This window comes from Natator depressus, chromosome 10 (genome assembly GCF_965152275.1).
Source record: "Natator depressus isolate rNatDep1 chromosome 10, rNatDep2.hap1, whole genome shotgun sequence".
NCBI classification, from domain to species: Eukaryota; Metazoa; Chordata; order Testudines; family Cheloniidae; genus Natator; species Natator depressus.
Genome location: NC_134243.1, coordinates 60,307,243 through 60,595,600, shown reverse-complemented (window position 1 = coordinate 60,595,600; position 288,358 = coordinate 60,307,243). Strand labels below are relative to the sequence as shown.

The 288,358-nt window shown below is 39.8% G+C and overlaps 1 protein-coding gene across 1 annotated transcript; it reads right to left on the bottom strand.

The window, feature by feature from the left end:
• Positions 1 to 102,215: 102,215 nt before the first annotated feature.
• Positions 102,216 to 278,362, bottom strand: WDR72 (WD repeat domain 72). Its single transcript, XM_074964768.1, has 20 exons — positions 278,302 to 278,362; positions 267,023 to 267,187; positions 265,597 to 265,703; positions 259,037 to 259,115; positions 255,785 to 255,959; positions 254,986 to 255,062; positions 252,465 to 252,584; positions 251,247 to 251,392; positions 250,796 to 250,892; positions 248,812 to 248,953; positions 248,070 to 248,315; positions 243,116 to 243,336; positions 241,029 to 241,224; positions 218,582 to 218,787; positions 188,025 to 188,845; positions 182,841 to 182,932; positions 177,965 to 178,047; positions 164,311 to 164,497; positions 108,734 to 108,838; positions 102,216 to 102,352 (listed from the first exon to the last, which is right to left on the bottom strand). The coding sequence occupies exons 2-20, from the start codon at positions 267,173 to 267,175 to the stop codon at positions 102,297 to 102,299; spliced, it is 3,309 nt and encodes a 1,102-aa protein (XP_074820869.1). The 5' UTR covers positions 267,176 to 267,187; positions 278,302 to 278,362; the 3' UTR covers positions 102,216 to 102,296.
• Between the last annotated feature and the right edge of the window lie 9,996 nt (positions 278,363 to 288,358).

The window sequence follows — 288,358 nt, the reverse complement described above, 5'->3', positions numbered from 1 at the left end:
CTTTTTCACTAGGAGGGTGATGAAACACTAGAATGCGTTACCTAGGGAGGTGGTGGAATCTCCTTCCTTAGAAGTTTTTAAGGTTAGGCTTGCCAAAGCCCTGGCTGGGATGATTTAGTTGGGGATTGGTCCTGCTTTGAGCAGGGGGTTGGACTAGATGACCTCCTGAGGTCCCTTCCAATCCTGATATTCTATGATTCTATGAGTCATCAGGGGAGCCACCGCCATTGATTCACCGCTGTGAGGACAGCCAGGTAACTTGAACTAAGATACTTCAACTTCAGCTACGCAAATAGCGTAGCGGAAGTTGCGTATCTTAGTTCAAACCCGCCCCCCACCCCCAGTGTAGCCCAGGCCTTTGTATAGCTGTATATAGTTTTATAGACATCCATCTGAAATGTATTTTGCACTGTTGGTAAGTTGGAAACCTGCTGAGTATAGCTAGCAAAGGTTTATGGAAATACAGTACAGTTGTTGGAAGTGTATGAGTGAAAAATTGCTGAGTAGTAAAATAAAGCATCATATGAATTACTGTAAAGTGTTGCCCCGAAATGAAAATTCTGGAAATATCAATGTGGCTAAATAAGACTAATACTCAAATTATTGATGGTACTTTATTAAAACAATAAAAGGAATAGAATTACCATACTTCAAGGTGTGTTTTTAAGGATAAAATCACAGAAAGTCTTATAGCACTGTAAGTAAACTAAGGAGTGGCCTTGAAGACACACAGATTAAAAATTTCTTTATCTTAATTCTTTATAGATTTTAACATCATTTTCCTCTACATGGGCAGATTCATAACACTTTTGTGATCTAAATTATCATTTGTGAGTAGTAGTATCTTTTATATAGTATCTTTACTCTTAAAAGTTTCCAGAAACCTTAGGACCAGATCCAAAAGCCATTGAGGTTAATGGAAATAATCACGTTGCCTTCAGTGGGCTTTGGATCAAGCCATTGAACTGCATGTATGGTATATACAAGATTTAAGTCATCCAACATTGAAATGCAGCCGCTCCTGGGGATGAATAGCACTGAAGAGGATTACTATCACACAGTACAACTGTGTAGAAGTTAATATTGTTCAAAGACAGAAAGGCAAGCTCCCACTGTTAAGAAAAGTGCCAGGCATCCATTTTATTTTCATGGCAACAGTTTAGCTCACACATGACAAACATTATTTCTTCACCCATATTACATATACAAACTTGAATTGTTACATGCAGACCAGATACCCAGCTGTCCAGCTCTTACCCACTTTACATGTGCAAATATAGAAGCGTGCACATCTTTATGAACACAGACATTTGAGTCCAGCCAAAAATGTGGCTGTTAATATCGAAACAAAGCAGACAGGAGCTCCATTTTTAAGATCCCATCCAAAAGACCCATACACAGAGCTGAATCCTGCAGCTTTCAATCCTTATGTAAGAAAATCTCCCATTGACTGTAATAGGAGTTTTGCCTGCATAGGAACTGTAAGTTTTGGCCTCTAATACACTGCACAGAACTTATTTATCTTGTAAGGATGAAGAGTTAACATTGCTGGGATTCACACCTTTGAATCAAAGGTATGAAGGTATTTGAAACCACTAAGCCATCCACTTTGGGATATGTGCCTCATGTTTTCTGCTTTTCCACAAAGTTAGTATTTCATGCCATAAACAACTGACAGCCTCAAGTATTCTGGTGATCATAAATGTATCGGCATGATCAGCTTTAAATAAAAATATTATTATGATGAGACAGGGATGTCCCAGTGTGACTTTTTAATGCCTTCCATGGACTGCCATACCTCATCAGTATTAGTATTCACATTGTTAGCATAGAGGCAGAGACATCTTTAGGTCCAGGAGAATGAGCAAAATCTAACCAGTAACTGGCCTAACATTAAACAGGAGGAATGTGGACCAGAAATAATTTGAAAATAAACATTTTGTTTATTATTTATCATCAATTGTTTAAATCTGAGTGGTACAAAATGATTTAAGTTTATACTTTTTTCCAAATGGAAAAGGACAATGTCCAGCTAATGCTTTGCTTGGTCAGAACTGAAGTGGGTTGTAAATGTACTGTACAGCATATTCTCTGTGTTTTCCTTCATATGTTGTGATTATGTGTTCAGTAAATAGCATCCAGACTATAAAGACCTTGTGAAATCAAGCAACATTAACTCATTAAGTCAATAATTCATGGATTCTTTTATCTAAAGTGGCAACATCACACCATCAATTCACAAAACAGCCACTTCTCTGAAGTGTATGTGATGATAATAATGGATTTTCTAACAATACTCTCTCAGAACAAGGTCACTGCGCACAGATGCAGTGGACACCATGATCTGACCTAGGTCAGCAAAACAAGCTTTATTATTGAACCTAATTATGAACTATCAAGATAATGGCCCAGACTAAACTGTTTCCTAGGGATTACTTAGAAACTAGTTAGCCATTTTAGATTTAAATGTACTGTACAGAACACTACCTGCAAAGTTACAGCAATTGCTTTTGATACCATGTACTCTAGGTACAGTATATGTTTGCTTGTGGGCACACACATATGCATGAAATTTTAAACATACACATGGCTCCCTCAGAAACCATAATTCACCCACACAATACATATTAGAGTTGTCAGTGCACATCCAAGGTACCAGAACTGAATCATTATATATATATACATATCAACCTGCTAGTGGGCTCCTCTAAGAGGGGGAAGCATGCGGAGAGGAGAACAACGAGATGTGTAAAGTTGCATCCAGCACAAGAGGGCACCAATCTGGACCAGTACCTCTTCCTGTAGAGACTTGGTTTGAGTTTGACCTGGATCCCAGAACCAGCAGTGTGTCACAAGCGTTGCTCTTAAAGTAGTTGCTTCAATTCTGTGGTGTCCATCTGGTTTTGGATGCTATCTGACGGTCAGCAGACTGTATCACAGTGTGACTATTATGGCTGCTTGCAGAGTATTTTGAGTCTAAAACTGGTTCCTTTGGATAGGTCACATGCGAGGAATCACATGGCATTTCTTAGTGTCCCTGATTAATTAAATTTATTGCATGGGATCAAGGATGGAAGAAGTCACTTTTGTGCAGCAGAAGCCGTTTTCATTTGATTTTCCAGGGACAAGGAAAGCATTTTGGTTGAACTTATTGCTCCATCTGGAAAAATCATTAAAATGTTTGCCTTCTTCTCTGGAATTCTTCCATGTATATAGAACTGTCTCATTATTTTATATTTCAGCTCATATACTTATACCCCTGTTTTAAAAAGGACTACTTTCCTGAGATCAGAGTTCTTGGTGTGTTGGAAGTGAAGCTAACCTGCAAGGACAGATCAGAGTTCTGCATTAAACTGGAGACCTAATCCCACTTCCAATTCTGGCAAACCAGTCAACCTGTGTGAATTAGTCTGATGTGCTTGACCTACACCTTGCCTGTGTGTCTTTAATGAGATTCAACCCAAGGGAAAACTGGGTTTGCTGAGCCCCAAATCTTTATTAATTGCATGGTCTGTGAACCCATGTGAACTGTGTCTCACACAAAGTTAAATTACCCCTTTCAAATCAAACTTGGAAAGGTTCACACAACTCTAGTACTAATACACTGGGCAACTTGCAGCAAATTTTGTATGCCTTCATTCCCCACTGACAAAGACTGATGTCCTCAAGCTCTAGGCCAAAAGAAACCATGGGAGAAATGTAGATTTTCACAAAATCAAGTTAAAAGAATGACCAAACCATATATTGATAGTAAAAGTCCTTGGGCATGAAAATAAGAGAGAGAGAGGGCAAAAAAGCTTCATGTACAAATTATCTCTAAATATCTGAGGATACATTCTCTTCTTCTTCGTGCCTCTAATCAACCAACCTAGTAAATGGCCTAATTCCTGTAGCAAGCCCTCTGATTTTTGTGGCACCTACTGCTAAATTCTGCAACCAACTGAAAATTCTGTGGCAGTGTTAATTGATTGTAATCATTCCAGAATACGTGTTTTAAAGGAAATTTTAATATGTGCCACAAAATTGACATAATATTTTTACATATATGCTCTATTAAGATACCAAGCACAATAATACATCCAGAAAGTTTCCTGATTTGTATTGCAGCAGAGGACTAATACCTAACACGTGTGAGGGCCGAAAACCTATTGTTGTCACCTCACTACCCAGCTTTAGGCTGCAAAATTGTCATATTCCTGGAAGATGAAGTGATAATAGCAGATTTTTGCAGCCCGTATACCAGGTGTGAGCAAAGGCAGGGAAAGAATAACCAGCATATAACCTACTGGAAAAAGTAGATGATTACAGGGTGAAACCACTTAGAAAGGTGAAAGCCAGTTAAAAACAATAACAACAGGGAAGAGGTAATTTCTTTCCCCCCGAAAACCAGGAAATGCCTTGAGGGAAGTTTGAGAGAACAGTAGCAAAATACACAGAAATGGAAATCATGAAAAGCCAGAGAACCTCTGGGGGAAAAATACAATTACAGGGGGCGACCATATGGAAAAGAAAACATTCATAAAACCAGCATATCTTTTGGCAGAAGATATGAGTTCAAGGTTAAAAAATTAATTTAAGAAAGAAATACCCAAAATATATGGCCTGAGCCTCTGCTGGAAGTCAATGGAGCTACATCAACTACAGATCCAGCCCATAAAAGGGAAATACCTTTTCAGTCCATTTTTTAAAAATGGTATATTAACAAAAGAGGGAAACCTTGTTGGCTGGTAGCTTTGCAGTGTTACACTTTTTCACAGCATCAGCCAGGACTCAGACACTCAGGAATGGGGCTTTGAACAATTTGGCCAACATTTTCAAACTTGGGTACCTGCAGTTAGGCACTTAATTCCATACTAGGTAACCAAATAAAACCTTTATTTTAATTAGTGCTGCACATCTACGCATCTCATGGGATCTCTGAGTGGTCAGCTCCTTGGAAAATCAGGCCACTTTGACATAGATTCCTAAATATGGATTTAAAGGTCCAATTTTAGGCACCCATCTGTGAAAATGTAGACTTTTGTTTACAGCTTTCACAAGCTCCATTTAAATCCTAATGCATTTATACAGAGTTTGATTTGGGCATGAAACTTAAGATGGCAGCTGAAATTGTCTCAAACACAAAAGTAGTAATTATTCTGTGGCAGAAGAGAGATTTCTGTAGTACCTGGGATAAAAGGTAATCCAACAGTCCTGGAACCACAATAAAAACCAGGGCCTTCATATAATTCTGGAGGACACCGGGGAAGTTTTATTGCTCTGAGCAACCCTGGAAGCATTGGTTCAGATCCCTGCATGGTTGACTCTGCCTCCCATTCTTGCAGAATAGATAAAATTAGTTCCAAGCCATGTTTCAGCATTCAAAATGGAGATCTTCTCATGTGCTATGGCTTTAGTGATCTCATGGTACTAATAACAACAAATGTGTGTATACAGACCTTGCAAAACACAAAAATGATCCTCTCCCCCCACCCTCCTACCACATACACATATATATACCCCTGTGATACAGTGACCTGCACGCTAGTTGCTTGCCACCGGCCAAACCACAGTGAATTACATTTCAGTGGGTGGCGATGTGATGCCTGTATGTATGTTAGGCTTGATCCAAAGCCCACTGAAGTCAATGAGACTTTCCATTGATTTCATTGGGCTTTGGCTCTGGTCCATAGCTCATTAAGTACTCTGGGAATACTGAGGATGGAATGCACTGTAGGCAGAATGTTATTATAATGCAGATTAACATTTGTGAGTGTTTTATGTAACTTTATACAGGAAAGTTATTATAAAAGTCATAAGAGGGCAGGGATCAAAAAAGAAAAGGATACTCCTGAGATATGAAGGATACTAGAAAATGTCACATGATTTACAAATATCAATATAAGCAAATACCTAGTGTCATTCAAAAGATTCAGGAAGAATACATGTTGGTATAAATACACCCAGGGCTAACACTTCAATAGGTCAACCTTTTTCTCTGCCCCATGATACACTGGTGCTGATTCAGGCCTGCACATTGCTTCATACATAAGTACAAGCAGCAAAATCAATGATCTGGAGCATTGTCTGATGTAGTCAACCAGTGGAAGGCACTTTACATTTTGCTTATGCCTATCCCTGCTCACTGTTTCAAAACAGAAGGCCTGAAAATTGTGTTAGCTTTCTGTATACATTTAGCTTGGTATGATTTCACTACAATTACTACATTTTAGGGAAGGATGTAAGGAAGGCGAGACACACCACACAGCATCATTTCTAAGAAAGAAGCTGAACGAATTGATTTGATAGCGCTTTGAGCATCATTTCACTGAATTTCAGATTAAAGAAAATAAAAGGTAAGAAGGAAAGAAATGAAGAATTTTTAAAGCTGATACCTCAACAGCAGAGGTAAAAATAAACCTGTTGATAAATTGGATGTATGTTTTATTTTTATTCCTTAGTTCATGGTTTAAAGGTTCCCCAGAACTTGACTGGAGACTAACCTTTTTTATCTGATTATGATTGTGTGTAAGAATCAAAGTACTAGAGTTACTCAATACAAGAAGAGGGTAAATATACTGGCGGAATTCCAGTCTCACCTGTTCCACTTTATTCCAACAAGCACTTATTTTGAATTGGTCTTTGACAGAAATCGGTCCTTTTTTGTTAAGTAGAGATATATGGAGTTGCATTGATTAAAAACACAGGGCCTGACTCTTCATTGACCTATGTCTTGTGTAGTCATTTACACCAGTGAAAACTGGGGGTAAAAAAATACCACATCAGGATGGTATTTTTTCTTTTAAAGTTTTCCAGAAATTTGGCTACTTTAGGGAGAGCAGTAGTGACCACTGTTCCCTCTAAGCTGTACGCGTGTGCACACAGATCCTAAACCCTGTGCACACGGCGAAACACCGCACACACAAAAATTTGCACAGAAGAAATTTTTTGCCCACACGGCCTGTCAAAAATTAGAGGGAACATTGGTGGTAACTGCTACAGTTGAGGTTACAAAATCCTTTCTAATGTAACCCTCCTGTCATTCATAACTTTGCAACACAATCCCCTTTCGGGCTAAAATTTTGTAGATTTGGTCTTTGCCTAAAGATTATTTCTATTTTAATTTGAACGGAAACTGTTCAGCTATTTTTGAGTGAGAGGAACAGGAAAAAAATCCACTTTACCCACTATTAAAATTATGTAATCATGTATTAAAAGACAACTTTGCCCCTTTGTTTATATTCTTTACAATGTAAAAGTTGTGGATTCAAAATTAGCTCTCTCAACTTCTGACTGCACTACACTAGTTACTATGATCCCTGATATCATTATATAACATGTCATAGATTTCATGCCATTAAAACATTGCTTTATATGTTAAATATGTGGATACTCGATAATATGGCTTTATGGAGGATACATTGCACCAGTTCTCTACTTCTTATTCGAACAATTACATTGCTCCAAAGCAGGTCCATGCTGTAACTAAAGTTAAAAACAAAAAGTTCTATATATCTCCAATGCACAACATTCCCACAAAACTGTTTGTGACTCTTATAATGACATGCCCAACTTAGGCCATGTCTACACTACAAAATTATGTCAACCTAACTTACGTTGGAGTACAGCCACTGCAGTTATTAAATGGCTTTGTGTGTGCACGCGCTCGGCTCTTTGTGTCGGCGGTGTGCATCCTCACCTTGTATCGATTCTAATGTCAAAGTGGGGCACTGTGGGACAGCTCCTGAAAGCCAGTAACAGTCGATGTAAGCAAACTGTGTCTACACTGACACTGCCTCAACCTAATTACATCGACCATGATTCTATGTCACTTGGGGAAGTGGTGTTACTAAATCAGAGTACAGAGGCACTCACGTTGGCGGGAGCCAATTTAAGTGAAGACATTTCCACAGGTAGGTCGAAGCAAGGCAGCTTACATCAATCTAACCATGTAGTGTAGACCATGCCTTAGATGTACATGGCATTTCTGAGCTCCAATAAATGATATATCTAAGTAGAGCAAGATTGGCATAAAAGCCGCCTAATTTTTATGGTATATACAACTGATGTAAATTAAGAAGAGTTAGATCAGGGTGATGCAAATCCACTAACTACTAATTGACTCCAAAATTTTAATAGCCCTAGGCCTATGGTTATTATTCTTTCAGAGATATTTACATGAAAACCTAGGCATCTTTGAAATTCTATAGTAAGTGTGAGATGTAATTCAAAATCTCTAAATTTCCAAGGAATATTGAGGATCTCCTTTCAAGACATAAATACACCACTTCATCTTTGATAATAAGATCAAAAGAAAAATATAATCTTTTAATTTAATGTCCAAACCTGCAAGGCATTTAATTTTTTATTTGATTACAGCTGCTTGTCCTTAATTCTTGTAGTGCACTGCACTGCTGTATCACACAAAGAAATGAACAGGAAGATATTTTATGAACTAGTCATTGATCTATTTGAATTTATTACAAACACTCTGAACCCTTATTATAAGAGCATCCTTGAAAGGTAAGCATTTTGAATGTCACAGGGAGATGTTGCTATAATAAAGGTGAATGTAATAGGCCTTCATGTACAGTATTTGACAGCCATAGAATTTTCATCAAAGAGAATAACATAAGAAAGGGCCTTATAAGGAAGGTAGATCCTATACATATTGCAGTTTGAAGATTTCTTTATATATTACATTACATTCATACTAACTAGGATTCTGTTTTCTGAAATTTTCAGATGTATACGAATGAACATATTAAACTATGTATCCATATATGCTTTGGAGGGTGTATAATCTGCCCAACAAATAAATAAAATATATCACTACATTGTACCATGACGATGGTTAGAGAATACTGGCATTATAGACTCAGTTTTATACCACTGAAGTCAGTAGGAGCAAGAACATGCCCTATATCAAAATATATTTACAGTGTTGTCAAAATTTAAGAGGAAAGTTATTTCACGTTTTGTTATTTGGATACTCATTGATTGTTAAAAATACTTAGCTCTTAGTTACAATATTGGGTGCCTAGACTGGGCAATCAAAGCCTATATTTGGGTGCTTAAATGGGCACTTAGATACCCAGAAAGAGTGCCTATTTCAGCATCCAAAAGTGGAATTTGGATTATCAATTTAGGCCTCTAAAGTTGAAGGGTTATGCATATTTGAGATTAAAAACCTAAACCAATGTAAATGATAGCACTAAGGCTTTGTTTGCATTTCTATGCAACCTTCCATCCAAGGACTCAACTCTAGGTGCTTCACTTTCCATGTTCTCCGTTGATCCCAGGACTGAATTTCCAACTGATTTAGCTGAGGTTTGTTCTTTTTTAAAAAGTGAATGCATTGCTTTTGAAAGGTGCTAGACTTCCAGATTTATGGCATTGGAAATTGAAGTAATTCTTCTACCAGGCAGGTATATCATTGGAAGTGGCAGTAGTTGGCCAAGCTTTACTGAAGTGCTCTCTCAACATACTTCAATACTGACCTGGAGGAACCATCTCTAGAGGCGAGATAAAAATTAGATCTTTGGCCTCTTTTGCTGAAAGTGCCAACAAAGGTACCAATGCTGATGATCATTTTTGTGATATTGACCCATATCCATCAAAACTAGAGAGGATTAATTTCAAACAGCCATCAGAAGGTAATAAATTTCAGTCAATATCAATCTTCCAGGATTTGAGCCAGTGACCTACAGGTGAAAAGCTCTGCATTCCTTCCCGTTGCTACTCAGCTGGGCTATTCAGTCAACTGCAGGTCTTACATCCTTCATGTCAACTTCCAGTAAAGCATTCAAATGACTTAAAAATGCCATAAGAATCTTGTGTTAAAGATTTGTCATTTTCATCTCTTAATTGAAACATAGGCTGTGAATAGTTTTGAGGACTTGCCCTTACTCACTGCTTCATTTCTCAGTACTTACAGGACAGCTTCATTTCTCAGCAGCTAAATAATGAAATAACTGATGTAGGTTAATGTTTTTTAAAGCTCAGACAGTACATTTTTATGTATAATGTTTGGGTTGAGTGGTCTTAGTCAGTTACATATGGGAATGAAAATGTGAGCAGGTAACTTATTAATGTGGACACAGCGGGAAAATAAGCACAGACACATGCATGGAATTAAGCGGCAGGCCATAACTTCTATTAGACGTGAACACAGGGATCTACCCATCACCCGTGCTCTCCTTTACCAGACATTTAATTGGTTCCAGTGAAGGGCTTACAGGGCTCCTCACTGCATAATCAATAACTGGCATCATGGTTACAAGGCTCTTTATCATAACCCATAATGGGGGGTAGGCACTCCTCAGCCTGCCTCCCAGGACTCGGCTCTCTCTTAGTTCTAGTATCGTCTCTCCACGCCCTGCAAGGTGCAGCAGGGTGTGAACCTCAGCCTGTGAGGGCCACAAGGCCTGACCCTATCACATGAGCCCAAGGCCCAACACCACAATCCCAGGACTTTTAGCTCTGGGAACTGTTAATTTTATTCTCTTAACCGCACTGGAAACTGTCTACAAGTTGCATCCGATGAAGTGAGCTGTAGCTCACGAAAGCTCATGCTCAAATAAATTGGTTAGTCTCTAAGGTGCCACAAGTACTCCTTTTCTTTTTGCAAATACAGACTAACACGGCTGTTACTCTGAAACCTGTCTACAAGTTGCAACAATTAAACAACTCCACCCCAGTATCTCAGCTAGGAACTAAAAGCATTCCTACTTAACCCACTGTGGCCTGAAGGTGTTGTGAGGAAGGCTAAAATCCTCCCTTGTCCTGTGCCAATTGGCCCATGGGAGAAAAAATTCCTTTCTGACTCCCTAAATAGGAGATCAGCTGGACATGCAATATCGGTCAGGCCGGGTTCCCATTCCTAGTTCAAAAGGGTAATGTACGCTGATGGAATGGAAGCAAAAGAGACTGCACATGGCCCCTGCACTGGGTTAAATCCTGGGAGCTGGGGAATGCTGGCCAATGGGCACCCCTCTGCCTCAGCTGGCCAATGAGTGCCCGAGATTCCCAGAGGGAGGGAGAGACTCACCAAGGGACAATAGGTAGCTCCTGAGACTGTTCCCCTTTCACCACTGGCCCCATCAAGTTCTGCCACTCATTGTTGCAGGTGGGTAGCATGTCTATGAGTAAGTTAAAGTTGGAAGGGGTCAATGTAATTTGCGTCACTGTATTTGTATAAGTGCTCACTTTCACTTAATGAGTATATTTGCCCTTTACTTTCTGTTTTCCACACACTAAATGATTGTATAGCCCATAAAGAAATACACACATCTCAAACCTGCGCTTATTTTAAGAAAGGGCAAAATACTACAGTCTTACTCCTATTTCAGTTATGCAAATTACGGAGCTATACCCAGCAAACTTGAGTTTAAGAGTGTTGCTGGAACATATTGGTACCTATAGTTTACTCCTCTGAACATCTGGAATATTTCACAAGCCAGTTCTCAATTTCTGCCACTTTTCTCTCTCCCTCTTACTGTTGATCTGCAATTAGCCACTGTTTGCCTCAAAAGCGCAAGTCAATCTAAAGAAAACAAACAAACCAAAGTCTTTCTGAGCAATCAGTTTATCCAGCCTAAGTGCCCTGCTTCCTTGAGCGCTGTTGCTCCATTTCAGAGGTCTCTTAGTGAGTTGTTCAGACAGCCAACTACGGATTCTCATGCTTTGCATATGATCACTTCAGCTCCTCACTGGACCGAAATCTCATTGTTCTGGTCCTTCTATGCTGTTTGTCCTTAATGCACACTTCCCGCAGGATATAATGAGCTGACTGAACTGTCTGATTGATGGGGTCAGTGCTGGTTCAAACATTTATGCCATCTTTCACATCAAAACTATAGTTTCAGAAAGAAAACATTGGCAGCAGGATATTTTTTGGCTTCTACAAAATACCGCCCCCCCACCCCAAAAAGTTGGCTGAATAGAAAACTCAGCCCCATATACCTTGGTTCTGGCAAATAACAAAGCTAGCTGAATAATTCAATATTTGAATATAGTTTTTAAGACAAATACAAATAATGCATTTGATTGCATATATCAAAGCTTGGGACCTGGGTTACAGGTATAGTCCCAATGCACATTTGCCTGAATCTGAACTTCCACTTAAAAATTTATTCAATATTTATTTTGTCTTATGAATACTTTGATGAGAAAGTTTTCAGAACTGCATATGCAAAAGTACAATGGCTGATGTGTGCACAAATCTGATATTAGTGCATGCTCTTAGCAATGCACACACAAATCTCCAATTGACATGCATGCATCAGGCTTTGCACATGTGGATGTTGTGCATCTGCATTTTCAAAACTGTGGGCCATAATTATAGATGGGATAATACTATTCTGGAAAGCTCAGATACATATACTGTGAAGCTTAAGAGGAGGTGTTCAAGCTTAAAGAGATGTGTCACTGAGACACAACTGATCTTGAATTGTAGCATTTTTGGAAGCGGTGCCATACTTCTGGAATGACATTACAGTGCTACCTGACACTGAATGGAATTGGCTGACACTGGAGAGGTTATTCTTCTGGAAACACCATGTCATTAGAAATGTGCTGCTTAAAAATATGTTGGCTCTTGAAAAGCTGGATGCCTGTAGTGATGAAAGTCTGGGTTAAGCAGGTAGTTCAGTCCTGGCCCCACTCTAACTTCACAGATTTTTTTATTGATCTCATAATCTGCAGTGCAATGGTTTTCTGTGTGTAAACAATTCATAAACCAAGATATGAAATTTTCCAAATAAAACCTAATTAAGGCACAAAATCAGATGTGGCTACTAAATGTCAAATGAATCTTCCACATTTTGCCAGAAGCATAGTACTGGAAGACATTTAGTTGTCAGAGTCAAAGTATAATCTCTATTCAGCTATTATTCAGAGTTAAGAAATTCACATGGTCACATATACAGACAATAGTCTTTTCCTGATGTAAGGGGATACAATAACTCATATAACTCCAAGAAGAATTTTGAGTGACAATACACTTGATCAATGTAACAAGTATTATACATCAAAACAAATTCTCTATGGCTGAATATTCCATGAGGATGGGAAAGACATTGTTATCTAAAATTCTTTGAATACTCATTTTACATCTTTTGTCAATGGCAGCTATGACAGAAGACACTGTTCCTCACTGTGATACAGGAATTGACACCGTGAAATGTTTTTGTTTGCTTGCATGAGCATAACCTGTTGGTAGCAGCTATACCTAAGATTATTCTAAATCAAGGATGTAAGTAAAAGAACAGATTTACTATTAATATGCTCAGTATCTGAAAAGAACTACACCACAGCTGACCACAGGCATTTCTGCCACACAGAATTCCTTTCTATTCAGATAAACTGAGCTAGCAAGACCATCTTCAGTAGTATATATCCCATGCTGAGCTTCCTATAATCAAGATGTGTGCAGAACCAACTTCATGAAGTTCACAGGGTTCTCTCATACGGGTCTAATTTTCCTGGGAATCTGAGAAATATTTAGATTAGATAGATAGGTGGATAGATAGATAACTATGTGTGAAGAAAAGAGGAATGACATGGAAATATAGGTAAGGGAGAAGGAAATTAGATTCTCCATGGAATATGGTTCTTGAAGGAGGAGAGGCAAGTGAGTCTAACCCCCATCTAGGTAGTAAATAAATGCAAATTAATTTAAAAGCATAGCTATGTTTATGAAGAAGTGTGAAGACAAAAAATCCCCTAAAACTATGCCTAAAGCTGTCTATTATTCCGCTGATTTCTTTGTAGAATGCTCCATGCCCTAATTTCCCACACTTCCTTTTTGGAGTGAGGTCAGAGTCATCCACAGCCATAGAAAGAAACTTCCACTGAAGAAGCACAAATTATATTTGTCACTTTGGAATTTTATTTGAATAAACCCTGGCAGAAATATTTATTTATGCAATGTATGATAGGAAAACACAGATATTTTCCTGTAACCTCAGCAATCAGAATGAATATTCACTATTGTGGAAAATGGATAACTGCTTAGCCAGCATGACATCATTCTTGGATAAGGGATTTTTCTCTTTGAATGGGCTTTTTTTAAAATATACCTAGGTATATTTACATTTTGCATTTCATGTAAGTTTTTTTCTCTGGGCTTAGGTGATTGCTTTGCCAAAGAAAAATAGTGGCTGCTTGTTAATGTTATTAAGGATATATTAGTATTTTTGAAATATGCTTTTCTGTTTTACAAATCATCTTAATCAAGGTTTATTATGAATATACTGTCAATAATAATATCTTAAATGTTTTCCTGGAATGAAAAAAATTCTCATTTTGCTAATGCATCATGTGACTAAAAATATTTAATTGACCTAATGTCTCTGAACAGTTAAAATTGTTCTATTAGTTTCTTTTGGGATAAGACTCCTAAATTAATCATGGGGAAAAAAATAAAATATCATCTTTTCAAAGCCTCAGGTCCTGATCCTTTGTTATGTTAAAGCTCCTTTTTGCAGCTCCGGCAGTGTAAAGAAGCCTTAAAGAGAGAGTAAATATAATTTATGCTCACTTTAAGGTACCTTTACCTGGGCAGAGCGGCAAGCTGAATTCAGTTCTCCAGAGAATCTTTTTTTTTCATTAATATTTTTTTAAAAAATTAATTCACTTGAGAACGCTGCATCTTTTGGGCCAAAACTTGACAAATTAAATGATGTAAAGATTAATATTATCTAGCATCACACAATTGAAATATTTTGTTCTAATTAACATTTTCTGGAAAGATGACTAAATTACCTTTCTATTAAAGATTAATGTTCTGGATAGCCTTGATGGCTTAGTATTCCACCATAAATCATATTGGGATGATGCTTGAAGAAGAATTCATTTAAGTTTATTAATTGCAAATATATATATGAACACACACCCCCCCCCCCACACCCACCACTGCACTAGCAGCAGCAGCAAAGAGCATCTACTAATCCAAAGCACTAATAGTTTTTAAATTACAAAATATAATTTTTATACACTACATTAGAGAGTGAGTAAAGCAGACTAGCCTCCGGGCTAAGTTTCACAGCTGGCACTTATGCATTAGACAAACACTCACTGACCTTTGCGGCATTATGGAAATACTGTGTTTACAAGAATAAACTTCATCCCTTCCCTTAGGCAGTTACACAGCTAGGCATTAATGTTCCCTGACCCAGCTCAGCTTTGAAGGGGGCACATGCCAACTAGAAAATTTAACTTCCCAGTGGGCAGTGACACAAAAACTCTCCAAGTCTAAGCTCCAAGGGTTTCACCAATGCTCTTTTTCCAGGCTTTTATTTTTATTTATTTATTTTGTTGTTTTGTTATTTTATGTTACGTAATATGTACATTTAGGACCTAGTTCTGCCACCTTTACTCACACAGGGCAGTTCTTTACTCCACAAATAGTCCTAACTGTTTTGAAGGGGATTTAATGTTACCACTGATTTCAATATCAGTGAGGATGGCTGAGTGGAGCCCTTATTTATTTCATTTTATAGGGTTTCCATATGATAGGCCCCAATTCAGCAAAACACTTAAGCATGTGATTAAGTCCCTTTGACTTCAAGTATGTGCTACTGTGCTTTGCTGAACTGAGGTCATATCTCTTTAGAAACACTTAGACATAAAATTTAAATGGACATTTGATTTTTGTTCATCTCTAAGAGAAGAGTATTGACTGAGATGAGCAGAATTTCGGTGCCACACCGAGGTCTAAAGTAAGATTAAAAGCTGTTAAAGAAATCTGAGTTCCACAGCCGTCCTTTCACCATTTTTCACTCAGATGTGCTCATGGGTAAATTACAGCGGTACCGCAAATACTACAAGCGAATTCACTCACCCCCACAGTCAAATATAATATTTCATGTCTTGTGGCATACTGGAAGGGGAGCATAGCAAATCCCGCAAAATATTTTCAGAGGATAGCCATTAACATTTTTTAAACAAATTTTCTTCTAATTTATTTGTGCCTCTTTTGGTATTTCTTTCCATGAAGATCCTAGTGTACTGGAATACTCACACAGTAGTCTATTGGGTTTGTAGAAGGTGGGGGTGGGAAAGCAAAATTAGGTCTAACTGTGTGTGTCAACACAATGTGATGGTTAAGAATTAACGTGTACAGAGCACAGGAAAATTTACAAAGTGATTTCCAAAGCAACATTTTGAAAAACATCAATGGCTTATAGTATTATATTTCTGTATATCTATCTAGATATCAGGCCAAATTCTGGTCTCAGTTACACTCTGGAAGGCAGAGGGGTTGTCTGGGTATAACCAAAAGCAGAATTCAGCTCCTCATTTTCATTTCTAGCAAATCTTTCATTGTCTTTTTTTTCTGCTCTGCAAGAAAAATCAACACTCAATACCTCATTTGTCTGTTTGTTGGAAAAGCAAGTTGTTTTATTTTTAAAACTGTAATCAATAATCCAGAGTATAGAAAGTATACTTGGAGTCAGGCTTTTGGCTTCTTATTAAGGGATCTGGGGTACTGAGATAAAGGAAACCAATAAAACTGTTCAAAGTTGAACCCAGTAACAGCCGCTGATATTTATTTGTACCTTTATTTGAGTGCTTCATGTTCACAACCATTACCGCACCACCCATTATGAGACTTGAATTTGAAGGCTGTCCGTATTTAATTGCAGAAGAAACAATAACCTATAGCCTGATCCGATACAGGTGACATTTGCCCTGTTCACTAGGGAGCAGCTCTTTAAAGTGTTTGAAAGAACTGCCTACTGCACTAATTTAATGGTTGCTTTGAAATTTTTGTGCAGATACAGTTATGTACAACATAGTTGTAGGGAAAAAAAAGAAAAGAAAATCAAAAGGGGTTAACATTTAGCCCTGTGTGTAGGGAATTACATGTGCAACTCCTGTCACTGTTTATGGGAGGTTGTGTGTCCAATTCCCCCATGCTGTGCTTAGATTTTATCCTGCCACATGGCTCAGGTACTACAGATAATTTTTAGTGCTCTCATATATATTTAGCATTGAGAAAAGGAGGAATTGGGGCACCTTAGAGACTAACAAATTTATCTGAGCATAAGCTTTCGTGAGCTGATCCTGCTCCCATTGATGGCCCTGACTGAAAGCCCATGAAAAGTCAAGGGAATGACCCATATTGACTTCAGGGGATATTGAATCATGTCTAAAATACTTTTTTTTAATATTGACTTCAGTGGGAGATGGATAAGGATCCCAGTTTCTGCCTGAATATGTGAGTATGTGTGCGCACATGTGTCTGTTTAAAAAGTGAAACCTCCCCAGCCCACTGCCAGAGACACTGGGCTGGGAGGAGCCAGGGAAAGCCAGGTTGCCAAGAGCCTTTCAGGCTGGCAGGCAGGCAGTTGTCATTTCCATTTTCTTGATGGAAAATCAAAAATTTTCAACAAAATTGCAATTTTCTCATGGAGAATTTGGTTCTGTGAAAGGGGCATTTTCCATCAGCAAATCATTAAGCTGGGGAATTCCCAACCAGCTCTAATAATGACATTACCGACAAGCAGAACAGTAGACCCAGATGACCACAATGCACAGAATAAGCTCAGATCAACACCTTAGAACAAGCTTCAGTCACGTAACCGAAAACCAAAGTAATTAACATCGCCAGCTATTATGAAAAAATGATGCAACCGTAAAGATTTCTGAAAGTGGAGCTAGTACATCAGACTCAGAATTAATGTTTTTTTCTGAATTCTCCACTAGCCAGTCTCTGTGGGAATGGAAACAGAAACTGTATATTCTTTTCTAACAGAGAAGAAACATTATCGTTTCAAACTGTATTTCCAGGTATAAGAGGCAGTACAGCTAGAGGCAAAATTAAAAGTGTGAGGGAAAAGTAAGTCTAATATATGGCCAACTGTAGCAAGCCAAGTAAAGCAGACAAATAATAATTCCAGTGATAGCAGGGAACTTTCACAGGCCTCAGACATGAAAGCCTTCAGTGTTTTCACAGTCAGGCAAAACCCTGAAGACTCGTGGCTTTAATCCTTTCGGGGGTGCAAGAGAACTCTGGGGAAGCAACCATCTTTGTAGACAGACAGCAGAATTCTGGGGAGGCATCAGACTTTTCAGACAAGCTACAGAACCCCAGGGAGGCAGCAACTCTGTAAAGAGGCAGCGACTTCTGCAAACAGGCATGCAGGAGCTAACAAAGCAGCAGGTTTGCACACACACACACAAATTGCAGGACATAATCAAGGTCTACAGTGGGATTCAATAAAAGCCTCAAGCCTTGAAATAATAATCTTTTATTCTCCAAACAAAAACACAACAAACTTCCCACACAATTATTACCCTACAATGATTTTCTCAGAAACAATTAATCAAACTCTGTCCTTCCTCCACTTCCTAAAATATTACATCACAAATTCTCAGGTGCAGAGAACATTTCAGCTTGAGGTTTCTGGGTCTCACAGTGAGTTTCTTCTCTCTATTCTGCTTCACATTAACATTCATTTACATAAACAAGAATTCCAGTTTTGAAATTTACCTGTGTACCCAAGTGAAAAGGTCTCAGCAACAAAGTCAGTTCTGGTGTTCGGAGCATGCTCAGTCCTTGGGAATAATTCATTAGCAACTACGCAAAAAAGGCAACTCTTCCCAATTTTCCTGGCCCCGCTCTCTCATTCCACCCAGTAGGGTAAATTTGGACTTATAAAATTGTCAGACACAGATTAACCAAGGCAATTCCACAAATCAATGCAGGGGATTTCAGCTGGATGGAAAACTGGATGACAAACTTGAACAATATCAAATGTTTTAACATGAATGTATTGCACAGACTCTTTACATCAGTGGCTCTCAAACTTTTTTACTGGTGACCCCTTTCATATAGCAAGCCCCTGCGTATGACTCCCCTTATAAATTAAAAACACTTTTTAATATATTTAACACCATTATAAATGCTGGATGAAAAGCAGGTTTTGGAGTGGAGGTTGGCAGCTCGCGACCCCTCATGTAATAATCTTGTGACCCCCTGAGGGGTCCTGACCCACAGTTTGAGAACCCCTGCTTTACGTGAACTAACATTTAAGAAGATCATTCATACTTCACTTCCTAATTTTAAAGGGCCCAGGGTCTGCAATACATACAAATGTGAATAGTACTGTTGAGTAAATTGGGACTACTCATGTAATTAGGTAATACTCCATGTGGATTGCAGAATTGGACCATTTGTTAGTTAGGAAACAGAGAACCAGATTCTTCCATCCTTACTCTTATATTGAGTATTACCTGACTCAACAAGTAGACCCATAATGGGGAAAGATGTAAGCCTTCCAGCCACATAATTTAATGATGAAAAAAGTGCATAAACTTGAATGTGTTGTACTTCTTATATATCTTGCTCCCTCTTCATCTACTTCTTCCATAAGCTCTTTGATGTTAAAGCACTGTGGATAAATACAGAATTGCTCCTGTAACTAATACACAGCAGAAAACTTTCACCACCTTAACACGACTGATTTGTGGCATTTAAAGTGATGGTAAAGGAAGATTCCCCTCCATCCTTTCGTGCACAAAGATTTGTGAAAAGAAGGATATGTTCTGCCACGACTTGAATTGTTGCCAGGCATTTAACCAGTCCACTTTCCACACATGTAAAGAACACATTTAATGAAGCAGCTGTTGTCACTGACCAGTGAACAAGCATCAATACAGAGAGTGTAGAGCCAAAAGTGAAACATGGGGATCTTTTCACTGGGAAGATTCTGCTCTAGCTGATGCAGGTCCTGCTCCTTCTGCTGGTCTAGCAGCTTCTGATATACAGTAGCTTCTGACATGGATAGTGATGAGTGGTGTGTAATGTCAGTTCAAGACCTACAACATATTAGTGAAAAGGAATCCTCTTAACATGAATCCCATGACACCACAGCAGCACTTAGGAGCCCAGACTTTCCCGACTAGGAGATGACTGACTAAAAGACCAAGCATCGAATTAATTTATTGCCAAGCTGGTTTAAAACTGGACAAACAAAGACTTACTTGTTTTCAGTGTTACCATGATGTTACCAAGACTTACTTGTTTTCAATGTGACCATGATGTTAAAGCACATTTTTGACAGAGATGCAGCCAGGGTTGGTAAGCCCTAAGTGACATTTTTATCTATCTGTTTGCAAGATACACATTTAAAAAAAACACACACACAAAACACCAGTGTTCTTGTTCTAGCATATTCCAGTATCCTAGAACTCAGGAGTGACCCTACAATAACTCAGATGAGACTGAGTTTAAGTCTGTCCCTACATTTTCTTGCTCAGGCCTCAATCTGAGGTGAACTTTATAGACATTTATGAACATAGGGCCCTGCACGGGGTGGAACATCTCCCATCTGTGAGTAATGGCAGCTGAAGGCTTGAAGGAGGTGCCCAGCACCTTGCAGGCTCAGATTGATAAGCAAAATTATTTCCCATCTTTTTTGGAGTGTAGCTTTTGTTTCTCTTTGGCATAGCTAATATGTTCAGAGTGGCCTTTGTTTTGTTATAGATGTGTTTTCTAATTACATTATTGAATTGATAGAAGGGCAGTTTTTATTTATTTCCTATTAGAGATCTTGAAGTTCCTTTCAGTTGGATCAGATTTCTTTTAATGACCCTTCATAGTTAAGTGTTAATCCTGAAGGACCTGTTCCGACTGTCAATGACACCACAGAGTTCAGCAGGAGGGATACGGATTCCAATTGTTCTGTAAAAACAACGAGGAGTCCTTGTGTAAGGTGCCACAAGGACTCCACATTGTTTTTATTGTTCTGTGTTGCAAGCTGATGCTATTTTGTAAAAAGCAGTTAAAGATAAGTTCACTGACAAAGCAGCACTACAGTAGGACCCTGATTTTATGAACTAACTGGGGGTTGAGGCGTTCATAAAACTGAAAAGTTCATAAGATAGAACATCTCAAAATTACAGTAGGTCCAGTGCATAAATTACAGTATAATGCACTGCATGGCTTGCTTCTTGTCCTCCAAAGCACTGCAAAGCAATTTCCAGTGCATTGAAGGCACTGGAATGTGAAGGGTTGTTGACTTGCTCTTCATCAGTATCACTTTCATTATATGATTCTTTTCCCTCCATTGAGAAAAAGGTTCCTATAGCTGGTCGTTTGTAAGATTAGAGTTCATAAAGTTCAGGTTCTCCTGCATTCTAAAATCATATCAGTTAATCCAATAAAGAACTTTATTTTCATATGAAATGCTCTTTTAGAATATAGTTTTCTAGTAACCTACACTGCTGATAAAACGATAGATACTGTAGTGTTGCTTTATTATTTTGCTGGTGATATACCCAATGGATGCTCTGAAGCTGCCAGCATCAATGAGCTAAAGGTGTGTTAGTGCTAACATCTCTGATACATTATTTAACAGAGGAACTGGGAGAACTCACCTTAGGAAAGAGCTCAGTGTCTGTTGCTGAGTTTTCTGAGGCTGCCTGTTTCAAGGGATTCCTTGTACCTCTTTGTAACAGTTGACCAACTTCACTAAAATGTGAAAAAAAAATCACCTCAAACAGCAAGTGCATAAGACTGTGATTGATAGAAACTTTGCTAGTGTATAAATTAACTATACATGTGGTTTTTAAATTCAATTTAGTACCGAGAATCTAACCTTGGGGGTTTGAAATAATAGGACATTAATTTCACTACCTTTTACAAACTACCCTGGAACATAAGTAAATGACAAAGATGAATAAAATAAGAATGATAAATGGTTTATGGTTGGTATTTTTTAAAAAATAATGTTACTGCCATTGAAAACCTAAGTGAAATGAATTTGGTCATTTCAGTTTAGTCCCTGGTGAACAATAGTCCACATATCAAAAGCATCACACATAATTTGGCAAAATGGGCAGCTTCTGCTCAGATGTGGCTTAGGGCTGAGTAAGCAGGCAATTCCCACAGTGAGAATGCTCCTCTCCTTCAGGGTTAAGGTCAATAGCTAGTCAGTGTGGGGTAGGGAAGCTTTGTCTGCTTGCATTTCACCCGAACGATAGATACAACATTTCAGTTGCCAGACAGCATCTTCCAGCGCTCACCAGAGTATTCACAGCCTCCCCTCAGCACACACGCACTTCACTCCCCAAATTAGTGTAACCTTCTCTCTCTCCAGCTCTTTCTATTCCATTTTATCATCATCCTTCTTTTACTTTTCCCTCCCATCTCCCTCCAAAGTCATCTTTCACTTTCTACTAGATCCAAAGCTTTCCCATTCTTGACCCAGAATTCGGCTGCTTTATAGCGTAGTTTAATGGCAGAAAAAAGGGGCATCAATGGAAATGATGGAGAATCAAATTGAACAGATGTGCGAAAGGTCATCCTGCGTTGTAAGTGTGTGGGATGGTCCATCAGACAAGATTGTGGAGATGAAAATGCTGAGATCGTTAAAACAAAGGAAACAAAGAGCAGCCCTTAAAAATATCCATGACATGCTTCATTTACCTGGTGCATTGGGCTAATTATTTTGCATACTAGACACTTAAAAATTAACATAAAAAGTGTTCATGTGATTAGGTGTTTCTAACATCTCTAAGAAAAAGTGATAGCAGATTTATGACAACACAAATAAAAGTGGGACATCTATCATCTAAGGGTTTAATTTTCAAAGGCACTTTTCAATGGGAATTAGGTGCCTAAATACCTTTAAAATCTAAGTGATTTAGAAGCCCAACAGATGCTTAGTGGGATTTTCAAAAGCAGCTAGGTGCCCCATAGGAGTGAGGTAACCTGGATGCTTTTGAAAACCCCACTAGGCACCTGTCTGCATCTCTAGGCATCTAAATACCTTTAAAAATCTGGCCCTTAGGCGCTTTTGAAAAGTTACCATATCCTTCTAGTATTATAGTGGCAATGCATGTCTACAGCTGACAACAGAATGAGTGAAATTCTGCTTTCATTTAGATGGATGTAAATGTGGAGTCATTCCCATTAAAGTGAGTGGTGTTACACCAGAGTAATATAATGGAGTAAAAACTAAGTCATCATGTTTAAAGCTAGTGTAAGTTCTGTTGCAACACAGAATCATAGAATATCAGGGTTGGAAAGGACCTCAGGAGGTCATCTAGTCCAGGGGTCGGCAACCTTTCAGAAGTGGTGTGCTGAGTCTTCATTTATTCACTCTAATTTAAGGTTTCGTGTGTCAGTAATACATTTTAACATTTTTAGAAGGTCTCTTTCTATAAGTCTATAATACATAACTAAACTATTGTTTTATGTAAAGTAAATAAGGTTTTTAAAATGTTTAAGAAGCTTCATTTAAAATTAAATTAAAATGCAGAGCCCCCCAGACTGGTGGCCAGGACCTGGGCAGTGTGAGTGCCACTGAAAATCAGCTCAGGTGCCACCTTTGGCACGTGTGCCATAGGTTGCCTACCCCTGATCTAGTCCAACCCCCTGCTCAAAGCAGGACCAATCCCCAACTAAATCATCCCAGCCAGGGCTTTGTCAAGCCTGACCTTAAAAACCTCTAAGGAAAGCGATTCCACCATCTCCTTAGGAAACCCATTCCAGTGCTTCACCACTCTCCTAGTGAAAAAGTTTTGCCTAATATCCAACCTAAATCTCTTCCACTGCAACTTAAGACCATTACTCCTTGTTCTGTCCTCTTCTACCACTGAGAACAGTGTAGATCCATCCTCTTTGGAACCCCCTTTCAGGTAGTTGAAAGCAGCTATCAAATCCCCCCTCACTCTTCTCTTCTGCAGACTAAACAATCCCAGTTCCCTCAGCCTCTCGTCATAAATCATGTGCCCCAACCCCCCTCATCATTTTTGTTGCCCTTTGCTGGACTCTTTCCAATTTTTCCACATCTTTCTAGTAGTGTGGGGCCCAAAACTGGACAAAGTACTCCAGATGAGGCCTCACCAATGCCGAATAGGGGGGAATGATCACGTCCCTCAATCTGCTGGCAATGTTCCTGCTTATACAGCCCAAAATGCCGTTAGCCTTCTTGGCGACAAGGGCACACTGTTGACTCAAATCCAGCTTCTCGTCCACTGTAATCCCTAGGTCCTTTTCTGCAGAACTGCTGCCTAGCCGCTTGGTCCCTAGTCTGTAGCAGTGCATGGGATTCTTCGTCCTAAGTGCAGGACTCTGCACTTGTCCTTGTTGAACCTCATCAGATTTCTTTTGGCCCAATCCTCTAATTTGTCTAGGTCCCTCTGTATCCTATCCCTACCATCCAGCGTATCTACCACTCCTCCCAGTTCAGGTCATCTGCAAACTTGCTGAGGGTGCAATCCACACCATCCTCCAGATTGTTAATGACATCATTGTTTTAGCTCTGGATTCAAGTTAAACAGGCTAGTGTTCCCCTTCTCCATTATTTGTATTACCCTCTGCTATCCTATCCTGTCAGTTTTATCCATAAGAAGTACTGAATTAAAAGGTGTAGTTTTTGTACAGCGTTGCCTAGTCATCTTGTATTCAAAGGGGTCTTGTCCATATATGTTTTTAGCACTTCTAGTCTAGATGTATAATTTACCTGGGAGTATTTCATTCAGTCTGCCACCGGGCCAAGAACCATGTTAAAGTATCTACACCCATGTAAAAGTGAGACTCTTCTGGCAACCCCCTGAAAAGAAACAGTAGCCTAGGAGTGAAAGCTCTGTATACCATGTGACAAAGTTCCTCCTCTGCCTTGGTGGGTCCTGCGCTTATTGGCAGATTTGCTCGCCTCAGAGATTCATGGCAGCCCTCTGTTTGGCGACTTTCGTGGCTCAAATCTGCCAGTCACTCAGCTAACCTTGTCACTGGCCAGCATGGGGAAAAGGAAGAAGAACAATCCCCGCAGTCTCTGCTGATCTGCCAAGTGGGCCAGGGAACAGACCAGACACCTCCCCTCTGGTGGAACCCATGGTCCAGGTCAACACCTCCTGTGTCTGATCAGGAGTTGGGAGGGAACCCGGGCCCGCCCTCTACTCTGGATTCCAGCCCAGGGCCCTGTGGATTGCAGCTGTCTAGAGTGTCTCCTGTAACAGCTGCATAACAGCTGCAACTCCCTGGGCTACTTCCCCATTGCCTCCTCCCAACACCTTCTTTATCCTCACCACAGGACCTTCCTCTTGGTGTCTGATAACGCTTGCAGTCCTCAGTCCTCCAGCAGTACGCCTTCCCACTCTCAGCTCCTAGTGCCTCTTGCTTCTAACTCCTTGCACACATGCCTCACTGACTGAAGTGAGGTCCTTTTTAAATCAGGTGCCCTGATTAGCCTTAATTGATTCTAGCAGCTTCCCAATTGGCTCCAGGTGTCCTAATTAGCCTGCCTGCCTTAACTGGTTCTAGCAAGTTCTTGAGTGTTCTGGAATAGTCCCTGTTATTTTACCCAGGGAAAAGGAACCTGCTTAATCTGGGACTAATGTATCTACCTTCGACCACTCTCTTGTAGCCATCTGGCCTGACCCTGTCACAACCATTACAAGACTCTTAACTCAACCAGTTCTCCAGTCCTGCAGATACTTTATGCTGGCTACTAGTGGTCCCAACAGGCCATTCTGTCAGCTGGGGATAACTGGGGAAAAAGGAGCCCCCATCCTGGCCATACCCCCTGCTGCAGCATGTAAGATGCAAGGTGGTGTAGGAGGCACTACAGCAGCTCTCTGCTTCCAAAGGATCCATCTCTATCCGAAGAATACTTATGTAGCCTGGTACAGTCTCCCTGTCAGCTTATGGCACAATGTACCAGGAAATCAGGCCTGTGAATGTTGTGGGTGTAATTTTGCACCTGGAATCAACACCACTCATATTTTTAGGACTTTCAATTAAGTGCAGGCACAAAAGATAGTTAATTATATTCTATCTAACTACCTTCTGAGCAGCTTGACCCTGCAAGGAGTTGAACACCTCCTTTGAAGTGCTGAGAACCTTCAACTCTATTCACTTTAACTGTTTCCTATTCACTTCAGGGAGAACTTGGGCTTTGTCTACACTGCCACTTTACAGCAATGCAACATTCTCACTCAAGGGTGTAAAAAACCACCCTTCTGAGCACTGCAAGTTTCAGCACTGTAAAGTGGCAGTGTAGACAGTGTTGACAGTGCAGCCATGCTCCCAGCACTGGTAGCTACTCCCCTTCTTGGGGTGGGTTTTTTTTACAGTGCTGGGAGAGGGTTTTTTCACACCCCTGAGCAAGAAAGTTGCAGCACTGTAAAGTGGCAGTGTTGAAAAGGCCCTAGATTGCTCAGTTCCTCTCAGGCAATGCTTAGGTCCCTGAAGCATCAAATTCACAGTCAGGTAGTTAAAAAGTTAAATCCCCTCATTTTCCTGTCATTTTGCAAATCGCACTTCTGTCCGAACAACTTTGACCGGCTGTTGTTGGCAATAACATCTGAGATTGCCATAGCTGAAAGGATGGGAGAAAAAAAAATCTTTCTTTTGCTCTTTTTTCAATTTTAATTTGTATATTTGGCAGCACTTTGTATGTAGTAAGTTTAATTATTTCCTTTGTGTTGTCAGTTAGTTACTTTGACCTTGACTCAGGAAATCAACATTATTCAAGATGGGCAATTAAGCACATGCTTAAAGTGAATTCATCAATAGAGGTAGCTTTAAGTATGTGCTTAAGCAGTCCCTGAATTATAGACTTTTTCCCTCTTCTCTTTGGGTGTTTTCCACAGCAACAAGGGAGAGAAATATCATTCACAAAACAGGAAAATATGATTGTAAAATTACAAAACTTGGCAGGAAGACTCAGAGGCTGGTGTAGTGCTTCAAAGTATGTTTAACTAAAAATCATCTCAGTTTCTAGTTGATGGCATCCTTTTAATTGTGGGTGTAATTTAGAAGTCATTTTGAGGTTCATTTTACAATTTAGCCCTTGGAGTGGAATGATGAACGATAGATGGATCACATTAGAGAGGGAGTGGCTTGAGGAAAGGAGGATCCTTAAGTGACGCCAAACTCTTCTCCTTATTAGGATGAATTGTTCAGCCTTCTGTTAGTTGGTAGGTAGTTTGCAGGTAGCAAAAAACAAATGTACCCATCTTTTTGTGGTTCTCCTCATATTCTTAATTGCTTCAACCAAGCCAGTCCAGCTCATCTTTAATTGGAATGAAACTGTTAATCTTTCACACAGAGCACCCAGCTGAGTCTTTGTATGCATTTGAATGTGTAAAAGGGCTTTTGGCAATTCAGCGTGTGTGTGGCATTAGCTGGATTTAGCTCATTAGCAAACCACAAAAGGCTCTGCTGACACTGTACTCTTCTGGGTAAAATACATGAGGCTAGTCTACACCCTGTGGATATGTACAGCATAACTGCATAATAAACAGGCATTTATTAATAATTTTATCTGTCACACATACAGAGGGAGGGGGTGAGAAGTCAAAAGCTGTCATATGTTGTGACAAAAGAGGCATAATTAAAATGATAAGTGTCATGTGATTATAACTCTTGAAGAATTAATCTAGCATGAAATAACAATGGTATAAATACAACAGCATATGTTCCAAAAATTAATTTCACATAATAGGCAGCTGATGTAGCACTTAGATTCATTTATACATGGTTATACAATGACAGCTGATGCATGGAAAATACTGTACAGCAGAATAATCACATTATATATGAGTGAATAGATTAATAGCATTTGAATGAAAAACTTCCTTTAGTCTTTCAGAATGTTTGCCTGAGTGTGTGGGAAGAGAGAGCTAGAAAAACTAGAATTTGTGAAATGATATACTAGAATATATATATATTCTAGTTTTTCTAGCTCGCTGTCTATTCCTGCACACACTCACAAATTCTATAGTCTCTCTCTCTCTATCTTTCTAAAGTAGTTCCAATTTTCATGCAATTCATTTGTCCTTAAGGACACATTAACAAATAATTGTCAATTTTTAAAAAACATGCAAATACACTACACACTTGTTTACCTAACACTCTTACACATGCAGTTACATATTCTGCAAAAGCAGCATTTGCCGATGCACTAGGTAGAGAATCAAAAATGTTATGAATGCAAGTAAGCACCTCCATGTGAAAAATTGGCCTTAGTTTTTTTTTAAACACAGTTGTCTATTTTACCCAGATTATTACCCTTCCAGTAGTATTAGTATTGCTTGGTTCTTAGTTTGAAATCAAATGCAATAAAAATATGGAATACTACAGAAATGTCATGATTGCAATCCTTTTTTTCCCTTTAGCATTTAGTTCACTAGTTACTGAAATAAATGAATTAATTATTTTGCTTTATTTATGTTAATATATTCATCTGGATTAATTTTTGTGTGAATTAATTTTGTAGGGTCAGTATTCTTTGTTCCTGGGATGCTAGATATGGAAATCTTGCACATAAATTTGACATGTTGGTGTCTTCTACTTAAACTGCTCATGTGCACAGGAGCTTTACTCTATGTCTGTCTATTCACCTCGGTACAGTTTGCATGACATGCAGTGTCACATCCCAAGTTTCACCTTGAGAGCACAATGTGCATCCAAAATTTTAAACCTGAAAGCACAGATAAGAATTCAGATGCACACAGATTACCTTCCAACAATGACAAAAATAAACTTATTCTGGAGAGAAACTATATCTATTGATTTTATGTTTGGCCCTGAAATCACTTTGGCTGCTCATTAGGGCAATCAAATGACCTGCCATATGTTTCCATAGTTGAGTTTCTTTCTTTCAAATTATGTAACTTTTAGTTATGAAACTGTGAACACATTTACCATTAACCAATGACATTTGATACTTTGGCGTCACAAGTGTTTCCAAGTTCTCATTCTGAACAGATGGATGGAAACAAATTCTGCTCATTGTGTCTCAAAAGTCAATGTACTAGGAGAAAAAACAATGGAAGTATTATAGCATTATGACAAGAAAACACCATGATCTACTCCTTCAAATTAATGTTAAACTGTAAAATAACAGTGTTCTGGTTACAGTACCAAACACATCAATTTCAACATAGATGGGAAAATAGATATGGGTTAATCCTTACCACCATTCACATCAAAGCTGTTTTGAGAACAACGAACAGCTAATGAACAAAGTTTTTCTAATAAAGATTTGGTGAAGAAAACTATAGGACTTAACAAACAAAGCTCTTTTTCAGTCTACATGTTTGTATTTCCCATTATTTTGTTCCCAGTCCTATTCTTCAGCATCCTTAACTCATATAATTAGAAAGTTTATGGTCACCTAATTAAACTGATTTATTTTAAGAACAGATTAATTCTTATGGACTAAAACATACAGTATAAACCAGCAAAAGTCAAATACAAAAAGCCCTGCCTGGCTTCTTGGGCAACATACCTATGTGTTCCTACTTGGGCTGGCTTGTAACTGCAAATGAGAAGAACTGGACAAGATTTTTGGCAGAAATAGGTTTAACATTAGGCAGGCAAAGAATATTGTTATGGCAGGGGTCATGAGATGGCAACGATACCCATAGTCTTACAAATTCTTTTTCTAAGTGTGTGAACAAGTTTTTAGTCTTGGAATAAAATGCTTTACTGTTGTTGGTTTTCTGATGCAGTTTGTTTGGGGGAGCTGTGGCTAGCAGCAAGTGAGTTTGCTCTCTGCCTTAATCTTGAACTAGAGTAAACTCTGGAGAAAGACTTATTCCCTGAGAATCAGGCATTGGCATTTGGGATGAGATCCCAGAAAGAGGGGAAATGCCTGTGTGCTGTTTGTCACCACTTCTATTTAAGGACTGTTTTAGATAATGCAACTTGTTTATTTTGCATTAAGAATATACCCAGACTCCATGTCACTGATTTCTCCTCCAGTGGGAGGAAGCCAACCTGCAATGCCCCAACATCTGCTACTGCTTGGTGAAAAGCTGAAAATATTTATTTGAAAACAAAAAAGCATTAAAGAGTCTTTAAAAGAGTAGGGCCAAGCACTGGCTCCTTGAGTTGAAAAAAATTGGCAAGGTGAGGCGAGGTTCTAAAAAGAAGGTAAGCTTCTACTTTTCCCATTGCCTTAATATACATGTGGGTGCCTAGATTATTTTAAAATGTCGGCTGGTTTCCTCATCTGTGATTTCATTCCTGTTAGCACAAAGTAGCTTACAAATGACGATGTTAAGTTTCAAATCAAGTCAATGCTGTAGGTAAAGGGCAGAGTGGCATTGTGTTTCTAACTAACTGCCTCTTTTCAAACAACAACAATCCCCTTCCTTCTTGATGGCTACTGTGAGAATACCATCCCTTGGGATGATATGCCTGAAAGACTGTTCAAAAACGTGATTGTTTAAAGTATTTCTTCCCCAAACCATGGGTCAGCTGTGCCAAACTCAAACTTTTCTCCTCAATCCACTCCCACCCGCACACACAGGTTAGGGGGTAGGTGTGCGGTGGGAGTGGATTGAGGAGAAAAGGTGACCTACAGCCAGCTGAGATGGGGATCTCCTCAATGACACAGACGCTAGAATCCACAGACGCTGGAGACACACAGGGGCTTAGACTGAGCCAACCATCTGGCCCCAAATCCTTAACTTATTTTAGTTAGGTACAATCATTGGAAACTTTCATTATTATAGTTCTAGTAGATGTTTTCCCCTCTTCTACTCTGTTCTATTCAGGATACTACACCTATCCCCACATTCATTAAGTAACTGAAGCTCTAGAAAACAATGCAAGGTATGGAAAGGACTTCTAGGGGGAATTCTGCTGTGATGGGTTTTGCATGAGCAGGATTTGCACTTGGAGTCGTCAAATATCTGCAAGGTGACATATATGGGTTTGAAGGGTTGAGAGCCATAAGTGCTGTAAGTGAATATTACAAAGAAAATAATGAGTTGGAGGTATTTAAAGTTCAGATCTTTGACCTCTAGGACTGTGATCAAAGCCCTGGCTATCATGTATTTTGTCATCTCTGGTTTAGATTCCCCAATAGTTAGTTTCTTTTATTCAGGGAGAAGTTACTTGATATAATTTAACTAGAAGGATATTAGCATGATATCATATCATCTGTTTACCCAAAGTTATATATATAAGATTTCAGAATCACTATAAATATATTTTTAACAGCACTGAAGAAAATAGTGAGATATACAAACATTAAAAGACTCTAAAATGAAGTATTTATATTAAATAGAGAAATACATTTACATCAAGTTTCAAAACTAGTATCAGTAACATTAATTAAAGGATTATTTTCTCTTGGTGAAAAGATGTCTTCAGTGAATAAGCAACATAAGTGTACTACTGGAATTCATTCCATTAAAATGAAAATAACACTGCTGATGACCTTTCAAGTACTGGATGTTTTACAAATATAATAATATTACTCTATTATGGATGTATTTCATTAGTTAAAAGGGTGACATTACTCACTATTAATGAAATACTGTGAGTACGCAAGTAGATAAACTTGATGTACAGATCCAATTTTAACTGAAAGATTATTTATGATTCATAGACAATAAAGAACATGTTCAGGATAGGAAAAAATTGTCAAGTATCTAGGCTCCATGGAAAAATTGTTCAGTGTGTTTATAATATATCAAATTGCTGCTTCTATGGTTTTAAATAGTACACGTTCCCGTTATTTCTTAGTCTTGTCAGGAATACAACATGTGAAAAGGCTGTAGAAAATCAAGGTATTGCCAGAGTTCCCTTTTTAATAAAGATGTTTCTTCATTGCATTTTCCTATTATTTTTTATTTGATACCCGAGTAAATATTTTGTTTGATTCTTTGGGTATTTCATGTTAATTTCCCTGAGCAGCTATATAAAAGACCCAAGCTATGTGCATACATGACATATTATTCTGCCAATCCTTCCTCTTATTCTCCTTCTTTTAATACTTGTGTAAGAGAGATTCCTAAGATATCAAAATGAAAGGATGTTAGAAATTTGGAGTATTATTAATTCTTTGGGGAAAGACACACAGTTTATTAATAGCAGCTGGCCAGCTGGGGCTTCCTAGATCTGTATACAAGCAGATTCAGTCAGCTGTAGCCTGCTCAGAGCTGGGCTAGTCATTTTCTAACTCTCTAAATGTTTTTATAGCAAATAGTCTGTGATTTCAAACGCAAAGACTGCTCTCATCCTGACTTCTTGGCCTATGAGTCCATATTTATATGTATTAGGTTATTTAGTGCAAAACATTCCAAACTGTATTTCATTTAGAAGGTGTAAAACACAGGAATAGTTTAGAGCTAGAACTCACATTAAAATAGTCTATGTCTTTTTATAATGGTATTGTGCATATGAAAAAGTCACCACTGATTCTCAGATGTATCTTCCTTACATAGATATCACATCTCTTGTGTGTAAGGGAGGTGTCAACCACTTTTGAGGCACCATCCCTGCCTCTCCTTTCTATGTCCCAGGAGAGTGTAGGATCTGCAGTGTTACCAACTGTTGTGATTTTTATCATGCATCTCATGATCTTGGGGTTTCCCTTAATGTCTCCAACTCCCGCAATCAGCTTATTACCTGAGAATCTCAGCTTTCATTTAAAAAAGGAAGTGTCTAGACCTCATGGTTGTAGAGAAAAACTAGAAAGAGTGACACACACACACCCCACACTCACCACATGATCTCCAAGGCTATTCCTTGGAAAAGGTAATATGGTCTAATTCTTGGAGCCCCCTCAGCTGCAGGGAACTTCCCCTTTAAGGATCTCCCAGGCAGCTTTGGCCAGAGAGCTGGACTGGCTGAAAGAACAGAGATAGTGTGGAGGCACAGGGCCTCTGCACAGATCACCCTGGCTTCCTGAAGATACCACCTGATCCATGGGCTTGGAAGTTGGCCCATTAGATCTTTCTGCAGGAAGGCAAAGCCTGCCTACACTCTCCAAATGCACAACCAAGTCTAAACTCCTTGCAAAAATCTTCATGGAGATTTCTCCATCCTTAGCCCATTCCAACTGGTTTTGATGCAGGAGGGTGTTATCTTGGCTAAATATTATTTTTTATTATTATTATTGTTATGAGCACAATGAAAATCCTGCAAAAGAATGTCCATGAAAAATCTCTCAAATCTTTAAGCAAATTTTCTTTGAATAAATTCACACTATTCGGATTCACTTCCTGTGAGTAAGATAGTGAATGAGTCTTCTGGAAGCAATGTCTGTGGACACAGATCTTGCTGATCGTAGAAAATGCTTTCAAGAATAATATTTTAACAACTGTGCTTATGATTCTAGGAATTATGCTCAACCTGTAAGGGAACAGCAACAAGACCATGAGACCTGCCTGCTGACTTAAAATTAACACTGCTTTTCGTTTTGAGATTTTGCAGATTGAATGCACATAATGCACTGGATATAAACCATCTATAGATTACTCACAGTAACTATTCACTGAATGTTAAGTGACTTTCCCACAGCCTTTGAAGAAAGAGCAATGCAGATTTGCAAGGCTCTCAGACCAAACCAAGAACAAGATTGTGACTTAAAGTCCTGGTCTGGTTCCTTATTCTCCCTTTGCTCTGGGAAGAGGAAGTAATTTGTGCTAGTCCTACGCATAATGTGGGTTACTTCCCCTGGCACATTGACTCAGATGTCCTGGTTAGTATGTTGTGGGGATTGGAGCTAAGATTTCATCCACTCCTTGCCCCTGCCCACATACTTGCATGAGAGGGTGAGTAGCAGCTCCAGGAAGGCAATCCATGCAAGGGATTATTTCAAATAGCAAATAAATTCAAGAAAATTGTAACTGCTTATAGGCAACTCACAAAGAGAAAAGGGCACTAAATCTATCAAATTAATTATCCCTTATGAATTATTCTCACCACTTACATGTTTTTCCTGGCTAACATATATCCAAGGTGCACTTAACACCACCATTCCTATTACCATGGAACTGGATCTGTAAGTTTACACTCAGATAATTATATTCATCCCTGGTGTAGCAGTACTGAAGTCAGTGTTTTGCCCTAAATTTTCCCAGAGCTGTGTAAGCATTCTTCTCCCTCCCAATGGGAGGAGAGGATCTGGACTTATGTTATTCATATTTTCCCTGTTCAAAATTAAATGGCATAATAGGTGAGTCTGGCTATTTAAAAATATATTCTAACATGAAACATAAATGAGAATGTATTTCATTTTAAGTCAATATAATATTCAAAATCCAGCTGCTTTTTGTGATTATAAGCAGAATTATAGATTTACCTCTAACTATTTGAGGACAGGAAAAGGTAAAACTTAGTATATTTCTATAGAATCTATCAGGGAATAGCTGTGTTGGTCTGTAGCCACAAAAACAACAAGGAGTCTGGTGGCACCTTAAAGACTAACAGATTTATTTGGGCATAAGCTTTCATGGGTAAAAAACTACTTCTTCAGGTGCATGGAGTGAAAATCACAGATGCAGGCATTATATAATGACACATGAAGAGAAGGGAGTTACCTCACAAATGGAGACCGAGTGTTGACAGGGCCAATTTGATCAGGGTGGATATAGTCCACTCCCAATAATAGATGAGGAGGTGTCAATTCCAGGAGAGGCACAGCTGCTTTTGTAATGAGCCAGTCCCTATTCAAGCCCAAATTAATGGTGTTAAATTTGCAAATGAATTTTAGTTCTGTTGTTTCTCTTTGAAGTCTGTTTCTAAAGTTTTTTTGTTCAAGTATAGCTACTTTTAAATCTGCTATAGAATGTCCAGGAAGATTGAAGTGTTCTCCTACTGGCTTTTGTATGTTACCATTCCTGATGTCCGGTTTGTGTCCATTTATTCTTTAGAATTTATAGATTGCCATATTTTGCTAACATAGGCTGATGAACTAATGTTATAATTAGCTGTTTAACAAATATAAGCAGAACTTTCCTATGGTACTTTAAAAAGGGGCTGAAATAGCATCTTCTCATAGATCAAGAAAAGGCTTAAATAAAAAAATTCCTCCCCATTTTGTGATGTTGATCTGCTATAAAGTGTCCATGATTACCATTACCTCCTGTAGATCGGAGCTGTATGAACTTCATCTGACATTCTGAGCTAGTTTTCTAAGTCAATATTACCATTGAATAGAACCCATTGATCAACCAAGTGAAGCAGTAAAAAAATGGATTCCAGCCTGAGAAAAAACTCACTTGGGAAGCTGTAAATGTGGCTTGACCTGGCTTGGCAAGGCTGAATTCTTTGTGATTCAACTGGGTTATAACTGGGGCCTGCACAGCCAAGTAAACCCCAGGCAATTACAATCTAGCTTTAGCAGCATGCTGCAGTTAAAATAGCTTCCAGACTCACAGAGTTCACTTAGGGAGGTCAGTAGATGAAGCCTGACCTGGCTTCAGTGGATTGAGCCAGTGATAGGGTTTGATATGGCTATGTGGTCAAACAAAATCCTAGTTAATTATAGTCTTGCCAGGAGCTTGACTTTGTAATGAGAGGTTGGCGGTAGCATTGCTGGTCCCCTGAATGCCTTTCTTGCCTTTTGGTTTGTCACATTTTAATGGAGAAGAAGAATAGGTATAAGAAGGCATGGGGAGAGATGGGGGAGGATGAAGCAGAGTATGGGACCCCAGCTGGTCCAACATAGCTCACTTATGAATAAACTAACTAATCCTTAGCAATGGGTGAAGATTCGTCATGAAGAGGAGCAGCCTTTGTGATAATCATCTATTTTTGCCTTAGACGCCACTGTGAAGGGTGACATACTTGCTGTACCTTTTTGGTACACAGACAGCTTCTTTCTTTAAGAAGTAGGGAAGAAGGTCATTAATAAATCAGCATGCAGGAATTCCTTTAAGGTTAATCCTGCATAAAACATACTATGGCAATGTAAGAGCAAGTTTGTAATGATGTTAAACAAACTAGAAATATAGCCGTAAATGTTACACATCCAGAATTATTGCAACGAGTTCTGCACTCTAAAAATATGCTTTCACTAGTTGTCAAGGAAAACACAGGTTGTTTGTTTGTTTTTCACTGTTATCCTCACAGGGCTAACAACAAAGAACACCCACACTACTAGTCTATGATGCTAGCTAATCCAGTGCCGCTGATCTCAGCTGAAACTAGTTATTAATAGCCCACTAAAAGCTACTGGGGACTGTTTAACCAAAGGACTTCTTTACTTTTCTGCCTGCATCTTTCAAACTCTTTTGCCTTTTCATTCCTGATTTAAATAGCAATGTTTCGTTTTGTATTTTAAATTTTCATTTTATTTCTCTAGCATCTTCAATCTCAAAACACCTTACAGATATACCACTCAGTAACTGAAGATACTGATTTATTGTTAACATGCCGTGTTATTTAAATACAACAGTTATTTAGAGCAGAGAAACTATTTTTATAGAGTTATCTGGATTAGAGATGGGTTTCTGTTCTGTATATGTTTTTATATTGCCTTGATCACTTTAGTATGCTAGCACCTTTCAGTAATGCATTAAGTGATGTGACTAACCAATTGTCACAGGTTCTTCATTTGTTTTTTTGCTCTTATCCTCTCCCCAGATGGAGAATTGAGTTTAGTGGTTTGTTTTGGTAGGGTTTTTTATTGTTGATTTTTGTTTGGTTTGGTTTTTGTGAACAAACAAGCACACAAACCATGAAGTTAAGAAAATATATAGTATCTCTCTATGCTACCTAGATAGTATTATTAGTTATATGTTGACAGTGTGCTTGGTACTGTACAAAGAACAAAGGAATGCATGGACCCCCCCCCCTTGGGGAGTTAAGGTTTGTCATGTGTCTTACAGAGTCAAGAAGCTCCCATATAGTCTAACCGTACAGAGAGCATAAGAAAAACACATTTCAGTTTGGGGCTATTTATTCAAATCTGTAGGTGAATATTGACAGAAATATCCTAGACGACTGATACAATACGAAGCATGTTATGTATGGGTTTGCTGTTCAACTTGCAAGTAATTTGTAAAGCCAAAGTCAGTCTTGACTATGAAACATTGTATCACTGTGATTGGAATCAATAGTTCTTGCACTGTCATTTGTCACATATTTACAAGCCTGAAAAATAGTTCATTTTGTCCTGATCCCATAACTCAAAAGATTGAATCAGAACCCTGGAGGGATCTGTCAGTGGGGCACATTCATTACTGATCACTAGTCTTTGGTGATTCTATAATCAAAGACACACCAAAAATAGAATGCAAGTTCAAATTAAAACACCACACCCTGGGCACTCCCATATTTCCTTTCTGCTCAAAATCATTAAAAATCTGTTGGTAAATTTAATCAGCTCCCCTATGTTAGAACTACCTAACAAGTGGATTTCTTTTTGTTGCAATTTATTTTCTGGTTTTTAATCTGTCTTTTAAGAATAAATGCACAGCCTTTTTGTTTGAAATTTTTAAAAAAGAAATACACCTGTAGTTAGACAATGTTAAATAACAAAGCGAAGCCAAAACATATTTGTATCCATTTATATTTCCTTAATTTAAAGTCTGTCCAAACTGTTACAATTGAGTGAGGGCAACTGTAGTCTAAATATTCTTCTGTGGAAGGGTTGTGTTCCAGTCAGGATGTGTAACCCGAATGCAGCCCATTAAGAGCCTGAGCAGCAACACTGCAGTCAGTGGGAGTTTTGCCAGTTATGTCAATGAGACCAAAATTACAGCCTAATGCAGACTCTGGGCTCAGTTCTGCTCTCATGAAAGTCAGTGGCAAAACTCCCACTGGCTTCTTTGAGAACAGGGTTACCTCCTCTCCACACACCCTGCTTCAGTGTGTGTTATGTATAGTCTATGCAGCGGTTCTCAACCAGAGGACCGGGACTCCCTGGGGAGCCGTGAGCAGGTTTCAGGGGGTTCGCCAAATAAACCAGACAGCAGGGTCTGTGTTAGACTTGCTGGGGCCCAGGGCAGAAAGCTGAAGCCTAATCCCCGCCGCCGGGGCTCAAAGCCGAAGTCCAAGCAACTTAGCTTTGCAGGGTCCCCTGTGGTGTGGGGTCCTGGGCAATTGCCCTTCTTGCTACCGCATTAACGCTGGCCCTGGCTTTTAATCTACTGGATATGCAGAAAAAAAAGTTGTTCTGACATAGGTGGGCCGTAGAATTTTTATAGCATGTTGGGGGGGCTCAGAAAGAAAAAGGATGAGAACTGGTCTATGGGATATTGTGGTCCTGCACTGCCAGGACAAGAACAGGTAGGCACAGTCTCTGCTGTGGCTGTGCCTTACCCCACTGGCTGGGGTTCAAGAGGGTAGCCATCACAGTGCCTCCTCCCCACCCTCTGGGGAGTTCAAGGACTGCCATCATGAATGACCCTTGCAAGTGGGGAGAGAACATTTTGCTAACCCCTCCACCCCTGCGCATACACCTGTCACTATCTAACCCTCCAAAGTACAAGAACAAAGGCCAGTTTCCCCCTTGCCCCACTCATGTTGCATAGTGCCTTAGCAGGCAAGAAGCCCCTTTGTAATATTTTCAAAAGTAATTTCAGGGTGGTTCAGATGGAACCCCCCTTTGGAGTTTGTCAGCTCCTGAGAAGCAGGACGGAGCCTCTAGGGTTCTGTCTACACAGCATTTTGGAGCCCAGCCATGGCAATGAGCCTCCGGCCCAGACTGGTGGACTCAGGCTCATGCTAGCACTCTAAAAATAGCCTGAGCTTTGAAGCTGCATTTTGGGCTGGAGCCTGGGCCCTGCAGCCCAACCCGTTCCTAGGAGCTTCAGCTCCTGTTGAGAGTCTGAAGCCGGGACAGAATAGACTGGAAACGCCTGCAAAAGCCAATAGGGAGGCTTCTGATGGTATGGTTTATACAGATGGTATGGTTTATAAAGACAGTTTACTGGGCCAATGAGGTTGGCCCAGTAAACTGCTCCTGGGTTGGAGGCAAATACTTGAAATGGCTGGAATAACTTAAGTCTCCTGCAAAACAAAATGCTTCTCTTGTGTCTGCTTTGGTTACTGTATTTCTTCCTACCTCCATGTCTGGCACATTAAAATCCAGATTCAGATGTCTGAAACGATATCAAAGTCTTATCAGAGATAGCTAAGAAATTTGGATCAGATTCTCAGCTGATATAAATGGGTGTAACTCCACTGAAATCAAGTTATACTAGCTGAAAATCTGGCCCTGAATCTCTTTAAGGTGGTCATTTTGTGGGACTCCATTGTGAACTGTAGTGCTTCTTAACTATTCCCCTAAAAAGTGTTTGTGAATTCAGTTGTAACCATCATCTTGGCTTTCAAACTTTATTTGTTGTAGTTGAGGAGCTACATAAAACTATAATATTTTTACAGTATATTATATTCCCACAGTTGTGTTCCTGTGTGTGCCTGAGAAAATATTGGGGGAGGGGAGGAAGGGGAGACAGTGAGAGAGAGAAAGGCAGCAGGAAGAAAAAAGTGGAGGGCAAAGTGTCAGTATTAGAGCAGGGCAAAAATCTAAAAATAACCCCAAAACCAAAACTCCAACAATAGTCACTCAGATAAGAACCAGAATTTCCTTCTGTGTTCTGTTTCACAAATACTCTAGTGTAGAGGTTCTCAAACTGTGGTCCGTGGACCACCAGTGGTCTGCGAGCTCCATTCAGATGGTCCACAGATAGTTCCCTCTAAGGTGCATGCCTGGTTGGCCATGCGTGAGAGAATGAAGGGCCACCCACCTAATTAGTGGAGCCACGTGGCTCCACTAATTAAGTGCCTGGACCCTGGAGAAGAAGCACATGTAAAGTGAGGTGATGGCCTTGGGGGGGGGGGGAAATTGGGGGTCAGTGGGAGGAGACAGTGGGGTGAGAAGAGGCGGTGGGGGGAATTTGGGATGTGCAGGGCTGCGGCAGCCAGAGAAAGAGGTGACTTTCCCCAAATCCAGGTCTGTGACTGCTGGGGAGAGACGGCCCTCCTTCCCAGCCTCAGCCCTGTGGCTGCTGCGGCAGGGGAGAGAGGGCACATCCATCGCATTAGAAAGGTAAGACACTGATATTAAAATATGAGTTGTGTGCTTTTATTCAGATTTTTTTATATAGCGCTCTTATCCAAAGTGCTTTACAATAGTTAGCTAACAGTACAAACAATATTTGGAAAGAACATTAAGTGGTCTGCTGAGACCCTCAGCAATTTTCAAGTGGTCCTCCAAAAAAAGAAGTTTGAGAACCACTGCTCTAATGAATACATTTTCTGGCAGAAATGTTTGTGGACACCAGAAATGTTAAGCACACATGAAAGAATATTTACAATAAGCAAAAATGTTACTTTTAGTGCCAGGTCTGCATCCATCAGTAGAAACCCCATTCTGAGAGCTACACTTCCCCATTCAGGGAAAAAGAGAAAAAAAAACCAGGTGTCCTAAATGTCCCATCAAAACTGACCAACGTGGCTGGAGTTTCAAATACAAAAAACTGCTTGTGACCAGTCTACAAATTAATAATAATTTGGATCTATTATTCAGTGAATAAGTTCAAATACAATGTGATCTACTCCTGAGGCAGCACAAAGCCGACAAAGCTCTCCAAATAGGGTATGATGTAGTTTTTAAGCACTGTACAGAATACATGCTGGTCCTTTTCATAGTGGCCAATTTCTTCCATAATAAATTCATTTGAGAAAATAACTTTTTGTATTACTTTGTTTAGAAACTTCTATTTTGGTCTATATTCTATGTTATTTGTTTTTGATATAGTAAAGTTATAGGTGTTTGAAAATAGTTCTAAGTGTATGTACAAGAAGTTCCTTTCTTTAACTTCAGAAACATTTACTGAATGTTCTAGTCTTGTGGCAATGGCTGCTCTAAAAGATGTTATACATCTGATGCATTTGTCTGAAATCTGCTGTGATGCTTCAGGTAGAACCAGAATTGGCAAGAAAAGCAAATTCTCTTTTAGTTCAATAGGGAAACCTACTACTTTCAGATGCAAAGATCCCTGGTATCTTTCATGGCTGGGATAAATATTAAATATTTGCTGCACTCATACCCTTCTGTGTTCTGTACTGACAACACACTAGGCTCTGTAGAATGGGGATAATAGTACTAACTTCCTTTGTAAAGGACTTTGAGATCTGCTGATGAAAAGTGCTATAATGGGTATTAATTACTATTATTATTGTATTCCTGTTAGAACTCATTTAAGTCTCAATCCCAGTCCACGTTTACTACAGGTGAAATAAAACCTTTGCAGTGTGCCTACACAAGCCCTGTTCACTCTTTCATTCTCTCTCTTGTGATGATTGGTGTCCAGGATCCAAAGAAATATACTTAATCTGAGTTCTAATTTAGTCATGGTTTCTACACCACAGCAAACTATATATGTGCATATCTGTCCAGATTAAAAAAAAAAACAATTGAATTTAGGCATTTGCCACTGACTTTAATAGGGTTAAGAGCCACTAAGCTTTTCATATTCATTTCTAGTGTTAATCTGCACACTTCCTAATTCTTCATCTGTCATCCCATGAAATCTGATCCCCATTTCAGTAAATCTCCATCATCTTCATTTGTGAAGCCAGATGCAAAATAACTGTTTAATATCTCTGCTGTTTCTTTATCCTCTGTTCCCTAATCCTTGCTAAAGTATCATCCTTAAGAAGATCAATGTTTGCTTTTGACATTTGTCTCCTGAGTGTTCGTAGTACATGAGAACTTTTTACTAACAGTTGAGATGGTTTACATTATTTGACACTAATTATTCAGGATTACTTCTGAATTTATTACTTGCTTTATCTTCTTTTTATAATCTGATTAATTTTTGTGACACAAAAGGTCAAGCAACATGACCTTTTCAACAGTCAAGAAATCCAAATGTGAAAACCAAAGAATAAGGACAAAAGTATTGTAACCCAGGAGTTTGGTAGCAAGCAAGTTCCATCTGCAGATCTCTGTGTTTTCTGTACATTGTATCTTACATTAATTAACCTCATTGCCTACTGCTTTTCTTTGTGGAATTGCATGTTGTTGAGATTCAGACAGATTGGACTTCATAGGTGCCAAATGAAACCCAAGTACATATAGCTGGACTGTTGTATAAATACTGTATGTATTGTGGATATTTAACCATACCCTATTGACTCACTTCAGAGAACTAGTCAGTGAAAGGTTGCATATCGTACCTACTTCTAAGAAGTATTTTCACACAAGAGACAGTGGAAAAGTGAGAAAAGATACATTTTGCCCATCTTATTTCATCAATGTGGCTCCCCTAAGCTTCTGTTCCTGCCTTTGAGTCATTGTACCACCCATTACAAATATGGATATATCCTGATAGTTTGTAGAATACTATTTAGATTAGAATACCTATGTAAAACATACATCCCAGAATTGTAGCAATAGTGTTTTGTCTGCAGGATGGAGTGGCTGCAGGGAATTACAGAAGGCTACGCTGCTCTTTTCCATTGTTATTATATAGATGGATGGCATGGGACATCCCACTAGCTCACCACTTTAATTTAGTCAGACCTCACCCTGAAAAGCTTGTCTTGTGCAAACATGAGGTAGGCATTATGGACTTGGAAAACAGTGTCTGAATATTACATTTTTTGCTACCATTAAACAAGATTTTGAGATTTTGTGTGGATTTAAGTAACACTGAAGAAGTGAAACTAAGTCATTTTTATTTGAAGCATGAGCATTTCCACATAGCTCTGCTTGCATGCTTGTGCGGATAGACTAACAACAGCCCCAAACCTTTTTGGAAGTTTGAAATGCTTATATCCTTGGAAGGAGGGGAAAAGGAAATTTAAAAAAACATCTTTTTTTTTAATTGCTGTTAAGATGGAACAGCTGATTGCAGCAACAGTTGTATTACTTAACAAAAATGTTTAGGGTTACTTATGAAAATCAGTCAGATTCTAAAATGAACAAGGTTTTTGAGACACTTTAACATTCACAAAGGGTCTTTTGTAAGCATGTATGTATTTACAACCCCATGGGTGTCTTCTACTAAGGATAACTTCTACAAACAGGAGTATATATTACCCAGGAAGTATCTACTGTTCATGTGATAGCTACATAGGCTATGTCTACACAGCAATTAAACACCCTGCTGGCTCATGTCATCTGACTCAGGTTCGCGGGGTCCCAGAGCTCAGGCTCCAGCCCTAGCCCATGCATCTTCACTGCAATTTTATAACCACACAGCCTGAGCCAGCTCACATGGGCCAGCAGCAGGTGTTTTATGCCTGTGGAGACATACTGATAGATGTGTTGCTGTTTAGTCCTTTATCCCTTTCTCCATGTCATCTGTCTTTGGATTTTGAACATCCACCATCCCTCCAAGTTTGGGGGAATTCTGGGGTTTGGGTTGGACCAATATTATACATAAGGTTTGTGCATAATTTGGATCCAGATCTGGATAAGGAGTTTGAAAGGGGAGGCGTAAATCCAGAATTTTGGTTTGGGCCCAGTTCCTCTGAAAGACCTCAATTTTTAAAAGTGACTAGTAGTTTTGAATACTTCTATTTCTGGAGACACTTTAAAGAAGTGATTTTCAGAATGCGGGACTTCAGCGATTTCTGAAGATCAGTGTCCTCATTAGTTTCTCAGATCTTGGCCTCTCTTTTCTTTAGATCCCGCCTTAAAACCCATTGTTTCTAGAAACCCTACCAAAACTGTTCCACGTCTTGCCCGAGTAGCAGTGCCTCCTTTAAAGACACTCTACCACCCACCCTAAAAAATACACAGGCAACCACATCTGTCCCTGCAGGTCCTTCACATTTTCTGTCTCACCCAACTCTAGCTATGGCAGCTTATTTTAGACACCACAGAAATTGCATTTGCAAATTCTGTGCTGGACCAGAAAAGAAAAAATTATCAGACTAACATATGTCATTTCACCGGGCAGAGTAGTTAATCAACTTAATGATGGTAAACGTTTACCTAACTTCTATAGATTTGTCTTATGAAACAAGAAATCCTCTTTCTTTGTAAAGCACTTGAGCCTTACAAATCTACTAATGATGTGCCTCCTGTTGAGCCTATGGTTTAAATTGATCAACACTTAGCAAGGATGATCATCTTGGTGAAAAATACTTTCTCTTAGGCATTGCTTTCAAGCTACAAAATTTCTGTTCCACCTTTCTTGAGAGAGTAACGCTTTGTAAGACATCATTTGTCATCATTATAGGACAATACGAGCAGCTGTTGCAAAGCCATTATCAAAATTGCTGAAGATGGCTGCTAGTATCCTCCTTGCACATTCAGAAATCGTTTCCCTTTCTGTAGGCTCTCGTCTCTTATTTGGGATCACTCAATAATAAACTAAACAGGAAGCAAGGAACATGAGACTCATCTGAAATGGCTGATCAGCACTCAGTCCCGTGGCATGAGAGAGATTCAAATGGAGCTGAACAATAAGGCTCCACTTACATGCACACAACTCTGGGAAAAAAGGCCATCCTTCCTGGACAAAGCAAGGCATGTATTAATGCCTCTATGGTTACAATTTCTCAGAACTTATTAACTGGGAGCATAGTTACAGACACCAGCACCATCCAGACATTAAGAGCATCTTGGGTTTTTTCCTATTTACATTTTAATTTACTAACTTCTTCCATAATGTCCTATGATGGTTCGCACAGAGGTTTCTTATACTAGAGAACTGTGAAGGCTAACAAGGCGCTCCCACTTTGTTGCTGATGTCTCTACATAGAGCTATATCTTTACCTATCTATAGGTTACCTGGATGATTCATCAAATCCCAAATGGTCGGCAGCCTTTAACAAGGACAGCCATACAGCCCGATGGCAAAAAAGCTGACACCCTCAAAAAGCCAAAAGTAGCATTTGAGTAAGCAAGATCTATTGCGTGTATCAATGATTTCTCTCACTGTGACCAATTGGTTTTTACTACTAGCTCCTGCTGTACTTTCCTCTGCTTGGGCTTGTGGAAGAACGTACAGTCCATCAGAGGATGCCAGCAGCAGCAAGGTAGCACAGGGGCCAAGCAGTTGCTAAGCAATAATGAGGAATTTCTACATCTGCTCCAATTTCATTTGCAGAAGGTGCCCAGCATCCACTTCATACTGCAAATGCACCAGCACTTACCAAATGCCCAGTCACTACGGCCAAATGGTGAATTTTGAATCAGCAAATTAAGTACAGAAAGCGTAAAAGCGAAGGCATTCTCTTTTGTGCTTTGGGTAGCGGGAGAGCTGGGTATGGGAACGTCAGAGATGAGAGAGAATGCAATTATTCTTCACTATCCAGTGCAGCAGGGGGGAAAAATTACAGAGAGAAAAGCAAGCAGCTGTGTTCGGTAACGCATCAACCACAACTTTTATGAGGATGAGCTCTTAGCATCTGTGAAGGCAAAACAGGTGCTCAGCCTGCTGATCACTTCATCACACAATATTTTTGAAATACAGACATGCAAGACGGGTGTCTGGATTAAGCCAAAGGATACTGATCATTGATGGAAAAAGAAGTCCACAGCCCTCCCCTCACCCCAGGCACCAGGAGCAAGGAATTAAAGAGAAAAAGACTGCTTTTGTCTTCCCCTACAAAGTCAAAATCAAAGATCAAAGTAAGCGGTGTAGTCTAGTGATTAGAGCAGAGTAATGGGGTTCCAAACTAAATCCATTTGTGGCAGTGTCATTGGCTTGCCATTAATCCTGGGCAAGCAGTGAGCCTCAATTTACCCATCCATATACTCAACAGCATTGAGCCAATTTACCTATCACCACTGATACTGGGCAAGTAATGAGCCTCAGTTTACCCTTCATAAAAGGAGCTGTTATGAAGTTTAGTTAGGTAATGCTCAGGAAGTACTTTGAGATAAAAGGCTCTGTGGAAAAAAAAAAAGAAAACAGAAGTTATAAATAGGGAGAATATTGGGTTAACTCTTAAACTCTGTCACAGAAGCATAAATTAGTGGCCACAAAAAAAAGAAGGAAAGACAAACCTATCCCATCCCATAAAAGTGATTACGCATATCTATCGACTTATATAACCCTTGGTACTGTAGTATCTGCCTGTCTCACAGTCATTAATGGATTCTAGGGTCAATTCAACCTGGTGAGGCAGGAAAGTATAACCCCATTTTACAGATGGAAACTGAGGTCCAGGGTAGATTAAATGACTTGGCTAAGATCACCCGTGTATTCTGTGTTAAAGGTAGGACTTAACTCCATGTCTCCTGAGTCCTAGTCTAGTGGTCTGCCCACAAGACCATCTTTCTAACCCTTTCCTCCCTTTGGTTGAGGGAAGAGAATTGGGAAGAGAAGAGAATCTACCCTTTTCGCCCTCCACTTTGCTCCACCATTTGTGAATTTATATTTCTCATGCTCTCATATCAAACTGCACACTATCCTGCATTTCATAGTATATGGAATTATAGTGAGAGAACAGGGTCCATAATTCATGAGATTCAAAGCCTCAAGTGACTTTGTCTCTCCCCTCTCATTAAGAGCTGTTATACCTTTATCAATAACTTCAGTTTTTAACGTGTGTTGTTGGCAGTCAGCAGGTTCACCTGTACATCTGACTCTGTAATTCTAGAAATGGTATGTCTTGTTTGTAGCTTCTGAGTCACTGCTCTCCCTAATACTGCAGGTGTATTGCTGCAAGGAACCTGGGGTAGTTGGGTTGAAGATTCAGAGCTCTGAAAGAAGCATTAATTAAAACAGCCATTGTAGACCAGTTTTCACATTGAGCTCACCAACCTGCAACACAGGCAAAATATAAAATATTTACAATGCGCATTAATAGGCCTCCCTTGAACATGGAAAGGGTGAGATGTATCTTCTCCCACTTTTCCCCAGGAAACTAGTTAACTGTATCTGAATGTGTTCTGAAAAGGTTCACATAGCTGAGCACTGTACTTTATTTGGGGCTCCCCCTTTTGAATATTTGTCACTGAGTTAGTCACGTTTTCTTGCTACAAGCAGTTGTGTTTCAGAACACATAGAAGTGTGTTTTAAATAGACATGTGGTCCCAGCAGGGTTGAAGCTATGAGCCTGCACAGAACACGTATCTGAAGTTTTGTAAACATATATCTCAACTGAACAAATAATAATACAAAGGAGGTTTACCGGTGTATATAAATCTTCAAACATCCCAGTCTTCAGGTTGGCCACAAATACATTTGGCACATCACTGTACTTTCAGTCTGTCTTGTAGAAATGGTTCTACAGAGATCTGTCTCCTACTGTCCATTAGGAGACTGTAATTTTTAAGATCTGAAAAGCTAAAAAAATCTGAATTTTTTCCTTTGGCATCCTGAAACTAAAGCAAACACCTACTTTCAAGGTAATTTGGATGTGCAGAAGAATGGCAGGTAGAAGCCTAGAAGCCTCCTAAGCAAAAAAAGTATGTTCTTTTTCCTCATTGTTAAAAAAAATGCAAACAGTAGAAGTTTCTTCTCTCTCATGCCAAATCCTGTTTCTCTGTCTCTAGCAGTTGTGATGATGTAACGCTTCAGTGTACTAGCTCGGTCCTACTACTTTTCTAAATAGGAGCTGCCAAACATGCCAAATTGTGGCAATTATGTGATGGTTTTGTGATGTGGACCATTGCCCACTTGGGACTCAGCTTTGACAACCAAACTGATTTAATTTAGGACTGCAGGATGGATTATACCAGGGCTACAAGCACAAAGGCCACTGCTGTTAAAATAGTTTAATCTCTATTATAAACAGATACAGATTGAGACTTTGCTGAGTCTTCGCAGGGTTGATTTATGATGACAAAACAGATCTAGAACATTATTATTCTAATTATTATTTGCTCAGATTCCAAAGTGATAGATCAACCATTTTAAATTTAGGTTTTACTTATAAATAGGGCTCCAATGAAAAACAAATATGGAGAAAGATTTAATAGGGCACAATATCTATTACTTATCTTCTTTATCCAACACAGCCATTCTTACAAGTAATGGAGTCACATTTTTCTTTTCAAAGTCCACTTGCACAAAAAAGAAGTGTCAGAGTTCAGATTTGGACTGGTTAGATGCCCCTCACAGAATGCATATTGGGATTTCTAGTTTGTCACATATGTTTAATTTAATTACAATTAATGAATTACAATTTACCCTGAGGGAAAACTGGCTTTCCTTGCCAAAGAGATGTTTAGTGGATAGCATTCAAATTCATGACCTAGACCTCAAATTAACAGGCTATCCATTAAGAATGCATGACTGGCTTTAAAGACCGCATTTATCTGTTATGGTCCCTTTAATCCCTTGTGATGTCTTAAAGAAGACAATTAAAATACTATAAATGGAGATTCTAATGTTGCTTTGGATGGTATGTTTTTTCACTACAAAATATATTGAGCTCTACTTGGTTACAGGCCATAAAGAGATTTTCTACTAACCCATAGTGGAACAAGGTCTTCCTGTCTTAATCCTATTCTGCTGGCAACTCAGCTCTCTTAAATCCTGATGCCTCTTTTGGGGCAGGAAATAAATACTAGGACTTAAACTAGATTAATTACAAGATATGTACTGCCCTGATAGCTGAAGAAGGAAACTACACTGAGCTATTTGAAACAGTTAATGTAGGTTTGAGCACAATGGAATCACAAGGTAGGGGTGTGTCAAAAATACAAGCCTAAATAAAAGAAGAATTACAAATTCCCTATAGATCTCCTCTGTAGCTACTAGACCACTGAACTGTTTTAGCACCTGTTCTTTAGAGGCTAATGTTAGTGGAGTGTAAAAATTAAGCACAACAACTTCAAGAAAACCTTGGCCCAGTCTTTATTGCATTCCAGTCCACAGAAACCTGTATAGCTACATAGTGGAGACATGCAGAAGTTTTTATATGGCGCAATAAGGTGTGGGGGACTAAGTACTGAGAGCTCAGTTCACACCTACTATATGAACGACCTGTATTTATCATTCACATATTATTTGCTTATTTCAGCGCTGAACGAAGCAATTCTTTCATACAGGGCCAAATTCAGCCCTAAAGAAAGCAAGACAATCCCACTGATTTACTGGAATGACACTAATGCTAAGTTTGGCTCATAAGGTATAGACCACTTTGCAAAGTATGTTGAGTTCCGTTCGATGAAAGGATTATATAAATGTAAGCCAGCATTATTGTAACAGTAGCCACTAGAGTCAGTGAATACTGGCCTATCGTGTGAGAAGGGTGTGACCCTGACTCTGGCCTGAGGCCAGGAAATAATGTCAAGTTTCTCAGTAGCACTCCTGTGTGTCACGAAGACTCTCATATAAGTATCATTATGACTAGAAATGTGGCCACGCCAAACTCAATCTGGATATTCCCCAAACAATTGGAAAGTTTGGACCAAGATCCAGATCTGGCCAAACTTCATAGTTTTGCCTCTGCCTACATTGGGCTGATCCAAAACCACAGTTCCAAACACCCTCAAACTGTGAGCAAGTCTCTGATCCAGAGCTGAATCGGATGTTGCAGCTCAAACCCATCTCTACTTATGCCTAATTTTGTAAAACTCGAGAAAGCAGCAAAAAGCAGCAAACTGAGTTTCTACCTCAGAAAAGCTCTCCTTTACTCTGACTTAAACCATGAGCACTAAACACACTGTTCAATGACATACTCTTTTGGCACCCACAAAACCCTGATAATCCCCTCATTGCTAGTAAGCCAGTAATACACAAGTTAATACAGTGCGCTTCTCGACCTATTAACACCAAGCAAAAGATAGTCAGTCCATTACTTTTATTAGCAAATATCAATGAGCAGTCTGCTTTAGCCACCTCCAGCACTTAGGAAGAATGTTCCAGACTTTTCTAAAGTCAGGCACCCATCGATGGAATGTAAAGGCTACAAAAGCTACAGAAGCAGAGTCAGATGCCCAACAATACAGCTAAATGTTATTTGACCTTTTCAGCCGAGTTGGTTGGACAAAAATCCAGTCACCTTATTCTAGGAATACTTTGTTCTTTCAGTGAAACTCAGTAAGTTAAAGTTTGACTAACCCCAAAAGGGTTAGATGCCACCGTCCCTGATCTTCATCCCAATCAAGTGGGTGAAAAGTGTACCTAGCCTAGTTAGCTGGTTAGTCAGGCATTTGTAATTGAAAGGTGTGATATGCTGGGGTGTTCAGGGATCTGGGAGAAGGTGTCACACTATGAGATACTGTAGGAGTAATGCATATTGACTAACAGCCAGATTGTGCGTTCTGGCTGGGAGCTATGGGTGGGATAGATGCTCAAGAAATACACAGCATGAAGTGTGCATACACTGACCTATCCCTTTTGAAGGGGTAGCCTACACACCAAGCCAGCATGTGGTAGTGGGACCCATGGCTCTGCCTCTTTCTGCTCTGCTCTTCCTCCTTTGGGGATAGTTTGCACCTCTGAGAGGTAGAGGGGAGGTGGTCTCTGCAATCCCTTTACCAAGGGAGCACAAGTGTGCACTTAAACTCAGGGACAGGGCACAATCTGAACGTAAATGTTTTGTCTGCCTGTTTTTCCAGACAACAGAGAAGGCATAATAGATGTTTTGATATTTTTCCTGCATCTTTTTATCATTTTTCTTTGAATACAATCAATCATAGCCAGAGACAAAAAAATTACCATGAATATTCATGTCCCTCTTGAAACTGGCTAAGAGCTGGCAGAGAGGTGCAAAATTATTTTATTAGTGGTAGTGTTTAGATTTCAGTAACACGCAATGTGCACTAGGTGCTTTCCAAAAGCAAACGGAGACACAATCCCTGCGCAGAAGCTTCTGACTGAAGTAGACAAAGGTAGAGGAAGATTACAGTTACAGGGAGAGCAGCACTTTAGACCCCTGTCACTCCCTCTTAAGTGCACCCCATCAGGTGACAGGTCTGGCTTCCTGCACTCTTTCAAGGGTGAAACGCTGGCCCATAACCCAACCACTCTTGCACAAGTTCTCTAAGTGGCAGTTCCCCTACTGTGTTAACACAACAGGCCCAATAGTGTTTGGCACCTGTAAGCCTTTTTCCTCCAAGGACTGGTGACAGCAGCTGATTAAAGTGACTCAAAAACAGCTTTTTTTCAAAACAAAGCATTATTCATTCATCCAGCAGTACATGACCACAGGGTCAAAACAACAAAGGCCTATACACATACATCCCTCTACCCCATGCTTTGTTACTCTTAAGTCAGGCATAAAGGGAATCCCCAGGCAGGAGAAGGAGTTTGGGACCCTCAGCCAGAGAGCACTGAATTGTGAGCAGTTCACCCCCCTTTTAAAGTGTATCAAATGCTTGGTAATAACAGCAACAATACACATCCAATTACGTATCACTCTTCACTTACCACTCTATGAAATTATTCATTTTCATTTTTAACAACATAGTGCCTCAGACTTACAAGGCATTTTACAGTGTAAGGCTCAAAAAGGTTTGCAGTCAAAGGGCCAGAGTGCGCTTGGCCTTTATGTAGGTATGTGCAGGGAGAGTGCAAGGAGCATCCCTGCCTGTGGGTGGAAACCCCACCCAATTGCCCTGTACTCTCTGTGGCAGCCCTCAGCTCCACAGTTAAAGTTAGGCAGCAGCAGCTGGAGCAAGACAGTTTCCAGGCCTGCTGCTACACTCGTTGGGTGAAGAGGCAGTGTACCCCATGGATTTGGGTGCCGGGGAAGTGATCTTCCCATGCAGCACTGGGGGAATAGTCCAGCTGGCCATACTTCAAAGATCCCTAAATAGGGAAAGAAGCTGTTGAAGACATTGCAAGTAAAAGAATAAAGGGCCTATCCCTTTCCTGTCTCCAGAGGGACACACACAATTCTCCTGAAGGAGGGGGTATGAAAGGGAATTATGACTGGCACAGAAACTTCACTCTCTTCTTCCAAGACTGGAGGGCTCTGTCTATGGCCCTCATTGTTCCATTCCCTCACAGAAGGTAGAAGAGAGACTTTCACTCCCCTTTACTCCACGGTGTGTGTATGGGGGGAGGGCAGGTAAGCAGCAAGGAACACCAAGCCAGGAGATCTCCTATTTTAGCTGGGGCAAACCATAGTGTTGATAGGTAGCAGATGTACCAGTCAGCAAATATAAAATTTGATTTTTGACTTGCACAGGAGAGGTTAAAGCTCACGGTCATCAATTTTCACACTAAACACTCCTGGTGCTCTAGGTGTTTGAATGGAACAGAAGTAAAGTGGCTCCAACATAGGGAATGAAAATGTCAGTATCTGACATACCTCCGCACTTTGCATTTCTCTGACTGAAATCTCACACAGTCTCTAGCACCTCACTCTTTAATAGAAAACATCTGCAATATCTCATCAGGATCTTTCATTCTCTCTTTTTTAACTCAATGTGCTTTAACAGCGAGGAGACTCTACGGAGGACAAAGACCTTTCCAACAATACGCCAATGCCCCCAAAGCAGAACCTGCAGTCCCAGGCACACTCCGAGGCCATTCTTAGTGCATTCTCCCCATTTTAAGGGTATAGCACCAGTCTTTTAAAAAGGTTTAATTTCTTATTTTTAGACATTGTAAGTAAGAAAACGACCATCTGTTTTCAGAAGAGCTCTCTTGGCTTTATTGTGTGCAGTTATTCAAAGCACTTGGAGAACTGGTGCCTATCGATACAAAAAAATCGTATATGTTGTTCTGGTGCCACAAAGGGGACACAGAGCTACCTGGCAGGACATATAGGGATTCCCCTGACATAGGGGAGTCGCTGCATGGTATAAAGCTGGTGTAGATAGCTCTATACCACCCCCTCAGGGGCAGGGGGCTTACCTGGGTGGGCCAGCAGATTGGCCAAGGCAGAAGGGGACAAAAGGAGGGGTTGTCAGAGCATCCCGTACTTTGGTGATGTAAATTTAGAGCCTTTAGGCTACTCTGAGGTATGCTGGGGGACAGTTCTGCCTCTGATCAGTTCTAGGATCAGGTGAGTGGAAAAGTAGCTTAGAATACACAGGTTGGGTGCCTTGTTCAGACCAAGGATCTAGCCCTACTTGTTATATCTTTGGAGCTATCTTAATTATTTAAGGTTTCAGAGTAACAGCCATGTTAGTCTGTATTCGCAAAAAGAAAAGGAGTACTTGTGGCACCTTAGAGACTAACCAATTTATTTGAGCATAGGAAAAAACAAGGGGAAATAGGCGCCTATTTCCCCTTGTTTTTTCCTACCCCCTCTCCCCCCCCCCCGACCTTCTTGTTAAACCCTGGATTTGTGCTGGAAATGGCCCACCTTGATTATCATACACATTGTAGGGAGAGTGATCACTTTAGATAAGCTATTACCAACAGGAGAGTGGGTTTGTGGGGGGGGGGGCGTGGGGAGAAAACCTGGATTTGTGCTGGAAATGGCCCAACTTGATTATCATACACATTGTAAGGAGAGTGATCACTTTAGATAAGCTATTACCAGCAGGAGAGTGGGGAGGGGGGAGAGAAAGCCTTTTGTAGTGGTAAACACCCATTTTTTCATGGTTTGTGTGTATAAAAAGATCTTCTGTACTTTCCACAGTATGCATCCGATGAAGTGAGCTGTAGCTCATGAAAGCTTATGCTCAAATAAATTGGTTAGTCTCCAAGGTGCCACAAGTACTCCTTTTCTTTTTAATTATTTAAGTAGCACACACTGTGTTTATTGAGATTACAGAACAGTTGCAAAATACGGGTTTTTCCTCTAGAGAGGGTAGACACATACATATGAATTTTATACAGACATGCATATAAATATATACATATATATATATTTTATACATGTGCACACATTATATACAGCATACAGATACCCTTGTGTATTTAAATGCCATATCAGTATAAGCAGTTTAAATGAGTTAAGAAATTAATATTTGATGGATAGATTAGGACAGAGATTGACACACAAGTAATTAATTCCCTCAAAATCAGAAGTATTTATGAAATTCCTAGGGCAGGGAAATCCCACTGAGGTCCCAATTCGTCTCTCACCAAAGTCAATTGCAAAAATCTCATTGACTTCGATGGGAGCAGATTTAGGTGTGGCACAAGGTGCCGACTCATGACAGGAATACATTTGGTCCTGTATTTTTAGCACATGATCAGACACTGCGAGAAACCAATGACAATTATATTTTACTGGTATTTAAGTTCCTTTTCTCCTGTTTTCTTCCAAATTGATTTACAAGCTATAAATAGTTTCAATATACCACTCAGAGGCAAAAAAAAAAAAAAAAAGCCACATTTTCCAAAAATAGTTTCTGATTTTGGGTGCCTCTGTTTTTGAGGGCCCAGCTTGAAATATTTTGTGCCTGCTGTTCAGAAGTGTAGAGTGCCCATAACTCCCTTTTATTTCTGGTGGAATTATGGGTGTTTGGCATTTCTGAAAATTGTGCCTATGGTGTCTCAATTTGAGCACTCCAAAACTGAGGCACTCAAAATTAGATACCACTTTAGAAAATTTTGGCCTTAGATTGTAAATCCTTCTGGGCAGGGACTCGTCTGTTTTACCTATATATGGAGCATCTAGCACACTTTTAATTATATACACACACACACACACACAACAAGCAATAACAGCACTAAAACATAGCCCCTTCTGTAGAAGCCAGGCAGATACCCAGAGTACAACATGCTGCACAAACCTTACATGTAGCCATTGGGCAATCCCCTTGTGACAATCTATACCTTGGGGGAGCGTCCTGGAACCCCCATGGTCCTCGTTTTTATATAATAGTGATCTTGGATATAAACCATGCCTTATAAGGTATCAGGGGGAAGGTTATGACTTGCTGAAAATCATTTCTCTACCCATATATATATATCATTAATGCATATGAAGTTATGAGAATTGTGTTGATGGCGGTCACTAAAACATGCTGTAAGTTGGGGAATCAGCCAGACAGTAGCTCTCCAGAGGCAACAGCAAGGAAAGTAGCCAACACCTGGGCAGGGTGCCAATCAACCCATCAACAACCATGGTCCAGCAAGGGAGCTATGATGCAATGACTCACCTGCATGAGGCCACACCAGGGGAATTGCTTAACCTTGCTTGGAGAGACTCAGCAATGCCCCCAGACATGCCTGGACTAGTGTTTTCCAAGCACATGGACTGCGGGTATAAAACAGACAGAGTGGACACATACTGGGCCCTTCTCCTGCCCCCACCCACGCTGCAAGCAACCAAGACACTGAGAGGAAGACAAGACTCCAACAGAGGAGACTGGCCCAGGTTTAAGGAACAAACCTGTATATTAAGGACTGCAATATTCAGTGGGGTGAGAAAAACTGCTTTAGCTAGTTGCTGCCCAGTTTAATAGGGTTGAGAGTTTAGACCACGTGATTATATTTTCTTTTCTTTTGGTAACTAACTGTCTTTTTGCCTATCACTTAATGTCACTCTTTTATAGCTTGTATGAAGTGTGGGGCACATCTGCTCAGGTTGGCAATGGCTGGTGTATGTCCACTTTCCATTGTTGAAGTGGTCAACCAGTTAATAAAATTGAACTGCCCATCTTCAGCAGGGCAAGATGGTATATTCCTGAGGTACAGTGCTGGGAGCTGGGGGGATTTGGCTCTGGTGCCTTTCTCTGGGTGATTCATGAGTGGCTCTGGGAGCATTCATGCACCCAAGCTGGGTGTGGGGCTCCACATGCTGTTGTGCTGAGTGATCACAGCACCTGGAGGGGCTTGCTGCTGGTCACTAGAAAGGCATTGTGAGAGAGAGCCCAGGCTGGAGAGAGTTAAGGGGTCACAGAGGTCCTACAGTCCCAGGCTGCACTCCGGGGGAATCCTGTCACACCCCTATTCTTAAAAGTGTTGTCAGATTCTTAATGTCTTTGTCAAACAGACAATTTCAAGCATGGTGGTGGGGAATATATTCCCAGGCTGAGAAATGGCTGAATATTGGAGATCAAGGAACAGATGGTGTAGAGGGTGAATTTCACCAATATCTTTATATTCCCTATACATAAAAATTACTGATCAACATACTGCTATTAAAATGGCAATTCATAAATTGTTTTTTTAATGTGAATTCAACTTCTGTGCATACCAAGAAAGCTTGGGTTAACTACTTTCCTCAGATACCTACTAAGAATCTGTCAGCGTCTGTATGGGAGCCCTTTGCTATTTAGATACCAGAAAGATAAGTATCAGGGGGCAGCCGTGTTAGTCTGTATCCACAAAAACAACAAGGAGTCCGGTGGCACTTTAAAGTCTAACAGATTTATTTGAGCATAAGCTTTCGTGGGTAAAAACCTCACTTCTTCAGATGCATGGAGAGAGATAAGATTTCTTCTTTAAATATTAGCTTGTCGAACTGTGTTATGTCTTATTATGTTCCATAAGACTGGCATTCAGCACAATGAAGTGTAACAGCACATGCTGAGAGCACACAAATAATGTCACATAACTTAGTGAATAACGTTAAAGGGCAATAGACCCAGCTACCTGCTTACCATTATTTTCAGAAGAATAAACTCCAACCACACAAGTAAATGTAACTCATATTTGCAAAACTGGCAAATACCTTGTTTCACCAGCCAGCTAATTTGTTTTGTTGCTGTTCAAAATGACTGCTGCGTGTACTGCACTATGATTTTTGGCTATTTTCAATCACAGTAATTTTTACACAGTGCTTTCAAGGAATGTACGTTTTGTAGTTCTCAGTGGAGCAAACTGCCATTTGAGAGACATCCTCCAGTTCAGATGTGTCAAGTACAAATTAGATAAACCTGAGAAGCAGTAAAGGGCAGGTTCTGAATTGTTCAACAAGACTTAAGAAGCACTATCTTATTTAATATGCCGAGTTCATTCTATGCCTCAAATATCGTGTACATTTAAACCCCTTTCACCGCGAAGAAAGGTTAACTCTTTTGCACTTTCAAAAGGTAACTGCTGAATTTAACAAGTTTTTCCAAAGTAAGCTGAAAATCTGTCACCTAAAATTGTGCTCCAGAGTTCTGAGAGGAACTCAATTTGTCCAGTCCAGCCTGGAGGATGTTTTTCTCATGTCAACTTTTATTTTCTCCAAATTTGGCCTACTAATTTATTAATGTCAGATGAATTTTTATTCCCTCCAGATTCAAAGATCACATTTTTAAAGGACAAATATTTATGTTTAGGTGGGAATTAAAAAGCTGACCTTCACTGGACTTTTTTTTCCAGTGGTTTCCAGACTAACTGCTCAGTACCTGACAAATGAGGCAATGCAGTTCTTCCATATTCTGTTTGGGGTCTATTGGCTGAGGAACTCTTGGTCATCCTACCTGCCTGACGTCTAGGATCATGATGAATTGTCTCCAACTCTAGCCTCAGATTGTTTTTTAACATTTAATTTAGTTTCTTCCTGTGCTTGGATGAACATGGCCATGTTATGGATTTCTGCTCTAATGTACACCAGCAGGCTGGAAGAACAAGCCTCAGCAAGCTGTGGAAATTAGAGAGGCTGGATCAATAGTCAAGGTCACGACCCTGGCTCTGATTTTGTACACTGTCCTGAGATTTTCTTCCTTTAAAAGCCTCTGACTGCCTCTCATGTGAATCCAAGTGCGTGCATACCGAGGAGGAAATTCATAACAGTCCACCCCAGAAAGGACAGGTGTATCCATATCCTCTTGCCTTTTGAATCTTACACACAGGGCAGACCACAAATGTGAATTTCTGCATTTGATATAAAATTCATCTTATTGTATGAATCAACCTTTTTGATGGAGAGATAGGACAAAGTAAAAGGAAATAAAACCTTTTGTCATCTAGTGCAATAAAAGCATAGGCAAAGAAAGTAATTTACATATTCATTTTAAAAAATCCCATCTTTACAGTAAACGTGACATTACATTTGATTTAATCAAGGTGCAGAATGGTTATATAATCTGAATAGAAAAAGGGATTTACTTTGCAAGCATTTTGCATTGGATATTACAGGTAGAAAACAGCATCATAAGGTGTTGTAAAAAGGCAATAAAGATGTTAAGTCTGCCTGCCTTTGTGTTTCAGATAGAGCTCTGAGTCTTCAAATACATAACAGCAATGCAACTAGGCACGTTTCTGAATGGGCAGTAATTTTCCACTGCAAGGCAGAGTCTTCTTGAGATTTAGGGCTTTTAAAACAGGAATGCAGGTTATTATAAGAGTATTTAAAATATCAAAACTGAAAAAAAAATTCACTGATATAGATAAATGATCATATTCACTAAAATGCAGCTCAGAATGATGTGGAGTCAATAAGATAAACAATTCAGTTTCCACTAGAGATGAGCAAAAAAATTTCTCACAGAAAAAAAAAATATCCAAACTTTTTAATTGTTTTTGTGAAAGAGTGGGGAAAAAAATCACTTTTCACCTGGTGCCTGTTTGTGACTTTCACTTAGCGGAACGGAAAGCAGCACATCACAGCAGAGTGAGGGAGCTGAAGGTCAGTCTGTAAATTCAGCTTGTTGCATGACACGGTCTTGATCTGAATCTGATCCACATGACCAACAGTGGGGTAGCTGCCGAAGCATTGGAAGGAATATCTATATGGAAAAAAAAATTGCTTAAAATTTCCCCACAATGGGTGACAAGTTCTTATATGTATGATTTTGGTCTTGAACTTATCACAAAGTAATGGCGTGGGAGTTTATCGTGTTTTCTTTTGCTGTGGAAACAAGTGTTTGCAGACCAAATGAAAGAGAAGGACATGTGAGCTATGGAACCATGACACAGATTAAAAACCAAACCCCCACCCCACCCAAGAAGAGGAAGGCACTAATAAAATACATACATAACTTAGGCCTTGCCTACACTACCACTTTACAGAGCTGCAACTTTCCCGCTGAGGGGTGTGAAAAAACACCCCCCTGAGCACTGCAAGTTTCAGCGCTGTAAAGTGGCAGTGTAGACAGGGCACCAGCACTAGTAGCTACTCCCCTCGTGGGGGTGGCTTTTTTTACAGTGCTGAGAGCGCTCTCTCTCCCAGCACAGGTGTCGCGACTACAGAGCCACGTTAAAGCCCTGCCATGGCAGGGCTTTAACGTTGCTAGTGAAGACATACCCTAAAAGTACATCTCATTTGCCCATGGTATTACTATTCCTATTCCATCCCTTCACCCTCAGATTAGGCTCTACTCCTCCAGACACTGGAAACTAATCAATGGGATTACCTCACTTGCATAAAACTGTGCACATGTTTGTAGGATCAGGGCCATAAATTGTAAACTCCTTGGGGCAGGAGCCTATCTTTTTACTTCCCTATAACATGCCATGCACACCTGCAGTGTGATAAAAGTTGTAAATAATAATATCATGCCGACACTACAGAATTGTAAGATATGTTAAGTACTGGAATAAATTGCCTCAGGAGGTTGTGGAATCTTAGTCATTGGAGATTTTTAACTGCAGGTTAGACAAACGCCTGTCAGGACTGGTCTAGAATCTAGACTCTAGATAATACTTAGTCCTGCCTGGAGTATAGGGGACTGGACTAGAAGATTGCTTGAGGTCCCTTCCAGTCCTACGATTCTATGATTTTATGTTTGGGTAAGAGTAGTTGGGCAAGGGAACCAGTTAAAGCTAGTTATCATCAAAGCTACCAAAGTCACCACTATTTAAAATGAACAAACAAATGGCAGAGTAGAGTTGACAGAAGTTATAGTAATATGTCCACCAACCCCTATAACCTTGTCAGTGCTATAGGGCTGAATTCTCTATCCCAATATGGTCCCTTTGCCCTGCTCTATCGGGTGAGAAACCTGATTGATACAGCCAGGCAGGATTTCCCTGTATATAAAAGAAATCCTTTGGCAGATGATGCAGTGCAGCCGTAGGGACTGTATGTAACCATTTGAGACTCCACAATCCTCAATTCAGGGTGGTGGCCAAGGAAAAGAGTCATAGCCAGAGTGTCTCTATGCTCCATCAATTGCTAAATACAAGAACAGCATTTTGAGGCCATTGATAGCTGGGTGTAAGTTAGAGCAGTCCTAAGGCTGCTCCATTTTCTGCTAGAAACTCAATCGTCTCTTAAGTAGCCCCAGAACTAAAAAGCCAAACAGGTGTCATAAAACCACCTTTGCCTTCCCTCATCTTTCGGCCCTGTGCCAAGTGCAGCTCAGCCAAACCCCAGAATCAAGTCCATAAGCTTCAAGTATGGGATACTTTCACCTCCCAGAAACCACCAGTTCAAATTTTAGCAGTGCTAACTTGTAACTTCATTTTCCCAAGGAAGATGAACAGTACCGTGCAGTTAATAGTGGTGAGGACTCAAAAAGGAACCACAACAAACCCTAATGTGCTCTCTGCTGTGTGTGGCCATTAAATGTACCAGGACGGTTCCCACAAGACCCCAATGACTGTGGTCACTTTCCTTCTCTCATGATTGTGCACTATGCTGTGTGCCAGTTGGCTGCCACCCTGTACCATCGAAGAGGCTGCAGTTAATAGCGCTGTGTGATATGTATGTATTCTGTAAAGAGCTTTGGGAGCCTCAGGGATTCAAGGCACTATATACATTCAAAAATAGCATTAAATATCCCTTCTGCATCCAAGCCACACCAGGCATGAGCTCTTCATCTATCATCATCTCACAGCACCTTCAGAATGGGCCTCTGCTCTGAATACCTACTGCTACAACGTGCGCATCCCCAAGAAAAAGCAAGCATGGCCAAGGAGGGTCACGACTCATTACAGTAGTAACATTGTTGCTAATGACAACATTAATGATTTAAATTGAAAATAAAGATGAGGTTTGTCTCTTTCTCTGTTGTAAGGATCAGTTTTTTCCCCCCTCAGGAGAGGATTTTCTCAGATCTGCTCTTGATTCCCCCTCCCTTAAAGACCCTTCAACCTTTGCTCAGGTCCAACAGAAGGCCCCACTGTGGTTCATAAGCCTTGTCTTGGTCCTATTCCTCAGACTCCCTTGATTCTTACATGGCCATAGTTCCTAGCTCCATATTGTAGATCAAGACAGTACTCACGCTGTTCTTCACTTGTTCAATGCATTTTGTGTCAGTGATTCACTCAGTTTTGTTACTAAAAGAAAATATTTTCTTTTGTCTTCACCCCAGGGCAGGCAAATTACACACTCAGAGGTGCACTCTAATGGACTGAGCATAGGACAGGCAACCAGGAATTCATTAATTCCAGTTCAGTGTCAGACACTGAATTGTTCCCATAGGCCCAAATGTTCAAAAGTGGCCTCTATTTTGGGGGGCCTAATTGTTGGGGTACCCAGCTTTCAATATCTGTGGCCTGGTTTTTAGAGGCAGTGGGCACCTGCTGCAGTATTAAAGTCACAGCTACCACTTGAATATGCAGCTTTTTTCTAACGTTATTACTTGCTCATTATATTGATTTTGTTCAGAAAAATAAACCTTATAAATAAAAAGACTCTTGCCCTGTGGGGAAAGTCCATCAAATCAGCTGAAATTTCTGTGCTAACTTTGTCCCTGAAAGTCCACACTATTTGGAAAACAATAATCCAATATTAGGAACTTTTATCTCATCACAGTTCTATGTAGACTTAAGAAGTGCAATATTTTCCCTTCTCATCTGTTTATGGTTAAACTAGATATCATTAAGGCAATATGTCTTAACTGGGGGAATTTATTCTAACAGTCAGCCCTAGGACAGGCAAACAGTTTTATCCATACTTTAAATCGGAATATTCTGTTGACAATAAAGGAGAGTTTCTTCATGTTAGGTATCTGTATGTCTCCTATAGACTGCACAAATAGCCACATCTTAGTTATGTTCTGGTCCATTCACAACAAAAAAAAATTTTCTTTTCATTTCAGGCATTAGGCCATTCCCACTCTGAGTTCTGTATCTTGGCATGTACGCAGTCTAATTCTGATTCAGGAGACAAAGGACTACATTATATGATCCCTTTTTGTGCAAAACTCACAGTGACGTAAATGAGAAACTGAGGCATAGAATGGAGGCAGGTTTACAAAGGAAAATGCATAGGAAAGACACAGACTGTCTCCCAAAGAGCTTAAAATCTAGACAAAGAATAAATTATAATAGTGTCGAGGGACTCCACTATCATTCTCAGGGAGTTTTCTGACAACGCTCTCCTGGGTAAAATTTACCCCTGTGCAGAGGGCCACATGAGGCCTAAGCATCACTTAAATCACATGCAAGACCTTTTTTGACTTATGTGGTGTATTCTTCTCATGCTACTCCAAGGTACATGGGTGAATTTCATCCGTTGTGAATACAAATTTATCAGTTTGTGATGGAGAAATGTAAGGAAGGGAAATGATCTTCCAGCTTCCAAAGCTAGAGAGCCAGTGATATTTTAAAAGAACAGAAAAAATGGATGAAGAGAAAATTGTCCTTAATGTATTAGAAAAAGACCATAGTCTTAACAATGGGAATTCTGTTAAAAACATTTGAAGTTTTCTATAGAGGCAAATTTGACCAATCCCAGTGGTAATTTGCATATATAAATTGAGGCACTGGAAGACAGCAAATTCAGATTTATATATTGCATTAACTCCTTGTGACAAAATGTCTTCTTTGCTTTTGCAGAACATCAGTTGCTCATAGCAGCTCAAACTGCATTACAAGACCACCAGCGATAGCTACCAGACTTGTATTCTGTGGACCAACTCCTTCTGTGCTTATTCAGACAACGCCCCTGTCAATGGAAATTTTGCTTGAGTAAAGACTGGATTTGGCCAGGCACATTGAGACCTGGTAGAGTTGGTGGTGAATTGCTCAGCCTAGTAAGGAGCAGCCAAGATCTGCAACCTTCCACCACTCAGGAAGGCTTGTAAAACTCAGTAGTAGCCAGCAGCTAGCTGCAAGGGTAAGCATTTGAATATTATTGTTGTTTCTGCATACTGTAGTAGAGCTGAGCAACATGAACTACTCCATGGACTCCTAAGCTAGAAACAGTGTTGCATTGTGGGAACTATATTTCTCCATCCAGATGTTTTCTGGGAAATTCTCTAGGAAACTATTTCACATAGAAATGATCTGGGTTTACTTCACTAACTAGTCAGATTCGCTGTGCTGAATGGATATTCTGAGGAGTTAGCGGGGGTTGGGGCAGTGTTCATATACCAATCAGATCAATAACATGTTTATGGAATGCCATACATATCTTGTTCCAAATTCCACTCTCACTTAGACACGTGCAGTCTCAGGAAGTGAATGGAATTGCTCTGTTGTAATTTACAGTAAAATCTGGCCGATTCTTTGCTTCAGTCTGTGGAAGCAGGAGGGAATGTGAGCCTGAAAAAACATGGAGCCTGGGGATCTGCAAGGAACTTTGTTTCCATCCACCATGCTGCTCCCTGCCTCTCATTCTGCCCTGTTCACCCTATTTCCACCTTCAGGAGCCATGATGACACTGGCTGTCTTCCCTCCCCAAGCTGTAGTGGGGCATTAGCCACAGAGCCATGTTAACTTCAACTCAGTCATCTGTCCAGATAACCAGGGGATCCAAAGTAGAGCATGAGCATGCTGCCTATCTCAGTCTCCAAGTTCATAGAGACATGCAGCCTTGCGAAGAACGGCTTCGTCAGTGTGTTGCAGCAGGTTTGGCTCTCCTCTCTCCTAACTCGTAAGGCAAGGGCTGGAATATGGCCCAATGTTAGCTAATATTGTCATTGCTGAGAGCATGAAGGTCCAGTTCTGAGCCAAACTTTTTCTGTCTTGTAATACTTTGCAAGGTAATAGTCTAAGAGGAGCACTCAGGAGCACATCTACTCTGGGGAGGAGAGGGAAGGCCTCGTTCCAGCACCTAGCTCTGCTTACGTCTCCCTCTCGGAACCTCCTTTTTATACTACACATCCTCTTTTTGATGAATTTTAGTTTCATATTAAACCCATCTCACGCTCTCTCTTGAAGTCTCACTCTTCCACAGAGGGGTTCTCGCTCTTGATTGCGCACATACTGTTTCTTATGGTGACTCTCTCCCAAAACATCTGAAGACTGTACTGAAATCCCTTTCCCCTTGAGACAGACTTTTCTTGACTCCCTCCATTTTCTTCCTGAGTTCAGTCTTTGAAAACTATGCACTGGGCTTGCTCTATGTTATAGCTCAGTCAGACACACATAAATTATACAAAAGAATGCAAAATATAACAGGCTAGAGCCATTCATAGCAATGCCCCTGACCAATTGCTACAGAAAAGACATGACCCTTCGTCCACTTTCATATTTGTTGAAATTTAGTCCTCTGATATTTAAGGACCAGATTTTTACCTCTGTCATATGATATAGATCAATATCGACTCACTCCCGTGGCTACTGTTTCATCTTTGCCATTTGTTCAATACCGCATCCATTTTAAGTCACGTTTATTGAACGTGCCTATGCCCCACCTGGACACTTCTTTCCAGGGCCACACGTACTGCAAACAATGCTAAACATCCCAATCAAACTGCTACTCCAGACTGGGGCCAGGCAAATTTTGGGTATCTGCTATCTCAGTGAGCGGGGGCAGCAGCAGGTAGTGCCCAAATACATAACTGAAAATTGCTGGGATAAACCTTTACACAGACAAAAAGCTACTAGCAGAACATTGTCACATGCATTATATTCAGGCGTGAGTACATCTGGTCCAGATGTGGACTGGTTTCCCAAACATTCATGGATATTGGGTCCATTATATATTTTGTCTGGATTATGAATCAAATCCAAATCCAATTTGAAAAAACTGCTTCTCAGGTTGGCCAAAGAAAAACTGCTTAAAACCCAGGCATGGTAAAGCTTCATAGGCCTCACAGGTAGAAGCCAAAAAAAAAAAAAAGAAGAAGAAGAAGAAAAGAAAGAATAACAACTTCTGGACAATTCCAATATATTTTAAACCAATTGTTTGACAGCAAAGTCAGCCCCAAGCAGCCTTCATCCTGGATAGCTGACAGCTTCACTTTTTAGAAAAAGGGACTTTTCTATTTGGTCTTTTGCAGGGGTAGTGAATAGGCAGACCGTGGACTGAATCCAGACCGTCAGACGCTTTTAAATGGACCCTGAAATCTTTTTATTTACTGGTTATTATTATTATCATTATTATTTTATTATTTTCTTTGGAGTCTGGACCTTGACTATACCTTGACCAAGAAATTTGGACCTTGACAAAAATTATTGACTACCCCAGTCTATTGCATATAATATGTTTTTTCTTTCTTAAGGAGGCTACAGTCTCTAAACATTGCATGTGGGCTTAGAGGTTTATTTAGCCCCAAAATTTCCAGGTTTGGTGCCCGAAGCCATGTTTTATATATGCAGGGACTCGAGCCTAAAAATGGTTTAATAGATTTGTAGATTCCAAGGCCAGAAGGGACCACTGCGATCATCTTATCTGACCTCCTGTGTAACACAGGCCATAGAACTTCCCCAAAATAATTCCTAGAGCAGATCTTGATTTAAAAATTGTCAGTAATGAAGAATCCATCGTGGCCCTTAGTAAATTGCTCCGGTGGTTAATTACTCTCATCATTAAAAATGTACACCTTGTTTCCAGTCTGAATGTTGGCTTTTGTGACCATGTGGCTTTGAAGTGCATTTGTAGGCAGGTGTAATTTACCAAACTAGAGAATCCTGACCAAAAATAGGGGTGTGCAACATGATTTTTGGTTTTTTGTTTTGATTTTTGTCATCTCTGCACTAACTACGGGAGCTCCTGTAGTTTTTCCCAGTAAACAAATATAAGCTCTCTGTGGGCTTGCAGAGATTTCATAAAGCAAATTCAGCTCTTTTCAAAAGCTATTCCCCCCGCCAACCAGACAGGCCAGATGTTTGTGAATACTGCAGTTTCCGCAATCAAAAGTACAACATTTACCATGGCTTTTATCAAAGATTTCAATTCCCCTCATCTTAAGGAAAATGACCCTTTTATTTTGTTGTGGACATAAAATTATGGCCCTTGGAAAATTGGAAGCATTTCTGTTGAAGGAAATCAATTTTCTCACTGCCATATATGATCAACATGTCACAGCCATCACCCAGATAATAATAGTAAAGTACAAGTAAAATGGTTGGTAATACTGGCTTCAGGGGGAAAAAAGGGAGCAAGATAACCCCTTCTTTTCCCAAGTATGTTTGGGGATGGGGAGAAAGGAATGCAAAGGTTTTTCACTTGATCAGAGCCTTTCAGATCAAGAACGTTTTATTTTGTATATTGCTAGGCTAAAGTGTTGATGAAACTGCCGAGAAATTTGTTCTTCCTGGAAAATGGTAAGCGCTTTATGTGTAAACCACTCTGGATCCTTTTCAATCAGACTGTTAATGGGTGGCTAATAGTAAAGAGATGTGACCAGCCTGAGATGACCCAGGAGTCTGTTTAGGTAGAGGTAACAGTGAGAGTACAGAAGCATCTTCTTAATTTGCAAACAAAAGGAGGCATCAAATCTGACCTTGCTATGGGAGTGTTAATGGCTTCTACCCATCATCCCCCTGCCACTTAGCATCTTTTGTGCCCTACCTTGGGAAGCTTCCCGGCAGAAGTGTGCATTAGCAGAACTCTACAGTAACAAAACCCTGGTCTAGACAAGGAAAAAACATTACAAGTGATTAAATGATGGGTTGATGTTCACTACAATAGATGTACTACGTCACTGCATTACAGGCAAACCGCTCCAGTAATGCTGTATATGTGTGCTCCAAGTCGACTGGAACTCCCTAAAACAAAATGCAATAATTTAGCTTTGCAGGTTACAGAATAAATGCTGCCAAATAAAACCCAAGCAGGTGTGTTGAAAAAACCTGGGGATTTTCAGAAGGCAACACTGAAAATGACAAAATATGCTGACTCTAATTTTCTATCTGACCTTTAAATCTCAGTGCTCCATGGGACCACCCCTTTCTCGTGAGTCTGTCTGTCTCAAATATTGTTGAAGTAACTTGAACTTTGTAAGAGTTCAAATGGGAGATAGCATTTCCACAGAATGCGGCAAAGAGCGTCTATGTGCTATGAGTTTGGGGTAGTGCTAAAGAGATGAATGCGATTTGGGGTGGTGTAGGTACATCCTATTGATTTGAATTACAAACTGGTTAATTTCCTGTATTTTGTTTTAACACTCTTGGATTTTGCAGTGATACTCAATTGTTAGCCCTGGAAAAGTGTTGTCTTTTAATTAATTGTTATGGTGTCTAGAGCTGGGTATAAATCTCTTTAACTTTATGCAAATCAAAATAGATTAAAAATAAAGAAATTGCAATATACACAGTATCTGAAACCATTTACTGGTCAGTGGCATGAGATAAATAGAAATGCTTTAGATTGCTTGAAGATGATTTGATTAATTGTCTTTCATTACATTTTGGGGGCTTAGACTGGCACTCAGACTAGTTTGGTCTAGATGGCAACCCTTTTAAAAAAAATGCAGGTTTCAACTCCCTTTGACTTCATTGAGTGCTTTGCCTGAGGAAAGACTGCAAGATTGGACGCCATTGTAACAAATGCAAAGGGTTAGATCCTCAGGTGCGGCCAACGTGCACAGCACATTGGTCAGAAAGTGATGCCCAAAAGAGACAAATTTCTCCTGTGCATGGCCCTGATGCTCGAGCTGCTCTGTGCATGATTATTACTCTTCCTGTTTTAGAATAGCCTGGGCTTCCTCGTTCTGATGGGGTCCAGAAGCCTGGGAAAGGCTGTGTTCTCCAGCTATGCTCCTTCCCCAAAGAAACTAGAGATCTCATTAGAAACCATTTTCTTATGAGATTTTCAGTTGACTTTTGTAACCTCAGACAGTTTAGTATATGAACATTTCGATGCTTTTACAGAGCTAACCGGAACCTAGAAATTTCAGTTCAAGTGGGTTCAATCAGTCTCCATCTCTGTGGGGTCAGACTTTCACATCCTGAGCTTTGCTTTGAGTTTGGGATTTGACCAAACCCCAAAACTGGTGAAGGAAACAAAAACAGTTAAAACCACTGAGTTTTGCCTGATTTTGCATCAAAGCTACAAACTTACCCAGGTTCATTCTAAAAGTTCAGAAGTATGATCAAACTTATCAGCAAACCTGGGCTGAATTTCCAGGGCTAGATTCCTAGATGCTTGATGTAGATGTAGCACCTTAGACTGGGGGAGCAAGGAAGGTGTTCCTCACTCTCTGGCCTCCCAAGAATGCTCCCTACACCTGAGTTGGGGGAGCAGGTGACATGGAGCTGTTCTAGTACTAGGACAACAGTATGAAATCATCGTTACTTTCCACTGGAACCTTTACATAACTGCATATTATAATTGCTTTAGGGCAGGTCACTGTTCTCTCTGTGCCACAAGAGCAGCATAAAGGGGACAGAGCCAGTTTGTGACCCTTAAATTTGAATGCACAGATTGGGGAAATAAATAGTAGATAGTGCAGATCTGCACTACATGAACATTCTTCTTCTTTCTTCTCTGCTTTAATTGGCAGTGAAATAGTTACGCTTCCTCAGCTCTTGTCCCCTAACGCCCCTACTCTACTTGTGCTACATTGAGGACATCTTCATCATCTGGACCCATGGAAAAGAAGCCCTTGAGGAATTCCACCATGATTTCAACAATTTCCATTCCACCATCAACCTCAGCCTGGTCCAGTCCACACAAGAAATCCACTTCCTGGACACTACAGTGCTAATAAGCGATGGTCACATAAACACCACCCTATACCGCAAACCTACTGACCGCTATTCCTACCTACATGCCTCCAGCTTTCACCCTGACCACACCACACGATCCATCGTCTACAGCCAAGCTCTACGATACAACCGCATTTGCTCCAACTCCTCAGACAGAGACAAACACCTACAAGATCTCTATCAAGCATTCTTACAACTACAATACCCACCTGCTAAAGTGAAGAAACAAATTCACAGAGCCAGAAGAGTACCCAGAAGTCACCTACTACAGGACAGGCCCAACAAAGAAAATAACACAATGCCACTAGCCATCACCTTCAGCCCCCAACTAAAACCTCTCCAACGCATCATCAAGAATCCTGAAGGATGACCCATCACTCTCACAGATGTTGGGAGACAGGCCAGTCCTTGCTTACAGACTGCCCCCAAACCTGAAGCAAATACTCACCAGCAACCACACACCACACAACAGAACCACTAACCCAGGAACCTATCCTTGCAACAAAGCCCGTTGCCAACTGTGTCCACATATCTATTCAGGGGACACCATCATTGAGCCTAATCACATCAGCCACACTATCAGAGACTCGTTCACCTGCACATCTACCAATGTGATATATGCCATTACGTGCCAGCAATGCCCCTCTGCCACGTACATTGGTCAAACTGGATAGTCTCTACGTAAAAGAATAAATGGACACAAATCAGACGTCAAGAATTATAACATTCAAAAACCAGTTGGAGAACACTTCAATCTCTTTGGTCACTCGATTACAGACCTAAAAGTTGCAATTCTTCAACAAAAAAACTTCAAAAACAGACTCCAAGGAGAGACTGCTGAATTGGAATTAATTTGCAAACTGGATACAATTAACTTAGGCTTGAATAGAGACTGGGAGTGGATGGGTCATTACACAAAGTAAAACTAATTTCCCCTTGTTTATTCCACCCCCCCACTGTTCCTCAGACATTCTTGTCAACTGCTAAAAATGGCCCACCTTGATTATCACTACAAAAGGTCCCCCCCCCCCACGCTCTCCTGCTGGTAATAGCTCACCTTAAGTGATCACTCTCTTTACAGTGTGTATGGTAACACCCATTGTTTCATGTTCTCTATGTATATAAATCTCCCCACTGTATTTTCCACTGAATGCATCCAATGAAGTGAGCTGTAGCTCACGAAAGCTTAGGCTCAAATAAATTGGTTAGTTTCTAAGGCACCACAAATACTCCTTTTCTTTTTGCGAATACAGACTAACAGGGCTGCTACTCTGAAACCAGTTAACAACATTGTCATCAGTTGGTTACAGAGATAACATCCCACTTAGATGAACTGGGCCATTTACACCTCCACCAGCTGTTGTTTCAAGCTCTTTCAAAAGACAAGATGTCACAACATCAACTACACTCAGTTCACATACTGAAGGTTTTCTTTGCAACCAGATGGGTTACAGATGTGACTTCATAAAAAAAAAAAAAAAGAAACTTAGAGTCTGTAGCACAAGATTAAGACTCCATAAAAAATACAACCTACCAACCTGCCATGACCCAGCAAGCCCAATTCAACTCCTAGTACTGCAATTTCAGCCAGGGTACTTTTAAGCGCTTTGTATTTCCTGAAGAATATTTTGCATAGTATTAAAACTCACTCTTTCTTTATGCTTAAATGCTGCCAGGAAATTTCTCCTGAAAATATCTTTCTTCAGCTTTAAAGTTTATTTCCTCCTTGTTTTGTTGAGTCATGTATGAAATAACTACTGCTTTTCAGAAAGATATTTTGTTTGTTTGTGTATAAGTGGACAATTACCCAGAAATGGTAGGTTTCCAGCTCTTCCGTTGAAATAGGCGGCAAGTGTTCTGTGTCTTTGTACATCTAAAATACAGTAAGCATAATGGGAGTTACCTGAGAGTCTCAAGCACAGTTATCATAGACAGAGCTCAGGCAGGCTTGGTGATTCTTGGCAAAGAAACGATCATTTCTATAGTATATATAAAATGATCTTTTTTAAAAAGAACCAAGATATATTGCTACACCTGTTGAAGACTCTAAACTAGCATGCTTTTCAGAATCCAGCACATTGGAATTACTGAATTGGTACGTATTATAGTAAATTGCTTCAACATTTTTTTTGTCAACAGTGACCTACATTAAATCTATAAGTCGGAAACTTTCTCTCAAGACTGGATTATTTTCCAAATGCTATGTGCTTAGCTAAGCCACAAATGGTGGACTTGATTCAGGAGTCACTGGGTGAAATTCTCTGGTCTGTGTGATACAGCTCAGACGAGACATTCAGGACAGCTTTAAAGTCTTTGAATCTTCATTTCATGACAGGGTAGTTAGTGGAGCCAATGCTTAACGTTGTTTCTTGTTAATATAGTTAATTATAGAAAGCAAATAAGTGTGATTGGAAATAAACTGAGAAAAATATTTGGGTATTTCTTAGCAACTTTGTTTCTTGGGTAATGGTTAGCCCTTTAGTATGGTTGCATAAAATGGTATGTCTAGCTACATTTGGCATTTACAGAGGTTTTCAGTTCTTGCTAATGCTGAATGTTTAATATAAAAGATATGAAGTATTGGAGCAAAAATAGATCATACAGTAACAATGACCTACTATTGATTATAATGGCATAAGATAGCCTGGTGTTAGCAATTTTACAAAAACTTTATCAAAGGTACCAATTTATCACAGTCACCTCCCACCCTACTCCTTCCTGTTGCATCACTGACTCTCCCACGAATATAAAAAGTAGAGAAAACCTATATACAGTTTATTCCTGAAAAGAGAAAAAAGAACTCAGTTTTAAACTGTGCAGTTTCACCAATGGGCAGTAATATTTTTGTCAGCCATTCTCAAAAGTAGTCCTCTCAGCGCCTATACAACAAGCCTTTTCTGCAAGCATTCCCCACTCTGAGTGTGAGGAATCACATCACAGCAGCAACATTCAGCTCACAAACAGTTGTCAGGTGAAACTTGCGCTTCACTTTCAAATCCCCCTCTGCTGGTATACACACATTGTGGTTTCATTAAAAAAAAAAAAAAAAAAGACTTCTCATTTAGGCACTTAATGAAACCACTTAAGCATGTGCTTACTTTTAAGCATATGAGTAGCCCTATTAATTATTAGTCTGCTTACAATTAAGCATACACATTAAGTGCTTTGCTCATTTGGGGGCTAACTATGAATTTCATAAAAGAGCATTAGCGCCCAAGTTCACCTATTGCTTAACTTTAAGCAAATAAGGAGCTCCACTGAAATCAATGGGGCTACTCACATGCTTAAAGCTAAACACGTGCTTAAGTGCTTTGTTGGACTGGGGCGTAGGTGCACAGATTTTTTTTAAAAATCTTTATGCAGCACTGCAAAGAGACTTTTGCAGAAACCTACTTCTGTTTAATAATTCATGGTGAATAAAATGTTAAAATTTTTAAGCATACAACTGATCATTCTAAAGGTGTTGCAATATCGGAGACATTCTGCAACTTTAAATACAGTATCGTTGCATCTTTTTTTAAGAAGTAGGAAATATAGATAAAAATGTACTAACAAATGGCAAGGACCTTTAAAACCTTTTTAACCTTTAATCCATTATTTAGCGCTTCATTCTTTTAAGAGAAATCTGCAGTTATATCCGCTCAGAAGCACAACCTTGAAATAAAGTGTTTTCAGACATGCACAGAAAGCATTGGCGGCTTTCATTGCAAGATGACACCTGTGTACCATATGTCCTGATCCCTGAAGTCGTACTTCAGAGTATAGACTTATTCATTCAAAAACACTTCATCTGATTTATATCGAAGTACCTGCTCCTGGCTACACAGATTAAGTAAATGTCCAACTGACACAGTAAACATTGTTGTCTCGAAATCTTTCATTTTGGCATAGTATCATACATTTATCATTATGGTGTTTCATACCCATGTATCCATAAATATTTGGTTTTGGTTGTAGGCAGATCTAAATGTCATGGAAAGTTGACCTGCAAGTGAATCAGAAGAAAATCTTATCTCTGGCCTTGGAGAAAAGGAGATAAAAAGGAAGGGAAAGTTTGAATATAGTGAGGGAAACTTTTTTTAACCTAAATTAAGTAAATGTCTTCTAGTTAATTATTAACTTTTCATGGTAAATGTGACTGTTTGGATTAGAAAGAGGTTATCTGCTCTAACATTTCTTAACACTTCCATAATGTTATCAAGCATTAAAAGGTAACATTTATCAAACATTTACAACATATGTGAGTCAGAACAGAGTGCAAACATACAGCTCTGATAACATCCAAGTTGTCATTATAAAACATGAGCAAATAGCTCTGAAATATTTGCTTTTAGATGGTACATTCTTTGTCATGAAAACATTTAATGTTTTGAAATACACATTCAGTTAAAGTCAGAAAAACTTACTTTCTTTTAATGATCCCTAAACCCAGATGAAAAAGATGAAGAGGTGGAGGAGAATAGGAAGATGAGCCAGATAAAAAGTGGGCCTTTGCATGAAGAGATCTAATGGTCCTGTATATCCTTACATGATTGTTGCTTATTCACCAATGGGACTACTCAGTTGAAGAAAAGTTTGCAGGATCAGGCCTTAAGACTTGCAATTGCATGTCTCCTTTCTCAGCAAAGATTTGCGTTAGAAAATCCAGACCCAAAATCTCAGTTGTAAGTGTCTGGCAATGCACAAGAAATGGCAAGAGTAGATTTTCTCCACTGCTAGAGCAGCATAGGGCCAGCATAGACAGACTACTCCTATGCTACCCCTATTTGCAGGTCCTGGCATGGGAGGCATGCTAGAAATGTGACTGTGATGGGAAGACCTGAATCGGAGGATGGTAGCAGGCATAATTTTAGCCCTCAGCACAATACCCTGGGCCTGCTCCAGTTTACACCATGGGCCGTTTCTCTCACATCACTTCAGAATCTGAGCAGTGCTAAGGGGTCAAAAAGCTACCTTAGCCTACCCTGTATCTTGACTGTGCTTTCCAGGCTGATTTTCTCAAGAGATGTAACACATAATCTAGATCTACATTTTTCTCTTTCCTGTCACTGGTTGATCTAATCATAAATAGTAATAATAATAAATAATAATAATAAAAGATTAACAATGATGGACAGCTAATTTCCTCCATTGTGGTTTAGGCATGTTGCTTCTTCTCTCTCTGACACACTAATGAGATATCTCTCAGTAGTAGATACTGGTTCTTAAACTGCATAAAACCTTCCCGCTTTCTTTTCTGATGATAAACATTTACAAAACCCCCTTCTTGTACCTTTTCCAAGCACATCAGCTTTTGAGAAATGCATTCCAAGTGCATCAGCTTTTGAGAAATGAGGGCAAATTCTATTAAGTGTTTGTGACTCTCTTAATTCAGATTACTTTTCACATATATATTTTTTCATATATTTTGTACAATTTTATATAACATAAAATATAATTTTGTATAACATTTGTACAATGTTTTATTTAATAATTGCTTGAAAAATATTAACTGATTCTCAGAACCACACTGTTCCAAATATATTTTGGCAAAAAATAATTTTATTTATTTAAATCTTTGAGTAAACTGGGCTTCCATTTTTTACAGCCCAGGCAATTCTAGACTCCACAGAAAAGTGTTTTCTGGGTTACACTAAATTTAGTCATTGTACCCATTACGATACCATTGTCAAAATTAGCAATGCTAGGCCTGAACCAACAATCTATTCTGGGCCATGTTCTGATTCTAATTACAGTGGTGTAAATGCAGAATGACTCTGTTGAGTTTAGTGAAATCACTCTGGATTTACGTTGGTGTAACTGAGGTCAGAATCAGCCTATGTTTTAGGACATTGTTCTCTCAGATGCCTAGCCAGATTAATTGGCACAATTATATCCTCCTTTTCTCTTCCCCCTCAGGTCAATCTATATGTCAGAGGTTTACAAGCTCTGTTGATTCAGAGCTGAACAAGTGCTGGAGGGAATGGGCTGCTATGATCTGCCTAGCCTATAAAGGTCCAAACTGTTTTGTCTTTGATGTAGAAGTCACAAAAATACTCTAACCTTTCATTCACTCAGATTTCCCCTTCTTCATTTGAAGGACTAGAGACGTTTCCAGAATCGAATGGGCTGTCTCCCTTCACTTGAGAAGCAGTTAATGAAACCCTTATATGCACTTATTACAGCCACCAGACTAGAAAACATTTGGCATTCACAGTCAGAAAGTAATCTTTCAACTAGATTACTTAGCTTAGCCAGAGGGGATGGCTTAGTGATCTAAACATCTAGGGTCAAATAAAGCCCTGGTGTAAAAGGGAGCAACTCCACTGGCTTCAGTAGGGTTCTACCCACTTATTCCAGGGATAAATTTGGCCACCAGACTCCATGAAAACACAAGTTCAAATCCTGACATGCAGCGATGGGTTAAGAATGGTTATGTCAATTCAGCAGCATAGGAGAAAGTATGTTACAAGCATCAAAACAGGATGGGCTATTTTGAGTATGGCTCCTTATTTTGCTTATTGAGGTAGAAATGCAGCACGGCCATAAGGACAAATGCTTTGGTTTGTATGGGGCTAGGAATTTATGGGGGATAGGAATCTAACCTCTGTCTTGGATTTCTCTTTTTGTTTTTGTTTGAATGTTCATTGAGTTTGTCTGCCAGACCTATTGGCGGGGTAGGGGGGGCACACTATAAAAAAAATTATTGCCTTCTTGTATTTCTGTATGAAAAAAGAGTATTTTATAAAGCCAAATTGGACTTAGAGCACCAAAATATTGCCAACCCTCCACTCTTCCCTCCCACCAACCCCCAAATTCTTCCTTCAACAAAGTCTTCTAACCTTTTGCTCCAGACTCTTCCTCTCTTCACAGTTTGCTTCTAGTTCCACCAACGTGCCCCTACCCCCAGTCTCTTCTTCCCATTACTCTCAAGTATCCCTTGGCCAGATTAATTGAATTGTCAGATAATATATATATATATATATATATAGCCTTGGAGTCGCTATGATGTATTGACAATACTTTAAGGATAGAGACCAGAGGTGAAACCATTAAAAAGTTGCAGTGTTGTTTCTTACCTCGACTCATGTCTTACTTACGAGGCTGCAAAAAGCAATAAAGCATATTCAAATTCACACAACCCTATTGCATGTAGCTATATTAAATACTATATTAATTTATTGGGGGTTGAGGTTATTATGAACAAATGTGCCAATATGCCAGCAAACTTATGAATTCTATCTGAAGCTGAAGGACAGGAGTATGTCAGCATTCAAAAAGATAGCCAGTGAATAATTATTTTAAGAAACTGTATATCTGTCTGAAATTATTTGTATATTGCTACAGGTGCCCACTGAACACCAACAAATGTCTGTGTGCAGATGTTTTCTAGATACCGCCGAGTAATAATATACCATTATTAGGTCTGGTCAAAAACTTTGTCAGTTTTTCTTGATGGAAGAATTTTTTTGACTAAATTTTTATGTCAATGTCCTCAAAAATTTTTGATTTTTTCATCAGAAAACCCAAATCCCCAAAACTATTTTTGTTTTCTGCAGCTGTCAGATGAAAATGTTTTAGGCCTTGTCTACACTACAGGGAAAATTCGATTTAAGGTACACAATTTTAGTTACGTGAACAGTGCAACTCAAATCAACATAGCTTAGATGTACTTACCATGGGGTCCACACTACACGATGTCGATGGGAGACTCTCTCCCATTGACTCCCCCTACTTTTCTCAATCCTGTGGAGTACAGGTCAGGAGTCGAGGGGAGAGTGATCTGCAGTCAATTTAGCACTTCACTAGACCTGCTAAATCGACAGCTGATGCATCGATTGCCGGTCGTTGATCCCCCTGTAAGTGTAGACAAGCCCTTAGTTTTCAGCAGTTTTCAGACAAAAAGTTGCCCCAAAAAATTGGTTTTCCAGTATTCTTTGGTTGGTTGGTTGGTTTTCCTTAAAAGTTGAAATTTTATGTGAAAAAAAATCCTATTTCCAACCAGCTTTAGTGATTACGTACTGAGTTAATGGTTTGTGGTGTCATTACTTACTGCATAAATATCATCAGCCACCATACTGCCACAAATAATTTTTTTCCCTGCATCTTTTGGTAATGTCTTGGTTATGTCACTTTGTCTATTCTATTTTCTGTCATTCATAAACATTTGATCCAGTAGCCCACAACTCCTCATTAACAGAAAAACTACGAATGGCGACAGCTCCATTGGCCATCTAAAAAATGTCTTTTTAAAAAATAATTCAGGAAATTTTTTCCCTACTTGTTTCTTTCTAATTTCTCCAGTCCTTTGTGTTCAAGGGAGTCATTTCCTTACACAAGACCAAGGGAGACAATTAATATTACATTTTCTTTTTCCATCCCCATTCCTACAGTATTTCATCTCATCTGAGAAAAGTGATCAGAATTTTAGCTTAAAAAGAGACCAGTAAATAAACAATAATACTAGAAATTCCTTTTTTCTAACCTGCTGTGGCTTACTTTCACATTCAGAAAAAAATCAACACCAGCATCTATCCTCTCCTGTTTAGGCTTTTAGGGGAAAAGGCTGTTGGTTAGTGGAGTGCAAAGACAATGTTCCAATATTAGAAATCTCCCAACCAGAAAGTTGTATTTTGGATATGTGCTTCCCAGATCTATGCGGTAGCAAAGTCCCTAGGTGCTGTTAGGTGGCAATTACACCTTACGCAAAAAGATATTGCAGATCATTGATTCTTGCAAATCTCCTCTATTTTGAGGTAGACGTATTTGCTTATGAACGAAGATACACACACTTTCACCTTGAAATCACAGGAACTTATTCTTGCCATTTAGTCCTGGAAACCCATGAATTAAATGCTCCAAAGACGCAAAAAGACAGCTTGAGCCTTTAAGCATTATTTAAGAAGATGAGTAAATCTTACTTCTCTGAGTAGTCTCAGTGATTTCTATGGGAATATTAACGGGAATAAGGATTACTCATGAAAAGTTTATAAGATAAAATTCATAATTATATGGGTCCAATCCTGCATTGCATCACTCAGGTGAGTAAGATTTATTCATGTGTGTAATCCCATTGACTTCAGTTAGACTATTTGCATGACCAATGATTCCTTATGGGAGCTAGACTTGCAAGACTGGGCCGTATGGAACTAAAGAGTTGTTTAGAATAAAATAATGGCAGAATTAAGCTCTTCTCTGATTTTACGGAGCATGGACTTCTGCAAAACTTGACTTGAAATTCAAATTGATTTGATCTTAAATGCAGGAGAGGTCAGCTACCTTCCAGGCAAATATGCTCCATAAGTTAAATACCAGTAAATATAGTTAAGTTCTCCATTGTCTATGAATGCAATACAGAGCAGATTTTCTGTAAAGACCAGATTCTCCCTGAGCCGTAGAGGATTTAAAAAGGTCAGTAGTAGTAATGATCAGCTGAAAACAAGGGTTTGCCTGCAAGCTGTTAGAGCGTTTGTGTTCCCAGTAGGTCCTAAACCCCCCCATTTCACACAGTGATTGAAAATGAAGTAGAAGAAGAATTACATGAAAGAAAGCCTCCATTTATTTCCTAGAGTTGATGCTGTTTGCCTGTTTATCATAGATTAAATAGCTTTTCACAACACTAAACCGCTTTGTGTGCTATTTCTATCAAAACAATCAGAACTGTGATACGACTCTTCAGAATTAGTATTTATTATAACATGAGCATTGTGACAGAAGGAGGAGGACCACGCTCCAGGGTATCAAACACCCTCTAACTGATGGGAGTTAGGAAGGCATTTTTTCTTTTGGCTTTTATTTCAAAATTGTCCCCTACAGGGTTTTGCATTTTCCCCTAAAGTGTCTCATATTGACTCCCATCAGAGACAGGACTATATAAATGATAATGACCACGGTCTAATCTGTTCTGTAGCTCCTATGAATTTGTTCAGAATATCCTGTATTTTGGGGAGGAAGAGCAATATAATTTCTGTCCAAGAGACAGATTGTATATTGAATGCCAAGAGCTGGCGGGGACGGAGGGGCGGAGGTGGGGAGGAGAGAGGAGGACTGACAACAAAATGTTCATGGCAGGAGGCTTGATGAAAGCTTTCGGGAACAAATCCTGATATGTTTACTTTATTTTCTTTTTAATGGGATGTCAGTTCTGGAGAATAAACAGCCCTTCCTGCATCCAGTCACATAAGCACTTATTGGTCTAGATGAAGTACAGAAAAGAAATATTATATACTGTGCACCATAAGTCATCACCATAGCTCTTCAGGTAAAGTACCAAGGTATTTCTATTGCTGAGCTTTCACTGTGCAACTCTGTGGAACACAAATTGGTAAGCCGAGTGCCAACTGATCATGGTCGTTGGAGCAGTCCAGAGTTAACACTCACCAGCTCATCTTAATCTTAGCCTGTGATCGCTTCTTTGATGAAAGGTTTTTCTGATACCATAACAGCAGAAGCTCTTCCCTTGGAAATTATACAGTTACAAAAGACAGCAGCCTATAGCATATGCATTATGCAGTACAATATATGAGAGATATTTTGAGGGTCTGAAGGGCTTAAATATTTTTGAAGGGACTGGTACCCTGACATACATCTGACAAACTGTGAGGTGTTTCCAGAAAATTCTCTTAACAGTTGGGAAGAGTTTGGTGGGTCTGTGGAGGAGTCAAGACTTGTGGTCTCCAAGCTCTGCCAAACCATGGGAAAGGACCCTCCCATTCCTTGGGTGCTACTCCCATCCTCTCGCCTTTCCCAGCCCAGTTATTAGTGCAGGGTTACTTAGATAGCCACCGCCTAAAAAGGGGAGAATGCTACACACCACACTCACCCTCTCATCATCACTGACCCCAAAGCCCAGTGGAAAACATGAGAGTGATTTCAGAGTATCTGTGGAAAGGAAGGAGCATACAATGAAGCATGAGACCATTTTCTCTCCGGTCTGGGATTACAATGTAGACATCACAAAGTGCAATATCAATATTTACAGTTGAACAAAACTATGAACTATATACACATCTTCATAGGAACCCCTGGACCAGGAAGCAGCTAGTCCAGTATCCTGTCTTCCACAATGGCCAGTCCCAGAGGTTAAAGAGGAAGCTGAAAGAAACCCAGTAGTGGATAATTAAGGAATAATTTGCCAGCTTCAGATAGGGACCTTCTTTTATACCGTCTATCATCGAGAAAAACAAAAAAGAAATGACTTACATTAAATCTTTCATAAAATAAGTTGCAGCTGGCCTAGAAACTTTAGTTTGGGTTGTGAATGGTGACAAAAATGAGTGTGTCAAACTTGTATCCCAAGGAAGCTGCACTGGCCCCTTTTACCTCAGTCTCCTTGGCCTTGCTAAGTTTCATAATGTTGTCAGGATAATTAAATACAAAACTACGTCTCCCATAGTTCACTCTCAACTTAGCTGTTGAGAGTGATGCCCCAGTCTCAGCATTTCCTGTTAGCGATAGTAAACACCTGTCTCTTTCTGTCATGCTATGGAGTGTATATAGCAAAGTGCGGTCCCTAAACTCCATGTGTCCTATAAACTCAGCAATGCCCAGAATGTTGGTTCGTGGTGAAAGAGTCATAAGTCCCTTCCCCCTGCTTGGGGATAAGCCTTTCTGCAAGATGCCTCCTGACTGCATTGAGGACTCTGGGCCAGTTCCTCAGCTCATGTAATTCAGCATAGCCCCACTGACTTCATTCACACTGATTTATACCAGCTCGGCCCTGTGTTTCACAATGTCCCAGTGAGTCTAGTAGAAGTGAAAGTCATCTTGCAAACAAAACAAAACAAAATCCCAGCTAAATAACTCCCTGTACTCTACTTTTTCAGGATATCAAATAGCCCCAGATTGCTATTGTTCCACTTTGTTATCCATGGCACCCACTTTGGTGCTGACAGTTTATTCTTTTTAAACAAAATATCGCTGGCTGCATTTATATTTTTTAAGCAGCTATGCAGCTGCCACAGAGTTATTTCCAAACCCTGATTCTATTCAGGCATCACTTTTCAGCCACATGCACTAATGACAATTTAATTGGACATCCATAGCTTCATAAAATATGAAAATATTTGCATAGGGCAAAATGTGCTAAGGAAGACATTGAATTGCAGTTTGCTATTAATTTCAGTTTCCTATTTATAAGCAGCATATGGATTTCAACATTTCCCTCAACACTGACACTGTTGAAACAACCACTTGATCTATTACATTTTTTTGAGTAGCTCTTTAAATTATAAATAGTGCTCAGTTGTTTATTTCAAGTGTTTTCAGTACTCCAAATGCGGTTTAATTGTATTTGAAAACTGCCAAATATCAATGGAGATCAATCCTATGCCATTGATCTGTTTATGCAGTTAAACATGTAGAATATCAGATTCAGGCTCTAACATATTTAAATACTCTTCTATTGATCAACTACTGCCATGATCTAGCTCAGATGATGGTATAGATGATTACAACAAACTATCTGCTTTATTTTGTTCCAGGAATACTTCTTATATTTCAAAATGCCTTAACAATGTATAGCAAAAGTGATTCATAGTGCAAAATGTAGAATACTAGACAAGCAAGCATGTGAGGTTGCTTTACAAAGATACTGATCATTTCAGTGTGAGAATTTTAGTGTCTGAGATCATCTGGCCTGAAAAGCTGCAAAAAACAAATTATTGTAAGAACACAAAGGGCCATAGGCACCAGGGTTGGAGCAAATCCAGGAAAAAATTAGTGTGTGCTTAGGGCCTGCCAGCAGCCAAGCTTCCTTCCCTCCCACCCACGGCAGATCAGCTGTTCTGTGGTGTGCAGGAGGTGCTGGGAGAGAGGGGGAGGAGCGGGGGACAGGGCATGCTCAGGGAAGTGGGCAGAACTGGGTGGAAAGAGGCAGGGAAGAGCCGGGGTAGGAGCGGAGTGAGGGTGGGAAGAGATGGGGTACGGGTGGGGCCTTGGGGGAAGGGGCAGAGTCGGGACAGGAAGAGGCAGGGCAGGGGTAGGGATTTGGGGGAAGGGATGGAGTGGGGGCGAGGTCTGGGGCTGAGTAGGGGTTTAGCACCACTGAGGGAAGTTGGAAGCTGGCACCTGTGCAAAGGGCTATATTAAAAATTTGCACTTTGGGTGCTCAGTCAGATGTGTTAGAAGAGTATGGGTCATATAGGAAGCATGGAGAACTTCTTCACCCCAGAAAAGTAGTCAAACAAGACTGCAATAGGAGTTTTGTTCACCTCACATGCCAAGGCATGTCCTGTGAAAGAAGGTGTCTGCAGCCCCATACTTGCACTAGCCTCTCATAGAAGAGTACTGAATTATTCCACCAAACGGGCAAAATTCCAGAGCTTACAATAATGCAGGTCATTGCTTTGGGCTATTATATACTCTTGGGCTACTGTACAATACTCTAGTGGATTCTTTTTATAAGGCCTGACGGCAGGTCAGAGTGCACTTATGTCCAGCTCAGAAGGCCCATAAAAGCACACCATTCAGTCCCGTACTACCTACTGACTACTCCACTCCCTTTCCTCTGTTAGAAACTGTAGATGACTAGAGCTTAGGGCAGCTAGCCAATCCAGTGGCTCAACACTCTATTTCTAGCATGCTAGTTCAATCAGAGCTAGAATGGGTACATCTCCTCGGGCTGGAATGAACTCATAACATTAGTCAGGGATCAGATTACAACAGAACAGTATCAACAGTGCTAACTCTGAATACTCTACACCTATCAGAAACAGTAATGGGGATGGTCATGCCTAGTGGTTGGAGCCAGAACAGTCAGGCCTAGTGGTCCAAACTGGAATCAGGAGTCCAGGGTGGGGTTTGGAGTGAGACCAGGACTAGAGCGGGGCTGGACCAAGAGCCAGGCTGGAGCAGGCTAAAGCTTGGGGAGTCTGCTGCCACTGTCAGGCAGGAGTGAGTTTCAAGCCCTGGAGAGACATTGAGCAGACGGAGATGCTGTTCCTCCTGAGAGGCTTATATACCTAGTCTGGAAGTCACAAGACTGGTTCCTGGCTTGTGGATTGGCTGAAGCCTAGCACAGGAGTGACCCATCACTTTACACCACCACTCAAATAGCCTGGGAGAATGGCGGTGAAAGCCACCAGGATTATCTCATTAAGGCATCAAAAGGCAACAGGTCGGAGGAGGTTGGGAAATGGGGGTGGGAGGAGCTAAACTGATCTTGAGGCTTGATTGGACCGGTAAAGGTGAGAAGATAGGCTTAGGTGGTTGGGGTTGGATGGGACAAGAAAAGGCAGTGCCTCAGCAGAGCTGGTGGCCAGACATGGAAGTAATGTGAGTATAATATTTCCTTCCCTTGAACCTGGAGCCAAAAATGCCTCTCTGAGGTTTTGGTGGCCTGATAGATGCCAAACTACAGTGCATGGCCTGGGATAAATAGGCAAACACCCACTCCAATAATCATGATTGGTAAGGGGAAGGGAAACATCATAATACGCAAAATGTGTATTTTACACAATGCATTACTATTCCAAAAAGTTTAAATTCATGGGAGTTCATTGGACTCCTTTGAAAATTCCAGCCTAAAAATGTAGTAATATGACAGCGAAGAGGTCACAGCATATAGGGGGTGCCTTTCTTAAGAGCACACCACTTCACCCCTACCTGTGTGCAAGGTCATGCTGGCAGGGGACAGAGCGGTGCACTCTTCAAAATGACATTCCCAATTGATACTGGAGAAAACATCTGGTTTTGTCTGAGTACCAGACAGTGAACAAACCCTAGAAAAGCAGGACTGTCCAGTTTAATACTGGACAAGTGTTCTAAGTTAATAAACACAGTTATTTGGAATCCAACTGTGCCAGTGTGATTCCCGCATTTTCTTAATCTTGTGTGGAGAGTGAGAATGCAAGAATTGGCAATGAAGGCGGGATCCTACTCCAGTAATAGAGAATGACTGCAGAGCCTTAAAGAAAGTGAAATTAAAATTGCAGCACTGAGACTGTGAGTAACCCTACTCATGAAGCTAGAAAAAGTGTTAAATATGTCCGGCTGTTAGGGGAAAATGGACTTGTTTGATAGCTCAGTCAAGCACAGGCCACCTATACCAAAAGACAAGAATCGTTTGTAATATGTAATGCTCTCAGGGATGAGAAAAAGGGGGCAGTTTCACTGAGTATAACAGGGGCTAAAACCCATTACTTGCTGTACAGCCTAACAAGCAGTTAAACAAGCAGACAAAATATTTGCTGCAATTGTGGAAATTCCACAAAATCAGCTATCCCCAAAACCACTGGCAATTGCACTGTTTCTGTGTTTAGAGCTGGAAGCAAAAAGAAAACGAAACAATTTTCGAAAGAGGGGTTGGATTAAGGAAATGAACAGAGCATTACCAGTTTGGAGAGAGTTTAAATGACACAGTAAGGGAACAGTTAGTGTGTGGCATTCAAAATGTGTGCTTTTGTTATGGGAAACAGTCTCAAAATGCAAATAAGTGCTGGTTCAAGGGCAAACACTGTAGAAGCTGCAAGAAATTGGGGTGTAGGACAGTGCAAAAAATCACAACCACTGCCTCACAAGGCAATACCAGAGAACCTCAGATTTATCAATTGGCAAATGACAACCTGGAATCCACTGAGACTGCTGCAGCATCTCTGTATTTCATTTATTGTCTTCTAAATTAAACATCACTTGGATTCCTTTACAAATGGAAGGAGTAAGATTTAAAATGGAGTTGATATGGGATCTGCTATTCCTGTAATTTCATAGCAGGACTAGCAGAGTACTTAAAGGGGTAAAGTTGCAGAAAACCTAAGAACATATACAGGAAAATCCTTGCTCCCAAGAGCGTTTTTACAGGGAAGGAATTGCATAACTGTAAATATCATGTTCTAAACCTCTATGTTGTGACGCGATGGGGGGTGTCATGTATTACTTGGTAGAGAATGACAGAGATTCAATTGGACTGGCAAAGCATAAAAGGTCTGCAGGCTTCAAAACAAAATTATGAACTCCAGCAAAAGCTAAAATTAGATGAACTTGTAGACAAGGCACTTGATATCTTTCAGGATGATCTCAGACCTTTCAAACATATGAAAGCAAAAATTGTGCTTGAAGAGGAAACAATTCCTAAATTTTGCAAAGCTCCTTCAGTACCTTTTGCAATACAACCAAAGGTTGAGGTAGAACTTTGGCACTTACTGGACTTTGGTATTATATCCCAGGTTAACAGGAGTAAATGAAGCACTGGAGTAGTGCCAGTGGTGAAAAAAAAAAATGATGCTGTCTGAGTACGGTCTTAGAGCAAATACAGAAAAGTGTGATTTTTTTTCAAAATTCAGTTACATATTGTGGTCATACCATTGACAGGGATGATTTGCATAAGTCACGAGGAAAAACTGAAGCGATCCTTATAGCACCTGAACCACACAATATAATCACAGTTATGCTCCTTTCTGGGGATGATCAGTTATTACCATAGGTTCCTACCTAACATAGCGACGGTGTTACATCCCTTGAATGAATGGTTCCACAACAGATAGAAATGGCTTTGGTCCATGCAGTGGGCTAAGGTTTTGGATAAGGCCAAGAAGCTATTATAATATGAAATGGCCCTTACACAGTACAATGCATCTTTGACTGTAAAGTTAGGTTATGACACTTCCTTATATGGACTAGAAGCAGTAATTTCATATGTAATGGAAAATCATACTGAAAAGGCCTATTGCTTTTGCTTCTTGATCTCCTACTTTGGTAGAACTTAACTATGCTCAAATTGATAGAGGAGCTTTGAGTTTCCTCTGGGGGGATAAGCTTTACCAGTATCTCAATGGAGAATTATTTACTCTGGTTACAGATCATCAAATGCTAGTTTCTTTTAACCCAAAGAAAGGAATACTAGCAATGGCTGCAGCAGTTACAGAGATGGGCAATATTCTTGGCCACTACTGAGTTAAAAAACAAACAAACAGTCAACCTGGAAATGCACATCGCATCTCACACCTGGCATTGGAAATGGCAGGTAAGGATACTGAAGTGGAACCAGAGCCAGCTGATATGTTCTACATGGCACAAATTGAACCCTTGCCAGTGACAAACGCCATGGTACACTATGAAATTAAAAATGATCCAGTGTTAGCTGAAATGTCTGACATTATGATGAGTGGATGGACTCATGCACACAAACAACTGTGTCCAGAGTTTTTTGTTTTGCTTGAAAAGATCAGTTAAGTGTATGTCAAGGTTGTTTAATGTGTGGTACCAGAATAGTGATTCCTAAGAATCCCAGGTCCCATGTGCTTCAGGAATTACATGGAGGCCATTTGGGAACTGTAAAAATGAAAGTCGTGGCCAGGTGTTTTTTGTGGTGGCCAAGGAGTGATATACATGTACAGGAAATGGCAAAACAATGTCATAGTTGTTAACAAATGCAACACATGCCTAAACGTGCTTCATTTCATCCTTGGGATGGCCAGCTACCCTGTGGCAGCAAATCCTTATAGACTATGCTAGACCATTTATGGGATGTATGCTTTTGATTGCAATAGATGCTCATTCCAAATGGCCTGAAGTATTCTGTATGAATTCAATTAGTTAGGCATAGAGGTTGGAAGTGTTAAAACTCTTGTTTTCTAGGACAGGAATTCCTGAACAGACTGTAAGTGACAATGAAACTCTGTTCACATCTGAAATGTTCCAATTGTTTGTGCAAACTAATGGTATCAAATATGTCACCTCAGCTCTTTACCATCCTGCCACAAATGGTGTAGCAGACAGATTTTTTTCAGACATTCAAGCAAGCAATTCATTCTACAACCCCAGATAATGGTAGCTTACAACACAAGATTGAAAATTTTCTTATTGGACTACAGAAATGCAGTACATGCAGCTATGAATTAGATGCCAGCAATATTGTTTATGGGACATATTTTAAGGTTTCACCTTGACTTGTTAAAGGCTGATCTTCAGAGGGACATTCAAAAGAAACAGTGTGATGAAATGGCTGCAAATAGTCACACCTGGCTACACAGGTTTCACTCTGAGAAAAACGCTGTAGTAAGAGACACCTGAGTTAAATTGTGGAAACCTGGAGGTTTTACATCACAGACCGGTCCTCTGTCTTATTAGGTAGAAGTAACACCCAACATGTCATGAGAAGACACATAAATCAGCTTTGGAGCACAATTTCAGCAAGGATGTGCTACACCAGTGATTCCTGTTGAAAACCCCACTTCTACAGTACAGTTACAGACAGTGACTAGAGAGCACCAGTGAGCCTGTCTCTGTTTCTACTACAGGTGACCCTAACACTACAGAGCAAGAATGAATTGCTGACACAGCTACACCAGAAAGTGTATTAAATATTAATTTCTTCTCTAGAATGAGGTTCTTAAAAAGTGAGGGAAAATGCCTTTTAAAGTTCTCCTAGGTGTTTTTGTTTTGTTTTGATTTGTTTTGTTTTTGTTGCCATGTTTGCCTGGGGGTTTAACAGCTCAATAATGGGTTGGCCCTACCAAATACTGGGCCAGCACAACTTAAAGTTCCACTTCAAGCTCTGATTACTACCTCCAAAATTTATGCACATTTTCATTTAACAGAATAACCCTCCACATATTTAGGTTAACTATCCACGTATTAAGGCAAAGCTTACGTCAATAAAGATGTACTGAATCTTTACGACGATGGAAATTGTGTAAGCATGCAAGAATAAAAATACCTTACAAAGTAGTACATGTGTATATGTAAAGGTGTTGAGTTTTGTGATGTTATATTGTTATTTGAGAACGAATGTGTGATGATATAATAAATGGGTGTATTGTAATGTGCACGCACAGAGTGAAGGGTGTGCATCCACTCTTAATGCTGACATTTGCTGATTTCTGGGATGTAATCATGCAATCTTCATGTTTTTTCTTGATGTAGTTGTTGGCATGGAATGTGCAGCAGTTGTATACGAAGGGCCTGATCAAAACCTCTCTGAAATCAATGTATTTCCATTGACCTTAATAGACTTTGGATTAGGCCCATAGTGAATTAATAGTAAATATACATTGTTATAAATAGTTCTGGTTGCATTTTGAAATCGTTTACAACGTTTAAATTTCACACATGCACATACAAATACCCATCACAATGGAGCATTCTTGGATTTGTGTGTGATACAAGTCCAAATTGGGCATTCAGCTTATGCTCTGGTAAGATGCCTCTCAGAATATCCCATAGTGGCTTCAGAGTTATTACCGTTTCTTCAGGCTCCACTCTATGCCTCGTCTCAGGTTTAAAAGCACCAAGAAGCTTCTTGAGAGAGGAAAAATTACATTTAAGCACTTAATGTAATTTCCCCCTTACTTTTACAGGAATGAGTGGCTGATAGCATCTGACTCTGATACCCTATTTATCTAGGTACTGATACATACTGTAGTGATGGGAGCTGTGAGTGACTCACAAACATTAATGACCTTATCCTCACAAAACTCCTGTGAGGTAGGGAAATTTTATTAGCCCCCAATTTACAAGGGGAACTGAGATGTAAAGAGATTCTCATGACTTGCCCAAGGTCAAATGAGAAGTCTGGAGAAGAGCTGGGAACCATCTCACATCTCCTGAATCCTAGAGGAATGGCTTTGCCATGGAATCACCTTTATACATTGTTCTCATGCTCTAGGTACATTTAAGCAACTTAGCTACAGTGTATTGCTCTCACTTTAGTTTTCTGTAATTTCTGTATGTCTGCTAAGGAGAATATCTATAAATACTTTGCCTTATAGACTGTAATTTATGGACAGCTAATCTCAAGAATAATAGCTACCTTTATCAGGTTAGTGTGTTCGATCATAAAATATTTATATTAAATCTAGTTTTTACATACAGGAAAAGAACATCCAATACTTGCAACTTTCCACTTCTAGTTTCTTTTTAAGAAATAAAATATTCTGTGTTTGAAAGGCCCAGTAGCTGTTGATGAGATGTCATTCTTGATTCCTCTGTTCCTCATTCCAAGTAACAAGAGTAGAGATGATTACATTTTCAACTGTAAAATGTCTGTTTGTCATAATGGCCAGGTCTGAGACTCATCCCATAGTCATCACATCGTTGGTGCTTTTATCTGTTCTTAAAGAGGCTGTGATCATTGCTATTCTCTTCCGATTGGGGTGTCAGTTATGGAATAATCAAGACTACTTTCTGCAGCTGCCCTAGCTGTTCATGGAAAGTCTCCCCATATAAATGCTGTCCCAAACCTATCCTGTTTACCATTCATTATCATGGTGACTGTGTGTCTGATGCTGCACAAGACACAAAGAAAAAAGATATTCTCTTGCCCAAAGAGCTCATATTTTTGAAAGACTGCCACAGAGAGACAGGCCTCATACACAAATCCAGAGACAAGCATAACACAGGCCCTGAGCCTGCAGTGGAATCCATCAGCATGGATAATTGCTTCCTGGCTGAATCCCACTGTAAAAATATATATATATACGTCCCCAGAATTCAGGGATGTTCAGACTCAGAGTTCTAGCTTGGCATGTTCTAGAAATAGACCTGCATTGGAGAGGCCAGATTTGGTATCCAGACCTAAACTTCCCAAAGTTCAGGAGGCTTCAGATCAGGTCTCCTATTTTGTGCCCGTCTTTTTTTATGTGACAGGGGAGCCAAGGCTGTAGATTAGAAGAAGCAAGAGCAGTTATTTCCAACCCCAGACTTTATTAACATTTGTTGAGCACTCTGAAGATGATAATTAAATACACTTTACAATGTGTTCCCTTTGGCAGAGGATCCAATCCACGTTTATAATCATTACATCAAGTTCACTTTGGCAGTGTTACTGGCTGTTTCTCTCACCTTATTTTTCCTCTCCCTCCTTATCATTTTTATCACTTATTTATATTGCAGTGGTGTCTGGAGGCCCCAATCAGAATCCAAGTCTCATTGTATTAGGTGCTGCACAAATGTGTAGGTGATGTACAAACACTTTGCTTGACACACACACTCTCCGTCTGTATGTTCCGTGCACATGGGTATGTATTTCTATGTATACCTAAATGTGTGCATGTACATGAACACTCACAAATATATACATGGTGGGTGAAGAGATGGCAAAAAAGAATGAATAGATCATGAAGCAAGATAAACTAATACTTAATTTCACAAATATGGTTTGAAGTTTCCCAAAGATGCCAGCGAAGCACAAAGAGAAATGGATTAGCTTAGTCCTAACCATAAAATTCATCAGCATTCTTGATCTTGTTACTATGTTTTATCTGAACTCTAGCCTACAGGCATATCACCTTGTGTTATGATTTTTACCAGTCCCAGTAAGAGAAGCAGAGTCAAGTCCAGTCTGGGTTCACATCAGAACTCCAAGGAAACTGTAGCAGTGGAGCTGGTGACCCTGGCATGCTAAGCATGGTGATGGGAGGTGGGGAAATGAATCGGCTGCTGCCTTGTGGATGATGTGAAGCCAGATGCCCAACCATTTGATGCCATTGAAGATCCCTTGGCACTATCCACAAGAACACGTCAATTGGATTTCACTCAGTTGTCACTTCTCCTAAAAACACTGGTGTGTAACGTCAGTGGTTGTAGAATACTGAATCTCGCCATGGAGACGGCTCCATTTCAGTAGTGGGGGAAGTGATCCCAATACACTTTGTCAAGCACTTTGGGGTTCTTACAAATGAAAGGCGCTATATAAATGTCAGGTATTATAACCACTTAGGAGAAATGTTGCCACTTATTCCTCTGGATTTACTGTTGAACATGTAGAGATCATAGCCATTGCTAGTAATTGCAGTAAGAACAACATCTCAAAGGCAGCAGTCTGTGTAGTTTGTTCTGTATTCTGCTTTTTCCTTCTCTGTAATGAGAGGTCGCATACTGATAAGTGGGAGGAATTTTTTGACAATACAGTTATGGAGAAATAGCTACTTTCCACATTATATGGTCAAGGGGCAACTCTCAGAGTTATTTACATGCCTTCATCTTGTACATTCTAGGAATACAGAGCAGATGTCAGCAAAGAGTAGGTTGCTTTTGATGCTGCTTTTTTCAGAATAATGTAATAAAGCCAGCTCCCCATAGAAAAACATCCTTTAAAATAATTTGCTTTATATACCTTTACATATTGGTTTGCATTTTATTAATTAGTTTCAATAGGTTTCATTCAATTCATTGTGTGCTTTCCCAGAATACCTGTGCTATATTTCTATTTATATTCCTTATTATGTTAAAACTCCCATTTACTCTAAATACACTAGTGTAAAATCACTCTACTCTGCATTTTCCTTAGCATAACAGAGCTGAACATGGCCCATTATAGACTTTAATGGGAGTATAACCAGGCAGACTGTTTTGCCAGATGGATTAGTAATTTCAGGCTGCTTGTGTTCCCCCCTATGGCTCTTATTGCTCACAGCTATAGTCCAGCAAATCAAACAGGTTTTAGAAAGCCAGAAAAAAAAATCCTATTCTAGGCTATCACTTGAACCCTGTATCAACTCAGTGTAAAGTCCTCCTTACTCCACCCCCCACACCTTTTGCTAGTGGCTCCCATGTAGCTACTCTTATAGACTTTTTGCCTTCCTGCTGAGGTATCTGATTGGCCCACAGTCTCCATCCTTGCCTCATTATCTTCCCCTGAACACCTGAGCAAGGAGAGGGCAAGGACAAGCTAGAATTAACCCCCTGATTGCTGCTGACCTCTGAGAGCTTAGCCCAAGTAAAGGCTTGGTGAGGATTAGGGCTAAGACTGTCTAATGGAATAAAAATCTTATAATCTGGGGAGTCTGGTTGGTTAGAAGCTTGGGCTAGATCCTCAAAGGCACTTATGTGTGGCAGGGATCAGTGCTGCAGAGTTCCCACATTTCAGTTGCTTTTCACTGGACTATAGAATCATGCTCTCTGGCCCTTTCTATATTTAATTACTTATACCCCATGGAGAAGCTTTGACAGGCAAGACTGAGACACCCCCAGAATATCCCATAGCCCAGTGGTTAGGGCTCTCACATGAGAGGTAGGAAACCCAAGATCAACTCCCTTCTCTTCAGCAGAGGGGAGAATTGAACCCACATCCTAGACATGAGCCCTAGCCACTGGGCTCATATATAAGGGGGCCAACTGCCAGCCTTTTGGTGTGGCATTAGGTGTGCACTGAGAATACCTACCAAAGCCAGCTCCCATAGGTGAGATAGGTGGGGGAACACCCAGTCTGAGAACCGTGCTGGGGCTTAGGCATTAGATAGGCAGCCAGGTGCCTAGACTGAGGGAGCTGGGTGTGTGCTCACTAGCAGAAATGTAGTCCACCGATGGGAATTTAACAGTGAAGGTGCCTCAGTGGCATCTGCGCAGGAGTTTGGAGGATCTCAGTGGCACCTAAAATGGCAGTTAGACCTAAGTCCTTTTGGATCTAGCTATGGGCCTCTGCTACGGTCACTTTGCTCCACTGGAGCTTTGCAAGGAGATCTTAAAGTAGCTCTAAAGGGGCTGCTGAGGATTCCCCTAAGCCCCACAGCACAGTCCATGAAGGCATCAGAGGAAGACCCCAGAACTCCACAGCTGCTCTTACTGGTGCCAGGGTCAGGTACACATCCCCAGTAGGCTTAGGATCAAGGAAAACTAAATGTTGCTGAGATCCTTCTTTGCATCCCCACACTCACCTGCACCAGGCATAAGATCAGTACAGCTGAAGATTGTCCCGAAAGTCAGTGGGAGTCGAAGGTGCTTTGCACCTCAGAGGAGGTACTCAACACTTTGCAAAAATGGTTGCTCCCTATGCAGATAGCCACAAGCCAGTCCTCCTAGAATACTAGGTCTTAATAACTGTGAGATGTGCCATGCTACATATAATTGCCCTGCATGGATTTACCACAAGATCTCAGATTGTATCTTGGACATTGATGTCTCAGTAATTTGGCCATTTTAAATATATTTATTCCTGCAATGGGGACTGTTACTAAGGTAGTTTACTTCTATTTTATTTTTGCCTTATTACCATTTATTTGTAACTGTGATGGGGTGTCCACTCCACACAGGACTGCAAGGAGTTAAGGTAGCCAGGGAGGCCAATTAACTCCACAGGGTAGACCTGGAGGAGTCAGGGAGCAGAGAAGGAAGTGATTGCAAGAAGTGTGCAGGAACAGCCAGGTAAAGGGCTGCACCCTGAGGCTGCTGGGAAAGGGTGGACACTCCTACAAGAAGGGAAGCGTGTTTGGTGACTGCAGAATGTGTGGCTACAGTTACTCCTGGGGAAGAGGAAGGAGGCTTTGAGAACTGGCAGACCAAGAAAGAGAAGGGAACCAGTGGTAGGAAGCAACCCAGGGAAAGAGCAGTGAGGCTAGAGAGAGAAAGCTCAGACTGCTGAGGTGAGGGTCCCTGGGCTGGAACCTGGAGTGGAGAACAGGCCTGGGTTCCCCTGCCAGCTACTGAGGGAGTGGCACTATGGGACAATGAGAGGGATGATGAGGAAAAACTGCCTAAGACAGATGGGACACTGCTAGCCCAGAAGAGGGGGGACTACTGAGTGACCCAGCTGGAAGGCTGAGTCATGAAGAGGATATGGCGGTTCCTGGAATGAGAGAGACGCTGCAGGCCTGTGAGAGAGACAGAGTGCGAGTGTGCAAACTGTGGAAGGGGGTGTTGACCTCAGAGTGACCAAGAGAGGGCTCCAGACCAGTGGTGAGTGAAGAATCCCTGTGATAGTAAGTGACCCAGTCTCATTGAAACCAATGAAAGTTCTGCCACAGACTTTTTGATGAGAACAAAAGGAAGCTCAGAATGAATATGCTGAGAAAAGCAGGCATTTTTTGTCACATACAAAACAATCACTAAGGAAAGAAAGATTGGCAGTATAGCAGAACCAGGAAAAGAGTGAATCTGAGATGTATGCTTAGCTTTGGGGGTAGGCCAAAAAGATGGAATAATGTAGTGTTAAATGCTTCATTGGGTGAAAGGAGAATAAATAAGGAGCCAACAGTAGCAAAGTTTCTTTATGAAAAGAGTAGAGCAGTTTCCATGCTTTGGTCAGAGCAAGCCCCAAATTGAAATGTCTGAAACACATACAGGGGTAGTTTGAGAGGTGACTGGAGAGATGAGAGAAGCACTCTAGGAACTCTGCTACAAAAGGGACCATTAGAGTTGCATGTACAACATTACAAATACACCTTGTAACAAGAGTGATGCCCCACAGATATGACATATCTTTTGAATGTAAACTCGTGAAAATATTTAGTTGCACAAACACACAAGCAGATCAAGATAGCCATTCATCAGTTTATTAGCCAAATATGACAGGTAATGGATCAGCCTAAATCTTCCCAGGAATTTATTTATGAAAATGACTAAAGAACCTCTGTAACTTAATCACTTGTCACTGTAACTGTCTGACTGCCTGTTAATTGCTTGCGCGACTCCCAAATTGTCAGACCAAAAGACTATCCAGTGATTCATTGGGCTGTCACCCCACATAACTAAAGCAACAAATATAAGAAACTGTTCCTGGAATGAATCTTCACTTGTGGTGTCTTCTCTGATGTCTTCTCTCAGTACACAATCCATTAAAATCATTCAGCAACGTCTTAAACAACTCAATCCTCACTGTGGCAGATCTCAAGTTCCTAAAGTGCAGGTATACTCTGAGAAGTGACTAAAAATGGCACTGATTCAATATTTATTGCTTTTTCAGAGTCTCCGTATCCTATTTTCTCAAGTAAATAGGTGGCTTGTCTAATTCTAGGCCTACAAATTTTATCTATGTCTGGTATTTATATGGCTGCCTCCTTTACTGTGGTATTTAGGCACCTCACAATCTTTAATGTATCCCATGATAGAGATTAAGAACCCCCAAGAGGTGTATCTCCCTGAGAGGCAGAAGCTAGGTTGATGGGAGAATTGTCCCATTGATCTAGCACTGTCTACAAGGGGGCTTACTCAGTTACACTGTCGCATAGGGGTATGGAGCATTTATAAAGGCACCATTCTTTTTTTCTTGACCATTTCCATGACCATGGTCACACAGTGAATACTATTCCCCTCATGGGATTTATGACTGGACATATGCCGCTGTCCAGAACATTCATTATCAAATTTATAATTGCTTTTTCGGTGGTACTCTGCACAGCAGCCAGTTTGGGGACTGGAAAGCCCACCAGCTGCATGCTGAAATGGTAATGGAGTGTCCAACAACACACAGCGATTCTCTCCTATTTCCCAGCTGGATGTACTGCTAAAATATACCTGGCCAGATCAAGTTCAGTGCCAAGCTTCTGCACTGTGTAGCAGAGCAGGGGGCACCCAAGTGGGAGATACAGCTCCCTGAATCTATGCCCAGCCCCAACATGAGTTACAGTAACCCCAAGCCTGCCCTAACCTGCAGCAGCTGGCACTGCTCCCCAAAAGAATCAGTCAGCTGAGGATAGTTAGAGCCCAGTGGGCTCCAGCTATGCCTTATTGCTGTTCCCTGCAAGGGTCTGCTATGCCATTCAGCTATGTTGGGTCTATGAAGACTCCCCCCAACACACCAGGGGAATCACATTCAGAGCAGATAGGGCTGAATTCTGCCCCCTTTGCTTTGCTATGAACATGCAGCTAAGCAGATGTATACCTGTCTGCTTTAGCGAGCAGGCTACATTTAATACACCGTGCAGAGGGGCACCATCCTGGGAGAGCTCCAGCAGGAATTGTGCCCCAGTGCATCAGGAGGCTCTGAGGGCAGCATCCTAAATCTACCCCCCAGCTTCATTTTCTGGTGCCTTTTTTCATACTTAATTATTTGAATTGTGGTAATACCTAGCAGCCCCGGTCATAAACCAGAACCCCTTTGTGCTAGATGCACAAATGCAGAACAAAGACAGTTCCTGCCCCAAAGAGATTACAATCAAAGTCATTCCCAGTATAGGCTCTGCCACCAGTATTACTGGTAGCTGTTGTTCTTGCTACTCCAGCTGCTACTGAACTCAAAGCATTGAGGGAAGTAGCACAGATTCATCCACAGTAAAAGTCACTTGCCAAATAACCACCCTCCCACTCCACCATTTAAAAAAATTCTTTTCTATTCCAAGGAACTGGAAGTGAATGTGCTTTCCTGAGTTTGCCCATTCTGCTGCTCCTGTGTCTCTAGTCACCTGTGCAATGCCTGCTTTTATCCATCATGGCCTGAAAATGCTCCCACAAAGCCTCAATGAGGTTTCAGCTGATGCTGCAAGAGACAGAGGCTGTCACATGCTTAGTTTCACTGCTTCTCTTTCCAACCCTCTGTGCTCGCACCCAAAATAAACATGAGACAGCAGACAGTTCTACCCTATGTCAAGTTAATTGGATGTGGACCCTCACACTGGGCTTTACAGGATAATTTATACTATCTTCTATAAAGTACTATGCTTAGCAGAGCCCATAGAGCAAGAGTCCATGCTGTGCACCCAGTTATCTTTCCCTGTCCATCTTCTTTTTCTTTATCATGGACAACAACCTGCACAACCAACATACTCCTACCCCTAGCCTTTGCTATTTCATAGTCACCCCAAAGAGAAATAAAAGAAGGGAATGCCCTGCTAACTCTTCACCTGCTTTGATCCCCCAGAGAACCAGTCTTGTGCATGAAATCTAGCAAAGCAGAAAAATACTGGTGATTTAATGACCATGAACCAAATACAACAAAATGCACAGAGAACAAAATGTGATTTATATTCAAATTAATAGATATGATACATTGTCAGATACTGTAGAAAGCCTTTTAAATATAGCTATTGTGATGTCATATGCTGCTTCAAGATATATGCAATCATGCTGATATTAATCTTAAGATCAGCATTTTATGTCATGTCAACAAATATTCTTGAACAATGTGTTGTGGAATAAAGCTTCACTAAAAGCTGATGTGAATTTCAAGGCTTGAGTGTTGCTGCCATCTACATGGCAGGAAGACTATACACCAAAACAAACAACAGATGCATTGCATTTTCTGGGGAGATCTGTAGAGAGTCTGCCTGTCAAATTATATATGTTAGAGCTATGAAAATAAATTACATGCTTTTTACTATTTTGATACTGTACATGGGAAATCCACAGTGACATTTAGTACAAAGAGCAACTTACCAAAATCCCTAGGGTTCAGAAGTCTGCACATTATTTTGCAAGGTTTGAAGGATAAAGGAAAATAGAGTGAATTATATTTTGTTCACAATGTTCTTTATATTTTTGCTGAGTAACTGTAACAGGAAATCCACCCTTATAGCATTGAAAAAACTATCAGCCTTGTTTTGCATGGAACAGTAGTGGACATAGTAATGCTTAAATGTATTTATCATTGAGATGCTATTTTGCCTGCTTGTTTCCAGTGGAAATTTTTCCCAAGACGGGACAGCAGAATCCACTCCTAATTCTCCATGATTCTTCATGTAAACTCACAGTACAACCATCTCTGCTTTAGTTAAGCTTTTTAAAGGTACATAGATGAAAAACAGAGGTACAGCTGAAGTTTTATTCTCTAATTTGGACAACAATTTTGTTTACAACCTCATGCTGAAATCTTCCTGCAAACATTACTAAACTTGATAATCTTCTATAATCAGAAGTGATGTTTAATAAACTGCATTGCTTCATCTCGACTAACTGTATTGTTTATGCTTCTTGGCTGTCACATCTGCCCTACTATAGAAATGTTTGTGCAAAGCAGGTAATTGTGCAGGCATTTGGGAGTGCATCTGCACTTGCATACACTTGGCCTTTTTCAACAGGTGCCATTCAGAAGTGCAAAACTTATTGCATGTCTTAGTGAGAGAGGATCCCTGAGTCAGTCATTGGTTAAGCTTCATGTTGCAGCAGATTGGAAATTACTGCCCTTAAATTGAGGTTATGGATTTCGAAATTCACATGCTAATATTGGAGCTGTAGTAATAACGTTAGACTCTGCACATTCAGGCTCTAAAAACCAAAGCAAAACTATTATGAATATAAATGCTCTCATGATTTCTTAAAAATTTCATTGACTTGGCTATTGCCTTTCACAGGGAAAATCTACAGGAGGGGAAAAGGGGGGAGGATCAGCTCATGGAGTTTCTTCTGCTAACACAGGGGAAAGATGCATGACCCGTAAACTCAGCAAAAATCTTTGTCCTGTTTGAGAACCAGGCTTCTGTCTTCACAGATCTCAAATCAGTAGTAGCATAGAGAGCTGTCCCACTGTGGGGCTCTCTGGCCAATCCCTCAGACCTGGCAGCACAATGACCTCAAGCCCTGTGTTCCCACTGCCCCTCTCTCTCGAGTCTGCACTGTAACTGCCATACTCTTCCAAAGGGAGGCGAAAACACTATGGAGAGGTAATGCTGCTTATTCCATCGGAGACACCCTGCTGCACACTTCTTCTCTATATGCCCCACCCCCTGTGCTTGCAAAAGAGCTTTCAGAGGGCTGAGGTTTGAAAACATTGCACAGACCAATTACTCTTCCCCTTCTCTTTGCACACAACACCTTAGTTATGTGCACACTGCTTCCTGCTACCAACATAACTGGAGGGGAGCATCTGTGTAACACTGACAGACCCGGTCGTCGACGGGCGGGATCCAACTTGGGACCGCTGGAGCTTAGTGCATGTGTAAGGGGACTGTTGCCCCCTTACTAACATTCAGTGGGGGTGTTTTAGTTGCTAGCTCCCAGTACTAAAAAGGGAGAAGGGTTGATGGGGAATCGGGACCCTGAGACTGCCAGTCCCTAGGAGCAATGGGGAGAGGCCAATGCTCCAGGTCACCCTGAATGACAGGGCGGGCAGGCTAATCAGGGAGTCTGGAGGCCAGGGAGGTCCCGTCCTCTGTGTGAGCTGGATTTGCCTGGGTCAGACAGAGTGGGGCCGAGCTAAGGAGAAAGCAGGGGCCCAAGCTAAGCTGGGGAGCAGAGCTGTGGCAGATCCAGAGGGACCAGAAAAGCAGCCCAGAGAGAGCAGACCCTGTCCTGGGAGCAGAGCTGCAGCCCCAAAGCTAGAGGCACAGCCCAGAGAGAGCAGACTTGCCCTGGGAGCAGAGCTGCAGCAACCAGAGGCAGAGGGGCCAGAAAAGCAGCCCAGGAAGCAGGTCAGTGCTGGGAGCAGAGTCACAGAAGCAGCCTGCAGAGCAGACCTGTCCTGGGAGCAGAGCTGCAGCAACCAGAGGCAGAGGGGCCAAAGAAGCAGCCCAGGGAGCTGGAGGCAGAGCAGCAGCAGCAGTGCTGAGACAGAGTGGTGGAGCTGGGGCTGGAGCGGTCCGGAGCTGGGTGCGGTGAGCAGCTGGGGAGAGCGAGGGGGACCCTGGACAGCAGGCCCAGCACAGGGAGATGCCTCATCCAAGAGGCTCTGCAGGCCAGGCTTGGATCTTAACCCTGACAGGGCAGGGCGACACTGGGAAGAAGGGTCCTACCACTTAGAGCCTGCGAGCGTGTGGCCCCCACCAGAGCAAGTGTCCAACCCACAGCATCCCTGCAGCACAGCCAGGGCCTGAGAAGGAGGCCTGGGACTTACAAGGAACAGACTGTGAACTGTCCTGACGTTCCAGAGACACTGTTTGTGATGTTCCCTGCCACAGAGCGGGTTGATGTGTTTCCTTTAACCTTTCCCATTTTTCCTTATTCTTTTTAAAATTAATTGTTAATTAAATAACTTGCATTTGCTTTAAATTGTATGTAATGGTCAGTGGGTCAGAGAAGTGCCCAGTGCAGAGAAAGTACCCAAGGTGGGGACACCCTAGCCCCTGTCTTAGGTGACCACAGCAGGGTTGGGGGTCGAGCCCCCCAGGAATCCTGGGCTCAGCTTTGTTGGGGTTACGCGGACTCTGCCAGACAGGAGAGTAGAAGGGGAGTCCTCAAGGGCAGGGAGGCCACTGGGTAAAGGAAGTGGGAGCGAGGACTTGGATCCTTTTGCTAGCCCACTTCACCGGGGTAGTGCAGAAGCCAGGAAAGTTCCCCACAGTAGTGGGACTATTCCCCCATTTACATATTAGCCTCTATTGCATGAGCTAAAAGCCAACTGGCTGTTAGCTAAGGCTATAGAGCAGACTCATTCATTGCTTTCTCTCTCTCTCTAAGAGGTCTTGGTGACACTGGATGGGACAAAACACCACACGCAGGTGGTGCCTGGGTCACATCTGCACCTCTGAAAGCAGCAGACTTATTATTATTATTATTAAAATGTTTCCCTGGAACACTCAAACACAACAGCATTGTGCAAGTACATATAATCCTGAAATTTGAAACAATTGGTGTTCGTTTCACTTTTCAAGCTTAAAAATAAGTCAACAGCACATCAGAGATCAAACTGCTGAATTCTGGACTGTTAATAATATGGATCCTAATCCAAATATTGCAATGTTTGGATCTGAGAATTTGAAGCAGCCCATTAGAAGAGATAGGGGCCAGTTGCAAGATTCTGATCCATATCCACATTTGGACTGGAAATTCCAAGTTTCAAAAGGGTTCTTAGGACTGGAATTTTGGTTTGGACCCATCTCTAATTAAAAGTAAATTCTATTTTAAGGTATTTTTTAAAAATCATGCAATGGATTATGAGTAAAATTTTCAGAAAAATGCCCAAGTGACTTAAATTGCTAAGTCTCACTGACTTATGAAGATTTACTTATGAAAAATAATTGTAACTTTTGAAAATGGAACTTAGGCTCCTAGCTCACCTGGGCATTTTTGAAAATTTGATATAACTACAACCCTGATAAGGACACTAAACTATGACTTTCATCTTGATGGAGTCCCTTTAACTTAATACAATTGAAAAATACATTCGCAAACACCTTGTAACTTCCTTATAAAATCAAAATTATCTAATAAGTATCACTGCAAAGGTGCGCCAGATTGTATTAGAGTAGGGATGTTTTTCTTAGCCATTGTGGCTCATGTATACTGCTCGTAAATGCAGGATGTTAATGCATATTTCTGTATATAGTTGTAAATTGGTTGAGTAGGTACAAATATGTTGTCCTCAGCAAAAGTTGGTCTTCAGCCTCTGTTGGCATGCCTGGGTGTTTAAAAGGCATCCAAACACCATTTGGAAATACCCTCCAGGACAATAAATGTACCTAATAAAAAAGTTAATGCATTACCTTGCAGATACTTGCAATTATAATTAGCAAAAGTGAATAAACAATGGCATGCAGAAGCATGTGCCAAACACCAATCTTCACTGCAGAAAGCATTTCAAAGTGTTATCAGTATTGGCAGTCTGCTGGTATGCAGTGCTTTGTAGAATTAAAAGCAAGAAATCAAACATCATGTTCCACAAATGTAATTGTTACCACAACACTACAGGATGTTGTGGACAATACTAATTCATTGATCTATGCAACATCCTTTGACCCAGCAATGCTTTTTGGAAGAGAGAGACTACTACTTTGGTGGAAACAGTTTTTGGCCCAATTTGCAGCCTTTACATTGAAGAAGGGGATGAAGTGAGTAAGGCTTTGTCTACAGTACACTGCTTTTAGTGACACAGCCATGCCGCTACAGCCGAGCCACTAAAAGGCGTGCAGTGTAGCTGTTGTTTGTCGGCAGGAGAGAGCTCTCCCACAGACAAAAAACTTCCACCCCCAACGAGCGGCAGTAGCTTTGTTGGCAGGAGAGCGCTCCTGCCGACAAAGCGTTGTTCACACCATCGCTTTTCCTCGACAAAACTTGTCTTTTGGGGTTGTTGTGTTCTTTGTTTTTTTTTTTAACACCTCTGAACAACAAAAGTTGTGTCGTTCACTTGCCAGTGTAGACAAAGCCTAACTCTACTCAAGGGCAGTAATAGTTACAGAATTCAGAACTGGATCCTTAGATAGGGATGTGACTATGCAGCACAAAAAAAAGAAAAGAAAAGGATGATCCCATGATAAAAGGTGCACTAATACAACACATGAACATGGCTGCAATTCTCATAAAATGCCAAGATGATGCATTTTACAGAAGAAATGGAAATGTTGTTAGAAGGATCATGGCTTAAGCAATGCCTCTGAAAGCATCGCTACCTACAGAAGCAAAATATCAAGATCTGGGCTTCTGCTTACAGAAATAAGCGACAGCCATTAAGAATAGAGGGTGGTGAAGGCAAGAATAGGGCCTAGTGCTCACTCACATTTGGATTACTGTCTGCCATCTGTGAAATTGCATATAACATATTTTGCTAGGCGTAGTTATAAATTAATCAAGTTTTACATTCTCACTGTTTGCTTTTCTGCTTGTATCATAAACACTGAGAGGTAGATTAACCCTGGATTTTTCTCAGCTGACGATATGGGTCATATCCTGCTTTCAATTACACCTGTGTAAATTTGGAATAAAGTCTAGTGAAGTCGGTGAAGTTACTCCAGAATAAGTGAGCAGAATGTGGCCCACATTGCACAAGATCCAGACAAGACTCAAGACAGGATCCAAGGATAAGCATGTAGGAGTGTGAAGTCTGTGTTTTATCTATAACTGCACTGCAAATACATATTGAAATTCCTCATACTGAGGAATGTGAACAGCACCTGTACACACTGCATCATTTCAGCAGTGGATGCTAGATTAATGGACAGCTTTCTCCAAATTTCATATTGACATCGACATGTACACATACACATTTTTTCCTTGTATTGATATCTGCAGAATCACTTACCTACAATGCAATCACACACATTAATTTTTAATTTGCAGTTTAATTAAATGCTTAATTGTTTTTTCTTTACATTCAGGCAAACATTGATGCACAAGTTGTTTTAAATATATTTGGTCTTCCCCATGTTGAAATGTTATCAGTAATAAATGTAGTTTAGTAACAAGACAGAACATTTAACATTAATTTAAATCTTCAAATTTATGTCAAATGTAATATTTACCAGATAGAGTTACCATAATACTTCTAAAGTAAATTTTAATAATAATGACAAAATATCTCTGTCTTGAGATTCCTTCTGTTAGTGGAAACACATCTCAAGAACAAGGAATCATTTAATGTTGCATATGTTAACAAAAATCTAGATTATATTCAATCAATGTGACTCTACTGAAGGGCTGTCATTGTACATGGAACCAATAACTGAGAAGAGAAAAGTAGATGATATGAAAGATATTTTTGAAAATTAATTGTGAAAGGTATATTGATACAAGAAACATTCAGTTTATGTTATTTATCAAAACACATTAAAGAAAATCATTGTCCTATGAAAGAGTCCTGTATTTTCAGTTCCTCTGCTATACTTGACCACCTTCTAGTTTCATTGAAGGAACAGGCTTATCTAACACACCTTGCAGGAACACACCTTGGACATCCAAGGATGCTGTTTCATCTCATCTGGAAAACAAATGTATTCATTTCACTTTGGAACATTCTGTGGTGTAATTAATAGGCACGGCTTCACTTGTTTAAAAGAGTTCATTACAAATCACTTTATAAAATGATAAAAACTCTCAACACTATTTGTAGTGAAATTAAGCTATGCATCAACATTATGCTAGTATTCAAGTATACCGCAATCTACAACCACAAAATATTTTACCCCCTCAAAGAGCAACATCACAAAAAGCAACATGGAAGTCAAATTGGCTTGAGAGTGCATATGTATCTCCTTAAAGCAATTCAACACAAATTTTCTTTAGATGTGCAAAACTTCCCAATTTTGGAAGGAGACAGCTAATTTGTGTTAGACGCTAACAGATTATTTGCATTTTCACTTCACTTGCAGATGGAATGCATGATTCTCTCAGCTGGACTTATTGTAGAATAAGTGGAAAGAGGAGTAATAATGTTGTTCAGGTATGAGATCTTAGTCCTGTCACAATTTATCAAGAGTCTACAGAAATGGGAATTAGCCAATCAATCAAATTTTTAGTCGCATAAATTTTCCTAGCTGATGTATGATAATACTTATAGCCTAAACTTAAAATATATCGTGTATTGGGTATTTTATAAGCCACTGTTTAAGTGGATGCAATGAAGAGATAAGGTAAGAATAGAGAGAAAGAGATAAAAGCAGTCTTTTGCAGTTCTAATAATTACAGCCAAAAATCCAGGAGATTTGATTCATTAAAAGTAGATATCAATTTATATTTGTATAGATATAAAACATTTTTTCATACCACACTATGCAGTCATCTTGATTTACTCTCTAATTTCATATGAAAAAAAAATAGAATAATAATTTGATACTTTGAACCTGAATGCTAAATGGTACATGGTATATTTTAATACTATCATACAGTATGATAAAATGTTTATAAAGTTTTATTTAACACAGACCATGAGCAGTATGTGTTATCTGTGGTTATGATTAATGGGTTGTCCACACATTCCACATTCTTTCTGCTTCATGCATCATCAGCAATTGCTAACATTCCATTCCTGAATCTGTCCTTGTTTAGTTACCCTTTTATATTTTTTTGCTGTGATATTGGTACCTGAGCCAGAAAAAGAAAAAAAAAAAGCCTTGATTTTTCATAAGGTGCTCTATAGTTGTGAAATTTAATGGAAAACCTCGATTTGAGTATCAAGTTCCAACAACAGGATATTGATCCACAGATATAAGTGGTACTGCACTGATCTAGATAACATACCTTAGAGCTGCATACACTGGAGAGTGTTAATCAGGTATTCTAAAGGGTGATTATAACCCGTCTCTTAACAACACAGTCACACTCAGTGCTGCATATTCATGGCTCTCAGGTGCACTTGGCCAATTGGAATCTTTCTTTTTTGATTCATTTTCCCACTTAGTGTAGTGCTATATCTCACAGATGAAATCTCAGGGGGGGCCACAGATTGTTCTCCCCCACATTTGTGCTCAGGATTTTCTAGTACATGAAACTAAGCAAGGTGTGAAACTATGGGGATTTTTCACTAGTGTCTGATATACAAGCAGAATTTTATTCTGTCCAGGCTAGTCAGAGAATGAGGGGCAAAATATTTAGAAGCAATGTTTTCTGTGTGAAGTGACAGGAGGGATTTAAGATGCACAAATGAATGTTCTTGGCTTAACCAAAGAGGTACTGATAGACTTTTGAAGGCCTTTTTAGGGGTGGGTACGGGAGCCTGGTCCCACCCTCCACCCCACTCCAATCCAGGGCCCAGTGATAGGCAGTTAAGCCCTGTGCCTTGAGGTGCTATGCAGCTGCCTCTCTGGATCACTTCGTGCCAATACCTCCTCTTCCCACAGGATAAAGTAAATAACTGAACATACAAACTAAGTTTCTAAAACCTTCAGAAGTCACCAGTCCCTCCTTTGCACGCTTGCTCAGTTCAGTATCACCAGGCCTCAGGCAACAGGAGCTCCTGTGGGACTTCCTTCCCAGGAATTCAGAGTGCACGTCAGCTACTTCCCTTATCTGCCTGCCACTGAGCTACTCTGCTTCCCTTGTTAAGCTCTTCCTCCAGCTTGTGCAGGCTTTGAGGGTGTGGTGGGGCAGGACTGCCTGGGCCCAGAGGACCTCCTTAATCCATTCTTCTCCTGCATAGTGTTTGTATACTCCATTACACCCACACAGGGGAGAAAATGCTCTGCTAGTTTCAACCTCCAGCTTCTTACTCACTCTTCTATTGGAGGAGTGTGATATGTCCCCACTACCCCTGGAAATACCTGGGTTTCTATCTGCTTACCTGATGAATATGGCAAGATTTGTGGTGGGAGGTCCAAAGTCGGCAAGGGACATTTATGCCAATGTGCATTCCCTATATTCTTCCACCTGGCCCCGCTTATCCCTAGACAACACTGATCCTGCATGAGCCAGGCTTTCGGGGCTCCATTACTGGGTCTGTGCTAAAGGGCAGCACAGAAGGCAAAGAAATCTCAGGGTGCATTAATCTGTGCTGCTTTCCCTCCATGTTTCAGTGGGTAAAATTCAAAGAATCTTTGTCTGGTCCCCTCCAGCTTCATGGGGCTAGACCTCCATAATGCTCCCAAGAGACTTCTGCATGGGTGGTGGGGGAATCATGCCTGCAGTGGTACTCCTCCCTGGACAGGAAAGGTACCTAGGCTCCCTATGAGAGAAAGCATAGTCTAGTGCTCAGGAGTAGGAGTCCGGACATCTGGGTTCTATTCCCAGCTGTGCCACAGACTTAGTGCATTAACTTGGGCAAGTCACTTAACACCTCTGTGTTGCAGTTTCCCAACCTGGAAAATGTGGTGGTAACCCCTATCTCAGAGGGGCATTGTGAGGGTCTGTTAAGATTTGTAAAGTGTTTTGATATGCCTAGATAACCAGGTCTATAAACACAGTGTTGACATTATTTGATTATTTTGTTACAGGCCAAAGCAGGGACAAGTTTGAAGAGCCATGGCTTTGCATGTTAGAGAGAAGTAGTCTTCAGTATGTAGGAAACTGGAGGACACAAACCTAGTATTAGACATCTGGGATAGAAGTCCAGCATTTCCTCTGTATGAGGGAGGATACAAACATGAGCCACTATCTCAGATAATGGCAGCTTGTAGGTACATGCAAGAGAGCATCTAAAATCCAGTATGCCCGGCAAGAAACCCTAGTCTGATATTTACCTGTGTCTGGTGCAGGTGAAAAATGTTTACTAATGAATTATCCAAGAGGAAAGTGCAGGCTGAGGGGTTCTATTACCTGTCGGAGACTAGTCGTACCATATTATAAACACTGAAAATTATAGGTAAATCCCAGATTAGTTTCTTGGCTTGTCTAATGGATTCCTGCTATTCACCAGGTTATATGCCCTTTTCTGTGATTGCTTGAGGCCAAATCTGCAGCAGTGGGAGGAAGTGTATGTGTGTGGAACATCAGGAAGGCCAAAACCAAAATAAGTAAATAAATGGTGTAAGATTGTAGAGAATTAAAATCAGTTTGAAAATTACTCTGAATCTATTATCGGGGTCATCAAAAGACAAATGACACAGTCACATCTATTAGTAGGGGTTCTGCACCTCTGTAACCCATACTGGCTCCAATAAAATATAATAAAGTACCTTTCTAAGAATACTTATAGAGCTCTTTGAAGATGCACTGTAATACTTTCACCCTACCTTCATCAAAAGAGACGGTAAAGTCAATATACTCCTTACTGGTATTTCTGTGGGAAATGCAGCATATGACAAAGTACTGTACGCAAAATACAAACAACTCTACAAACATATATAGGTCACTTTTTAATAAAAGCTTAGGTGAAGCTTCTAAGTTTTCCCAGGCTTTGAATTCATGGGACACAGATTCTGAAGTTGTAGATTTCATCAAGTCAAATGCTGACATCCTTCATGCTCTAAAATAGTAAATAAAATACACTACAAAGTAAAAACATGTGACAAAGACTAAAGAAAATAGTAACCAACTAAATGTTATGTTACTGTTTGAATGTTTGCCTACAAAAAAGTAAGTGGTAAGCTTCAAGCATTCTATCACCAAAATCTTTCTTTTCAAACAAATGCTTCTGTCAGAAGTGTCTTAATTTCTTATCACAGAATTTCATCCACACAAGGAGTAATAAATAATTCATGTTGCTGGCTCTTTGTTGTGTGTCCCTGAACTGCACAGAGCTGGAAGGCTGACAGCTGTGTCAGGACAAGCACCAAAGATCTGACATGACAAGTGACTAACAAGTTTCTTTCAGTCTATAGTGAAAGAAGACAATGGCACAAAGTGCAAAAACGAAATCCTGAAACAAAATGAAACTGTTTCTTTCTCTTTACCTAAGTGTTTGCTATGAGCTTATTTCCGACCCATAACCTCTGGTCATTTTATAGTACTGCCCAGCCCCCTTTACTCCTCACATTCGCCTGGCCATTTACGCCTGTCCACGGATCAATATGAGCAATTCTTGGAGAAATACGATGTCTCCATGACAACCAAGCCACAAATTCTCAGTGGAAAGCAGTGAGACCAGTAGTGAACTCTCCAGAGATTTTCAGACCTACAAGGCAAGATGTCTTAAAATGCAGGAATGGGCAGAGAGAAAAGCCAGAGTAATTCATGGTTTATTAGCAGTTTAATGATGTCAGATGGACAGAATGAAACTCAGTTTTTAAGTTTAGATTCTTTATCAACACACATTTTTCCCAATCAATATTCACCGCTGGACAGTTTTACATCCTTTTCTTTATTTCACACACACATAAGGTATGCAGAACTATATATTCTACACTCCCATACAGTGCCATACGCATTCAGTCACCCAAAATAACTTAAAGGAAGGTTAAAATTAATATCTTTAGGCAGAGGGAGCCCTAAATTAATTCTCACCTGAACCAGTTATGACTATTAACCTTTAATTAATTCTTTCTAACTTCTGTCCAAAACAGATAAAAAATGAGGCTATCCGTTTATCTGTAACAGTTCTAGAAAGGTTTATGGACAGTTCCTGAAGGGCATAAGCCTTAAAGTATGGTACCATCGATGGTTTGGTGTAACTGAAGTATGGAATTAAACGTGTCTCCCTACCCTGGTACCTATTATTTTTAAAACCAATGCTGCATTTTGCTGCAAAGTAGTGAGACCAAGCCAAAATGGTTTGAAAATAGGTGCAGATTTACAATTCACTGATTTCACTTATTCTAAAATATACCATTGCTCTTTTCTGTGGAAAAAATGAAAAGGAAACATAGTTCAAATCAGGTACATGACAGCAGTTCAACTCCCAAGGAATCTTGAAGGAGTGGAGTGCACTGAAATATAATCCCATAGCCATGGGTCCTATCTGGGTTCTGAGATGACTTAGGGGACCTGACATGGATTTCAGACTGCACCCTTTCACTGAAAATTAAATCTCAGCAGCGCTCCTTGGGGAAGGATCAGGGGACTGTTGGCAGCTGCCCCCTGTCAGTGCAGGCTGCAAGATTTGGAAATCTCTTAACTAAGCTGACAGGCCGCAGAGAGGATGAATCAAAAATATGATACACGGATCAGCACACAAAGATGCAAGAGGGTACACAGAAACCAGATAAAGCAGGAAAGGAAAATATCAAGTGAAAAAAAGACGTTTAACTCTTTCACTAAGGGATACTGTGTGCATGTTACCTACATGTTGGTATGTGGGCCAGACCCACACCTTGCTTACCTTTTTTTTATTTAATTACACATTATGTTTTTAATCAGCTACAATAATATGCACTTTAAATGTAATTGCTCTCCCTTCAGATTCAATTAATAAGGTTCTCACATATACCATACATAGATAGAGAAATAAGCAACATTAAGACAAATCCCATAGCCACTAGAAGGGGATGCACCTTATGTACATCACTGCAATTAATCATTTCAATGTTAAAAATCATTAATTGAACTAACTACTGTGAATTGATTTGAAAAAGGAATCAGGTTATAACACTGTCAATTTGCTTTTCTCCAGACCTACAGCATCTGAACGGCTGCTTTATATTCAGCTATAGTAGGGACAATCCTTCTAATTTTTCATAATCTTACTCTACCTTCAAAGGGTCAGACACTGTACATATATTAACTAAGCAGTTTAGTCCAAAACTAATGATAATGAACTAGTAGTGTCAGTTTTCTTTTTGGTCATAAAGCCTTTATCCTTTCTAGGACTTGAATGCTTGATGAAAGAGGAAAGGATAACAGCTCCACACTATGACCCCAGGAGGTGGCCATTAATTTGACATTGCAGCTGCTAAAAAGGAAGGAGCATTACAATGTGTTTTATTTGATTGGCTCAAAAGCTGTGTCATATTTATCATTTGATACTCAGTGACTATCTTTAAAGGGCTCTCACCTGGACTCTCAGACTCTTCCAAGACACATCGGTCAGGCATATACTCAACTCCTTGGAAGTTTGCTGAGTTTGAGCAGCTGTCATGCTTGCCCACACTGACTGCAGCTATAAAGAAGGAAAAATAGGATAGAAACTTGTAATATATTCACAAATAAAACACTTTTCTTCTTTGTTACAGTTATTTCAACATTGAGGTCATTCTTTGCAAACAAATAATAAATTAAAAAAATAAAACAGAACCTCTTAAATATTTATTTGGCAGGCACATAACAGTTAAACTCCATAGATGTGACTTTTTTGGGAGAGAAGTTTGAGGGATCAGCTTAAATGTGATCTCTTTGTAGTGAAAAACTTATTCGTTTTCCTTGCATAAGCCTGAAACAGTAAAGTAAATTAGTAGCCCAACAAAATGCTTCCTTGCTCCACCAAAAGAAACTGGTAAATGGAGTAAACAATCAATTAGAAGGTCTTGTAAATATTGGAGTCACACACTGGAGAGCGGAATTGTGTTTTATTTTGGTCTACATTAATATTTTTTTAAAATGTGCTACATAAGACACCTGAACTGTGATGCTGATATTTTACAATATTTATATTGTAACAGCATAAAAAGGAAACTGAATTGTAGTTTGGAGATTATCTAATTAGGAAAACATATCTTTCGTATCTAACTGGTGAATATTTGTGATTCTGAAGATAAGAAACTACACTCAATGAGATCTGAATTTTAAAATTTATTTATATACAATTTACCTGCATATTCACACAGATCCAATGAAAGTTTTTCTATACAGCAAATAAGCAAGAACTCTGCCCTGACAGTCACTGTCTTTGTCACAGCAAGTAAATGTTTCTGTATCATCTCTGCCCCAAGCCTTTGCTGATCAGAAAACATATATTGGTAAAAAAGGATGATTACATAGTTAATGTAAAACTGTTGCACATTATTTCATAGAACATACACAGTTCAGACGGACTTAGATCAAGCCTTAAGTCCTCAGACCTTACTTTCATTGGTAACACTAGTAACTGGACTTGAATTTTTTCTTAATTGTACAACTAATTTAGGTCCTAATCCTGCAAATTGATTAATGCAGGTGGACCCTTGCACCTGCATGCAGCCCCAAAGTAGGGACTCTTCACAGACACCCTTAGGATCAGTTTTCAGGATCAGGGTTGTGGTCATGGCTGTGTGCCAGTCACCTTTTGCTGAATTTTGCAAAGGTGAGTATGTGATATAAAAAGGGAATCCTCTCCAAGTAAACTTCAATGGACAGTCCCCAATGTTAAAAGAAATCAAGTTTCTGCTCATTTCAAAAGAAACTGGTCCACATGAGATACATTTTTTGTGTGTGTGCTTGCACAGCACCTAGCATAATGGGGTCCTGGTCCCTGAATGGGACTCCTACCTGCTGCAATGATACAAATTATAAATAATAATAATGACCATACTAATGCCCTGCATTTTCCATCAGTCTATAACTTTTGGACCCAATCCTGCAATCAGCTCTATTAGTGTGGACCTCTGCATCCACATGGAGCCCAACTGAAGCCAAGAGTGCTCTAGATCTAATCCAGGATTGGGGGCCTTATGTAAATAATATAATAACGAAATATCTGATAATATAAAACCTTCCACCTGAAAAAAAATTAACTTTCTCAATGAACTGAACGTCTAGGGCAGCGCCAAGATAGCAACCTATCAGTGTACAGCAACTTGCACAATGAAGAAGGGGCCAAGGACACCAGGAAAACTTCTAATCTTACAAAAGGGTGTGTGGAATTATTAACATCCACACAAAGAAGAACTTTGTTTTTTCAGGTGCCTCTGAAAAAGCCGACAAAATGAACTGCATGGAATTCAGTGTATCTATACCAGAGAGTAAAGAAAGGGCTGAGAAAGGGGAAGAATAGTCAATAATGAATAATGAATTGTTCACACAATGTCTTGTACACATGCACCAGAGGTAATTTGCAGGGGTGGGGGGGAATTCACCCCTGTGCAGAGAGGGCCAGGGTAAGGTCTATGCATCATGTCAGTCTCACTTAAGGTCTCAAACTGAAGGGTGTATAGGCCACTAGCTAGCCCTCTGAACAGGTTTAAACACCAATTGTCAAACATTCACAAGAACAAAAACCTCTTTGAGTGGATATTCAAAATAGCAAATTGGAGAGAGGTGCAAACTGTCAAACCATTCTGAATTCATACAAAAGTTCATAGATGCTATATTTTTGCAGAATTCAACCTGCATGATTTCTGACTGAAATACATAATTTCCCTCAGAAACATTATGCCAAAACCTGTATTTTACCGGCATATATTTAAAAAATTCCAAATGTTCACATTTTGATAACATTGCTAATTATTTGAAATGAAAGCATTAGCTTTTTGATGCTTTTGTCTTAACTACTTTCATGAAGTAAGAAATAAAGGAGTATAATGATAAATTGTTGCATGCATGTTTTGTTTTGTTATCCTAAACATGTAAGTGTTTTTCAACTCCACTAATTGGGAATAGAGCAAGTAGTTGTGAGGAGTAGGATTCCTTGAACTGTGCACAAGAAATACTTGTTCAGAAAAAAATAATCAGAAATATAAGCTTACATGCTGGATTTTGAAAGAAAAGTTTTTTGTGCCAAAAGTACTGGAGTATTTTTCTAAAACAGCCTATCCTATTAAATATCCTGGACTCTACTGAGGCAAGTGATAGATTTGTTTGACAAGGAAGGTGAGATAATAACTTTTGTTGGACCAACTTCTTTCCAGCTTACACAGAGCTCTTCTTCAGGTCTGGGAAACTACGGGTATGTCTATACAGCCGACGTTAAATTGCTGCCCCGGCATCGCTTTAACTTGGGTGTGTAGCCATGGCTCCAGCGCTGTAATAAAATCACCTCTGCATGGGAATAGCCTCCAGTGCTGGGAGTGCCACTCCCAGCCCTGTAGCACTGCTTACACTGCCACTTTACAGTGCTGAAACATGAGTCGCTCAGGGGTGTGTTTTTCCACACCCCGGGCGAAACAAGTTTCAACGCTGTAAGTGGCAGTCTACACTACAAAATTAAATTGACCTAACTTATGTCAGCATACAGCCGTAGCAGTAATTAAATCACTTGTGCATGTCTACATTTTGCTCCATGTTGGTGGTGTGCATACCAACCAGGAGTGCTTGTACTGTCAATGTGGGGCACTGCGGGATGGTTTCTGAAAGCCAGTATCGGTAGATGTGAGCAGTGCAGTGCCTACATTGACACTTCATCGACCAACTACATTCACATTAACTCTACACCTCTTATGGAGGTAGAGTTATTAAGTCAGCATAGTGAGGCAGTTACATTGGCAGGAGTGAAATTTTAGTGTAGACACTTACATAGTTAGGTCAGTATAAGCTGTCTTGCGTCGATCTAACTGTAGTGTAGACCAGGCCTGAGTAAGAGCTCTGTGTAAGCTTGAAAGCTTGTCTCTCTCTCACCCACCAAAGTTGGTCCAATAAAAGATATTTCCTCACCCACCTTGTTTCTCTAATATCCTGAGACTCACATGGCTACAACAATACTGTATATATAGACTGGGTTGTTAGTTATACACATGTGAATCTGAAAGTCAGAGCTGCTCAGAAGAAGAGCATTAGGAAAGTTTCAAATACAGAATATTGCGGTGACAAGGGAAACTCTCACAACAACTGCCTCACAGCAGAGAAAGAAAAAAATCCCCTCCCCTCAAAAAAGTATAACGACCACTAATTCTGGCCCATCCTCAAATCCTAATGGGTTCCTGGTGCAGTTCATGACTCTCCAGAGGGCAGGTGGGCTTTATTTTTACTCAGTAGTCTGCCTCAGATAAGTTTAAGTTACTAGCCCTCTAAGAAGCCACTTTGTATAATATTTCATCCAGATAAGACGATATCATTTCTGTGGCAGAAAATACCGAATTGTAGTTTAGCCCAAAATGTGATGTGATATTGAGTCACATTTCACACTTCTGAGTCACAGTTCTTTTGGAATTCCTCTTTAGGGAATTATACTGCAGGGGGAGGGGAGTATATTGTGTAGGACAATTACCATACACTTTCATGTTCAGTCATCTCAGCTAGCCAAACCATAGGGGAGATAAAGCCATGGCTTTCTTGGGGGGATTATTGGTGTAGCAGCTGCTGTCCCTCCTCCCCCTCCCAACTTGTGATCCAGGTAATCAGGGAGATCAGATATCTGGGGCGTTACCAAGGGGTAGGTCATAATTCAGTCCTTTTTCATTTTGTATATATGTGTTAGTCACTTGTGCTAATTAGGCCTGCAATTTTACAAATGTGTTTGCCTGGACAATTGTGTCCCTGCCTATGGGGAAATAGTAGCAGAATTTAAAATCATTTGAGATCAAAGTGAATAAACCAACATCAGTATTGCCAACCCCAAATATTCAAAAATTATGAGACCCAAAAATGAGATTGACTTAAAAATCTTGAAATTTAAAAAAAAAATAAAATCAGAAGTTCCTTTTTATTTGTCTTCTGGTTTTTGAGCCTTTATCCTTAGCGTTTTCAAGCATTTTTCCACATGCATCCCTAGAACTTTTTTTTTTAGGAAAGCTCAGACTCTAATGGAATTGCATGACTCTCAAAGCTCTGGCTTTAAGAAAAACACCAATAACATGAGACTCTCAGTAAAATCATGAGAGTTGGCAACATTGTGAACGTAAATGTAGATGAATAGTCACAGCACGTAATTTACAGTCATAATTTAAACTACAAAATTACTGTATGTACTGTACTACTTATAAAGAGTTTCAAATCTAATTCCTAATAATCATTTTCACATAAGGAAGGTATTTATAAGAAAATCGTTAATAGGAGATCAAACAGCCTGCAGAGTTTGTGTATCTCTGCCTAGTCAGTGATAGAGCAGTACACAAATCTCACCAGATAAAACTTAGATATACCCCACAGTACCCTAGTTAAATTACATAATGATAATATCAGAACTGTTTTTTTAAAAATATCACATATTTTGTGCACAATTTGAAATGGAATGTTCCTTACAGACAATCTCCTAAAAGACAAATGAACAAAGGGAATTGAAAAGTTAAAAATAAGAAAGGAACACTCTGGCCCAAATAAAGAGTGAAAGTCAGAACAGTGTTATGTAACCCTGGAGAAAGTGCAGCAAGTTAAAATATTACAACTGACCCTATTTACCCTATTTTAAAATATCCCTGTCACAGGAAAAGAGGGTTTATTATAAAATATCAAGAAACTGAAAAGATTCTTAGTAAGGTTCTGGTACCTAAAAGGAACTATAATCTTTCCCACCACATTGATGGGACTGAGGTCATTTATTCTTCTTAGCATATGCGCACGTGCCTGAGGTGGCATGTGACCAAGATTCATCACCGAATTTGGTCCACTGGTTGGATCATTAGTTTGGTACTGACGGGGACTGCAATGTGAACAATCTGATCCTCATACACAGGAAGACCCCTTTGCCCTACTCTGTCAGTTTAAAGGGGCCTTAAAGTGGGTATAAACCATATTTATGCCCACTTTGAAGCCACCTTACATTGCCAGAGTAGCATAAAGAGGCTTTACAATTTATTTAGTGAAGTCAGCTGGCCATGACATCACATCAAAGGGCCCGCCAGGCAGGAAAGTGTCAGAAACCTTAGTATGGAATCCAGATTTGATTGGCTTGGTGCCTTGAACAGCACAAGCATGTAGTATAATCCTTATTTCAATTGAAACTTTATGTAAATGGTTTCATATTATTTCAATCCTGCAAACTCAAATCACAAAAATATAAAGTACTTCAAGACCTCACAGATACCTTGTGTGAAAGACACTTTTCAGTGATGAGCAGTGCTTTGGGGATATACAGCAGGAATTAATCACTGTAATTTCCATCCATCCTCATTTAAACTCTGAAAAGCCTCACTAGACTCTGGTTGGAAACACCATATAGTGAAGTAAATATACCTTTGATCTACATACAGATTCTCAAGATGGAATATGGAGAAGAAGAGGATTTTTCATTGTATAGGTAAATAACCTGATCATGGTTTCATTTTGTTTTTTAATAAGGCTATGTGTTTTAATGATTTAAAGAGAGATCATAAAAATCAGTGGAGAAATCTACAAGAAACTTGCCATCCTAGAACAAACTGACTAGAGCAAAAACAAAAATTACCCTTCAATCAAAAGAGAAGGAAGCTGGCCTGTGGGACTAGAGAACTAAAAGATTTATTAAATTATATCAAGGTTTGAAACACAGGATACAGCAACCTAAATATGAGTAAAGTCTGTAGTTGATCAAAAAAAAGGGGGGGGGGTGAAGGGTTTCTTCAGTAAACAAGTTGAAAAAAAAACCTGTTAGATGACACTATTACAGGAACATGCAAGGACTACAACCTTTTACTATGCTGCACCTAGGAGGCCAGGTGCAAAGGTAGGGAACAAAAGCTAGTATCTTATCCTGAAATCCTACCTAATAGGTGTCAGTCTCAAGAGAGATTACTGCATGCCTCATCATATTAGTGAAAAACTGTACCAAATATCTGCCGTGTTCTACAAAATCATTTTGAAACAGGATATCCACACAGCACAGCACAAATATCCTTATTCCATACAGTACTCCTTGCTGCGCACTGTGGCAGGACGTAGAACTCTGGGAAACGGGAAGAGGATTCATAAAAATGGGAAAGACATGGTTTCCTATCCCACCAGATAGCCACCTTCTGCCCCTCAAAAGTGTATGGTGTTCCCATGTGGAGATGAGGGAGACATGACAAGCTGGAGGGGCATTAGGGAAACACAGATCATGTCAGATGTTGTACCAGTTTGTTCTAGGATGGTGCAACATCAGTGACACCTCTGTACCTTGTGTATACTGCAGAGAAGGCAGTTGGATGCAGTTGTCAGGGGAACCAGACAAGAGCAGCAAAGCAGGGAAAGGAAACATACTGCCAGTGGTTTGGTGGCCTGGGAGGAGTGTAGATGGCTGGCCATCTGTAGGAAGTGGCCCTATTGTTCCTTTAGAATTAATGAGCCACGTTATACAGGGGCCCTGCTTGGCCCCCGTCTTCTTCCCCACAGAAACTGCACAGAGTCCTCCAGGTGTGCTCTTACTGAAGCTTTATTTCAAGTCCCCTTCACCAATATCACCACAGTTCTCCGTGCTCCCACCTATTTACAAAGTTTGCCAAGGTTTAGGCCCTCTCAGCAGGAGCTGAGGGGAACAGAGGTCTCCCTACTCTGAGCCCTCTGTGTGACTAGCCTCAGCTAGCCCTGTTCCTCTCTTTTCCTCTCTCTCTGTACTTCCTTCCTGTTCCTCTTCTATTCAGCCCTGGGCTGATGGGGTGAACTGAGTTCTTACCCTACCCAGCCCATGAGCCTGATTGAATCATTATGCCCCAATCAGCTTCTCTGGTGGGCACTAATTAGCCTCCAAGTGATCAGCGTGCAGCCTCACATACTCATTCCCTGCACTGTCACACGTGTCCTTAGCTGTTTGGTGCTGCTGCTGCCGCCACCTGCAGTAGGATGTGGAAGAAGCAAAGATGATGGGTTTTTAGCAGTAATACCCTCTACCCTCACTTCTTTAGTTTGGAAGAGAAAATTGTGATAGGGTATATAAACCCCGCACTGGTGTCAAAGGGGTTAAAGAGCTCCTGTGGGCGGGGCTTGTCCTGTCTCTCCAGCCTCTATAATTATGTCAGGGGTAGAGTAAAGGTTTAAAAGCAGGAAGTCCCAGATGGTTGCTAGGCAGCTCTGAGGGGACAGCAGACAGCAGATCTACACTGAAACGCCTGTTTATGCAGTCTGAGGTGCCCTCCGGGTTTTGCAGTGCCCAGATGGCAGGAGTGCCCATCAGTTACCCAAGAACCATGACAGGGATATGGACCGCTGCTTCAAAATTCATCTGAGTAACAGGAAACATCAGATTTAGGCTAATTACTGGATTTTGGTGTCATTTTTTAAAAAAATTCACTGATTTATGTAGTTGGAATTTAACTGAGAGCAGCCAGTTGTTATTTTACAGTAATTAAATATCAGAGTGGCACAGTTTTCATTACCCTTTTCTTAAAAAAAAAAGACAGATTAAAGAATTAATCTGTACAGTCCCTTAAATTAGGATTCTACAGTAAACGTAGCAGCATACGGCAGTTGGTATCACTTTTAAATAAACTAGTATAGAATAAGTCCATCTGGAAACTAAATGGAACTAAAGCAACAAAGTTAATAGCACTGAGCTAGGACAAAACACCAGCAATTATACTGCAGGGCACAATCCTGAACTGGCAGACAGAGAGACTCGAATAGATGATCTAATAGGCCTTTTCCTCGTCTAATTTCTACAATTATGACCAAACATATTAAACAGATGCGTCGTACTGCTCCTACCTCCGACCTCCCCAGAAAGTCTCTGTAAAAAGCAGGCCAGGGGGAATCTCTGCTTACTAGACATTAGTTCTTACCGTTTATGGATCACAAACTTGGCAATACAAGACTTAAGTCTCCCAAAATGAACTTATATCTTGACTGGGAGATAAAAATATTACATTTTAGCTGGTCCATAGAACATAATACAGGTGAATCTGCCAGTAGCTTCCTAATGTGAGTGACAAGAAGGTATCCTAACACTTTGGAAACAGATGATCGAATCTTGAACATTATTCATGGTATCAGACCTCAGCATTATGTGGTTATCATTAACTTGCCTCGTACACTTAGAAATGCATAAATACTATGCCATGTACCTGGTGCAGCCAGGGTCACTTCACTTAGCAAGGACTCATTTATTGTCAATGACATGGCAGAAACATATTACTTCCCCTGCATGCAATGAAGTTATGGGCACATCAGGTGCACAGCCCACCCCACACTGAGTGAATGAAGACTAAAATGTAATGCAAATAGTATTTTTTCCTTCTAAAAGTACTAGAGCAGATTTTAAATCTTTATATATTTTAAAAAGCCATGTCTTTGAGGATAGCACTTTCCCGAGACGGTGAATCAGGAATTTTCGGTGATTCTTTCCCCAATATCCTTCAAAGTTTTATTCACCCAGAGGGACTTCCTTATTTATCTCAACTGGTTATACAACATGTAACGAATTATGCTCTCAAAGGATGTCCCATTTTTGTTTCATTAGTGCAATGAAACAGTCACACAGTTTTTAAAGCAATTGACTTGAGCTTAGTTGTGATTTACACAGGTATGTGTCCACATACTGTATATACTATAAATAATAAAACACCTTACTAGTAAAATTTGTCTCTAGATTCTGCTATAGAAAATGGAATACTTTCACATAAAATCTTCTATAGCGTTTCTTGCAAAGTACTGCAGTACAAACATCACTGAACTTTGTAAAGGGGGAAAAATAAAGGAAGATTATTTTAAGATGTAAATCCCCTTTCATTTTTTTAGTATTATTATTAGACATTGCTTTTATTTCCTGGCTTCCTTTTGCACCTAGAAAGCATAAATGTCATTTCCCTAGAAATGTTAGTACAAGTTTTCACTAAATATGGTGCAGAATTAAATTATTCACTCTGTCCTTGTTTATATCTATCTCACCACTTTCCCCACCCCCCAAAAAAGATCAATGAGCGGCAGCAGTAATCAACTTTTTATGGGAAGTGGAGGTACTGGTAGTTTTAAATTTTTGTTACTATATACAGCAATTGCTATGATTTTCAAAATCAAGCAGAATTCCCATTCACTTCAGCACTGGAATCAATGGGGGAGATATTTTACGTGTAATGTAATTATCCATCAGCATATAAATACTTTTTGTAAAACAAACACAAACAAACAAACAAACAAACCAAAAGCCACTCATAACTTGCCATTATAAAACAGTGGTTCTCAAACTTTTGTACTGGTGACCCCTTTCACATAGCAAGCCTCTGAGTGCAACCCCCATAATAAATTAAAAACACTTTTTTATATACTTAACACCATTATAAATGCTGGAGGCAAAGCGAGATTTGGGGTGGAGGCTGACAGCTCATGACCCCCCCCCCCAGGTAATAACCTCATGACCCCCTGAGGGGTCCCGACCCCCAGTTTGAGAACCCCTGTTATAAAATATTAATATTGTCAAAATATTTCAGAAAACTTAATATACTTAGGATGTAGCACCTTATAATATGTATTGACTTGAGTCAAAACCTTTGTAGCCTAGATTCTATTTTACCTTATTGCTGCAAAAGAATCCTAATCACACAGAAGCCAAAGTGTTTGGTTTAAAAAACTGTATCATGACACTGAGTTATATTCCTTTGCACCATGTGAACATCATGGTTTGCAGACTCTTCCCTCCTTTTAATCTATGATCCTACAAGCTAAACTCATGGAAAACAAATTTGGGGAGACTGCCTTGATTAACCTCTCTTGGCCAAGTTATTATTATTTTGCATTATGGCCTTCAAGATGTATTACTGATAGGAAGGTAAAGCCAACAGCAGCACAGCATGACTCTGCTGAATGGCTCCTGTATGGAAGTGGAAGTACTTATTTCCCAGACATTCCTTTTATGTTCCCTACTGCTAAAATGTTATCTGACTTTAAAAGATGTTCCATCCGATTGTAAGTAATAAGTAAACTCAAGCACTATGGTACAGTATATTGAAGAGTTTCACTTGCCGGTCAAACAGGCATTATTCCAAGAAACTAATGTTGTATAGGACTGCTTCCTGGTGGCTGAGATCTCCGATTGGCAAAAGACAGTGGACTTTTCAGTCAGCAAGCTAGTTACCGATGGATGTGGCTCAAGGCTGACACACAGATTGACTGGTTCACACTAATTTACTTCACACAGATTCCATTTATCTCCTAGAAGATCCCCTGGCAGCAGCTTATAATGGCATATCCTAGGATGCCTGCCTGCATGCGTTTTTAAAGCGGCAGAGCTTGATGAATCTAAGTCCAGAAAACAGTTCACAGATTGAGGACTAGGTGCAATCAAAAAACATCAAGTAGCACAGCTGGGACTTGCTAGCTTGCTTGACTGGTTTGAGCAGCTGAGCATTAACTACGCTTGCTTTCCTGCTGGCAGCCCTGTGTCACTAGGACAAATCGGAGCACCACTCGAAAGAAGAAAAAAAAAGAAAGAAAAAAAGAAAGAAAAGTATTGGATCACACAAAGTAATATGCACAGCTGCAGGAATAACTCATTGGAACGTTTAACCTTTAATCTTTAAATAACTCCGGGATTCTAAACTAGCTAATACTCTATTTAGCAAGTTTTAAAGTTAAAATGTTGAGCAATTGCTTTTGGTTATTCAAACAGTACTTAAGCAAAAACCTGGAAGAAGCTGAAATAGTTTCCATTGATTTTTTTCTCTTTTTAGACAAAACCATTTACCATCTGATAACACATGCACAGAGAATAACAGACACCAATATACTGAATTTAACATTATAATAAGATGAGGTACAGATCTATGAAATCCCCCCATGGCCAAATATAGAATAATTAGCTTTAGTAGATACTGAGATTCCTAGAAGCAAAGAATTATAGAATATTATTTTTAAATGACTGAAAATGTAGGGTTTCATTGCAGCTCACTAAATGCAGATGGACAGGAGATGATTCTGTAAAGACGCTTGTCAGAAATCAAGCAAAAATTAATATTATTAGACAATTATATTTGACAGCAAATGTATTGTGGGAGATCCAAAGCACATTTAGTACTGATGAGGTTAAAGATTTGGCTGTAGTGTTAGTTGATGAAAAAGTAGGATTAAGGCTTTAGTATGAGTCTTGACATGATCATGTTGTCTGCCTGCTCTCTTAAGCTTCGAAAAACAGCTGGGATCATCTTCTTATAAGCTCCAACTCAAAGATGTTTAAGCAGTTCCCAATCCAATTAAACAGAGGTAAATATAAGGAAGGGCCCTACTGAGTCCAATCATCTTATTTTTTAATGAAAAACAGCATAATTGCAGGTTACACAACTCCTTAATCTCACTTTAAACCTAATAGACTGCTGTCTTATATTGCACATGGCAGGCCCAGTTAGCCTAAGCTTTCTGCATTGGTGTGCTTAATTTTTGGTCATTATCCTTTATTATGTTACTTGTAATCCTAAAAGCTTGTGATTGTGTCTAGATATTTGGTAAGGATTGTACCTGGATATACAGGGATTCATCTTCTAAGAATAATGGATTAGCTGAATCATACTGTATGACTAATATAGAGTTCTCCAGTGAAGTACAATGCAGTTTGTAATTTGCCAAGTTCCTTAAATTGCTGCCTCCTTTTTGTCCCTCTCCTCTAAGCAAAACTGCATTTGTGAATAGTAGCGATGCTGCTTTAGGAACCTAAGCTATTCATGACATTTGAAAATACAAATATGACAGGACTTCAGAAATAACTCTGCTAAATACAATTACCTGCTTACTAAAATCCCCAAACAATTAATTGAAGAGATGAAAATCCTATTTTACAAGTGGAGTGACATCTTAAATTTAAATGTCTCTCTCACTCACACATAGTCTCAGTTAACTTATGAGTCTATAGCTCTAGGCCACTTATCTCCCACACAGTTAAAGGAGTTTGGGGGCACATACAATATGTGATCATATAGTGCCATGTTAGAGGAATTTGTCTAGGTGTGTATTTTAATAGTGATTTCACCTAATATTATAAAAGCATAAATCCATGTGTGTAATCTTCCTTCCCTATCACATAAATAGGCACCAGGACATTCTCTGAGGATGCTGTGAGGGCCAAAGAAAATCTCATCAGGGACTACTTCAAATACCAGTTCCTCATGTCCATAAAAGCTCAGAGGAAATTTAAATGATCTGGAGTGAACTGTTTGAGGTAGCTGTGTTACATTATGCATGATTCTTGACTGCACAGTATTTAATTAACGATTTTCAATTACATGTTAAGTTTTGTAGTGAACTGGGGTTTAAGGCAGTGTACTACTATCTAACATATTTTGTATTTATTTCCAACTCTTTCTGAAGTAGATGTGCCTTCCTGGTGTAAATGGAAATATCTTTTAAACAAGTGGGTCCTGATTCTGCATTCAGTTATGCCAGTGTAAATCTGGGATAACTCTATTGATGACCCATCCGCACTATTTACCTCTGTGTTGTGTAGGCACGACAACACCTTTTGTTCAGTCATTAACAAAATAGCATAGGCCACACTCTGTTCTCAATTCTAGTGGTGCAACTGAGAACAGAATGTGGGCTATGCTGTTTTGTAAATGACTGAACAAAACATGTTCCCATGCCTAAACAACAGAGACTTAAATCTTGGAGATGATGGGCCATTAATGGAATTATGCCAGTGATTGATTTGGCCTGTTTTGTTTTAGTGATGCCAAAGAGGAAGACAAAACTCTGGGGAGCAGATCATCTGCCCTCTGTAAATATCACAGGATACAGATCCCCCAAACCAATCTAGTGTTCCCTCATCCCAACAGGATAACATTCTTAACTGCTTAACAAATCATATAAGAAATAGGCTCTGACTAGAATACAAGATCAGAACCCTATCAAGCTTTGGGGATCTTTGAGAGCTGGAACGTTATCTACAGTAGATCTGAACTTTGCCGTTCAGACCCTTATTTGCAAGATGCATCTGTACAAAGACAATGGGTCTGAACCCTTTTGAACTTTGGGTGAGTTTGAATCCAGATCTGGACATAAACCCCGAGCAAAGATTACAGTAAAAAATGATAAACCACAATGACTCATGTGGTCCCAGAAATCTGGGGATGGGATACAGTCTATGGACAAAACCATATTGGAGCCCTCTACAGGGGAAAGCAGCTAAGGAGAATGCTGCCAAAAATGTTGGCAGTGTGGAAAAACTGGATGTGAGGAACCGTAATAAGTAACTGATTTCCCCTACAACTAGTGATGATCCATAGGTGAAGTCTGTGGACCGTTAGTGCTGCTGGAGGTAGCATTAGTTCCTGCTGATTCTCTCTGTGGAGTCATGGGGAACAGTGCAGTGTTAATGAGCCAATGCAGCATGACCCCTGCCATGCTATGGTGGCCGGGTGGAAGGGGCTATAGGGGAGCATGGAACTGAATGAATCCCTACACAGAAGAGGAGACTATGGACCAAGGCTATTATAATGGCAGTGCCTTAAATTGTCAACTTTTTGCCAGAGAGGTTTATGGAATCCTGTAGAATCGTGGCAACATTTTGTACGGAGCAATATGAACCCTGTGTGGGGCCTGCAGTTTAACTTCACATTTGTCAGTTGGGGGCTTTGTGTTTTCAGGCTGAGGTTTCTTTATATTTTTTAACAGAATAAAAATCTACACATGCACTGTGGAAACTTGTCTTTGTGTAAAGTTGTGTAAATCAGGCAGCAGCAGAGACAAAAAGCAAATACATTACAGTGTTGTGGTAAATGTAAACTTCTAAAAAAATAAAGGGGAAGCAGCATTTTTTTCTTCATAGTAAAGTTTCAAAGCTGTATTAAGTCAATGTTCAGTTGTAAACTTTTGAAAGAACAACCCTAAGGTTTTGTTCAGAGTTACAAAGATTTCAGCGTTACAAACAACCTCCATTCCCGAGGTGTTCGTAACTCTGAGGTTCTACTGTATTTAAAAACTCCTTTCAGCTATGGTTTAGTTTTCCTCTGTTCCCAAATTCACCAGCAGTCATTATTGCTGTGTCACCTGAATTAGAACTCATGCATAAGACTGTATTGGTAGAAGATCCCTCTCTGTCCTTTTCATCAGACTCAATCTATAGTCATTTATATTCACAGCAAGACAGGCAAAACCTCCAACAGTCATGAGGGTCAATTTATTTTGGCCAAAGCATCATTTTGAACAGCTAACAAAAAACTATTACAGATACCCTAAGTTAGCCATCTTCTGGGTTACAAATCTTAAGACAAAGTCTGTTCTCATTGACTTTGTAACCAAATTTTGACTCCCAGTCTTCTGTTCATAGGAAATGGGTCTACTATGGCTTGCACAACACAGATCAGACACAGAAAGCCAGCAATAAGTAATTACTGAATTTTTCCCCCCCATCTGTTTCAAAGGGAGATGTTCAAACACTTCATAAAGAACTGCCTTAGGACAAGAATCAGACTGAGTTTGAAAAACCGCATCCAATTTTGCACCCCGAAAAAACTAGAATGAAGGCAGATACCTAACTACCAGACTGCATTTACAAATCAAATAGTTAGGCATCTAATTGACATCATTTTTGCCCACAATTGGAGGGTGCAAAAATTGCAGGTATGAAATGAAAAGCCAGGTTAAAAATTAGATTCTGAAGGTCTGATGTTGCCTCCTGTCAAGAAAACTCCAGCTTCTCCACTTCATCATATGTCCTTTGTCAAGGACAAAACCAAGAGGAATGCAATGGTTTTCTGGAGTGCCTGACATTTTTTCCCTTGCAATATTATTTTGTTTTTCTCTTAAGTGAAGACATGGATCTCTTATATTGTGACTGCCAGGTGATTACTTATACTTAAATAATTAAGTTGTATAATAATTAACATTATACAATTTTGTACTGTATATAGATTTATCTTATCTCTGTAGTAATATTGCACAATTGCTTTTGACATCAAATTATCAGTCCTGATTCCTTTTACCTACAGTGATTGAATGCCATTCTCCACATTTTTCTCTATCTAAATTTTAGATCTTTGAAACGTTTTTATGATCATCTGAAATGTATTCTTGACCTTTCTTGTACACACACCTCCTGCAAAGTACCTTTCATGGACATGTAACATTCATAATATATGGAAGGAGGAATGACAAATGCCTTTTTTCACTTTGTAAAGTACAATGGGATAAGTGCTAGGATGTTTTTCAGGTGTTAAGTTAGAAGGTGTTTCTCAGATTCTGTCACAACAGTGTGAATATTTATTGTGCCATGGTTACAATGCAGTTTATGTAATAACAAAGGCTATGAATAGGACCCAGGGTTTGCTCATATGTTAGTATATGGGGGCTACTCTAAATGAAGCACAGAGAATGCTGTGTTCTAAATGTCACAATAGAATTTGAGACTGTTCTAGAAATAACTTGCTTTTTTGGGACAGTAACATTGATTTTGAAACAAACAAAAATGATGTGACCCAAAACATACACAATTTTTCATAACTGCAAGATACTGATCTTACCTATTTGAACAAGAGCAGCTCTCAGCTTTGAACTGTGCTGAAAGTGAAGCTGCCCAGGCAACAATAATGTCTAATGATACTAGGCTGCAAATCAGTAATTGGTACATTGCAGCATCTTTGATTTACTTCCCACCAAAGAAAAAATGAATCCAAAGTGTCATAAAAACAACGATTAAGTGTACAAAAAAGTCACAATACTTGTATGTTAAAGAGTTTGCCAGGTGAAATATGTTTCTGTGTTAACATTCAGTGACAGTAACACTAGACTCTTGAGCGGCTGGACATATTTGAAAGAAAACATTTCATTTTGATCAAACATTTATGTATGGCTTGACTTACCTAGCTATTCCGTTAGACTATTTGAAACTATCAAAAGAGAACAGTTGATATCCTGGTTGGATTTTGGATATTACATACTTACTGGTGGCAGCTCTGGACTTTCAAATCTGATTGACCGCCAGACAGTTACAACACTAAAAACAACTATATATAATAAACCAAGATTCCCTAAGAATGCAATTATTCCTGATGTTTCTGTATTTTGTTGATTCGGTGTATATTTATACAATGACAGATAATAAAACTCTTCTAAATTTTTTTGTAAGTGGTTATAGTTTGTCATGTTTCAGATAAGTACACATTTTGATACTTGAAAAAATAGATACTTTATCGCACGATTTAACAAGCCATTGTTTCAGTATGAAATTACTGGGAAGCTTCCATTCCTAAACAAGCTGTATATGCAGTACATTGCTGAACTATATATTATATTAATACTTCACTGAGCATACAAACATTAATATAGGCTATTTGTTTACTACCATGTCAAGGTTATTCATCATATGCAGTGTCAGAAAGCACACGCTGACATCTCATATTGTCTGCTTCAAGGGCAAGACCAATGTGACCTTTGACTTCTTCTTTAAAAAGGATGAAATCATTCTAGAGGAATAATGCTTAACTGCAAAGCTTCCTTTAAGAATCAATCTGCCATCTATGTTTCCCAGTTTTCTGTAGTATAGCTTGTTAAGATGTGATGGCTAATTTTCTGCTAAAAGGAGAAGTGTTTTAATGTACCCAAAGTAAGTTTCAGATTGGGATTCTTTTTAAAGCTTTTACTCATTCATTCGAGGATGAAAACCTGAAATGGTCAGTTCTTCATGAAAGAATGCAACAAAAGGATTTTTTTCCAGGGCAGTTGAATTTCTCATTAGGCTTCTCTTTGGGGATTAATGTGTTGCAAAGCATTGTTCAATGACTTCTCAGATCTGGAAGACACCTTGAATCAAATCAGGTTTAAAAATATTTTAGGCTCTCACTTGTTTTTCTTTGCAAAATATATTAAAGACATAAAACCTCTTTTAGTTGTTTTTGTCCTATAGTTCCTACAGCCAAGGATCTATGGAGCTGCATCAGCGGCTGGAATCAGAGAAATCTGCTGTTGTCAAGGAAGCTACCTAAAAGGATGAGTGGACTGAAAATGGGAGAATATCTAGGAACTGAACTATTCTGCCTTTAGCCATTTCAAAACTATTACAGTTGAAAGTGTATATTCATTTTATAATCTAATTTATATGTAAGGCAACTAATATTTTTTCCACAAGGTTAGCCAAGTACTTACTGTATGTATATTAAGGTATACGTACCATTATGTAGGCAATCATTTTGAACTTTATCAATCCCTAGGTATCACTTTTTTTTTGAGGGAGGGGGTAAGATTCAAATAAACTGGTAATCATATTATCTGTGCAATATACTGGTTTCACTATAAAATTCAACCAACTAGAATAGAACATCCTTTGACCTAGCTGATAAAAGGTCAGAAAGCAATTTTGAATAATAAATGAGACCTGCTGACCTCATGACCCAAGTCTGGCAGGGTCAGTGGCAGCCCTCTCACCAGATGCTATGGCAGATATACAGACACAGACAGCTCAACTAATGAGTTTCCTGAATATGGGTGCTTCACTCCAAGGACATTTAAGTGCTATATACTATATAAAACAAACTTCAAAGTAATCTGCATCATATAAAATTAAAATGATATTTGTAGAGAGGTGTAATACAATTTACTTTGTAATCCTCATTAAAGCAGTCACTTCACAGCTTTTCCTAGCTGCCTGTTAGCCACAATATTTTGTATCTGATGAATGTTTCCTTAAGATCTTTTCCCCTTATATTTATATGATTCCTATGATTGTGGTTGGCTGGGATGAAATCTCATTTAGCCATAGTCATCAATAATATATTAAAAATACAGTCATTTTATCATCCTTGAATTCATACTAAGGGGCACTGTTCTGCATGTTCACCTCTCAGCGTGTGAAATTCACCTTTGGTGTGGAGGGCCAGCATTTTTCTCTGAACCACCTGAGCCCCCATAATGGTGCCATTCAGAAAGAGCCACAGAGTAGGTGGATCAAAGTGGACCATTGAAGGGGCCACACAATCCATTAAGTACATGTTCAGTGGCCCAACATTCCACACAAGTTGCATGAAAGGGCTGTGTTCGCTACTCCCTCTATAGGCTGGAGTAGCAATCATGGAGAGTGCACTACAGCCCTGGGTCCTGGCTCCAGGTTGGGAGGTGGATTTCACCTCCCCAACCCACAGGTACTTTTCTCATATAGAATCTGGTTGTGCTGGTTCTTTGTGGGTAAAGAGGATTTCACCCAGGGAGCGTGAATTCACAGAAATGTTTGCCTGTATGTTTGATATGAATTAGCATTTGAGACCAGATTTTTTAAATTTGGGGTCTGTGCTTGAGCCCAATTTTTGTGACGGGGTACTCTACAAACATTGGTAAATTAATCCTTAAAGCATTTTTGGAAGGTAGAGAAGTATTGGTATCCTCATTTTATGGAGGGGAAAAGTGAGGCACTTGAGTTCATTATGTACTAAGGAAAAAAGTGTTTCCTTTTAGCAGTTTTAAATGTGTTGCCTTTCAGTTTAATTGAATGTTTGCTTGTTCTTCTATTATGAGAAGAGATAAATAGGAGCAAGTGGTTGATTTGCTTTCTCCAAATCATTCATTATACTCTAGATCTTCACCATGTTCACTCCTACTTGTCTTCTCTTTAAGTTAAGCACTTCTCTTTAAGTTAAGACTTTTTAGAGTCTCCTTATGCAGAAGCCCTAATCAATTTCCTCATCCATCTCTACACTTCTCTGCCCTATTTTTGCCATATCCCTTTTGCGATAGGGTCGACAGGATGGCTCACAACCCTCCCAGCATAGGATATACCATCACCGTACATAATGGCATGTAATATTTTCAGTATTGTTTTCTATCACGTTTTTCTTACATGCTGACAATGTATTGGATCCTGTGACTGCCACTGCACACTGCTGATGACACCCCGGGATGGAATTTACCTCTGCACTGGTTCAGAGCCTAGCACAGCTATGGGGAAGCAGAGTTTGTGTCCTCACAATCCTGGGACTGTCTGGGGTCATTCTGATTCTTTAAAACAGTGTTGTTTAAGGCAGCCCAGAAGACTGCTCTGATTTTGCATGCAGCTGCCCAAGGCAACCAGATCTTGAAGCAGCCAGGGAATAGTTGAGGCACAGGACCATCTTGGCCACATTTTCCACCCCTAGAAAAATCCTTTGTTCCATTCTGGCAGCCAGGGATCAGCTGTTCACAGCAGCATCAAAAGCATGCTTCCTTTCCCCAGCCAGGGCCTTAGTGGTTCTGTGCCACCAGAGATTTCTCCCACATGGTGAAAATCATCCATTGCTTTGCATCTGCTGGGTTTATTGCAACTTTGCACTGACAAAGCAGCATAGTCTGCCCATGGTGTTTTCATGTCTCCTGTCATTAACTTTTGACAAATATCCTAATTTTTTCTGACTTACCATATTTGCCAAATGGTTCAGCGTACAAAACCCAAGATTGTTTGTTTGACTTTGCTGAGAAGATGGGTTTCTTTTGCATGGAATTTAAGAGCCAAGGGGAAAAGATTAATGGGGCAATTATGCAGATATATAAGGGTAGGCAGGGAAGGAACTAAGTAGAGGTTCATTAGGGCAGGAATATAAAGAAGAGGAAGCCAGAGAGGCATGTAGAAAAGAGTAAGCCCTCTTCCGTCTCATCCAAGTTGAGGAGACAGACTCAGGAAGCACACAGGTTCCAGCCTGCAAGCTAGGAGGAACTTGGGAAATGATCACCTTGCTCACATGGAAGAATTATACTCCTTTAAAAGGCTTTTTATATTATGCACTGTTCAGTGAGGGGAGAGAACCAGAAGGAACATGGGAGGCAGGGATGGGTGGCTTGGAGCTATGCTCCCGATGTCAGATTGGAGGCTCTGAAGTAGGCAGGAGGATGAGGCCCATGGCTCAGGAGAAGCAGTTAGTGAGGTGATATAAAGAGGTGTAGAGGGAAGAGGTGTGGAAGATGGCAGGGTGCTGGGTATTTATGAACCTTTGTCATTGACTTTGATGGAATGGGATCAGGCCCTCATATGGGATTGTTCTTGATATGAAATCCACAAAAGTGGTACATGATACATAAAAGTCACCCGCTGATTCAATGATGTGACTTCCCTAATCATGTCATATACTCAGTGTCTGTAGATTAGCACTGGGTTTTTCCTTTATGTGATCAACCGATATACACAGTATTAGAGACAATGGCCCAATCTCTCATACATGAGCAAAACTTGGAGTGAATGGCCTTTGTGCAGGAAATAAAAATAGATTGGAGAGCATTAAATCGTTCCCTCCCTATAACCTGCAGACAGCATGTGGAGCAGCCACATAGCTATTTTGTGTCTGCTACTGTAGCCTAAGGGACTGTGGTAGCAATTGTGGCTCATTAGGCCCCCCTTACATGGGAGGTTTTGGCCAGTGCATCTGTGTAGCAGACCCACTAGCCAGGCCCTCCCACATCACCATTCCAGGCTGCTATGGAGAGAGCTCACCATCGGGCAATACTTCAGAGACTGCTGTGTTCCCCTGCCTTCCCCCTCTATGCAGCAGGACAGCAGTAGTTAATTTGCATTTTGTGTTCCCCATACTTGTGCAGCGGCATGGAGGGTAGGAATTGCACAAATATTTTTTCACCTCATCCATCTCAAGCATGCATTAATCTTATAAATCTCTACATTGTACACGAAGAATCTGTAAATTAGGACTAACTCCAAAAATCAGCCTAGGTTGGAAAAAGGGTTTTATTGACAGCTTAACTGCTTAACCTGTAACAATGTATTTTCTAAAGCAATTAACATGCTCAGCTTTCTCTCCTACTATATATACACCCTTACAGAAGAAAATTAAAACGCTTTTTTCACTTTAGTACAATCTGTTCAACTGTGGGCCAAATTTTACTTCTAGATGCAAGCAATTGGTTACACATCAAAGGATAGCACCTGGCTTTTTGGGTTCATCCTCTTGTTTGAAGTTAGCAAGCTACTTCACATACCTCTCCTCCCCTTTTTTCCCCCTCCTGGAAAGAGTATGTCAATACGGCAACTCTTGCCATGTTCTAATTTGAAGCTGAATGTATAATACAGTTATGTAACTCTCATGAAATAATTCCATTGCAAATTTTCTAAGTGCAGCCTGTCTTTTTCCCACAGAGGGGTGAACACATTGTAATCAGCTTTTTACCTCAGATGAGCAGTTTCTCTGCCTGTACGAGCTGCAACATTTCTAACAGGAGTTCATAAAAAATGCAAGGGTTTCCCCCACTATTTACTCCCACATTGTTTAATAACAAATTTATTTTCTGCCTCCATTTTTGTCTCAAAAAGAGATACTTAACAAAAATCAGTGTTGACATTTGTTATTTACAAAGGTCTTTTTTTTTCATGTCTTTTGCGCTTAATACATTATAAATCCTAATCAAATTTGCAGAGGTCTACAGCAACGTACGCAGTTTCTCCCATGCTTTACAGCTTTTGTGCTTATAACGGTTTCTGACTCTTTATCAGCCATCAGGCTGAAGTCCTTTTTATACTGTATTGGGAGTAAAGCTCATTTGCAGACAGCTGCAATGTGAGCTTCCTCACCCTGCCCTGCCATTGACCTTCAACCTGATCTAAAAGAACTACCTTCTTTCAGAGTGAGAAGTTATTCATTTACTATAATAGCTCTATTTTGGGCTTCCTCAGCAAAACCAGGCAATTGTGCCCAAATGGGATGGGGTTGCCATATTGACCATCGTTTTACAGACTAAGACAAAACCGCCAGGATATTGCAGTTAGTACTGGCTCACAGTAGGAGGCCAAAAAGTTGGTATTTAAAAGTATGGCTGATGTGCGGCATTAAAAAAAACAACCAAATATTGGAAGCGGATGCTTTGTCTGGTTTAACTATAAGGGCTTGCACTCAATTTATTCTCTGAACTTCACAGATTTTTCATATGGTGAAATGCAGGCTCTTAGGAGTTAATTGGCAGTATGCTGCACTGCTTTCAAATGTAACCAATTCAAAAGAATAAGTGAAAACAGAAATAATCAGACTATTGGGTAATAATTAGAAATAAATAAAATGCTTCTGATGAAAACAATTAGTCCCGAGCATTACAAGTGGAAATGCAGTCCAGTGTTAAAGAGACAGTTTAGAAGCACATGGTACATTTATCACAGCTCCACAGACAAGTTATTGAGCTGTCTGTGAAAAACAGAGCCAAACAGGAAAGCTTTCAGCAGAAAGCAGTGGTTGAGGTCCTTGATTGATAGAGTTAGATGATGCAAAGCTGTCTGATGGCCTTTCTGAAAAATAAAGTGAAGGAACTCAAGGTCTTTCTTGACGATCTCTGACCACAGATGAACAGCTACTTTATTACAGCACAGATTGAGGTTACACCTTAGTCCATATTCTGCCACTTTTCGATGCACACGGTTAACTTTACCAACAATCTACTGTGTTTAACATAAGTGTCTGCCATCTTTGCAGGATTTTAAAAGGTTACTACAAAGGACAGCTAATTGTACTGGTTAAAAGCTTTGCTTCTTTCCCTTTCTGTTTAACCACAGTGACTGAAAATAATATTGTCAATCTTGCTACAGACTTCTCATTGCTATGACAGGACTGATTGTTCTGGGACCAGCCTCTCTCATTTAAAAGATACAAAAACAACCCAGTTGTGCATAATAGCCAAAAATCTACCTGCTGTGCTGTTTCTTTCAGAAAGGAAGTTATTTACCTCCCCAGAAATGCAATCTCTTTATCTTCCTGAAGTCATTTTTAAACTGGAGTCTAGTATGCACTGATTTTACACCACGATTTGATCTCAGAAACCATTACATTTTAAATAGTGAGGACCGCTAACTGGTGTTTGGTGGGCTTGGGCCAACACTGGAGTGGATGAACATCCTTTGACACAAAACTTTCAAAATTGGATGCCTAAAGTAAGACAGTCAAACTCTTTGTCAGACACCTACATCAGTGGCTTGATTTGCAGAGGTGCTGAGCACTGCAATTCCCAGAAAACCCTGGGTGCCAGGTTTTTAAAGGCATTTAGTTCTCTAAGGATGGACAAAGGTACTTAGTAGGATTTTCAACAGCATCTAGGAGCCTAATGCCCATTGATTTCAAGGATACACAGGCATCTAGATGCTTTTGAAAATCCCACTAGGCATCTATGTACATATTTAGACACCCACATATCTGTACAAATCTGGCCATGGGTGCCTATCTATAGACACAGGCGCTTAACTTTGAAAATTCTGGTCCTAATTTCCCAAGTTATTTCCATTGCTCATTGTCACAAAATGTTCTCTAATCTCCAAAGTGACTTTTCTGTGTTCAATGAGATACAGGTTAGGAGAGATTAGGAAGGCAGGAAAGATGGTAAGGCTCCTAGTGTTTATCCTCTGTGTTGCTTCCATCCCAACTGACATCTCTGGCACCAACTGAATGAAATCTCAGAAACCTTTTTTCAGAGAACATGATGCTGGGCTTGATTCTATTCCCTGCTCTATTTCATTCTATTCATTTCATCCTATTCCACCCTCATTGCCATGATATCTGAGCCCCTTCCAGTGGTGCATTAGGTGATATGAATAACAGCGGTCATGTTTAGTTCTTCCTTGCTCCTCTGTCCCCAGAGGAAAAACTGTGAGCATAGTAAGATTTATTTTTCTTTTCTTAATACATGATATGTACACTGTACTATGTGTTTATATTAGTGAAGTCAAAGCCAAAGAAGCCTGACTTGCACTTGGAATGCTTTCATTTATATCTTTCATTTGCACCACATTTACACCACTGTAACTCGATTCCTTCAATGGAGACACTCTGATTTATAGTGGTTTAAGTGAGAGTAGAACAGATTACAGCAAACCCCAGTAATCTTAATCTCTTCTCTCTCAGGAGCCATTAGAGTATACGGCCAGATCTTCAACTGGTCAATATAGCAGAGCTCTAATGAAGGCTATGCTCACTTGCACCAGATGAGGATCTGGTACACTGGCTCTTATTCAATTTTCTAGCAATTTCTACTATCCAGTTAGAATGGTATGATCTTAATGAGGCCAGCAGACAGCATATGCTTACTTTTTAAAACTACTTTGGTTTTAATGTCTGAGTTATTCACTCCACACACCATTCTCTTCTTCAGAATAGTTTTTTCTTGCCATTATCTTAGTTTAATCTCCCCTTTAGAAACTGCTGCCTGAATAAAATCTGGTTTCGGAATTAAATTTCAAACTATCAAAGGGCTGATAACAGCAATGGAGGAATCTACTTGAACGTGTGACCGTAGAGGAGCTGACACCACTTTTTAAGTTCAGAGCCACTTTTCACTAGCAGGAACTTTCAAATTTAAAAATATTTAAAAACAAACAAACCTCTTATTTTCATCTTCATCACATGCAGGCAACAAAACTTAGGTATAGGGACAGAAAAAGAAGATAAGATAAAGTAAAGAAATAACAGCAGCGCCAAGGTTTGGAGCTATGCCATTCAGTATTTAGAAATTACAATAAAATACTATCAGCCATTTTGGGATAAAGTTGTATAATCTTGTGACTTATTTGATCAACAAAGCTCATGCAGTAGATATGTTTCAAATTAGTACATAAATACACAGAAATTTCTTCAGTGATGATACGGGGCAGGTGGGCATTTTGCAAAGAATCTTAATTCACCTTCCAGGCTGGGGCTTCATTCTCATAGCTACCAAGTGATAACAGGCTCCTTGCTCTATGAGGAGAGGTTAAAAATTCTGGGAATGTTTAGTCTTGAGAAAAGAAGACTGAGGGGAACCATATAACAGTCTTCAAATATATTAAGGGCTGTTATAAAGAGGATGGGGATCAATTGTTCTCCATGTCCATGAAGGTAGGATAGGAAGTAATGGGCTTAATCTGCTTTAAGGAAGATTTAGGTTAGATATTAGAAAAATACTTTCCAACTGTAAGGGTAGTTAAGCTATGCAATAGGCTTCGAGGGCTGGACTTGATGACCTCTCGAGGTCCCTTCCAGCCCTACATTTCTATGATTCTATGTATATAGCTTTGCAGCTCATTTACTTTATAACTAGAATACATCCAATTATGCAATAACATACTTCACTGAAGGTTATAAATCATAATGTTTCAAACAATTCATATGGATTTATTTTGACTGATGGCATGGTCACTAGAATTCCTGCAATGCTTAATACAAAATGAGGTTCTTACAGTATCATTCAGGTTTTTCCTCATCTGTTTTCTAAAGCACTTCCCACACCGTAGTACAACCTGATAAAACGGAAGAGGCTCCCAGCAGCCAGTGTTAGATATTGGTCCAATGGGATTGTGGATAATGAAATTAACATTGATCACTATCAGCAGAAAGAGAAGCTTTTGCCTGCAAACTTAAAGTCCTAAAATGTGTTAAGTTGAAAACTGATGTTCTGTTTTTCTACCTATCAAACTTGAAACTGAGATTTGGGAAGCATACTATTATTTTAATCTTGCTTTTCACTCTGCTTGATACTAGTAATGTTGTTTTGTTTTGTTTCTCTTATCCTCAGGGTATAACAATGCTAATTTCATATTGTTTCATATTTCATTCTGTTGCATGCATTTCATCTTCAAAAAAATCTTCAAACCTAAACATATCTGCTTCATATAAATAAAGGTGTTTTTAAAATATGTATTGACTTTTTTCATGTATTAAGCTTTTTGGATGAATCTGGTTGCTAAATGATTGTCCTAGTAACTGTCTTGTCATCTGGACATGTTCTGAGATTGTTTTTTTGACATGATGTCCCTGCAGAAAGTTGGGCAATGTGACATAAAGAGCACGGGTTTGCCTATCACACTGATTACTTGACGTAATAGTAAGCAAGCTTAAGTGAACTGTGTGTCTTCAATCTTTCCAATCACTTAGGGATGGGCACCAGAGGATACCATCCATCATTCCTGGCCTGAAACATATGGTGCCTCAGCAATCTTAGGCTGACCTAAATTATAGTAAAAGCTGCTATGCTGTTCACAATAAGAAATTGTTGTCCACTGAATTACAGGTTTGTGATTAGATTGCTAACATGGCCAACTTGATGTATAAGTGAAGTGTCCAGGAAAGATATTCTCTAGGTTCCTTTGAAGATTAATTTATACCCTTGAAATGTGCACGAATCCCAAAGTGAAAAATATGTCAAGATATTTTTTCTTATGAACAAAAAAAGCACTGCAGTGGTAACAGTTATTAATTTATTTCTGGCAGTTTTAGCTAACAGAATTCAATAAACAAGATTTTTAATGGTTTCTGTTTTGTTGCAAGACTTGTATACTGCTTCACTTCTAAAAACATGGGATGCTAAGAACACTATGACAAAATTCTTGACAACAGAGCCAGCCTCGCTGCTCTTTTCTCCAGAAAACCAATACACAATCTTTCAAACATCTTGCAAAGACAAGTGCATTGGACATCATATTATCTCAAATGCAAAATAAAGAAAGCTTGCTGATATTGTAGGAATGCATGTGGATATGTGTTTATCTGGTGGACCCATAGTTTAAGTGACAAAAGCATGAAGTATTTCATTTCCAATTGGACCCTAGTTTAAGAGACTATAAACTAATATATTTGACTGTTGCTCCAAAACTTTACAGTCTTTTTTTTACATGAAACTAGGGTCCATTTCTGTCATCTTTATTTATTTGGTCATATTGTGAAAAAGGCTTTGCACAGCAGAATTAGGGTTCAGCTCTGGAATTTCTAGTGATTCTAGAGACATCCTATTTGAAAGGTTCCTAAATTTAGGACCAAACTATGCCTGTTTCTATGTGGGTATACTACAGGAGGAAAAGGGCACAAATGGAGCTGGGGAACACAATGAGGGGCTAGTTTGTGCTGCCTACAGTACTAATGATCCCAAGAGGTGTGCCTAGGCAGGGGCATGGGCAGAGCCAAGTGTCCACCCAACATAGTAATCCAGAGCAGGATGATTAGTGAAAGATCAATATATAATCAAGGGAGGCACTCTTCCTCCTGGGAAGCTAAAAAACAAAAGCTTTTCAGAGGCATATCAGACAGAGCAGGATACCATTTCAAGAACACCAGTGTATCACATCTGGGAGCTAGAGACTCTGCTAGGCAAATACTGAAAATAATTTCCCATAAACATCTATTTGAATTTTAAACTAATGAATTTATCCATGCTCTTAGCCAATTTGTGTTCGCTGTCTGTGAAGATTCATGTGGATGCATTTTAATAACAGCAAGAATGTTCATGAAAAGCTGATCACTGGCAGACGGATTCCTCTCCCCCGACTGTGGAGCAGTTGGGAAACCACTCTGCAATTACTACTTCTAACCACTGGGTGGATTAGCTTTCATGACCCTATTACACAGCACTGCTACGAGCAGGGCTGGGAATGAAAGGGAGGGTTCCCTGCTGCAGTGAATCTTCTGGCACGTCACTCCCTCAGCCTTGCTCTGTCATTCCCTCAAAAGCTCCCTGTCTGATGCCGTGCCCTTTGAGAAAGAGCTTCATTGTACTGGCCCTTCTAATTCTGCTTTGGTTCCACTGCCAAGATATTTGTCACAGATACGGAGGCAGGGTTTGTCTTTAAATTATTCATATTTTTTTAAAAACTTTCCCAAACATACAACATAACTTAATACAAGATTATACTACATTAAAGCAAACAGTTTTGCTTAGCTTCTTTCTTCTTAGTCATTTTTTGCTATTCTTCTGTATCAACTGTTGTCAACGTTGTACTCCCCACTCTGAACTCTAGGGTACAGATGTGGGGACCTGCATGAAAAACCCCCTACGCTTATTTTTACCAGCTTAGGATAAAACTTCCCCAAGGTACAAACTATTTTACCTTTTGTCCCTGGACTTTATTGCTGCCTCCACCAAGTGTCTAACAAATGTAACAGGGAAAGAGCCCACTTGGAAATGTCTTTCCCCCCAAAGTCCCCCCAAGCCCTACACCCCCTTTCCTGGGGAAGGCTTGATAAAAATCCTCACCAATTTGCATAGGTGAACACAGACCCAAACCCTTGGATCTTAAGAACAATGAAAAAGCAATCACGTTCTTAAAAGAAGAATTTTAATTGAAGAAAAAGTAAAAGAATCACTTCTGTAAAATCAGGATGGTAAATACCTTACAGGGCAATCAGATTCAAAACATAGAGAATCCCTCTAGACTAAACCTTAAGTTACAAAAAGACATAAAAACAGGAATATACATTCCATTCAGCACAACTTATTTTATCAGCCATTTAAACAAAACAGAATCTAATGCATATCTAACTAGATTGCTTATTAACCCTTTACCCGGAGTTCTGACCTGCATTCCTGCACTGGTCCCGGCAAAAACAACACACAGACAGAGAGAACCCTTTGTTTCCCCCGGCTCCAGCTTTGAAAGTATCTTGTCTCCTCATTGGTCATTTTGGTCACGTGCCAGCGAGGTTGTCTTAGCTTCTTAACGCTTTACAGGTGAAAGGGTTTTTCCTCTGGCCAGGAGGGATTTAAAGGTGTTTACCCTTCCCTTTATATTTATGACAACTGTCCAGTAACAAAAATCCTATAATATACAGTAGATCTGCTTAGCATATATACCCATTTTGATTAGTAAAAGTAGAGCCTTTTGAACCTTCCCATTGGTACAAGCTAATTGCAAGATGAATCCCTTCCTATGGCATTGTAGATAGCCATAATATGCCTAGACTATCTGGAAACATCTATTTGAAGGATCTCTTTCATTTCTGTCAAAATGCAATGCTTTCCTGAAAACACGGATGAAAAGTGGTGCCCACTTAACTTACATAACAATACAAAAATAGATTGTGTTTTCAGTCTACATAAAGATTTATTGATATTCATTGTCAACATCAACCTCTCCAATCTGGCAAGATGTAAAATCTCGCCAGCAGTCCATTTTTAAAAGAAATGGAGGGTTTGGCAGTCGTGCACAATCAATTTTACAAAACCCAACAGGCATGATTCACTAAAAAGTCAGGTCTGCTTTTTTGGGAGGAGAGGGGGCTGTGGGGGAAAACAGATCAGCTGTGGGGGAGGGAAGAGAGAGAGTACATACATTTTCTTTCCTCTTCCCAGTATAGCACTGGCATGGAAGACCATAGTCCCGACAGTAATTTAATTAATTTATTTATTTATTACACAAAAGCCATATTGGCTTCAATGGGAATTCCATTTGTGAAATAACAATGTGATGTGGTCCTTAGGGATGATGATCTGTACCGAGAATGTGATGTGAGCAGAGTTTAGCAAATAGCAGAAAAAGTGTTCTGTGAATATTCACTGGCATTTTAGAACAAATTTCAATTTGACTGTACTGGCAACCTTTTTCTGTGTTCATTTTCCATTACCATATGAGCAGCCTGCCACTATAGCATGATGTGAAAAATGAATCTGAAACTTGAGTGCTCCAATAGGCTCCGCTTCAGCCAAGCACCTAACCACTTGCTTACCTCTAAGCATGTGAGTAAACCCATTGAAGTCATGGGAATATTCACATGTTAAAAGTAAAGCATGTGCTTATGTGCTCTGCTAGAGCAGGACCAGAGGAGCTGAGAATGAATTGGTCTTGTGCTGGTCAGTTCTTAAGTCATCTGAGCAGGGAACACTATTACTACTATGGCTATCGTTATTATCATTATTGTCCATTTGTTTAGCAGCAACATTGTGCTCAGCTGTGCACGAATGACAAAGACAGTCCCGGGTCTGAAGATCTTACAGAAGCTCATCACTTATGGTAACATATATGCTCAGAACTGGTAAACTGGAACATTAAATATCTTCTGGGCACTGTTTGTGAGCTATTCATATAGGAACAAAAGTCAGAAAACTTTGGACAACTAATAAATTCAAAAATTTCACTAGCTGCTCTGTGAACTTTTCACTGACTGAAAGAGGCAAACGTGGTGAAATTATTCCTAAGAAATTATTCCCCCAGCTATAACTGGAAGTGATATACCTTTCTGCAAAGATTGGCTAAGATTTGATTTGAGCCCAACTCCTACATCTCTCTGTCTCCTATTCTTGCAACTTTTTTTGAACAATTTACAGCAGAAAATCTCTCTCTCCATTCTGGCTCCTCCAAAAACCTGTGAAAAAGTTGCCTTCCTGGTCCTCCATGACAGGAGCTGAAAATATATGAAATGAGAAAGGGACAAGAGGGCCGAGAGGTGATCTACATACATATACAACCACATGGAACAAGCCATATGTTATTCTTACACATGTCACAAACAGACTAGTATGGAATGTACGAGGGACTGTTTGTAGGGTTGGTCTCAGCCTAGTTATGGGCATACATTACCACTGCTTTGGCAAAATATAAGAGTGTCTCCTTTTAGGGACTGGAGGCTTTCGCCTGCATCAGCTAGAGTTTGGCCCAATAACTAACTATTTCTTCAGGTATGTTCATAGCTTGCAGATTCTGTTTGTTACTTTATTGGTGGAAACTGGTGGATGGCAAAGCTGCCAAGAAGGCTGTAGCAGCATCAGCAATGACCTCACAAGGAAGGACCTGATACTACCACACCACCACACATTTGTAAGGTTGCTGCAATCAGACCTTCACTCTCAGTCAGACCGCATCATTTTGAATCTTAAAATAAATATTTTTTTGGAGTGAACTTTGTTCAGACTTCCCATTTGAGAAAGCTTTGGTGAATGCATGTCTGCATGCAGCAAGTAATGCATTTGATTTCTTAGAAGATATAGTGGGAATACAAAACTGATTGCTTTCTAGCAGCATTAAGTTTACCTGTCATGTTTGTATGTATGTATGTATGCAGGTATGTCTATATGTCTGAGAATAGATCTAAGCAATTTGAAAGTTGCTAGTTGAAGAAAACTCATCCTCTTGCCTTCCCATTTGATGTCTGAGAATCAGTCAGCTGCAAATACTGTGGTGAACTGCTTTTTCTTTCCAGCAGCTATGGAACCACGATAACAGGAAGCCTGTATTAGTTCATGCTACATCACGACAATGCAACTGCGTTATCTTTTGACTGCCAGGAAGATAAAACACATCACGGTAATAGGAGGTGCATATGGAATGGCTTTAGAAAAACACACACCAAACCACTAATTATTCACATTAGTAAATTTTCTCATTAGAAAAATGAAAATAGTTTTAGAGCTGCCAACTGATACATTTCATGTTTCTGAAACTCTTCGGTCCACTCTTTAAATGAAGAAGAAACAATATAATTCAGTTGTTACAATAAAATCCAGCAATTTTACTGAACACTGATCTTTTTGGTTCTTCCTTTCTTAACTTTACAAACTTTAACTGCACCTGGTGCCAAAGGGAGCTTGGAAAGGGTAGAGGAGGAGCAGGGACTTCAGGGAGCTGGCTATGATTCCTATATCCTGTGCTGGCTCAGTTCCAGTTAGAGCAGCTTAGTGGTTCCTTTAAGTTGCACCTATGGCATAAGTTCCCTAGGGAACTGCCCTCTTGCAAGGGGAATTCTTTACTGGCCATTTTCAGACAAAATCTGGCTACTTTATGCCACCTAAGCGGTGTTCCTAGGAATCTGGCTCACCATCATGAGGGTTTTGCACCGTATTTGAAACCACAATCTCTTTCCATCTAATGCAGCAAATATTTAGGACTGATCCAAAGTCCACGGACGTCAATAAGAGTCTTCCCACTGCCTTCAATGGGTGTTGGATCGGGCCTTTAATTCTTCATTACTCAGAGCAAAAGTCAACCCTTATTTAAAAACAAACGCATATGCAGGAGAGCGAAAAGGGAAAAAACAACACCACTACTGAGACACAGAATCTTTGTGACTTTGAACATCTTAGGAAAAAGCAGAACAATGGGATCAACCCTTGAGAGATCTCAGACTATAAAAAAGAAAATCAGTAGCAGACAGTCGAATAGAAATGCTGACTGTTATCACCTGATGTTCTTGGATTCCTAATAGCAAACTATCAAGGGTACATTTAATCTTTATTGTTCATATGTGTCAATCTTTCGTATTATGTCAAAAGAGATGTTTCATATCTTGTGGGTCAAATTTTCATATACATGTCTATATAAGTAAAGTTTGTTGTTTTGCAGATTACAAACATGACATGGCATTCTTCTGCAAGTGCAGCCTAATTATTAGTGCAAACTGCTTGGAAGCTGTAGTACATTAACTATACATACGAAAAGCCTGTGTGGAGTAAGGCACTTAACTCATTTTTAACTATTTGAAAAAAATACCTTAAGAGTAAATGTAAGATTTATAAATATGCTGCACTGCATACCAGATCATTTATTTATATTCTGTTTGTAAGTTTCTTTACTGGTATTTTGAGATTTGTTCTTATATTTTGCTGAGAATTCTATTCAGCTTTGTCTAAAATGTGCAGTGGGCCAATTTTTAAGATTAGCTACAAGATTAGATTGTGTTTATAACTGAATGTTAGACATGACCCTCTACTGTTAAGACTGCCAACAGTTTCCATTAAACCGCTCTTATTTAATCACTCAGAAGTTTCTGAAACATTAACCTTTTGGCTGAAATTTTCCATATCAGGCCTCTGCGACAAAATGATTTTTTTTAATGTCTTAAAACGTTTGGCAATTTTTTCAAATAGTTTTCAGAGTACAAAAATATTCATGCAATCTTTTATGAACACTGGAAGATGGAATTTGAGTTGGAAATAGATTAATAGATTTGAATCTTCCAGTGAAAACTGGTTTATGAGACTTTGAAAATCTTGTGGCACATGCACAGTGCATTTTAAACTACAACTGTGGTAAACTATTCATACAAAGATTTTAAGCTCCTTCATTAGATCCAAATCCTGGTTCCGGCCACTGAAAATTATGACAAACTCGCATTAGCTTCAGTGGGATGATATTTTGGTGCTTACATATGTTAAATCCTTGGAGAAGGGACTATCTTTTTATTTGTATTTTTTACAGAAACAAGCAGTCTGTTGACCAGTAATGACTAATAAATAGAAATGGTGATTAGTATAAGGGGCTGAAATTTGCAAGTTGCCCAATTTTTCTTTCCTTTAACCTGTACAGGACAGATTACTGAAAGGAGTCCTAGGCCTCCCTACATTAAGTAGGTTTTACAGAAGTAAGTGTCCTCATATCTGGGAGAGTCCTTTCTGATTTTTATTAATGATGAGCCCTGATTGTTTAGCCAGTGGATGTTGGGAGGAGGCAGTCTACCATGTTTAGCAAATTTTGTGCAAGGTATTAAAACTAACTTTGAAATAGTAACACTTTGTAGAATGGCCTGGGAGTACCAACAATTTAAATCCTCTCATCAAAAGAGGACCTATGTTACTCTGTTCCAGAATGCAAAACTTTCAAAAGCTGTCTACATTTTTCCACTGATGCCCTTCACATTTTGTAGCCATGGTATTGTGGCAGAGGGAAGGTTTTGCCCATGAAAGCACACTAAGCTGCATTCTTAGATCATTATATTGTGTTGCTTTGTTACAATTAGGGATGGGATGAATCTTTGATTAATTGAGCAAATAAACCTGTTACAACTAGAGTTGACATGGCTATGGCTATTGCCAAATGGTTCCTCAGACTTTGGCGCAAACTGGCATTTCATAGCGAACAAAGTCAAGCCCTTCTGCTCCCCTTTGCTGCTTCATATTCTGCGTTGCACCACTTCCTAGCACAAGAAGCCTCATTAAACCCCCTCCAACTGCCTTGGCTCCTGCCATGATTTGTATTTATAGTCAGCATGGTATTAGTGAATCATTTATTTGGTATATAGTCTATATGTAAGAAGTGACTGTCACATTATTATTTATAACAGAATAATGGCTAGGTGGTTAACGCTTAAAATGGTTTAAAATTAAACTCTATAAAGAATATATGTTAGTTTGGCTCCTTTCTACAATACCAGTGAATAATCCTATCACATGTGCTTGTGTGACGTAAATATTTGTTGACACATTCTTTAAAACAGTCCTACACAAGTTTCTATGTGCTTTATGTGCCTCCTGAATGAAGTCAGAAAAGGTGCTGTATATTTCAGCACATTTTGGTTACTATGCATAATTAATCTTGTTCTATTCTTTAATGTTCAAAGCCTACTTTGAACAAGGTGAACAAGTCTCTTCAACTGCACTTCTCCACTGGGAAAGGCAAAATAGATCTCTGCTCACATAACAGACATCAGGTCCATATGGACATACTCTTGTACTGAACCTTTTAAAAAATGCAAGGAGAGGCAGAAGTGTGTGCAAAGCTGAACACCTACTTTAGTCTCCTGAAACATATCAGTTTCATGGGCCTGGGCCATTTCTATGTGCTGATGGTCTGTATTGCCTTCAAATGATAGCTCAATGTTTGTTTGACAGGGATTTTTGGGAATAATGAAGGTATCTTCCCGATTCTGTTGTGGGGGGGGGGGGGGATGTATGAAAGGCTTTTTTTTTGAGATTTTCCATGTTTGCTGGCTGAGGTAAATGGTTGACTGATTATTGATGGCTGGTGGAGTTAATTTTTTTTTTGTGTGCTGCTGGAGGGTTACCATCAGGGTACTCACATTTGTATGGGAGTCCATTTTTAAAGTCAAATCTAAATAACTAAATATGATTTTTTTAAAATCTACTTTTCCTTAAATTCAAAGAAAAAATTTTAAACATGGGAGAATTACAAATGTCTGTAACACATCTTTCATTTTCAAGCAGAAATTTCAAGTCCCTTCTGACAGACTGTGCTGTGTAAAAACATGTCACTTGCCTTATTGCCAAGTAATTATAGTATTTAAGTGTCTGTTTAATTTCAGGCTGTAGGTAGTTGAATTTTATTTTCTTCTTTTGTCTGAGTTAGAAGGATCTATGGACATGCTGCAATTTCATGACAGAAGTACATTTCTAGACGAGTCATGTAGTGTGATCTGCACTCAACTAAAACAACTGTACATAAATTACACCATAAAATAAATATTTTAAAGACCCAATGGATAATATGTAAATTACTTGTTTCACATCACACTGAAAAGGCAAAAAAATAACACAGTCAAAATGGTATATGAGAGGTGAAGGTGAAGCATCTGAGGAAAGTTTATATTGACCATGGATGAGGTAACAAACAGAGGAAACTGTATCAGAAATGTTGTAGAGGGAGAAATTCAAATAGAAATAGAGAAGCAATAACAAATTCTTGATTTAGTGTGAGGAATGACTGGAAATAAATCTACTTCCACAGGTTCTTAGTGATCCTAGGTTTTTTGTGAGTAGAAGAGGCAGCGATGAAAGACTAATAATGATAGGGTGAAACTCAGACAAGCATAAAGGCCCATTAGTCTGTGAGCAGTGAAGAGAAGAGTTTCTGACGAAGCTCTAAATGGAAGACGTTGAAGTATCCAGACACTGAGGGCATGTCTACACTTATTGGTAGATCGGCACTGCTGCAATCGATGCAGCGAGTGTTGATTTAGCGGGTCTGGTGAAGACACGCTAAATCAATGGGCGAGCACTTGTCTCATTGAAGTTCTATGATGTAATTAAGAATTACATGTATTGACAAAGCTGGGGAGAAAACAAAGGGAAAGATGGAGCAAGATGGATAGGATAAAGGCAGAAGGAGAAAAAGACAGGAAAATACCCTTAGGGTTAAAGCAAAGGGGGTCAGAAGAGCTAGGTTGTATTTTGTACTTTTTATTAAAGACTTCCTTATTAATGTTATTGAATTAATTAATTAATTAAATTAATTTTATTAAAGGCTTATTAATGACTATTTGTCCTGCACCTTCCCTAAATGCAAAACTTGGATAATAATATTTCCTTATTTATGTTGTAAGGCTTAACTGATATCTATAAGGTGCTTAGACACATATAGTTATAAATACTGATAAATAAATTAGTAATTGGCTGCAATGTGATGAGAGTTTATTTTTCCTCATGGCACAAACAGAACTGTAGTGTGCCTTGTATGGCATTATGAATTAATATTTTAATAGTGCATGATAAAGGAATTTTAAGTTCATAAGTATTGATATGTTTATGGAATACCATGCAACCGGATCTCCATCTTGAGATTATTGCAATGGGATAGTAGTATATTGCCTGTAGTTTATGTAAATTGAGATTGTTGGATAAGGATAATGACATCCAAAATCCAGCCTTACCTCAATGTCAGAGAAATGGCAATGCACAGGAACTGATGATATACCTGAAATGATATGACTTAAACCCTCATCCTTTAGGATCTGACTTAACCTCATCCACCTCCACCCCTAACTGCATGGTCCATCTGATCTAGAGAGGGAAACAAATAGTATTTGCTATATGACCCAAATAAACTAAACCAGTGACTAATAAATAGTGCCCACTCTAGAAATGTTAACAAAATGCAGCTAAAGGTAAGATGTACTAGCAGCACACCCCTTAAAACAAACACTACACATTACCAGTTAGATAAAAATATATAACCATCTATATACACACACACAAATGCATACACATATAAGTTAATGAATATACTGCTATTAAATCCAATAAATGTAGCACTCATTTGATGTAAAGAATTAATGATTTTATGGTATGGTTGAGTTATCACAATTAAAATGTCCTTCCTAGAAGGCTATTTTAAAGTTATATTGCACTAATGATTAAAGTCTCAAGGAAGATTTTGATAAAACTGAGAAGATAAGTACCATCCTTACACAGGACTAAGTGTACTACAAACATGGGTAATTAAGCCATTCAACAAGCGTCTGGGGCAGGTAAGCACTCCATTCACTTTACAGCCAGGGCTTTCCTATATCTGCTTGTATCCTGATGTGTAATGTTTGTTTAAATGGTGTGCTGATAGGGGTGCACCAGGCCGTGCAAAGGATGCTGTAGGTGTCAGGGCTATGCTCTGATAGGATTGCATGACCAGGGGCCAAGTAGTTCTCTCAATGGAGTGTTCCATAAATCACACACTTCACAGAGCCATTTTTCAATTGCCATTTTATTCACAACCATTAATTTTTATATCAGCAGTTGTGTCCTCTCCCGACTCTCTAACTTTTGTTTTTCTGCAAACAGATCTTTTTTTGTTTAAATGGTATTTTGTAATTTCATGTATGAAGAATACGGTCAACATTCTGCATTAAGTATATCCAACTTCTGGTTATTTTATGCAACAGTCTGGGGCCCCCGCATCTGCCACTTGATTCACCGACTCCACCCCTTGACTTAAATTTTCCTGGGTGAAAGAGAGGCACTGCAGAGCATACCCCAGTGCAATGACAATATTAAAATCACTTCCCATGCACAAATTAGCAGACATTTCTTTGATTTTAAGGTTGATAAATAAAGTCCAGTCCTCTGAAGACCAGTTCACACCATCATGACTGCACTGCCCGGGGGCATCTATGACACAATCTTAACAATCCTCAAACATCTCTCTCAGACAATGCTTAATGCTTCCGTGCACAGCAGCTTGTACAATTGCAGACAACAGTTCTAAGGTTATGGACCAGCACTGGTTCATACCAAATTCCTTCCTCAAAGCTAGATAGTACATGTCTGTAGAATTAGCTCCCTCTCTCTCTTAGCATCCTGGTGAGCATCTGGTTTCAGATCTGGCAAAAGCAGGGCAGCTCTAATCCATTTGTGCCTTTAAGGCTGTCAGTGTCCAGACTCTCCAAAGCCTCTGAAGAACCACTGCTCAGCTGTTGAGAGATTTAAAATAAAAAATCATTTTAGTTTTTATAACATGCTTTAAAACCTTTATTTTTGCATCAAGAGACCTCTATCTCATGGCTTAATTTTTTTTGCCCTCTGGATGGTCTTGATCCACCATCCTTTTGATTGTGAGCTAAACTCCTTAGTCAATTGATCCATGATCAATTCTTATCCCCAGCACCCACACCTTTAACTTCAACCCATTAAAACATTCTTATGTACAAGTTACCTGTGACTTGTCTCCGTACACCCTGACATTTGAACTGTAGGGTTCTCCTGTCTGGTTTCTCAGACAATGCTGGGTCCAAGGATTGTCATCATGCTCCTCCTCTGCACTGCCCTTGTGATCATTTTCATCATCAATTATCACAGTTTCGTGGCTCTCATGACAGGTTCTGGGGTCTCAAGCCCTGGTTGTGTCCGCAGAATGGGTGTTTCCTCAGCCCCCAGCAATCTTGCCTGTGTAACGTCTCTTCATGAGCTGATTGACTACGTGGGGTGCCGCGGGGAGCAAGGGCAGATTCAACGGCTTTTTAGGCTTTTCCATCTTTAATCCACATGCCTTATCAAGCAACACAATGACTGTGCAACACTGTCTTAACCAGGCACAGCACTTAAAAAGTCCATGGTTTCCCTCCTTACATAAGGAAGACCTTCCAGTTTAGTCATGCTGGGGTGGAGCCAGGTGTCAAAAAGGGAAGAGGTAAGATTAAGACATTTGCACATTTAGTTTTATATATAAATATATACATCATTATATATATATTATCAAAACAATTCTATCTGCTCCTCTGGCAAGGACCACGTGTGTTTGCATATGGGGTGCAGATATATAGTCGGGGGTGTCCCTGGGACTATGTGAAGTGGGGCTTTATACTGTTGGCTTGTTATTCAAAGGGAGAGCATGAGAGATTCACCAGTAATGAAATTACTAACATTTTTGTACGTTAATCAGTTTCAGATTAAAGGATCATGGTGCTATAGGTTTTGGGGTTTTCATAGTATTGCCCTCTTGCTAGCAGCGGTAATGAGTTTGGGATCCAGTATGTTACAGGCCCCTAGTCATCAGGCTTTGCCTTGTGTTCTAACACCCCTCATGCTCTAGATTAAGTTGTTGGAACAAAAAAACCAAAGTAGGTAGGGCAAAACACTTCCCTGGTCCATGCTGTCTAATGGTTTTCTCAATTCTACAGTCCCATGACAATGTGCCTGGGTCTGTTTTAATTAACTGGATGGTTCAGATGACTGAATAGAGGCCTGGTGTCCTCGTTTACTTTGTGTCATGTCTGTGCATGTACTTTATGCATGCACAATAATCTAAGCAGACTTTTCAACCATGTGTGGTGGGCTATCGTGACTTTTAGTTTGGTTTCTCTGAAGTCCTGTGAATGTGTGTAAGCAGTACCAATGGGTGTCTGAAAGTGGCCTTCTGTGCTTCTCTGTGTGTGTCGGTTTAATGTTCTGTGTTGATTACCTTGTTTTCACATTGGCTCTGGGTGTGCATTTTCCTGTACATATACTGTTTTCTAAAACAATGTTGTGGATTGTAAACTGGAAAAGCCTTTCTATTAAGTAAAAAGGGCATATGCCTTAACTTTTCCACAAAGACAGCTACTAGAAGACATTAATCTTAACAAAGCTTTGTATAAAGTGTGGGGAAGGGAAGGAGAGGTCTCCCACAATATCTGTGCAGCCTTTCTACCAGTACTTCAGTCATTATCACTTATTCTCTTTGTCTTACGAAAGCTATTTTCAGGTATCTGTGTTACAGTGGAGAGCTGCAACCTCATGACACCTTCCCTGAACAGAGACGGTGAAACCAGCAGGGGCTAGTGCCCCCACAATGGACATACTGGGGAGAGCAGATCTATGTTTCTCCCCACCCCCCAATGTTTTCTGCTCCCACATCTCATGGAGGCAAGAGCAGAGCAGAACCCAGCTATGTTCCACCCCTGTGGAGGAGGGACTGGAGTGGCCACTAGTCCATGGCACAAGAGAGCAGGCCAGTAACCAGATAGGACTCCCCAGCCCAGCCCGGACCTATCATCCAGCCATCATGAGTCCTGGTGGAGACACCAAACCTGGGGGAGGGGCACAAAGAGCATGTGCACCAGCTACCAGGGTGGAGGACAACACCTGGATTGGAGGGTAGGAGAGCACAAGGACACCAGCCACTAGGGTGGAGGATGGGACTGGGCACCAGCACCTGGGTGGGAGCATTGCTGCACAGCGCACCACCTGCCATAGAAATGGCGGTATGAACTACTGAGATGCCCCTTCCCAGCCTGGTGCCACCTGTCATCCCCTGCAGCCCCCCATCTCTTGATTAGAATTACTTGATTAGAATTAGATTTAGTATCACTTTAGTTGCAAAAACACAGAACCAACATAAAAGAATTAAGAGAAATGGAGTGACTTATTTGCCTATATTAGATTAACAATTGAGGAAAGATGGGCCAAATAAGATGAACCAATTTTTAAAAATTACTGACAGAACTTATACAAAAATACAAGCTCCAGTAGGCTTCAAAACTACAGTTCTACTGTATTCCCTTACTAATTGTGTTTGCTCCCTCTTAATACTAATGCAAGGATATCAACAATTCTTTTACCTTCAAATAAAAAGCCTAATATTTGCTTTTTAAGAACAAATGTGTAAGGAAACTATATAACTGATATCACAATTATTAGGTATCATTATAAATACCTAGCTATTTTACAATTTTCTCTCCAATTAGGCATAAGGGAAAACAAGTTGCTGTGTTTTTAGTCAACGCTTAGATTTACAGACTGTTTCCCCCTCATTTAACCACTCTCTTTGCACACATTTTAGAACACCTGTCTTGCTCTCTTTTTATGTTTTAGCTTTTCTTATACTTTTCCTGGGTTTTGGTGAAGTTCTTTTTTATTCCTAGGGGTGGCGATACCATTTAAGGCACTGGCTTAGGCAACTGGGGACATATAATAAATCCTATTGGTGCTTATTGCAAGGTAATACTGGGATAATAGGGGGCTAGGATCAGGGTCCTCTATAATTATGCAAGTGGGAAAACATGTTATTGTGTTTAGTTAACACTTAGATTTACAAACATCTAGTTCCTTTAACAGGTCTCTTTATACATATTTTAAAACAGCTGTCTTTCTTTTTACATTTTAGTTATTCTCATGCTTTTAGCTGTATTTAATCATTCTAGGGGTGGCTCTACTTCTCAAGCTTCTGGCTTAGGGGTTCTCGGCCACATACTAAATCATACTGGTTTCCTGCCCTAAGCGAGGATGGACTAGGGAGGCCAGAGGCTTGGGTCAGGACTCTCTCTAATTAAAATGTACTGGGGCTCTTTAGTTCACATTAGATCATTTTTCCTGTAACACATCTCACTGCATATATTTAAAAACATCTCTCTCCCTTGCATTTTGGCTTTAGTTCTTCATAATTTCTAGGGGTCGTATTACTTATCAGGCCCTGGTTTAGGGGTCTGGGCCATATACTAGATTTTTTTTTTGTCTCCCTCTGTAGGTAAGGTGAGCTTTGAGGATGGCAGAGGGATATGGGTAAGGCTCCCCTCCAACTGCAATATTTGGGGGTTGTTGGTTTTTTTTTTGGTTCTTAGATTTGCATATATCCACTTCTTTTATGTGTCTCTTTGTATGTATAGCTTTAAACATCTCTTTCTGTTTACGAGTTAGGTTTTTCACAATCTTAGCTATGTTTCTTTACAATTTCTAGTGGTGGCACTACTTATTAGTCATTGGTTTCAGGTATCTGGGCCATACATCAAATTCTATGGGTTTCCTTCCCTAGATAAAGCTGGGATCAGAGCGTGGAAGAGGTTAGGTCAGACCATGGAAGGGTAAAGATTTAGGTATTAACATCCTTTTTGGTACATCACCATTTCCTGTGACACTGAGGTTTGGTGGGACTTCTAGAAATAATCATCTTTATCTCATTTATCAATCTCTTATTCATCTGGGGCAATACACAACTGGGGATAATAAAAATGTTTTATAATTTAAAATAAAAATGGAACCCTATTTGTTATAAAACTGAATTGTACATACACACACCATCAGGAAGCATACATCTTTTAATAAATAAAATGAGTGCAATTATGACTGATGAATGATAAAGCTGACCTGACAGAACATAACATAATAATTAATACTTTATAATTTGCTCATTACTTTGTTACACTTTAACTATTGATGCAGACAGCTATATACATATACACAAACACTATGTATATTTTTTTCATAGAATGATGTAAAAACAGCTCCCCAAATCTGCCAAGGTTATTAAGCTGCTGCAGATAAAAGCCTTCTGCAACAACAAATACTATTCAGCTGTATTTAAAATGTATGGCTTCCTTACTGTTTTCTTGAAGTATGTCCTGGTGGAATCCTATCTCTTCTAATGTTTTGGAGAAGTCTGATGTGGCGCCTGTACAATCTGATTTCTGTTACAAATACACACCAAATCTGATTTCTGTTACATTAAGGACTTCTCTGGTAAAATATATGGAGCAAGGAATTAAATAAGCTGTAGTTTAACAATTGGGTCTTTAAGCTTGCTTCCTTTAATAGCTGACCACTAATATTAAAGAATACTGGATCAAAGTACAATTTTAATTGAATATATATATGAGATGATATAGTGGCAGAGTTAAGCCACAGGTTAGATACTAAAAAATAAAATTGATTTGTATTCTTTTACTGGAAATATTTGTAATATGAAACTACTATAAAATATACTCATTTTAATGCATATTCAGTACAGGACAAAGCAAATTGCTGTCAGTGGCTTATATTCAAACTCCATTCATCAAACAGAATGCTTAACTCATTGGTTTGCTGTTGCAGGGATATAAAATAAAATATGAATGAATACCATTCTCCTTAACAGTAGTGATATGTTGATGTGGATTATGCAATCATTTCTAATAGCTCTTTGTGATGCTGTCCATCAGATAATAATTATCAATGTCAAGATTTAGAACAAAACAAAAAACAATGGCTTGCCTCTGAGAAGTTAAAAAAAAATGCCTATAGTATTTTGAAATTATTCTGTTATACATGAACATGTATAAGGGGCCATATTTTCAAAACATGGTCTTTAACTGTGTGCATGTCATTCTGTTTCTGTAGAGTGCATTGCTGCTTGTAATTAAATCAACAGAGCTGGGTGGGGAGTAGAAATTCCATTTTGCAGACTATTTCTTTCCAATTCAGAACAAACCAAAAAAAATCTGAAATTCTACACAAATGAAAATTAAAAAAAAAAATTCATTTTAGTGCAGTTGAAACATTTCTGACTGACCAAATCAAAGTGTTTAGTTTCAATTTGACTCTTTATGTGATGTAATTTTTTAAAGGCCATTTTAGAAAAATCAAAAAGCTTCATTCCAAAAATATTGAAATGGGATGTTTCAACACTATTGTAATTTATTCCCTTGTTTTTTACTCCAAAACAAAATTCTGGGAAAATTAACATAATTTTATGAAACATTACAATTTTGACAGAACTACATTTTCCAACTGAAAACTGCTAATTTTTTCTAATCAGCTGTAGAAATAAATGAGAGTTTGCTCTTGATTTCCACGGGAGCAGGATCAGGGCCAAAATTCTGAATAACCCGGAAAAAACATCATCTTCTTCTATACTTTTTCACTTTGACCTTATTTTCCCTGAGGGATTCTAAAACAATTTCTATGTGCATAATCTTTAAACATGCTTCCTACCTCTGATTTCTCCACTCTTTGTGCAGCCTCACATTTCCAGCTGCTTTTCTTCTTGGACATCTTACCATTATCTAGGCTCAATTTCTCTAAAATGGAATTTATCTTTTCCCCTAATTCCTCTTCTCTGCATTTCTCCTCTATTAGCATTGACAACTTTACCATCCTGGTAACTTTACTATCCTTCCGATCTCAAGGTTTCTCAACCTCAGTGTAATCCCTGGCTCTCCTATCATCTCCTTCCCCATACTTACTTTTGAAGTAGAACCAAAATCCACTGTTTTCTCACTGTCCCAAGTCCTGAAGTCCTATTCCACGCCTTTGTCTTTCATCTTGAATATGGTGCCCTTCTATCCTCATCTCTCCTGTTCATCCTATATTTAGTATCATTTTCCTCTCCCACCACTCTAACCCTATTTTCCCAATTTTGATTCTGATCACTGACTTGATGTCTCCCAATAAATTCAAGATCACCAACCTCATTTCCAAGGCCCTGAATAATCTTGCCTCCACCTAGTGTTGTTCTCATTTCCCCATCTGAAGTCTTGCTCCTTCTCTTATCTCATTGTTCTGATCAATCTGTTCCTGTCTTGGCATGGGAGAGGGGAAAAGGGCACAAGGAGAGAGCATGCCTTCCCTGCTCCTCTTTACCCCCCTTCCCCAAGGGCCAGGGAGAATCAGAGCCCCAGCAATTACAGGAATATAGGGACTGTGCCCCAAGACCCTAAGGTCTGGTCCACAAGTCCATTGCTACAGACATTTAGCATTGTACCTCCTTCCTCTCCCAAAGTCTCCACTGCTCAGAGCCTCTGCAGCTACTTACTACCACCATTTACTTGCTGAGTAACCAGTGGAAGTGACATCTGCTCCCTGAGAGAACCAAAAGGCTTTGAGGTGACTGAACCAGACAGTTTTGAAGAGCAAAGCAGTGTAAATATTCAGGCCTTTAGGGCCCTTCCCCAGCATGAGAACAAGCAACGAAGTCTGGAATAGAGAAAAGCATGGAAGACAGGAACATACTCTATGGACTGGGAGTGGAGATGGCCTCTGGAGAAAGCTAGGAATAAGAGGCAACAATGGAGGACTGGAAGCAGGAGGAAGGAAGGAGAGATTACAGGGACATGGGACTGGGAGAAGAGGAACTGTTTGCTGGGGATGAGCGAGAGCCCAGATGCAAGATAAAGAATGGAGGAAGAGGAGAGGAGGGATCCAGAAGCCAGTCCAGCTGGAATGCCAGAGATGATAACAGCTGGCTCAGGAGTTGCACTGGGCTGGTTTGGATGGACATTTCAAGAGTGGTTAGGGTCAGGGAATGGCAAGGGGCCCGTTTTGACATTGTGCTTAGGGGCTCCTGTGCACTACACACTGTTAATCTCCTGTTCACAGGGATGTTGGGAGGCTTAACGCATCATTTCATTTGGTAAATTTTGTGATACCCTTGGGTGAAAAGAAAAGGAATACTTGTGGCACCTTAGAGACTAACAAATTTATTTGAGCATAAGCTTTCGTGAGCTACAGCTCACTTCATCGGACGCATGCAGTGGAAAATACAGTGGGGAGATTTTATATACACAGAGAACATGAAACAATAGTGTTGCCATACACAGTGTAACAAGAGTGATCAGGTAAGGTGAGCTATTAACAGCAGGAGAGCGGGGGCGGGGGGAGGGAACCTTTTATAGTGATAATCAAGGTGGGCCATTTCCAGCAGTTGACAAGAATGTGTGAGGAACAGTGGGGGGGGGGATAAACATGGGGAAATAGTTTTACTTTGTGTAATGACCCATCCACTCCCAGTCTCTATTCAAGCCTAAGTTAATTGTATCCAGTTTGCAAATTAATTCCAATTCAGCAGTCTCTCCTTGGAGTCTGTTTTTGAAGTTTTTTTGTTGAAGAATTGCCACTTTTAGGTCTGTAATCGAGTGCCCAAAGAGATTGAAGTGTTTTCCGACTGGTTTTTGAATGTTATAATTCTTGACATCTGATTTGTGTCCATTTATTCTTTTACGTAGAGACTGTCCAGTTTGGCCAATGTACATGGCAGAGGGGCATTGCTGGCACATGATGCCATATATCACATTGGCAGATGTGCAGGTGAACGAGCCTCTGATAGTGTGGCTGATGTGATAAGGCCCTATGATGGTGTCCTCTGAATAGATATGTGGACACAGTTGGCAACGGGCTTTGTTGCAAGGATAGGTTCCCTGGGTTAGTGTTTTTGTTGTGTGGTGTGTGGTTGCTGGTATTTGCTTCAGGTTGGGGGGCTGTCTGTAAGCAAGGACTGGCCTGTCTTCCAAGATCTGTGAGAGTGATGGGTCATCCTTCAGGAAAGGTTGTAGATGCTTGATGATGCATTGGAGAGGTTTTAGTTGGGGGCTGAAGGTGACGGCTAGTAGCATTCTGTTATTTTCTTTGTTGGGCCTGTCCTGTAGTATGTAACTTCTGGGTACTTTTCTGGCTCTGTCAATCTATTTCGTCACATCAGCAGGTGGGTACTGTAGTTGTAAGAACACTTGATAGAGATCTTGTAGGTGTTTGTCTCTGTCTGAGGGATTGGAGCAAATGCGGTTGTATCGTAGAGCTTGGCTGTAGACAATGGATCGTGTGGTGTGGTCTGGATGAAAGCTGGAGGCATGTAGGTAGGAATAGCGGTCAGTAGGTTTCCAGTATAGGGTGGTATTTATGTGACCATCAATTATTAGCACTGTAGTGTCCAGGAAGTGGATCTCTTGTGTGGACTGGTCCAGGCTGAGATTGATGGTGGGATGGAAATTGTTGAAATCATGGTGGAATTCCTCAAGGGCTTCTTTTCCATGGGTCCAGATGATGAAGATGTCATCAATGTAGCGCAAGTAGAGTAGGGGCGTTAGGGGACGAGAGCTGAGGAAGTGTTGTTCTAAGTCAGCCATAAAAATGTTGGCATACTGTGGGGTCATGCGGGTACCCATAGCAGTGCCGCTGATTTGAAGGTATACATTGTCCCCAAATGTGAAATAGTTATGGGTGAGGACAAAGTCACAAAGTTCAGCCACCAGGTTTGCCGTGACATTATCGGGGATACTGTTCCTGACGGCTTGTAGTCCATCTTTGTGTGGAATGTTGGTGTAGAGGGTTTCTACATCCATAGTGGCCAGGATGGTGTTTTCAGGAAGATCACCGATGGATTGTAGTTTCCTCAGGAAGTCAGTGGTGTCTCGAAGATAGCTGGGAGTGCTGGTAGCGTAGGGCCTGAGGAGGCAGTCTACTTAGCCAGACAATCCTGCTGTCAGGGTGCCAATGCCTGAGATGATGGGGCGTCCAGGATTCCCAGGTTTATGGATCTTGGGTAGCCGACAGAATATCCCAGGTCGGGGTTCCAGGGGTGTGTCTGTGCGGATTTGTTCTTGTGCTTTTTCAGGGAGTTTCTTGAGCAAATGCTGTAGTTTCTTTTGGTAACCCTCAGTGGGATCAGAGGGTAATGGCTTGTAGAAAGTGGTGTTGGAGAGCTACCTAGCAGCCTCTTGTTCATATTCTGACCTATTCATGATGACGACAGCACCCCCTTTGTCAACCTTTTTGATTATGGTGTCTGAGGCTGTGGATGGCATTGTGTTCTGCACGGCTGAGGTTATGGGGCAAGTGATGCTGCTTTTCCATAATTTCAGCCTGTGCACGTCGGCAGAAGCACTCTATGTAGAAGTCCAGTCTGTTGTTTCGACCTTCAGGAGGCGTCCAGAATCCTTCTTTTTGTAGTCTTAGTAGGAAGGTCTCTGTGGGTTAATATGTTGTTCAGAGGTGTGTTGGAAATATTCCTTGAGTCGGAGACGTCGAAAATAGGATTCTAGGTCACCACAGAACTGTACTGTATCATGTTCGTGGGGGTGGAGAGGCAGAAGGAGAGGCCCTGAGATAGGACAGATTCTTCTGCTGGGCTAAGAGTATAGTTGGATAGATTAACAATATTGCTGGGTGGGTTAAGGGAACCATTGTTGTGGCCCCTTGTGGCATGTAGTAGTTTAGATAGTTTAGTGTCCTTTTTCTTTTGTAGAGAAGCAAAGTTTGTGTTGTAAATGGTTTGTCTAGTTTTTATAAAGTCCAGCCACGAGGAAGTTTGTGTGGAAGGTTGTTTTTTTATGAGAGTATCCAGTTTTGAGAGCTCATTCTTAATCTTTCCCTGTTTGCTGTAGAGGATGTTGATCAGGTGGTTCCGCAGTTTCTTTGAGAGCGTGTGGCACAAGCTGTCAGCATAGCCTGTGTGGTATGTAGATTGTAATGGATTTTTTACCTTCAGTCCTTTTGGTATGATGTCCATCTGTTTGCATTTGGAAAGGAAGATGATGTCTGTCTGTATCTGTACGAGTTTTTTTCATGAAGTTGACAGATTTCCACTCCATACGGCTAAATTCAGTTCCTGCTTCAGAGTAGCAGCCATGTCAGTCTGTATCCGCAAAAAGAAAAGGAGTACTTGTGGCACCTTAGAGACTAACAAACTTATTTGAGCATAAGCTTTCATGAGCTACAGCTCACTTCATCGGATGCATGCAGTGGGAGAAAGGAGCTCTAGAAATGCAAAGAATTATTCATATTATCGTCATTTATTTATTTATTTTACAACACACACCTGCCTTTTGGCAGTGTTGCACCAATTCATATTTCAGCATTATATAATGAGGAGTCTCTTTGCTTTGACAAGAACCAGCCTTTTTGCTCTGTGCATTCTGTAAACAGCATTTTGACACAAAGCAGCACCCACCCCACTAAGTAAGGCTGGGGAGACACTTGGGTTAATGAAGAATGGGCTTTCGCACTGCCTCAGTGCTATCCATTCATGCTGCTGCTCATAAAGCTGTTGCCTCCACATTCTCATCTGCCTTTGTCAATGCACACACCTGGGAGATGGGATGACAATATACTCTAGATCTTCATATGCCAACATGAAGATAATCAATCTCAATTCTCTTGAAAAATGGAACTACTTTGAGAAAGGAGCAATGAGGACTACTAGTTGCTCTAAGGCAATGAAATCTTTAAAGCTGTATGTATAGGACATAGCTTGGGCCTTGCAGAAATATTTACATATAAAAAGGCAAAAAGTGAAATTTGTCTTCTTGTCAGTTTCACAAATAGGAAAAACAAGAACAAAACACAAACCCTTCACTCGTTGCTTGCTGTTCCTTTAGAAACTTTATCAGAACTGAAAAGCACTCGTCAGTCCCATTTTAGTCTCTACCAGCCATTTGTTTTCTTTTTATTCTTTTGTGCGATTTAAATATGTTCTAAAGAGTAAGCATCTCATACTGATGATCCTCAAAAGCCTATGTTTTGGGGGGACATGGACTCTTAGTACCTTTGCTTTTACTGGTTTATCTTTTCTACTGTATTTCAATCCAAAGTCCTGCAGTCTGTAAGACTTCCTCCTTTCCTCTCCTACTTACTTATCCCATCCTATTGCTCCTACTTTCTTCATATCAGAAAATGGGTTCAAAATCCTATCTTTGAGATTTTGGCAATGACCAATTTGCTGATTAAGTTTAACATTAGCAGACAGGTGATGTGTTGCACATGCCTACATTGCCATGTTTCATGTACAATTCCCTCTTCTTCCCCCTATTTCTTGTGTCTGTCCTGCCCCACTATCTCTCCTCTTGAATCTCGTCTCATTCTCTCTCTCCTTAGTGCAAGTCATTCTCTAATTTTTCTCCCTCCTCATTGACTTTATCATTGCTTGTACAAATGGTCAGCATGCAAATGACTGGAAAATAGCACAAGTTGCAGAGAGAGTGGCACTGATAGCTGTCTCTTTCTTTGTCTATTTCAAATGCTCTATCATGCAATAGCTGCACACCAGTACGCTCACGACAGCCCAGATTTTGGTCAATGTACATCTTTTTGCTGAGTCTGGAACTCAGCCAACACAGAGAAAAGGATTCAGGAAAAGTATATTGCTTATGGAATGAGCCCAGACCCGGACCCAGACTTGGAACAATCAGCCTCAAGGGCAAATGTGTGTGGGGGGTTATCCAAACGTGGAGTGTGGTGCAGATGCTGCATCTAAGGATAGCTTGATTCCTGAGAGAAGAATGTTCAAATATCTTCAGAGTTTAGCGTTCTGCAAGAATACTTTACCCATCCATATACATTACATTAATACCAATAACAGTATGCAGATGATACCCTCAGCAAATCAACAGAACAAGGCCAAGTTCTGATTTAAAACCCATGCAATCCCAGTGAAGTTAATGGGCACAAATAGGGCTTAAGTCAGAGCAGAATTTGAACCTGGGTATTAAAAAAAACAACAAAAAGCCACAGAGGGGTATTTGGCCAAATGTGAACAGATACCTGGCTGACAACCAGAAGGATCTTTGATAAAGAATTCCACAGCCACCCCTCCGCCCCACACACTATCCACACCTTCTTAATCAGGCAGCAAGACTTCACAGGGGGTAGCGGGGATTCATTTGCTACAGATAAAGACCTTGTCACAGAATGGCTTTCCCAGGGAGGAGTGCATAAAGTACATCATAAATGGTTTCCACAACCAGACAGATTTCCTTCTGAAAAACTCAGCAGGCAGTAGAAGTCTGTTCTCAGACCTTCTGCTGCAGAAGGCCACTGAACTCTTCTGTTGAATAGAAGCTTTTATGTGGTGCTTTTCATTGATATACCATTACTGTCTGAATATGATTCTCTGTTTTAAGAAAACATATTGCTATATTAGTTCATTGTGTAGATGAAAGTCTTTGAAGATTATTTATGTAATAAAGATGATTATTTACAAGGTTTGTGTATCTGTTTAATTTTTATTAAACAGCAGTTTAAGCAACTTTAAAATTCAAACCCCACTATTAATTTCATAATGATATGTTTACCCGCAAACTCTTCATTTCACCAAGGACCAATTTTTCTATCTAAGGCGGGGGGGGGGGGGGGCGGGAAGAGATTCAAACCACATGCAAACAATGTTATAGCAAACAGCTTTTAAATACATTTGAAATCTTGAACCATTAACACTTTCTTAAATCAGGAATTTCAGACTACAAAAACAGAAATTATTGCAAGCTAACCTTTATAGTGTGATTTATATGCATTTTTGCATATTTAAAGCATTCACTATTACATTATAGCCTTCTCTGCCACAGAGACATAGAGTAAAATGAAGTCAGTCAATAATAATGTTAAATTTTTAGGAATAAAGTCCATACTATCATTTAACATCACACTGCACTTCTTCAATATTTGCATTACTTCATCAATTATTAACATTTTTTAGAACAACATGACATATCTATCTGTTTATATCAGCCCCCCCGCCCATTGCTGAATACCCCACAATCTTTAATGTATCTACCATCATAATACTCCTGTGATGTAGAGAATTACTATTATCCCATTTTATAGATGGGGAATGGAGTCACAAAGAGGCTACAAGACTTGCCCATTGCCTCACAGGAGAAAAGCTAAACTATTTGACAACTTTTTAGAGCTATTACCCTTGACTGACCTGGCAGAGCAATACAGTACCACAGTGGAGATCTGCTTGAGAAATGACTCTAGGAATCTTTCACTTCATTTAGGAAAGAGGCTAGAAGGCTTAAAACTAAAAATACATCTTTGGTTACAGAAGTCTGAGACATGTAAGAAAACTTATGAGCAGACCCCTGCTTTACTAAAGGACTGAGCCAAAGCCCATGAAAATCAGTGGAAAGATTCCAACTAATTTCAACAGGTTTTGGATCAGGCCCCAACTGAATACCCCTCAGCCTAACATAAGAAAGTGTTATCCCTGTTTTCATGTTCTTTTCTCATGGCCATTTAGGGACGGAGAGTCCTTTTGATAAGGCAACAACACCACATACACACACACACACACACACACACTCAAAACCTATTGGGTTGTGGCCGAGAAAAAGACCAGCTATCTCCTTCCCTGGGATGCATTACTGGAATCACTTCTTTTATTAATTCTTCGGAATTATTTTTCAAAACAATATGTTACATGCCTTCTTTGCCCAGGCAACAAATAATTGTGCCTGCATTTAATTGCAGGCAAAAGTGATGACATTTCTAATTAATTAATAAGTGTAATAAATAGCTAGATGTCTAAATATTATCATTTGTATCCACAAAGTTCAGGAGACAAATCTTTCAGCCTATATAATAAACTATAATCTTAAAAGATAATACGAACCTCTGTTCAAATCCTAAACTCATATCTCAGCCTTTAAAAAAAAAGGCTCAACTGACTTTAGTGAGCGTCTGCTGAGTAAAAACAGGTTAAATATTTCAGGATTTGGACCCTTGTTGTTAATCACAATAAACCAAAAACACAATACAATGATTGTGGCAGCTAAGACTCATATACTTGCCTCACAGTGCATTTTCCTAACCTTGAATTATGGGTTAAAGACCCGAGACAATATTTAGCACTTACCTTGATGTGATACAACCTGAAAACTACACTACAATCCATAAAATGAGAAGTGAGAAGAAGTGCTTTATCAAATGGATGGTTAAAAATGGAATTTATACAGCATGTAGACTTACTCTTAGATCAGTTTAATAAACTTCTAGCAACATCACTGGCTAGCCCATATGTTCTAAAAGATCTGTTGAAATAATATTCGAAGAAAAACCTTTGGCAGGAGAGTATATCATACAGAAAACCAGTTAGTTTTATAATGTATACACAGCCTGGCTGCCTTGCTGACTATTGGAAATATATTTGTGCTATATGCATATTATGCCAATATAATACAATTAGCACAAGTCTAAATGGAAAAAGAGAACGAACAGTAGATTGATATGTTGTATACTGTTATAATGTATAACTTCAAACAGCTCTCCCCCTTCCTTTGTGTGTTCACAGTTACTCCACAATACTTTAAAGTGGCTGCAAAATTGATATTATTTCATACCATATCCTTTTATTCAGAATAATACGTGCACACAGTCTATACTAGAAATTGTGAAAAAAGACTATATCCCATCCAAAATACAGTAAATATAAATACTATGCTCATTAACATATGTAATTGTTTATGTCCTTCCAAAATTTTAGTTAATTAGTTCCTCAACTGAGTTTTGTTGACTAACCTGCATGTAACATGGTTAAAAACAAAATATAGTCATAACCAACCAAATATGCCATGGGCCAAATTCTACTCAGTTATAGCAGTGTAAATTCAGAGTAACTCCATAGAATCATAGAACTGGAAGGGACCTCGAGAGCTCATCTAGTCTAGTCCACTGCACTCAAGGAAGGACTAAGTAATATCTAGACCATCCCTGGCAGGTGTTTGTCCAACCTGCTCTAAAAATACCCAATGATGGAGATTCCATCACCTGTCAATTTATTCCGGTGCTGAACCACTCTGACAGTTAGGAAGTTTTTCCTAATGTCCAACCTAAACCGCCCTTGCTGCAAGTTAAGCTCATTGCTTCTAGTCCTATCCTCAGAGGTTAAGAAGAACAATTTTTCTCCCTCCTCCTTGTAACAACCTTTTATGCACTTGAAAACTTATTATGTCCTGTCTCAGTCTTCTCTTCTCCAGACTAAATAAACCCAATTTTTTCAGTCTTCCTTCATAGGTCATGTTTTCTAGACTTTTAATTGTTTTTGTTGCTCTTCTCTGGACTTTCTCCAATTTGTCCACATTCTTCCTGAAATGTGGAGCCCAGAACTGGACACAATACTCCAGTTGAGGCCTAATCAGTGCAGAGTAGAGCAGAAGAATTACTTCTCACGTCTTGCTTACAATACTCCTGCTAATACATCCCAGAATGATGTTTGCTTTTTTTGCAACAGCGTTACACTGTTGACTCATATTTAGCTTGTGGTCCACTATGACCCCCATTATCTAAATCACTGATGAAGATATTGAACAGAACCGGATCCAGAACTGACCCCTGTGGGACCCCACTCGTTATGCCCTTTCAGCATGACTGTGAACCACTGATAACCACTCTCTGGGAACGATTTTCCAGCCAGTTATGCACCCACCTTATAGTAGCTCCATCTAGGTTGTATTTTCCTAGTTTGTTTATGAGAAGGTCATGCAAGACAGTATCAAAAGCCTTACTACATCAAGATATACCACAACTACCGTTTCCCCCCATCCACAAGACTTGTTACCCTGTCAAAGAAAGCTATCAGGTTGGTTTGACACAATTTGTTCTTGACACGATTTGTCCACTTAAGTTACGTCTTGGTGTAACTTAGGTCCAGATTTTTAGAGGTATTAAGGTGGTTCATTTTCAAAAATCTCATTTTCAAAAGTGATTTAGGCACTTAGGAGCCTAAATGTCATTGATAGTGGGATTTAGACATCTAAGTGCCTAAATCCCTTTTGAAAATGAGACTTAAGCACTGAGATGCTGAGCAAAGAAACATCTATATACACCTTTAAAATCTGGGCCTTAGTCCCTAAGAATTATCATTATGACTCCACCTTAATTGGTGAAAAAGACAACTAAATTTTGTAATGAACTTTTCTGTTACAATTTATATAATAGAAGTGTATTTTCACCTGCTAAAATAGACAAGGACTTGATCTAAAGTCCAACTTCTGAACATTCTTGAATTTGCAGATGTCTCAATGCAGATCTAAAATTCCCAGATAGCCTCTCTGTAACGGACCAAGTCAAAACCCCAGATTCTAAGGAAGTTTGGATCCAAATCCAGACCTGAACTTTGGGGCTGGGACTTTCATAAATTATTCTGTCCCCAACCTCTTCAGGATAAAATGATTAAAAAGATTTTCAGTGTAAGCAAAATATAACTTCATAAGTGATAATTATTCAAAGCTTTAGCATTTTTGTATTAATACAACAGTCCAAGTTATGGAAGATGTAATTTTTCTTTGTGGCCTGAAACTTGCATCACTGATCATTTTTAGTGTCCTGGAACAAGTAGATTGGTAACAAATTTTCATGACAGAAACACACACTCAATGAGATTATAAATTAGCTTCCTCAGAGAAGTCTCACTAATAAGATTAGATCTAAAATTTAGGTCATTTAATTTTAAGACTCAGCTAATGGGCTAAAAAATGGATATCACTTCATAACATAAATTCAGATTCAATCTTTTCCTACCATAAACATTAGCACCATTATAAAGTTACGACGATTAAGTTTGTTGTAAAATGATATGATCCAACTGTAAAATTCATTTGATTGCTTATTGTACAGGCTCTAGTGCTAAAAAAAGAAAAGATTCCATATCACATTACAAAGTTATAAAGTTTAAGCAATTAATTTTTTAGTATAGTATAAGCCTATTCTCAATGAAAAAAGATAAATTTTAAAATCTCTTCATTTCAAATTTGTAATATACTGATTTCATCTCCAAACATACTTGCTTTGTTTGTTTTCAATCATATTAACTATTAAAACCATTTTAACAAAAGAATCCTCACCTTTTCTTCTTTAATGTTCATTACTTAAATATAATAATAATAATAATAATTAATAATAGAATGTGGATGTCCTTTGAATACCTGACAATTGTATGAGAAAATTGATAGGCTGGTAGGTCAGAAACAGGGCACTTGGCTTGTCTTGTAGCAAAATAATATATTATGAACTCATATTCTTAACATGTTTTAAGTACTAGAAAAAGTTGTGATGAAAGAATATGCCAATAAATTTTGCACTTACTCGGCAAGGGAATGTTTTTAATGCATTTCGCCATCTGCTCTGTCTGCTCATTTTTTGCCAGTGTCTGCACCTCACCATTTCCATTGTCTATCACGGTCACTGGTTGATTGCCGATTGATGTCTTTTTCAAGGTTTTCATACTTCTTTGTACTTCTGCCAGTAGCGCTGCTTGTATCACCTCAATAATCTGTCATGGATGTAGATTATTAGTGGAAGATATTTGTATTTTTAATTATTTACATGGTTTTTTCAAATGCTGATATTAGAAACACAATTTAAGACAGCTTTAATAGTTGTCATTCGAAAGTCAACATTTGCCAATAGTTGCCACCTAGTGATAAATGATACCACCTCTTTCCTTCCCAGACCTAGATTAAGAAATAACAGTTAACTGGATAGTAGCTGGGTGGTATCTGTTGTCAATGATGACTATCGTACAGCACGAGTTTTTAATTTTCACTAGCTTTATGTAAGGGGACTGTTGCCCCCTTACTAACATTCAGTGGTGTTTTAGTTGCTAGCTCCCAGGACTAAAAAGGGGGAAGCGTCGATGGGGAAACAGGTCCCTGAGACTGACAGCCCCCAGGAACAATGGGGAGAGGCCAATGCTCCAGGTCAGCCTGAATGACAGGGTAGGCAGGCTAATCAGAGAGTCAGGAGGCCAGGAAGGTCCCGTCCTCTGTGTGAGCTGGATTTGCCTGTGTCAGACAGAGTGGGGCCGAGCTAAGGAGAAAGCAGGGGCCCAAGCTAAGCTGGGGAGCAGAGCTGTGCCAGATCCAGAGGGACCAGAAAAGCAGCCCAGAGAGAGCAGACCCTGTCCTGGGAGCAGAGCTGCAGCCCCAAAGCTAGAGGCACAGCCCAGAGAGAGCAGACTTGCCCTGGGAGCAGAGCTGCAGCAACCAGAGGCAGAGGGGCCAGAAAAGCAGCCCAGGAAGCAGGTCAGTGCTGGGAGCAGAGTCACAGAAGCAGCCTGCAGAGCAGACCTGTCCTGGGAGCAGAGCTGCAGCAACCAGAGCCAGAGGGGCCAAAGAAGCAGCCCAGGGAGCTGGAGGCAGAGCAGCAGCAGCAGTGCTGAGACAGAGTGGTGGAGCTGGGGCTGGAGCGGTCCGGAGCTGGGTGCGGTGAGCAGCTGGGGAGAGCGAGGGGGACCCTGGACAGCAGGCCCAGCACAGGGAGATGCCTCATCCAAGAGGCTCTGCAGGCCAGGCTTGGATCATAACCCCGACAGGGCGAGGGTGACACTGGGAAGAAGGGTCCTACCACTTAGAGCCTGCGAGCGTGTGGCCACCACCAGAGCAAGTGTCCAACCCACAGCATCCCTGCAGCACAGCCAGGGCCCGAGAAGAAGGCCTGGGACTTACAAGGAACAGACTGTGAACTGTCCTGACGTTCCAGAGACACTGTTTGTGACGTTCCCTGCCACAGAGCGGGTTGATGTGTTTCCTTTAACCTTTCCCATTTTTCCTTATTCTTTTTAAAATTAATTGTTGATTAAATAACTTGCATTTGCTTTAAATTGTATGTAATGGTCAGTGGGTCAGAGAAGTGCCCAGTGCAGAGAGAGAGTACCCCGGAGTGGGGACACCCTAGCCCCTGTCCTAGGTGACCACAGCAGGGTTGGGGGTCGAGCCCCCCAGGAATCCTGGGCTCAGCTTTGTTGGGGTTACACAGACTTTGCCAGACAGGAGAGTAGAAGGGGAGTCCTCAAGGGCAGGGAGGCCACTGGGTAAAGGAAGTGGGAGCGAGGACTCAGATCCTTTTGCTAGCCCTCTTCACCGGGGTAGTGCAGAAGCCAGGAAAGTTCCCCACAACAGCGGGACTATTTCCCCGCTTACATTTACTATAAACTAAAAGCTCCAGTAAATTAGTAAACTAGAGATTGTGGGTCAGATATTTCGCTCGCGTAAATCGGCATAGCTTCATTGACTTCAATAAACCTTGCCAAATTTACACCAGCTGGGGATCTGACTCCGTATGATTAGTATGAAAATTCTCCAATTTGTTACATGCTGTGAGCAGCAATGAGTAATGAGACTGCGTAAGGACTTCATGATTTGGCTCTGCCTTCTTAGAATTCCAGTTGTTTAATGCAACTTGGATTAATGTTTTGCTATTAGCACTGGTATCATATGCCTGCAGCTGCACCTCAGCCAGGCTGGTGCTATATTCTTTTTCAAAAGGAAGGAGAAGAAAGCACTCCACAGAACTCCCGTTACGCTAAGGGAAAGGTTACATATCTGCTGGAATTACGATTGGCCTACAATGTGAGTTCAGCAGTATGTTCTGGCAGTTGATTATTTCTGCCCTTGCTTGGTGGTGTCACTGCATTTCAATATGAATTAAACACAGAAAATCTATTTTGAATTAATAAGGCTGAACTTTTTGAATTAAATCTATTACAGCATGGGAATTCTGTTAAAGCTTTTGTAGTACTCCTTCAGCCTTGTGCCTAGGTACCACAGAATGGTTTAAAAATACCCCCAAAGCTCTGAGACTCACTGGCTGGAAAGCATAGATGTTTTGACATCAAGGTATAAATTGGCTGAGATTCAACACACAACAGTTAATTGCTTGTGTGTGTTTAAGGCTTGACATGTTTTCACATATTTTAATGTGTTAAATTTCCACATGATTTTGGATGACAGCTTAAACCCCACACCCTATCTCCTCTACTGGGAGATTTTTAATCTCATAGCTCTTTTAATGAGAAAAGGGCTTTTTTCAGGAGTTCTTTTCTAAAATGTCTTTCTTCAACTGTAGTACACGAAGCTTTGTATTGGTTGACTGCTGCCCTGCATCCTATAGGTGGCTGCATTTCAGTGTTGCATGGTATACATGTAAAGACAGATCCTTGGGTCTGGCTGTGCTGTGCTCAGTGCAAGACATGATAGGAAGGGAGCAAAGGAGGCATTACATCACCGTTGCAATTCCCCAAATCTGGAGATAGCAAGGGGCCAGGTCCCCTCCGATGCAGTATGGAGCAGCCTTAGAACTACTCTAACCATTCTTCTGGCCACAGGTTGCCAAATCTCAAGGCACTCTTTCCATTCACTCAACAAACCTACTATATTACGCATGGGGGCCAGGAACATATGATGTGGAGCTGGCTATGCCAGTTTTAATCATTTGGGAATTCCTCTATCCAAAGGGAATCCCCAGTCAGCTGTTAGTCAGCTTTCCATCCTCTTTGCTTTATAGAAGCAGCACAAAGGGGGACAGGATCTGGCCCATCCAGTTTGTAAAATATCTTTGGGATCATTCATAATGAATGATACAATGAAAATATTTGTTAAACCCTTGCAGTCTCTTTACTCAGTCCACACTGGTAGGATTTGTGCTCTCTCTCTCTCTCTCTCTCCCCACGTTACTGGAACTTTAAAATTCCATATCATCTACAGAACGGAATGTCTTTTTGTTTTGTTTTGTTTTTCAATTTACAGGAATTAAGTATTACACAAAGTCGTTCATTCTTCAGGGCAGGAAATTGCCTGCAGAGCAACAAGGATGTTAAGGCTTCAGGACTGTAGAGCCGAGAGACATTTGTGTATACACACACCTCTTTAGAGGAGGCCAGCTATGAATTTAGGCTAGTACTAGGTAAGAGCTAGGTCACTGGAGACTGATTGGAACAGATGCAGAGTCAGCACATCACCCTACAGTCTAGCCCTGCTTTCTCCCAGGCTGGCCTTGCTCACCTTTTTGACTGCACTAAATCCATACTCTGGACAGATGTACTTCTATCAGGAGCCCACAGTGTAGGAGTGAACTGAGTAAATTCAAAGGAGTGAATTCAGCTCTTTTGTGTTTTGTCAAAACACAAACACTCCAACTATTTATTAAAAAGTGTTGGGTTTTTTTTGCAGGAACTTTCCTTATGTTGTAGAGAAACAACAACAAAAATGGAGATTTAGTTTGGATTAGACATGAACCAAAATGAAAGCCACAGATCTAAACAATGCTGAACTTTGGGCATTTCGGATCCAGACCCTGCAGCTGGCTCCTGAAATAAATCCAGACTCTTTAAGAAGCAGAAGCAAACACAAAGATGCTGTCATTGTTCTATGACTGCTTCTGGCAGAAAATAAAAAATTGACAGGGGTTCTCAGAAGAGCTGTGGGTAGTTTGTAGAAAAACATGTTCCTTGTGTTGATAAGACACAGTGCATACAGCCTAAAAAATTATCTGCTTTTCATGGTTTTCTGATCTGCTAAGAATCTGTCACAAGTCTGGATCAGATATTCATTGCCTGAATCACTACTGTGTACACTGGCCAAGGGGTATTTTATAATGTGTAATTTCCTCTAACATCTTAGAATGGAATAAAAAGTGAAGCAAAATGGCACAACATGATATTGTGAAGGCACTTGTAAATCTCTGCATGCAGCTTGTCTATCACTTTGTTGAATACACATTTCGGCATCACTCTGTGTGGTTTCACATCTTCAGCTATGCCCCCTCTCTGGACATTTCCCAACAACATGAATATCTCTTCTAACTTTGTCAGTGAATTCAAAATTTTCCTTCAAGAGCTTCACCTGTTTCTAGCAATAGACCCTCATCACAGCTTTCCACCAGTATCTCTTTATTACCTATGTGCTAATTTCTACTACATATCCATCTAGACTCCATTTTTGTTATTGTGGATGAATTCTGTATTCTGTTACTACTAATGTGTCTGCCCAAACTAGCAACGGGACAATTCCTGTACTTTTGCAAGCACTGTTGCAAATATTAGCTGCTTTTAACATCGAATAGTGGGTGGGAACCTATGGCAATATCTTCATGGTGACATGGTCATTAGAAATAATTGTGTTCTGAGGAAGTCTCACAGAGCATAGGTGGTATTTTTTCAGCAAATAAATATGGATACCAAAGCAGAGAAGGCAACGGTCTGACGATCAAGACCCCCACCAGCAACACTACACAACGGTTCAGCAAGAAAAGTGAAGAAGAGCTGTAATAACTCTGTTTACCACATCTGTATGAAATTATACTGACAGCTCTTTCCACAATTTAGCAATTACTTTGAATGGCTACTATTCTCTTTGTTAGGACTGGACCAAGGAAAGAGAGCATAAGAAGCTGCTTCCATACTTGTCAGGCAATAAACTCCACAGAAGTAGAAACCATGTACCTGCTGCACTCATTCCATGCCACCAAACGACTGTGGAGGGGAACGAAGGGGCTATGTAGGAGGGTTGCTAACTGTTTAATCGCACAAACCCAAACACCCTTGCCAGGGTGCTGGCATGTGGGAGGGGGTGGGGGCTCTGGGTTGGGGCCGAGGGCTTTGGAGTGTGGGAGGGGGCTCCGGACTGAGCCTAGGACAGGGGGTTGGGGTGCAGGAGGGGGTCTGAGGTGCAGGCTCTGGGAGGGAGTTTGGGTGTGTGGGGGGTGAGGGGCTGGGGAAGGGGGTTGGGGGGCGGGTGGGGGAGAGAGGTGCAGGCTCCAGCTGGGCACTACTTACCTCAGGCAGCTCAGGCAGCTCCCGGAAGCAACCAGCATGTCAAGCTAGGCTCATGGGCGGCCAGGCAACTCTGCGCGCTGCCCCTGCCTGCAGGCACCACCCCCACAGTTCCCACTGGCTACAGTTCCCGACCAATGGGAGCTGCGGTTTCAGTGCTCGGGGTGGAGGCAGTGTGCAGAGAACCTCTGGCCGCCCCTGCGCCTAGGAGTCAGAGGGACGTGCCAGTCACTTCTGGGAGCCGTGCGGAGCCAGGGCAGATAGGGAGCCTGCATTAGCCCCACTGCGCTGCCAACCAGATTTATAGTAGCATATTAAAATCTCCCAGATTGGTTTCAGTAGCCACCGGGAGATCAATTCCGATTCCGGGAGACTCCAGGTCAATCTGAGAGGGTTGGCAACTCTCTATAAATCCCAGCAGGCTTGCAATATCTACGCTGTCTGGTTTGATGTTTTTTATAGTCAGAGATATTGGCAACCATCATCCCACTGAAACAGGAGAGGAGACGGAGGCGTGGGAAGGTGGAGGGAACCACTAGCCACAAGAAGCTGCACTGTGCTAAACCATGTTCTTCTTAACATGCTTGGGAGATTTTACCTAGAGCCTCTCCAACCCACAGAACAGACTGTATGTGGACTGTGTGCAAAGGGAACCCTCTGGGTAATAACTAGGCACAATTTTACAGGCCCAAATAACTGTAGGCACATTTTATAGCTTTACAGTACTTAGGTTCCTAAGTGCTCCAAAACATGCACCAGTTAGCCACTGGGGCTGTGGAGCCCTCAAAATCAGGTCCTAAATTTTAACAGCAAAGGTTCTAGAAACACTTTTTGGGATTGAGGATACTGGGAAACACAAAAAACAACTTTGTTTTAAAAAATATAATAATACACACATAGAAAGATTACATATAAAATGTCATAGTATAGTGTGAATATAAATTTATTTTATTACTATTATCCAGACAAGAGGCTCTGTTTATTCCAACGCATAGACACTACATTGCATAACAGTTAAGATTGCTCAAATATAACTAACACCCCTTCAAACATTAAAAAAACATAGGAAATCTGGTTATGTCAGACACACCACATAGCAACAAATCAACAATTTACAATATGCATTCTTAATCCAGCTAGACGAGAACAACTGGGAATACAGAAAGGAAAATAAAAGATACTCGGGCTGGTACGATTAACAAAATAATAACTTTACAAATAAACTCTAAAATTGCAAAGGGAATGGATTGCCCAGTGTTAGGGTAGTCAGTTGATTGCCTGGGAGATAGGGAGTTTCATGGAGTTCTGTCCATTTCCTGGTAGACAGGTAAACATATTAAGGCCCTGCTCCTGCAATGTGTAGTGTGCAGGCGGGCTGTTGAACCCACATAGAGCTCTGCTCACTTCAGTGGGATTCTGTGCAGGCACAGGAGTCTGCTTGTGTGCTATATGCCACATGACCAGTGCCTCGATGTACTTATTTTGGCTCCAACCCTGCAAAACTTTATGTATGTGCACTTCACGCAATGTGAGTGGGACCACTGACTAATAATAATATCATGTATAAGGCACTACCACAGTTACGCTAAATGGCAGTCTTCGTGGAGAGACCAAGAACTGGATGGGAAGGGGGAATACAAAGACTGAGCTATCCTCTTTCCTATAGCTATAAGGTCCCTCCAGGTCAGGAATTGAGGAGCATTGTAGGAACAGTGTGGGGAAGCTTGCCAATACTGTAACTGTTCTGTGGATAGATAAAGGATAGATAGTCTCCAGGGATGTCAGTCTGGCATCTTTCATAAGGACTAATGTCACACAAGAAGATTTTGAAAGACCTGGGCACAGGACAGGGAGAACCAGGTAGTGGGGAGAACTGCATTTTTCTATTTGAAATGACTCAGCGAGGGTATTTGAAATTCCAAATGAAGGAACGGGGAGGAGAGACTTGAGCATTTAACATTTCAAAGCTAAGGAGCCAGGGAGAATAGGGAGACAATTAAAAAAAAAAAAAAAAAAAGGATTCTCAACAGAAATCCTTGAATATATCTTTCTTCCTGCTAACAGTCAGCAACAGGAACAACATAGTTTAGTTTGCTTGCACTATGGACTGACTGACCTGCGGGGAGGGAACTGTTCTTTGGAATGCTGGTTTTTATTCAGATTTCTAACTAGATCCTGCATAACAACTACAATATAAATTAATGCATTAAAATAAAAATACAATCCCATACTCATTGTGCAGATAAAGAGGGAAATAAACTACTTTTAGTATGAAATATTAGCAGACAAGAATAGCAAAACAACCATTTCCTATACTAAATGCTATAGGGCAGACAGTCCAGTACACGAGAAGAGTGAGGGAATATATATGTTAGGACAATGTGGCAAGAGGGTGTTACATTTCATTTGAAAGAGCAATGAGCCAAGTGGTAGAAAAAAAGACCAAATAAATTTTCCTTTAAAATGATGTGAGATAGAAAGGCATGTACCTATGCAATATTAGTGTAAAAAGAAAACCCGTCTCAAATTAAATAAACATTTTAAAAATACAAAAGTAAAGCCGTAATTCTTGCCATGTACAATGGACTCTGAAAACATTAACTCTGCTTGAATTTTGTCATCATTTGAACACAGTGTTAAGCAAGCTTTGCTCTTCAACTTTCTCTCTGTGTGTAGCCAAACTGCTGTGAATATTGTAACATCTAAAATCACTTGTGATATTGGCAATAGGGGCCTCATGTCATCAGCTATTAAAGCAACTCTCATTCATGCTTTATTGCTGGTAGGCTAGCTCTGTTAACCCCTTCACTTCAGGAAGCATAGGCTCTTGGCCAAAGCATTAATAAAGGGAGATCTGAGGCATGGGTTGAGTAGGCAGCTGGTCACTCTGACAGATGCGTCCCAAACCACTCTTCAGATCTGAAGGTTTTTGACCATAGTTGCAGCACCTCTTAATAGGTGTCTTTGTCAATTCTCAGTCACATTTAGTGGATGCCTCTGACTTCCGCATACCCGCCAAAATGCTTTGTACTGACTGACACAGTATCTGCTTACAAACACAGCTGCAGCTGCCACAAAGACCTCTGGGCATATCTGAAAACTAAGGAAACCTGCTACAAATGGCTGAACAGGGACTTCTGCCTCAATAATGATGCAGAAGTCTGATTTTCTTGCTGAAGTAGGCAGGCTACCGGGAGATCTTTTTTGGATGTTAGGATGCTAAATCCATTCATATGTGCCCATGTTCCTGAGATCAGTCATGGTTTTAATTCAGCTTCCACTCTATTAGTTGGAAAGTACAAATGGAGAGACCACAAACTTCGTGGATATATGTCTTCAAATCCCCAAATGCAAGAGATCAAAATGTTTCAGAGGCTGAGCAGGTGAGAGTGCTATTATGTGGCTCTCACCTGACAACTGCAGCTACTGACACTGACCTCCTATATTTGACTTTTCATCGAAAGGATTCAAAAGAGAGAAAACCTTGGCTTTGGGGGAATGTTGAACTAATAACGTAGAAGATGATAGGACAGAGAAAGAGAATTAATAATCCTTAATAACTGAGGTACATCAGGAGTGTACAAGAGGAAGTGCTGAATTCACTTGGATGTGCACGTTTGCAGACACTACTGCTATCTATTATGGCTAACAGAATGGTACAGAGTATTATTTCTACTGTCCCATGAATACTTCTCAGCTGGAAAGTGGTATTCTTCTCATTGATACACGTGCCATTTGAAATGCAATATATGGCTACATACTATTATAATAAATTCAGCAACGGAGTAAAACAGACAAGGAATAAGTTTATAACAGATACTGGACTCCTTCAGAGCCAACTGTCTTGTGAATGCAGTGTTGCAAACCTCAAACTCATACTCCTGAACACCAAATGACCCAGATCACAATGCAGGATCCACTATGTATCTATTGTTAGTATGACATTGTGATGGGGGGGCTCACCCCTGGAAGCTCGGTGCAGCAGCGCAATTACATCTCTACCTCTACCTCAGTTTCCCCTAGTGGGATTCAATAAATCCAACATCGCTTATGTATATTTCATAGATTTCATAGACTTTAAGGCCAGAAGGGACCATTATGATCAACTAATCTTAACCTCTGCATAACACAGGCAAGAGAATTTCTCCTACTGGTTCCTGCATCCAACCCAATAACTTGTGGTTGAACTAGATGGAGTAAATCATCTAGAAAGATACCACTCTTGATCTAAAAACTCCATGTGATGAAGAGTGTATTTCAAGATTGGTGTGGGATGGAATCCAAAGACAGACATTGGAAAGGTATGTTTCTATAGCCTCATAAGAAGATTCTTTAGGCCTCTGAATTGAACTTAATGGTGTGGAGGAGACATGCAGATGCAAATGACTCTGGATCGTAGGTGGTTAAAAGCACATATTGTTAAAGGAAGATGGATGCTAATTTAAACAAATATTTTGGAGCAATATACATGCAAGACGTACATTTGTGTGACAAGCAGTTTTGCCTAAAGCATAGCTGAGTAGCTGCAGCCCCCCAAAGCGTGGCGTGGGCTGACCACAACATATGCCTTGCTATGTGTTGAGCCAATCTGAAAACGCTGCCAACTACTATTTTTTAATATAAGGATTGTTTGCTTTTCCCTATTTAATTTTTTTCTTTCTACAAGAGACAAGATTTCCTTTTCCAGTTATGGGTAATGATATTAATAACACATATTGATAAGTATTAATAATCACAGGACTGGAAGGGACCTCGAGTGGTCTTCTAGTTCAGTCCCCTGGACTGAGGCAGGATGAAGTATTGTCTAGACCATCCCTGACAGGTGTTTGTCTAACTTGTTCTTAAAAACCTCCAATGACGGAGACTCCACAACCTCCCTAGGTATTTTGGTCCAGTGCTTAACCACCCTGACAGGAAGCTTTTCCTAATGTTCAACCTAAATGTCCCTTGCCGCAATTTAAGCCCATTGCTCCTTGTCCTATCCTCAGTGGTTAAGAAGAACAATTTGTCAATCTCCTCTTTATAATTACCTTTTGTGTACTTGAAGACTGTTATTATATCCCCCTTTAGTTTTCTCATTTCCAGACAAAACACACATAGTTTTTTCAATCTTTCCACATAGGTCATGTTTTTAAGACCTTTAATCATTTTTGTTGCTCTCCTCTGGACTTTTGACAATTTTTTCACATCTTTCCCAAAGTGTGGTTCCCAGAACTTGACACAATACTCCCGCTGAGGCCTTACTAGTGCTGAGTAGAGGAGAAGAATTACTTCTCGTGTCTTGCTTACAACACTCCTCTAATACATCCCGGAATGATGTTTGACTTTTTGCAACAATATTCCATTGTTGACTCATATTTAGTTTGTGATTCACTATAACCCCCAGGCTCTTTTCTGCAGTACTCCTTCCCATGCAGTCATTTCCCATTTTTTATTTATGCAATTGACTATTCCTTCCTAAGTGTAGTGCTTTGCATTTGTCCTCATTGAATTTCATCCTATTTAATTCAGAACATTTCTCCAGTTTGTCAAGATCATTTTGAATTCTAATCCTGTCCTCCAAAGGGCTTGCAACCCCTCCCAGCTTGGCATCATCAGCAAACTTTCCAAATGTAGTTTCTATGGTGCACCTCAGGGGGTCCAGTTTATTTAATCCAAAGGTGGAATGTTGTATAACTAGGCTGCCACCCCAGCATCTCTAGCTGGAGAGGAAGGGGCTGAGTTAACTTTAGTCCATGAACCCCACTTATGTCCAGGCCCCTTACCAAAGAGGCCCTCTTTTCCTGGGACCATCTTTTGAAGCCAGGGCCTCTTGTCTTCAGCTGAGGAAGGGTCTCTCCTCTTGGATTAAGGTCCCTACAGAGATCAAACCACAACAACCCTTCCTTGGAAAAGCATATAATTCCCCTGATCTGAGCTTCTGTTACTATCTGGTGAACTCCTTCCATAGGGACCAGGCTTCACTGAGGCTTGGCATTCATAGATCCTCCACTTTGGAGTCTCTGCCACCTAGGAGTATTATACTTTGGTTTCCTTCCCTGGTGAGCCTCTTACAAGGTCCCCCCCGAGAAGACCTCCCTTTAGGAACTTCCTCTTTCTACATTCTAGGGACAGTTCCTCTTCACAGGAACCTCTGTTCTCTAGCCACTGGGAGTAGGTTCCTTTTATTATTGTTCCTTGACTTTAGCAAAGCTTTTGACACTGTCTCCCACAGTATTCTTGCCAGCAAGTTAAAGAAGTATGGGCTGGATGAATGGACTATAAAGTGGATAGAAAGTTGGCTAGATTGTCAGGCTCAACGGGTAGTGATCAATGGCTGAATGTCTAGTTGGCAGCCGGTATCAAGTGGAGTGCCCCGAGGGTCGGTCCTCGGGCCGGTTTTGTTCAATATCTTCATAAATGATCTGGAGGATGGTGTGGATTGCACCCTCAGGAAGTTTGCAGATGACACTAAACTGGGAGGAGTGGTAGATACGCTGGAGGGTAGGGATAGGATAGAGAGGGACCTAGACAAATTAGAGGATTGGGCCAAAAGAAATCTGATGAGGTTCAACAAGGACAAGTGCAGAGTCCTGCACTTAGGACGGAAGAATCCCATGCACCGCTACAGACTAGGGACCAAATGGCTAGGGAGCAGTTCTGCAGAAAAGGACCTAGGGGTTACAGTGGACGAGAAGCTGGATATGAGTCAACAGTGTGCCGTTGTTGCCAAGAAGGCCAATGGCATTTTGGGATGTATAAGTAGGGGCATTGCCAGCAGATCGAGGGATGTGATCATTCCCCTCTATTCGACATTGGTGAGGCCTCATCCGGAGTATTGTGTCCAGTTTTGGGCCCCACACTACAAGAAGGATGTGGAAAAATTGGAAAATGTGCAGCGGAGGGCAATAAAAATGATTAGGGGACTGGAACACATGACTTATGAGGAGAGGCTGAGGGAACTGGGATTGTTTAGTCTGCGGAAGAGAAGAATGAGGGGGGATTTGATAGCTGCTTTCAACTACCTGAAAGGGGGTTCCAAAGAGGATGGATCTAGACTGTTCTCAGGGGTAGCAGATGACAGAACAAGAAGTAATGGTCTCAAGTTGCAGTGGGGGAGGTTTAGGTTGGATATTAGGAAAAACTTTTTCACTAGGAGGGTGGTGAAGCACTGGAATGCGTTACCGAGGGAGGTGGTGGAATCTCCTTCCTTAGAAGTTTTTAAGGTCAGGCTTGACAAAGCCCTGGCTGGGATGATTTAGTTGGGGATTGGTCCTGCTTTGAGCAGGGGGTTGGAGTAGATGACCTATTGAGGTCCCTTCCAACCCTGGTATTCTATGATTCTATGGTTATGCCCAAGTTCTTCCCTGTCTAATTATCTGCCTCCCAGCTACTCAGTTAATTAGTCCCAGGTGATCCCTTCCTGAGTTGCCTCATTTCCCCTTGTGAAGCCTGCCAGAGATAGGCTGAGCCCTTGACCTCTTCAGAGGGGCCACCTATCCTCTGACGGACATGACAAATGAGTCTTATGCTACAGTAATCACCAGGACATCCCACAGCTACCTAGAGTCCCCCACAGAGCATTAAACCGCCTGCACCATGATCAGCACAGGCAAAGGTGCAAGTTAAATTGCCTTGAGAAGCTGGAACTTGCTCACTTTTTGGGCCAGCTCTTGGAGGGGATCATACTGAGTAAGGTATGGAGCCCTGACCACACACTCTTTTAAGAAGGCCATACCCACTTCTTCTACAGCACATATGAAATTGAGCTTCCCTAGGAACATAAAACAGCTTCTTCTTTTTTTTAAGATAACTTAGAACATAAAGATTATTGGCAACTTTTATATCATGTACTATATATTTGACAACTTTTTTGTCAAATGAGCAACATTCACCAGATCAGACATACAAGCGCTGTACATTTGAAAATGATTCCTGTTACTCAATATCACCTAGATTAGGCACTATAATGTCTACTTTGCCATCTCCAACCACATACACTAAAAAACAAAATAATTTCATAATAAATATACACTGTAGTTTAACATGAAAATTCTTTCTCCACAGGACATCTAAATGGCAAAATGTATGTGATAATTTCCCCAAAGTCTACATTTATCATATTATATCATGATATCAACATTTACACTAAATAGTAGTGAACATCACTTTAAAATGACATTATTACAGTCAGTGTGCACTATTTCCTACCTTTACGGATTGGTCTCTCCAACATGAAATGAGTTTCACCAGTGAAACATTCCCAGGATCAGGGAAATGGAATCCACTTTTATCTGAAAATATACAAAATATTCTTTATGAGCTCACAATAAAATACACATAAATAACACACATGAAATTTCAACTGGTCTTGCAGTATATATTTTTAAATTTTGTAATGTTCAGCTACATATCTGAAACAGAATCATTTGTCATAATTTGTTTTCATTTTATCCACAGACATATCAATGTAAGATATTTATATCATGTACTATATATAATTACATTAGAGTTATTTATATATGTCCCCTAACCCTAAATCTAATGGGTAAATTTTATTTATAAAGGGTTAGTTCATGGTGTCTATTAGAGCTCAGTGAAACTTGGTGGCTTCTTTTTGCAGAGGTTTGTGGAAACATTTTATTCTTTTTGAGTCAGTTTGCCAGTGCCCAAATAAGTCTTTCCCCATTTCAGAACTGATACTGTGCACTAGCTTTCACCAAGATCGTTCAAATAAGTCTCTCCTGATGTTTCTAGGGTAAGTCATGCTTAAGCTAAGACAAGGCAAAAAAAAGCTTTAGGAGAATATTCAAATATGCTTAACTATTTTTAATAAAGTCTCATATTTCAAAAAGAAGCTTGTTACACTGAACTCAAATTCCAGCAAACAACTCACCCATGGCTACAGCTATCACATATTTAATAAGTGAAGTGGAAATTTTCTTTGAGTATTTTAAGATGAAGGAAAAGCAGGCTTACAATATAAAAGCAAGCTTGAACTTTTAACTATGGAGAGGCTCCAGCCTCCTGCATGCAGTGAATTTCATTTAATGCAATGAAAGCTGTGACGAAAGGGTCCGCAACGGAGTATACTTACAAAGTGGGGTGGTCTAATTATTGCTGATATTTTTGGAATATCTGCACTCATATCACTCACGTGCTAAACATATATGAAATATAAAGCAACAGTTTATTTAATCGGGAAAATGGGCCAGATCCGCAACAGCTGCAAACTGGCATCATTCCATTGACTTTAATTGGAGCTAAGACAATTTACACTAGTTGAGGATCTCGCTCAATATTGTTACAAGCTGACTATGATGTTCAGTGTTGTTACAGAAAAAGTTTCAAAATCATGCTATGGTTCAAAGGTGGGATTTTCTTTCCATAAATACATTTTATGCTTCTATCACATTGTCTTCTTTGGTATAATTGAAGATGTAATACTGCTATAGAAACTAAAAGGCCAGTTTTCTCCTATATTCAAGCTGATGTCAGATTGTCTGACCTCTAGTAGCAGCAGAGGCGAATTACTGATGTATTCTAATCATGGGTATTGCATTTTATGGAAACCAGTTTTAATGTTTGACCTAGAAACATGTAGACAAGTGCTTAGTGTATAATAAGTCTAAAAAATTAATACAAATAAAGTTAAAATAAAATATGCAAAGGAGAATAGAAATATTTTCTGATTATATTTTAAATTAGATGATGAGTCCATGCGGAGGAGAGACACAACAATAAGGCCATTCCAGCTGGCAGGCTCTACTATGGAGAAAGGGAGCTATTTTAAAGTGGCTGCTGAAATGAGTTTGCTGGAGGTTATGGTAATGTTTCTTTCCACATGAGAAAAGGCAGGTGGCAACACATGGCGGGGGAGGGAAGGGAAGAGGGGGTATTGCATTAATCAAGGCTAAAGGTATGGATTTCAGCAAAGGTGGAGGAAACGTATGGATATTCATATTTTACTAAATTTGCTCCTTACAGTGCTGAAATATTCAAGAACAATATAAGTATAAAAGAATAATAATCCACCTCTTAGGGTTAAACCCGTCCATCCTTTGTAAGGTATGTGCTACACAGATAATCTCAGACTGGTCTAAATTGTGCATCTGACTTCTCAGATGATTTTCAGAGCAAATGCATGGTCATGAATTGGTAGGACTTTCTTGTTTAATCCAGTTTTTCCTCATTTGAAATGTAACAGGCCAATGCCATTCATCAGCTGCTTATCCCAATATTTGGCTAATAAGCTTTGCTGCTAAATAAATATGTTGTTTAGAGTAAGTGGGTTGTATCAGCCTTTAAAGTAACATGACAATCCCTGAATATTAATGCTCAGTAAATGCTCTGATTACAGCCCTGAATTGTATATGGTAGTATTAAAATATTGTCAGAGACCTAAAGTATCCTGATAAAACAATACATTATCATCCACATTTAAAAAAGGTTGGATTGCTGCAGTGCAGTTTGTGGGGTTTACAGAATTATGCAGATGCTTTGTGGAGAAGACTGCAAAGTTTGTGGTGTGAATTAGCACAATCTGATTTGGTTCACTGTGCTTTTCAGTTGATGGCTGTGTAAGTACAATTGCACTTGTACTGTGTAAGTCCTTTTATAATATATAAAAGACAGAGACTGACAAAAGCAATTGTACAGTACTTACACAGCCATCCATCCATATATGTATAGGGAAAGAAAGAAAAGAAAGACCATGCAATGCAATTTTACAGCATGAAAGAAATGGCACAAGAGGTTATATTTTTATTAACTGATTTGACACAAACAATGTCAAATGCAGAGAATATTAAACATGCCAAAAATGAGAGAGAAGCAAAAATGAGAATATCACAGTAAAACTGTTCTTTTCCATTTTTAAATTGAGTTTTCAATGGTTTTTCATGTAGTGCTGGTCAGGTGAATTTTCTTTTTGATCTTTTTCTTGTCTTTTTCTATCATTTTGCTAACTTTGTTACATTGATCATCAAAGCTCAATTGTAGGTTAATTTTGGCTATAGCTGCTGACTGGCATCATGAGGTAGTTTAAGGGAATGTTAAAATTATAATAGAGGAAGGAAATTCCTGCAAACTTCACTTGACACAGTTGGGGAGTTAACACAAAGAAGTTGTAATTTCAGGGAAAACAAGTAATAGAAAAATAATGATAACATTTACAGTTTCACATGGGCCAAGTCCTGAAGCCCTTAATCAGTTCACACTCTGTCCTGGTTCAGGCAAAGCTTCCATTCACTCAAGTGAGGGCTTTATTTGAATAAGGACTAAAGATTTGGTCCTATTTATACAGATATAAGACCAAGATGACATAGTGACAAGTAACATTTTCTCTTTTTCGCTGCCCCAACCCAATCTACCATATCTTTAAATAGTAACTAATTATTTAAAACAAGGTTCAAATGATAATTTACTTCTCTAATCTGAGCCTGCTGAATCAGCTCAGGATTCCCACACTGTGGGAAAATCCTTGCTGGTGAAGAGCTGACATAGCTGGCTCTACAAAACCCCAGGTGTGGGGAATGGACTGTGGCCAGAGTACGGCTACATTCCAGCTATCCCTATTTGGTGTAAAGACCCTCTGGGGTAGTTACCAACAGGCACATGTGACAACTGCCCTGTGCCTGCACTAACTTTCTACAGGGGCAGAACAGATCCCTTTTCAGCCCCACTCTATAGCAGAGGGGTAGTCCCTAGATGGAAAAAGGGCTAAAGGAAGTGTATATCCAACTTTGTCCTTCACTCTTGTCTTGTGCCAAAACACCAGACTTGTGGGTTGGCCCCAGTTAGTGCAAAGAGAGTGTAGAATGGTACCATTCTGATTTGATTGGATTCACCCATCCACTTTGTACAGCTATAAATCAGTATACAAGGTACAAGATACAGAAGAATCAGGCCCTGGGATTCTGAAGGGAGGCAATGTCTCCTTGATGTCACAGGAGGTGGAGCCGGTACTCACTCTTGGAAAGACTGTGAGGTCTCTACTGCTCAGATCTAGTGGTTCTAGTTTGCACATCCAGAACAGAGGTGTTATCCAGAGAGAAGGGCTCATCAGACTGAAGAGTCCAGGGCAATCTGGTTCCGACCCCAAGGCAAAAATCCCTAAGTCCTCCATCATTTTATCCTATATTTCCCAGTCACTTCCCCTGCATGGGGGGTACTGAAGTCTCAAAGGTAAAATAAACTCCATAATTCCTGAGCAGAAAACAGAGAAGGAAGGATCTATAGAAGACTGGTTGTGCACAGAGGTTTAGGAGCTCATTTGCATGTATACCTGACTTTCACATAGAAAAGGGTCAGGATTTGGCCTTAATGAATTTGTGTTATAAAGTTACATAGGATTTACTATGTATTAGAACCACATTATGTTTGTCTGGCAAAACAGGCAGACAAGTAAGTCATCCATATGCTACCTAATGTTGTTCTAGAAAATTGTTTGGTTGGTTGCATGTTGTAAAAACAAACAAATATTGACTGGTTTTCAGGGCAAGATTGGTAAACTATTGCCTAAGAGATGTTAAAGTGCCGAGATTATTTTATTCTGCCCTAAACCGAAAGTCTAAGGACATTATCCAAACAGCAAGATGACTGCAGTATTACAAAGGCAACAGTTTGCTTGAAGGTTGAGGTATTTTGTTGGGTGTGTGTGTGATGTTGCTGAGGGAGATAGAATTGGATGGGAAAAAAGTCAGTGTTTGTTTCATTACATTCGCTCTTGTTTTTCACATGGCTAGAAAATGCCTTAGGAAATGCAGTTGGATATTTTGTTGTCACACAAAATGTATTCTTGATTCCACTTTATAGTCAACATGTTGTCTACATGCTTTTGTGATCATCACATAAGAAAAGAACAGAGCACTTCAAGCTTAAACTTGTCTAACTACTGTATTTGAAGAATTTAAAAAAGCCAATTTAAACTCCAATGGATGTAAAGGGCAATAAAAAAATTGTATTAATATAAAAGGATTTCAGTGTTTATACTTATATGACGCATTGTGTCTAACTTAACACATAAAACAAATAAAAACAAAAATATTGTATATGTGTTAGCATTACTGCATCCTTCTATACTTACAGTTTGGTAACTCTCCATAAAAAATGGAAAATGAAGGGCTGAATGTTTCTGAACTTCTCCCCTTGTTACGTACAGATTCTAATTTCTGTGGACTAAAAATCAAACAAACATTAAATCACTACATAATACTTACAAAAACTTTGATAAATGTTCCATTAGCACATATTCAAGTCTATACACTTATAACAGCCACTGCATTATTAATTATTATTCTTATTACTTTTAATATAGGAACCGACCTTGCCACAACCATGAAAGGCACTTACTTTTGGGAACAGTCCAATGCCCAGTAGTGTTTGTACATTTTGGCCCTTTATCTGCTATTTAAAACACACACACCTAAGCACACATATACAAACAAATCCCGAAAGGTGATAAGCCCTAGCAACTCTCAATAACTTCAACATTGTCCATGTGCAGATGGAATTAAAAGAAGATTTTCAATGACAGAAGAACTTTCATCAGTTCCTAAGATATGTAGCTATTCAGGTGAGAACACTCCCTAAGCATACACGTTTTAAAACAATGGTGAATACACTGTGATGTTAATACAGGATCAAATTCTGCAGTCCCTACTCATGCTATATTCCTACTGAAGTCAATGTGTAATTACACAGAACTTACTATGAAAAACTTTCTTATATTATTACACAAACAAAATACAATGAAAATTCTGTATTCAGGATCTCTTTCATGAATTATTTGTACATCTTTACTTTTAGTACTGAGTAAAAGTGTTAGTGCAATAGGCAATTTGAATTTTAGAGCTAACTTTTATTGTATTGTACAAAATATATTTTAATTGCACATATTAAAAAAATGTACTTCCCTTATTGTTTTTCCCATTCGTTTCAACTAGCAGTAAATCATAAAATTAAAGGAGGCCTAAAAATACTGAACAATTCTAGAAGCCTCCTGTACTTGATAGTAGTATCTTTAAGGGATTAATATAGATACAAATTTCAAAAGGCAGAAAGAGAAAAAAATCTTTGAAGATCGTTTACCTTCTAGTTTGTCCTGCTCTTTCATGAGCATATTGATAAGAAGCAGAGTAATGCAAAACGTTTATTATAATAGTAACATGGCTAATATCTTTACCAAGCAACCATATCCCAATTGTTCTTTCCCATTTTATAATCAGAGATATTTTTACTGTAAGTTCCAGTGTTAGAAAGCTGATCAAATAGCAAAAAAACAAAACAAAACAAAAACAGATTCACAAATATTTCCATGAATTAAAGCACTCAGCTCAGTTCATGATGATTTCTTGGCTCATGTGATTTGTAATTTGTTACTGTTTTTGGACAGCAGACTTCTGTGAAAATGTTTGTGAATCCCAACAACGTCATTAATTTTAGTACAGATGACTACTGGTCTAAAATTCTGCATCAGAAGCATGTTGTTCATTGTTCATTAGTCTCAGGTTCAAAAAGTTTCAGCCATCGAAGCAGAGAGGAAAAAGAGATACTGTGTGACTTAGGTGACCAACTAGATAACACAAATAACAGAACAGTAAGTAGTTAACTGTTCATAAACAAACTATAGCTTGAAAAATATTGATCCAAACCATTAGGTGGAAACTTACAAATAATAAATACATTGGAAGAAAATCAGGATGACTTCATGTTCTAAAAACCATTCATATTATTATTTTTAATTTGTGCGGCAGTAGTTCCTAGGAGCCCCAGCGATGGACCGGGGCTCAATCGTATTATGTGCAGTTCAAACTCGGAATAAAAGACAGTCTCTTCCCCAAGGAGTTTACAATCTAAGTAATCTACCCTTGCTTTAACAGCACTGGCAGAGCACCATGGAAGTAAATTGGGCTTCCACCCAAACCCTGCTCAGGGTGGCAGTTGTTGGTAGGCTTTTTTCCACCTTGATGTTGTTGAGTTTGAATCCCTCTGGCTCAGCACTGGATCCTTTCCCATCTTTTCCTCCAGCGGAGTAAGGGTCGTGTGAGGCAAACCATCTGAACCTCCAGCCTTCTTTTTCCCTGCCTTACTGATGGGTTCTTTCAGTGGCATGGCAAATTGGAATTGAATTATTTATTTATTTTTCCAATGAGCATTTGGTAGGCTCAGCTGGGCCAACCATGCTACTTTTCAGGATAGGTATGTGCTTGTGATTTAAATTAGACCGATTGGGCCAGGTGCACTTGTATAGTTTCACTGCAACTTTTAATTGGGCAGGAGTCCATTACTGAATGGCTCATTACCCTTATTGTGGCCAGAGCTTATCCTAACCCTGAGCACAAAACTGGCAGTGAGTGAGGATGGGTTATGTGGGGAGGGATGGGAAAAGGGACGTTGAGCACAGATTATTACATCCCATTGTCACAGCCTTAGTCTTTGCAAGAAGGGACCTGGTGAAGACTAAGTCCGAAAGTTCTGAGGCATAACCTGAATCCCATTTGACTCTGGACATATTTTCAGAGAGCGAAGGAAACAAGGGTCTTCATAAGTTCCTATGAAAGGGTTGACTGCTGGGCAGAGAGACGGACATGATTTTGTTTCTGTATTACTAGTTAATGAAATAAGTTAATAAAAATTGGGCCAAGCTATTGTAAATCAGTGTAACTTCATTGAAATGTCAATCAGTGTAACTTCATTGAAATCAACAGAACTATGTCAAGTTACTCCAGCTGAAAGCTGGCCCCATTGCACCCATTCATTTAAACCATGAATTAATGAATCACATCTTTATTCCAGCCTTGCATTGCTGTGATAATGGTTACATTTCATAAGGTCTGGGCAGACTGACCCTTTAAATCGCTGTTCTTAAATTATAAAAAAATATTTCAGATAGAAAATATTATTGAAAAGCCTTTACTATTACTCACACAGAAAGAAAACACTGTCATGGTGAGGGAGTACTGTGTCCTTTGTTTCCTTGGTTGACTTGGAGTTTTGGTAGCACTTCTTTTAAAAATACAAAAATCTAAAGAAAACTGGAGCTAATTCCTATGGCTGTACTCCATTCCTCTCACAATGACAGCTAATTGCTGGTTTAAATGACCTCAACGCTTTTGTCTCAGTAACCTTGTCTAATAGTTCCACTCTATACAATTTTGATTCTATGTGAATATAATGGTTCTTGACTGTGACAGGGCATTACTCATAGTTTTACTGATGCAGGGAAGCAATACAAAATCGTTTACATAACCTGCTCTGCTCATATCTTTGCTTATTCAGGAAAAAAAAAACAGGTGGTGGGGCTGACATTGTGACTGAAGTGTCTGAAGTCTGGAAACAGTTCCTGGAGTTCAATGTGGGGGCAAAATTCAGTTTCAAACTATACTAGGACACAGAGATGGTGGAAATGAGGGGAATCTTATTAAGATGTCATCAGATCATAAGAGGGAAAGGCTCGAAATAATTCAGAACTTATGGGATCAACTAGCTGTTGGCAAAAATGCAAAAGTTTTTGCAGTCACACTGTTGTGAGCTGATTAGGATTTCTGGTGAGATATGCAGGGTAGAGCATGAGAAAGTAGACAACATATTGCACTTCGCAGAGAGGCTATAAAACTAGATTCTGAAATTTGCTGTGTCTGAGAGGCAAGGAGTAGGAGTGCAGCCTGAAAAATGGGCAGGGATGGCTATAGTATGGCCAAAGCAGCCAGGAAATGCACTGGTTCTGCATATGCCCTTGAGCAACCTCTATCCTAATTAAAACTCTCCTATATAGGAGTGCCTATAAAAAACTTCACAATGCTTATGTCAGTAAGATACTGAGACCACAGCCTCTCATGCTGACCAATATTGTCTCACTGCATCCTTGTACTCTCCCAGATCCATATTCATTTGTTTCTTCTTGTCTTATATTTCGTTTGTAAGCTCTCTGGGGCAGGGCATCCACCCATGACTGACCTGCTGCCTGGAATCCTAAGAACATCAACAAAAAGCCATATTTTCCCCACCTTTGCTAGACTGCCACTTATCCTGTCTGTCCATGTCAAAAGCAGGAAAAGTGACCATCCTTCACATCTCAAGCCCTGAGCAATACAACCAAACTTTTCCTTCCCGCCCAATGAAATAAGAGACTAACTGATCTCCTCTCTTTTAAGAGAGACTTTGATAGGCTTTGGTTATGTTTTTTAAAAATGAACATTCAATTTAAACTTAAAAGTATCTTATAATTTGCTTTACCTCCTTTTCTCTTGTATTCTAACCAACAAATCTCCAATTTGTGGCATGCATTTCTTGTGTGTTTGCAACAGAACTACGCAAACCGAAGTCACTGTACCCCAAATCCTGAACCCTGGTAACATTGTCTAATGTTGTACAATGACTGGGTCATGCTAATACCTTTGACTCTTTATACCCATTTATTCCATCTAAATTAATGGAAAACCACATGGCATCAGAAACAGTGGAGTCACTCTAAAGTACTCAACTGAGACTGGTCTAGGTTTGCTGAATAACAACAGTCTATGGACGATATCTATTGCCTGATTAGTGTGCTCCACTTGGCTTGGTCAAAGAATGTTGAACATGTTATTTTTCCTTTGATGCTGAAAAACGATTGAGCTAAGTAAATTTGTTTTGAGTAATGTAAATGGAATTTGGGACAGGTTCTCAAAACATAGGGGCAGATGATGCATTCAGCATCAGCTCCCAGCAGCTGCTTTAACTATTGGGTTTTGTCTCTTTGCATTAGGTAGGGGAACTAAGCAAGGCTGTTTCTGATGTTTAATTTGCTTTGGCCATGGAGCCACTGCCTTGAAGGAGTCATGTCAGCTATTGGGAATGGAAGTTAGAACAGCAAAGAAGAAGTCTGCCCTATATGTGGCTGTGCTTTTATTTTGAAGGGACCCAGTAGTTTCACTTTCAGTACTGGGGGAGAAAGATTGATCTTGAGGTAAAGGCATGGGAATTGGAGCTTGGTGATCCTAGTTGTATTCCCAACTCTGATTCAGACCTTGACAAAATCTCTGTGCCTCTGGTTGCTCTTCTGTTAAACAGAAAGATAATACTTACTCCTCTCATATTCTGAGAGAACACCTCGTTCCTCCAAAAATCTCTCCCTACTTCAAAGAATTTCCATAGAAATAAGCCTGACCAAGTTTGTTGTGAGCTCCATTATATAACTGTCTACATTTAAGAATACAAAAGCCTGGATTTTTTTTCCCCATAGCTTTCCCTTTATTAAGGAAAATAACTGATAAGAAAAAGTTCTTACCTGTCAATTGTGTTGGTGAATTCCAAAGGCAAAGTAACTATCCTGTTGACTAAAGATACTCTGCTCAATAAGTAGAATACAATTTGTGATCCTTGTATGCCATCAGCATTATGGTCTAGTCCATATTTCTTTCCAATTTGTCCTTGGCCTGCAGTGATGTACTTGTCTGACAAATCTAGCACTTTTCTGGAAAACAAGTTAATTGGCGTATGTTCTTCCACCACACCACAGTGATTACAATTCCATCCTGGCAGCATTAGTGATATGTGATTTCCATTTGATACTAGTCCAAAAGAAACTGGACACTGAAGTCTGAAGAGATCTAAATATCTAACACAGTGATTGTCTAATTCTTTATCCACACCCCATGGTAAGAGACATGACAAAAGCAGTTTAACTGTGTCTGTGGTGACGTTAGCATCGATTTTTCCTGATGGCTGCAGTCTAATCTTTTTTGAACTCTTCATTTTTTTATGTCTTTTGATGCCACCAATTTCTTCCAAAGACCTCGCTGCACTATTATCCCTATGGACCTTTTTTTCACAAGCATTTTTTACTTGTCCATCCATTGGGAAGAGAGAGCCAGCAGTTTTATTTCTTTTCAACATTAGTGTCCTTTTCTCTGCTGTGCTTTTGGCTCTTTTTAAAATGTCATAACTGTGGAATGAATTTGATGATTTCAGTCCACTGAGTTGAGATGACAGTAAAAGTTCTACAAGTTTTTCCAGATCAAATAAGAGAACATGAAAGCTTATGTTGTTCCATTTTGTCTTTACTGGCAAGATAGTAAAAGGCCGCTGGACATGGCTGGTACCAGTTTGCTGAAATAAAAAAGTTATGTATTAAATGTCAAAATCAAATCCACAGTTACATAAAACTTTACCTAGTTCTAAGCTTAGAGTTGCATATGGAATAGGCCAAATTCATTCCTTGTTTAACTCCACTGATTTCAACTAAACTACACTTATTAATTATGTATTCACAGCAGCATGACTATGTACTAGGCACTTTCCAAATGGTAAGCACAAAAATAAATGCCTGCTCTGAGTAACTTACTAGACAGGTAAGTAGAGAGAAGCAAGGGAAAGAGGACTAGGAACCATAGACAATTACAGGCAATGTTGTTAGTGACGGCTATATTTAAGGGTGCCTAGCCCTTTCCATATAAGATCCTGTATTCACTTGGTTATAACTCTACCAAACTTTTACCATTTGGTCTGAAATTTTCTCTGCTGCCTCAGGCTGAATTTTTTGGAACATTTCAACAAAAACATTTCAGCTGCTTCCAAGAACAAACTTAGGGAAAAGTACATTTTTTCCCATGCAGAAAAAGTCTTACAATGATTTTCACTGAGAAGCTCTAGCACCTCCCGGCTTTGGAGCAGGGACTAAAAATTTGTCAGGGATGTGTGTTTTGCCATCCATGTAAAAATCCAGTCAAATCTGGACAAGGTATAAGCCTACGAAAATATCATGACACACATCTCAGTACAGGTTTGTGAGGGTATGTCTACATTGCAAAGTAAGCGTGTGCTTAAGCTTGGGCTCAAGCCTAACGCAGAGCTTGGACACAGCGCTGCAGGGTCTGAGCATGAGTCAAGCTGGGACCCAGGGTCCAAGCCCTATTGCTTTGCAGTGTAGATGCAGCCCCACTTGAGTCATATTCTGGGAGGCTGCCAGAAGTATTCCACAATTCCATGGGGCAATTTCCTTAGTCCTCTCTATCCCAACAATCTCCAATAGACTCTACTGAAAACAGAAGCCACACACACACCCTTGGCATAAGGCACCAGCTCAAGTCAGTGTTAACCCATTCTCTTCTGATCACCAAGCTGAAAGCCCACCATCAGCCCACCATCACCACCTCCTGGATTTGCAATGGAGACCAAACAGAGCAAGCCTTTTGCAAAGCATGCTACTTCATGGTCATGGGAGCCCAGCCAAATTCTGGTGAATCTCTGGTGCAAGGCCAGTAAAACTGTCGACTTCAGCAAAAAGCACCAGGAATGACCATGCATACCACCAGAGAACTAAAAATATGAATGAGCTAGATATGAGAGCTAAAAATGACCACTCATACCACCAGAGAGCTGGCAGCTTTGCAGATTTTCCAGACAGGTGATCAGTGCAGGGAGTATATTAAGAGGCTGAAGAGTGAGTACCAGAAGGCCAGGGACAAGAACTAGCACCCCAGACAATTTGCCAATGACATGCCCATTTTATGAGTTTGACCAGGTGCTGGGCACTGTGCCCAACACAGAGCCAACTGTGCTTCCTGACGACCTGGTCAGCCAGGATGGTGCCCTACTAGCTGCTGAAGCCACTGTGGGGACTGATGGGAGCCAGAAGCAGGTTCCAAGTGAGGTGCATGAAGTGACTTCGTTCATGAAGCCAGCCCCAGGATCAATCAGGATCAATAGCAAATTTTAGGTCCCTACTCGGAAGAGCTGTTTGTTCCACCCCCGGCAGAACAGCCTGGCTCTGAGCTTGCAGCAAGCCCAATGGAGACAGAAGCCGTCTCAGAGCCTGGTCAGTTTATGATTCCAATACAGTTTATTATTACAGTAATGGGAGGGATTTCTGCTCTAAGAAACAATACAAAAGTTATGATAAGCCCTGGCTACCAACGTGTGTCCATAATGGTAGATTGTATCACAAAGCCTCGGCATCCTCCTGCCCCCTACCCTTCCCTGTGCCAGAGAGGAGGAAAGAGGAAGAGTTCTGCATGTTTGTGTGCAGCAGTAACAGGGGAAGCCCTGTGTGAACTAACACAGCTTCTTCTTAATTCCCTCATGGATTCTAACCCAGTCCTGGTTGCTGATAGCTGCAAACTTTTCCTGCTACAGGAACTCAAGATAATTAGTCACACTGCTGGGAAGGGCATATTTTCCAGGCCCCCGCTATAGAAGACAAGCCCACTCCACTAACAGATGTGCTGTTCTGTCACCAGATGGACTGCTGCTGCACACACCGCAGGATTCCCACCAGCAGCTTGGAATAATATTTCCCTTTACCGATAGGGCACCACAAGAACAGCTGTGTCCTCCAAAATGCAAAATGACAGAAAAAGCCTTTTGCAGCAAGGGCACTCTCTGCACTCACCCCTACCTATAAAAAATTCCTAACTAACTGGCATAAGGCAGAAAAAAAGGTTTTAATTTTAACCTTACAATTGTCCCTGAACTTCTAGAACTGTGATTAACAAGGCTGTGTCCAGAGATAGTATGTGGACTGAAGCATTCCCTTCAAATATATGTTGTTTTTTTAGAAGTGTAAATATTCAGTGCTCCTCTGTTGAACTACGTTTGACAATAACCCTCTGTTTCTGATCTTGTTTCTGGTCCCTCAACCTCTCCTGCCTGCTCTTCATCAGAAACTTGATCCCTGGCCCAATGTAGTTTCACAGACCGTTGCAAAAAGAAGCATTTTCGTGATGATGTTCTTGAGAGGGCTGACCAGCAGGTCCTATACCAGAAGCAGAGGGACGAAAAACAGGAGCAATGTATGCTGACAGGCAGGAGGAAAGGGTGAGGCTTGTCACCCAGGTGAAGTACAGGGTTTTAACAGCAGTTCCTGGAACAGAAACGGTGGCTAAGGGTGGAGGACAGAGCTCAACAGAGAGAACTGTTTTGGCAACTCATGTCCATCATGGCTGCAAAAGCACCATCTCCTGATGCCATCCCCCACACCACAGCCTGATGCCCCTGCAAAGTACCCTCAGGCATGCGGTAGCTTGGACAACTCCATGTCTGGGCGGCCCATGCATTCAGGTCTCTTGAGCAGCTGGGCAGAGCAACTAAATACCATGAAGCCTTCCTTCTTCAACATCTCTCCTGTGGATACTTCCACTTCCCCCATCCCCAGCACCAAGTGAGCAGAAAACAGGGAAAGAAGGGAAAAAGAGAACATGGGGCCCAGAAGCATGTAGTGGCACAGTTGGGTTTGCACTGTTTCCATCACTTTTTTTTTTTTTTTTGCTTCTGGTGCTTGTTTTGGGGGTGTTGCAATAGTAGCTGGCCTGTCCAGCACTGGGTGACTGTTGTACTGTTTTAATACCTGTTTACAAATAAAGCCTTGTAGGTCTTCAGGAAAGATTATTGCTATCACTGCATCACATGACACAATCATGATTTCAGATATACTGTTAGAGGCTGGCAGCATTATTCCTTGATGACCATCTACACTGAACATACTCCATCCCCACACATAGCTCCTATGTGCTATCCCCATAGAGCAATTGTGCATACCGCCTTCAGTAAAAAAGGAGAAACAAAAACACATGCATGCTCCAAGACAACCAGTTCATAGACACATTCCACCACCCAAGAGGTGGAAGTCCAGAAAGAGTTTTGCGTCTGGAAATCCTTTACCCCAAAATACCACCACAGAAGGCTAATGCGTAACAAAATGGTGAGAAATGCAAATGATCTTGGAGAACCTGGTTCCTTCTGAAAACTCCCCCAGGCACTGACTATGAACAAAAACAATGATGTACTCTAAATCAAGCTGGGATGGAAAGACTGGTAACAATATGACCACGTAGAAGCTGAGGAATGACCTTTGAAAGTGGAGTGTCAGGGCAAACACTTCCACACTGTCTGATGCCGTTTTCCCTGTCAACATCCTGTATCTCCAGATAACTATTTGAGATAAGTGACAACACCTGGTCTGGCTGCGGTTTTGGAATGACAAACTATGATGATGAGAAGATAATAGGATAACTGGTAGAAGTAAAAAGAAAAGGAGTACTTGTGGCACCTTAGAGACTAACCAATTTATTTGAGCATAAGCTTTCGTGAGCTACACGAAAGCTTATGCTCAAATAAATTGGTTAGTCTCTAAGGTGCCACAAGTACTCCTTTTCTTTTTGCGAATACAGACTAACAAGGCTGTTACTCTGAAACCTGGTAGAAGTAGTAGGTGGCAGAGGTCTGTGTGGTTTGTCTATAGGTCTAACCTCGCTGATAACTCATGTGGAGGTCCATGTAATAGAAATTCTGTTTTTTCAGTGTGCTTTTTTAAAAAAGAATCATGTACGAAATTCCATTAAAACCCCGCCCCCAAACCCTAACCTATGTTAAAAGAACATTAAGGTTGCAAAATCAAGTGGACAACAACAGTTCCCCGCCACCCCTTCCCACATCATGCATGAATGCACTACGATACAGTCTTTAATTACATAACCATATACTATTTTTCCCCCCAAAAGGACCCCGTCTCATTCATCACCCTCCCGTCCAATGTGTATCTAAGGTTACTAGAAAGGATCTTTAGAGGACATGGGCTGCGATGTATTCAATGTGCTGAGGAGTCCCAGCTCTATATTTCTATCACTTATAAGCCAGTTGATACAGTGGAAAAATTGTCCCAAAAGTGTAGAGTTTGGAAGGGGCCTAGCGGTCTGCAACTCATTCCAGGTAAGATGGTGACAAGGTTTGTGTATGGAGGGAAAGATAGAAGAGACAGGAAGATTGATAACTGGAACCTCTATCTGAGGCAGTGCAACATGACGTCTGAAGATCTTGGGCTCCTCATGGATGATCAGGGTAGCAGCTATAGCCCAGAACACTTTTGTTTATCTGAGCCTAGTGAGAATATCGAGATTCACTCTCTCTGATGTGGCCCTTGCTATCCAGGCTTTTTCATCTAATTTAAATTGTATTCAAGGTGAGTTCTACACACCATCATTTTAGCTCCACTTATTGTGATATTATTATCCCAGCACAACTATCTCCTACCCACAATTACTGTTAATGAATAGCCAACAAAAATTGTAAGTCTTCTTTTAAAAAACTGACAGAACTGCAGATTTGGGATCAGCTATAATTACTTATAACTTTCAGCTGACCCATTAAAAAGTGTGACAGAAGTAACCTTGCATGCTGAACCACAGTACTATGTCAGCTGAAAAATTTATGAAAATATTGCTCCAAACCATCTTTTCTCTACTATTTTTATTTCCACCGCTTCACTCTTTACAAGATTCATTGCATGCAATTCACTGAGATCAAGTGTTTAACCTTTTTTACTAGAACCTATTGCCATTCGGTCAACCTCTAGCTGACTAAGAAAAGAAGACAGTCCTGTCCCAAACAGCTTACAATCTGAAAGAAAGACATGAAACACTAGGAAATCCAGAGAAGGGATTTAAAATGTCCAAGATTAATTGCCTCGTTGTGGAATCACAGAAGAATTTACCCACACAACTCCCAGGGGAAAGAATTCTGTCCTCAGAATTCAGGGCATGCATCTGAGGGAAGAAGTTGGCTCTCGGTGCACAAAAAGAATAGATTAGATGAGAATATAAATAGGAGAGCAAGGGACTGAGTCATGACAAAAAAGTTCCTGGAAAAATTTTCAGTATTAGGATATCAACTTGATACATGAGTCAGTCTCCAGGCAGAAGAGTTTGTGGACTTTGCTGATATTAGCCAAGAAATGTAGGGTATGGTCACTAGAGTGAGAGGACAGGTACATATTGACTAAGAGCCACAGTAAGGGTAAACTATGGTAGGGCGCACACAGATGGGACGGTGATCCTAATGATGGACAGATCCTAAGGGTCCATCAGGAATTCCAGCCTCCACCTTGTGGATCTGGGGACATCTGCCTAAGTCAAAACCCTTACATATTTCCTTCTACCCCCACTTTCCTGGCAGTATGAATTCCTCAGGAGCGATGCTGTGTTTATGCCCCCTGTTGTACCAAAGTCCTGTGACTCTTTAAATGTAGCTCACACAGCATGTTGCCTGAGATACTGTAGCTACAAACAGCATAATCTGATATGCAAGATTTCTGATCAGAAAAATCTGTGGTTTCAGAAGAGGACGCTGCCACAAAAGGTGGGTCCTGCGGCCCCTTCTTTAGCATAACCCCTCCATACCTGCAGAGCGTCAGCTGCACAGAACTGTTATGGAGGGATTTCTGCAGGCTTGAGGGAGAGGGAGCTTCTTTCGGCAGTAAAGAGGCTTATGCACCCCATTTTTTTCTGCTTCTCTGCAAGGTGGATGGTGTTTTTTATACCATCAAAATCTGTCAACATATCATGAAAAGGAAAAGTCTAAATAATGATGCAAAAGTGGTTATTAACTATTATTATAATTCTTATCATTTCAGGCTATTAAAATTTGCCCATGACTTTAATGAATTTTCACACACATGGTGCTTGGAGAATATGACAGCTCACATTTGTATGTTCTGTGTTGCTTATATAGGAAATGTTCAAGCTAATTCTCCGCTTTCTGTCAGCCAGTGACAGGCACCACCATGAGACCTCCAAGTGTTTACACAGCTTCTAGGATGCAGTTTTATAGCTTCTATTTTGCTTTAACATTCTGTATTATTTTCTCTTATACTATGTTTTGAAATTTGTATACGTTAGTTATAATGATTTTTGCTTTGTATAGAATATGATAGAAGTCTTTAATGGCAAGTTGTAAATGTACTACAAGTGGTAGATTATAAATCTAGGAACCAAAAGACAAACAAACACTCAGCAAAGAACAGGATTCCTCCCCTTTGTACAAGACATCAGTTTGGCATAGACATGATCTTTATCTCATGAAACAAACTTCATAGGATATTATGTTTTAGAAAGAGACCTGATTGTGTGAAAGATTGTGACGATATTCTTTATTCAGGATAGTCCAAAGAAGAGTGATGCTTAGGATGTGTTATCAGAACTATTACATGAGCAAGTGGGACTGTTTACCCCTCCCCTTTGCAAAGAGAAAAACCTTTGTTTGAAACCCAGACAAGGAATTCTAGAAAGATCCTTATTGAAACTGATTTCTTTTATAAATACTCAAAAGGCTTCATTCTTAAAACTTTGACGTTTAAATGTTTTACAAAAGATAGTTACTTGTAATTCATGTTTCCAATTAAAGGCGAAAAACCTTTGTTGTCCTTCTTCTGAGATATATATTTACAAATATTTTGACTCTAAATGAATGCCTTTATATTATAATTCCCTGATACCACTGTTATATGAATAGTAAGTCATTTTATGTACAAATAAGATACTCTAACTGGCTATTAATATAAGAAGCCATTTGAATATAGAAATTAATTGGGGAATTAGTTATCTGGCAATGCTTAAGCAGCTCCTTACCAAACTGAAGAAGAAAAGAGCCTCTTCAGAGATTAAGATAAAACAATGCCTTCTTTGATGACCATTTACATTTAAAGAATCATTTATGTTGGGGAAAAAAATATTAAGAGCTGAAAGGCTTTTATATAGAAGTGTTTGGAGTTTTGGACTCATTTGAAACAAAATTTCAACTTCTATTAAACCTGTATGAAACTAAAGGGATGTCTCAGAAAATGAGCTGATTAAAAGAGAGTTTAAACTCTTACTTTAAAAATGTTTTGAGAGAGTATCCTGCCTCAAAAGATAAAAGCAATATAACGATAAAATTGAACATTTTCAATCATGCTGCATACGCATTAGCAAACTGCATATTTATGATCGGAATATGCTGTCAAGCCCATCCCAGGCAGGTGCTGAGCTAATGATAGGTGACAGCAGCTGACATTTGAATCCAGCCAAGCCCCTTAAAAAGGTACGTAAACACCTTCAGGGAGATGATGGAAAGAAAGAGTATAAGTTCCTCTGAACTTTTGTCCTCTTACCTCCTAAACCCTCATGCGCTTTTATCCTCTTTTGCCCTCACATACTCAGCATGTGAACAGCAGCAACAAGATAGCCAAGCAAAAAGAAGCCACAACATAGCATCAAGAAGAAACTGGCTTCCGGCCCAGCACTGCTTCTATGACATGACATCACCAAGACTTCAGCATCATTGGTGAGATGGATTTTGCAAATTCTACTAATGTACTAAGAGATTAGACTTAAATTGCTCCTGGAATAATTTTAATGGGATATTGAAATGCTATTGTAATATAAGGTTCTAACAACTTCTCCTGTTAAAACATCAGATTGTTTAGACCATGTCTATTCTTGAAAGATGACATTGTTAAGTAGAGAAGAATGGTGGGATTTAATTTGAATTTAACATTCATTAATTTGTCTATCTCAAAACCGCTCCTTGAATTATTTAGGTAACTGAGTTTAAAAAACAAAACAAAAACAAACAAAACTTTCTTTGATTTCACAGGACTTAGTTAAGATCATTCCCTTTTGCCCATTAATAAAGTGTTTAGGTTATCCTTGAGAAAACAAACAGGAGTCCCCAACCTTAAATGAAATTCCTTTGCCCCCCTCCCCTGTGCATTGTTGTATTGTGTACACAAGCCCTCCACTGATTTGTGGAATAATATACTTTAGTCTTATCTGACCTAGAGAAGTGCCCAATCAGAACACACTAATTCTTAGTCTCTCTTGAAAGTTCTCCACAGACAGAAATACAGAAGAGATTGTAACTGTAGTAACCACTGCTAACTGCTTGTTTCTGTTTTGTTTCATTTTTTCTCTTTTCCTTTCTTTAATAATAAAATAGTAAATAATTGTGATTATTTTGCTTTTTGTTAATTGTGGTGTCCCCTAAAGCATGGCAAGAACCCATGTGACTAAAACAGTGGGAGTCATGTCCCTGTATTAGCACTGAGAGATAATTATTAGGGGCTAGTCTACACTAAAAGCACTACACCAGCACAGCTGCACTTATGCAGCTGTACTACTGTAGCACATCTGGTAAAGACGCTCTATGCTGATGGGAGAGAGCTCTCCTGTTGGCATAATTTCTCCCCCTCCGTGAGAGGCAGAAGCCATGTTGGCAGGAGAGCATCTCCTGCCAACAAAGCGCAAGTGTGGACAGCACTTAGGTCGCTGTAACTTGCATCACTCGAAGGCGTGGGGTGGCTTTTTCACTCCACCGAGCAACGTAAGTTATACTGACATAAGCGGTAGTGTAGGCCTGACCTAAGACATCATTCCTTGTTCCTCTACACTATACATTTTTAGTACCTTTTGGATAGTTACTTGGTGCTCAATACCCCTTTTCCTACTGCTCAGCGACCAAACAAACAAACGAAAATACTCTGACAATGTCAATCTGCCATTGCATTCTGTGATGCCACTGTGTATAAAGTCAGCAGAAATGCTTACTGGTAATGTGAAACTTTATTGACATTGAGCCGAATAATGTCTACCAAGTTATCTTAGCTTTCTGCCACAGGCATTTCATTCCACTGAAAGGAGACGGACATATAAGCCTTTAGACATAAGATACCATTTAGAAAATATGGACCAACTACCGCAGATAAAAAGAAGATAACAGAGAATGGAAGGCAGGCCATAAAACTAAACATACACTCAAGAAGTGGGAAAAGCAACTGGTGAAGGATATTGAAAGAGAGGTTAACAACTTACATTCTACAGACCCTTCTTTCTAAGGTTCTGAAAACACTTTACAAACATTACATAAAAGTCCTACAACATTGCATAATGGAGGTGCGTATTACAGATCAGGAAACTAAGGCATCATGATCACATTTTCTGTGCTTCCCTACAATGAACAGGTGTCAATAATAATAATATTAGATTTTCTCTCATTTTTGCTCTGCTCATGTTAAATCAATCTCAGTTATTGTCGATTTAGCATTTCAGTCCAAACTGTTCAGTTGGATAGTACTGGGTCTATTCAAATACAGAGTCATTCACCGCTTCTCACTCTCAACCACTTGCAAAGTTGTGCTGTATAAATAAGCCAAAATGAACTAATTTTATGACATAATATGAAGGCTTACTTCTCAGTGGAACTGTAAATTAAATGACCATATCTAAGGTTTATTCAGCATCATACACATATTTGGCACTCAGCACTACAGAGTACAGTTTAGTAATTCTTTTATTTTTTAATTCACTACAATTATTTTAAAATTTAAGTAGCACCCCTTGGCACTCTCAAATTGTGTTACATATGTGATGGATTGGCTGAACTCTTTGTGAAAGATTTTTCCTCCTACTAATATCCTATTGACTTATTATCTAGCTAAGCAAACAAGGACCCATTTTTATCGTCTTAAAGATAAAACTTAAAATAAGACAAATTCTACATTATCCACTCAAAATATATGGCTGTTCATAGTCAATCAAATTTCCTTTCTAAATTCCTCTTCATAGGTTTACGGTAATTTATTTTTTGGCTTTCCAATAGCTCTATCCAAATTTTCAGAAGCTGATCACTGCCCATTTTGTGGCTGCCCAGGTCTATGAATCTGAACTGACCACAATACCTCGAAGCTACGGATGCACTTGAGTTGTAAACACAAGGTGATGCCTACCTCACTTTGTGGGTCGGGAACAGCAACAAGTCTCACACAAGGCCATTGAATGATGTCAACAAGGATGATAGTCCAAGAGATAATGAAGTTTGTAATAAGTAAGTAAGGGGCCAGATTTAGTTAGTGTTGTGTCCTTAACACCCCATACCAGTCAGGTTATGGTTATATTCTTGAGCAGAATGAAGAAGTGTTGAGAAGATATTTGCTTTGCAGTGGTCGTCTGATGGCTGATCCAGAGATGGACAGTTTAACTATAATTCTAAATAATCTTTAATAACGTAAAACATACAGGATGCTTTATTCCTTGACATTTTAAAATATATTTTCTTTAGCAGTAATTTAGAAGGATTTTGTTGATATAGTACATAAATTCACATATACATATTGTTATACATATATATGCATCTTCATCCATAATAGGTAGTAACTTCTGAAGCTGAGTGAAAACAGTATCTACCCATGACTATTATTTAGTGGATCTGATGCTGAGCTCATTAAAGTTAATGGAAGTTGGAGCAAGTCCATAAGTTACACAATGAAAATACTGCCACATTAGAAGAACAATTCACATGTAATAAGAGCTGAAATTTTACTCATGGCCAGAATTATGTAGCTCACTAACATTAGAGATGCACAAACATCACACATTCTTTTTCAATAATTTTCATACTCATGTTGATCAAAGTTCCCTTAGACCAGTGGCTCTCAATCTCTCCAGACTACTGTACCCCTTTCAAGAGTCTGATTTGTCCTGCATACCCCCAATGCACACCCTTGCATTTCACCTCATTTAAAAACGACTTGCTTACAAAAATTAGACATAAAGATACAAAAGCGTCACAGCACATTATTACTGTAAAATTGCTTACTTTCTCATTTTTACCATATTCTACCATAAAATAAATAAATCAGAGTATAAATATTGTACTTATATTTCAGTGTATGGTATATAGAGCAGTATACACAAGTCATTGTCTGTATGAAATTTTAGTTTGTACTTACTTCACTAGGACTTTTTATGTAGCCTGTTGTAAACTAGGCAAATATCTAGATGAGTTGATGTACCCCCGGAGGACTTCTGAGTACCCCCAGAGGTACATATACCACTGGTTGAGAACCACTGCCTTAGACTGCACTTGCAGCCTCATTTTTCATAAATATTCATGCATACAGAATTCACTTGCACAAGTATCCATGGAAAAGCAAAGAAAAAACTTTGTAGAAATGTATATTTGTGGTAGAAATGTTTGCATGACCATCTTGGAATTCTCTTTGTGAGTTTAACAGCTGATCAGAAAGAAGATGGAAGAAGTAGAGATGAAACAAAACAAACCATAAGCATCATACAGTGTTTGGACAGCAAACTGCATCACATTCTTCCCACAAACCCCCAGAGTTAAATATTCAGTGGCTTCTTGAAAACCACCTCCTGTTTTTAAGATTTTCATCCCTTAAAGACGAGAAACAGGAACTGACAAACAAAACTGCTAACATTTTTGAATTTTTTCAGACTTTTTTCACTTTTTTCAGACCTACCTGCAATGTGTAAAGTTTGAGAATATTTTTGTGAAAGCAAATGAATTCTCAGTTCATGTACAATCAGCAAACTAACAAAATCTGACAACTGTTTTTATGATTAAGAATTTGAGCAGCTCTGATAAATATACAGTTAGAATTTTATCTCGCATGCTTTTCAAAGGTGCCATGGTGAAATTACCAGGTGTAGACAAAACACTTAAGATTTCACTTTCTTCACAATGATTTTACATAGATGAAATTGAGTTGGCTTCCATAATTGCACCTTAAAGATTAAAAGTAGAATTTTATTATTACCATTCTGAACACCACTTGCATTTGTTAAAAACTCAAAAGCAGCAGAGTACCTTTTTATTTTGTTTGGCGTATTGATGTACTGTTTTGAAAAGAAGCCAGCAGCACATTAGAACGCTACTGCAATTTACATATTGGCTAGTCTAAAAACAAAAAATAATGAATAAGTGTTTAAAATGTCCTTATAAGGATGTGTATAGCACATTTAAAATAAAATAAAAAATGTTTAGCAGAATTATATATTCCTCTTATAACTACTTTTTTCAATTAATGCAATTTCAAACATGTAACAGAGGCCCCAATTGCAGCTCCATAGTTAAGGTTGAGTAGAATTTTTCACTTAAAATTCAATGTCTTTGCTATGCATAAAAATGTGACATATCTTCCCCAAAATTATAGTACAGACTCTGAGTATGGAATCAGAGTAACAGCCGTGTTAGTCTGTATTCGCAAAAAGAAAAAAGAAAAGGAGTACTTGTGGCACCTTAGAGACTAACCAATTTATTTGAGCATAAGCTTTCATGAGCTACAGCTCACTTCATCCGATGCTGCACCTGATGAAGTGAGCTGTAGCTCACGAAAGCTTATGCTCAAATAAATTGGTTAGTCTCTAAGGTCCCACAAGTACTCCTTTTCTTTTTGAGTATGGAATGAATTTTCTGAGAATTTAAACCATTATTTTAAGAGTTAAATATACGGTCTAAAATTTAGCAGTAACAGGATTTGTCTTTTTGGGGGGCTTATCTTTTTCTGGACAAACTCCTACAGTTATAAATGAAGTATTGTATACTTAGGCTTATCTCTCAGTTTATGTTTTACATTTTCTGTAATTATGCATACAGAAACCCTACATTCTATGTGAAACTCAAAGCTTTATAATGATGGGTAAGTATTATCATCACCAGTCTCCAGATACTGAGAAGGTAGGTAACTTTCTTTCAAGGCATAAACTGAGATAAGATTACAAAATTTTCTCAGGAAAAACTATTAGTATTTCTCTCATGACTGAACAGTGCTCACCCTTAAAGAGTGAATTGCTTTAATAACTAAATAGAATTAAAAGAAATTAATAAATATACAAAGGACCCATCGCCACACAGTCCTGATGTGGAACTTACAAAATCTGATAATAACTGAATTTCCAGAATAATGTTTGTTGGATTTGAAAAGACAGCAATGTTCTCTTAGAGTTTGTTTTTCCTTCTTTCTTTTTTTAAAGTAACTAATAAATATTTATAACCTTATCTTGGTCTTTAAGTTTGTGGGTTGTCCACTAATGTCCATATCCATTTGTCTAACCCTTCCTAAAAAATAAGCAAAAGTGATATGTGAAACTCAATAAACTATGGTGAGCTAAATTCGCAATGGCTGGTGCCCACCCACGCTCACCCTGCTAACTATCATCATCCTCTTCACAAATTGCAGGAGTTACAACGTCATGGGGAGACTGCAGACCCTTTGTAGAGCTACCATCTTCCAGTAGACTTTCCACAGCCACGTGTTCTGCACCTGTGCATTTTGGATAGTCTTAATTCGAAGTGTAAACATATCTGAGAATCCATGTTGCTGTATTTGTATTAGCAGCATTATGGGGAAGATCGGACTTTTATTCTGTGGGAGTGGAGGATCCTACACACAACTAATCTGTCACCGGTACACTGAATACAGAGATAGTAGAATTCAGGAAGCCCATGCAATAGGGAGCTAATATCCATGAATGATGCAGATTATTCCGTAGCAAAGCTCACGGTTTGCCACCAGAGGATGTTTGGGTCAGGAGAAAGTAGAGTCCAGTGTATTCAAACTATGCAGATCCTTCTGTTCATAGAGGTGGGATGCAAGAGATATGGACACATTGTCCGTTTTTGCTCTACAGCCCGGGGGTAGTTTCTGACCTCCTTCCCTCCTCCCTGCACAAAGCCTGAGTACACAGCCTTGGCACAAAGGGGAGAATTTTTCCTCCCTCCTGGCCCCCAGTGACATCAATATATGCTATTAACTATAACTGGTTTAAGACAGACACACCACATAAAAAATTCATGGAAAGAACAATTCAAATGCTATTTTACCTATCTACCTTCTAGTCAAGGATCTTTTCCACTGGGAGTCGACTTATTCTAGGAACTGTGGTCCACTTAAAATATACACTTCCATTAGCTCATAGAGATTCCCTTATTGTTTCAGCTCCTCACACACCCATTTTCTCCATGCATGGACTTTCTTTAGCGTTAGTAGATACATTCTGTTGTGAGTTTAGTGCTGAAAAAGGTATTTGACAAGAAATACCTTGACATTCACTTTACATAAGGGAAGTAAAGTGGTAGAATCACATGATGGATTTGCAAGCAAGCCTGATCCAAAATATACTAATGGATCACCTCCCCTATAAGCCTGTAAGTAAAGGGCTTGATTCTTCACAGCCTTGAAACTTTTGTAGTTATTTATACCTGTGCAAAATGAGTGCAAAAGTATCAAATGTGAATGCTCCACTCACAGGGTTTCAGGCTTTTATATCTGTTGTGCACTTACTGTGCAGATATATGAATGATTACACAAAGTACAAGGCAATGAAGAAGGTGGCCTCAAAGTTTTCAGCGACTTGGGCCTGATTCTCCTGTCACCAGTGTAAATCCTGAACTCACTTGAAGCCAATGAACCAAATTTCTCCATAAATTATGCAAGTGTAAGTCTATGGTCCATTAATGTCAATTGAGTTCTTCTGAATTTACTCTGATGGAAAAGCAAAATTTGGCCAACGGTGCATAACTGGTTTAAGTGAGAGAAGAATCAAACCGCTCAAATTCTTCAGAAGGAAAAAAGCTGGAGGAAATATGTGAGACACAATTTTGGTAAGTGTCAAGTGCAGAACTGCATTGAATCTCTATTACAAAACAGATGTACGGCCCAATCCTGTGAATGGCTGAGTTAAATCAGTCAGAGTTGAGGAAGATCAGCACCTTGAAGGACCAGGTACTGTGCATCCAAGGGGAATATGAAAATCTTTGCAGTAATGACATATAGATGGGTTCTTTCATGGTGGAGTGTTTTTATAAAGCCTTCTGTCTTTTGAGTGGTTCTATTTTTTTACATCTTTACAGTTTTTCATTTGTAATTTGAGTACCATTAAGATACCACTTAGATATAATCCTAACAAATGGAGGCCCCAATTAAGCAAAACATTTAAGCATGTGCTTAAAGTTAAGTGCATGCTAAAGTACTTTACTCAACAGGGAAATACTTTTGTGTTTACAACATAACCAAAATGATAATTAGTGTGTTATTAAACAGATGGGCTGAATAGAAAGATCTATTAAATTTATCAACTACGAGTTAAACATCCTGAACCTAACATGTCTTTTTATACATATGTTGACTGAAGGCAGATTGACTATATAACTAAAATATACACAATGTATTTATGCTGCATTTTACCCAAGTATTATTAAACAATACTTCTAGCTAATACAGATTTCAAAATCTCTATCTTATAGTGTATCTTCAACCACACCTTCTCTAAGTGATCATTTCTGAAATACCACAGTAGTCTCTCACAAGCCCTTTTTAAAATTCAAGATCATTATGCATATTTCAATCTAATTAATAAACATTTGCTTTTGTTATCTGTCATGTCAGCTCTGTAATTTGACTTTCAGTTGTATCACAAAGATGACACGAATTTTAAAAAGCATTTATGTCTGAATATTCACTGTTCAGTATTTCTGTGAATCATTCATTGTTCAAAAAGAAAAGGAGTACTTGTGGCACCTTAGAGACTAACAAATTTATTTGAGCATAAGCTTTCATGAGCTACAGCTCACTTCATCGGATGCGTAGCTCATGAAAGCTTATGCTCAAATAAATCTGTTAGTCTCTAAAGTGCCACAAGTACTCCTTTTCTTTTTGCGGATACAGACTAACACGGCTGCTACTCTGAAACCATTCACTGTTCAGTATTTCTGTGGTAATCAATACCATTTACGATAAAGACAAGATTTTATTTTTCAGCTAAAAACTGAAGAACCTCAGTTACCAGAAATGTAGGGATGGGGGAAATCTGCAAGCCAACACTTACTGAGGTTCTAGGAATTACATAGGGCCGGATCCTGCCATTCACTGCAGTCTGTGGGAGTTCAGAGCATTCATCACCTCTGAAAAACCAAGTCCTGCCCAACTGTAAGCTTGTAAAAAACAAAACACTGCACAATGTCAGGTGTGACTGCACAAAAAAAGTGCCATTTACTTCTAGCCTCCCTCTTGCTTCTTCCCATTGCTGGGACTGGGATGGTGGCTGCAACTGAAGCCTATCTACTGAATGCTATAGTATCCAACTGCTTTCAGTATGAAATTATAGTTCCAAAGAGAGATCATTTCTATTTCTCCATGATGCTTTGTCCTCTCTGGCAGGAAGCAATACCTATTTTTTAAAACAGATTTTATATTGACTGAATACATGGAAAAGCTATACAAAGGGCTTTGCTTATTTAGCACTTGCAGTTTCAGCATTTATAACAAAAATTAATATTACAGAAAAAGAACATGTGCAATCCTGTATTTTGTGTCATGATTAAAGATGCTACATCTTACACAAATTATTTTGCAAAATATGAAATATGTGCTTCTCCCATGGAATTATCTGACCAAATATACAAACAATGCACAAAATGGCTGGCATAGTGTAAATTAAAGCATTGGCCATTCATTTCTAAATCCTCTGAGCCCTGGGTTGCTGTAGATGGTTGTCGATAGTGAAAAAAATTGCCTCCTTCAAATGCGCCTGGTGGACAGCAGCTTGATGATTGGCAGCACAAATAGAAGACAAACGAGAAAGCCTTCAATCTGCAGCTGATGCACAAGAAGAACATGGGGAGCTGAGTTTACAATAGAGAAAACATTACCAAGCTAATGGCACAGGCAATCATTTGACCACCATGCATCTCTGGTAGCAGCAGGGCATCCATTTTCAGTTAAGTGTTAGAGTACCTTTTTGCTTTCTCTGACCACTGCAGGGGTAAAACAACCTAGTGCGTGAAACCCAGTGACTGGTAATAAATTACTATATTGGATACTTTTTGTTTTCTTTCAGCAATGACTTTACTGTGTATTCCTGCTATCATTACCAATTAAAGTGGAGACCGTTTTCGCAAGCTGTATCTAACTGTATATCAGTCCCCATGCTCCAATTGCTTTGGCAAGTACCACAGGGTCAAGAGGCTCCTTTGACCTTTCTCAGCTAAGTCTCTCTGACCACTCACTATTTGCAGCAATCTCAGCTGAACAGATGGATACTTCCCAGACTCTATAAAGCTTAGAATATAAAGATAAATGAAATTGTGTTTCAGGCTTCAAACTGGTTTATGAGCATAAAATATTGTCAGCGAGCTCCATGAAAACCTCTTACTTCAAAGTGCACCCCCCGTACCTATCCAATAAATGTAACACCTCTCTTTTGTCTGTGGGTAAATTGTATTATTTTGGTGCAATTTTATTCATGTAACAAAAAGTTTTATATAATTTACATGGCTACTTATTGCAAAGTGACTTCAGAATTTCACAAGGTACGATTCAATTGTTTAAAAAAAAAGCAAGGAAAGGATGCGACTCCAGGCTTACACCTCAGCACTCAGAGTAGGTATGGCAGATCATAGCATATGGTCCAACAGGCCATTTAAGGCAGGAACATTCTACAACAGTCAGGCACAACAAGAGTGATTAGGAACAGCTTCAATCTTCATTTTATATTTCTGTGATTTTATAATTTCATGAAAGGCAATAAGACCTGCAAGCACTGCACCAGGGTTTAGCCATATTAACTTTAATGACAATCACATGTCAAATTCCCTAGGAAATGCTTCAGAAATTTAGGAATAAATGCTGTTTCAACATTAGTTATCCCCCTTTTATTTTTTATATTAAATCATAGATAAGAATTACAAAAGAGTATAATAATGTCTTACCCTCTGAATATAGGATTAATGGATTTTATGTTTTGAGCTAAACCACATCAGTGGAGTTCCCCTAAATACTCAGTTGAATTTTGCATATTATTTTTACATACTATTTTTAATAAAAATTCAGAAACAGAGCAATGAATATGATCAGGTTTAGCATCATGTAATGTAACAGTCTCAAAATACTTTCACATTATAGCTATACTGTAAAGCAATATTTAAAATGATATACTGAACAATATGGATGAACCTTTATAATTACAAATGTTCTAATATTCTAGCATACTACTATTTTACAGTATATGTACTGAGTATATATTAACTAGATATAAGTCATAATGTGGATGAACTGAAACAACTATGTGAAGAAACTATTTAACTGTAGTAGTTGAGATAAAAATATCAATGGTTCAGGCTATAGAGAAAGGTTGTGTTTTTATAAGTACACAAGCATCCAGAGCACTGGATATATTTAAAAAAACTGAACTAAAATGAATTACATTTGATTTAATGTACATGGTCTCTCATCCCCACACAAAGCTTCACAACCGCCTACTATGAAGTTGTAGGGTTTGGTTGTTTTTGTTTAAGCTTGCTTCTACAGCAGGTTAGCTCCCTTCCATGGACAGGTCAACTTGCTGAGTGAGTCACTGCAGCCTTTCATTGCTTATGCAGTGCAGAAGGCTGTAGCTGTGCTCTATTGGACACAGTCCTAAGTAAGCTAGTCTAGTTCTTTAATGCCAACTCAGCAACTGTCTTTAAAAGCAGTCTGATTTGACACAAACTTATTTTATAAAACATTATTTTCCCTAAAAGGAAAGGGATTCTGCACATACACAGTTAAGAGCCTTACTTTGCTCACAAAAGGGCGGCAGAGGAGAAGGGATGTGATGCTCATATGAACTAAAAACCAAAAAAGTCCTATACATACATACAGCAGAGAAGTAAACTTATGACACACTTAAGGAGTTTCCTTTATCAGACCCAGCAGAATGCACACTGATATTCACCAGCATAGCTTCAAACTAATACCTACAACCCACTCATGGAGGAAAAGAGGGAGCCCCATGTTCTTATCACTGCTCTTTGAGGACTTAGCCTGGTAAAACAATCCCACGATGGCTACGGCCTATAATGGTTTTTGAGAAGCCCAGCACATATTAACAGAAAGCACATTTTATGCCCTCCTACATTTACCTCCCCATCACTATGTACCAATAACAATTAACAATAGTGGAGGACCTCACTCGTTACAACTACTTACATTAAAATATACAGCATGAAGAGTAACCCTAACACATTTTAATTAAAAGAAGTTGTTATATTTTCTTGTTTCAGTCTAGCACTGTTTCTGCAAACTCAAAAATAATAGGAATTATTTTCTTTTGCACAGTGGGTACTGTAAAAAATTCAAACATTCACTGCCCCAGCTATCTATATTAAATGTGGTACTTTCCCATATTTAGCATAAAAGCCACAGTACCACAACCACAGAGAAGGAAAACGTTACATTTTTAAATGGAGCTTACTTAACTTATTCACAGATTAAAAACACATTTACTTGTGATTACCAATCACCTTGCAATTTTAGTATGGCTTTCACTGACAACATTATGACGTAAGTTAACATAACCTGTGAAATATATTATATCAGATTTGTACAAACATTGAATGCCACTGTGCTCACACCTGCTTTTGAAAATATATCTCCTAAGGGACTGAATGCTCTTAAGCCACAAGCTATGTGTATTGTAATGTGTTTGATAGCATTGGCTTCTCAGTGCATAGGTAGCTAAATATGGTCTTGATCCTGCAAGTACTTACACACTTGCATAGCTCTACTCATGGGATTTGCCCTATTATGACCAATGGGGTTACTCCCAAAAAGAAAATTAAACACCTGCTTAATGCTTGCAGGACTGACACTTATGTTTTAATATTAGCCCTAAGCATTGAGCATTAAGTAAATAAATATGTAAAGTTAACTGGATTCTGCAATTTTTTCCTTTTCTATTCTAGTGTATGATGTTCTGAGATACCTTGGTTGCAGGTGAAACCTACTATGTAGGCCCCAATCCTGCAATGACTTATACAGCTGCTTAACTTTACACAATAGTCAAACTGATGTCAATGGGACAGAGTATGTAAAATTGAGCAGGTGCATAAGTCTTCACTGGATGATGAGATTTTGTAATCATATAGCTTTATGTTATACTTGACTTCTGAAGTTCTTCATATATTTTAGTACACTGGAAGCACTGAACTGGTATGAAATTTAATAAAAAAACACAATATTTTAAAACATAACTGATTTGCAGACAGAAGTAGACAAGCATGGGGAAATGCCCCCTTTGACATGTTACCCAAGTCAAATTTGTGCTTCTCCCAACTCGGCGTCATGCCCAAGAAAACTGGGAAATTCCAGCTTATCCACTAGTACTAACCAGTAAGTGTGTCATCACCCACAGCTCCCACTGCTACATACACTCTCTCCCTATGGAGAATGAAGGCTAAATTCATTGTTGATATATTAGCTGGTAAAATTACACGTTGATAAGAGAATGTCTACTTCGATGTAACTTTGTTACCAAGGAGCAGGTGTATGATACAGAAGAAGTTGGCATATTTAGTTACACCACACTTTCAAGTGCGTGGGTGGGGGGTGTTTTTCTTGGTTTTGCTAGCTGCTCTCTTCCAGCCCCTGGCATACGTTTTAGAATAACTGAGACTCACTTCTGCGTTTTACATCCATGGCTTTTGATGGAGCACTGAGGGTGTACTAGGCTAGGATCACAATGTTCTGGGGCGAAGTCAGAGCCCCACTGAGTTTTGCTAGAGAACTGGGCCACAGCTAGTGACAAGGGGTGTTCATGGTAAAGGGGAAGCAATTTCCAGCAATCAAAATATTGTTAAGGTCCATTATTATTCCATATGGCTTTCATGGTCATAATTTTTGATCACTTCCAAATGGAAAATTAGTAACGAATTAGTGTATCCATCGCCCTTCAGACTTTTAAACATAAATGTTCTCGTGTTTCATCAGCATGGAACAGGGTTGAATTTTCCTTTCTCCATGGTGTATCAAGAAGAAATAGATACACATGAAAATAGACAACAGCTTCTGTCTTATTCAGACAAACTGATCAAGCTTATCTCCTTATAACTGGGGACAGAGTCCCCTTGACAGAGAGAACAAAGGAACTTGTACTTGGAGGAGACTGTGCCAGAGTTTAGAGTTGTACCCAGATAGGACACTGGCTTCCCTATCACTGCAAAGCTTTGGACCTCACGTGACTAGAAAGTATGAAAGCGTTTGGGATGTTTTCAATCATATGTTGGGATTGAAAATGTATTGGTTGATATTTAATTTAATGTGCTTAATATTTAATATGCTATTTATTTCTCTCAGTATGGCAACCTACCTTCACTACTGAGGTCAATGCTCCAATTAGAATATATTTCTACAGATTCTGTACAGGGCCCAGAGGTGGGTGACAGTCAAATTAAATACTAGCTGGCTTTTCAAACAAACACCTTACACATCACTTAGGTAGGTATGGCAAGAATGAGACTGAATGTCTCCTGTGTGCCTTGATGAATCAATTGGACAAACCTACTGCTAAAGTGACCTACCAAAGAGGGAAAAATTTGGTGAACCACAACACTGTTAGTTTGATATGGATGTAATAGGAGACTGGTCAGTTTATGATTAAGATATTTAGGAGAATAATATTGAACTACTGGAGATGCTGCCAAGGTGGGTTTAGAAGAAGGCTGACGGTACTGGAACAGTGTATAGTGCTTAGGAAAGGATTCACAGGAATTGAAATTGTGTGAGTCAACTCGATATGGCTGACTCCTGGGCTCCAATAGGATAACACATGATGTCTTGGGTGCTCCAAGTACATATTTCACATAGTCAATTGGAGATTTTAAGGACCCAGTCCTGTGAACATAATTTCCACTGAGACAATGGAAATTTTGCATAAATAAGGACTACAGGATCAGATCCTGAAAATGTGACTTTACCCTAAAGAGTTACTAACTAGGTCGACAGCTACATCTGTGCAACTCCAACATCTTCATATTATGTCCTCACTGACACCTCTGTAATTCCACTGATGACTAACGGAGTTGCAAAGATGTCAATGAGGGCATAATGTGAACACAATGGGGCTGCACAGAGGTATCTGAAGGTTTAATTTATCCCACAAAACCTCTGGGAAAGACCCAGGTCAGACTGTCAAAGCCCAGGGTAAGTTTGCAGTGCCAGTAGTTAGAAGAGGAATCTATTTATTTTCAATTTGAACAAATCGGATATGGAAATCATTGAGACACAAAGAATATGGGACCCCACAATGCTCTGTCACATTTTAGTGCACAAGCACACTAATTTGAACATATAAACCTGTTTAGCACTATTTTTCTTTTCAGACACGGTGAGAGTTTAGTTAAGTAGATCACAGCATGCACCTGATAGCAAGTGACTAGCGTTTGCTTATAATAGGAGGTGTAAGTGTACAATGTAAGGGGCCTTTCCAAACCCGGGTTCTGGGGTGGAATTTCAGGAGAAAACATCCTGCAAGATCCTCAAGGCAATACTTAATTTCATATATATATATATATGAAATTAAGTATATATATATATATATATATATATATATATATATATATATATATATATATATATGGCTCGCTTACGGCCGCTAAGGCCAAAATTATTTTGTTTTGAATAGATACAAGGAGCAACAGGGCTCAAGAATTTCTTAAACATCTAAATGCATGCATATGTTTTTCCTAAGCTAACTGAACATGAACCAGAGAAAGTATTTAAAGGGCCAGGAGCCCAAAGTTTACTAAGGCTTTCATTTTTGTCAACCATCAAGAAGGTGGAATATAATCCGAAGAGTTCATCCACCTCTGTCAATCAAAGAACACCACTCCATTCTCTGACAATCAAGATACAAGGCTCATAACAAAGAAAAGGATATTGATAGCTGTTGTTTCTAACAAAACCTGCAGACAGGTCAAGTTGGTAATTGAAAGATTTGCCATAAAGAGTGTTCCCACACAGCACACACAATGGAAAAATACAGCTGATTGCACGCAGGAGTACTATCTTCTGGTCTAAAATATTCCACAGGGGCTATCAACAACATCCGAATTGTTTCCATGAAATTTAAAAAAAAAAAAAAGTTCCACCACAACATTCTTAATGCTTCAAACCAGAATCAAGTTAGATGCCCGCACGAGAAAAAGCACACGGAACATCTGTCTTTTAAATAACTCTTCAATATAATATCGAAGAGAAATATTGCAGAAATACATAAATGGTCTCTCAATAGGCTAAGTAAATATCTAGGGTCTTATTCTCCAGTGCCTTGTTTTTACTGTTGTCATTTACACTGTATTAATACTTGGAGGAGCAGGTCTCTGTGAGTCACAATTTACATGCTCCAGTGAAGCCTCTCTAGGTAGGCCTGGAGAACCCACCTTCACTGTTCCCTTCCTCCTACACTGCCTCTTCCTGGGACAGTGTGTAGTACAAGGGTGGGAAAACTACAGTCCACAAGCTGTTTTAAGCCGGCCTGCGAGCTCCCGCTGGGGCGCCAGATTGGGGACCACACCAAGCGGCTCTGCCCTGCTCCAGTGCTTCAGCCAGGGTGCAGGGTTGGGGGGGCGCACCACGCAGCTCCCAGAAGCCGTGGCATGGCCCCACTCTGAGGGTCACGGGCCTCTCCAAGGCTAGGAGCCAGAGAAGGGACATGCCACTGCTTCCAGGAGCTGCTTGAGGTAAGTGCCACTCAGAGCCTGCACCCCTGAGCCTCCCGCTCTCCAAACCCCTCGATCCCAGCATGGAGCACCCTCCTGCACCCCAAACCTCTCATTCCCAGCCCCATCCCGGAGCCCACACCCCCAGCCGGAACCTGCACTCCTTCCTGCACCCCTGCCCCAGCCCTGATCCCCCTCCAAACCCCTCCGTCCCAGCCCAGACCACCCTCCTACACCCCAAACTCCTGATCCTCATCCCCACCCGAGAGCCCGCACCCCCAATCAGAGCCCTCACCCCCTCCTTCACCCCAATCCCAATTTTGTGAGCATTCATGGCCCGCCATACAATTTCTATTCCCCGATGTGGCCCTCAGGCCAAAAAGTTTGCCCACCCCTGGTGTTGTAGGACTGCAAGGCCTCCTGTGGGGAGCCGCAAAGATCAGGTACACCCCATCACGCTGCCATTCTCCAAACATAAGAGGTAGAAATTAAAAACAGGAGTTCCCGCTAGCTCAACATGTTTTTTCTTGCCATTCCTGTTTCTTGCTATTTGAAATGTACCTTGGTGTTTACTATCCTAATGAAAAATAGTAAGTTTAACTGGTGCTCATCAGTAACCTTTAACTAACAATGTTATTTCTAGCTACCAGTTCAGAATGTTATCACAGAATGTTATCAGAATGTTTAGGTATTGTAACAAATAATTATCTAATATTCTTCTATATTCTGAACTGGTTTTGTGCGTGCAGTCACAGTATAAGTGTGGTCACAATAAAAGCAACTGCAGGTGATAACAATTTTGTTGCTATGATTACACACTAATTCTACAGTCTGTGGAATATCTGTCCCTTTTTAATTTTGCACAAATATAAGAAAAGCAAACTCTGGCTCCCCTAGTGAAAATACCACTCCATTGCAGGAGATTTCTATCTAGGAACATAAACTGTAGTGTTGTAGATATTTAAGGTAGCATACACAAATTAATACAGAAATGTATTAATGAAAAGTCTCCTCAGGAACAAACAATATTCATTATGGCAATTTATAGCATCTAAAGGCTTCTTTCCTAAAAGGTACAATGGTTGTTACTTAACACCTCTACTTGTGATTATTACAATAATAGTATAGATCCACAATAAACTCTAATGGTCACTAAGTAAAATTATGTTTGTAAAGGACATTTAGATATTTTCACTGGACTCTTTGTAAAGCTTATTCAACGTTGCATGCCTTGTCAGCAATGGAAGATCAACATTTTTTCAGAAGTCTTTGTTCAGTGAAACATATAAAGCACTAAACATGTTCAAAATGTGTGTATATATGTGTGTGCGTGCATTTCTCTCTGCATCTTTGTGTCACTATTATATCCATAAAAATGCACAAGTTAATCTTAAATTACCTAAAATGGGTCAGTTCATTCCTGGTGTAACTCAATGAACCAATTACTACAATTACCTCAAGGATTAATTTGGTTTATTTTTCAAACTTTTCAACGCTAACTCGTCTTCCTCATTATGTTTGTCTATGAGACATTCTAGTCATAGCTTCTTAAATAAGGGAAAAGACCAGTAACTTGTCAAGACAGTTGCATTATCACATTAATTAAACTGCAGTTGAGGTTCTAACAGTAATGGTTCCTGAAACACCAAGAGAACATTTCTTAGGAACATCACGTTTCTTATGAAACAATGAAATATTTATATGACCATATGAAGCATTATTAATTTTTTCAAGCTTTTCACACAGTTGCACATTTTAAATAATAACTCTGATTTAAAAGCATAACGAAAGTTCAAAAACACAATAAATGAAGAGGTCTTGTGTGGAGAGTCTACTGTAATTAAGACTAGAGATTCAATACCTATTGCTACCAGTCAGGTATCATAGCAACCTTGTGTCACTGAATACTGCTAGAAAACTGTTCAGCACCAGCAAGAGTCTGCTTTAGGAAAATCTGCAATGGCACTACATATTGTCAACATCTGTGGTGTTGCCATGGGCACCACGACAAAGAAATCGATGTTAAAAGGTACGAAAAGAGAATTGACAAGAAGAATCCTGGGGGTAGTAGATAGCAAAATATAAGTAGAAATGAAGGATCATTTTATCAAAAGAATAGTTAAGTAACTTATGCATCTACATCCTAATATCCATTTATATAAGCAGGAGAGACCAAATAATATGGAGTTATAATAGTGATTAAATATGTACCAGTGTTAGAAACACTACCGTATTGTATACTAAAACTCTACACTTGTATCTTTTATTGCCAGTTTTAATCTGAAACTAAAACAAAGCCACTTTTAAAATAATATTTAAACTTCCACCTATAAACTCTAGATAGTCTTGTATAAATCTGCAGAAAAGAAAAAAGCAGGTTACTATGAACAAGAGCCCAATATTGATTTTTCTGCGGTGCAGTAAAGCATCTCCATTCTATTTGGCTGCTGTCAAAGCCACTCTTTAACAGCTGGAGTCAAATTGCACTATTTACAGCAAGAGCTCTTGTCAAGTGGACCATAAGTATTCTAACAATACACTATTCAAATGGCACTTTGCCACACAAATTGCTGACTTGATGAATACCCTATGTCAATGACTAAGGCCAATATAAAAGTTTCATTTTTATTAGAGGTTTTACATTCACACATTAACTAAAGCTTTCTTTGAAGAACTATTAAGCTATATATTTCAGGCCTTTTGACGTTGAAAATAATTAAAATCTGTTTAAATACATCAAGGGTATTTGACAACATTAATATGGATTTTGTGTTAACTGCATTTGTCACACCCTTCTGTTATTGGTACTCGCACTGGCACGTGCAGTACAATAAAAGAATTAAAATGGCCAAAGCACCATGAAATCGAAGCATTCTTCTTTTGTATCTGTGATTTACATGATGACAAATGTTTTGATACAAGAAAGCCTTTGAAGTTGCATTGTGATATGAGGAGTTTTTTCCTTTCTTCCGAGCATGGGGTAAATGTGCATTCTGTGCACATAATGTGCATTAACTTGCAGACATTTTTTATCATATAGTATTAATAATAGAATATACTATCATCTTGAAAACACAAAACCAGGGCCAAATCCTGCTTGTCTTGCTCATGTGAATAGTCTCATTGTGTGAAACTGGGACTAACTTGCAAGAATAAGGCAAACAGGATTGGAGTCCTGCTTTTCCAGTTTTCACGATTCTTCGTACCCATCTTTTGAATTGGAGCCTATCTCACACATTTTTATGCTAAAAGATGGAGGCAAAATGTAAACTGTAATACTGATAATTAAATATATTTTAGAAAAAGGTGAAAACAGAATATGTCCTATTCACTATTTGCTGGTAAAAATTGGCGTATTATTAAAAACTTGGCATTGCCACTAGATCTCTCAAGAATAGTTTGTCAAACAGGCAATTTAAGAAATCATGACCACACCCAGACCTGTTAAAAATCACATTGCCATTCAGATATTCGTGTTCTGCGGTTTTCATGTTAATCTGACAGAAATGTGGGGAGAAGTCCTTGCTCCACTGAAGTCAATGTCAAAACTCCCACTGATTTCAATGGGATCAGGATTTCACCCGTAACGTTTATTTGTAGACTGCAATCTAAGATTATTTTAAAACATTGTTATGAATTGATGTGACAAGTGTGAACACTATGAAGAATTAAAGACTCCTACATTAAAAAAAAAAGTACCATTACAGGGATATTTTATAACAAGTAATTAATTATTTTAAAGATAGGGGGCCAGATCATCATCTCCCAAAGTATAACCCAAAAGAGGAGGCTCTCTGCGAGGAAACATTCTGCTGCGTCCTCATGGAGATCCGCTGCATCACCCCATTGTTTGGGCATGGTCTTCCCCAATACAGAAAAAGACATTGGCCCTGCCCCAAATCTATTGAATTTCTTTCCCCATGAGGGTCAGCAATAAGAGGTTCTGTACCCTCTCTGGCCCCCTGTGGCTCTCAGTGGTTTTCTGGAGTTGCATTGCCAGGGGATCTCCTTAGTCATGTCTGCCCTCTAGTGTACCCACCCCATACCCAGCCCTAGGCAGTCTCCAGCACTTCCCAAACCATATATGCAGACCATCCTCTGTGCTGTCTGGAGGAAGGGTGGAAGTGCTGCAGAAGTGACAAGACAAGTTTGTTGTGTGAGAGGGGTTTTCATGGGTGGGGAGTCCCTTCCATTTGTGAATCTCAGAGGAAAAATGCAAGCCACGATATCTACATTTAATACACATCAGGAACAAACAATACAAATCAAGCTTTTCTGGCAGACTTGGAGGAACCATCAATAATTTCCTTTTCAATGATAGATTTACAAGTGGACAACAGAAATGCAATTTATTGCTGACCATCAAAAATAAACTGTGAAAAAATGGGGCACTACAGAACTGATAAGTGATTGCTTAAGAAACGTGTTTATATAACTACTGTACTATTTCATCTTCACCAGCTCTGAATAATCAAGCTATCGAATGATCATATATTGCAATCAGCCACAATGTGCTAGTTAAGATACCCATTTCATAATCAGCTCAAAATCACGGTTTTTTATTCAAGGGACAGTAGTTTTTCTTCTGACCACTCAGTTAAATTTACTAAGTTAAAATGCATTAGAAAAAAAAAAAATCAAGCTTCACGGTTAACTCCTAATACTACTTGTTTCTGTTTTATTTATTCTAAAAATAATGTAGGAAAAAGCCATTCTTTCTGATAATACAATAGTAAGAATCAGATTCTGTGTCAATAGCCTACTAGTGCACCATCTGCCCTGCAAGATGCTCAGCAGGATTATGCTCTAATAAGACTTTTCAGCAAATGGCACCAAAAGGAACTTTAGACATCAGACTGAGGTCAGTCAAAGGTCAAAGATAAATACAATGAGTTTGCCAGGCACCAGTCTAAACTGAACTGTACATTTAAATTTATAAGTATATTAAATAAAATGTCCAAAAAATTAATGAGATAGGCCCTGATTCTGCTGTCCTTTTTCAGACAGAACTTCCCAGTTATGGACAAAAGGTTTCCAGGCACTGGAAGTCATAAGGACAGGAAGTTCAGCAGAAGTACGGAGACCATTTGGCTGTCTATTTTCCATATATTGTGTGTTCCTCTTCCTGCCCGCTATTGAGGAACACATTTTCGGTCTACATTCATTGGTAAGGAGTAGCAGTTATGACCTGCTCTGTTCTACTGTCAAGAATGGAATTCCCAAAGTCCATTATTTTTTTTAAAAATGTCATGACCATGAACACACACCACACACAGAGGCCTTGTATTTAGGATACTATATGTGAAGAATGCAGTGAATACACACTCATTGTGATGGGCAGATGGTACTGGAAAAAGATATGCATAAAATCTCTGTTTAACATCCTGAAACACCTGAGAAGGCGTGTTTTGGAACAAGTGACAATAGGAATGTATGGGAGCAGAACTATAGTGAGAGTCATCCTATCATGATGTGAAGGGGAAAGTAGTGTGGAGGCACTGGGCCTCTGTGCAAGTGCCCTTGCCCTCTGTGGGTTTTCCCCATGGGTGAAAGTGGGTTTCACCCCTCTCTGTTCTGTGAGTTGGGGCTAATGCCACCACCTCCTCCCCCCATACCCTTCACTAGAAAAATATGAAGGAAACTTCACAACAAATCTTGAGTTTCCTGGTCCATTCTTGGGTTCTTTCCCACAGAGAGAGATAGTGCAGTCATTTGGACCACTATCAGTTTCTACCAACTAATATTCTACTCATTCACTCTTACCTTAGCTGAAGATTTTTCTGTGTGGGTAAGATTGTGGGACACTGTGCCACGTTTGTAAGTGCTGGAGGATTTGTATCCTGCATCTTTATGCTTTTGTGTATCTTGAGAGACTGGAAGTATAGAATCAGTCACTAAATACTCGGAATCTTCACAGGAAGTAAGAATTGCTTTTGCCATTTCATCTGTTTCATGCCGTTCTAGAGTCCCTAGGAAACAGAATAGAAGAGCTTGTGAAGTTTTTAAAAATGAAGTGTTATTTTAGATAAAAATTACAGCAGATTTTCAGCAATCACATTAGTTATTAATAGAATACACTAACTTATATTTTGCCCTAATTTAATGAGATATAAATTTATTCTCAAAAATCTTTGCTGCAACTTTGTCAGACACAGAATGTATGGAACTTATGATGTATTGTACAATGTATGAAAGCATTTTGAAGGCCCTTTCAAAGCATGCACTGTATAAAACTGGAGAGAAATATGTTATTTGCTTTACTGTGTTCAAAACATTTCATTCTACCTTTCACTTTACACAGTGAGATCAATGTGTCATGTGTTATTCTTTAACAACAAAACCTGTATTTACTATATTTATTATGAACCTTGTAATCAATAATAAACACTTATGGCATATTTTAGTGCTGTCCTCTAGTGTTCTAGGTTACAAACAACAAGAGGAATCTATAAACTTTTCTCTTCTTCCAGATTCCCAAGTAACATCTTTTCTCTATATTCGACTTTTTAATTCATAAACATTACTAGCTGAAAAAGTGGTGTTATAGTCAGGATTCTGACAGTCTGGATCCAGAGATTTGGCTTTAATATTACTATCTGCATGGCTCAAGGGAATCTGGCTCAGTGCCTGGATTGTTATATCTGGAAGCAGAGATTGACAAGAATTCTGTTTCCCCATATGATACATATTCTTTGTCTCTTCTCTTGCCTTTTCTTTCTTGTGTTTTTCCTTAATCTTATTTTCCATTTTCCTCTTTATTCTCACTTTATTTCTACCCACAATCCCTTCTGGCTAGAGTATTAACCATTAAAACTCAACATTTGCCTGCTCTAACCACAGTTACCATCGGTATCTTCTTCTTTAAGCTTAAGGAAAACCTGCAGTCATCTCAGATACCACTGTGTGGCACCTATAAATGATTATTTCTTAAAGGTGACCACTTAATTTACTATTACCTCCTTTCCCATTTTATTCTTCCAATTGATAATTGCCTAGATTATACAAATAGATGGAACATTGTCAGGAAGCAGAGATGATACAAGAGAATAAAAGCTTTGCATGGTATCTTGGACCACTAATGGTATTGATATTGGTAACCTTATTCACACATATGCCTCTCCTGATTTCAGATCAATTAGATGACTCACATGTGTTAGGTAAGTGATATTTGGCTTTTAATATATTTTTAAGTTAGGTCCAAAAAAACCCCCAAAACATGCCTCAACTATCTAAAAGGGCTGGACTTCGACTTGAATTACACACCTAGAGGACTAAAAATCCCCTTTATAGCCATACACGTGATACTCAGACCATGAGTCCAGGCATGCAAAAGTAACTGGACATTGATCAAGTTGTGAACTATTTGCACACACAGAAAAAATGGCGGTATTGGCACCAAATATTCAGATTCATTGTCTGGCTGCATTGTGCTACTCCTTTGGCATTAAAGCATCATAGACCTAGCATATCGGGACAAGTAAGCCTGATTTACTGCTGCTTTGCATTGCCAGAGCAGCATAATGCAGGCGCTGTGAATCTGTAAATTTGGCTCATTATTTGCAACACATAATTCAACCAGCTTTCGTATGCAAAATAAATTTTAAAACCCCACAAATAAACAAAAAATAACATGAGTATTCATGACCTAAAGAGGCTTGTTATATTTCTATGACTGTACTTTTTTTGTGAGCTGTACTAAGTATATGTTTAAACTGATCTTGGATAAAAATTGACTTGTTCTAAATGCAATTTATATTATATAGTATTTACATAAGTAGTTTAAACTAAGGTTCTTGTATATGCCACGTATTTCCCACCTAAGCAGAAATCACAAGAAATACTGATAGAAATTGCAAGTTTCCAATAAATGTCAGAGATGAAGGACATAAGGTATTTTAAAAGTACTAACCATTTGATGTGAAATGGTTTTTGTTTCTGGGTCTGAATTTTTTGTAGCCTGCAGTTATCCAACACAAATTTTCTCTTTCACTGCTACCAAATAAAAGTATGTAACACAGACGTCCTACCAGTAACAGCTGGTAAAAAAATATTGGACAGGGATTGAGGGATCTCATAAGGAGTTTTTAAAAAAACTAAACTCATTTTGTCTGAAATTTTATTTCTTTGAAAACCCACCCTCCCCTTTCATCAAATATAATATCTTCTCCGTGTCTTAGATTGGCCAATGGAGCCTTTCTTTAAATTCCAGGCAAAGGGAAGTCAAAGGCCTGATTCTGCTCTCCTCTCAGTATAACTCCATTGATTTCAGTGGGGTTACTACCAATACAGATCAGTCTCAGGCGCAATAATTCATTTTCAAAAGTAAGTAGTTAAGTCCCTTCCCACAAGCTGCCAAAGCCAGAGTCCATCACGGGTACTGGTTATCTAGCACAGCAAGGATGGCAACGTTCCCAAGATCCAGGATAAGAACAGCCCAATGATCAGGCTACGTACGAACACCTCAAGCTAAGCTGTCTGTTCAATTATGTGCTCACATGGGTCCCATCACTGTAGACTCCGAGCATTTCTCAAACATTAATGCATTCATCTTCACAACACCCTGAGACGTAGGGAATTCTCTCTTACTCAGTATCGAAAGGCTGCCTCCAACCAGGCCAGAAGGCCAGCCTCCATCGCCCACTTGTTACATTTTCAAAACAATCACCTTCACACTTTCTCCCATGTTGCTCATCACACTTGGGAGGAGCTCCCTGTAAACATCCACAGACTCGCTCATTATCCTCTGTCAAATTTCTCCTTAAAACTCTCCTCTGCCATAAAGCCAACAAAAAAGTGGACAACCCTTAGGTCTCTGGTGCAGTGAGACCATGGTCTACCATGCTGACCAATATTTGTCTGATTGTTGCCTGGTATTCCCCCATCAGTCAGTCTGCCTCCATTTGTTAAATTTTGTCTTGTACTTAGATTACAAGCTCTTTGGGGCAGGACCTGTCTTTTGTTCTGTGTTTGTTCTGCACCTAGCACAATGGGATCCTGGTCCATGACTGGGACTCCAAGGCATTATAACAATTAATATATCCGCATCGCCCCATTTTACAAATGGGGAACTGAGGCCCAGAGCGTGTCACATTAAGGGTAAAATTCACAAAGGGATTTAGATGCCCAGAGATGCAGACAGATGCCAAGTGGAATTTACAAAAGCACATTCGCAGGTTGGATACCTATTTCCCATTGAAATCCCATTGAAATCAGCTCCTCTGGAATGAACTTGCCCCCTGTAAGCCTCATGTGCTGCTCTTGCCCACCTGTTTGCCCTTGCCCCTCAATCTATTGCTCCTACTTCTATCTCCCCTAGAGGTGCCTTCCGTTTCCTCCTCCAGCTCCACCCCACAATGTGCTGCTGCCTCCCTCATCCCCCATCCCACACCTTACCCCACGACTCAGCTCCCCACTTATCACAGGAGTCTTCAGAAGGGGGCACCAGAAATGACCTATCCTACTGCCTTCAGCCTCCCCCTACCCAGAGCAGCCCAGCTCTGGACCCACAGGCAGACTGCCCAGGAATTGTTTCACCCCCATGGAAAGACCTTGATCATGGTAAAACCCTTCTCACTGGGGTGAAGTTTCCCCTGGGCCAGCAGGTCCAGAAGTAGAGCTAGGCTGTGCTGGTTGAGTGGAGGCTGCGTCCCTGTACCTGAAGATGGGGTGGGAGGAGAAAAAACTCCATAGGAGGAAACAGGGGTAGCAGCTTATCACTTATTGAGAGAGAACCAAGGGTGTTGTGGGAAACTTGAAGGGCCCATGTGGGAGCCAATTACTTGAAGAATTGGGACACTGGGAGTTTTTTGTCCAGAGAAAGGAGAGATAGATATAAGAGCTAACAGGCAGGAAAGTGAGGCTTCCACTTAATGCTGGGAAAACTCATCCTTCTCCTGGGTTCTATCTATGAAAGCTAGAGCCTATGGTCATATGTCCTTTCCCTCTTGTTGCCTGGGGGATGTGACAGCTGAATTGCCCTTGAGCATGATGGGATGTGTGTGTGTGCACGAGTGTGTATGGAGTAGAGGGATATGTATGTAGAATGAATATAGTTGTGATGTTGCACTCCATATGTTTTATGGAAATATGTTTATACGTGTGAATATGATGTAACTGGAATATGCTTTATGCAAAAGGTCTCATTACAAAGCTTATAATCTACTAAGTGTGTTCATCCTATTTGTATGATTGTATCATTCTTGTAGCTGAAGCTAGAAATATGAAGTATTACTCTGAAGTCCTATTGTAACTATGCAAAGTGTGGGCCATTAATGGTGGCTTGGAATCTTGATTGCTCCCATTAACTAGGACAATTGGTGGTAAAAGGCCTGTTTACTTGTAAGCCTTCCTGTATACCTGTGTGCCAGTCAGTGGGTAATGAGGTCTTACAGGACATGTGACCACGTCACCTGGTACTGGAATCCATCTTAAACCTGGTGCTTTTCCATTTAGAAGGAGGTTTGGAGACCCAGAGAGACAAAAGATTCCCACCTTCTGCCAAAGCTATAAAAGGGGGTGGAACAGAACAAAGGGAGCTGCAGTTATGAGAAAACCATTAGTTACCACCTGAGCTGGAACTAACAAGAACTGTACCAGGGGAAAGGATTGGGCCCAGACAAGGAAGGAGTCTAGTTTGTGAAAGAAGCTTATTGGAACATCTCTGAGGGTGAAATTTACCTGTATTCGGTTTCTTAATGTATTAGGCTTAGACTTCTGTTTTGTTTTACTTTGCTTGGTAACTTACTTTGTTCTGTCTGTTATTACTTAAAACCATTTAAATCCTACTTTTTATACTTAATAAAATCACTTTTGTTTATTAGTAAACCCAAAGTAAGTGGTTAATACGTTGGGGAGCAAACAGCTGTGCATCTCTCTCTATCAACGTTATAGAGGGTGGACAATTCATGAGTTTACCCTGTAAAAGTTTGATATAGAGTAAAACAGATTTATTTGGGGTTTGGATCCCATTGGGAGCTGGGTGTCTGGAGAATGCAGAGAATAGGTCTTCCTGGAGACCACAACTTCCTTGGCTTGGACAAAAGATGACACTGCCTTTTGCTTCTGACACTCAGGAATTTGTCAAAGCTCCAGTAGCTTTTACTACTCTATATCACTAAACACTTATTGAACTATGTCACAATCAAATTTACACAGCCAGATAACCATTTAAATTATCTACTGCAAGCTAGGGACTGAATTCAGGTTTGCAAGCAAAAAACATGGTATAGCATGAAAACTGCAAAAGAATGGCAAATTTTAACAAAATGGCTGTCAGAACTTATGTGATTCCACAAAGAATCAGGTACGGTATATTCACATTTATGAGCTATTTTGAGTTGCTCATATTTTCAACATATGCTAATAGGTTGTTTGTTTTTTAACATATACTAGTCAGTTTTCTCTTTTTGAAATGGATTCAAGCATAGTATAAAATATGCAGAGGAACTGCATTAAGTCAGCAACTTTCCATCTTCTTCCTGCACTTTATCTTTTGTGTTGTATTTCACCTCTACAACAGTTTGACTTTCTGGGCTAAACTGCTTTCTTAAAGAATGACTATCTATAGCAGAAAAAATGAAATTGTTTAATGTTGCATTGCGCCTTTCCAGAACTCTAGTGCTCTGGGCCCAAGAAGTTATCTTGTATTGGTTCAATAATGCAAAACTGTGCTAACTCCCTCCCTGCAGGTTTTTCCTTCTCTACAAAGAAGCACAGCTCTTAAAACACACACTCTTACCAACCAAGCATGACAAAAATCAAGACCTCACCCCACATGGTTTCTGACCTGACTATTAATGTTGAAGGTCAAACCACTACCCTTGAAGAACAGAACGGCTAAATCACTAGAGCCTTTTTCAAATATGAAAAACTCCCTTCAGGGGAGATGTAAGCCTTTCAGCCCTCAATTAACTCCTCCTAGTGATGCAACAGGACACTTAACAGTATTTGAGCCATAGCTTTATCAGCTGTTAATTACTTATTTGGTATGCTACAATAGATGATAAAGTTCCATGCGATATGATGTAGAAATATCATATTTTCGGATTCTGATGTTAAAATTCATAGGCGATATGGATGAAAATAAAGCATGTCTTGTCTTTTTGTGTGGGCCAGCAGATTCTTATGCAAATTTTGTTGGGGGCATTTATGGAGATCATTTGAATGAAAACTTCATCTTTAACATTAAAATAAATCTTTCAATAGGTTATACACATAATGTAGTTACTAATATTACATTGTTTCTATGATCCTCAAATGAGATGATGGGGGAAGAGGGCAGTGAGTGTGTGAGAGGGACTCTGACTTCTTTAATTTTAGTTCAGCTATCCCCAGGATTCAAAATTTAAGAGGTGGAGAAATTTTACACAAACTAGAGAGTGGTTCAGAAAAAAAATCAGTACTTGCCATATCTCATTTTATCTGAAAATACTAGCGTCTATTTGAAAACGTTACACGACCAAAGCTATTAATATATTCTTCTCTAAGACAAAACATAACACAAAAGAGTTACTTTATAACAAATTTAGATCTTTATTATCCAAAAATCTGTAATCAGAGTTCACTAAAACAACTGGATACCCATTTCAATCAAGTAACATCTATCATGGAACTTGGCCACTTGGCACTTTTGAAGATTTATCATTTATCATCAGTTACAGATGAAGTTCATTGCCTTGTTCACATGAACTGCATAGAGATCGACCTGGTGCCCCTTCCTAACAAAACCATTTCACAGTTACTGCATCTTACTCCAGCAAATATATAAATTGACTTGGATTTCTGACCAGGGGCATGGGACCCTAGAGGTATCAAACTTATTTAACTAGAAAAAGTATTTTAAATGAACTTTATACAAACTATATGAACTATGAATAGATATTTTGCTTCCAAATGTGTTTTATTGCAGCATGTAAAGTAGCTAGAAAAAAAGAACATGTAATTTATATATATATATATATATATATATATATATATATATATATATATATATATTCCATTAAAAAGCTATCAGATACATTAAGCAACTCACAACTGAGCTTTGTAGCAGCCCAGACCTTTAGGCTATACAGAATGCATTTAGAAAAAGGCAGTGACCACTATGACCTTGACCCTAGCTACACCATAGCCCCCAGCATTTAAAAAGCAACTGCAGGATTTATCAGCTAGGCCATACTCACCCACTCAAATCTAATTCTGACCGATGACCTGAAGAGAAACAGAAAGAGAGAGACAGAGAGGGAGAGAGAGGGAAAATGAAAAAAAAAGAGAGAGAGAGGGAGACTGTAAATTACTAAAATTTGCAAGGACAAAAGGGTCACAGTGATGGAATTATAATTGCATTTGACAATTACCCAGGCATAGAAATATAGTCAATTAATAGGTGGGTTTACCTTGATATACTGCTGAGACTTTCATTAATATCTCCCAAATTATTTCCTCATGGGCACTGGAAGAGATCTTAAACTTGGTTTTATAAGGGTTTTAATTGCTAACTTCTCTCTAAATCTAGATAGATTGTCAATCTAGTTAAATGGGGGTTGCTTTATGAAAAGCTACATCATCACCATTTTTATTAGTCAGAGGATTGGTCAGGTTAACGATACTATTATTTTTGAGAAAATATTTTTGAAGACTGCTATAAAGAAGTGACTACTGGATTAAAAAGAAATAATTTCACTTTCAAGTTTTCCTGAAATGTATTCCACTCACTTCCAGATACTTTGCTAAAGAATCGGCTTCAACTCAGTGCATATGAATGATGTACCTACATTTTAAATCACTAGTTTATTTCATTTATCTCTTCCTGTTACTTGTCTCAAAACCATAAACAACTGGGAAAATTCCTAATCCAATACCCACTGAAATGAACAGCAGTCCTTCCATTCACTTCAGTGGGCACTGAATAAGGCAATGGGAGTGTAATTTGGTCAACCGTGGGAGGAAACATCAGGCAAAAGTCAATCCTTCTTCCTATCTGCTGAGTTGCCTGGAGATGGACTGATGGATTTGTAATTGGCCCATGCCACACCCCTTTCAGAGGAGATATGGTGCCACCAGCGGCAGGGAGTGCATTTACACTTCTTGGAGCAAAGATCCTCCTATATACTCACCCCCCCTCCAATGGTGTTGGGTTTTGTGATAGAACAACTATATTTGAGATCCTGGAGAGAATGAGGTTGCCATTTCAACTGTGCTTGATGGCATACTCAGGACTACAGCCAAGCACCACAGGGATTTTCCCCACACTGCAAACTGGTCTGACAGGTGAGTTTTTTCACCCTCACTGGAGTCAGCCATATACTAACTAGTGGGCTAGAGGGCCACATTTTGTTGATTATATTCCACCCCCTGCCCGCCCCCCAGTTATTTTGAGGTTCTTACATAGTTTCTTTTACATCTGGTTAAAATTCCCATCCCACAGGAAATTCCAATATGGCAAAATGCATTTTCATACTGAACTGCGATAGAAAGTCAAAAATGAAAAAAATTCACAAAATGATGAGTTACAAACAATTTCAATTTGGAAACGTTGAACTGTTTCGTTTTGTCATTTCTGAACAAAACGTTTCTGCATTCCCACACTGAAACATTTTGATACGTTTCAACAAACCAAAATGTTTAATTTGGGTTAACCCGAAACAAAACACTTTGATTTTTCTTCTGGAAAAAAGAATCCGTATATTGGTAAAAAATTATATTTCCTATTATTCAAGCTCAGGTATCCCCACACCAGTTACTTGAGAGCAAAATTGTCCAATGCAAAACACCTCATTAAACAATGTAAATAACAGGCTCTAGACAGACTGGGACCCTGGAGGCCTGTGACGGTTAGGATTTAGCCTCAAACCAAAATGCCACAATCAGACGTTTCCTTGGGGCTATGAAGAACTGAGCACTATGAAGGGCCTCTAATCTCTGCATGATCATAAAAGTTGTTCTTGTGGCCTGCCACCTGCTGCATTGAATGCCCAGTGGCTGCCACACTTGTGTTCGGGTTGGGATAAGGTATAGCCTCAGCACTAAAGCCGTATTATAAGGACTCCTACTCCATGACATTGCAAATGATAAACAGAAACTAGAGCAGATCAGGAATTTGCCATCAGTGGAGAAACTGCATTTTTCCCCTGAAAAAGATATTGGTGATGTGCAGGCAGGGACTCTTCCTCCCGGTGGAAGGGAAGTTTGGGATGATGCCATTGAAGGAGGTAATTCCCTCTCTGCACAGCACTAATTCATCCTCACCAGAGGTGACATACAAATATTTTGGAAAAGCATTTCTTCTCCCTTATAGTGAACTAAAGTGTGTCATAAAACACATTTCTAACAAGTAAACAAGATCCAGAAAAGGACATTTCTTGTTCCACTAATGGCCTGCACCCCAATTCCCACTCTTCTGATTATACAAATTGTGCACTATGCTGTACTGTCAAAATATACAGAGAATATTTGTCAGGAACAAAATACAAACTTTTATAGCAAAGTGCAGCTTAATATCAGTTTATTGCTTCAAGCCTTGGTTAGGATAAGCTTAAAATGAGAGGACAAACGTGAAGATTCCCCAGCTCCAAGCACACACACATATCCACCATCTGCAACCACACCCCCTTCTGGTACACATGGTTTCTCATACATAACTGCCTGAAAAAAAAATCTTGAATATAGAGTTTGAAAATGTTCCAACCGTTTGCCTGCCAATATGATAAAAAGTTTTAACTAAGCTAGCACTAGGATATTTGTGAAATAGAAAAGCTTTTACATTACAGTATATATTTTCAAAGGTAGCACTAACATTTGCAGAAAATATTTCTACATTTCATAGCATCTTTTTTTTGGTTCTTATATAATAACATGCTTTATATTTTGTTATGATTACAGAAATATATTTTATTATAAGCGGAGCTGATAGTGGCACCTGTACTTTAGTGGCACCTGCCCAATTTGTCTCTTAAAAAAATAAAAACCACAAACAAAAAGAACCTGTTTGCGGTTGCTTACAACTTTGCCAAATTTTAACCCTCGGGCTGAAATTTTCCATGCCAGATGTCTACCTTGGGCTGACTATTCTTAGAAACTCTGCAAAAATGGGTCAGATTAGGCAAAAAGACATGGTTTTGCCCATGTTAAAAAAAATTGTACAACTGTTCTATTGAGAAGCTCTAGTGTCTCCAGGCTCTGGAGCAGCAACTTGAACTTGGAGCAACTTGGAGGGCAACAAAAATTATGAGGAGGCTAGAGCACATGATTTATGAGGAGAGGCTGAGGGGACTGGGATTATTTAGTCTGCAGAAGAGAAGAATGAGGGGGAATTTGATAGCTGCTTTCAACTACCTGAAAGGGGGTTCCAAAGAAGATGGATCTAGGCTGTTCTCAGTGGTAGCAGATGACAGAAAGAACAAGTAGTAATGGTCTCAAGTTGCAGTGGGCGTGGCTTAGGTTGGATTTTAGGAAAAACTTTTTCACTAGGAGGGTGGTGAAGCACTGGAATGGGTTACCTAGGGAGGTGGTGGAATCTCCTTCCTTAGAGGTTTTTAAGGTCAGGCTTGACAAAGCCATAGCTGGGATAATTTAGTTGGGGATTGGTCCTGCTTTGACCAGGGGGTTGAACTAGATGACCTTCTGAGGTCCCTTCCAACCCTGATATTCTATGATTCTATGAATAATTGACCCCACAATTCCTGAGTTTCAACATTCCTCTATTGTCAGCAATATTTGTGAAACCCACTGGCAATCTCTGTGTCTCATTCTCCTTCAGTGGCTGGTCTAAATAGAAGATAACAATATACTGTTTCTATCAGTCACTCTGTTAGCGCAAGTCACAGAGATCTGTGCCATTTATATAAATATTCCATTTCTGATTATGACACCTGTAGAGGTAGGTTTGAGTCTACATGATGGAATTTCTGTGGGGGGGGTTTCAGTTTATTTTTAAAATAAAAAAAAAATAAAAAATATATTACAATTTTTGGTGTATAATTATAAAATTATACACCAAAAACTATGTTGACAGAATGCTAAGGTTGCAAAGTCGAGTATTCAAAACTTAGGAATGCCAGAATTAAGGTTTGTTGTACTATCTTAATTCAGACCTCTTGGGCATATGCATTATGATACATACTTTAATTACATGAACACACATTGTTTTTTTCCATAGGACAGCATTCTGGAGATGAACCAGGGTTGTTTACTGAAGGAAGCTTTTGTCTGCCTCCCTCATGTGTTGCAGAAGTTCCAAGATGTATAGTTAATGAGGCAGGGGACTTCAAGAGAAGAAAGGATGGTCTCATGGTTAAGGCACTTGAATGCTATTATGGCAAACTGGATGCTATCCCTGCCTCTGGCACAAAGTTCCTACATGATGCCAGGCTCTTCACTTAAACCCAGCTTTTCACACAGGACCACTAATTGAGTTTTTTCATTTTATGAGTGCTTTTCAGGGGCTTTTCACAGCTGCAACTGAAGTCACTTGGTGCTGTGCTTAGAAGATATAAAGTGCCATATAATGCTAAGTACAGTAGAACCTTAGAGATACGAACACCAGAGTTACAAACTGACTGGTCAACTGCACACCTCATTCGGAACCAGAAGAATATAATCAGACAGCAGCAGAGACAAAAAACAACAACAACAACAAAACTGTATGACTAAGCAAAATGGCAAGCAAGGGCACAAATGTGTCACACTTTCAATTGACACAATGCTAGAAATATTAAAAAAAACTCGACAGTGATGTTAGCTTCAGCAACATAGTAGTAGAATATGGTATCAGGAAATCAACCAATAAGTCTCCCTTAGGAAAAAATAGAGCAATTTGCAAAAGAAGCCAAAGACAGCAGAGCAGTAAAAAGTAGGTGTATTGTACATAAAGCTGCTGCTGCTGATTTTGATGAGGCAATGCATCTGTGGTTCTCACAAGAGAGATCAAAAGGCACTCCTATAAGCAGTGTGATAGTTACAGAAAAGACAAAATTACTCCGAGAAATGTATCCAGACAAAAAAGGAGGATCATTTTAAAGCAAGTGTAACCCACACACCTCCTGGGTGTGGTGTTCTGTCCCACCTAGTGGCACTGAGATCGCTTACAGAGAGAGAGCAAGATTAATGAGTTTGCTCTACAGCCTTAGCTAACAGCCAGTTGGTTTTTAGCTCATGTAGTAGAGGCTCATGCACTAAGCTCCCGAGGTCCCAGGTTTGATCCTGTCCGAAAACAACTGGAGTCTGTCGGCATTATACAAGCACGTGGTGGCTCTGTCAGTTCAAAAAATCGGCATGGAATATAGCAGTTGGGGTTGCAAGGAGAGTCTCTGAGAGCTGACTCAAATACCATTGGTGAATTTAAAAACACTTTCAAATCACTGAATAAGGCAGTGGTCCTGTGAAAATAGTAGTGTGTTATCATACAATTAAAACCTAACATTATGCATATGCAGAGGGGGACTGAATTAAGGTCGCACAGGCAGCCTTAATGATGGCATTGCCTCACTTTGAGTTCTTGAGTTTGCAACCTTTCTGTTAATTTCACAGAAAAATAAAATTGTTAAAGGATCTATTTACATTTTCCTGTACTTTGCTTTATGTACTTTTCTGGGTTTTTCCCTTAACTCTTCAATGTTGTGTGCAAATAATACAATTATTTCCTATATTAGTGATTGATTTTTTTTAATTACTCTATATGTAATTAAAAGTACAGAATACTAACACATCAATCAAAGATAAGGAACCACAAACAAATGAATCAAAGAAAGAAAATCAATTCATAAAGCTAACAAATATTTCACTTGATATCAATGCATATTAAAATATTTCATGTGAACTATCTTTCATATTATGAACAAATCTTTTCTGACAGTGCATATTTTGTGGAAACAAAGTGAAATCAAGAATGCTGTCCACTGATCCACAGATTATGCAACAGGATCCCTACGATTTCTATAATTCCTAAACAGACAGGTAATCTAATGTGGAAAATCTATATCTTGTATTAAAAAGTAATGATGCTTGGATAAATTAATCTATCTAAATATTGTGAACAAGTTATATAAGATATAAATTATAAGCTAAAGTGTTCAAGTTTCTTCTTCCCAAAAGCCTGGATAATTCAATTACTTTCTTAATGCTCCTACTGTTATTAACAAATCTGGTACTACCTGAAAAGTAAACTCTTCCCCTTAAGACAGGTTGGAAAAAAAAATTCCTCTGACAGCCAGAAGTTCATCATAAACACATGTTCTTTAAGGGTATGTGTACGTTGCAACTAAAAACCCTAGCTGGCCCATGCCAGCTGACTGAGGCTTGCAGAGCTTGGGCTGCGGGGCTGTTTAATTGCACTGTAGAGTTCTGAGGGGTGGAAGCCAGCTGCAAGTTTTTAATTGCAGTGTAGGCGTACCCTTAATGGACTCAGATGGGTCCTGGACATCACTGAGTATTAACTAACTGACACAGAAAAAATGTCTCCGCAGGAAAAAAATGTAAGTTGCTTTTATTACTGTAGTTCTTATCATGTTGATATTTACCTCATTTCATAATCCCCCAGAAAGATACCAACTGCTCGGGAAACAATAAAAGCAATATAGATAACTGAACCAATTTCCTTGTTAAAGTAGATTTTAAGTGGTGAAAATATTTTAAGTGCAGAAAATATTTATTTTTTACAATTAGAATGAAATTTGTTATTGATTTTCATATTTGTCTTAGGGCCCATAGAGGTTTGGAAAATACCTTGTATATGCCATTGTAATGACTCCCCCAATGTACTTTTTGAATCTTTAAGATCCACAACAAAAGAAAGCTGGGACTGGATTACAAAAAACAATTCAAGTACACAGAACCAGTTCTGGAATTATGCATTTTGAAAAAGTATCTTATCAATTTAACAGACCTATGCAACATTTGGTGTCGTGGAAAAATAAAAATAACAAACATTTATTACAAATTTGATTAAAATATGAAACATTACCAGCATTGACCTTAACTATACACGTCAAAGATTATAATGTATGGCTTCCATATTATTTTGTGTGGGTTTCTTCAGGGTGCACATGTGAACAGTGTCATTTCCTACATGTAACTTTTATAAAAAGATAGTTTTTTGTTCATAAAGCAGAAAAGTCACTTACTGTTCAGTGATTTGTAGAGCTACTGATTGTACTAACCACAGTATTCAAAAATACTCAAATACTGACAGAGGCAGCAGGGGTACATCCCCACATACCTTATAAAAACACCCCCTGGCACATAGTGAAGAGAGGCTGCAAGTGATATAACTGCATAGGGATGCTAGTGAAGCTACCTGAATGCTGGGATAAGCCCCAAAGCTGGATATTCATCTTGTAGCTCAGTTTTATAATTGTGTGTGTATAATTAAGGTATGCATTTGCCATGGAAAATCCTAGCATATATCTTCCCACTCCTGCACCCCCCGGCCCATGACATGCTCTCCCAAAATTATGGAGACAGAAACTAACAGAGAGCTACTGCAGGATCAATGGTGGGGGGGGGTGGGACGGGACACAAAGGATGATGCCACTTTCTCTCTCTCACCAACTCATACCAGCCACTTTTGACCTCTACATGCACAGCTTGCTTTCCCTCCATGTTATCAGGAGGAAGCAGTGACATGAAGGTATACAAATGCTGCTTCTTCCTTGATAACTTGGAGCAAAATCAGAAGCTCTCTGCTGCCATGATGAGTGAAAGTGATCAGCCAGCCACACTGTACACTAAGTATCTGCAGCACCATTTTGTATAAAACTAAGAAGTACTTTGATAGAATGAATTAAGTGGCAGAAATGGATGAATGAGTCCATCTCAGACAGAGAGAGAGAAATGACAGATATTTCCAAATGAAATAAAGGGGAATGTGTCCTTCAGAGCTGCTGAAAGTAAAAAGAACTCAAGGTTTAACAAGAGAAATTACAACCAATGTAGGTAAGCAATTTGAAGAACCATCATCTGCTAAGATCAAGAATTAAGGATTCCACTGCCATTTCTATAGCTGAGAAATGAGATACTTCTTTTAACTTTGCCCTTCCTTCCACCAACTATCCAGTATTTCTCTAATGCTATGCATTGCTTTTTACAGTCAAAAGAACAGCACTATCCCAAAATACATAAGCAGAAGGGACAGACTGTTGATTATCAGACATGCTGCAGTTGAAGGGTGTTACACATGCAAGTTCACCTTGTAAAAGGGGGGGAGGGAGAAATAATGGCAAAAATGAGTCACTAATGACCTCAGTGGAGTTAAAACAAGGGATGAATTTGACCCACTGAGTTTGCAACAAAGAAGATCCTTTGGGTTAAATCCTAGGCTAGTGCAAATGGGCATAACTCCATTGACTTTCATGGAGCTACACCAATTTACACTAGTTAAGGATTTGTCCCTTTGTGTCTTCCTATCTAGGTTTTATAAAGGTTGCCCATCACAGTTCAAGATACTACCTCTGGTGGACACTAATACAGTTTTTAATTTATTAACAAAAGAATCTTATATTCCATCATAGAAGAGCTGCAGCAATGGCTGTGTCTATATTTGGTCACCTGTAGGGCCAAATATAGGCCAAGAGGGGAAATCTATGTATATATAAATAAAATACGTATTTTTTCCGCCTCAGGATATGTCTACACAGCAGCTAGGAGGTGCAATTCCCAGCTTGGTTAGACATATGTGCACTAGGTCTGCTCAGAGCTAGCGCCTAAAAAATAGCAGCATGACTGCAGCAGCATGGGCAGTGGATCAAGGGCATAATTAGGACCTTGGATGGAGCTGTATTTGTGTGACTAGCCCAAGCTGCTGCCCCAGCAGAGGCAGCCACACTATTACCTTTAACACACTAGCTCAAGCAGAAATATTTAATTCATCAGACTGAGCCTTAAAAATGACTGAATTGAAGATATTTAATTGTGATGTACATTTTAAACCCATGAATATCCATTAATAAAAGGCTAACAAGAGGCTGTCCATAAATTATGTAACACGTTTTTTGGTGATTTTCAAGACCCCTCATAACACTGAAACAAACATGCAAAATTAAGGACCTGCCCAGCCCCTAATTTATTAGGTAATTTATGGACAGCCTCCCAAAGAATCTGAAAACTGGGGGAACGACGACACTTCAGCTTGTTTTTCAAAAGAGCCTGATAGCACACCTGATGCCCTAGAAAATGCTGGGAGAGCCACAGTCATGCACAATGAAAGCTTCCATGTACAAATAGCGGGCCAAAGTCTCCTCTCAATTATTTTCCTGTGTTTGGAGTTGAACTGATGTAACTGAGGAGAATCTGACCCAGAGGGCCATGTTCTAATCTTGTCTGAAGTGGTGTGAATTCAGAGTGTCTCCATGAAAGTAAAACAAATTACTGTACATTTACACCAACAAAATTGTATCAAGTACCTCTTGGAATTTCCTTGGTTCACATCCTGGAATTGCTACAGGTTGGCAACTTTCCCAGTTACCAATTAATTCTAATATAAAAATAACATAACAGTTTTGTTTTGTTTTACTGCAAATGGTAATATACAAGTTTGACATAAAACTAGATTCCTAGCATGGATTTCACTTAACCTAAGAGGTAAAAAATTAGTCACGTAATTGACTGAACAGCCAAAAGAATAACAATTATTATTAACTGTCCCCATTAAATAATCTACAGCTTCTTTCAAACACAGAATCATCTTCTGGCCAGTGAAGCAGAACTCCCACTTAAATCAATGGGGTGATATGGGCCACACCTAGACCATAGGTAATATATGTTTCACTATGCTCACCTAATCAACAAATATATTATTTGCAGCCCATAGTTAAAGTCTGCATTGTTTCCATAGACAACTCTTTATTTCTGTCTGATGATACTGTATTCATCTTGTCACATAGGTCTATGAAGACCTAGACAATGCCTCTGTCTTCCTGACTGGCACTGACATATCTACATAGTTCTCGATCTAGGTCAGACCAATTTCAAGGATCAGTGCCATAACCTCCCATGTTCTACTGTTGTACAGATATAATTTATATTAACCAACTACAGTATATCCTAGGAGGAGTTCCCTAGGTATCCTAGGTACTATTTCAATTACAGACACAAAGTGAATCAGAAAAAACTCAGAGCTACCCATCAGTATGACAAATAATGGCTGCCTTGCTAACTTCTAGCTACTCCTCACAGTTTTAGTAGTAGACCCTGCTTCTTGACGCTAGCAACAAAATATATAAACCAGTGATTTAAAATAGTCTATAGTTTAAAAATCCTGCCTCTTGCCCCCTTTATGAATCCATAATATTTGTGGGCCATTGCATCATGGTACCTTCTATTTAATTGTGAAATAGGCAACATCTCCTTTAGGTACCAGGAAAGAAAGGCAAAATTATGTTCTGACTTTTTAGAGGGTCTCTGTAGTACTGTAACGCTGCTTTGCACACCAGGATGCTCAGAAGTCACCATACTTTAGTATGATACAGCCTATTCCCACTGGTGTACTTGGCCTATTCAGTACCAGTCTCTGCCTCCTCTCCAATCTTCTTCACTCCATCTAGGGTACTTTGAGTCCTACGTGGTGGGTAAGAGGGAACAGTTCCTGGATCAGGAATGCAGGGACTTGCGTTAATGCCTGGCTGCTGCACAGGGCTACAAACAGGAGAGGGCCCTCTTTTGCGTCCCCATCCACACACAGCAGCTGAGTATGATCTGGTCCATACTACTTAATTTCCATAACCTAGGACAGAAATGACTGACATTCACTTGGGTCCCTATCCTGCAAACGTCATGGAGGTGAAATGCTTCTTTTTGTATAGAAGGCCTATACACTGTTTAAGTCCCATGTTAGCCCTCAAAATAAGTCTTACGTTGTGCAAATAAGTCTTACGTGGTAGTCCTCTCCACTGGAATATATTTCATGCGGGGGGGCATGGAGTGGCCATTAGCTTCAATAGGAGCTACACACACAGAGTGCTTGCAACAGAGAGCTCAGAGTCTCATTTCTTAAATGACAAAGTGAATTACTCACTACCTAATTAATTTGACCCATAAAGTTTGAAACACCTATGATCCATCAGCACGATTTCTACTTAAGTTTAAATGATCAGTAAAAAAGCAAGAACATTACTGAAGGCTGCAAAAGTCATGTAACTTCATAAATTTGGGAACTAACTTCTTGCACCAAATTTCATTAAATGTGGGATGTAACAATAATAAATTAAAGCTTCACAATTTTCACCAACATATTATCTTTGTTCATAGATATCCAAAATAAAGCATTAAAAATGTTACATTTAAAAACCTTCCCCTTGTACCACCTTCTTGTGACTGGGTATTGCAGAACAGAGTCCTGCTCTGACATACCTTCTGAAGTCACTTCATTTTCATCGAGTATAAGTTCTAACAAAATTTAGCCCTTGCTATGGAATGAATAACCAATGCTTTGTGGTCTCTTTCATACAGGTATAATGGGTAGTGTTAGTGCTTTCAAATCTGACTTTTCTTCCTTGTATGAGTTTAAATTACACTCTTAAAATAGTTCTTCTAGTTTAATTTCCAGTTTTAAAGTATTTTTAAGTATTTCATTGATATGCTATAGGGTCTGAGTTTCCTTAGAATCCAATAACATGTCAATAGTCCCTTTCAGTTTTAGCTGAGTTGTGAGCTTTAGCCCTAATTCATATTCATTTATATGCTATAAGAGCTCCTGAGAAGCTATTGCAGAGTATCCTGCAAATACTTATTAACAACAGCACAGATTGCATATTATGGATCCATAGTAACAAATACATACTAAAAATGTGTATGAAAAATAAATATTGTGAATGCATAGTAACAGTTTTTAAGAACATCTCAGCTGTTTTATTTTTAATATCCAAAGTGATTAACACATGATATAAAATAATCCCTTGTAAAACTCATCCTAAAAAGTATTGTAGCTGTGATTGAAAGAGAATTACAGTGAACATCTAAAAAGAAAAAAGTTAGTCTGGTTAGTCTCTAAGGTGCCACAAGTACTCCTTTTCTTTTTTCTTTTTACGAATACAGACTAACACGGCTGTTACTCTGAAAAGTGAACATCTAGAAAGTCTACTTTATTTTGTCATTCTTAAACATGAATTTGGCCAGTTTTACTTCTGAATATGCTTCAAATGCACACAGTAATTCTCTGGTTAAGATATTGTACACCATGTTTCAGCCGCAAAATATATTTGTTTGTTCTGGTTCCAAAATCTTAAAAAAACAAACAAACAAACAAACAAAAACAACAACCCAAGATTTCTTTGGGAAATGTTCACAAATCTTTATCCTTCAGAGTTAAGGATCTGTAAACATTTCCTAGAATACCACCCTCCTAAATTCCAATTACATGCTTTCAAAGATGTCTTTGAGATGAAAGGGGGCAAAATTCTACCGTTTCCACACTCAGAATTCTCACTGACTTCGACAGGAGTTTTAGGTGAACAAGAAATGCAGGATTGGAACAAAAGGGTCTTAAGATTTCTCCAGCAAATAATTTTCTCCTTTAAAATGTCAGAATTTACCAACTACCACCACACAGTGGTAGGTACCTATTTTTATCTCCCTATAGTTACAATAGGAAGTTAGTCTCAGATTCCACTCCAGGTAAATGTTGATTTTTCTACTGATGGCCACTGTGTAAGTCATTTGTAGTAAGAGGCATCAACTTTTAATCTCTTGCTCTCATCACCTTATTTACTCACATTTTTTAAAGTACAGTGTGTACGTAGCTTAAAAAACTTTAAAACTTGTTTTTTTAAATGCATCAGCAATAGTATTTTTATGAAGGAAGTGCATAATCCTGTGCCAAGTAATTTCAGTCTTAGATTTAGTGTCACAGTGTGACATTTTTCAGGTAAGAGAATGCCAAGAGTACTTGATGTTCAGTGAGATCTCAAAATTTACAAACTATGAGGTGTAAACAGATTTGCCCAGTGCTGAAATTCTGAGTAAAAATAATTGAATGGTTGGAGCCTGCAATCTGATAGGCATTCCATAGCAAGAAATGGGAAGGAGTTAAAAAAAAATACCCAACATCTTCTATGCTTATATTACATAGAAGTGCGAGTGCACTTCAAATTCATTCTGATTTTAAAGGTATTACTGGTTTCAGAGCTATTGTTCATATTTAAAATGGAGACCATAACTAGATCCAGTAATATCTCTAGAACGAGAATGGAAGTAAATGCACCCATTGTACATATGCTTCTGGTTCTTTTTTTTAAAAAAAATAGTTTAATATGTAAACGTATTATATTCATGGCTTGAGGAAGCAAAGTCAGTAGGAGGGCAGGAGTGATACAGTGGTGGACAGCATTTAAAAGCTAACCAAAAGAAGTGAGCCTTGAGAAGGGGTGGCAAAGGAGGAGAATGAGGTTGCATGAAACACAGAATCAAGAAGGTATTCCAAGTGTGATGTATCGTGGAAGAAAAGGAGGGGACCAATACAGACCAAGGATAATGTAAAGGAGTGACCAAACAGGCAGAGGGAGAATGATTTGAATACTACAAAACCTCAAAGGGAAGAGATGGCTTAGCAGGAGGGGGGAACTAATGCAATCTAATGTGTACCTGTTTGGAGAAAAACCCACAGAATTTGGCCTGTCAAGCACATATTTACAGAGCAGACTTAATGTACAAGTAAAAAAAGGGAATCTTATACATTATAGATATTAATCAGAAACTACAGTTAAGAAAAAGTGCATAACCAAATAAAAATATGAATGGAGAAGTGTAGCATTTTCAAAAGCTCCTAAGTGACTCCAGAGCATCTAAAAATTGCTTTTGAGAATACAACTCTTAAGCGCCATGTTCTTAAGTTACTGAGGTGCTTTTGAACATTTTATCCCACATCCTTTTTCATTGCAGTAGGATTAAAGCTGTAAATGTAAGCAGCAGTTTTAATTCTTTTACTCACAGAACAGCATATAATAGCACAGTAGAAAATAAATACAGCACTACACACAATTTAACAGTCTCCTGAGGTCACTGTGGCTCTCCACCTCAAGAACAACATCTTTTCTGTTTCTTTTGAACAAAAAGGTGTTATTTGGAAGCATTTTTAAAACCTAGAAAAAATATTTTTGCACAATATGTCTTCCATACTGGAAAAAATCATACCGGTTTTGGAAAAAATGATGGTTTTCAACAGATTTTAAATGCTAATAACTTCATTTTAACTTAAGCCAACTTTTTTTTTTTTTTTTTTTAAGAATCAGTATATCAGAGGAAAAATAAGTACCATATGTCTTGGCAGTTCCTATCCTCATTACTAAACTGTATTAAATAGCTTACTAAAATCCATGTAGTATATAATTTATGCAGTCTGCTTTTTGCCAAGTTCTTCATTGAATATTAGTATTTTTCACATTTAAACAGGGAACTTTGTCTAAAATAGGTACTTTTTCAGGATATCCATTGACTTAGTTATATTAGTTTGTGAAGCAAAATATCTTTATAAATGTTGTGAATTAAGTTTTGTATAGTGAATTTTGTAACATATTTTCCTCTAGTATTAATATTCTGTATATCACGTCTTCTAAACTCATGTTCTCTTTTTTCACAAGAGGTGTTCTCACTTGCAGAGATAAACATTGTATTGCAATTTTCAATAACATTAAAGCTTCTAATAATTGTAAGTCTCAACGTTCAAATAAGTACATTTACCATCCTTATTAATCAGCAGTAACTCTACTAAAATCACCTGTGAATCCACAATTTAAGCTGAAATACTCAGTGTTAGTTTTCCCAACTACACAGTTGTGAGAGTTGCAATTAATTATCTTCCATTATTACTGATCATCAATTAACTCAAAAGGTTGCTAAGATTGTGAGTATGCTGAAGAAGGAAAAATGTAATGACATAATTTGAGATCGGTAGGACAGTAAATTTCTCTCTTGTTAATAATTAAAGTAGATAACTTATGTTTTTATTTATAGCTTCCAGAAATATCCGGCTCACTTCTCTGTACTGCAATATCAGCTAATCATCTGCTTGTCAGGATCTGACTCAAGCACTTGTATTTTATTATTGACATACTCTGTATCACATGAAGCCTTTAATTCTTGCTCATTTATAATACAAAATTTGAAGTTTCTAGTTAATAAAGGTAATCTGTTACTATCTTTGCAGGGCCTCACTACAGATCTGGGTACCAAACATCATAGATTAAAACAAAACTAATTAGCGAGGGCTGAACAAGAAAAAACACATTACCTGTTTCAATTTCCCAAACATAAACTGAATCATCTTCGCATCCAACAATTAGCAGATTTTCAGCTAGGTGCCATTTTATCATCTTCACAGGAAACAAATGCTTCCTGGCATGTAAGAGACATACTCTCTCCTGAAGGTGTAGAAGTGCTACTGAATGATCACTGCATATACAGCACACAATCCTGTGCCCGTTTAGCTGCAAAAACATATCAATAAAAATAATCATAAAAATTGAATTATTATTTTTATTGTGGTAGCACCTATGAGCTCCAGTCCTGGATCGGGAGCCCATTGTGCTAGGCACTGTACAAACACAGAAAACAAAACAAAAAACAGTCCCTGCCACAAAATATATTCATTTAGAAACTAGTGTTACATTTCAGCCTGCATCCCCAAAATTGTTTGAACAGATTAACTATAAATCTGATCTCCAAAGGAAAGGTACAATCCAATGCATGTGAATTGGATCCTCAAAAAAATTGCATACATCAACAGGTGGGCTATTAAAGGAGCAACTATATAATCAAATATACTTAGTAATAGAGGTTTTCCGTGGAAATAAAAATTACTTCTATTCTCTATTCACCTGACATAAAATTGTGTGTCAGTTCTTATGACACAAAGGCGAAAGGCAAAATATCGCCAGTGCAAAAACTGGGTGTGTTATAATTGCATTGTGCACTGTGTGGATCGTTCCAGTAAAAGCTTTATTTCCACAAGTAATCGTTACTGACACAGGGTGGAATTCACTCTAGGGTAAAATTCACCCCTGTGCAAAGGACCAGAAAAATGCCTAGGTGCCACGTAAATCCAACACAGCCCCTGAAAACAGGGCTTAAGAGATCATGTTACCACCTTTTGCCACAGGGGTGATTTTCACCTAGCTGTGCAGAGGGCCAGCACAAGACCCTGTGAACCAGTTAAGCCTTAAAACTCTGTGTACATGTAATTTCTGCCCAATATCCTAGTATTTACTCCTGCGGCAAGCCTAAACCACCACCTATCTGAACCACCACATAGTCTATCATGTCTACCCTGCTGTTTTTAATTAGCTAGCTCGAACAAAGCTAGCACATATATGTCTACCCAAGCTGGAAATTACACCTCCAGCTGTAGTGTAGATACACCATAAGTGGACCTTGTTTGATAAATAGGTTATTGCGCAGGCCTTTTGAACTAAGGTGCATTTGACCTTTAAGGTCTAAAATCCTTGCTCCATGGACTTCAGGGGCTTCTCATGTAAGTAAGGGTTTACTGTAGTGAACCAAGCTATTACCAGCAGGAAAGTGGGGTGGGAGGAGGTATTTTTTCATGCTTTGTGTGTATATAAAAAGATTTTCTACACTTTCCACAGTATACATCCGATGAAGTGAGCTGTAGCTCACGAAAGCTTATGCTCAAATAAATTGGTTAGTCTCTAAGGTGCCACAAGTACTCCTTTTCTTTTTGCGAATACAGACTAACACGGCTGTTACTCTGAAACCTGTAGTGAACCCTGTACATTTCAAAGATCCCCAAGAATATTAGCAATTAAATATTACTAGCGCTGATCATTCATTCTGAAGTAAAAGACTGTTTCTAAAGCATCTAGTTAGACATGAGAACAACGCCAATAGAAATTTGCTAGGTATCAAAATAACCAAACACCACACATTTATACATAACTAAGTGTTATTGGCCTGATTCTCCTCTCACACAGTTTTTACACCAGCGTAACTATTGACTTCAGTGGAAGCCACTTCAGATTTACACCAGCATATATAAGCGAGACGAGAATCATGATCTATGTGCCCGCTGGCAATTACATTTATTCAGAATTAGTTCTCTCTAAAAATGCCACATTCAGAAAGGAAAGTCTTGATTCTACACTCCAGTTCACCAGGTTGATGACTTAATGGGAACTGCACTGATGTAACAGTGGCAAATCAGACCCCAAAACAGGATGTAGATCTCACACAAAACATAAAGTAGTTAGTAACTGGGAATTAAGTTACAAATAAAATAAAAGTATTACTATATCATTAAGAATAAATTGTTACCTCGCCCCGCCCTCTAAAAAAACCATCATTTACTCTGTCTTTACTTACTCTGTAGTTCTCTGGTGATAACAACAGGTTCCTTACTGGACCAGCTTGCAGAGTGAATTGATGCAAAATTTCCTCCTTAAATATATCCCACCAGATCACACAAGAATCCTGGCCACCTGACACCAGCCAGCTTGGATCAAACCTGACTGATTCACTGTGTGGATAAAGTAAACAAGTAACACTGCTGCGGTGGCCCTTAAGAACTTTGGAAGGCAAAGTATCTGTAAGACAAAAATGTTAGATAAATGATTTCTGCCCTTTACAAAAAATAAATAAATAAATAAATAAAAAGCTTTCAGATTTTTACTATATATGTGCTTGCAGACAGGAAATCTGTACGATGAAATGTATTCAAGAGCAGAGTCAGCGCTAGGCATAAACAGAGGAAGCAATTGCTTAGCACTCCAAGCAGCTCAAGGGGGTCCCCTGTTTGCTTTTTTAGTATGTGTTGTAGGCAAGAGGGGGTCAAAAATATTCCTGCTTCGGACCACCAATGGGCTAGCACCACCTCTATTCAAGAGCTCACTCCTAAATGAGTAACAGTTTTAGGCCAATATAGCCCTTACTCAAGATCAAATTCTTTTCTCTGTGCCACAAAAGGCACACAACAGGCGCACAGATCCACAGCTCCTGAGCTGCTGCCACTCTGTTATATTTTTCCTTTTGGGGAGGGGAGTCAGAGTGGACTTGAGAAATGACCAAAAGGAACACAGCCCAGGATCTGCAGGAGGGAACCAACTGGATCTGAAACCTTCTGCACCTCCCTCAACTACAGAAAGACTCTGGATATGTCTGCAATGCAATGTCAGCCTAGGGTTAGAAGAACTTGAGTTAGCAAACCCTGGGTTTGTTAACCTAGGGTTTGAGCATCTACACTCATTTGTAACCCCAGGTTAGAAATTGTTGAACCTTGTATCCCAACCTGGGGCACCAGCATCCACACTGCATTTGCAGGCCTGAGTCCAACCAGCTATATTCCAGACTTCCTCGCATAATGTGGCCGCTCTAGTCCTTTGTTCATGGTGCAGTGTGGGAAAACTTGACCTTCCACCAAACTTGAGTGTTCAGAGGAATTGTGGGGTACTTTTGGCAGAATCCCAGAGCATGAGTCCAGTGGGCTCCATCTACACTGCAAAGCAATAGGGCTTTAAACCTGGCTCCCAGCTAGACTGGGGCTTGGACCCTCCACCCCTGTGGGGTTCTGGAACCCTGGCTCTGAGTCCTGGGTTAGCACAATTTGTGTGCAGACAGAAGAGCGATTAGGCTTGAACTTGAGTTCAAACGCTGGGCTTACATTGCAGTGTAGACATACCATCTGTTTTTTTGCAATACATCACATCCAGCTCTCCTGTATATGAACAGAGCATTGGCTGTGCAGAGCTGGGCTCCAATGCAGGGTTGCAGAGGGGAGAAAAGTGGTTAGGTGCTGGTGGGGGAACATACTCTACCATTTTCCCCTTGGCATTCCCTGATCTTCACCCCAGGGCTTAGGGCCTTTCAACTGCTCAAGTGGAGGGGAGTGTGGGGTCCTCAGTCTTACTTGGGTAAAACTCTCAGTAAGCAGGATTAAGTAAAGACTACGAAAAGTCTCCACACATTTTAAAATACAAACAAAACTTAGGACCAGACTCTGAAAATGCTCATGACTAGGCATAGTGTTCATGATTCCAAGCAGTCCTATTGGTCCTATTTTCTTGTCAGGCCTGATTCTCCTCTCAATTACAGCAGTATAATCAAGGGAGATTCATTTACGCTGGCTTTATTCTGGTGTATCTCCCTTGACCTGCTGCTCACAAACAGGGAAGAATTAGTGGGGGAAGCAAAAGTGCATGGGAATCTGGGAGGCAGTGACCATGAGATGGTCGAGTTCAGGATCCTGACACAGGGAAGAAAGGTAAGCAGCAGGATACGGACCCTGGACTTCAGGAAAGCAGACTTCGACTCCCTCAGGGAGCGGATGGGTAGGATCCCCTGGGGGACTAACATGAAGGGGAAAGGAGTCCAGGAGAGCTGGCTGTATTTCAAGGAATCCCTGTTGAGGTTACAGGGACAAACCATCCCGATGAGTCGAAAGAATAGTAAATATGGCAGGCGACCAGCTTGGCTTAATGGTGAAATCCTAGCGGATATTAAACATAAAAAAGAAGCTTACAAGAAGTGGAAGGTTGGACATATGACCAGGGAAGAGTATAAAAATATTGCTCGGGCATGTAGGAATGAAATCAGGAGGGCCAAATCGCACCTGGAGCTGCAGCTAGCAAGAGATGTCAAGAGTAACAAGAAGGGTTTCTTCAGGTATGTTGGCAACAAGAAGAAAGCCAAGGAAAGTGTGGGCCCCTTACTGAATGAGGGAGGCAACCTAGTGACAGAGGATGTGGAAAAAGCTAATGTGCTCAATGCTTTTTTTGCCTCTGTCTTCACTAACAAGGACAGCTCCCAGACTGCTGCGCTGGGCATCGCAACATGGGGAGTAGATGGCCAGCCCTCTGTGGAGAAAGAGGTGGATAGAGACTATTTAGAAAAGCTGGACGTGCACAAGTCCACGGGGCCGGACGAGTTGCATCCGAGAGTGCTAAAGGAATTGGCGGATGTGATTGCAGAGCCATTGGCCATTATCTTTGAAAACTCGTGGCGAACGGGGGAAGTCCCAGATGACTGGAAAAAGGCTAATGTAGTGCCAATCTTTAAAAAAGGGAAGAAGGAGGATCCTGGGAACTACAGGCCAGTCAGCCTCACCTCAGTCCCCGGAAAAATCATGGAGCAGGTCCTCAAGGAATCAATCCTGAAGCACTTACACGAGAGGAAAGTGATCAGGAACAGTCAGCATGGATTCACCAAGGGAAGGTCATGCCTGACTAATCTAATCGCCTTCTATGATGAGATTACTGATTCTGTGGATGAAGGGAAAGCAGTGGATGTATTGTTTCTTGACTTTAGCAAAGCTTTTGACACGGTCTCCCACAGTATTCTTGTCAGCAAGTTAAAGAAGTATGGGCTGGATGAATGTACTATAAGGTGGGTAGAAAGTTGGCTAGATTGTCGGGCTCAACGGGTAGTGATCAATGGCTCCATGTCTAGTTGGCAGCCGGTGTCAAGTGGAGTGCCCCAGGGGTCGGTCCTGGGGCCGGTTTTGTTCAATATCTTCATAAATGATCTGGAGGATGGTGTGGATTGCACTCTCAGCAAATTTGCGGATGATACTAAACTGGGAGGAGTGGTAGATACGCTGGAGGGGAGGGATAGGATACAGAAGGACCTAGACAAATTGGAGGATTGGGCCAAAAGAAACCTGATGAGGTTCAATAAGGATAAGTGCAGGTTCCTGCACTTAGGATGGAAGAACCCAATGCACAGCTACAGACTAGGGACCGAATGGCTAGGCAGCAGTTCTGCGGAAAAGGAGCTAGGGGTTACAGTGGACGAGAAGCTGGATATGAGTCAGCAGTGTGCCCTTGTTGCCAAGAAGGCCAATGGCATTTTGGGATGTATAAGTAGGGGCATAGCGAGCAGATCGAGGGACGAGATCGTTCCCCTCTATTCGACATTGGTGAGGCCTCATCTGGAGTACTGTGTCCAGTTTTGGGCCCCACACTACAAGAAGGATGTGGATAAATTGGAGAGAGTCCAGCGAAGGGCAACAAAAATGATTAGGGGTCTGGAACACATGACTTACGAGGAGAGGCTGAGGGAGCTGGGATTGTTTAGTCTGCAGAAGAGAAGAATGAGTGGGGATTTGATAGCTGCTTTCAACTACCTGAGAGGTGGTGCCAGAGAGGATGGTTCTAGACTATTCTCAGTGGTAGAAGAGGACAGGACAAGGAGTAATGGTCTCAAGTTGCAGTGGGGGAGGTTTAGGTTGGATATTAGGAAAAACTTTTTCACCAGGAGGGTGGTGAAACACTGGAATGCATTACCTAGGGAGGTGGTAGAATCTCCTTCCTTGGAAGTTTTTAAGGTCAGGCTTGACAAAGCCTTGGCTGGGATGATTTGATTGGGGATTGGTCCTGCTTTGAGCAGGGTGTTGGACTAGATGACCTCCTGAGGTCCCTTCCAACCCTGATATTCTATGATTCTATGATTATACTGCTGTAAATGAGAGGAGAATAAGGCCTGATAAGAAAATTCATCACAGTAACAAATCCATGCTCAATTGTAAGTATTTGCACAATCGGGCTCCCACTTCTTTAATGGAAAAATGTGCCTGGAAAGATCCTAAGGTGCATCAACATACGGGCCTCAAAATTAAAAAGTGCCTTACTGTATTAAAAAGAAAAAGAAAATATCAAACCAAACCAAAACACACACCAAGTTTTAAACACCTTCAGAAACTGGAGCAGAGGAAACATTTAAATTATTTCAAGATTGAAATAAAGATTCTTTTATCTATGCTCTGAAATTCAGTATTAAAAAAATGTGTTATAATCTAGTATTATTTTTAATTAGGCTTAAAATGACAATTCATACCAAAAGAAGCGTGGATATAAAATACCATTCAGAAGAAGCTAGTCAACCAGATCTTGCACTTCTGAGAATTAAAATCAGTTATGTGGATTTGGAATATGCAAATAATTTAAATACAGGGTAACATGACCCATATTTATATTTGACTTACTGTGGCAATTTCTTCACCTGTATAATGAAACAGTGCAAACATACACACTGTACAATACTAAACAAATGATTCATGGCAACATATCCATGAATATGTTGAGAGAGCAGTATAAACATATATTTGTTCCACAAGAGAAACATCTTGAATAAAAAGGAAAGGGCTCAATTCTGCCCTCAGTTTCAAGGCTGCTGCTCTCAGCAACACCACCAGGACCAGGACTTGTGTAACGAAGGACAAAACTGAGCCCTCATGTCCTTACTTCCTGCATTCTTTTTTATTTAGGGAATATGAAAAGATGATTGATTGAAAATTAGATTAAGTAGAACTGCTTTAAAAACTTACGTTTCAGCAAAGAAATGTCTTCTAAAATTCTTGCTTTGGCAGCATGCAAAGCAAGTGTTACGAAAATTTTCCCATCTTCACACCCACACACCAGCTTATCAAGGTTGGGCACATATACGGATGAAGTGACTGCTGCACTTTCGGTCCCATCTTTAGATGCACAAAGATGATCAATAATGCCTTCCGACATAGCACAATGTTTGTCAAAATCGTCCTGCAGAGTCCAAGTTTCTGCTATTGGGATCTCTAGCAAAAAGGAATAGTCAAGAATAATTCACATGAAATTTCCAGGGATTCAAAAATTGAGAACAAGTCAGAGAAGTGACTGATTGTAAAAAAAAATAAAATAAATAAAAAGCACACTTGCCTCCGTGACCACCTCCTCCCAAAGGGCCTGTCTGTCATCCTGTGGTTTGGAATAGTAATTGCAGTTTTTCCACACCAGTTGGATCACATGATCCCTCAGTGGGACAACCTCCATGCACTGGCCTATGTAGGCCCCGCGTGAAAGTCCTTTCCATGGCATTTTGGCCAGGGTGGACAATCTGTTCAAGGACTGTACCTAACTCCCCTCCAGACCTATGCATGGCTTGATTGGTGTGGAGAGCCTTGTGTTGGTTTTACAGATCAGAGATGAATTCTACCCTGAATGACTACACCACTTGCTCGGGTGACTTTTCATGAGAACTGAAGTAGCAACAATGTAATTAAAAATTGCACAAAATATATAAAATTGCCTAACCTTTTGGAGAACCATCAAGCGTTGACACTGGGACATCAGGAATATGCCACAAGGTGATTCTTCCAGATGCTTCTCCAGAAAAAAGAATCTTATAGAAAGGTTCCTTTCTTTCATTCATAAAGCCCATAACAAAAGGAAAACTCTGTGACAAAAATAATAGCAACTAGTCAACTTTTCCGTATGAAAAAACGGATTAAGACAATACAGTCCCTAATTGCAAAATAAAACTATAATATCTGGAAATATATCTGTAGAAATAAAGGGCTGAATCCTCAGCTGTGGCTGAACTTTCCTCAGCCAGGGGCTACTCTAAAGCCGGGGCTGCTCTAAGTTGCACTGGCTGGTATGGCCCTCTTAAAGGCCACTAGGAACCCAGGGACTGCCAGAGTGCAGCACTGCTCTACCCATGCTCTTGCCACAACCTATACACCAGGCCAGGAGTTAATTAGACAGGACGAAGCCAAACATCAAAGAATAAGAACAGAAAATGGGTAGATTGTGGATACTTAAACAAAAATAATGCTTTCATTTGTTGGAAAAAATTATCCATAAGCTGCTCTGCCATCACAGTGACCCAATTATTGCTAAGCCATATCTTTTGGCTACTTCTCTTCCTTGATGGTTTTTGACCTTTTGACATCCTTCAACAATTATCCTATCTGATTTTATATCACAAGTGTTTGAGGGGAAAAATAAACTAATGGCTATTGCCCTTCACATAAAAATTAAATCTGTCAGGTTTAGGAAAACTATGCAGCAAAAGTGGTATCTAAAATCCTTAACCCAGCAACAAAAAGGAGGGACTAATAAAAACCTCACACAAGCCCATGTATTTAATAGTGCTTTTGGTGGGGTACAAATAAAAATATGCTTTTCTCTCACAATCCTGAAAAATGGTTTAAGGGCCTGATCCTGGTCCACTTAAGTCAACATCAAAAAACCAAAATTGACTTCAACAGGAACAGGTCCCACATACTTTTTCATAGCCAAATTATAAATAAGTAAAATTCCATAAGTACTAAATCTTAGCCTTGGTCCAAGGGTTGCTGTTCGTACTCAGACAAAATCCCTGTTAAAATCAATAGGGTTTTTGTTTTTGCCAGAGTGGGCACTGTAGTAACTGATCCTTTATTTGTATCTTTCAATCGCTTAATTTCTGTTCATTCAACCAGCCATTATCTCTCTAGTCACACAGAGAGGAAAGCAACCATTCAGATGTATTCTTTCCAATAGCAGAGTTCATTTGAGTCACCCATTATCAAGCTAGTAACTAGTAAACTTGCAATGGGCACACCTAGGCACACATTTACAACTGGAAGTATAAGGACTCTTAATCCATCTGATTTTTCAATTTCCTCTATACAGCCTTCCCTAAACCTTAGGAACAGCTTCTTAGGCCTTAGGTGCCAATCCTACAAAGACTTACACATGTGCTTAACTTTACACACTGCGTACTGCCAGTAAAGTCTGCTCACACTGGAAAAAAGGTCACATGCACAGGTCTTTGCAGGATCAGGATAGGAATCTCAGTATAATGTAATGTGTTCAAACACCTGATTACAAACAGTTTGTGGTGGATGCATTTTGTAATGAACTAAGAGAGTCCTTGGGTCCAAACAGTTATGCATGTGTAGTCCCACTGACTTCAGTAGGAGTATTCACACAAGTAACTTTTTGCAGGATTGAGCCCCGTGGGTGCAAGGAATTCTAAATATTCTACCTTGCCTTTTAAATTGTAATACAAATTTTGAATATTAACAAAAAAAATCCCAAAAAAGAGCCTTTTATAAAATACAAAGTATATCATAAATTCACCATATTTGAAAATCAGAATCAAGGAATAAGCCTTATTTATTGTATCAATACAACTAAACCAAGTTTGACTCAATGCCTTAAGTGTCCAGCTTGCTGAGAGTCTGTCTGGTCATTACAAGCAAAATATGAAGCAACTTTTGAAGCTCACTGTACAACATTCTCATGTTACCTTATTTTCTTTCACATAAGTGGAGCAGAGTAAATGAGGATAAACAGTTTCTTTGAGCACTTTTCCATCAGCAGGATATATGCTTTTAGAATGTCCACTGCATAATTAAAAAGAAAATCAAATGATTTAGAAATTCGTCTTTTTAAAAGCAGAATTTGTGTCCAAGATTCTCAAGTTCAGCTAAAGTTGTTGGGTAAGTAATTACAAGTGATTTCTTTTTGAAACCACAGCACCAGCTGCCCAATTTCTACATGGCTAATCTTATTCCTGTATCCCCTGCTGTGTCAAACAAAGACTGAGGGCTGTCAAACTCAGGGTAAATCTTCTTGTGCCAAAGTGTTTTTGTTCTGGTTTTTCATCATTTGCGACATGCGGGGATTTTCCATAATAAACCTCCCAAAAGTTCATCTTGTACCTGAACTTTTTGTGTTCATTTTCAATCTGAGCCCACCTGTTCAGCAGCTGGTAGATGTAACTGTGACCATCTTCCATCCAGATGATGAGTCTCTGAGCAGCTAGCACTTCACCACCAGCAAAGCACTGACCACTTTTGTTGAATTCAGTGCACAGCAAGGAAAAATCACAATAATCATAGACCTAAAGACAGAAAAATGATAGATAAACATAAATGAATGCTATAATGTGTTTCCTGTTGACGATTTCATTTTAATACAAACACTGGCTTTCAGCAAAGATTCAGAGAGTAAAGTATTTATGAGACTGTTTTTATGGTGTACATTCAGACTACCCTATTAAATTCAATGGGGTTACACTTTTGTTAAAACACAGTCAGATCAGAAACAGGCCACATGATTCTAGGAAGAAAAAACTGCCAATTAAAATTAAAACAACATTAAAGGCTTAAAGGTAGAGTTACAATCAGGGGGTTGGGAGGAGGCAGGGGATTTGCTTTGTTTGTAGTTACAAAATTCATCCTCTGTATAACTACATTGAGTTCAGGAGTGAATATAGCTCATTAGAACAAGACCTTCAAATTTCCTCTTGGGAGAACTTTTACATTCCTCTGTTAATATTATTTAAAATATTGACAGTTCTCCTGGCATGATCACACTATATGTTTAGCTTCTTTAACCCAACACTGTTAGATCCACCCACAGTTCTGTCATCTGGGACACACATTTGTTCTTCACCACAGATTAATTTCATCACCAAAAACAAAGCACGCAAACCCACACCTTTCCAGGAGTGCATAGCAAAAGACGGCTATCCCACTCCCAGCTCCTCTGAAAACACATAGGCTGCTATTCCACAGGGCCTCCTCTCCTGCAATTGCAGGAGAAAGTAATGGGGTGGACGGGGGGCAGCATGTGGTATGGTCTGCTTACTGTCTTTCAGTGGGACTTAGGAACATAACTCACCTTTGAAAATGAGACTTGGACACTGCAATACAGAGCAGAGCATAGCATTAAATACCTTTTAAAAATCCAGGCCTTTATCATCTCAGCTATGCAATTAAGATAACTGGTGAAGAAATGGAGCAAGCAGTTTCCTCTGATACCCCAAATAGCTAGTGAGCACTGTTTCATTTGATTGAAGGAGAAAAACAACTACTTACATATAAAATCAATCATGTTCACTTTTCCAAAATTCTACTGAATTCCTAATGATGTTATATAGGAAGCATTAAGTACTATGTGTAATGCTGTACCTTCCAACAGTTTGCAAGCACAACTAAGAGGAGTCTTTCTGTGTAGGTGCAAAATCTTATTGCTTGGCAGTTTGTACAGTCCAGAGACTTGGATTCTTGTTCATACACACTTTGCCTCTCCTAGATATTAGAAAGAAAAGTAGTAGTATTAGACAAACAAGATATTCTGGATCTTCAGGCTATGAATTTCAGGAAAGAAACCAGCTATTAAAAACATTTTGTAAATACAGACTTTCAAAATGCAATGCAAACTGTAACTTTTCATTAAACAGTATGGTGGGGGGAGGATTCATGGCCCCTGTAGAGATGATGGGCATTCTGTGGGGAAGAGCATAGGCAGCATTGATAGATCTGCCACTATGAGGATGAACTAGTCATTGCTCAATGTAAAGCCAACAAAGCCATAGCAGTCTATACGCTTGCAGTTTCAGATGCACAATGGCCAACAGGGGATTCTTTTCCTACAGCATAGCAAACAATAGTACCAGCACCTGGTTGTATGCTCGGTAAATGATCTTGACTTAAATTAATACTTTCCCACCACTTTTAGGGGTCACTATATTCCTAACCTTTTGGTTTTGAATGCATGAATGGCTTGCAAAAGAAAAAAATCCTACTTTTTGCCCTTTTCGAGGTGAATATCAAAGGCTCACTATCGAGGCTGACAGGCCCAAAATAGTTCTGTTGGAATTATTTTTTATTAATTATTGATCACATCACAAAAAACTGACATTTTCTGCCTTGAAACAATCCCCCTCCCATCATCAGTCCTCCGCAGGAAGGTCTACAGTGGTCAGACAATCTCAGCTGTTAGGTTAAAAGCAAAACAGCCACTATCACAGGCAGGAATGTCATGGCATCCTCTTGCTCACCCTGGCAGCTCCAGGAGGGAATTACAATTGATGAGAATTGTGCTCTCTAGGTATTTGAAGGAGCTGTATTCTCACTAACTCTGAACCCCTCCCATCTCAAAGGGCAGAAAAGTAAAGGGTCAGCATAATACCCGCATACGCTCGTGTTCTGTCTGTTTGTGACTGGTGGCTGCACAGTCACTCAGCTTTAACAGCAACAATTTCAAGGCTGCAGTAGCACTAGTTATCTAGGACTGATACACTGAACAGAAATGTTAAACACAGACTTTTTATAACAATGAACAAGTTTTTAGAAGTGACATCAAACCTGACAGCATCTCTTTAAGGATCTGATCCTGTCAATTAATATGCATCTCCCATGAGGTGCTCCTACATTAAGGTACTAATGTAGCTAAGAGTACTCTGGAGAAAGGAGGTGCTGAAAAGGTTGCTAGTGTGGCTAAAAAGGCAAGCTTCCTATTTTAAGAAAAGGATTATACAAATTTGAGTCCTTTATTAGCAATAGTACTAATTTTTTTTTATATAACAATATAAGTGTTGTGAATCTCATTGCCACAGGAAGTTGTTGGGGCAAGAATTTAGCAAGATTCTAAAAGGAACTGGACATGGATATCAAGAATATTCAGAGCTATAATAAACAGCAACAAAAATTTTGGAAGGGATATTAAACCTCATGCTTCAGGATTTAAGTCAATCCCTATCTATTAGGGACCAAGATTTGAACTAGTATGGGGGCCACATCTGTCTACTGCAGGGTTCTGACATCTTCCTCTGAAGCATCTGTTTCTGACCACTGTACTAGACTAGATGGGCTTATGTCTGCTCCAGTCTGGCCATTTCTATGTTCCTGTGTGCTTACAAAAAGCAAGAAGTTGAATTCATCCACATTTTAATGCTATTGATGTCAGTGGGGTTACACCATGGATTAATTTGGCCCAAACCATCAAAGTCCTTGGCCTAAAGTACTTGCAGATTAAGTGGGACAAAAGAAAAGCTAGGACTCCAGTTCCAGCACAAACAGGTGTCAGGGCAGCTTTGGTAAGAATATTAATATTCATAAACTGTACACAATAAGTAGACTTGAGGAGAGAGGGGACACTTGACACAGGGTGGGTGAAAGGCTGTTCCAAATGGAGAGGATAACATGAAAGAATATGAAAAGTAGACAGTGGGAGAAGGAAACAAAAATAGTATATAGGAGACAGAAAGAAGGACTAAGAGAGCATACAGGTAGAATTATGCAGAGCTTTGAACATAATGTGGAAGGAAGGGAAAAAGGGGTTTAGAGGAGGGAGTGACAAGAAAGGATTATGATCTTAACATCAGTGTGGAAGAATAACAGGCAAGATGTAGGAAAGCCAGAAGATGATGCAGGAGTCAAGGCAAGAGATGTACAAAGACATGGACTCGTGTTTAGTGGAGATAGGAAGGATGGATTCTAGGAATTATATTGAGAATGAAGAGATAGGGCTTAGTAAGAGCCTTAGCTTTTTCAACAAACATGCTTGCAAAAATAACTATCTCTGTTTAATACACATTCACAAGACAGTGTGTTCAGATTCCGTGTTTTTGTATCCTGACAATACTTCCATGTTCTCTATGTTACATTCCTGTTTTAAGTTAAGACTTAACATTTCATGCAAACTGACCTGTATACTGGTCACGGATGAGGATAGATCCCATACTTTAAGATCTCCAGTTACAGATACTGCTACTAGTGAATCTTCTATAAAACGGAAATACAAAGCTGTTCAATATGAAACTAAATTCAAGTCACTGTGATTTGAGCCGAATGAGAACACAAGTACCACCAATGCTATCTTACTGCACACTGTGGAGCTCTGTTTTGGAAATCCCAACTTTAGTCTTTTGGATCTGATGCTCCAGACTGTACACACAAAACAGAATGTCTAATTTGTATGTGCAGCCACTGTATTGTTCAGGGAAACGGGGTCCTTGTATACAGAAATGCTCAACCATGCGCTTAACCATCAATCTCATGTGCAAATAGGATATTTCATCAAGGTAAATGTGTGAGCAAAGTAGGTGAATAATTGCACAAGCACTTTGTTATTGCAACTGCACATAAACACTTTTGAAAATCAGGCCCTGCACACATATAATCATTTTCACAGGTAGCCTATTAATTGAGCTAATTATAAGCAAAAAGTGTAAGAAAATAATTCTTTCCAGCTCTCAGGTTTCTGCTTAAGAAGCAAAATACAGTAATTTAAGTCTGATTGACATTAAAATTTAAATGTATCTTGAAGTTTCGATACTGAAGTATTTTACATCCTGAACGCATTTGTGAAACATAACAATATATTTAAGTAACTATAATTAAAATTTGGCATAGAAAGAATCTTTAGGCATTTGCTGCTCTATATAAAAACAAGACATGACTGGCCGGCTTACATGCTAATTTCTGCATGTCACTACTATATGTACCTTGAATCCTTGTGGAGTGAACAATGCACATGCAACTGATCCAGTCAGAAGACTGAAAAGATATTAAAGTGTGAAGAACTGCCAAAGTCTTAGCATCAATAATGACGACATCTTGATATTGTCCACAACACAGAAGCCAGCCATCCCCTGTCATTCGGAAGGAGCAATGGTAATACTGTCCAAATGGAATTAAGCAAGAAAAGGTTAACAGAGAGAGCTACACAAAGTTCTCTTGCATATTATTTCTGGCTTTCATACACATCATTTTTAAAAATTTTAATTAACAAAAACAGTATTTTAAACACATTAAAACTTATTTTTAAACTGCATCAGAATCATACTGGTGAGCCAATTAATACCTGTATATAACTCTGAACAACCAGAAAAAGAAGCTCCCTGCTTCATCTCATGAGACTAACATTCTGAAACGTATGATGGTAAGATGAAATTAATGCAAATGAATGCTTATTGAGGAGGCCTCATGCAGACATCACATCACATCAGAGCTCCATAATCCATATTAGCTATTAAATTCCTGGTGGAGTTAAAGGGGTTAATTTTACCCTATAAAACCCTAAGTGGGTTTGGGATTTGTTCATCTGAGAGTCCTCATCTCTCCCCATCCACAAGACACTGCTGCCATTCTGATGGTGCTCTAACCTAAAACCCACCAGTATGAAAAAGAAGAGGGCTGATGGTAGGTTATTTTCCAGGAGGGATTCTCAACTATGAAATTCACTTGTTTAAAAGGAGGCCAAATTTGTTAGTATTCAGCACATTTTTGGTTTTTTAAGCGTCTGAGGGTGGGGTTGGCTATTGGGTGGTGGATGCGAAGTAGCTAATGTGGGTGTTATTTGGGGCAATATTATTATGGTATGCATGCACAGTTGGATTGTGTGTGATTTTTATTTGTAATTCTATGTGTAAATGTTGTAAAAATGCCTAGGGCCTGGGACTGTTGCTTCAAGTGGAATCTAAATAAATAAAGTTGTCAAAATAAATTGAGTGATCATGTACTAGCATGAAAATATACTGCTGAATTATACTTTTTTATTCATTGTTGCTTAGCTCTATACTCTTTCAGTTTTGGAAACTTACTCCATTTTGTTACAGTTAACTAAATAATATCTGAAAATTATAAAGAGTTACATAAATAACAAAATGGAAAAAGATATACACAACTACACAGCACAAAGAACGCATATCTGGAAATGTTATCATAACTGTAAATGTTACTTTGGCTCCATAGAAACACAGCAACAAATGCTTTCAACCATTTGTAGCTACTGCTGTTCTTTAAAAAAGCAGCTTTTAACTGGCAGATTTGGACAATCAGTCCTGTAGGAAGAGAAGATCTCACATTTACTTAACCACAAATGATTAAAAGGCCTGTTGCTCCTTGTGTTCAAGTTTCATTTAAAATGGCAAATGTTCACTTTGCAGTGTCCTGACTTCTGCCATTTTCTGCTGAGGCATACATGAGTACAGAAGGAACCTACAAAACTAGATTTGTGAAATGTTAATTGGCAATCAAGCAACATTTTTCATGTGCTGATACCATCAAAATCTGTATATGTCGGCACCCATCTCAGAGTAACCTCGTGTAGGTAGTAAGCTCTCACAAATACTACCAGCAATCAGTACTTCTGGAGCAGTAATACAAGGTAGTACTCACTTTTGAAGGCTGTTCTTTTAAGAATGATAATTCCTGTCCTACCTCCTCCCCCCCCCACCCCAATTTTCCTCTTAGATACCCATTTTCTCCTTTTGTCATCTTTTCAATGTCTCCACATACCTCCTAGTGAGGGGTGCTAGTCTTTCCTGGAGAGGAGTACGTTGTTTCTCCTGCCCTCCCAAGCTACCTGGCATTGAGAGCAAGGTATAAGGACTGTACCTTTGATCTCCTATAACAGCACAATGGACTGGTACTAAACCAACATGCTAGTCCACATCTCTACCTCTTTTTAGTAGTTCTCTAGCTCCTTACCTCTTTACCTCTAATTGAGCCACACCCCGCAGCAGAACATATTGAACCCACTGTTACAACATTATTGCTGTTGTATATGTATGGTAATATGAATTGTTGAGGAGTGATTTTCATTACAATATGGCATACAGGCCCCAAGTCTGTTGATAAAACTATAAAAGTACATTTAATTGTTAATTGACAAGTTGAAGAAACCAAGGTCATTTAAAAACTAACATTGATATTTATGCTTCAGTCAACCAGGCAAACCAAAAAAGTTGCATGGAAACAGTATTACCTCTACAAGCTTTGAAATATTTAAATTTTCCTGTAGCTTGGGAGTTTCATGAAAGCTCTAAAAAGTTCTCAGATTTTCAACACTTACAACCTAGACTTCCACACTCAAGAAAGAGAGCATTTTAATTAACTTAAGGGCCCTCAGCAATTCTTTCATGAACACATCCAGAAATAAACCAGCAGCTCTCTGAATCAGAGCCACTCCTAAATCATACACATACATATTTCACATACCCCTCGCTCTCTAGCATCTAGGTACTTAGCAAGTACCTGGATATACTTCAAAGCAGAGACTTGAAAGGGAATTGACTGAAGAAAGATTTAAAGCAATTTGACATCTAAAAATAAGGTTACTACCACTGAGCTCTGTCATGAAAGAAAGTGCATTTTTGGAAAGAGAACCAAGTATTTTCCTGGAGGTTAGCAGCTAGGCAATCAAAACCCTCCAACTAATCTAAGTTTAAAAGTAAGATCACTAGCAAACTGTCTTACAAAATGTTTGGCTATAGATTTGCATTTACCCATTTTCAAGACACACGACCTTAAACTAACATTTTCCATGTTGCCCTCATGAAGGCCAAAACAAAAACCACAAGAAATGGCCTTACTGTGCATCAATACCTGAAGCTCAAATGTCACAATCAATAAATATATGGATATTACTTTCTAGAAACATTAGTGGCTGAAAAAGAAATGCTTCTATTTGTCTGAGAAATAGAGGTGAAATACAAAGCGGAAATTTTTTTAGTTCATTTCCCAGATGGAAAATGAAACAGGAATAAATAATAAATGGTAAAATGCTACATACACTGCAGCAAGATTTTTGCTCTCTATGCTTTCTTCCTTATGAAGTATGTTACATTCATAAACAATTTTAAAACATATTTCCCCCAAAATCAGAGATGTAATAAATAAAATAATAATAATGAATAATGTGCAACTCACATTGTAAAGCACTGAAATATTCAATGAAAAGTTGCTATACTTACACAGATTGCTGTATGCCTATAAGGAAGGTTTGCACTGTCAATGCACTGTCCACTAGTGACATTCCAAACACACATCTCCCTGCCAAAGATAACTTCATATTACTCTCTGTCATTTCCACTCAATTGGCTGGAATAATTTTGTGCCACCAAGTTTTTCTTTAGTGCTGCACTTTTGTGGCTTTTTGTTACAGATTACTGGGTAAGAAAATGTTGTGGTCATTAGCAAGGGATGACATACAGTAACTGTTTCTTTTTGTTTTGGTAATTATACCTGCTGCCTTGCAGCAAACCCTACTTTAAGGCCAGGTCTGGCCTACAACAAATTGTAGGTATACTGCCATTATGGCTCATCAATGTGTCACCATAACTATCATTCGCTGGAACTACATCCTCCTGAAAATGATTCATTTCACTGAACTTAAACTACACATTTTGAAAAGAATAATGCATCTTCTACAGCACCCGACTTTAGTTCTTGAGATAAGCTATCATTTTCTGTTAAGAATAAACAGTGCCACCATGAGGCTGTTTCTAAGGCTATTTCATCTATACAATACAGCATTTCATATATCTATTACCTAATCAGTAATAAAAATCAAAGGTTAATATTTTGAAAACAAGCTTTCAAATATTTTTGTATGTTAGCCAATGTACTTTACTTAAACCATATTCAACATGCTTTGGAACTAATGTCTAGTAGTTGTACAATCAAGTTTACCTGGCAAGTGAAACCCTTATGAGGTATCAGAGTAGCAGCCGTGTTAGTCTGTATCCGCAAAAAGAACAGGAGTACTTGTGGCACCTTAGAGACTAACAAATTTATTTGAGCATAAGCTTTCGTGGGCTACAGCCCACTTCATTGGATGCATGCAGTGGAAAATACAGTAGGACGATTTTATATACACAGAGAACATGAAACAATGGGTGTTACCATGCACACTATAACGAGAGTGATCACTTAAGGCGAGCTATTACCAGCAGGAGAGCGGGGGCGGGGACGGGACCTTTTGTAGTGATAATCAAGGTGGGCCATTTCCAGCAGTTGACAAGAATGTCTGAGGAACAGTAGTGGGGGGGGGGGGAAATAAACATGGTGAAATAGTTTTATTTTGTGTAATGACACATCCACTCCCAGTCTTTATTCAAGCCTAAGTTAATGCTGTCCAGTTTGCAAATTAATTCCAATTCAGCAGTCTCTTGTTGGAGTCTGTTTTTGAAGGTTTTTGTTGAAGAATTGCCACTTTTAGGTCTGTAATCGAGTGACCAGAGAGACTGAAGTGTTTTCCAACTGGTTTTTGAATGTTATAATTCTTGACGTCTGATTTGTGTCCATTTATTCTTTTACGTAGAGACTGTCCAGTTTGACCAATGTACATGGCAGAGGGGCACTGCTGGCACATGATGGCATATATCACATTGGTAGATGTGCAGGTGAACGAGCCTCTGATAGTGTGGCTGATGTGATTAGGCCCTATGATGGTGTCCCCTGAATAGATATGTGGACACAGTTGGCAACAGGCTTTGTTGCAAGGATAGGTTCCTGGGTTAGTGGTTTTGTTGTGTGGTGTGTGGTTGCTGGTGAGTATTTCCTTCAGACTGGGGGGCTGTCTGTAAGCAAGGACTGGCCTGTCTCCCAAGATCTGTGAGAGTGATGGGTCACCCTTCGGGATAGGTTGTAGATCCTTGATGATGTGCTGGAGAGGTTTTAGTTGGGGGCTGCAGGTGACGGCTAGTGGCGTTCTGTTACTTTCTTTGTTGGGCTTGTCCTGTAGTAGGCGACTTCTGGGTACTCTTCTGGATCTGTCAATCTGTTTCTTCACTTCAGCAGGTGACTATTGTAGTTGTAAGAATGCTTGATAGAGATCTTGTAGGTGTTTGTCTCTGTCTGAGGGGTTGGAGCAAATGCGGTTGTATCGTAGAGCTTGGCTGTAGACAATGGATCATGTGGTGTGGTCTGGATGAAAGCTGGAGGCACGTAGGTAGGTATAGCGGTCAGTAGGTTTCCGGTATAGGGTGGTGTTTATGTGACCATCGCCTATTTTTTTCTCTCCTGCTGGTAATAGCTCACCTTAAGTGATCACTCTCGTTATAGTGTGCATGGTAACACCCATTGTTTCACGTTCTCTGTGTATATAAAATCTTCCTACTGTATTTTCCACTACATGCATCTGATGAAGTGGGCTGTAGCCCACAACAGCTTATGCTCAAATAAATTTGTTAGTCTCTAAGGTGCCACAAGTACTCCTGTTCTTACGAGGTGTGTCAAGTTGTCAGAACTTGGCAGCTATGGGCCAGTTCCACAAAGGTATTTAGGCTCTTAACTTCCATTGATTTGAATGGAAGTTAGATGCTTCTATATCTTTGGGAATCTGGGCATACATGTTAAGAAAAAAAAATCTACAGACTGAGTTAAATAAATGGTAACCATTATTCTTTCAGCAATTTAACCAAACAGGTTATGCTATTCAGAAAATAATTGTTTCACAGTGTTGTCTGGAAGAGAATATATTAGGTTCACACTGGAAAAGTAAAATCTCTTTATTAATATATCAGAAAAACAATTTAGAGATTTAAACTTCAACTGACACTGTTAATTTCATGTAATTGGCTAATCCAAAATGATTATTCATGTTTATTTACCACTGTGTACACTGTAAATAAAATCTGCATGTGGTATGTTCCAGGAAGTTAGCTAAACAGAATGCTTTCTAATAATCATTGGCTGGTGGCCAAATTCTTCTCTCATTTACTCTGGTGTAAATGAGGGGTAACTCTACTGACTTCAGCATTGGATATCTACAGTAATGTAACTGAGAGCAGAATTTCACTCACATTTCCATATTTTCTGCATGTTGCTTTGAAACAATAAGAGTTTGTTTTCTTCTTACGACTAGGTGGAGAATAACACGTTATAAATATTGTATCATGATGCCTTTTTTCTCTGACCAATACTGTTCACATCAGTGGATACATGCAGGTGGAAATATAAATCTTAACGGAATAAATTCAACATTTCCACACAAAAAAGGACACTAAGAATTTCCCATTATGCATTTTTCTAAGGAATGTCAGCAACAGAAAAGAGGAAAGGCCCTGACATTTTTAAATGGAATTAGAGGGAAACTTGATCTTTCTCCATGCAATGTTCTTAACCACAATCCAAGAAGACAGAAATCTGAAAGTAGTAAAAGGACTGATCCACAGTCCAGAGTACACAGTCTGACAAAGCTTGCCTCTGCTGAAGACAAGGCATCCTATTTGTAATCATCCCAGCTTCATATTGCAACCTTCCAGAGCTCACTGGTGAATGTCTTGCTCTTATATGATGCACCAAAGAAGTTGCCAGTGGTTTTGTCGAGTGAACATTTAAAGGGTTCTGAAGACCATTTGTCCGTATCTATACGTATCCCAGATACACAATACAATCCATCCAGTAGTGATCTTTCATTGTTTCTCCAAATAACATATACATATGAGAAAGCTTTTAGTCTTTTTCTAAGTCAATTTTTACACATATATAGTATTTAAGCAACAGAATACTTTTCCCACTTAAAACTGTATAGATTAGGGCCAGAAAAATGGAAGTTCAGAATTAAGATGAAAGCTAGCCTCACTTTCAGTACAATGGCCAGGATCAACTTTGGGAGAGTAGGGGTGCCATAAATATAAAGGAAAGGGTAACCACCTTTCTATATACAGTGCTATAAAATCCCTCCTGGCCAGAGGCAAAATCCTTTCACCTGTAAAGGGTTAAGAAGCTAAGGTAACCTAGCTGGCACCTGACCCAAAATGGCCAATGAGGGGACAAGATTCTTTCAAATCTGGAGTTGGTGGGGGGAACAAAGGGTTTGGGCTGTCTGTGCGATGCTTTTGCTGGGAACAGATCAGGAATGCAAGCCGTCCAACTCCCGTAAAGTTAGTAAGTAATCTAGCAAGAAAATGTGTTAGATGTTCTTTTGTTTAATGGCTTGTAAAATAAGACGTGCTGGAGGGAATGTGTATTCCTGTTTTTGTGTCTTTTTGTAACTTAAGGTTTTGCCTAGAGGGATTCTCTATGTTTTGAATCTGATTACCCCGTAAAGTATTTACCATCCTGATTTTACAGAGGTGATTCTTTTACCTTTTCTTTAAATAAAATTCTTCTTTTAAGAACCTGATTGATTTTTCATTGTTCTTAAGATCCAAGGGTTTGGGTCTGTGTTCACCTGTACCAATTGGTGACGATATTATCACCAAGCCTTCCCCAGGAAAGGGAGTGTAGGGCTTGGGGTGGATATTTTGGGGGAAGACGTCTTCAAGTGGTCTCTTTCCCCGTTCTTTGTTTAAAACGCTTGGTGGAGGCAGCATACTGTTCAAGGACAAGGCATAGTTTGTACCTTGGTAAGAATAAGCTTAGGGGGTCTTTCATGCAGGTCCCCACATCTATACCCTAGAGTTCAGAGTGCATAGAGTGGTGTGACAAGGTGGCTGGCCCCTTTAAGAGGAAATGGGACCTCAGCCCACCTGTGCCCAGATCAGCTCCCCTCCCCAGGTGGGTAATAACAAATGAGATAATGAAATCATGGGATTAACTCAGGCCAGACCTCGGTTTATGAGAGAGGAAGGGATGGACTCCTGGAGTAGCTACTAAGGGAGCTTGTATGCGAGCTGAGAACACTCGAGGTAGGAGGATTCGGCAGGACAGAAACCTGTAGCTGGCTTGAGGAAGCAGCTGCAAGGAGCAAGACTGACTCCTGCAAGAAGTAAAGGACCTGAACCCAACTTCAGGATGGAGGACTAGGGACTTCTGACTCAACAGGAGAGAAACACTGATCTGCGGTTGGGACTTTTATTTAGTGAGGACTTATACCTCAGAAGGGGAATGTTTAAATTACTTTTGGACTGTGAGGGTGAGTTATTGATGAGCCCTGTGAGAGAAGGGAAATGGAGGCAGTTGTGATATTCTATACCTTGGGGGAAGAGTCCTGTAACCCTCATATTCCTCATGTACATTTAATTGTGATGTTGCATATAAAGCATTCCATGTGAGGCATCAGGGGAAAGGTTATGAACTGCTGAAACCCACTGTTCTATCTAAATATGTATATCTTTAGTGCATATAAAGTTATGAGAATTGTGTTGTATGTTTGTCACTAAAACATGCTGTAAGTTGGGGAATCAGCCAGATCTTAGCTCCCCAGAGGCAACAGCAAGGAAAGTAACCAACACCCGGGCACGGTATCATCCAGCAAAGGAGCTAAAATTCAATAACTCATCTACATGAGGCCACACCAGGGGAATTGCTCAACCTTGCCTGGAAACTCAGCAATGCCCCCAGACATGCCTGGACTTGTGCTCCCCAAGCACATAGGACTGAAGGTATAAAACAGACACAGTGGCCCCATGCTGGGCCTTTCTCCTTCACGTACCTACGTTGCAAGCAAGAAGGACACTCTGAAGACTTCAACTGGGGACTGGCCCACATTTGAAGGGTGAAGTCTGTGTACTATGAACTGCAATATCCAGTGGAATAAGAAAAACTGTTTAATCTAGATGTTGCCCAGTCTAATAGGTTTGAGAGTTTAAACTGTGTGCTTATATTTTCTTTTGGTAACTAACTCTGACTTTTTGCATATTACTTAATATCACTTAAAATCTATCTTTTTAGTCAACACATTTGTTTTACTGTTTATCTTTACCAGAGAGTTTGCCTGAAATGTGTGGTAAATCTGCTCAGGTTTTGCAAAGGCTGGTGTATGGCCACTTTCCATTGATGAAGTGGTGAACCGAATAATCTGCATTGCTAGTCTTGAGCAGTGCAAGACTGTATATTCCTGGGAGTTGGGGGGATTTGGCTGGTGCCTTTCCCTGTATGATTCATAAGTGGCTCTGGGAGCATTCGTGCAACCTAGCTGGATGTGTGGGGCTCCACATGCTGTTGTGCTGAGTGATCACAGCACCTGGAGGGGCTTGCTGCTGGTCACTAGCAAGGCATTTTGAGAGACAGCCCAGGCTGGAGAGAGTTCAGGCGGGCACAGCAGTCCCACAGTCCCAGGCTGCACCCTGGGGAACCCATCACAGCAGGGTGCTGCAGAGCCATGAGCGGATGCTTGAGAGATAGCCAACCCTGTTACAGGGCCTGGGCACATCAACCTCTCTCATAGCCTCATTCCCTTGAGAGTCAGTATTCATGATGCTAAAGAGTTTTCTGGTCCTGCCAATGCCCTCCCACAGCTCTATGTTCCTGGTAGGCATAGGGCCCCTGACTACTCATTCTCTTGGGAATGGGCTCTTGGCAACACATAGATTCTCTGGACCTGCCAGCCCTCTCTGCATTCCAAGAGATGGGCTTCCCATCTCCATGTTGTGTGTGGGCCAGCTGATAGTTCAGCATGGCAGAAGCAGAGACCCTCTTAGAAGAGGAATCATATAGAATAACTTTACTGTACGAAGTGACCACTGCACCTTTCCATGTCATGGGGAAAATGGATTGAAAGTCTGCTGCCAAATGCAAAATTTGTTCTTAAGCCTTGCCAGATGGTTTAAGATTCAAAAAGTAATTGAAAAACTCAGTTACCTACCCATTTTCAGTAGCACTAACCACATATGGTTGTTTCTCAAAGTCTCTTGCTTTCGCCAAGCATGTTACTGAAGCAGTATGACCAAAGAGAATTTCTTTAGATGAAATCTAGGAGAGCAATGCAGTTATTTCACTTAACTAAAACAGTACTTTTTTGTATAAATCATCAAGTAATCCAAAGTTAAGAAACACCTTCATTATTAATTTTATTACTGACTGGTAGACAGTACACATTGTATTCCTACATAAGGCCAGATTTTGCCCAGCAGCTCCAAGGATGCACAAGCAGAGAAGTGTGTAAGCAGCACTTGCCTTTTGCACCCCTGCACACAGCAAGGCACAACTGTAGTCCCTGTGATCACTGTGGTATAAAGACTGCCCATTTTGAGTGGCTTCTGGTGTGCAAGATGCTCCAAAAGAGTCAGAACAGGACAGCCCAGCCCTGCCACCCAGTACACACAGCATAGCAGAAGTGGCTGAGTGCACTAAGGATCTGATCCAGCAAAGCACTTAAGCAATAGGCTTCACTAAATCCAAAGGACCTATATTTTGATGGGCAAAAAAAAGAGAGTATATTTTTCAATTAAGTTAGCTTAACTTAATTGGAAAGCCCCATTAAGAAGCCAGCAAACATGGTCTGAAGCCATGTTAGCCTAATATTATTGAAAAGCCTGTTAAGATGCTAATTAACTCGTTTGAAAAAGGCATGCTCCTCGGTACACCTGCAAGCTGTGGGAGGAAATCTGCCTTAACTCCCACCGGCAAGGTGCAACTTCGCAACACCCCAACTTGTGTCTGTTTGTAAATGGCATGCTTGAGCCCAAATGAAGAAGAAGCAAGAGCATGCTTGAGAACACAGCAGAATCAAAGCCATATGAATGATGGGTTACAGTAAATACACATATTTGTGCTACAAAATTACATCACTGATGTATTTTACACTTCATCCCACTTGGTCTATCTTTCCTCAAACAGTTCATTTGTTCATTCACAGAATGTAAGTCTTTCCATTTCTCTTAATTCTTTTATTCCTATCAACAACATTTCTATAATGGGTATCTTCTCTGGAACTAGAGAACCACACTTTGCCACTGATTTTAAAGAAGAACTCTCCAGGACAGGACCCATCATAATTATACAGATTTACTAACTGCCATCATCTGCTGCACTGGATCTCAAACTGTGGTCCATGGCTCACTAATTGTCCATGGAACACTCAATGAGGCCTGCAAAGAACTGGCTGCTCCTGTGAGATTTACATTTTATTTTCACATTTATTATGTTGGTTAATTCCTTTTCTCCAACAAAAAGACCCACACACATTATCTTTTACATTAATTGCAACTGAGTTACATATAGTCTATTAATAATAAAAAGGTGAAACTCCAACAGGTTATTTGACAGACAACGCCACAGTGGTCACAAACCTTTAATTCCGATGAGAGATTCCAAAGACATATTTGCCCCTCTTGACTTCCTGTAACAACAGTCTTCTGGTCATCTGTAATCATTATGGCAGTGATGCTGTGAGAGGGTGCTTTTTTCCCCCACAGTGCCACAGCCGGCACTGAGGTCTTCATAGTGAACAAAACCTGAAAATAAAAAGAGGGTAAAATAGTTCCAAGTAACACAAAATATGAAAAATATAATCCCAAACATTTCAAAGGGGTGATCACATGTTACTGTTCAAGGAGCATAAACTGAGATTTTGAGAGTCAGGTAACTGAACAATGATTGGTTGCTGTTGCTATTACACTACTACTTTCTCATTATTGCCACCTAGTTATAAAAGACTAGAATATTTTGGGAACAATATGGGTTTAAGACCACTGCAACGAATACGATTAATTTAATTTAGATTAATATGATGACATTTCCAAAAACGAAAAAACTACTCAAGTCATGGTTGTCCAAGCAGCTTTCCCTATAATCACTCTCTGAGATTTTCTATATGGGGAGAGTTTGAGTTCCAAAACTGTGCTTTAACTCCCTTTGTTTGGGTTTGTTTTTTTTTGCCTCGTGCTGGCTCAACTTGCTGGCCTAATTCTTTTCTTGTGTAGCTTCCATGGGTCAAAAATCTTGAGGAACAACGGCTATCTCATATTCACGTAATGACTTTTTCACCATACATTTTGCTGTTCAGGTTACTATGCTCTGAAAACTAATTGAAGTCTGGAGTGCTCCCATTAATGTCAACTGCAAAACTCCCTTTGTCTTCAAAATAAATAAGATAGAGATCTGAATATGGTTTGCTACATTGCCTAACCTGTCTAAAAAACATGGATCTTCAAATATTTCCCATTGTTATGATTCTTCTAGGTAGTAAATCATGTGCCCTACAAGTATGTCTTCTCCTGGTCATATCATGTGAAATGATTGTTGAAAGGGGGAACAGAGAAGTGTTTGAGTGCTGGATTTTGCACCTTTAAATGTAAGGTTTTTTGCACAGGAACACATACACACGTTTTAACATAAAGTTGATTATCTACCTATCATTATTTGGTTGCTCGTGCCAGAACCTTAAAAGGACACTGTAAACTACAGTTTTAGAATTTGACTTCTAAAACTTTATTTTTAATTCTCTGTGAACTTATATAAAATATTTTTCCTATCCAGTTTGTGCTTATCCACTTAGCAATCACTGAAGTTTTACTTTTTCTTTCATTTCTTCTACAAAGTAATCATCATATCAGCTTAACTAGGAATATTCTTTTAACAGCAAAGCAAGCAGGAGGAGTTCAGTGTTTCTGTAGGTCCTATAAAAATGGGAGCTACTAATTTAACAATTTTAGAATAGGTCAAATTTTGGATCTGAGGATTTAAGAGTGTCCCTACTATCTAAATTCAGTGGGATGTATTTAACACTTTGTGCTGTGCTTCCTTCTGATGATGTTTTACAGTAGTTTGCACTCACTTTGCACAGTTATAAAAGAGTATACTGGCACAAGGAAGTGGAAAATCAGAACCAGTATTTTTACCAGGATATTTGATTTGATACTATACAAGTCAAGAATAACAGAGTGTCAAAACCCAGCTAAAATTGTAACAAGTCTCTAGAAAAAGCCTGGTAGAAAACAGATTTATTTATACATTTTTTTTGTTGTGGACAGGCTGCTATGGATGAAGAACCATCCACTGTCTATTACCAAACTATTGCAGAAGACAAAATATTACAATTAGAAAGGAGAGTAGGTTAAGTTTGAAATTTTATGAAAATATTTTGTACTTGTCTTTTTGTACTGTAGCCTCTCTAAGTATAAAAGATCCATAGAAGGCACAGAATGTAATGTAATGTTCTTTAGTAGTTATTTTTCCTCTGCTGGTCGAATGTCTTTTTCAGATCTGATTCACAAAACACACAGCTAAAGAAGACATTCCATTTTGCATAACAGTTATCCTGTTAGAATGTGTTGCTTTTGAGAGTTTTTTAGAAATACTGTGTACACATATACACTTTGTCTGACAGCATTTGGCTTTATCAAAGTTATTTTGTTATGAGGATGCACCTAAAGCAAAATTTCTTATATTTTATCAACAGATTTTTATCAGAGTATACCTTTTAAAAGGTATAATCTGTTTCCACAAAGTCAAATACCGCCAGAGGCATATCTGGGCTACATGTAGCTTATCAGCAGCACGCATTAAATTCCACCAGCTCTGTCCACTCAAGCATGTCTGATTCTTGGTATTAACCCATAACCCGACTCTCAATCAAGCTTCTTTGCAATGCTAGGAAGTGACTCAGCTTGGATCCATAATAAATATATTAAACTTTGACCAAAAATGTATAAAGAATCAGAGAAAAAAAATGTTAGTTGTTTGGGGAAGTGAGAGGTAGGAACTGTAATATATACCTTAATATTGCAACAATGCGCTGGCAAAACCCTGAAGTTCAGATATTCAGTGAAGAAATTCAAAATACTCATGTACCAACACCATGTTAGCAGATTCAGTTAACAACAAATTAAAAATATAGAAACTATGATTAAAAGGCTATACACGTTTTCTATCAATCAAGACATTTGGGCCTAATTCTTAGTATATTAGGGCCCTTTTCTGCCACTCTTGCAGCATAAGAGGACTTACTGGGTATGGAAATGGCCCTCTGAGAATATTGCTGGAACATGGAGCCTCCTCAGCTGGTGCAGAGATAGCAAAGGGGCTATGCACCAATCTGTCTTCCAGAACTAAGGCAGATGGCAGGAACAGGTGAAGGTGTGTAGGGAAGCAGGCCAGAGCCCACTGCATTTAAGCTATTCAGTTTCTCCTAGGCCTCACTGGGATCAATGAGAAGCAGAGTGTATGTCAGAGTAGCCCTGAGGCCAGCAAGTATGTGAAAGAGCCTGGAAATTCTGAAATGAGCCTTATGGGATGGCTGACAAATGCTACCTCCTGGGCCAGGACCAGACTCATAGACTTTAAGGTCAGAAGGGACCATCATGATCACCTAGTCTGACCTCCTACACAGGGTTCCAGATGCAAAGGTGACTTACAGACACCTTTACACTCCTGCCCCAAGCAGAGGAACAGACTACCTGAGAATTAGATGTCATTATATAATTCTCAAAGATAAGAATCTTAAGCCTCCAAAAAGTCACTTCATGAGAAGTCTATGGGTGTCAAGAAAAAAAACTGACTCTTGTCATTCCCTGAGGAGAACCATTTCCCTCCCCCATCCTGCTCCCTGTCCATAGCCTAATAAACTCCTTCCTTTGTCCTCCCAATGGACCATCATGATTACGCTGCCCAGAAGTCTCCTCTCAAATGGCTATCTCACCATCTTACATCAAGCTACAAGTCAGAGCTTCCCCTCCTCTGGCTTGCCTAGTGACCATGTCTTGCCTCCCTTGCTGGTTCTAGGGAGGCCTTAGCAACAGTGTGTTCTACAGAAGTGCAACACAGAACATTATTAACCTGGAAAAACTGTGTCATGAGTAAAGTACAGATCACATAATTTAGAGGATTTCAGCAATTTTACTTTTGCAATTCTGGATCATTTGCACAGAATCTAAACTGTAATTAAAAACCGAAGGCTCCCCTTATGCAGGCAGAGCAAGGCCACTGGAAACTAGGGTAGGGGCTTTGAGGAACCAGAGAGCAGGTGGGTCACGCTGTCCTGGTATGGATGTCAAATAGAAATAAATTCACGACTCCTTCTCCTGATTGATTTTTCTTTATGGATGGGGAATACCAGCAAAGGAGAGGTGGGAATGACCAGGAAGTCTCAACACTGAGCAGAGAGGAGAGGGCTGAGTCACACCATGTAGAGGTAGTTCCCACATGGGACTGGAGCTTGCTTTCTCTGTAGAACCCCAAGATCCGTAAGGTAAGCCAACCATAGCCCACCTCTTCCCCTACCCCTTTGGTCCCTGCCCTAAGGAAAGCATTTGTCAACAACAGACTTGCTAGGCAAGTCACATGTCTCTGTGCTTCAGTTTTCCATTTCTAAAATTAGAACAACAACACTCCCCTGGCTCAAAGAAGCAGTCTGAGGATAAATTTATTAGTGTCTATAAGATACTCAGATGCTAAGGAGAAAACCTAAAAACATGCAGAGAGATATGAAATGTAAAAACTAAGCTTACACCCTGTTGAAGTCAATAACAACTCCCCCCAGTTAACTTTTGTATTGAGTTTCCTATTGGAATCCTTCAAAGAGCAGTATATCATTTACTGATAAAGAATAAATGATCCTTCTAATTGTGAACATAGACGTCAGAGCACACCGTTTCTCATATGTATCGTCCTCTGAATGATGAATCTCCCTCTCCAGGAGTTGCTGCCTCAACAAGTTGGTGCAATGAAAAATTGATTCTGACAGATACCTCATTCCAGACGTTACAGGCCATCATTCAACATGTGACTAAAAGTTCCTCAAGTAGAATTTATATAGCGTATAAAAAACTTCAAAGAGAACTCTGCAGGTAGTACAGTGAATCTACCACCTACCAGAAAAAAATCTTTGTGGGTTTACGTTTCTAATTATTGTATCTTTGCTAGAACTTCATATTCTTGGATTACACATGTACTTTATTTGTTGTTAAAATATGTTAAGAAAGACATTCATATTAATAAATGCCACAGCTTTCAGAAACTAATTAATTGCAGCCAGCAAATACATTTCATTACCACAGGTGCAAAAACAAATGCATACTACAGATGTGTGGTCAACAACAATAAAAGAATTGAGATGTGAAAGACTTACTGCTTTTATTAGGTCAACAATCGAACTATTTGAGGAAAGATGGGATAAGTGGGTTGAACTGATTAAAAACAACAGCATGTGTGCTTCCTCTCAGGCTTCCAAAATTCTACTTACCCAGCGAGACTAATATATTTTTGATAGGTGAGTAAAATACCATTAGTTTTTTTCATGAGCTTCCTCATCATGGTAAAATGTAAGGTAGTAAATTTTAAGGCACAGGCTGGTAAATTTTCATGACAGTTTTGTAAGGCTGCTGTAACCAAGAACCTATTTTATTTCCATGTTTCTGTTCTGTTCCTTGGCTTTTTTTTCCTGACACCTCTGTTTTACTGCTTATGTTAAAAAAATTAATGGTCCTGTCAAGAATTTTGTTTATCTTTAATAAATAAAATTAGTTACTTTCAATAAAGGTATCTTTTGACCTGCAGCCTACAGTCCCAGTGTGAAGTACTCACACAACTCCCACAGGCTCCTTACACATTATAACCGTAACACACATCATCCTTAAGGAAATAAGTGCTGGTGGTAATTAACAGAATTTTCAAAAGAATATAATATAATCATTTCTAGAGCTTTAAAATTCCATTCATTCGCTGTCTGCAGCAAGTAAGAAATTCTCTGCGAGAGGCATTAAAAAAAATCTTGCCTTGACCATTACATAACTTGCCAAATGTAAACCAGTTGTAGAATATAGTGCTGTCTTTCTAAGTCTCCAGACACATAGCTCCAATTCTGCTGCTGTGGCTGCTAATAACTTTGCTGTTCATCTCAGTTGTCATTCCGAACTCTGTTTGCAGTCATGAAACTTAGAAACATAGGTTAACTGCACTCTGCTACTGCTTGGGGAGTGGGTGGGTGCATGGACCTGTATGCAGGTGGGAGCAATGGAGGGGATAAATTAGAAAAAAAGAAATATGGTATTGAGAGATATTTGATGGAGAAGTGGAAATACAATAGAGATACAGAAGTTATAGGGGAGGAGGTAGGAAACACAATGTTGAAAAAGAGAAAGAAATAAAGGGGTGAGCAAGAGAAGGACAAGAGGACATGACAAAAATAGGAAAAGAGAACCATGATAATAAAGCAAAATGTTGTTTAAAGACAGAAAAAGACAAAAATTATAACAAAAGCAAGAGATGTATTAAATTATATTTTTAAAGTTATTAAATAGGAAGTTGATTGACAATATATTGCCAAATATGGGCAATGTTTGTAATACTGTAAACATTTAAGCTAGGGATGCATCTGTCAGAAAAACAGAGGAGCAAGACGAGAGCGTTTTAGGCAATCACAGGATGACTCTCAGCCATCGATGTTATGTGATCATGAAAAAAGGCAAATGTGATCCTTAGATATATCTGGTGATGCATTTCCAGTAAAGATAGGGAACTATTCATGCCAGTGTATGAGATGCTGATTAAAATCCTCATGGAATACTGTTTACAATTCTAGTTACTCATGTTCAAGAAAGATGAATTCAAATTAGACCTGGTATAAAGAAGGGAACGGAGATCCTATCTTACGAGAGGAGACTAGAATAGGCTGAGATGGGATATAATTGCTCTCTCTACATATATAACGACTGGAAGACACCTGGGAAGGAGAAGAGCTATTTAAACTAGAGGACATTGCTGGTACAAAAACAAATGGGTATAAACTGGACATGAATTAATTCGGGTTAAAAACTAGAAAATTTCTAACCATCAGAGGAGGGAGGTTCTGTAACAGCCTCCCTATAGAAGTAGTTGGGGCAAACAGCCTAGCTAGTTTTGTAATGGAGTTTGATAAGTTCATGAATGGAATTATATGAGAGGTTTGTCTGCATTAGTAGGGGCCTGGGCTTAATGACCCAAGCGGTCTCTTCTAGTCCTTTGTTATTAAATACAATACACAGTGGAGAGTGCACAAATGAATGGTTTCTTTAAATTGAGGGGACGCAGCCTAAGGGTGTATGGAGGCATAAGTATGCTTTCCTTGTTTAGTAAACTCTAGTCATCAGGGTAGAGTGTGTTGGGTTAATTATTCCAACCCTGAACATATCGACCCCACATCCTCACTCCTAACGGTCCTCTATATTCCTGCCAGGACCTTAAGGATCTCACATATATTATTCAGTTCTGCTTCAAAAGGCCTCCTCCCTTCATATTCCTCCTTCAGGCCGCCACTATACTTCCATCTTAAAACTTAATGGGACTCCTCTTGGGATCTGTCAATGCTACTCCTTAATCGGCCAGAGGAGTCACTGCTGAGTGACTTACAGCTCTCCCCTGGGATATGAATGCACTGCCTCTGCAGTCCAAAGGAGCAAGAGACTGGGACCCGGAATCAATACAACCCATTTTAACTAGCAAGAACCACCTAGTAATACCTTGTTTGTATTTCTTGAACGAGTGACACAAGAAACACTTATTTCATTCCACACAGTAATTCACCACAATCAGAAGGAGCACAGCAAGGGCAACACCATCTCCCAGCTGCTGATTACATCAAAGGTTTGCAGCACAAATTCAATTTTATAATGTTAATCTCAGCCTGCCACTCAGAAATTTTCTCTGAGGGATATGATTTTTCTGTGGATTTCATTTTAAGAATGATTTTCTTCTTCTACAATCAATAAAGATATGTTTTCATCAAAAGACTCTATCTTGGTAGAATTCAATTGGCCATTTCAAACCCTTCTGGTGACACAATATTAATTAAAATAGTTTATGTTGCACCTAAATTGGAAAATGGAGCAGTGAAAACAGCAGCTATTCAGAACATGTACTTAACACACGACCACGGTGTACAGTAGAATAATCTTCACCTCCTTGAGGTGGTCATGTTATTTTATAAATTATATCATTTTAAACTTACTGAAAAAAAGAAAATGCAAAATTACAGTGTGTGTGGGACACAGTATAAATTCTGACCACCTCATCCCCAGGCAATGAAGGCTTCACAGAAATTATTATCCTCTTAGCTAAACATTTACATAGCCATCAAACATATTTTTGTAAGCTAATAAAAGAGACTCTTGCTGATTTTAATGAGAGTTCTCAGGGATTCTGTATTTAACTTTGTAAAGTTATTTGAATAAGAAATAAATTATTTATGTGGTTATGGAACCACAAAGATAAATTATTTTCTATCCAGTCATTTACTATCTCCATCATTGTTGCATTTGACTGCTTTTTAACATCTACAGCAACAGCATGATTTAGCTACAGAAAATGAAATATCCTTTTGTAGTAAAGTAGTGTAAGTTTTCACAAGGGTATGAACTGTTGGTAATTCTTAAATGAGTAGTGTCATGGAAGCTTTCTTGTATGGGACTCCATACAAGTTATTTATGTGCTGAAACAGCTTGCTGAAAAACCTTAATCAGGCTTTGCAAAATTCATTCAACAGTGTCAATAGGAAATCTTCTCTGATGAGCCAGGCCCATCACTTCACAGAATATCAGGATTGGAAAGGACCTCAGGAGGTCATCTAGTCCAACCCCTTGCTTAAAGCAGGACCAATCCCCAATTTTTGCCCCAAATCCCTAAATGGCCCCCTCAAGGATTGAGCTCACAATCCCCAGTTTAAGCAGGCCAATGCTCAAACCACTGAGCTATCCCTCCTCCTGCAGAATGAAAACTTTTATTCTTTAAGAAGGCCCACTCACATTGACTACAACTGGATCAGGATTTCACACTAATTTTATACCCATTGTAAAGATTACATTAGGAACAGTTAACATTCAGAAAGTTAACAGTGCTGTCTGCTGAGTCTGCAGACAGGCAGCTCCACTGAAGCTGATGCTTATTATATCTGTTGTGTGGGCAGACCCTTGCACCCATGCAAAGCCTCATTGACTTCAGTGGGACTATGCATGGACAAAAGGGTCTGCCAATATGGAGATGACTGCAGGATCAGGACCACTGTTTGTAAAGTGCTGTGGAAAGACAAAGACTATTGAAGTGCTAAGTATTAGTGTTATTACCCAAGCCATGTCAGCCCATGGACTGAAGCAGAGTCATGTTTAATTTATGTTAACTTTGGTAGAATTTCATTTTTATGAGGAATCCTGGGATTCTAAAATGCATTAATCTGCAAAACATGTCTGCAATTACATTGTTTTAAAGTGAAAAGAAAAAGTCTTAGAATCCAACTAGAAGTCAAGAAGAAGTGGAGAATCTGAGAAAATAAAACTCCACGAAGTCTCATGAACAAATTGACAAGCAGTGCACAGCCAACTATGTTTTAAGGTAGTCAGAGTTTGTCTCCCTTAGGTGACCTTGAACTCATTTAGCATAAAAACCTGCTGATCAAATAGGTGATGTTTTGGGTTCTGCTACACAGTACCCAGTAATGTTGAAACAATAAACAAAACCGGAATCAGTTACAGAAAGGAAACAAAAAAGCATTTTCCATACCTATTCTATGGCCTCTAATTAGTGGTATAATCACCTCTACTTAGTAACGTAATTAACTGTATCTTACTGAAGCTTTGCAACCCCAAAATTCCCCTTATATTTTCACTTTGCTATTCATCCACCTTTGTGTATCTTCTCCAATATTAAATAGATGACTTCCCTGCACTGTTCTTTGTTATATGGCATACTACTGTTTAGTGTAAACATTTCCCAGTGAGTTATTACACATACTTTGGAACCTGCTTATAAGCAGCTCAGATACAAAGAAACTCTGTTTAGAGTGAGGTAGAAAGAAAGTTCAAAATTGATTCAATGCATTGAATGTGCAGATTGTGCTACTGGTTACAGTGAGCACCTGCTTATAGCAAAGGTGTTGTCTTAAGGGGAAAAAAACTTCACTAGAAAGGCCTACTCGTGTAATTGAATATTCATAGATATTTTAGATATTTAGGTCAGAAGGAACCATTATGATAATCTAGTCTGACCTCCTGCACAGCGCAGGCCACAGAATTTCACCCACCACTCCAAATATGGTCATATTAACTAGCAAACTTGTCGCACAGAAGTAATACACTACAATGAATATTTGTGCTATTAAAGTTCCTAAATATCACATCTTTGGCATACTGACATGTCAAAACTTGACAAAATGGTTATAAATGCTCTGTTGCTATCACTAACACTGGTTAAAAAAGTATCCTGACAGCAATGATGAATCAATGCAGTAACACCACAAGAGTTCGTGCTGATCAGAGTAAATCTCATAGAACAAACTCTCAATAAAAGCGACACAGAACCAGACCAGTTTAAAGGGAAATGGAAATCAACAATCAGCTATTTCAAATTGAATAGCATAGGACTACAACAGGAAAATAATAAAATAGTTGTACTGTACAATAGTTTCAAACCTGCGTGTACAAAGTTCGTTTACCTAAACATAAAAGCCCTCATTTGGATTGGAGAAGAGGTTTTTCAAAGGAGTCTAGTGAATTTAGACACCTATCCTCCACTAAAATTAGTGGCAGATATGAATCTAAATCCCCTACGTTGCTTTGAGAATCCCAATCTAGATGTCTAACTTCAGGCACCCAAATCTGAATATTACAAAATGATATAAATGATGGTATTTACCTTACATTCACATGGGTCCAAATCCTGAGGTCCTTACTCAGTTTTTACTGTCTTTACTTAGACAAAACTCCCACTGACTGCCATGAGGTTTTGCTCAAGTAAGGACTGAGTAAAAAAGTGAGTAATGCAATCAAGATCTGCACTTTAGAAAATCTGATTTACATAGCAGATTAAAAGATCTAAAATCATGCTGCAAACCATAATGATCAGAGATATCAAGAGCAATGCTCTTCTTATCCACACATAGGTGAAAAAACCCCACCATACAAACAAAATAATAGCACAAAAAATCTCATACCTACCAGAAACTCAGGCTGCTTTCCTACCCTCACAACAATGCTTTGGGAAGCAAAAGTCTGTGATATCCCCCTAATAATGAGATATTTAGTAGTTATTATTATTTTCATTATTAGTGCCTAACTGCGTAAAGGCCCCAGTTGGGGATCTAGGCGCTGTGTAAATACATTAAAAGAGACAGGCCCTGCCCAAAGCACTTCCAGCCTCAGTAAAATGTTCTCCCATTGAGAACTATGCAACCCCTATAAAATAGTCACAGATTCGCTAGATGCCTTACAAGTTCTGAGCGTCATAGAAAGTGACTAAAACAAACAACGAACTTTAGTCAGACGATGGTCGTGATGGCCCCTTCTGGCCTTAAATATCCCACAGCCACAAATAATCCACACCACTAACCCCCCAATCTCTACCCCTGTCGGTCTGGCACAGTGTGCAGGGCTGGCAAGAAACTGAGCCCCCCATGCCCCAGAGCGCCCCGGCCCACGAGCGATGTAGATGTAGGCTCGTGCTGGTGGAGGCAGAAGCTAACGGGGCCCCAAAGGGGCTTGACAACGTAGGAGAGGGGGAATCTCACTGGGGGGGGTTGCCTGTCCCTGGAGGGGACAACGCGCGCAAGCGGAGCGGCTCCCAGCTCGGATGCTGAGGGGCAGCGCAGGGGCAGAGCGAGCCTTACCTGCGGCGGCTCCCCGGGCACGGGCCGCGGGAGGAGGGCACGGGGTGCGGAAGAAGAAAGCGCCGCCAGGTTTTATGCCGGCTCTGGAGCGCCTGCACCCTGGCCTGACCCCGCCTTGGCTGCGGACCGGCCGCCGCCGGCCTCCTGCGCTAGAGGTGGCCCCAGTGCGGCAGGAACTCGCTGTCCCTGCTCCCGACCGGCGGCAGAGGCCCAGCCCAGGCAAGGCCCGGGACTTGGGCAGGAAACCCGCCCCGGCAGGAGACTGGGGCAAAGTGGGGAACGGGGCTGCACTGGGTGATGCAGACGGGCCTCCTCCCACACACACCGCGCCGCAGGAGCGGAGAGCGGGCTCCCCGCGGCAGGGCGGGCAGCCAGCGAGTTGTGCCCAGGGCAGGCCTGCCAGGTGAGGGCTTCCCGCCTCTCCCAGTCACACTGCCCCCCTGGTTGCAGCTTCTGCAAGAGACATGTCGACAGTTCGGCCTGTTTCTCACATGGTAATGGGGCTTTGTATGCGGTGTAGGGGTAGCCCTGTCGGTCCCAGGATATTGGAGAGACAAGGTGGGTAGGGTTGCCAATTCTGGTTGGACTTATTCCTGGAGCTTTCATCCCATGACAGAACATTTAATTGAATATTAACCTTTAATTCCTGGAGACTCCAGGACAATTGTGTTAGCAATGGTCTCGTCTTCACCAGCAGCGCTTTAACGTGGCTTGTGTGGCCGCGGTGCGGCGCCGGGAGAGAAGAGCTCTCCCAGTGCTATAAAAAAAAACCCCACCCCACCAGAGGAATAGTTGAAACTTGCTGTGATCGGGGTGGGGGAGGGAGGATTTCACACCCCTGAGCGAGAAAGTTGCAGCACTGTAAAGTGCCAGTGTAGACAAGCCCTGAGGTAACTTTGGTTGGTGAGAGAGACAAGCTTTCACAGCCACAGAACTCTTCACGTCCCGGGAAGGTACTCCCAGTGCCACAGCTAACTGGGAGTTGGAACAGAGTTTAGCATAACCAGTTAGCACACAGTCTAAGGGCTAGTCTACACTGGCAGTGCTTTAACGTGCCTTGTGTGGTTGCCGAGCAGCACTGAGAGAGAGCTCTCCCAGTGCTCGAAAAAAGGCACCTCCACCAGGGGCGTGGCTCCCAGCGCTGGTGCACTGCCTACACGGGCGCTTTACAGCACTGAAACTTGCTGCGCTCAGGGGGGGGGGGGTGTTTTTCCACACTGCTGAGCAAGAAAGTTGCAGCGCTGTAAAACGCCAGTGTAGAGAAGCCCTTACGGACCATTCAAGGTTGAGTGGCCCACTAACAGCTGTGCAGATGTTGGACAAAAAGAGGGTGTGATAAATGGAGGGGAGGGTAGCTCCCTTTTATGGACATCCATCCAGCCAGTTAGCTATAAAATTCCTCTTAGTAGCTGTCTACTTCTTTACCTCTAAAGGGTTAAAAAGTCAATAGGTAAAAGGAAGGGAGTGGACACCTGACCAAAAGAGCCAATGGGAAGGCTAGAACTTTTTAAAATTGGGAAAAAAATTCCCCTTTGTCTGTCTGTGTTGTTCTCCCAGAGAGAGGGACAGAGCAGCTATGCTGTAAGAGGGGCCAGGTATGAAAAATCATCAGATCATACCTAGAAGCTACTCATTTGAAACCCCAGATATGTAAGTAGCTCAGAAAGTGTCTAGGAAGACGTGATTAGGTTTATCTCTTTTATATCTTTATGGCTTGTGGATTCCTCGGTGCTAACCCCAGGTGCTTTTGTTTTGCTTGTAACCTTTACTCTGGACCTCAAGAAAGCTATTCTTGATTCTTAATTTTTGTATTTTTTTTTTTAAATCTAGCAATAGCCTAAGTTTCCAGATGTATTTTCTTTCTTTTTGTTTTTAATAAAATTTACCTTTTTTAGGAACAGGATTGAATTTCTGTGTCCTAAGAGATTTGTACACATGTTGTTTAATTAGCTGGTAGCAACAGCTGATTTCCTTTGTTTTCTTTCTCAGCTCTTCCCTGGGGGTGGGGAGCAGGGTGGGTGGGGGATGAAAGTGCTTGAGGGTACCCCACAGGAAGGAATTCCCAAGTGTACTTTCCTGGGTTCTCAAAGGGGTTTTTGCACTTTTGTGGTAGTAGCATCTACCCATCCAAAGTCAGAGAAAAGCTGCAACCTTGGGAGTTTAATACAAGCCAGGAGTGGCCAGTATTAATTTTTAGAACCCTTGCGGGCCCCCACCTTCTGCACTCGAAGTGCCAGAGTGGGGAATCAGCCTTGACAGGGGGTCAGTGGGTTACAGAGCATTGTAATAAGCCATACGGCCATCACTGTCTGACCTATTGGTCTTTCTCCTCAAAGGAAACCTGTACAACACTTTCAAAAGACAAGCCTGGGAGCTTAAATTTATAACTTTGCTAGACACTAAAAATCATGGACTGAACAGAGACACTGGATTTATGGCTTATTACAATAATCTTTTTGTTCTAGGACTGCAGATGTGCTAATGGACCAATTCATTGAATGGTCCCTTGGAAAGTGTGCTCACTACTTGTGCTAAACAGTCTGTTCCACCTTGTATTTATCTGTGAGGCTCAGAGTACCCCCCCCCCCCAGACGTGAAGAAGAGCTCTGTAGAACCTCCAAAGCTTGTCTTTCTCACCAACAGAAGTTAGTCCAATAAAAATTATTACCTCACCCACCTTTGGGCAGCTGGAGTGAGGCTTGTGTAAGTGAATGTAAAGTTCTGCAGCATAGAATTAGCACTTTTCCCAATGGGCAGGCTCAGATGCAGAGAAGTTAAGGCCAACGTTTCCAAACATGGATGTCTTAGGGCTTGTCTACACTAGCACTTTACAGCGCTGCAATTTTCTCACTCCGGGGTATGAAAAAACACACTCCGGAGCGATGCAAGATTCTGAGCTGTAAAGTGCCAGTGCAGACAGTGCATCAGCACAGCCACATTAAAGATGCCGCGGCAGCGCTTTAACGTTGCTAGTGAAGACGTACCCTAAACACCTAAATCCATATTTAAGCAATCAAATACGCAGCTTGATTTTCAAAGGTGTTGAAATTCTACAGCCCCCACTGATTTCAAAGGGTGTCCAACACCTACACCTGTGAAAATCAAGCTGCGTATTTGATTGCTTAAATATGGATTTAGGTGTTTAACTGAGGCACTCAACATTCAAAACTTTTGGCTTAGGTGGATAGCCCAGGAGCATACAGCAATGGCAGAGCATGGCAATAGAAACCAAGTCCTGATTCACTATCACCTGTTCTAATAACCAGTGTGCATCTTCCTCCCATCAGATTTCCCTCATATGAATTGTCATAGTGTGAGAACACCCTGTGACTAATCAGTTGGAGATGTACATTATGGGCTTAAATTTCAGAACGGACCAATATGGAACTTGGACAGTGTGCACATAAACTCATTTTGACTGCACAAATGCTCATTTGCAGGTTCAGTATAGGTAGTAAATTCTGAAACTCTGGACCTACAAATATTTATCTGAGAGTTGGTTGAATACTACTAACCAAATAATGCATTACAATATATATATAAAAGAGATAGTTTTGAAAAAATATTTGACTTTTATTTACAAACCATCCTGAATTTCCTGGCAGAGTTCTAGGTTTCAATGACGTTAGAGAGCAAGCTAGGTTACAAAGACAAAAGGTTCTGAAATATCATTTGGGGTTTATATCTCATTCCATTCTGACAGGATGCCATCACATTACACATTATGATTTTATTGTTTGTGCTGTAAAGTTATTGTGGTTACTCCAAATTTACACTGAATTGAATTTGAATGGAATGTAATCATAGTCTGAATGGAACAGATGTAATTATATAGTCTCAGATAATGTATATTTTGGAGGTGAATTATTTAGTGTAATGAAAAGAAACCCATAATGCATCTGAAACTTTGAAATATACATTTTTCTATCTACATTTAATTTTTGTTTTTGCAGTTCTGTAATTTAAAATCTCTCAACAGGGTTATTTTAAATTGTAATAAAGCCAAACCTCTTTCACTTCGGAGATAAGATCTTTTATGCCAAGTTTCAGTTTCAGAGAGATCTTATGTGTGCATGTTATAAACCCCATAAAATATAAGTTTAATGGAAATGATGACAGATACTTGATTATAGCTGTGCCAGTGAACAAGCCTATAATATAATATTTTAGGTGAAAACTAACATTGAGATATAGCTTTTTCTGCACAAGCTATCAAGGTCAAATACATTTATTTGGATTTTGGTAGTATCCACACTGAAAGCAAAATGAGATAATCGAAGTCAACTTATTTAAAAAATGATAGAATTCTCTTTCTCAGAAAAGGTAAACACTGTAGTAATTTGAAGTTGGTGCTAACAGAAACTTCAACTATACGTTTTATAAATAATAGACACTTATTGTGAAAGTGAAACAACTGTATGAGGCCATGTAACATAATGGATAAACCCAATGTAACTTTTGCTTTTGGGAACTTCTTGTGAATTCCTCCTGTAATCCCAAATAAATGAGTTTGACAGCCTCACCTTAATCATCGATAGATGGAAGTTTCCAAAAGAAGAGCTGTCACATACATTTTAACACAATATGACACAAAGAGAAGGTCACTGCTCAGAACTTAATTGGATCTCACTGAGAGGGTCAAAAACTCTGTAGTCTCTATTTTGTCTTTCAGCACCATATTTTCTTATCTGGGGAAAACTAGTCATTTCATAAAAATAACTACTATGCATATTTATACTGTAACCTAATATCCAGTAGAAACTTTGTCCCACAAAATATATATTCACTATTTCCAATTTCCTTTATACTAAAAGATTGATATTAAAATAAAATGTTCTTGTTACATTTACAAACTGTATGGCACAAGGCATTCTATTTAAATATATTGTTCCTCATCAATAGTATATTTTTGGAAGTTTTAATATAATATGCAACATGGTAGTATAATATGATTAATGGATTTTTTTTAGTATTGATCCTAGGCAAAAACAAAACCTCCAATACCTATTATTGTCCCATTCTGAAGTTTTCATTTTCATCCTTCCTGTAGTAATGCCAAATAACTGTTGTTGAGCTAAAGTTTCTAAGTGATTAAAATAGTGTTTATTCAATAGTTGTTCAATGCAGATGGATCAACACACAAAGTTGCACCAGTTTAACTAAAAGTATGATGTTGCAACAATTTAGCTAACCTGGTGGAACTCTGTGTGTGGACACTTTTACATACATTTAAATCTGGCTTGCATCTGCTAAGCTTACCCCAAACTGTTAGAGGTCAGATTTCAACCAATGTAAGGGTGGCCATACCGCAGATTGTGCCAATTCAGCTAAATGGTTAAGTTAAATTGCTGCAACTTCTTTATGTCATAAGTGCTCATGTAAAGCCTGACCCAACCCCATTGAAGTAAATGACACTCTTTCCATAGAGTTCAATAAGAAGTGCCATTTTACCAGATCCAAGCATTTAAAAATCATGAAATTGGCTTAAAAGTCATGAGATTTTAAAAATAATACATTATAGTTCCTTTTTAAACTCCTTCTTTTCTGGCTTTCACACCTTTAGGGTTCACATTTGCAAGCTCATGTCCACAGCCTTTGGGCTAAAAACTTTCATTTTGAAAAAAGGTAAGTTGAGATTCTGGTATATTCACAGGACTAGTCTAGAGTTTCAAGAAAAACACCAAATGTCATGAGACTTATGTTAAAACTATGAGAGTTGGCCACATAATGGGTCCATTCATTTTTGCATAATACTTCTCAAAGGGCTTCTCTGCTGGCTAGGGTCACCAAAGTGCATCATGCTTTGGCCTTTCCCGTTTTGCTCTTAAATGCCCCTTCCTGCCAACCCTCTTTTCCACCAGCCTTGCTGCAGCCCACTATTCTCTACAAAGAGAATCTACAGCTACTGCGAGAAAGCAGCTGCCAATTCCATTTGCACCACCGAAGTGGTGCAAAGAGTAATTAGGTCGAGCTGAGGATCTAGTCTTCTGAGTTTAGGAACAGTCTTAGGAATCCTTATGACCTTCACTAATTATGTTCCAAATTAAATATTTTACTATACCCACACAAGTATGTATACAAACAAAAATGTTATTGTCTGGGTGAATCTGGCAAGGGACACATAAGCTTATAAAGAGTTTATTTTTATTGTTGTATTTCTTTTTCCTGTTTGTGTAGCTCTGGTTGTCAACAGTAGTCTATGTACTTTTCATAAAGATAGATCAGACTGATTGGGTAAATACAGACTAAGAGCAGAGATTCAAGCAACTAGGTTGTATGTTAGAACCCGGAAAAATATGTCTTGTACAAATACTGTTTATGCAGAATTTGTGATGTATACAGAATATGCTTGAATATAATTTTTTTGTTGAATCAGAGCTGAAATGAATTAGATTATATGTGCAAGTATCACATATTACACCAGCTAGTGATACTGGGAAAAATGCACAGAGAACACAACCGTAAGTAAGGCTGATCATGCCCTGCAAGGGCACTCCACAAGTCCAAGGATAATACAGGGAAAGTGGATGTGCATTGGGCAGGCTGGGGTGCTGTGGGTGGGATGGGACATAGGGGCCTTTTCTCTGTGAGGGGGTACAGTCATGACCTCAACTGCTAGTGGTATTTTTTGTGCATTTTTTCATAATGTATTGTCCATTTTTACGTAGTTTAATATATACAACTGGGAATAAGGAGGCCTATATTCTAATTCCAGCTCTATCATTGATTTACTTTGACTGTGACACCTCTCAGAGCACCCAGAGCTGAGAGTCACCTTGTTGCCACCTGCCTCCAGCCCAAGGGAGTCTTGCCTATGTTAGCTGGGTGTTGGCTCCCTAACACAAACAGCCTGTCAGCCACTCAAGCACTCTCCTCTGGTCTATACCAGCCTTGCTTTTACCTGGCATGTTGACAGTAGATGCACCCCAGCCCCCATGTCCCTTCAAAGTCTCCCCATGTGGTATCCAGCCCCTGATCACCGGACACCCACAGAATTCCCAGATCCTGTATTCCCAAAGGAACAATGTACCCCAGTTTGACAGTTTTACCTTAGACCATTGCTCCTGTATTACCTATAGCACTTGAGTTCAATTATAGCAAAACAAAAGGAAATTTATTTAAGAAAGAGTAGAGATTCAGATAAAAACAAGTATGAGTGATAGAAACAAATGGTTACATGTAAAACAAAATAATAAATAGTGAAGTATGGCCTACACTTATTAATAGTTACCTTTCCTAGCTAATAAAGTAGAGATTCTCAGCCCAAAGTTCAGTTTTTGCAGGACATGTTAGCCCCAAGGAGCTAGGACCATGTCTTTCATGAACCAACCCCACTCATTAAGGTACTTCCTAAAGTGAAGAGATCCAGAGTGTCTTTCTCCACTGACTCAGTCTTTTGTTGTTATTCACAGATAGGACACTCCCCACAATGTCCTTTCATTCCTTTTCACTTCCAAGTAGTTTTGATGTTTATAGTTTGTCTTTGATGGTTTTCAATTTACTTTTCTGGGTTGGTGCAAAGATAGACAATTGAGCAATACATTACATAAATCAGTTAGCCAGGGAGGGGTGAAATTCCGTCCTGCTTGAATGGGCCTTCGCTAAGGCCCCGTCTACACTGGCAAGTTTGTGCGTAGTAAAGCAGCTTTGAGCACTGTTACTCCCAAGGTGTACACACTGCCAAGCCACTTAGTTAGCAGAAACTGCACAGATGCAGCGCTCTAAAAAAACTACCTCGATGAGAGGCGTAGAGCTTTCTGCACCATGGCTACAGCGCTGCGGTTGCCAGTGTAGACACCGTGGTGATTACAGCGCTGCAGTTGGCCTCCAGGAGGTGTCCCACAATGCCTATTCTCACCTCTCTGGCCATCGGTTTGAACTCTACTGCCCTGCCCTCAGGTGACCAACCGTCAGCCCCACCCCATACATTCCTTTGCAAATTTGAAAGTCCCCTTCCTGTTTGCTCGGTGATGCGTGCAGTGGTCTCAGCACATCTTTCCGAGTGGCCATGCCTGCTCCACGCACCAGGCGATCCCCCGCTTGAAGCAATGCCGAGCTGCTGGACCTCATCGGCATTTGGGGAGAGGAGGCGGTGCAGTCACAGCTGTGCTCCAGCCGTCAGAATTATGATACCTATGGACAGATTTCTAGATGCATGATAGAAAAGGGCCATCACCAGGACACATTGCAGTGCAGGGTCAAAGTGAAGGAGCTGCAGAATGCCTACCACAAGGCGCGGGAGGCAAACCACGGCTCCAGTGCTGCGCCCACGAGCTGCCAGTTTTACAAAGAGCTGGACACAATACTCAGTGGTGACCCCACCTCCACTGCAAAGTCCCCTGTGGATACTTGGTTGGCTTTGTTGCCAGTTGAGAGTGGACCGAGCCAGGAGGAGGCAATTTTGAATGAAGAGGAGGAAGGGGAATCAGAGGCAGAGGATGACTCCGAGGCCAGAGATGCATGCAGTCAGGAGCTCTTTTCTACCCCGGAGGAGCCTAGCCATTCGGATCTTGGGGTGCAGCGCAAACAGGATAGGAGGCTCCTGGTAAGTGGATCTGATTTGGGGAATTGCTGAAGTGAGTTGTTGGGGGCAAGAGGGTTGCAGAAAGCAGGCTTGTCTCCCACCTCATGCCTAGTTTGAGTGGCGGAACAGGCTGTTGATACACTCCCTCACTTCACTGTGCTGTCGGGGCCGGGGACCATAGCTGCACACAGGCTAGCCACATAGGGGCCAGGGTGGAAGCCGCAGGCTTGGAGAAGCCCCTCCTCTCTTGATTCCCTGCTCACCCTCAGCAGTGAGATATCTTCCATAATGATCACCTTCTGTGGAAAGTGTGGGGACAGGAATGATGATCAGGGCCCCCCTACAATGCTGGCTCTCCCCAAGTGCCCAAGAGCCACATGCCTAGTGTACAGCAGTGTCCAGGAACAGTGATTTACCCTGCCCCTGTGGCTACTCACCATTTTTGTGGTCCTGTGGCTTATGTGTGCTTGCCTGGGGTCAGCCAGTTAGTGACAGGTGTGTGAGTACTGGCTGTGTTTTAAAGCACTGAAACAGTGTTGTCTGTGTTGCAAACAATACCGCTTCTGTAAAATGTTGCATTAAACTTCACAGAAATGACCTTGGGAGCACAGCCTCCCTCTTTATCGGCGGCAGACGGTTGCAAAGAATTAGAAAGTATCCAAGAAGAACTTTATGATGCACTTTGCTGCTTAATATGGAGATATACCTATCTCATAGAGTTGGAAGGGACCTTGAAAGGTCATCAAGTCCAGTCCACTGCCTTCACAGCAGGACTAAGTACCGTCCCTTATTTTTGCCCCAGATCCCTAAATGGTCCCCTCAAGGATGAAATTTACAACCTTGGGTTTAGCAGGCCAATGCTCAAACCACTGAGCTATCCCTCCCCACACTGAGAAAAAGGAATTGAAGGAGTGGTGGGACAGCAAGAAGAGGGACTGAAAGGAGAATGCGGCACACCAGAAAGAAGCCACGGAGCGGCTCTTAACAGTTATGGAGTGCCAAGCTGACATGCTCCAGGTGGTACTAGCTCTTCAAACCGAGCAGCTCCATGCCCACCCTTCCCTGCAGCGGCTGTCACAAAACTCTTTCCCATGCGCCCTCTCCCATCGCCGACACACTCTTATCAACCAACTGGCTCCACTCTCTATCCGCAGCATTCTGCTCCTCCCTCCTCACAGTCCAGCAGTGTGGACTCCCAATACCCACTGCACTCAACACCCATCCATCCGCAGTTTGGCCCTGCTGAAGTACAGCACCCGCTGCAACATACTCCAAAGGAGAAGGTCGGTGTGATCCCTGGACATACACAAATCTGTAGCCATCCCGGGACCCCTCCTCCTCTTGAGACCTTCCATTCCCCCATGCCCCTCCCTGCTGATGAATTTTTTCATTTGACTCTCTCCTCTGATGAAAGACAACGTGTGAACACACAACAGTGATTTTCCTTTGGCGCTTTCTGAGCAGCGCTGTAACTGCTGGCGCTGTAACTTGGCCAGTGTAGACGTGCCCTCAGACATGTGACTTTTACTTCAA

What these genes read in the sequence shown, in the direction of transcription:
- WDR72 (XM_074964768.1), bottom strand. Translation starts at nt 267,175, where the DNA reads ATGAAGACCTCAGTGCCGGCTGTGGCACTGTGGGGGAAAAAAGCACCC. An exon ending in TGCTTGCAAACTGTTGGAAG is followed by an intron (nt 251,393 to 252,464) that starts GTACAGCATTAC and finishes TTCTGTCTTTAG; the next exon opens with GTCTATGATTATTGTGATTT. An exon ending in GGAGAGACCAATCCGTAAAG is followed by an intron (nt 164,498 to 177,964) that starts GTAGGAAATAGT and finishes CATCCATGACAG; the next exon opens with ATTATTGAGGTGATACAAGC.